The sequence below is a fragment of the Balaenoptera physalus genome (assembly GCF_965194825.1).
Source record: "Balaenoptera physalus genome assembly, contig: SUPER_5_unloc_1, whole genome shotgun sequence".
Classification (NCBI taxonomy): Eukaryota; Metazoa; Chordata; class Mammalia; order Artiodactyla; family Balaenopteridae; genus Balaenoptera; species Balaenoptera physalus.
Window position 1 is genome coordinate 153,333 of NW_028126538.1, and position 233,979 is coordinate 387,311.

The 233,979-nt window shown below is 42.2% G+C and overlaps 3 protein-coding genes and 3 long non-coding RNA genes across 15 annotated transcripts; 2 read left to right on the forward strand and 4 right to left on the reverse strand.

The window, feature by feature from the left end:
• The first annotated feature begins 11,097 nt into the window (after positions 1-11,097).
• Positions 11,098-29,680, forward strand: LOC309662162 (protein transport protein Sec31A-like). Its single transcript, XM_082478869.1, has 7 exons — positions 11,098-11,397; positions 19,239-19,277; positions 20,791-20,849; positions 22,351-22,614; positions 24,984-25,103; positions 27,534-27,605; positions 29,091-29,680. Exons 2-7 carry the CDS (start codon positions 19,250-19,252, stop codon positions 29,268-29,270), a joined length of 723 nt encoding a protein of 240 aa, XP_082334995.1. The 5' UTR covers positions 11,098-11,397; positions 19,239-19,249; the 3' UTR covers positions 29,271-29,680.
• On the reverse strand, positions 12,075-49,099 carry LOC309662168. 2 transcript variants are annotated; one of them, XR_014264565.1, is made up of 3 exons: positions 48,943-49,099; positions 17,151-17,311; positions 12,075-13,302 (listed from the first exon to the last, which is right to left on the reverse strand). It is a non-coding gene; the product is annotated as an uncharacterized lncRNA (long non-coding RNA). The 2 variants fall into 2 exon arrangements; XR_014264566.1 differs by lacking the exons at positions 12,075-13,302; positions 17,151-17,311 and adding exons at positions 39,729-39,781; positions 39,876-39,963.
• Positions 22,903-24,545, reverse strand: LOC309662169. Its single transcript, XR_014264567.1, has 2 exons — positions 24,454-24,545; positions 22,903-22,960 (listed from the first exon to the last, which is right to left on the reverse strand). It is a non-coding gene; the product is annotated as an uncharacterized lncRNA (long non-coding RNA).
• Positions 49,100-51,302: 2,203 nt separating the features above from the next.
• On the forward strand, positions 51,303-226,879 carry LOC309662171 (uncharacterized protein; the record flags this gene model as incomplete). Its single annotated transcript, XM_082478871.1, has 3 exons — positions 51,303-51,861; positions 208,496-208,749; positions 226,733-226,879. Exons 1-3 carry the CDS (start codon positions 51,621-51,623, stop codon positions 226,877-226,879), a joined length of 642 nt encoding a protein of 213 aa, XP_082334997.1. The 5' UTR covers positions 51,303-51,620.
• LOC309662164 lies at positions 61,371-202,656 on the reverse strand. 8 transcript variants are annotated; one of them, XR_014264555.1, is made up of 7 exons: positions 202,596-202,656; positions 198,431-198,576; positions 69,978-70,118; positions 67,589-69,572; positions 64,784-66,498; positions 63,058-63,166; positions 61,371-62,003 (listed from the first exon to the last, which is right to left on the reverse strand). It is a non-coding gene; the product is annotated as an uncharacterized lncRNA (long non-coding RNA). The 8 variants fall into 8 exon arrangements; XR_014264554.1 differs by lacking the exon at positions 69,978-70,118; XR_014264556.1 differs by lacking the exons at positions 69,978-70,118; positions 198,431-198,576 and having other exon boundaries at positions 202,596-202,641.
• Positions 81,284-180,407, reverse strand: LOC309662173 (contactin-associated protein-like 3). 2 transcript variants are annotated; one of them, XM_082478873.1, is made up of 4 exons: positions 171,930-172,148; positions 135,383-135,493; positions 122,268-122,461; positions 81,284-81,331 (listed from the first exon to the last, which is right to left on the reverse strand). In XM_082478873.1, the coding sequence occupies exons 1-4, from the start codon at positions 172,012-172,014 to the stop codon at positions 81,290-81,292; spliced, it is 432 nt and encodes a 143-aa protein (XP_082334999.1). In that variant the 5' UTR covers positions 172,015-172,148; the 3' UTR covers positions 81,284-81,289. The 2 variants fall into 2 exon arrangements, 1 of the variants encoding a protein (XP_082334999.1); XR_014264569.1 differs by lacking the exons at positions 81,284-81,331; positions 171,930-172,148 and adding exons at positions 173,920-174,011; positions 180,186-180,407 and having other exon boundaries at positions 121,740-122,461.
• Positions 226,880-233,979: the final 7,100 nt, after the last annotated feature.

Consider the following 233,979-nt stretch of genomic DNA (forward strand, 5'->3'; position numbering starts at 1 on the left):
CACAGACTGCATATCTTAACGGTACAGCTATTACAAATTTGCACCTTTGTTTGAAGGGAATTGTTAAGTGGTGGGTAGGGAGTGATGTGTTCCAGGGAGGATTTGGGCCCTCTGGCTTGCAGGTGACCCTCTTATCAGACAGGGCAATTCTGCCAATAACTCATCACTGCCTTCATTCCTCAGGTGGTAGGGATACAAAGGGATTAAAAGGGGTGCGGGCAGGAAACAGCCCTCACTGACAGCACAGAGCCATCACCTACTGTCTCCTCAACTCCTCTGCCCATATAGCCACTGAGGGTGCCATCTTCTTGCTTTCACAGCAGCTGTTGATAGCACACCATCATCCAAGGAGTTCTTGAGCACCAACTTTGCACTACTCAGCAGCAAAATGGAGAAATCAAGGATGGTCCATGGAAATAGCTAAGGGTCTTGTTTTAGGGCAAACGAGCTTATTCTGCAATATGTGCTTCTTAGTTAATTGGGGTTCGAATGTCCTTTCTTGGATGAAATGATGTTGATAATGTTTGAAAAATAAAAGGTTGGCCACCCCATGAGAAACTATGCTTTTATCTGAGTGGGGTTGGGGAGCAAGAGGGAGTAATGAAAATTTGGGTTGTTGAAGTAGTGACAGGGCAGGGCTGACTTGTTCAAGGCTGCCTCCCTGCAGGAAGAAGGCCAGTCTTCCTCAAGACTTCATGGACACTCCCCATAGCCAGGGCTTACGGCTGTCATGGCTGGTGACTCAGCCATGGGCCTACTGAGCAATACAGCTGCAACCGCAGCTTGGCTCAGCCCTGACCAGCAGGAGAGAGGCTGGGCCTCCCTCACCCTGAGTGCTCGTTCCATGGAGAGGGATGGACCTGGGTCCTGTGTGTCCCAGTGCTGGTCCTAGTTCCTGCCCACACGGGACCTGGGCTTCCCTGACTCTGCAATATAAACACCAGAGCCCAAAGTTTGGGTCCCTCTCCTGGACCCTGGATCCCTACTGGATCCCTGTGTGCTGGCCCAGAGAAGAGTGTGCAGTGGGGACCCACAAACTCCCCACTCACTATTCCTGTGACTGTGAACTTCCCCTGATAAACATGGCTCCAGCAGCCAGGGTTACATATTTTTAGGGAACTCTCTTATGGTTACAAGTGCAAAAGACTGGGAACTACTATGGAAAACTAATATTTGAAAACTTCACTCCAGTGATATTTGAAGAACCTCTATAAAGTAACTAAACAAACATAATTGCATTTTATTCCACTGTGTCCAAAGTCTAAGCTTTAAATTGTATAAAAATGAGAACGAGAAGTAGAATGCCTCCAAACATTTGGAAATTAAGATGCACACTTCTAAATAATCCATGGTTAAAGAGGAATTTCAAGGAAGATTTCTAAGTTAAGTAAAACTGAGTGAAAATGAAAATACAACACATAAAATGTGGAAGGATCCAGATAAAACATTATTAAGAGGGAAACGAATGGCACTAAATGCTTAGAATAGAAAAGAGGGAAGGTCTCAGATCAATAATCTAAGCTTTCACCCATGGAAATGGGAAAAAAATTGCACAATAAAATCAACGCATGAAGAAGGAAGTAAATAACAATACACTCTGATCAAATGGAGTCTATTGTCGGAACACAAGCTTGGTTTACTATTCAAAAATCATCAGCGTAATTTGCCATATTAATAGATTGAAGAAGAAAATCTACATGTCCCCATCAATTAATGAAGAAAAAGCATTTGATGAACTTCAACACACATTCATGTCAGAAACTCTCAGAAATCTAGGAATAGAAGGGCTCTACTTCAACCCAGTAAAGAATACCTACAAAAAACCGACAGTGAACATCATACTTCATGGTGAGAGAATGAATGTTTTCCTCCTAAATTCAAAAGAAGGCCAGAATGTCCTCTTTCATCTCTCCTTTTCAACTTAGTACTGTAGGTACTAGCCAGTGCAGCATGGCAAGAAAAAGAAAGAAAGACACACAGATTAGAAAAGAAGAAATATTACTGTCCATACTCATGGATAGCATGACTGTCTGCATAGAAAATCCCAAGAAATCTCTAAGAAGCAATTAATAATTGGCAATTTCTTTAACAAAGTCTAACAAGCTCAACACAAAAACATTAGTCATATTCCCAAATATTAACAATGAACAACTGGAAACCAAAACTAAAAACACGATGCCATACACAATGCTTCCAAAACATGAGATATTTGATTATAAATATTTTAATAGAGGATCTGTATGATACAACCAAACAAGACCTAAATCAATGGAGAGACATATCGCATTCATGGATTGGAAGACTCAACATAATAAAAGGTCAACTTCCAACAGAATTTTTTTGTCAACATGGACAAGCTTATTCTAAAATGTATGAACAAAAGGTAAAGGCAAAGGAACCAGAACAAGTAACACAATTTTGAGAAAGCAGAATATAGTTAGAGGATATTAAGACCTACTGTAAAGCTATAAGTAAGACAGTGTGGTATTGGTGGAAGGATAGATACATAGTTCAATGAATAGGATAGAGAATACAGAAATAGACACATGCCAATACAACAAACTTTTTTTTTTTTTTACGTAAGTTAAAAAGCAATATAAAAAGCAAAATCTCTAGTCCTTATAATAACCCTAAAGGGAACACAAATCTGTTAAATGACTAAGCAAGACCATACAGTTAGTGGCAGCACCAGAATCAGAACACAGGTCTACCTACTCTTGCTATGACTGAGCCTCTTCCTCTACATCTCCTAAATGTCACTCTGAGTTGAAGAGGGGAAAGAAATGGGAGGCCACCGTGATGCCACATCCCTGTGCTTTAACCAGTATGTTTTCTTTATATACTGGACCATTTTTTCAGATTTTATTTGAAGCAAGTTTTGGCTTGCTTCAGTATGTATTTCATTTTCTATTTATTACCCTCTTTCATTCATGGCAGACAGGCTCTAGAGGTCCTGAGAATGTCTGAAACAAAGAATGCTATAAAACACCTTAGTAACTCTCGAAAATGCTAAGTGGACCCTGAATCAAAACGTCAAGTTTCAGAGAACTTACAGCCACTAACGATCTGCAAAACAAACAAATAAACAAACAAACAACCCCACACCCTAGCAACTCTCAACCTTGGATCAAACTACAATATGTTGGAAGAGGTATTACTGAAAAGAGCTTGAAAGGGCAGCCTAAAAGGCAGAGGGTACAGAACATGGGCCATGTCCCTGTAAAGGGGACATGGTTCATAATATTGTGAATCAAGGGGCTGGTTCACAATACTGGTCATGATGTTCAAAACTGTCAATCAAAGAGAGGTGCATTATTATATATTTGCTTGTTGCTATTGCTTTTCTGATTAGAAGATACAGAGTCACTTTAGGTAACTTCCATTTAATTTAATATTTGTCTTCATTTTATATCCAGGTCGCATTTTCTACATGAAAATATAATCATGCTGACTGCCCCCACCCCCTACACCCTCAGAGAAAAAAAGTGAAGAACTTTACACAACTTGAAAGAAAGATGGAATGCACAGAGAAGTTGCTATTGCACCCAAGTAACAAAGAACACAGAGAGACCAAACAGTAGACAAGTCAGAAGTGCATAGAAGACAGCTCAGGGCTCGCAGCAGGAAGGAGGAGGAATTAAAACACTAAAGCTTTTAAATGCTATCACTTGTGCCACAAGATTACCCTGAAAAGGCAGATGATAGGTCAGAAAGCAGGACCAAACAGGGGATTTTCCAAAGGCTGCTATCTAACAGAGTTTAAAATATCCATAGATTATATATATAAAAAAAATTCCATACACAGAAGAGCTTTCTCTTCCCCACCTTGCCTCTAGCATCCGGTCAACACTTTAGAAACTTAAAACCACTGTTAGCATGTCCGAATGTAGAACCGATATAGGTTTTTTCTTTCTTAAAAAATTGTATCCCAACTCTTTCCAACCAAGAATTCTATTAATTATTTTCATTATGATTCCTCTGCATGGAAACCCAGTAAGGGATCATCAAGACAGGGCATCTCACTACTATCAGATCAATGCCAGTTGGGCAAAAGCTGCATGATTCTGTGTTACTCAGAGGGAGGGAGAACGGTAAGACACAGGAGTTGAAACTTATCCGCACCACAGAGGAAAAGGAAACTCCTTTTCTAATCTATTCATTAAACAGGAAACAGCAGGTGGACAGGAAAAGCCGTCTGCCTAGAGCAGACCCAGAGTCACACCGAAATCTAAAAACAAGTGCTCAGGAAAGCGTCTCGGCTCGGAGAGGAAGCGTCTTTCAGACCCTATCTTGTCCCTAGTTTGGAGATCAAAGCATTAGAACTTCAGATAGTGATACTCTGGAGGGGGTGGACAGGGAAGGTCTGAGAGACCCAAATAATGAGGACACTAGGCAGCTAACTACACCACTACGTACAAATACACACATCAGTACGAAAAGTTCACCTCCAACTCTCAGCTACTTTAAACAAAGCATTGCAGGTCCAGGTTTTCTGAACAGGGGATATTTTAAAGTCTGTTAGCAGTTTAAAACATTGCAACACTGGCACAATATGTTACCTATACTTTGTTTTTAATTACAAGGCAACACAGTAAACTCCAACACAAAGGTGGGGATGGGCGAGTGCAAAAGGAATAAAGAAAACAGAACCAGTATTTCACAAGAGCATCGAGCCAGCGATGAAGTAGCAGCTAATGCTTTGCAGACTCTCGAGGGTAGAGTTCGCTCAAGGTGCTCTGAGGGATTCTCTTCAGCATTTCTTTGGGGAAGATTCGGAGCAGTTGCCAGCCAATGTCCAAAGTCTCACAGACAGTGCGGTTTTCGTAAGGACCTTACAAAAAAATTGAGACTAGATGAATAAAGGCCAAGTACTTCCAACTTATCAGCGTTCTTCAAAATTTATTGTTATGGGTCTAGCACTGTGAGCATGAAGTATAAAAAAGAGACACAAAGCAGTCAGGTCTCCCAGGACTGGATGTGACCAAATGTGGAAATGAGGGTCTAGACAGTAAGTACCCCTGGGAATCAGAGAAAAGGGAGAAAGTCCGCAGGTGAGACCTTGGGCGCGTGCGTGCGTGCATGCGTGTGTGTGTGTGTGTGTGTGTGTGTTTAACAATGGGTGGGATCTAAAAACACCCCACTGAATAATGGAAACTAGACCCAGAGTTTTGTCCAGAGAGTAGTGAGAAAAACAGTTTCCCAGCAACACAGGCTGACCTGAAGGAGGCTAGTACAGATACTTAGAAGGCCTTAAATGCCAATTAAGCACCTGAATAGGTCCATGTGAAAGTTTTCAAACTTGCTATTGTTATTATTATTTTTAATAGGTGAGTTCAGTAGATAGCACTCAGTATGAAACATAAATGTACTAGTAGGTGGAATGATTTGGAGCAGTTGAATTTCTATCACCTAATAGGTGAATGTTATTGACACGTCTTCAAGTGTAATTTCAGGTGTACCCAGGCTGTGTCAGAGAGATAGAATGCTTGTCCCTTTGTACTGAAAGGCTTAGTATTTGAGGAGAATAAGTAGGAAAAGGGCCAGCTTTTTGTTTCCTAAGCCAAATGCTGATTCTGTGCACAAGACTCTTTGTAGGTATCTTCAAAGATATAAATGTTGGGCTTCCCTGGTGGTGCAGTGGTTGAGAATCTGCCTGCCAATGCAGGGGACACGGGTTCGAGCCCTGGTCTGGGAAGATCCCACATGCCGCGGAGCAACTAGGCCCGTGAGCCACAATTGCTGAGCCTGTGCTCCGCAACAAGAGAGGCCGCGATAGTGAGAGGCCTGCGCACCGCGATGAAGAGTGGCCCCCACTTGCCCCAACTAGAGAAAGCCTTCGCACAGAAACGAAGACCCAACACAGCCATAAATAAATAAATTCATTCATTCATTCATTCATTCATTCATTAAAAAAAGAAGGTATTAGTTATTTTAAAAAAAAGATATAAATGTTAATACTTAATCAAACAAATTGGGGTCGTGATTTTAAAATTCTCACAAATGACACCCCAGGAGTTAACAAAGTCGTTCATTTTATATGCCGTTTCAGTCCGATGCTGTCTGTGGGTGAGTATATTTTTAAAGTATTCAAGGCAGAGAGAACTATATCACATTCCTAATTTAGTGTCCTTATTTGGTGTGCAATAAAACTTGGGCTTTTTCATGATATTTGTTTCAATTCAATAAGTGACTGAATATGTAGTGATGAATAGGATTGCCAAGATCCTTTCCCTGAGGGAGTTTCCAAACTCAAAATGACAACAGAAGTATACATGGGATTCCAAAGTGATAAGGACAATGATAGAGGTAGTGGGAGCACAGAGGAGGGAAATCTAAACCCGATAATGCAGCATGGGTGGAAGCTGGGGTGGGGAGTGAGGAAGATTTTCCACAAGCAGGATATTTCTATCTGCATTGTGTATCTGCTAGAGCTTAATTTGGAGCCTTTTCTTATTTCTATACTTTTTGTTCTAAACTTTATTCTCTTTTTGACGAAATTTTTTAGTTAATTGTTTTCAGTATTTTGTCTGTTCTAGGGAATTGTCAGTAAATTTGATTGAGTAAAAATACTTATATCTGTGTTCCAGGACTGTGGAGGTATGACTCTCTAGTTGGTTTTGTGTACACTTACATGTAGGATCCAGCTCACATCTTTCTAAATTGTTCATGAGAATATGAAGTAGAATAGAAACAAAGTCTTTATCTTTATAATGACTTTGGTATAATAGTTTTATAGGATTTTGTACTTAATAAGGTCTTCTTATTATATTGAGGTATAAGACCCTTTATCTTAAGACTGACTTACTCTAAGACCTTTAGACCTTCTAGCCTGAGAATTAAACTCTTTATTTTTAATACTGTTTATAATCACATACATTTTCTATAGGTTATTCTTCATGCTTTTCTTTGGACTTTTAAAGAACATTCTTTATGCAAAACTTGTAATTTTGATGTTACTTCCTCCTATATATCTCAGTATACCCTTAGTATTTTCTGGGGACTATTTCCTGAGACTTTGTAATATCATTAGAGTATAAAGTTCCCCTCCATAAAAGGCAGGTTTACCTAAGTATACCTACAAAATGTAAATGATGTGTTTAAACCTTTAATGAATTTATAGAAATGTATCATTTTTATAGATATTAAATGAATTCTTGCTGAAACATTTTAACACATTGCTTTTTTGTTGTTTGTTAATAACTGGAACATGTATATGGTAAACTCATACTTACTATTGATCTATATAATTATAGATCTGTGTGAGCTACCCTGAGTTTGACATCTTACTCTTTTAGTTTATTTCAAGTATCTCTTTTTTTATTAATTTTCATGTCTTTCATAGATCACCATTTTCTTCCATCACCATCTTTAGCAGCTGATTCTCTTTTGGAGCCTTTTTTCCCTGCAGAGAAACAAAGTTGTATTTTTTCAGCTGCTTTTGTGATTTGTGAGCATTACTCAACTGCAAGAGAAACAACAAAAGAGCAGTGATGATAAGTGACATTGATCTTGCATACTACCATGTGGCAGGCATAATTCAAATCCCTGCCTCAGTGAACTTACAAGTTACACTGTATATAATGGACCTTTGGTGTCAGTTCTTGAGTATTAGAAACCATGATGTCAGACCCTAATGTGCCGGGGTTTATTGCATAATACACAGCATATGAACAAAAATCATATGAATGATCAAGCTTACTTTAAGAAGATCAACATGCTGTCATATATAGTTGGGTGAACTCTTAACAATTGGCTCTGCTTTCTTCCATTGCTTCTTATAGCCAAATATTGTTCAGCTTCGTGACAGACTTTGTAGAGCACAAGGAGATCCAGCACCAGGGCAACAGGAGTCACCTAAAGTTCCTTATGAGAGGCAGCAGCTGCCCAAGGGCAGGCCTGGACCAGTTGCTGGCCACACACAGATGCCAAGAGTTCCAGCTCAACAATATTATCCCCATGTGAGTGATATGGTCCAGATTAAAGTAGGAACATTTATGTATTTCAAATTGGTGGTTTTAGTGTCTTGAGTAAGAGACCAGTGATAAAACTAGACAATGTATTATTTTAATGGTTATAGTTTTTCTTTTCTTGAAAGTAGCATTTATGATGTTTTTAAAAATTATCCCTTTAATCTAGTCAAATAATTTACAAACTAGGTAAAATTAACTTAAGCTCTCTGGGGAGATTTCTTCTTATTTCTCCGTCACTCAAGCTTAAATTACACATGTACATCTGTTCTTGAAATTTAATTTGATTCATCTAACAAACTAAGTAAAGTAGTGGGAACAATTTTGTGGGTAATTTGGTCAATTTTTTAAAGTGTTTTTAGAAAATAGTCTCTTTTTAAGTATTATTTTCTGAATCATTAGTGTGGTTTTACTATGTCTTCTGTATCAGCACAATAAAGAGTATCCAGAATACAAACATTTTTTTGGACAACTTTATATTAGAGAAAAGTGAGTGACCAAAGGTATATGAAGTTGTAGGTCATGGGGAATGTAAAGATGATTAAATAATTTTTATTAATAAACTAATTTATTTATTAAATTAAAATTACCAAATGGTTAGTGGCATAAATGTGACCTCTTATTGTCTTTTACTATTTCATGTAGAAACTTATATTTCCAGACCAGCAGATAACCTTCATGTTCTTAAATAAAAAGTATATTTTCGTAAGTAATAAATGGTCTTGATTGATAACAAAGTTAGTAGGTACTCTGCTCATTTTATTTTTGAGATGAAACCACCTCGATGGCAGTCTCTCTTTTTTATTTATTTATTGATTGATTGATTTTTGGCTGCGTTGGGTCTTTGCCGCTGCGTGCAGGCTCTCTCCAGTTGCGGCGAGCCGGGGCCATTCCTCGCTGCGGTGCCTGGGCTTCTCACTGTGGTGGCCTCTCCCAGCGCGGAGCAGGGGCTCCAGGCACGGGGGCTCAGCAGCCGTGGCGCACAGGCACAGCCGCTCCGCGGCACGCGGGATCCTTCCGGACCAGGGCTTGAACCCGTGTCCCCTGCACTGGCAGGCAGATTCCCAACCACTGCGCCACCAGGGAAGTCCCTCTGCCCATTTTAAAATAGAACAAATTGCTGATAGAATTGATGGGGTCATTTTTACATTTTGTAGCAAAACTAAGCATAAAACCATGAAAAAAAAATTCATGCTCTTTTGTCTGTCATGCTTTTGATTGCTATTTAATCAGGATAGATTACATTTGAATATAATTATGACTGTACTACTCTCTGTTTTGTTTTTTCGTTCATTTGACAAATATGAATTTAAGGGCCTGTCTTTATTCTCCCTGTTGAGGGTATATTGATAAACAAAACTAAATTCTCCACTCTTGTTGCTAGACTTAGAAAGTCTATGGCATAGATAGGGCAAATCAGGTGATGGCTGGGAAACTGAGAGGTGGAGAAGTCTAGCGACTAACCAGAGTTTTAAGACATAGAGCTTGAATTTGTCAGCATGGCTAGTTAATGGTTAACAGGATTGGAACTCCTAAGCTAAGCACCTTGAGTTTGACCTCACTGTGTCAGGGCACTGAAGTAAGGTGTTCTCTGCATTGGGAGAAGAGAATATTTACTCCTTATGTCCTTGGGTTTAATCTATCTTTCTGGGAAAATGTAAAAACCATGAAGGACTTTTATTATACCGTGACTTAGCAGTCTCATACTTTAAGAAAAGGAAAACAAATTCAGTCATAAATTATGCAGTGATTTTCTTGGTTAAAGCTTATGATATGTTGAATGAGGACAGTGGATTGTGGTTTTAAAGGCATGTTTATAGGCAGGAGTAAAGGGATTTCTGAAAGAGAAGCCAACTGAGTAGGAGTTCTCCTCCTACTATGACCAGCACATCTTTGCTATTAATTGTTTATATGATAGAGTTTCTTCTACAAAGATTTACTTGACAAAAGATATTCTGATGGCTTAAAAAAATGTTTTTGAAAACCTCTGGACTCCAGGGTAAGCAACATGGCGTAGCGTGGCAGACACTGGCCTGGGAATCAGGAGACCTAGAATCAGTCGTAGCTCCATCAGCAACAGGTTGTATGGACTTCAGCCAGCCCCTTCAGTTCTCTGGGCCTTGGTTTTCTCAGTGGTAAAGGGTGGGGATCAGATTGGATGATCTTTAATATGCTCTGATTGTATGATTCTAAGCCTCATACGGAACTAACATAATTTTTGTGGCTCTAATGAAATCCGGAAAAGGGAGCTTATAGCAATATGTTTACAGATCTAATAGTAGCATGAATACAATTAGTGCTTCAAAAATCACTTTTTCACTCAATTACCTTTTTTTTTTTTTTCCCCTGGAATGTCTTCTTTCCTTCCCTAGTTACAGAACTTACCTTTTCCCACTTACTCTTGACACTTGAACGGCATTGTTCTTTCTGCTTTGATTTAGTTTTCATATTGAGTTTTCTACTGCCTTCCTTCCCCTGTTCTGTTGTGAAAGGTGCTTTTTTCTTTTGGAATCCCTTGAAAGGGATTACCTGAAAGCAGTTGCCTGGCTAACGTATGCTATCTTGCTGCTCTTATTTTTTGCTTTGCATCTGGCTATTAATGCCTGTTGGGTTTTTTGTTTCTTCTTTTAACATTTTCATGTTTTATGTTCTGTGATTGGTATTTCTTTGTTCAATTCAGGTTAGAATTGCCCCCACTGTCACTACCTGGAGTAACAAAACTCCTACCGCCCTTCCCAGCCATCCACCTGCAGCCTCTCCCTCTGATACACAGGTATATCCTTCATTATTCCTCTTTGAGCAGAATTCTGCTCACCTAAATATATAGTTATATATTCTCTACCCACCTCCCTTAAGTTCCCCTCCCCCCATCTATCTATCTGCTTATTGCATTTTAGTGCTTTTAGGATGCAAGAAGCAGTTTTTAGCACAATTAATTTATTTTCTTATCACTCTCCTCTTCTTTTGCAGTTTTAAATTGACTTGAACTAGAAAATAATTTCCATAGAATGAGATAACTTTGGTTTTCTGTTGCTGTCTGAATAAATGTGTAACTAATTAAAATCTCTGCTCCTTCTCCCTGGTGTAGCTTCTCAGCCAGTCCAGCAGTATTCCTTCGGAACACGGGGGTCAGCAGCGTATCGACCTCAGCAGCCTGTTGCGCCCCCTGCTTCAAACGCTTACCCTAACACCCCGTACATATCTTCCGCTTCGTCCTATTCTGGGCAGTCTCAGCTGTACACAGCACAGCACCAGGCCTCTCCACCTACGTCCAGCCCCACTGCCTCGTTCCCTCCTCCCCCTCGCTCTGGAGCGTCCTTCCAGCACGGCGGACCAGGAGCTCCACCGTCATCTTCAGCGTATGCGCTGCCTCCTGGAGCAACAGGTACACTGCCTGCTGCCGGCGAGCTGCCTGCATCCCAAAGAACAGGTCTGCGCTTGAAAGGGACTTGGTTTGGCTCCCTCTTTTATTTTTTCGTGATCACGTGGGTGCATGGAGGGGAATTACTTCTAACTATAAACTGGGCAAGGTGAGGTATTGATTTAATTGTATAACAAATTCTAAAACTATTTCTAAAAGTGTGATTTTCCCATAGTGAACTTTAGTTGCTAAATGAGAAAAGCTTTAGAGCTTTAAAAGGGTAAGAGTATATAATCTGCCATTGAATTTAAAATAAGCGGTAAGAAATTAGTTGGCCAGATAAGTGGTGGTTGGAACTAGATTTAATTGACACTAATTTCTTTGCCAGAGTAAAACGATGCTCTGTGTTCTTCCTAGATTTTCAGTTTTTAAAATTATTTGTGCCTTAAATTCATTCATAGAGATTAAATAATACAGGGTTTAATGAGGCTGTACAAATTTTGTAATTATGTTTGTTTGTAAAGGTGAGCAAGGATCTTGACGTGTATTGAAAGGAAAAAAGTGAAAGAATGCAACTCTGACAGAATCTCTAAGACAGCAGAAAGTATACAGTAGTGCAGGGATTCTCTCCATTAGGACAATTCTACCCTCACAAACATTTTGGAAATTTCTAGGCATTTTTGTTGTTGACAGTGTAGTTCTGCCTGAAATTTTCTAATTAAAAGCGTAATTTAAAATTATTTTTATAGTAAATACACATTTTATAGATTCTTTTTATCTTTCATGTTACAATTAAAGCATTATATTAATTTTTTATGAGTAGGTAATATTATCTGATTTTCATGTTAGGATTGTAAAAGGGGCCTCAGAAGTACGTATTACAAAAAGAGATCAATGAATCGGGGCAAGAACCACTAACATAGCAAAGAATTCAGACTTTGGAATCAGACTTCCTGTGTTTGTATCACAGCTTCACTCCTTTCTAGTTATGTGACCTTGAATAAGTACTTAACTTTAAGCCTCAGTTTCCTCATAATAGTAATAGTATGTACGCATAAGCTTAGGAAGAGATTGAAAGCATTTGGGGACGGTGACTGCAAAGTTAGCCGTGATGACACCTCGCCCAGAATTAGAGCTCTGGGCCTTTTCCTTTTGTCCCTGGTTTAATGTATACTTGTTACTAAGGGTATTTGAAAATAGTTTCCTTTTCAGATTATAATTGATGGTTTTAAACTAGAGGGGCAAAACAGAAGTGAGTCTTGCTTTCTACTACTGAAGTTGTTCCTGGAAGTCCAGTATATGTTTTTCTCTTTTTAACTGCTAAGCAGTAGCTTTAATAACTGAAAACACTGGTCATATAATAGGATTTATTGAGGAAGTATTTTTTTTCTTGGAAGTCTTATGGATCCAGAATTATACACATATCTCCTTCTCTCTTCTTTGATATATAATATTAAAGTCCAAAGTACCAAAAATCATACACACAATATGTATCAGCCTTTACTGCACAAATACAATTTGTATAATTTTCAATACAGATATTTCAATAGGTTGATATTTAGAGAGGAGTGTTCATTCAATTGTAGAGTTCAAAAAATTACCTTTTAAAACCTGGATGAGCGAAAACAGTATATATTCTGAATAGTTGGGTAATAGCTTGAGTGAAAGATGGATTCAAGTAAATCCCCACATAGGAAAGTGGTGCAGGGAAGTAGGAAAGTGAATGATCATTTATTGAACATACATTGGACATGTACCAGCACTGCCGTATATTTTCTTATTTCTCATAACCATGAGAAATAGGAATAATTATTTTTTTAAAAATTGCCATGAGGAAGCTTGAGTTTCCTAGGGTTGTGTATAATGTTTTCATGATTGCATGGTGATAGACTCCAAGTTGAGATACAACTGAGATACCCAGGTCTCTCAGTCTTCAGAGCCCATGTTCATTCTTCTTTACCAGATAGTCTAGTCCTGATGAAAGCAGTAGAAATAGCTATCAGTGTTGGAATTACAGAAACATTTAGCATCACTATTTTAAGCATTTGTTACTTCATCATCTAAGTTAAATATTTGCATGGGTATTTTTTTCCTCCTTAAGCTAAAGGGCATTTGGCCTTATAATAAAGTCTTTGCTTATGTACAAAGTAACAATGTTCTAACCTGGCTGAGAAGCACAGTAACTAATAGGAAGACGAAGCCATACATTTTGCAATACTCAGCATGCACTAAGCTAGCTGCTTTGTTACCTCTTGTATGTTAGTAGTCCCTGTATTTTAATTAACAGTTAGAGCTTTACCTTATTTTATTTTTTGATTTCCTAAAAAGTTTGCTTAGGTTATACAGATAACTGTGACTAAAAGTTTTATCTTTGTTCTAATATGTCTTAGATTATTATATCATGGTTTTCTACGGGACTTGGAAATTCCACTTGTCCGGTGGATTCTTCTTGATAGACACTAGGATTTTCAAGCCCTGTAACTATTAGTGAACCACAAAATTATGTGCGCACTGCTCAGAGAAACTCATGTTGCAATCATCAAAACATTCATTCAGTAAATTCTTAATGAGAACCTGCTCAGTCTATGATCAGAATTATTCTAGGCACAGGTAGGAAGGCAGAAAAGTACAGTACATTTCTATTTCTAGTGAACAGCACATAGCTTTGTTGTAAGTTGGAACATAAAATTTGTATTTGGGCCAACTTTTGGAAGACATTAAATGTCAGGGCAAGAAATTTATACTTCATACAGTAAGAAGAAAATTTCTAGTGGAGGAGTTTGAACTCCTGAGAGGCATGGTCAAAGTGGTACTTTAGGGAGGTTAACCTGGAGGTGGTTCTGCAAAACAGATTGTGGGCAGCATGGCAGAATCAGAGGCAAGGAAAACAGGCTGTCTCCGAGTTCAAGGTATAAAGTGCTAACAGCCTAAGTTAGTATAGTGCGACATGTTTCAGTGGTGGCAGCACAAAAAGCAGGAAGTTTTCCTAGCTTTACTGTGCAGGATAAGTAAGATACTGCTTGTACCCCCCCCCCACCTTTTTTTTTGTCCCTGGTTTAATGTATACTTGTTACTAAGGGAGAGCACTTTCAAATGTGAAGGCCCAAGAAGTTTACTTAGCAAAATTTTCTGATAAAATGTGAAGCTCTCATGAAGCTGTTTTTGAGTAAACAGTATTAAAAAATGGAAAATTTAATTTGGGTATATATATATATATGTATATATATATAGTCTTGTGCTCCTTCACATAGAAGAGTCTTGAAGGGGCATAATATTGAATATTTTCGTGAAACAGTGTGCTGAAAAAAAATTTTTTTTAAATTTTCATAAACATTCCGTAGTCAAATTATAAGTACTTGGTTTTTAACCCTTTAAACAAAGGAAAGGAGCATGATAGCCTTCTTTATTTTTCTTTGGATACATCTGTTTTATCTCGTGTCATTGGAAAATGACCTTAAGGATTCATTCTCTCTAAATTTAAATTTTTAACTTTGTGGTGCCTTTTAAAAAATGTGACGTGCGAGGCTAACGGGGAAGGGGGAGGTGTATGATTAACAAGGATGCTCTGTCCTCTCCGTCTCAAATGATCTTTTAGCCAAAAGTCTCCGTACCATTGGCACTAATATTTTTCTGTGAATCCGCTGAGAGTATCTTAGCCAGTGCCTACATCCTACCATTATGCAAGAACACCTTGAGAAGGTTCCCATTGAGAAGTGAGATTCAAGTAAGGATGGTAGCAACTCCACTTCTGTATGTGAGACCAAGCGCTTCTCTCTTCCTTCCCTAAAGACCATGTGGAGGACTAATCCCTACACTAAGGTGGATAAGGGTCTCCAGAATCCAGTGACATGCCATATTCAGTTTTTAAGTTAATTTTCCCTTGATTTTTATTAATTTTTTACTGTAGGATTTTGAAAGGCCTCAAATAGTATAGAGAATAAAATTAAAATTATCTGTAATTCTGCCACCCATATATAACCACTAATAATTTAGGTGTATTTATTCCCTTCGTACACATATATGCACACATATATGTATGTATGCATATATTAAAGTTCTTTTAATGTAGAATATACATAACATAAAATTTACCATTTTAATCATTTTTAAGTGACATCAAGTGCATTTACATTATTGTACAGTCATCACCACTAACTACAGAACTTTTTTGTCATCCCATACTGAAATTATGTAGCCATTAAAAACCCCCTGTTTTCCCCAGTCCCTGGTAACCACCGTTCTACTTTGTCTCTATGTATGTATTCTAGGTACCTCATATAAGTAGTCATGCAGTTTTTTCTTCTTGTAACTGGCTGTTGCACTGTCTTTAAGATTCATCCATATTATAGCATGTAATCAGAATTTCGTTTTTAAAGCTGAGTGATATTCCACTCTATGTATATACCACATTTTGTTTATCCATTAACTTACACATGGGCATTTTGGCTGCCGTGAATAATGCTGCTATGAATGTGAGTATACAAATATCTGTTCAAGTCCCTGGTTTCAGTTCTTTTGGGTATATACCCAGAAATGGAATTACTGGATCAAATAGTAATTCAGTGTTTAATTTTTTGAGGTGGTGGCCCTATTTTACATTTTCACCAGCAATGCGTAAGGGTCCAATTTCTCCACATCCACACCAACACTTGTTTCCTGTTTTTTTGTTTTTGTTTTTAATTCTTGCCATTCTAATGGGTGTGAAGATAGTAGTATCTTATTGTATGCATGCATTTTTAAAGAATTGAGATCATAACTCCCACATACACTCATAATTTACATCTTACTACTTTCCTTAATATTACACCATGAACCATTTTCCAATGTTCTTTAAAGTCATTGTCATGTTTAAAAAGAGAGTAAGAAAGAGATTTATGCCCATTTTTAAGGTTTTTTGAAAAGGTAAAAAAGATTATCTTCCCTTACTAGTTTTATGAGAGAATTATGTCCAAGATTAGACTGTGCTATCTTTTTTTAAACATATTGACCAAGAGTATCATTTTGCACATCCATAATGAACCCCCATAATACTGTCTCCTGTAGATATTCACATTCTTCATTCAGTTTGCTTTACCTAGTGTTGCTATTAAAGTGTGTCTCCATAAAGTAGAGGTTAATTTAATTGTTTTGTTTCGTTTTGTTTTATGGCTGTGTTGGGTCTTCGTTTCTGTGCGAGGGCTTTCTCTAGTTGCGGCAAGTGGGGGCCACTCTTCATCGGGGTGCGAGGGCCTCTCACCATCGCGGCCTCTCTTGTTGCGGAGCACAGGCTCCAGACATGCAGGCTCAGCAATTGTGGCTCACAGGCCTAGTTGCTCCGCGGCATGTGGGACCTTCCCAGACCAGGGCTCGAACCCGTGTCCCCTGCATTGGCAGGCAGATTCTCAACCACTGTGCCACCAGGGAAGCCCTAATTGTGTTTTGAAAAAGTCATATTTAAACAATTTAAAGATATAAAAGCAAAAGTATTGAGGGGTTAGAATCATAGCTAAGATAAAACTGTTAAATTGATCAGAGATTTGAACAAGGATTTTCTGGGCTGAAATAAAACATATTGCTAAATATATTGCATGGTTTGAGGTTAGGAGGGGCCAGTTAGGCATATGTTTTGGTGGGAACTTTGATTATTGTACTGTCGTTATTTTCAATTCAACAGGCAGCCCACCCTCAAGTTATGAGGGATAGCCAACTGGCTATATGTTCCTGTTGAAAATCTTTTTGTTTCTTATTTCATTCAGTTTTACTCGTAACTTTCGATTTAATTTGATTTCATTATAACTTTGGTGTCATTCTACCAAAGGGTCATATGAAATTGTTCCACATACTTTTTTGTGCTGCTGATAGTTGGTGAAATCAGGATACCCACTCAGGCTTTAATATCCAAGGCTAAGATCACTGCCACGAGAGGTTAGAGGAAAAACTGGTCTCACCTTCTGCTCCCACGTTTCACAGGGCTAGAGAGGAGGCATGTTGTTGAGACTGCTCCCTGAAAAAAACGATCAAGGCCAGGGTACCTCCAGTACTTCTTTTAGGTTTTTCACACCGTCGACTCCCCCCTACCCTGCCCCAATACCAAAATCCAAGGATGCTCAAGTCCTTTATATAATGTGGTGTCGTATTTGCATATAACCTATGCACATATACTTTTATGTCTAGATTGCTAGTAATACCCAATACAGTGTAAATGCTGTGTAAATACTTGCAGCAAATTCAAGTTTTGCTTTTGGGAACTCTTTGGAGTTTTTTCCTTCCTGAATGTTTTTGATCTTCAGTTGGTTGAATCTGCAGATGTAGAACCTGGGGATGGACTGTATATTGACCCCCTCAGCCCAGAAGCTGAAGTCTGGCGCTAGAGAGTACATCACTAGTTTCAAGTCAGGTCTGTCCTCTGTCATAACACACACACAGTGACTCCCAGGGATTTATTAACTGTAGTGCTGTGAGGTCATATCTTGCATGGGAAGTTAAATTGTAAAGTCATCATTTAAGACAAAAATAAGAAATCACTTAAGAGTCAGTTATCCGTGATCACCGCTTTCTTCAGTTAAGCCCTCACGAAGAAGTTGCCTGTGGTCAGAAGCCATATTGCATGAGAAACATCTATCCTTAGCGCCATACAGAGAAATTCCAAACTGTGGCATTAGTTCTCCCACCTCACAGTTTCTCTGGGGCATGTGCTTCTTGAGTAGAGCTCAAACTGAATTGAACTCACTAGTTAATGCTATATACTCTCGATTCCTCTCTCCCCAAGTTCAACTATCATAACTCCCACATACTTACGGGATTCCCGTAAGTTGTATGTGCATATGATGTATCCCGTAAGTTGAATTCCCGTAAGTTGTATGTACATATGATGTATCTACACTGCATGCTTTTGATTGGAGACTGGGCCTGGACCAATCCTGAACATCCGACAATTTTGGAATTGCTGTATTAGTTCTCAGCCTTCTTTCCTCTTGTCCACTGCCAGAAACTTCAGTTCTTTTAAGAGAAGTAGTGATTTCTGGAAGATTTGTGCTAAACAGTCTGCAAATCTGTATATTCTTATAGAGAAGACCATATGAGATGGTTACATATTTACTGGGCCTGTTCCCATTTATGCTCATATTCATGTTGTGACCCCAGAAATTACAGTTCCTCCAGAATGCAGATCCTTGGGGCCTCCCAAATCCAGCAGTAAAGTAGCACCTCCTTGTTAAGATCGTCTAACATGCTTATTATCTTTAACAATGTAGTGTTAAAGTCTGCACGACAATGCAGAAATCCTCCCATTTCTCTTTAAAACCCTACTACTTAAAGAGGATTTAGACCAGCAGCATTGGCATTACCTGGGAGCTGGCTGAAGCAATAGAATCTCAGGCCCTACGCTATACCTAGTGAATTAGAATCTGCATTTTTGCAAGATCTTCAACTGATTTGGATTCACAGCTTTAAAAAATACTAAAATGGACACAGTTATAATATGTTAGGAAGTGCTCTCATGAATGAATTAGCTTTGCCCACAAACTGATTACTTTCTTAATTAGATAGAAGCCATTTCACGTGACTTGATTAAAAAGTAAGTTTTATTCCCTTATAAAATTAGTTTGTTCTTTCTTGAGGTTGATGGAGGGAGGAGAAACAATTATAAAATGAGTAGAGTTTACAGTTTGCAGGGCAGAAATAGAGACACAGATGTAGAGAACAAACGTATGGACACCAAGAGGGGAAAGTGGTGGGGGGGAGGTGGTGGTGTGATGAACTGGGAGATTGGGATTGACATGTATACACTAATATGTATAAAATGGATAGTTAATAAGAACCTGCTGTATAAAAAAATAAATAAAATTCAAAAATTCAAAAAAAAAATGAGTAGAGTTTAGAATATCTTTGATGATAATACTGTTTAAGTGACTTTTACATTTTGTCTACAGAAAATCAGTCTATGCAAGACCAGGCATCTATGTTGGAAGGTGAATTAGTTACAAAATATATCTTTGGAAATCTTTGAATCACTGACTATAATTAATGAATGGATATTCACAATTATGCATGTGAACTTTAAAGCCGATAATACCCTAAATCTGATCAGTTCTTAATGGAATCAAATCTTAGAACTGACTGAATTAACATAGTGACACAAATGATCTTGAATCATAAAAGTTGTCTATTTTATATAGACTGAAAGACAAGGCTATACCAAGATTGTCTTAGATATAAGAAAGATTAGAAGGTGATGGGAGAGGTTTGAATGATTAGTCTGTGTATAATGAGAACTTTAAGAATTTGTTAAGCAAATAGCAGCATGTGGTTTAATATTTTGTGATTAGCTCTTGAATGTTTTGAGGCTCATTTGGCGTTCTGTCTCCTAGTCACCTTGTAGAAAATTAATTCTACTTTTAAAATCAAGGCAAATGAGTGCATGCTGGTTAGGAGAAGATCTTGTTTTTACAAAATTTCTATGACATTATGTTCTTTGGTTTGCTAAGCAATTTTGTTGTGATTTAATATCGTAGATATCAATAAAACAAGCAAAAGTAAAATATTGAAAGAATGTTTATTGAAAGAAGAAGAATTTTTTGCTTTTACATATACACATACACAAAACTTAATAAGATGTAAAATGATTATATTTTGATTTAGTAATTATCTTATCTCTGGCATGTTTTATTCCATTTTTCTTTAAAGATACAGGCATTCAATAAAGATGTTTTAAAAAATTTTTTTTAAAGATACAGGCATTAAGTACCTTAATGAGTTCTGCTACTCATATTCATTTCTCACTTTGAGATGACAGGTTTTGGGAGATTTGAGGGGGGAGGAAATTTCCTAAAGGTGACAGTAGTTTAATTTTATATTTGCTGCCAGCGTGGAAATTTTTTTTTTTGGGGGGGGAGGGGTGTATTAAAAAAAAAATCTTACCACAGATATTTGAATGCCTTTTTCTACTTTATAGGTTGTTCTTAACGCAAAGGTGATAAAAACATACTGGTGTTGCGTAGTTGGGCTCTGTTTTTTTAACAGTGTTTCTACCATGTGGATGATTTGGGTATGCTGAATTGCTCTCTGGGGAAATAGAAGATTGCCACTTTTATTCTTTTTTTGTGTGTTGAATATATCAGAAGCCTTTTTTTTTTAGCAGACTCAGGGGATTTATTTTTTCTTTCTTAGGAGAGAATTGTTTGAAGGTTATATACCAATATAGACATAAAAACTTCACTATCCTTAAATTTAGTACAACTCTTTCACTTTAAAAGGAAATAATGTCAAGATATGCTGCTTTCTAAGCCAAGGCCCTGTGATTATTAGAGGTAATGAGTTTGAGAGTCCAGGGCTACATAGTGATCCCAGCAGCTCAGCTGGTAAAACTTCTGTGACAGTTATCTCAGGGTGAAAGTAAAATTTGAAGATATTATATGATGGATACAATTTAGTTTTCTTCTTTTCAGGATTCTAAAGGAAAATGCCCTCTATTATCTGTTATAGGTTCTCAGAATGGTTGGAATGATCCTCCAGCTTTGAACAGAGTACCCAAGAAGAAGAAGGTACTAGAAAAAGATGTCTATTCAGTTGCCTACAGGTGTCCTGTCAATCATGTAGCCACCTGAAGCACACCACACTTCACTGTTCCTTTAAAGGCAAAGCTAACTGACTAATATACTTAATATGTGTATTTCAACTTACATCTTCTAATCCATGAAGGGAAGGAAGGAAAGTACAAAATAGTATGGTGGTATGAATTAAACCCTTTTTAAAAAGCAAGATGTAAATTCCCAGCAGATCTTTTTCAAAGAGTAGGAAACAAAATTTCATGCTTCTCAAATGGTTTTTTTTTAGGAGTTACTTTGGTTTTGGGTTCTAACAGTAATCATGAATTTGTAATTATATTTTGGACTATTTTTGTCTATCACATACAATATGAAAAGAAATAGCCTTGTAGCTGAGCATCATTTAGATGTTAATAACTGTTGAGAGCTGTTAGAGCATAACTTAAGATTCTTCTTTCCTTCTTTTACCCCAAGCCTTTTTATTTTTTTTTACTCCTAGTGATTTCTGTCCCCCAAGTATAGTAATGAGAGGCCAGAATGTAAAATTGGGAGATACTAAATGACGAAAGCCCCCCCAAAATTAGGTCAATGATAATCAGAAATTTAATCTACTGCTTTGAGTGTGATTGATCACTAAGTAGGTATCACTTAATGATCTGGGAAAAAGGTATTACATCTGATCACGTGACACACACAAACACATATTTGGCATATCTGATCCCATTATGGCTAGATATAATTCTCCAGACTTTGACATCCTCTTTCAAAAACACCATGGTTTTGGCCCGTTATGGGATAAGTGTGGAAGGTAAAGGGGAAACAAAGGTCCAGGTTTGAGCTCCCAGCCCTCTTAGCTAGATTACCTTTACTTTTATGTTTTTCTCTAGAATTCTGCATAAAATTTCATTTTAAAAAGTATTCTACTGTTATTAAAAAAATTTTTTTAACCATGGAATAGTCTAACTCCCTTACTTATTTTTTTAAATTTTTTTATTGAAGTGTAGTTGATTTACAGTGTTGTGTTAATTACTGCTGAACAGCAAAGTGATTCAGTTATACATGTATGTGTGTATACATTCTTTTTTAAATATGTTCTTTTCCATTATGGTTTATCATAGGATACAGAATATAATTCTCTGTGCTGTACAGTAGGACCTTGTTGTTTATCCATTCTATACATAAAGGCTTACATCTGCTAACCCCACCCTCCCATTCCAACTCTCCCCCAACCCCCTTGGCAACCACCAGTCTGTTCTCTATGTCCCTGATTCTATTTCTGTTTCATAGATAGGTTCATCTGTGTCATATTTTAGATTCCACATATAAGGGATACCATATGGTATTTGTCTTTCTCTTTCTGACTTACTTCACTTAGTGTGATAATCTCTAGGTCCATCCACGTTGCTACAAATGGCTAACTCCCTTATTTAAAGCTGAGGAGATGTTGTCATCATACCGTTTTCTCCTTACTCTTGGTGCCTTTTATTTCTTTTAAAAGATGCCTGAGAACTTTACGCCTCCTGTTCCCATCACATCACCAATCATGAACCCCTTGGGTGACCCCCAGTCACAGATGCTGCAGCAACAGCCTTCAGCTCCAGCACCAATATCAAGCCAAGCTTCCTTCCCGCAGCCACACCTTCCAGGTGGCCAGCCCTTCCACGGCATACAGCAACCCCTCAGTCAACCAGGCATGCCTCCGTCTTTTTCAAAGCCCAATATTGAAGGTGCCCCTGGGGCTCCTATTGGAAATACCATGCAGGTAACAGTAAATCTGTGGAAGTGGGAGATGGCTCTATTTCGGTATGTTTTCTTAACGTTTTAACTTTTATGGTTATACCTTTATTATTACCTCAATTTGATTTCAATTTAGACAACTTAAAAATAACTTTTTTTTTAAGATTGTTCATGTATGTATATTATTTTTCAATGACGAGGCCATATACAAACTTTCTAGAAGGAGCTTATGTATTTACTAGTATACGTTAACAGTAACTTGGCAATTACAGTGTTTCATCTGATCTAATCAGTAGCCACAATTTAAGAGCAGTTGAATCCATATTTGCATCCAAGGTTGCTAAGCAGAAGCTGTTTCCAAAGGTTTTTTCCTTTAAAATAGAAAATAAAAATGTAATGAGTTATATATTTTCTTGTGTATGTGTAAGAGCTAATAATATAGCCATATCTTTAGATGGAGATATAGATTTGTGCTTGCTTTTCACATACAAACAGCTAGTTGGCAGGGCTCTAGATGCTGAAAAATCTATCATATTTCCATATAACTGACTTAGACATACAAAGAGAAACATTTTGATCTATTCATGAAAAGTAAAGTCACAGCTCAACATAAGATGAAATCAATTCCTGCCCAAGTATAAAACTAGCTCTTCTGTCTGTTACTGTCTTTGACTCTCTGAAGTCAAATTTGTAAAGATTATATCTCTACCACAAGACTATGTTTTGCTGTTAAGAGATTTCTGCCTAAGGAACTTCTAAACATTAACAGTTGCATTATGAAAACAAGTGTTTTGATGGAGATGGGAGGACCTTCTTCTTTCCACGAGAATATATAAAATTACAAAGACGCACTGTTAATTTTGTATAATTACACGTCTGTGGTGTTTGTGAAGCCGTCCACTTTTGTTTAGAGCTGGGTGCTCAAGCTGCGCTCATCTGGGCCAGAACCCCAGTTACCGCTGAAAGGGAGAGCTGCACGGAGGCGTGTGTTCAGCCAGGCCCTAGTGTCCAGCTTCCTCTCCACCTGGATGTCTCTGAGGCACCTCACACTTAACATATCCAGAATCTAACTCATCGTCTTCCTCCCAAACCTAGTCGTCTTTTGGTGTGTCCTGTTTCAGCGAATGGCACCATAACCCTTCCTATTTAATCCAGCCAAAAACCTGGGCATCATCTTTATATTCTTTTTCCTTTAACCTGTTTTTCAGAGCTATCCCCGAGTCTTGTTGATATTACTTTAAAATCTCTCTCAAATCCCTTCTCTACATTTCCAGTCTAGTCCATGCTACCTTCGTCTCCAGTCTTAAGCAGTGCAGGAGCCTCTAGTTGGTCTGCCAGCATCGACTTTGACTCATCTCTTATCTGGTCTTATCTCCTCATTGCTTAAAACGTTACAGCTTCCCATTGTTCCCAGGATAAAGACCAAAGTATTTCACATTGTCTGGAATCGCTCAGCTCACACTCCTCCTTGCTCGCTCTCTCTGCTCCAGCTACAGTGACCCCCTTTCAGTCCCTTGTATCATGATCCTGACTGTGTACACGTTCTTCTGTCTGGAATGCATTTCCTCCCCCATTTAACTGGTTAACTCCTACTTACCCTTCTGATATAACTTCCTTCAAGAGCCTTCCCCTCAGTTAAATCCCAATTATATTGTCTGTTGGTTCCAGTGATGTTAACTTAATCACAGTTGCTATTTTACATACATTTATGACATTTTAAAACTTTCTCTTCCATCAGCCTGTAAACTCCCTGTGGGATGAGATCATTTCCGTATTGGCTCACCAATACCTAGCCAATGCCTAATACATAATTGCCTAATGTTTTCTATGAATGAACTAATCAGTCAAAACTTTAAACACTTACACATTCCTTCTTTGTTTTCCCATCTGTACATTCAGTAAGATCATGGTCTCTTCTATCCTCACCGTTGGTGTAATCTTGCAGTTTGATAATAGTCCAGCTAACACCCTCCAAGAGTAAACCAAAGAATAGAAGAACGTCAGGATAAACAAAAATGAGCCAACAAGCAAAGCAAGCAGCCACTCCAACCAGCCAACTTTGTAAGTGCCTTGTTCTTTTCATTTCCTACTGGCACAGGTCTCCTTCCCATCAGTTATATGAAATAGTGATCAATGTATGTTCCATAATTAATCAGATACTTTATATCCATCCTATTTTTGAAAATAGAAGCTGTAGAAAGAGTACCTGTATCTTCTACTGAATATCTGATTTTTATGTTTGCTTATCCCAAGTGATTTCACATGTTAATTTTTCATTTGATTTTGAAGAGCCTACCTACAAGGTCCTTGGTTTCTCTTTATCACAGATTCAGGGCTTTGTGTATAGGTAACTTCTGGTCATTTCTAGTCATTTTATGGTATTATTTATTCCAGCATGTGCAGTCTTTGCCAACAGAAAAAATTACCAAGAAACCGATTCCAGATGAACACCTCATTCTAAAGACCACATTTGAGGATCTTATTCAGCGCTGCCTCTCTTCAGCCACAGATCCTGTATGTATTTTTTATTTTGCTTAATTAAAAGAATCCCTTATGGAGCGCTTCTATAATGATTGCTTAAAGTCTTACAAGATGTATTTTGAAAGTTTATGCAAAAGTAGTAAAGCTAGCACTTATATATAGTTTGCTGTACATATAAAAACACATTCAACTGCTTTTTACATATAACTTTAATCCTTAAAACAACCTCATGGTAGGTAGGTTTGTCATATTTATTTACAGAGGAGGAAATTAAGGCAAAAAGCAGTTACGTAATAATTAAGGCAGAGCCAGCATTCGAACCTAGTCTGGCTCCAGAATTCATGCTTTCCACCACTATGCGGCACTGAGTCTCATCGGCAAACCTTATGCCTAGCACAAAAATACAACAGAACGGTGAAACTCAGATTTGGGGTTTCTTTCTGAGCTTACATCAAAGCTTTTAAAAGTAGATAGACAATCTTTAACTTTGCTAAGACCTTAAAAATAGTTCAGTGCTTTAGATATTGGAGTCATATTCATAGTCAAAGTAACTGATTTTACTCAGTTTATTAGAGGATGACTGTATTGGCAACAACAAAAATTCCACAAAGCCAGTTTTGTTTTAGATGAAATTTCACTTTCTGCCAACAAACATTGAATATGTTTATTTAGTCACTGGCCAGTTGTCTGCTTGAAAAACAGCTTCTGGAATTTGTTGTTTCATCAAACATTGAGTATTATTAATATGTGCAGCCTTCTGCCAGTCTTTTGGAAAGCAATTCTCTGCACTGAAAGTGTCAGGAAAGCAGAGGCAGGGGAAAGGTAACATAAACCTTAGCGCCTGGCATTCTGGGAGCGATGGAAAGACGAAGCTAGGAACAGAGAACAGGTGAAGCTGTTAAACAGGTAAGTGTACAGTGTCTCCTAGGCAGACAGGTCCTCATCATACAAATTGGAGGAATCCTAATAAAAATGTGGGAAAGCTCCAGTCTTCCTTCAGGCATGAGTTAATGTAAATAGAGGTTGGGAGGACACCTCGTACATGGCCTAGCTTAGGAAATTTGTGTTGAGCTTCCCCTCCTCCAGGTCACCCTATCACCTTCCTTCTGGTGACCCAGGACCCCTGGGCAGAAGAGAAAGACAAACTGTTCCTGTCACTAGTTGGGGAGGAAGTTCAAATACCGCCCAGGACTCCTGCTGGTAGCTACGTGGGATTAACTTTGAACCCTCCACAAAAGTCCATCTTAATCAATACTTGACATCATTTTTATAGTATGGCTTTATTCTTATTTCCACTTCAGTTATGTCCAAACAGCACAACGTAATTGTGCAGCACAGCTTAGTTTGTAAGGTTATCCTCGATGGCGTCACCTCTTCCGCACTCCTCTTCTGACACACTGACATTCCCTCCTCAGACATACCAAGCACGTGTCAGCATCAGAGACTTTGTACCTGTGGCTCCTTCTGCCTGGAACTCTTCCCCACAGAGCTGCATAGCTCTTGCTCACTTGTTCCTGGTGTCTGCTCAGATGTCCCATTAGCCGTCAGGACTTTCTTACCACGTCATACTGCCAACACTGCTGACCCCCTTACCCTGTTAACTTTTCTTCATGGCACTCATCACCATCTGACATACAATATATTGTTTATTTAGTATCCTTTCCCCACCCAATAGAATATGAGATCCATGAGACACAACACTGTCCCAGCATGGCGCGTAGTAGTCACTCAGTAAATATTGAAAAGCAGTGTCACTTTTAAGGCTGTTGCATAATGTAGATATGAAGTTAATCACAGTATAATTTTAAACCTTTACTTTTAGGATAGTTTTCTCTCACTATACTCACAGTACTAGGATGAGGGTAGGAGGAGTCCTTAATTTAAGAACTCATTTTAACACTTCCCTCTTAATAATCTTAAGCCACCAAAAGATAATTTTCTCCTTTTTTTGGTGTTTTAAAGGCCCAGAATAAGACAGGATTAAATGTACCAAATGTGACTGAGCGTATAAGTAGTACTTTGAGATTCCACAGTTCACCTGTATGTTTGCCTTCTAGCGCCCATCATGTTCATTTTATTTAATTTACAGTAACTGTTAGACCTTCCTTTCTGTAGTACACCGACCCCTTGCTGCCTCCAGGTGGCCCTTCGTGTTGCCTGTGCACACAGTGTAGATGGGCACTCACTCACCTCACGTGAGCCGCAGTCCCCGTGAAATCAGCCAGTGCTCCACTTTGCACCCTAGGAGGAAGGCTCTCACTTTCTTGCCCTCCCTGCCTTAATAGATACTGATCTCTGTTCTAATAATCTGTTCAAGTTCCTCGGTCTTAGCTATCTCCATTTCTTTATAAAATGAAGCTGTCCAACATCATGACTGTAAGGTTTAGTGAAATGACGTAAGGCAAGTTCTTGGGATAAAAGTTATTGTTCATACATAACATACCTGTTTTTTCTCTCCTGCAGCAAACCAAGAGGAAGCTAGATGATGCCAGCAAACGTTTGGAGTTTCTGTATGATAAACTTAGGGAACAGACAGTAAGTTTGTGGGGAAAAGAAGGATTTATGATAATCATTTATTCCTGGTTGCTAGTAAAATAAGTGTCTCATCAGCACTTGCATGTAATATATAGTATGCTTGGGGGCAAAATGATCGTGACAGTTCATAGAATGGGCTTTTCTCTGTCTAAATCTTACATTTCAGTCACCGGGGAAAAGGGGATAGGGCAGTGTGTGTGTGTGTGTGTGTGTGTGTGTGTGTGTGTGTGTTTGTGTGAGAGAGAGAGAGAGAGAGATTAAGAGGGAGAGAGAATTTTTAACCTTTTTTATGACAAAGAGCAGATTTACAAACTGGCCTGTACTGCTGCTACAGTAACTGGCCTTCTATTCATTTTTATATGTCCCTTGAATTAAGAAATCAGAGAGTGGGCAGATACTCTGTTTTCCAGAGACCAAATCTGTAATCTCTTTCGTAGTCTAAGACTCTGATCCTTTTCTTTTAGAATAGCTATTACACAAAGGCAAAGCCAAAGGTAGCCACAAATTGAGCAGATCAATGTGTATAACTATGAAGATGATCGGCAGTAAGGAGTAAATGCCCTGTGTGTTCTGTTCTCTTGTCCCTCCCAACCTCTCCATTCCTTTCTAGAATTGTTGTGTTTTATTAATGAAAGCACTAGTAGAGAAAAAAAGAATTGGGACTTTTTCACATTTTTGCATTTTAGCATTTCTCTTCCCCATTCCCCATATCAATGCCATCAGCTAAAAATAACCATTTGTCTCCTGAGAACCAAACCAGAGAAAGTTGATATAACAGTGGAAGTGGCGTGGCCCATGGACATGGATCCAAAATAAAGTCTTCTCTGGAAAGTATGGACATGTATGCCAAGTAATGACATGGGGGGGAAAAAAACTAGAGGTCTTATGATTTTCAGAGATGACAGGATTATGAAAAGCAGTTAAGAGCTGGCAAATTGAGTACATGATGAGGACTGTTGCCCTCCTAATGGCAGTGGACCAGAAGTGCAAGGTTTTTATTGTCCACAAGGTTTTAGAGTAAATTGGGCCTCTACTTCGAGATGTCATGATTAAGAATCGTGAAACTCCTTCATGTACATAGGAAAACTTTTAAAAAGTGTGAGACAGTTATCTAAAATAATTTAGTTATTTAAAATATTTAAGTTATCTAAAATAAAATAATAAGAAAGCTCTTAAGTGGAGAGAGACATTAACATTTCAACTTGGGGAAGGAAATCTGGCTTTTCTGTAAGAAAATACCTGGCTTACCATACATGTATAATTCGTAAGTAATTCCTTACATAATCATTTTGTCATGGTTCGCTTTTATAACTTAAGTGTTGGTTGGTCTGAGAATCTTTCTAGAAATGCTCACCAGTTTATACATTTTTGAAATAATGTTTATTTCAAGTTCCTCTTAAATATCAGGGTTTAATGTTTATAGAGGGTCTCATGGAAAATTCTTCCTTAATTTAATTCTCTCTCTCAATTCCACCTTTACTTCAGCTTTCACCAACAATCATCAATGGTTTACACAACATCGCAAGGAGCATTGAGACTCGAAACTACTCAGAAGGCTTGACCATCCATACGCACATAGTCAGCACCAGCAACTTCAGTGAGACCTCTGCTTTCATGCCAGTTCTCAAAGTGGTTCTCACCCAGGCCAATAAGCTGGGCGTCTAAAGGATGGCTTCACTCTCAGCCACTATTGCCGTTTTTCCAAAGAAACATGTTTTAAAAAACGATAAGATGTGGACCAGTCCTCCTTAGCATGTTTCCATAGCAGCCACTCAAGAACATTTACATTGTTTCTGCAGATATACTCACCTTAGACCTGCTCAAAACCCTGGTGCTTTCTTTTGTTGTAATCTTTTATTGCCTGTGATGATTTTCCTATTCTGCAAATAATGTATTTCCTGGATTACACATAGTATGCTTTCCTGAAGTATTCTGATAAAATATGGTTTTTGAAACCTCAGGTTTACTTTTTGGAGAAGGAGCCTTTGGTTATGTGTAAAGCAGAGCTGCAACTAAATTTCTTTCATGTCCTCCCTACTTCCTCCGTGTCAATCAGATTAAAGTGTGTAATCCTATTTATGTGTATGTAGTCTTTTTTTTAAACGGCTACTCACAGTTTAGTTTAATCTCTATTTTTTGTGGCTTTGGCTTCACTTTGGTCCTGAACAAATAACTAAATCTAGAGGCTGCTACATAGATTTTAGCAAATATTAATGAAAAGTGGGATCACTAGTTTTAAGTATCTATAGGAAAAGATTGAGCATTTTCATTCTGTAGGATGCATTGAACTTTTTTCTATTAATGTTTTCAATATTCTGTTTGAGTTTTAAGATTGAATTGTCTCCATTTTATATTTAGAAACTTATTCATCCATTTTTAAAAAGTTACCTATTTCTCTGAGGTATTTAAGTTCAGAAAGAAAGCTTTAACTTCTGTCAGCCTCCTGAATTGACATATTTTCAGACAGTATTTTCGTCAAATGATTTTATTGTAATCTGTCTTAAGAACAGTGTGGTAAACAAAAGATAATGGTCCCCATAGAATCTTGAGGAGAATTAGATACTAATAATTTTCGTTGTTTAAGCAATTTTACCTAAGTGAGTTGGAAAAGCAGAAGATAAAAAGTGTGACTACTGTGAAGACAGGTGCTGTTTCAAGGACTAAGTGCAGCTCATCAGGCATTTTGCAGCCTAAGTGACATAGTTTGCAAGACCCTCTTAATTTCCTTTGCTGGGATTCCCTGCTCACCAAATAAAACCCCTCTTTTAAAAGTAAAAATAGGGACTTCCCTGGTGGCGAAGGGGTTAAGAATCCACCTGCCAATGCAGGGGACACAGGTTTGAGCCGTGGTCCGCGAAGATCCCACATGCTGCGGAGCAACTAAGCTTGTGTGCCACAATTACTGAGCCTGCGCTCTAGAGCCCGCGAGCTACAACTACTGAACCCACGTGCCACAACTACTGAAGCCCGCGCGCCTAGAGCCTGTGCTCCACAACAAGAGAAGCCACCACAATGAGAAGCCCGCGCACTGCAACAAAGAGTAACCCCCACTGGACTCAACTAGAGAAAGCCCACGCACAGCAACGAAGACCCAATGCAGCCAAAAAAAAAAAAAAAGACATTAAAAAATAAAAATAGTTTTATAACTGAAAAAGGAGAACCTTAATAACATGAATGAGCATTGGAGCCTCACGAGTGGGGTGATATATCAGCTCCCTGGGAGTTTGGTGGTCTGAGTCAGTCCTATGACTCACTGAAGCGGCGACTTGACCTTCTGGACCTGACCCTCGACTGTGGTGTCAGCCCAAGACCCCATCTGAACAGCAGGCTGGCCTCTAGTAATTTTTTTGAGGTATTGCCCTTATAGTTAGGATTTGTGTTATGGCTGCATGATTACCTTGACATGACAATGGCATAACTGGCAGCGTTTTACAAAAAAAATTCCAAAAGATGAGAAACAGGAATAGGTGGCAGTGGAGCCCTGACCAACCCCAAAGATTTTACAAGTATGAGTATAAACAAACGATTTGCAGCAGCAAACATCTGAGCAGCTGTTACAAGTGGATGGAGGTAAGAAGACTTGAACCCAAAATAGAGTTTAGTCTTGCAGTATGAAGATAACAGGAGATTATGGGAAGAGAGCAGTTTGTTTTCCTGAAGAAAAGCGAACAAGGAAAGGGGTGCGAGGGAAACTGGTAGGTGGGGCTGGGCGTTGGCTGGGAGACATAGCAGATCCCTGGGACGTGCTTTCTCATACTTCACCTGCTCCTCTCCTCCACTCTGCGTATGACCTTTTGGGCTGGATGGGATGGATGTACCTTAGGCCCCGTCTGAGAAGCTTTATGTGTGTGGGATGCACGGCTGATGGAGATGGTGGTTCATTCTAATAGTGTGGCAGCAGGAGAAAGTTGGAAACAACTGCTCTGCATCTGACTGTTGAGAGTCCAACAAGCCTATATATTCCTTTGGATTCAGAGAATTCCCATGTATGCTGGAGGATGGAAAGATGCAGTAGGATTCCTGGCAAGCAGATGTACTCTATTTAACACCTGCCTGAAAGATAAAGGGAGGGATGGTGATCGGTTAACACTTTTCTGATAACCGCTTGTCTCCTGAACCAGATTTGTGTTCACCTAAGAACGACTGCAAGGCCATCTGTTGACTGCTCAGCCATGGTGGAGACTTCATTTGGAATGGACATCTACAAATGCACACATACATATATACGTATGCACCCCTCTTTGTCGTTCAACTGCTGCGGTGGCAGCATTCCCAAATGTCACCCCTGACAAATCTATCAGGGTGTTCATCAGATGCTGAAGAAGTCACAGGCAGGTAGCATCTCCAATTATTCAGTGAAGAAGGACTGCCTATGCGCAGAAGCTCTTAACTGTTTCCCCTAACAGATAAATGCTCCAAATCTTTTAACCAAACTAAATTACAAAGAAAAAGTGATCAAATTAGTTTTATAGTTCCACTTTTCCTGGCACACTGGTTTTACATACATTTCTGTAGCATCTGCTCTGCTCAGGGCTTTGGTGACCATACCATTCACTCAGGCTCAGGTTGAGTAGTGCCCCTACGAGCTGATTGGGGTCAGACTGCACCACTCCTAAATTTCCAGCTGTTTGCTTTCTCTCCCCTCTGGGAGATACGGAATGTGTGGGTTTTAGGGTGTTGGGACAGACCTTGAAAAACCTAATAAAATCAAACAAAAGGAAATAGACTTTGGTTTAACCGTGGTGCATGTTTTTTACACTCTGGTTTAATGTTTCCAGAGACCTGCTAAAGTATTTACTTAGCAAACAATGTTAGTCACCTAGAATAACTTTGTATAAACATCATTACTCAGTAATGTCTGAGATCCTTTTTTTAGTGGAGCTGCACACCCTGTTGATTTTTTTTAGTCCATTTCTTTTTTTAAAAAAAGATGTATTTATTTTTGGCTGCGTTGGGTCTTCGTTGCTGCGCGCGGGCTTTCTCTAGTTGCGCCGAGCAGGGGCTGCTCTTCGTTGTGGTGCGTGGGCTTCTCATTGTGGTGGCTTCTCGTTGCAGAGCACCGGCTCTAGGCGCGCGGGCTTCAGTAGTTGTGGCACGCGGGCTCAGTAGTTGTGGCTCAGTGGTTGTGGTGCATGGGCTTAGTTGCTCTGTGGCATGTGGGATCTTCGTGGACCACGGCTCAAACCCATGTCTCCTGCATTGGCAGGTGGATTCTTTTTTTTTTTTTTTTTAATAGATCTTTATTGGAGTATAATTGCTTCACAATACTGTGTTAGTTTCTGTTGCACAACAAAGTGAATCAGCCATATGCATACGCATGTCCCCATATCCGCTCCCTCTTGAGCCTCCGTCCCATCCTCCCTATCCCACCCCTCTAGGTCATCGCAAAGCACTGAGCCAATCTCCCTGTGCTATGCTGCTGCTTCCCACCAGCCAACTGTTTTACATTTGGTAGTGTATATATGTCGATGCTACTCTCACTTCACCCCAGCTTCACCCTCCCACCCCATGTCAAGTCCATTCTTTATGTCTGCCTTTGTACTCCTGCCCTGCAACTAGGTTCATCAGTACCTTATTTTTTTTTTAGATTCCATATATATGTGTTACCATACAGTATTTGTTTTTCTCTTTCTGACTTCACTCTGTATGACAGACTCTAGGTCCACCCACCTCACTACAAATAACTCAATTTTGTTTCTTTTTATGGCTGAGTAATATTCCATTGTATATATGTGCCACATCTTCTTTATCCATTCATCTGTCGATGGACACTTAGGTTGTTTCCATGTCCTGGCTATTGTAAATAGTGCTGCAGTGAACATTGGGGTACATGTCTCTTTTTGAATTATGGTTTTCTCAGGGTATATGCTCAGTAGTGGGATTGTTGGGTCGTATGGCAGTTCTATTTTTAGTTTTTTAAGGACCCTCCATACTGTTCTCCATAGTGGCTGTATCAATTTACGTTCCCACCAACAGTGCAAGAGGGTTCCCTTTTCTCCACACCCCCTCCAACATTTTTTGTTTCTAGATTTTTTGATAGTTATCAATCTATCAATCTAGATAGTTATTATCTAGATTTTGATAATGGCCATTCTGACCAGTGTGAGGTGATACCTCATTGTAGCTTTGATTTGCATTTTTCTAATAATTAGTGATGTTGAGCATCTTTTCATGTGCCTCTTGTCCATCTGTATGTCTTCCTTGGAGAAATGTCTATTTAGGTCTTCCACCCATTTTTTAACTGGATTGTTTGGGTTTTTTTGATATTGAGCTCCATGATCTGTTTGTATATTTTGGAAATTAATCCTGTCTGTTGTTTCATTTGCAAATATTTTCTCCCATTCTGAGGGTTGTCTTTTCGTCTTGTTTATGGTTTCCTTTGCTGTGCAAAAGTTCTTAAGTTTAATTAAGTCAACTATACTCCAATGTAAAATAAAAATTAAAAAAAAATAAAGAATATCTACGTGTAAAAGAAAAAGCTACTAGAGAGCCCGCTCTATCCCAGTTGCTATAATTACATCTTCACGAGGGACAGTGAAGCAGAGCACCGATCTGAGAGTCAAAGAGCTGGGTTCTAGTGTGTTCTCTGCCACTTACTGTTGGTCAAACCACCCCATTTCCTTTTGCCTCCATTTCTCACCTGTAAAATGAGGGGGTAGGACTAGATGATCTCTAATTTCACTTACAGCTCTGGAAGTCTATGACCCATCTACCTGTCCCACAGTGTCTTTGTATGTTACCTACAAGTCTTCAGAAGGAACCAAAGACAATTTTGGGATAGTACCAAAGCTTTGAAGAAAGATAACAGAAACAACTCAAGCTTATTTATATTTGGATACCTTTTTTCCTCTCGAAGAGTTGATTGATTTTTCTGAAGAACAATCAATGCAGTGCTTTCCTTGGTTGGAAATGAATAGGCGGGCATTTAAGAAATAAGTTTCTAATTTGAGGACTTGGGACAGATATATTTGCTTGGCCTTGAGGTCCTTAAGTAGTGAGTCCCCCTCAGCAATGATAAATATTTCCATGAAATTAACCTTTCTACACACCCGTTCCCCACATCAAGAATACGCTAGGCCTTCCCTGGTGGTGCAGTGGTTAAGAATCCGCCTGCCAATGCAGGGGACATGGGTTCGAGCCCTGGTCCGGGAAGATCTCACATGCCGTGGAGCAACTAAGCCCACACGCCACAACTACTGAGCCCATGCACCTAGAGCCCGTGCTCTGCAACAAGAGAAGCCAGTGCAATGAGAAGCCCGTGCACCACTATTAAGAGAAGCCCCTGCTCGCCACAACTAGAGAAAGCCCATGCACATCAACGAAGACCCAACGCAACCAAAAATAAATTAATTAATTTTAAAAAAAGAATACGCTATATTTGATTACACAGGACACTCAACAATGAATGAGTTTTCCCTCTGGTGCTGCAAATCTGGGTCACCCTTTTGACATTCCTGAACTCTATTGACAAATGCCCTCTCCCAGCTAGAGAACCACAGGGCCTTTGCTTTAAGAGCAGTCCGTGGTAACGGACACAGCAAGAAGAGAAAGAGGTCATTGAAACAGAAACAATGACAGCAGCTAATGCTGAGAAGTAAATAAGAGCTTCTCTGTTCATCTGCCCTTGGAAACCAAAATAACTATCCTAAAAGAAAGGTGGGTGTTGTCGGAGGACGGGGACGGGAGAGTGGGAAGAGATGTGGGAGAAAACCTCATCAGCTCTGTCTTTCTTCTGCCACAACAATAGGGATTGTTCATTCAGAGAGCTGGGATTTGGGAGCAGGGAGAGAGAGTGGGGAGGAGTGTGGACCTTGTTTTGGTTTGTAGACCTCATTTGTAGGCAGCTGTTGGTCAAAGGGGGATGTGGCGTAGGTACTGACAAATGTTCACGTGTCACGGCTGGGTCGTAAAAAGGAGTGACTCCTCCGTAGCACTGGTTAGCGTCTGTGCATGCACGCCCTGTAGGGATTATTTGATCCCTCTCTGCCTCCCTCCCGGGCTGTGAGTTCCAGGAGCACAGCCATGCACTCCTCTGTCCGTGGAGCTGAGCTCGGTGCTGGCTTCTAGAGGAGGCGAAATCGATAGATGCTTAAGGAAGGACTCTTAATTGATTCAAACTGAAGATAACTTGGAAAGATGCAGGGGGCAGCATGTCACTGACAGGTGATATCAGAGGCAGGTTTGGGTTGGGTTTTTCACTAAGTAGACCCTCTCCTATCTATGAATTAGGAAGTAGGGTCTTCACATCTGGCTATTTCCAGTGGCCAGTTTCCTGCTGCCAAACTGGAGCACTCTATGAAGAGTGGTCAGGAAATGGGGGGAGAGTCTTAAGCAGTAAGGCTGGGGTTTTGTTAAAAGAAAACCCCTTCCTCTCTTCGCAGCCAAAGCAATAGACGCATTCCTTTCAGAGGAACAGCTTCCCCTCATCCACTGCTATAAAATCTTAATGGGGAAAATATTCCAATCCATTTAGTACAGAAGCAGAGATGACAACACTCCTGTGATTGAAGGAAGCTGAGAAGACTAATTTTCTAGTATGCCGTGGTGTTGCTGTGTCTCAAAACCGATCCTCCCATAGTCTTGGAGGCTAACTTCCCAACTTTATGCTCTCCTGAGATCACTCTAATCTAAAGCCTATGAGTGGTTTTCTTACTCTGGGAGCAGAAAGAGGTTTACATTTGAAATTGCTGTCCATGCATCTCATCCAAGAGGCAACCCCCCGTCCTTTAATCCGCAAGAGCTGCAGAGTTCATTCCTTCCTGAGCCAAAGGAGTTGCCTTAAATGATTACCTTGATAAAGTAGAGCAGGAGATTTTATTTTATTTCATAGTTCCCTTCAGAGCAAACGAATCCTGGTGCAGCCAGAATCCCTTCCTTCAAGGTCTGAATCCCTCCAGCCCACCCAGGGATGTGTCTCTTCCCAGTCTGGGGCCCCCAGAAGCATCCTGGCGTCCTGGCCAGGCAGGTTTCGTAACTGTGTGGAGCCTATCTCTCTGGTATGATTAAAAACCGATAAAATACCAACATTATTCAGCACTTAACTAGGTATCAGACATCGTCCTGAGCTCTGTTCCTGTGAGGTAAGTGGTATAGCCATTTAGCACATGAAAAAACCAAAGTTAGATTATTAGGTAAATTGCACAGAGAGTATTCCCAGAATGGAGCTGTCTTAATTCTTACATTATGTAGGATGAAATTGAAGATCTAAGAGACTGTCATGGTCCCCAAATCACAGAGTACTCAGACTTGCTAATTCAGAGGGGTGAAGCCAAACTCAAAGCCAGGTTTTCAGATGCCAAACCTGGATCATTTTCACAACACTGTAGTTCCTGTAGCCAAAATCTAAATTTCCTTAAGAAAACCATAGGCATGAGAATCACTGTAAATCTCTTACTTCAAGAATGGATCTTTTCTTCCTCTTTCCTTCCTCCCCAGAGCCTGCATTTTCTCCACAAACTCCTTTTTTTTTTTTTAATTTATTTATTTACTTATTTATTTGGCTGTGCCGGGTCTTAGTTGCGGCATGCAGGACCTAGTTCCCTGACCAGGGATTGAACCAGGGCCCCCTGCATTGGGAGTGCGCAGTCTTAACCACTGGACCACCAGGGAAGTCCCTCCACAAACATTTCTTATACAATTTTTAAAAATCTTGTATTAACCCTTTAGCTAGATACTTTGCCAGGCTCACTCCCATCTCTGAGACTTCTCTGGCACAGTGTTCCAACTGGGAGTTGCTACCAGGTCATTCTATCTTTCAGGGCCTTGTTTGCTGCCACCGTCTCCATGAAGCCCTCCTGACCACGCCAGCCCACACACCTCACAAGCAAGTCTCACACACAGTTTTTATAGGTAGTGTTGCCATCCAACACTTTCATCTCCTGTCCTCCTTCTCTCCCTACCTGAAGCAACCTCTACTCCGAGGCACATACTGTTGGCCAGAACCTAGGCATTCTGGCTATGACGGTTTTCTCCCAGTACATCTCAGAGCTGCCCTTTTGTAGTTTGTGTTTGTAAACTTGTAACTGTTCATTGACATTTGAGAACTGTTACCTGTCCTTGTTTAGGAAACCTCCCCACAGCCCTTGGGCACCTGGCTCACAATCTTCTCCAGCTAAACCCATATGCCTCCCTGTGGGACTTCAGCCTTTCGTGGAGGTGCTGTCCAGATACCTCAGCCTCCCCAGCTCCAGCGACCGCCACCTCCTATATAACCCTGTGGCCTCACCTTGGAGTTTATCATTGGAAACTCTTCGACCACCATAGGTCTTAAGTTCCGAATCCCACTCTTGGTGCACAGTGGCCATTGCTTCCTTTACTCTCATTCCCTGACAGATAGAAATCTACCCTTCAGCTTCCTCCAAACCTCGATGCCTTTGCTTCCTCCACTACCTGCGAGTCCTTCACTTCCTTCTGATCACATTTCCTCCCCCTTTCCCCAGCCTGGACTCCTCACAAACTTCTGTCTCACCAGCACCTCAGTCACCCGGCTCTCTTGTCCTCCCATCAAGCCCCCATCCCCACTTCCATCTGGAGATCCCATCCGACTGCCGAGTGAGGCTGTGTCACCACGACTGTGCAGACTGGCGCCTTACGAGCTTGTGGCTTCCGTTCTTACTTGGGCCCTTAATTTGGCTCTACAACCTTTTAGGGGTCTTGGTCAGCTTCCTCTCTCATTCTGCTCAACAGCTCCTGGAATCTTTCATCACTTTTCCCCAGCTTTCTACCAAATTCCCACTCTGCTTACCTAGCAGGTGATCTGACCTCCCTTCAGAGCAAACCAGCCCTGAATCACAGCACCCTGCCTCACTTTACTGGCTCACTCTGCAAGCTAAATCTGCCCTCATCCTCATTTCCTTCCAGTGTCAAGAAAAAGCTGTCCCTCTCTTCAAAGCTCAGCCAACCATCTGATCACCTGATCCCATTCTGTCTAACCCCCAACCCTAGGAAAATAGTTCCATCAAGCATCCTCGTTCTTATATTTTTGAACTTTGACCTTTCATTATCATTCCCTAACCCAATAGATATATTCAGATTCCTCAGAAACACACTCAGCTTCACCTCTCTGTCCTTCGGCTCTTCATTGCCAAACTTCTTGAAAATTAATTTACACAGGTATGCCATGCTTGTCTCCTCCTCCTTATTCCTTTTTTTTTTGGCCGAGCCGTGCAGCATGTGGGATCTTATTTCCCCAACCATGGTTCGAACCTGCCCCCCCTGCATTGGAAGTGCAGGGTTAACCACCACTGGACCACCAGGGGAGTCCCGCTCCTCCTCCTTATTCTTAAACACACCTCTGTGTAAGGTCTGTTCCCATCACTCAATGAAAAGGCCTTGGCAAAGGTCAGCGATGACCTCTGTATGAAGTGGTCTCTTCATTCCCATCCTCCCCAGCCTTCCTGTAATATTCGAGGTTGCTCTCCCACACTCTGCACCTTCTTCCCCATCTCTCATCAGTCCTGCTTTGTCCTCACCACTGGCTTCTCTTTCTTTGCTATTCTCACAAATAGCAGTTCACTAGAAGTCTATCCTGAGTCCTTTTCTTACCTTCCCTGGGCAACTGCTTCCACTGCCATGGATTTTACTAAATTGAACTACCACTAAGTTACTCTCTCCAGCCTAGACCTTTGCTGGGCTCCAGGCCTATATGCATATTTACCAAGTGTTGACTATACTGAATATGTCTTCAGTCCCTTCTCAGAAATGATGACCCATGTGATGGTGATGAAGATGACTAATATTTATGGACTCCGTGCTACATGCCAGACGCTGTTCTAAACTTCAGTCACCATAGAAATACCGTACGGGAGGTACTATCGTCCCCGTTTCACAAAAGTGGTAATAAACACAGTACGATTTAGTATCTCAGTAAGTGACACTGTTTTTCACCTGAATATCCAACCCAGGGACCCAGAAAGAATCCTGTACTTTTTATTTCTCCTCCTTCATTTTCAGTCAAGCATCAAATCCTGTTGGTTCTTCTATTTGAGTTCCTCTGGCTTTATAGTCTCCTCTCTAACACATCTTTTCCAGAATCTGTAACTTTGTCTTACTTCAGACCCTCCTCATCAATCGACCAGACTCTTAAAATGGTGCCCTGACTGCTCTTCTTGCCTTCAGTCTTACCTCTGTCTACCTGCAGTCCAATCATTCTCCACACCTCTTCTAGAGTGGTCCTTCTGAAATGCAAACTTGATCATATTATTACGCTGCATAAAGCCAGTCAGTGACTCCCCTCACATGCTACTTCTGCTGGGCATGAAAGACACCCACCTACCTTCATGGGCTGCCCACTGCATGACATTTCATCTTCATCTCCCACCATTTCTCTACTTTCACTTCGGATATTCCAGACATCTCTCTGAGTGACAAATGCAAAAGCTTTTGCTCACACTATTTTCTCTGCCTGGGTTGCCCTCCTCCATTTCTTTGTCTAGTAAACTACTCATCCTTCAAAACTGTGCTCTCTAATATGTAGCCAGTAGCCACAGGAGGCTAATCTGAATTAAGATGTGCTGTACTGTAAGTATAAACACTGGATTTTGAAGACAGTGTGTGAAAAAAAGTATAAATGTCCCAGTAATTTTACATTGATTACCTATTGAAAAGATAATATTTTGGATATATTGGGTTAAGTAAAATGTTATTAAAATTTATTGTTTCTTTCTATGTGGCTATTAGAAAATTTAAATTTACACAAGTGGCTTGAATTCGTGGCATGCATTATATTTCTATTAGACAGTACTTCTTCAAAATCCTTACCCTGTAAACTTAACTGAAGAGGCAAAAGACTTGTACACTGAAAACTACAAAATGATGCTAAGAGAAATTAAAGAAGACACAAATAAATGGAAAAACATTCCATGTTCATGGACTGGAGAATTAATACTGTTAACATGTCAGTACTAACCAAAGTGATCTCCAGATTTAATGCAATCCCTATAAAAATCTCAGTGACATTTTTTGCAGAATCAGAAAAAAACCCATCCTAAAATTCACATGGAATCTCACTGGAACCTACATAACTAAAATAATCTTGACAAAGAAGAATAAAGTTGGAGGTCTCATATTCTAGATTTCAAAACTTAATACAAGGCAACAGTAATCAAAACAATGTGGTACTGGCAAAAAGACAGACATATAGACCAATGGAATAAAATAGAAAGTCCAGAAATAAACCCTCAAGTATATGGTCAAATGATCTTCAGCAAGGATGCCAAAACCATTCAGTGGGGAAAGGAGAGTCTTTTCAGCAAATAGTGTTTAAAAAACTGGTATCCACATGCAAAAGAATGACATGGACCCTTACCATACACCATATACAAAAGTTAACTCAAAATGGATCAAAGACCTAAACATAAAAGATAAAAACTATAAAACTCTTAGAAGAAAACACAGGGAGAGAGCTTCATTGGATTTGGCAATGAGTTCTTGAATACGACAGCAAAAGTACAGGGAACAAAAGTAAAAATAGGTAAATTGGACTACATCAATATTTAAAACTTCTCAGCATCAAAAACACAACCGTAAAAAGGCAAAGTATGGAATCAGAGAAAATATGTGCAAACCATTTATCTAACAAGGGGTTAAGATCCAGAATATATAAAGAACTCCTGCAACTCAACAACAGAAAACCAAACAACATCTAATTTAAAAATGGGCAAAGACTAGAATAGACATTTCTCCAAAGATGACATGAAAAGCTGCTCAACATTGCTAATCATTAGGGAACTACAAATCAAAACCACAACGAGATATCACCTCACACCCAACAGGATGGCTGTAATCGAAAAAAATAAAAAAACAGAATATAACAAGTGTTAGTGAAGATGTGGAGAATTTGGAACTCTTGTGCACCGTTGGTGGGAATGTAAAATGGTGCAGCTGCTATGGGAAACAGTATAGAAGTTCCACAATAAAATTAAATATAGAATTACCATAAAATCCAGCAATCCTACTTCTAGGTATATATCCAAAACAATTGAAAGCAGATATAACAGTACATCCATGTTCACAGCAGCATTATTCACAATAGCCAAAAGGTGGAAGTAACCCGAGTGTCCATTGATGGAGTGGACAAGCAAAATGTAGTGTGTGTGTGTTTGTGTGTGTGTGTGTATATATATATATATATATATATAGAGAGAGAGAGAGAGAGAGAGAGAGAGAGAGAGAGATGGAGAGAGAGAGAGAGGGAGAGAGAGAGAGAGAGGTATATTATTTGGCCTTAAAAAGGAAGGAGGGCTTCCCTGGTGGCGCAGTGGTTAAGAATCCGCCTGCCAATGCAGGGAACACGGGTTCGAGCCCTGGTCTGGGAAGATCCCACATGCCGCGGAGCAACTGGGCCCGTGAGCCACAACTACTGAGCCTGCGCGTCTGGAGCCTGTGCTCCACAACAAGAGAGGCCGCGATAGTGAGAGGCCCGCGCACCGTGATGAAGAGTGGCCCCCGCTTGCCTCAACTAGAGAAAGCCCTCGCACAGAAACGAAGACCCAACACAGCCAAAAATAATTAATTAATTAATTAATTAATTAATTTTTTTTAAAAAAGGAAGGAAATTATGACGCATGCTACAATATAGATGAAACTTGAAGACATTATGCTAAGTGATGTAAACCAGTCACAAAAGGGCAAATACTATATTATGAGATATCCAGAGTAGTCAAACGCATAGAAACAGTAAGTACCACATGGCGGATGCCAGGGAGTAGGGAGACAGAGAAATGGAGAGTTGTTTGATGCGTATAGATTTTCAGCTTTGCAGGGTGAAAAAGTTCTGGAGATTGGTTACATATCCATGTGAATATATTTAACACTATTGAAGTGAACACTTAAAAATGATTAAGATGGTCATTGTTATGCGTATTTTACCACAATTTAAAATTTTTAAAAATCAAGTTCCAGAAAAAAGAAAGAGAGAAATTCAAGATGGCGGAGTAGAAGGACGTGCTCTCACTCCCTCTTGCGAGAGCACCAGAATCAAAACTGGCTGCTGGACAATCATTGACAGGAAGACCCTGGACTTCACCAAGGAGGATACCCCACGTCCAAGGACAGAGGAGAAGCCACAGTGAGACGGTAGGAGGGGCGCAATCAGAGTAAAATCAAATCCCATAACTGCTGGGTGGGTGACTCACAGACTGGCGAACACATACCACAGAAGTCCACCCACTGGAGTGAAGCTTCTGAGCCCCACCTCAGGCTTCCCAACCTGGGGGTCCGGCTACGGGAGGAGGAATTCCTAGAGAATCAGACTTTGAAGCCTAGTGGGAATTGATTGCAGGACTTTGACAGGACTGGGGGAAACAGAGATCCCACTCTTGGAGGGCACACACAAAGTAATGTGTGCATCGGGACCCAGGGGAAGGAGCAGTGACCCTGGGGGAGACTGAACCAGACCTACCTGCTGGTGTTGGGGGGTCTCCTGCAGAGGCGAGTGGTGGCTCTGTTTCACCGTGGGGATAAGGACACTGGCAGCCGAGGTTCTGGGAAGTTCTCCTTGGCGTGAGCCCTCCCAGAGTCTGCCATTAACCCCACCAAAGAGCACGGGTAGGCTCCAGTGTTGGGTTGCCTCAGGCAAAACAACCAACAGGGAGGGAACCCAGTCCCACCCATCAACAGTCAAGTGGATTAAGGTTTTACTGAGCTCTGATGCCACAGCAACAGGGAGGGAACCCAGCCCCACCCATCAACAGTCAAGTGGATTAAGGTTTTACTGAGCTCTGACCGCCACAGCAACAGTCAGCTCTACCCACCACCAGAGCCTCCCATCAAGCCTCTTGGATAGCCTCAACCACCAGAGGGCAGACAACAGAAGCAAGAAAAACTACAATCCTGCAGCCTGTGGACCAAAAACCACAGTTACAGAAAGATAGAGAAGATGAAAAGGCAGAGGGCTATGTACCAGATGAAGGAACAAGAAAAAACCCCAGAAAAACAACTAAATGAAGTGGAGATAGGCAACCTTCCAGAAAAAGAATTCAGAATAATGATAGTGAAGATGATCCAGGACCTCGGAATAAGAATGGAGGCAAAGATCGAGAAGATGCAAGAAATGATTAACAAAGACCTGGAAGAATTAAAGAACAAACAAACAGAGATGACCAATACAATAACTGAAATGAAAACTACACTAGAAGGAATCAATAGCAGAATAACTGAGGCAGAAGAACGGATAAGTGACCTGGAAGACAGAATGGTGGAATTCACTGCTGCGGAACAGACTAAAGAAAAAAGAATGAAAAGAAATGAAGACAGCCTAAGAGACCTCTGGGACAACATTAAACGCAACACCATTCGCATTATAGGGGTCCCAGAAGGAGAAGAGAGAGAGAAAGGACCAGAGAAAATATTTGAAGAGATTATAGTCGAAAACTTCCCTAACATGAGAAAGGAAATAGCCACCCAAGTCCAGGAAGCGCAGAGAGTCCCATACAGGATAAACCCAAGGAGAAACACGCCGAGACACATAGTAATCAAAGTGGCAAAAATTAAAGACAAAGAAAAATTATTGAAAGCAGCAAGGGAAAAACGACAAATAACATACAAGGGAACTCCCATAAGGTTAACAGCTGATTTCTCAGCAGAAACTCTGCAAGCCAGAAGGGAGTGGCATGATATACTTAATGTGATGAAAGGGAAGAACCTACAACCAAGATTACTCTACCCGGCAAGGATCACATTTAGATTTGATGGAGAAATCAAAAGCTTTACAGACAAGCAAAAGCTAAGAGAATTCAGCACCACCAAACCAGCTCTACAACAAATGCTAAAGGAACTTCTCTAAGTGGGAAACACAAGAGAAGAAAAGGACCTACAAAAACAAACCCAAAACAATTAAGAAAATGGTCATAGGAACATACATATCGATAATTACCTTAAACGTGAATGGATTAAACGCCCCAACCAAAAGACATAGACTGGCTGAATGGATACAAAAACAAGACCCATATATATGCTGTCTACAAGAGACCCACTTTAGACCTAGGGACACATACAGACTGAAAGTGAGGGGATGGAAAAAGATATTCCATGCAAATGGAAATCAAAAGAAAGCTGGAGTAGCTATACTCATATCAGATAAAATAGACTTTAAAATAAAGAATGTTACAAGAGACAAGGAAGGACACTACATAATGATCCAGGGATCAATCCAAGAAGAAGATATAACAATTATAAATATATATGCACCCAACATAGGAGCACCTCAATACATAAGGCAACTGCTAACAGCTATAAAAGAGGAAATCGACAGTAACACAATCATAGTGGGGGACTTTAACACTTCACTTACACCAATGGACAGATCATCCAAAATGAAAATGAATAAGGAAACAGAAGCTTTAAATGACACAATAGATCAGATAGATTTAATTGATATTTATAGGACATTCCATCCAAAAACAGCAGATTACACATTCTTCTCAAGTGCGCACGGAACATTCTCCAGGATAGATCACATCTTGGGTCACAAATCAAGCCTCAGTAAATTTAAGAAAATTGAAATCATACCAAGCATCTTTTCTGACCACAACGCTATGAGATTAGAAATGAATTACAGGGAAAAAAACGTAAAAAAGACAAACACATGGAGGCTAAACAATACGTTACTAAATAACCAAGAGATCACTGAAGAAATCAAAGAGGAAATAAAAAAATACCTAGAGACAAATGACAATGAAAACACAACGACCCAAAACCTATGGAATGCAGCAAAAGCGGTTCTAAGAGGGAAGTTTATAGCTATACAAGCCTACCTAAAGAAACAAGAAAAATCTCAAGTAAACAATCTAACCTTACACCTAAAGAAACTAGAGAAAGAAGAACAAACAAAACCCAAAGTTAGCAGAAGGAAAGAAATCATAAAGATCAGAGCAGAAATAAATGAAATAGAAACAAAGAAAACAATAGCAAAGATCAATAAAACTAAAAGTTGGTTCTTTGAGAAGATAAACAAAATTGATAAGCCATTAGCCAGACTCATCAAGAAAAAGAGGGAGAGGACTCAAATCAATAAAATCAGAAATGAAAAAGGAAAAGTTACAACAGACACCGCAGAAATACAAAACATCCTAAGAGACTACTATAAGCAACTTTATGCCAATAAAATGGACAACCTGGAAGAAATGGACAAATTCTTAGAAAGGTATAACCTTCCAAGACTGAATCAGGAAGAAACAGAAAATATGAACAGACCAATCACAAGTAATGAAATTGAAACTGTGATTAAAAATCTTCCAACAAACAAAAGTCCAGGACCAGATGGCTTCACAGGTGAATTCTATCAAACATTTAGAGAAGCGCTAACACCCATCCTTCTCAAACTCTTCCAAAAAATTGCAGAGGAAGGAACACTCCCAAACTCATTCTATGAGGCCACCATCACCCTGATACCAAAACCAGACAAAGATACTACAAAAAGAGAAAATTACAGACCAATATCACTGATGAATATAGATGCAAAAATCCTCAACAAAATACTAGCAAACAGAATCCAACAACACGTTAAAAGGATCATACACCACGATCAAGTGGGATTTATCCCAGGGATGCAAGGATTCTTCAATATACGCAAATCAATCAATGTGATACACCATATTAACAAATTGAAGAATAAAAACCATATGATCATCTCAATAGATGCAGAAAAAGCTTTTGACAAAATTCAACACCCATTTCTGATAAAAACTCTCCAGAAAGTGGGCATAGAGGGAACCTACCTCAACAGAATAAAGGCCATATATGACAAACCCACAGCAAACATCATTCTCAATGGTGAAAAACTGAGAGCATTTCCTCTAAGATCAGGAACGAGACAAGGATGTCCACTCTCACCACTATTATTCAACATAGTTCTGGAAGTCCTAGCCACGGCAATCAGAGAAGAAAAAGAAATAAAAGGAATACAAATTGGAAAAGAGGAAGTAAAACTGTCACTGTTTGCGGATGACATGATACTATACATAGAGAATCCTAAAACTGCCACCAGAAAACTGCTAGAGCTAATTAATGAATATGGTAAAGTTGCAGGATACAAAATTAATGCACAGAAATCTCTTGCATTCCTATACACTAATGATGAAAAATCTGAAAGAGAAATTATGGAAGCACTCCCATTTACCATTGCAACAAAAAGAATAAAATACCTAGGAATAAACCTACCTAGGGAGACAAAAGACCTGTATGCAGAAAACTATAAGACACTGATGAAAGAAATTAAAGATGATACCAACAGATGGAGAGATATACCATGTTCTTGGATTGGAAGAATCAACATTGTGAAAATGAGTATACTACCCAAAGCAATCTACAGATTCAATGCAATCCCTATCAAATTACCAATGGCATTTTTTACGGAGCTAGAACAAATCATCTTAAAATTTGTATGGAGACACAAAAGACCCCGAATAGCCAAAGCAGTCTTGAGGCAAAAAAATGGAGCTGGAGGAATCAGACTCCCTGACTTCAGACTATACTACAAAGCTACAGTAATCAAGACAGTATGGTACTGGCACAAAAACAGAAACATAGATCAATGGAACAAGATAGAAAGCCCAGAGATTAACCCACGCACCTATGGTCAACTAATCTATGACAAAGGAGGCAAAGATATACAATGGAGAAAAGACAGTCTCTTCAATAAGTGGTGCTGGGAAAACTGGACAGCTACATGTAAAAGAATGAAATTAGAATACTCCCTAACACCATACACAAAAATAAACTCAAGATGGATTAGAGACCTAAATATAAGACTGGACACTATAAAACTCTCAGAGGAAAACATAGGAAGAACACTCTTTGACATAAATCACAGCAAGATCTTTTTTGATCCACCTCCTAGAGTAATGGAAATAAAAACAAAAATAAACAAGTGGGACCTAATGAAACTTCAAAGCTTTTGCACAGCAAAGGAAACCATAAACAAGACGAAAAGACAACCCTCAGAATGGGAGAAAATATTTGCAAATGAATCAACGGACAAAGGATTAATCTCCAAAATATATAAACAGCTCATTCAGCTCAATATCAAAGAAACAAACACCCCAATCCAAAAATGGGCAGAAGACCTAAATAGACATTTCTCCAAAGAAGACATACAGACGGCCACGAAGCACATGAAAAGATGCTCAACATCACTAATTATTAGAGAAATGCAAATCAAAACTACAATGAGGTATCACCTCACTCCTGTTAGAATGGGCATCATCAGAAAATCTACAAACAACAAATGCTGGAGAGGGTGTGGAGAAAAGGGAACCCTCTTGCACTGTTGGTGGGAATGTAAATTGATACAGCCACTATGGAGAACAATATGGAGGTTCCTTAAAAAACTAAAAATAGAATTACCATATGACCCAGCAATCCCACTACTGGGCATATACCCAGAGAAAACCGTAATTCAAAAAGACACATGCACCCGAATGTTCATTGCAGCACTATTTACAATAGCCAGGTCATGGAAGCAACCTAAATGCCCATCAACAGACGAATGGATAAAGAAGTTGTGGTACATATATACAATGGAATATTACTCAGCCATAAAAAGGAACGAAATTGAGTCATTTGTTGAGACGTGGATGGATCTAGAGACTGTCATACAGAGTGAAGTAAGTCAGAAAGAGAAAAACAAATATCATATATTAATGCATGTATGTGGAACCTAGAAAAATGGTACAGATGAGCCAGTTTGCAGGGCAGAAGTTGAGACACAGATGTAGAGAATGGACATATGGACACCAAGGGGGGAAAACTGTGGTGAGGTGGGGATGGTGGTGTGCTGAATTGGGCGATTGGGATTGACCTGTATACACTGATGTGTATAAAATTGATGCCTAATAAGAACCTGCAGTATAAAAAAACAAACAAAACAACTAATACTAAACTTTCATTGGGTTATTTGTATGGAAATATGTTAATATAAATGTTTCAGACATTACATGAAATTTCTAAAAATCTTATATTTGTATTTGTATGGAAATATGTATGGAAATATGTTAATATAAATGTTTCAGACATTACATGAAAAAAAAAAAAAAGAAAGAAAAAAAAAAACCCTTATCCAGATATCACCCGCCTCCTCCCCTCTAGTGTGAATTAACTACTCCTTTCTTCATGGCCCCACTTAATTCCTGCACATACCTCTAATAGGTCTTCTCACATTTTTGGTAATTCTTTGTTTGACAGGATAAGGGTTACTGTCCCATGAGTGAGATGAATACCCATCCACTTCTAGGGTCTTGACCAGAAGCTAAGAAAATATACTAGGGTCTTTAGTAAGGTGGAGAAAAGAGACAGTAGCCCTGACGGCATAATATGCCACAGGGGATATTCAAGACTATACCTTGTATGTGTAGAGGTGTCACTCTGAGGCTAGATCTGGAGGGGCTAATGTCCTTCAGCCATCCTTCTGTAAGCAGCATCTGAAAGGCCTGAAGAGCACGTCCTCCCACCTCCAACAGATGAAAACATCTCCTTCTCTATCATGAGTCCAACCAACTGAAATGCTTGGCCACACCCAGTCTGACCTGTTGGGAGGAAGAGAGGAAGATATTCATTTAAGATAGAGCCAAGATGAAGTAGCTTATGTAACAGATAAGGTACTCTGGGGCCACATAAAGAACTGTTTTGCTGCCTCCCCTGAACTCTTTGTATGTACACTTGATGCCTAACAAGAATTTATTTATTTATTTTTTTCTGATAACGGACTGGACCTTCCTGCCCTTCCCAGTTCATAGCCAAGAGGTAACACTTGTTTGATCTGTCTTCCCTCCTAGATGAGGAGCTCCTTTAGGGCATGGACCACACCTTATTCGTCCTTGTATCCCCAGTGTGCACCAGTGCTGGCACATAGCAGGACTGGTGCACACAGCCTGCCCAACAAATGACTGAATGGTTAGAGTGAGGGTGTGGTGAGTCATTACAATAACCCAGAGAGAGGCTTTTGACAGAGCAACTACTCCACCCCTAGAGAAAGGACAGTCTGAATAGAGAACCACAGGGAAGATGTGGGTCTGGTGGCTGTGGGGAGCAGAGGGGGCATGAGAAGAAAAAGTGGTTCGTTATAAAGCCAAGGTTGAGCAGGCTGATGAAGTTTATGCCCTCAAGTCTCATGTTCTGTTGTCTCACTGGTCTAATGACAGGGCCGGCGTTTATCTGGGCGCCGGGCAAGTGTCCCTTCATTCTATAATTTCAGCTCCAACTGAAGCAACACCGTAACACTGGCTCAGTGGCCACCATTCCACAAGCCACATACGTTGCTTCAGTTTTAAATTAGGTATTGTTTTTTCTGGCTGATTGGACTGATTCTGGTCTACTAACAATGAGATGCTCATGTATGGTCCTTTCATGTAGTCAATCCTTGGTAATGTTTTTCCCTCTCCTGTGACGCTGGAAAGGATTCCTAACAAGTTGATCCAAAAATCAGCTTTCTTTGTCAACATAATGGTATCCTTTCAAACTCACATTTATAGACTTTGCAAGCTGGAAAGAAGAATAAAGCTTAGATCCTGGTAAGGAAATCTGTCCCCAGAGGACTGAGTTGGGTCACAGTGAATTAGAAGTAGAATCCAGAGCCCCTAGCTTCCATTCCTGGTCCCTGTCCTTCTGCTATCAGCCGCAGGTGCAGCCACAGCTGCTTGGGACACGGCCAGCTCACCCTCCTCTACACTTCTGTGCGATCAGGGCTCCCTCTGGATAGCTCTAAATTATCTGCGTTGGGAGAGGAGGAATGAGCAGACACGATTCTTCTGAGGTTAAGTTTCCTTGGAACGTTCTGGGTGATGTTTTTCTAAAGCTCCATCTCAACGGTGCTGACTTCGAGGCTTAGGAGACAGTCCAGAAACGCACTGGTTAGCGGAGAATTTGCCACAAACAGCTGCGTGGCCGATGGGCCGCGCAGTGGCGGCGCACTACTGTATACTAACCAGCCCCCAAACCATTTATTCATCATCTAATAGGCATTATTTGAGCACCTACTGTGTGTCTGGCTGCAAGCTGTCCAATAAGGAGTTGAGCGGCTCAGGGCTTTGTGACCACCTAGAGGGGTGGGATAGGGAGGGTGGGAGGGAGACGCAAGAGGGAGGGGATATGGGGATATATGTATACGTATAGCTGATTCACTTTGTTATACAGCAGCAACTGACACACCACATTGTAAAACAATTATACTCCAATAAAGGTGTTTTATAAAAAAAAAAAAAGAGTTGAACGGCTGCCTGCAACACCACCCCCTCCCCCCCCCCACCCCCGCCCCGGCCAGGCCCAAGGAGCCATAGGAACCTGGAGACACAGGGACTTGTGATTCTCAACTCAGATCTGGCCTTAGCTTGTGTTGCGACCTGGGGCAAGTATTGTAAATCCTCCAGCCCGTAGCTTCAAAGCAAAAAGAAGTCTTTTCAAAAGGGAAGGGTATTTCTGGGAACCGGAGAAACACACAACAACAGCTGCAGAAGTGCTGTGAGCCCCTTTGCAGGCTCCCTGACCCGGGAGCCACCGCTCACCCACCCGCGGGCGGAGGCTGCACGCTGCCTGCCGAGCAGGCTGCCCCGTCCGGCCCCGGGGAGCCCGGGCAGCGGAGGCCCAGGGGGCGCCTTTCTCTTTAAGAGCCCCGCAGGCGATCCTGATTGGCTGTAGCTATGCGGGTCTTTCTTCCCAGCTCCCTCCCTCGGAGCGCTCCCACCCCCGCCGCTTTCTCGGCTTTTTCCACGCCCCCTCCCCCCACCCCCCTGCGTCCCCTCCAGCCCCTGGCGCTCACCTCCAGTTCCTCGCCGCAGAGTTCAGCCCCGGCAGCGGTAGGGGCGACTCGCTAGCAGTAGATGCCGGGCGCCAAGATTTGCATCCTTAAGCCGCGCTGAACGCCAGAAGAAGAGAGAAGGAAGCAGAGAAGCCCCGGGAAGGCGGGGACGGGAGGTGCGGAAATCCCCTCCTAAAAGGCAGAAGCCGTCGCCCCCACCAGAGAGCTCCGCGCCGGCTGCTCACCTGCTTGCTGCCGCTGCCACGAGCGCCCGCCTCTCCCCAGCCATGCCAGGCCCGGCCGCCGACGAGGGGAAGGTCCCCTTCCGCACCGCCAAGGAGGAAATCCGTGTGGGCTTCGAGGTCGAGGGCTCGGAGGGCGGCGGCAGCGGCCGGGAGAAGCCCGGCGCGCGCGCGCGGCGGCAGGACATCGTCTGGAGGAACGTCTTCCCGATGAGCCTGCTCCACTTGGGGGCCGTGTACTCCCTGGCGCTCATCCCCAAAGCCCAGCCGCTCACTCTGCTGTGGGGTAAGTCCGGCCGGCGGCCCCTGCGCCCGGGGCACCGAGGCGAGGCGGCGGCGGGGCGCGCGGGGGCGCGGGTCGCCGCTGGCTTCGGGCGGTGTGGAGCCCCCCTCCGCTCTCCGCTCGCCTCCCCACCACGCGCCCCGGCCCCCCGGCCTGCAGTCGTCCGGCCTTTGGTACAGGCAGGTATTTCTGTGCTGGTATTTTCAACTTCTGCCTCCTCCGCTGTCTGCTTGAGTAGGTGCCTTTGGCGGCTCCTGGACGGACTCGGGGCCCTTCGGCGCCACCGCTGTGCGCAGAGGCGCACCGGCTGAACCCGGGTTCCAGGGCGGGGAGACCGATGGGATGATTGTGTCGCCCAGGCGGGTCCCAGCGGCGCTCCTTTCTGCCGCCCTTCGGCTTCTCAGTCTCCTCTGTGGGCCACGGACCTTGGGGCCGAGTTCAGGACAAGAAAGGGAGTTGCAGCGGGGGTGGAGAGACCCGGCACCGGATCAGTCTTGATGTTCGCGCAGGAGATGGAAGACACCAGTTCCCTTCCTGCCCCTTCAAGGCCCCCATCCCTGCCCGCTCCGTGATCTCTTGTGCCCAGCTGCACTTCTAAGGTCCCAGAAGTTTCTCGGCGAGCACACCAACCCCGCGGCGAGAACGCTCTGCTCCCCGGCACAAAGCTTAGACCGTGGCAGAGCAGATCCCCTCCGGGACCTATCCCTTCTGACCAGTGCCTGTCTGTCACCGCACCTGTAGCTCTCCCTCTCGCCACCCTCTTTCCTAGCACCCGCAACCCTGCCGGCATGGGAGGGAGCCCAGGAGCCCCCCCCCCAATGCCCCCCACCTCCCGGGGCCCGGGGGCCGAGTGCCTGCCCTACGTGACTCCAGTGGCTGACCTCAGAACCACTTCCAACACCCCCTGCCCCAGCAACTGGTTTTGGCCTCAGTCCCTGCAGTGGCCACATTAGCCGGGACAAAAGGCGCTGGCCTTGATATCCTGGGCTGAGAGTTGGACGAGATGATCCAAGAAGCCCTTTCAGCTCTCCTTTCCGAGATCGCCAAGGAACGGGGGCAGGAGAAACACAACCTACTTTTATTCCCAGAGGGGAAGAGGAAGGAAGAAAATAAGAAAACCTCTTTCTGCAAGGCGTCTTATTTAGCATAGTGCCAGCTCCAAATGCCTGGGTTCATAATGGGGCCGCTCGTTTCCAAGCCTTCCCCTGAAACTCTGCAGTCCCTGCTCTCGGAAGCAAACTCTTCCAGAAGATGGGGGCCTCTTAGGGGAGTGTGGCTGAGCAGAGCTGAGGAATGATGAGAGGGGCGGGGCGTCCGTGGGCATCTGTGAAGCCTCCCAGAGCCCCCTAAGCTTCGGGTAACCTCCCTGCTCAGCCCTCCCCTGCTCAGTACACCGCCTCAATTCAGTGTCCTTTCCACCATCTTCTTTACTGTTATGTGTTGGTTTCATTCTCCCTGTCTTCCTTCTTCCTTTACTTCCAGATGACTAGATCGTGAGATGCTCAGTCATTGCTTCATGGACACACTCCCCCCACCTGCCAACCAAAACCCTTATTACCCTGGATCCTCCAGGGAGCTGCTCCCTCTCCACCCCACTCCTTCTCCCTGCAGGGGCAGGACTGTGCCTTTGGACTTCAGAGCTCACCTGCCTCCAGGGGATTGGGGCTTAGCTTTAATAGCCCAGTGTCAGAGAGCTCAGGGAGAAGTGAGCACTTAAAATATTGTCTTACATGCCTGGAGCTCCACAGACCCACAGGCTCCATCCCTTACAGCCACCCACCTGCTGGTTCTGGCATCCCACCAGGAGCCACAAGGACAAGGCCTCCTCTCCAGGTTTGCCAGTCACCTCTGCCCTTTCCAGGCCACTCACTGTGGTGGAGACAGAATCTTTCTTCTGAAAGACCTCGGCCAGAAGACACCGTCCTCGGCCTCAAAATCCTTTAGCTTCCCCGGAGAAGTCAACACACTGCAGGACTCTGGGTTCCCCTTTGTGGGTGATGTTGCCAAGCCCATCCTTGTGCCTTCCTGCATAGTCTATTGCCTTAGCTACTTTTCATCAGTTCCATTCCCTGAATCTTGATTCACTTCCTACCTGGGTTTCATTGCTGCCCCCCTCCAAAAAACAAACAAACAGAAAAAGAGCCGACAGTGGTGGATATTGTAGTTTCAAGATTCAAACTTGTGACTTAGAAACATTCCAAGTAAGTGAATGTTATCTGATGGATAGCTTGTGAGAGAAGAAGTGAGGGAGAGAGACAGCTAAGATCAGTGTGCTGATGGCTAGAATCTATAGGGAGACTGTTGATCAGGGTTATTTTCATTGAAAGCCCTGGTGCCTTGAGCTTCAAATTTCTCCCCACTGGATGCCCTTTTCATCATCTCTCCCACTGGCTCTGTGTAGTGTTCGGACTGAGTTCATGCACCAGTGGGCTGTTCGTCCACTTCAGGGACCTGAGTTGTCAAGGCAGTAGGCTTAACTAGCCCATCTATTATTGCTTGCCACCCTCCACCCCAGGTATGGTTGCCCTGGAAACAGGAGGCATCCATGCAGAGCACCCAGCAGAGGATGTTTTAGGTGTTCAGTTGTGCGAAGAGTAATTTGCGTGGCAGTAAAATGTCATCCGTGAAAGATCCCATCAAGTTGTTCAGTCCAGACCTCCTCCACTGCCTCACTCCCCACCTTTTTATGACTCTCCTTGGGCCCAGAGCAAGTTGTTTTCTCTTCTTACCCTTGCAGTTTTCTGAGTGGGCAGGCTGTCAGAACGGAATGCTCTTGGTGCCCACAGGTCCTGAGGGATGAGTTTATGACTTTTGAGCACAGAACACGCCCTCCAGCTGGAGGAAAAATCTTCACCTGAAGCCTTGAGCTCACAAAAGTGCCTGCTTTGAGGGTTTTTGGCCAAAGGGGCAGTTCGTTCATGCCCTGACTCCCAAGACGAGTGGAATAGGGGAGTGAGGAGCTGCAGCTGTGGTGTCGAGGTCAGAGTCCTGGTGCCCCTTCCCAGCAGCTTTGCCCTGTCTCCAGGCATTCTGGCCACTGGTTTCCAAAAACATGAGGGACTTTTCTGGTTTCCCTTGAAATGTCATCCGAGTCCCCTAAATATGCCTTGGTGACATCATGACCATTTCAGTGACAGTATCAGGCATGCAAAACACTAACATGCCCTGCTCCCTTCCATCTTGCCCCAGGGCAAATGTGACCATTGCTAAGGAAGAGACAGGATTCTCTGGTGCCCTTCAGGTTGCTGGCACACAGCCTATGGCGAGGAATCTGAGCGGTGGCAGGAATTGACGAGGCAGTCTAGCAGGAGGGAGGGTCAGGAGAGGCTGGGGTTTGGAAGGTACTGGTCCATCAGTCAGATTCTGTCCAATTCGGAGAGTTGCCCAAAGATGAGCTGTCTTCTGTCAGGCCTTGGGTAACCTGAATCCACACCTTCGATGGTCCTGATGTCTTTGTTGGGCTTCTTTTTCCACCAAATCCCTAACATTGTTGACGCCCTCCCAGAATGCGTGGCCATGGACTTCTGTTTTACCTCCGGGTTTTCTAGGGTGAGCACAGCTCAGAAGAGAAACAACTGAGAATGTGAATCCCTGCTCTCCTACTTACGTACCAGCTGCATGGCCTTGGGCAAATGAACATCTCCAGACCTCAGCTTTCTCACCTGTAAAATGGGTATATCAATACTTCTTGCTCATGAGGCTGTGAGAATTAAATTCGATAATAGGTGTAAACTACTTAGCACAGTGCCTGGACCTTGGCTGATGTCCAGTAATTGTTAGCTGCTCTTATTATTATTGGTCCTGATACTGGCTTTTTTTCTTTACTAGAAGGAAAAAAGGCCCTCTTGCAGCACAATCAATTCTACAAAGCTGGCACACAACATGGCTTCGTTGCCTCTCTTGCATAGAAAAGATTGCTTTGGCTTGGGAAACAAGGGTTCTTTCTCAAAGTCTCCAAAGAGAAATGAACACAGATCCCCCTGTCCCTCCTCCCTCCCCCATTCCCTTCTCTTTCATCCTCTCTTCCTCCTATTTTCCTCCAGAAGGCCATTATTTTGTAAAGAAGAATCTTTTTGTTCAGCTGATAACTCACCTGGTCTTTAGTGTTTTCTTTGGGGCTTTTTGAGCAGAGCCAGTTAAATTGCTGTAAAAACAGGGCCAAATCATTTCTCCTAAATGTCTTAGGGTCTCAGTTTTGACTTTTTTCCCCGTTTCTGTCTCCTTGAATCATCTTTTTTTTTTTCTTAAATGGGAATTATTTATTTATTTATTTATGGCTGTGTTGGGTCTTCGTTTCTGTGCGAGGGCTTTCTCTAGTTGTGGCAATCGGGGGCCACCCTTCATCACGGTGCGCGGGCCTCTCACTAGCAAGGCCTCTCTTGTTGCAGAGCACAGGCTCCAGATGCGCAGGCTCAGTAATTGTGGCCCAAGGGCCCAGCCGCTCCTCCGCGGCATGTGGGATCTTCCCGGACCAGGGCTCGAACCCGTGTCTCCTGCATTGGCAGGCAGATTCTCAACCACTGCGCCACCAGGGAAGCCCCATTCTTTTTTTTTTTTTTAAATCTTTAACGCTCAAACTACTAAAAAACTGAAAAACATAAATGAATCTTCCTTTTAAATCTTGTAATTCCCAGCCCATGGTTGCAACTCTTGCATTTTTAATAACCAGGCAAGCACTAAGAGCCCTACCCAAGGCTGGGTGGAGTGCAGCGAAACCCGAGAGAATGGTGTGCTTTTGCTGGCTTAATAGTCCCAACAAGTATAAGTATAGGTTGAGGTTAACATTATTAACTCGGTTTTTTTCTAACACTGGTCAAGGTCACTGCCAACTGCACTGTCATCCTGAAATGTGAAGTCGCTCTGCAGAGTGGAAACCAGAGCGGGAATCCCAGCATTGCCACTTAGTTCAACTTCTGGCAGGCCCCTTTCCAGTGTGAGAGCCTCGGTTTCCTGGTCTCTGAAATAGGGATGGTAATACTGATCTGAAAGTTGTTTTAAGAATCAGGGCAGGGCTTCCCTGGTGGCGCAGTGCTTGAGAATCTGCCTGCCAATGCGGGGGACACGGGTTCGAGCCCTGGTCTGGGAGGATCCCGCATGCCGCGGAGCGGCTGGGCCCGTGAGCCACAATTACTGAGCCTGCGCGTCTGGAGCCTGTGCTCCGCAATAAGAGAGGCCGCGATAGTGAGAGGCCCGCGCACCGCGATGAAGAGTGGCCCCCGCTTGCCACAACTAGAGAAAGCCCTCGCACAGAAACAAAGACCCAACACAGCCATAAATAAATAAATACATAAATAAATAAATAAATAAAAGCTTTATTAAAAAAAAAAAAAAAGAATCAGGGCAAATGTCAAACTGGTGCCAGAGGATAGACATGCAGTGCCCTCTGTTACTACCAACCCCACCGTGGGCCAGGCATCAGGGAACCTGCAGGGCTTCCGTGTCTGTTTGTCTGGGACTTGGAGTTCTTGTGGCTCAAATATAAAGCATAGCCTTTAAATCTAAATAGATTATCCTGACCTCGTGTAACATTTAGTTCTCATCTTGTCCTGATTTGTGTATTGTATAACATCATAATAATTGCTTGGAAAAGTCACTGAGAGATTTACAAAAGGGTGACACAGTCATGGTGGTTTCCCTGAATTTTTATAAAAGGCAACATCGTCTTTGGTTGGCATTATTCTTGTTGAGCATTTATTTTGACATTCTGTAGTCTCTGGTGTGCAGTCTCGCCATCCCTCTGCTGTGACATGTCCTGCTTCTGTGGAAGTGCCACCCTGGGGTTAAGAGTATGGACGTTAGAGTCAGAGGATCTGGGTTCAAGGCCCAGCCCCCCAGCTATAGCCTTGGGCAGATCGCTCACCCCCCGTAGCCTCAGCGTCCCCAGCTGCACAGTGAGAAGAGCGGTACAACCAGCAGCATGTCGCAGCTGGAGTGAAAGGAACGAGAGTGAGGCACTTGGCCCTCGGTGCTTCCCTTCGCGCCTTCCCTTCCTTTAGCTCCCCCTTTGGTGGCTGGGACTTGTTCCGGCTACCCCCCGGTTGTCAGAAAGCCCTGGTCAGGGGTAAAGCAGTTGCTTTCTGACTTTGTTTTCCCTGGCAATGGGTTGGTGGCCATCCCAGCAGGGACCCGCTATCCTCCTTCATCAGCGTCTGCCGTTTGTTCACTCTGAGTGTGAACGGCCACGAGAGAGCCTCACAGTTGCACGTGCAGTCACATATTCACTTGTCCACTAATTCATTCATTCTTTTCCTTTTCAACTATTGTCAAAGGATATCAGAATCACTTGGGGATCTTTTAAAATATTCAGAAGCCTGGGCGCCCCCCCACCCGGACCTACTGCACTGGAATCTCTAGGAGTGAGGTCCTGGCTTTTTTGAAAAAGGCATTAAGGTGTTTCTGATGCAGAGCGGGGCTGAGAACCATTATTTAATTCCCTTATCCATATTCAGTTATGCTTATTACTCACCCATTACTTGCCAGGCACCGACACCATCCCTGACTTCACGGCACTTAAGGCCAGTTGGAGAGACAGACGGGTGCACAGGTGAGAACCGCCAAGGCAGCATGAGCTGCAGGTGCCAGCCTGGGGGAGTTGGGGGGGCTTCCCGGGGGAGGAGGTGGCTGGACTGAGCCTCCAGGAGGCCCGAGGCTGGCTGGCCAAGGGGTTTGGGTGAGATGGCACTGTAGCCACAGGCTACAGAGCTCCCCAGGGGAGAGGGGAGAGCCAGTCAAGGACCTGGTGGTTCAGCGAGGCTGAAGGTGATCAGGGTCCAGATCCAGGGCAGGAAGATTCAAGAGGACCAGGAAGACTGGGAGGAGATCAGGCTTTCGGAGGGGCTGCCCTGCAGCCTCTACCTGCCTCTCACCTCCTCTCACCCATCACACACACCAGTGGCTCTTGGTGTATAACTTCTAGACCAGACACATGGCAGCGGGATGAGTGAGTCTGAAGAATTTCGGGAAGGACCCTGAGGCAGACGCCTTGGAGCAGGTGTGCAGTGGGGCCGGGCACCTCCCTCAGGCTGGCCAGAGCTGAGGGAGAGCTAGAAATAATGTCTCAGCTGGGCCTTTGATCTCACAGATTCAGGGGTATTGTCCCAGGACTAAATTACTAAAATGCCCCAAGGGTATAATAGCACAGGCATACCAGACCCAGGGCTCTCTCCTCCTCCTGTGTTCCTCTTTCCTCTGTTTCTCAAAGGTACAGGTGTGTAGGGGAGTTCTTCTCACCTCACTTCCTCCCTTGAACCTGAGCTTAAACAGCTGGTTCTCACTACCCTCCTCAATGTCCTCCTTCCCATTTCTGCAGCTTATTACGGAGGGCTCTGTGGGTCCCTGCAGGCTGTGGTCCAGCAACATCACCTGGGAGCTTGTTAAAAAGAAAGACTCTCAGACCCCACCCTGGACCTATTGAATCACTACCTGCACTGATAAGGTCTCCAGGTGACCCATCTGCAGTGAACTTAGAGAATCACTCCCTCAAGTCAGGCCATAGGCCGACGGGTCAGAGAAGCTGCACATGGGTGGGATTTGGCAACTCTTTCTTTTTCCGTTTAATGGCCTCCTCCCCTCCTGCCTCCTTGTAGCTTATTTTAGAACATGTCGGGATCCTGCTTCTCTTGCCAACAAAAGGCTGTTGCTAAAATCTTTCAGCCGGCAGCAGTGATGTTTAATTCATGGGCTAGAAAATTAATTTTATTTTCATGAGTAGAGCTGGAGAAAAATAACAGGAAGTCTCTGTGCATGGCCCTTGGGAATTCAGCATGTCTGTTTAACTGGTAAAACAGTTAACAGTTCATTTACCAGATGAACTGGTAAAGGCGAGGGGGCCTCAGGAAAGGGCCACCTTCCACAAAGGATGCTTTTGGCTGCAAGTAGCACAAAACTCAACTTAGGATGGCTTAAAAGATGAGGAAAATTTCTAATTTCACTGGTAGGTAATCCTAAGGTAGGGCACTTGTGGGATGACTCAGTAATAACATCAAAGTGCAGGTTTCACTTCTGCCATGGTGGCCTTGTGGAATTTAGTTTTCCTTGTGGTTACAAGATGGCTGCCAGAGTTCCAGGAGTTACAACAGTGTCCTACAGAAGAAGAGAGAGGCTGCCCCTTCCTGAAGTCTCATCAGAGAGAAACTCTCTCCTGGTCATCTCACAGCTGATGTCTCCTCAAGTCTCACTTGCAGGATTGTGTCCCAAGTCCCTTGTTAAACCATCACTGGCAAGGGATTCAAGATAATCAGTGTTAGCCACTGAGCCACATGCCACATGAGGCGGGGGTTAAGAGCCAAACAAAACCCAGGCTCTGGGGGAAGGGAGAAGAGGGCATGGCTGCTGGGACAGCCAACACCTCTGCTCCAGGGCCTGCCTTTACTCCCTCTCATGACCTTCCCTCTTTGGTGTCACCTCCATTCCCTGGAAAGGCTCTGATTTCATATTTTAGCACGCTCTTCCCCTCTACTCCCTACCCGCTCCGCTTGTCTCCAGTCCTGCTGTCATTTCAGCGAGTTGTAAATGTCTGCCTTTTCCATGAGGCTCTGAGCTCTCCCATGGCACATCTGCCTCCCCAGAGCCTGGCAATGGCCTCTGCTCAACATACACTGTGCTGGGGGAATGGATGCAGGAGGAGACGAATGAATGAGTTTAATCTTTGTGTGGCCTTTCTTTCTAAGGAAAGTTTTCATGTTGTTTCTTAACTTTAAAGATGTTTTTGCCCCTGTAAGAGAACTTTCCATGTGATTTTGGGGAAAGGACTGGGGAGAGAGAAGCCTTTCTCAGTGCCCCAGGAATCTGCATGCCCCTCTGCACCCGTGTCCATCTGGGAGTCACCCTGACCTCAGTGGGGAGCTTGCAGAATTCTCTATCACTCCTCTGGGTTTTTATGCGGTGAGACGGGGCTGGGGAAGGTTGCTCTGGGCACAGGGAAGTGTTAAATGCCTTGTGGGAGAATGGATTTAAAAAGAAAAAGATGGACAGTGAGTGACTTAGAATGTGTTCTTTACCAAGGTTTTCCATGGTGACACACTTTCCTCAGACTGATGAATGGTTTTCTTGGCTGGTCATTATCTTCATCGTTCAGGTGACGCAGAACGTCAGTGATGACGTCACGGTCAGATTTCTGTTCTCTTGCCTCAAATTTTACTTAAAAGGGCATTTAAAAGTCCACTTAAAAAAAAAGTCCACTTAATCTCACCCAGCAGGTACTCTTTTTTTAAAAAAAATTAATTTATTTATTCATTTTTGGCTGCGTTGGGATTTCGCTGCTGCACGCGGGCTTTCTCTAGTTGCGGCGAGCCAGGGCTACTCTTCATTGTGGTGCGTGGGCTTCTCACTTCGGTGGCTTCTCTTGTTGCGGAGCACGGGCTCTAGGCGCGCGAGCCTCAGTAGTTGTGGCGCACGGGCTTGGTTGCTCTGCGGCATGTGGGATCCTCCCGGACCAGGGCTCGAACCCGTGTCTCCTGCATTGGCAGGCGGCTTCCCAACCATTGCGCTATCAGGGAAGCCCTGCCCTTAAAATGGAAAAAAAAAAAAAAAAAAATCAAATACCAGTGGACTTGGAAATGAAGAGTTACAAGAATAGAGTTTAGAACTCAGGTTTAAATTTGTTTTCTTCCTGTATCACTGTCTGTTGTATGCATACCATCATGCCCTGGCAATTTGGCTGTATGGGTTTTAGCTCGGTTCCCTAAAGAGACAATGGCTGTAAATGCAGCCTGTGACCTGAATGAGCAAGGCCATCTCCCAAAGCATCCTCCACCTCATCGTCAAAAAACATTTATCAAGCAGGCAATTAATTTGCTATGGTCTTGAGCCAGGCACTGTGTAAAAAAACAGAGACCTGGTCTCTACCCTCCTACCTTTTATAACTCAGAGGAACAGCTGTGATTTTCCCCAAGTAGTGTATCCAACTTAATGTTCTCTTGGCATGAGTAGAAGTGGAAAATACTCTTACTTCTTTAAAAGTTCTATGCATGAAATTAGAAATGAATTTCTAAAATGTAACTTTCCTGGAGTAGTTTGTCGGTTCCCTCCTCTAATAAATACATTCATAAGAAGCTTTTGCAGATGGTTACAATGAAGATCGTCTCTATTCTCAGCCTGTGAGTCACTGGAGTGTCCCTGAAAGCATTTGTTTTGCCCTAGAGTCTCTATAAGCAAAAGAAGGTATTTATTAGCAAGTGTGAATAATGCCCACATATCTCCCCCTCCCATCTCCCACCTCCAAATCCATTGTGTTTGGCTCCCTAGCTCCTGACAAGTGGGTGAGTCATTAACATTTTTGAGCTCTGCTTGAATTACTCCAGGGTCTTGACTCCATCTGGAGCTACCCTCTGAGCATAGACTGGGTATGAACCTAAACTTGGCAGAGCTCCCAGGAGGGTTGGAATAAACCATAGTTATTAGAGCTAATATTCCTTCCTGCACAGAGCTGGTAGTCAGTCAGTGTTCGCCCAGTGGTTAAAATCATTGGATAACTGTGCCTTCCCTGGTGCTCCTGGAATTCCCAACAATCCAAGAGCTAAAGGGCCAATACCTGGCTCAGCTGCAGGGCTTAAATCTAAAAATAAATCTGTTCTGATTGGTTTTGATTGGTTGGTGCCCTTGTGGGTTGTCAGTTTTTTTTTAATTGAAGTATAGTTGATTTACAATATTGTGTTACTTTCACATATACAGCAAAGTAATTTGGAGATATATATATATATATATATATATATATATATATTCCTTTTTTGATTCTTTTCCATTATAGGTTATTATAAGATATGGAATATAGTTCCCTATGGTGTACTCAAATATTTTTAATATCATCTCTGCATATGCATTTTCTTGTTATCATATGATTCATATAATCTTCAGCTTCTATCCTTTTCTATTTTAACTGAATGAGAACTTTGAAAAAATCAGTCAGTCATTCTGGCTTAAATTTATATCCTAAATCATGTAAGGAAAGGTATTAGGGCCCAATCTAAGTTCTGGGGTTGAAAGTAAATCACCTGTCCTAATAAAAACTTCTTTTGTGATAGAGGCAATGTGTGTCTAAAAGGTGATGTTTATTTTCTAGTTTATAATTGCCTTTATGTAAGATTCCGCCCGAAAGATTTGATATTAATCATCAGAAAAAAATAACATTGGAAAAGTCAGATTGTGAAGGTGTATCGCTAAGTGTTGGGAGTTGGGAGGACAGAACGTGGAGGACCTTACCGCTAATCCAGGCGGTACTCCTAGCTCACAGGTCATTGCCCGTGATGTTGTGGACGGTGTCTAGGCTCCCAGCAGCCCAGGGTCGGTGCCACTCAAACCATACCTGAGGCTTGGTACAGGGAATCGTTTTAATGATAGAAAATTTCAAACATACATAAAAGTAAAGAGAATGGAGTCTCTATCCCCACACCCACCCCTCACCTGGGGATTTTTTTTTTTTTTGGTAACTTTTTACTTTGATATATAATTTCAGATACATAGAACAGTCGTAAGAACAGTACAGGGAACTCCCATTTACTCTACGCAGACTGAACAATTTCCATCTTATCCCATTGGCTTTATCATATTCTCTATGTGTATATGTATACATATGTGTGACTACTATTTTTTCTGAGCCATTTGAGAATAAGTCAGAGATATTGTGTCCTTTTATCTCTAAATACTTCGGTATGTATTTCCTAACAATAAGAATACAACCACAGTACAATGTTCAAAACCAGGAGTTTAACCTTGATATTATCTTTTTTTTTTTTGCGATGCCCAGCAGCATATGGGATCGTAATTCACCCACCAGGAATGGAACTGGCCCCCGCTGCTTTGGAAGCACAGAGTCTTAACCACTGGACCACCAGGGAAGTCCCAACCTTGATATTATCTAATCCACAGTGGATAGCCGAATGTCATCAGGTACCCTAGCAATGTCCTTTATAGCTTCCCCCCACCCCCTTTCGGATTAGATTGAAGCAAATTCAAGACAATTGCATCTGTATATACTTAAGTATCCAGTATTAGTTGGGGTAATTCTGGCTACATCGTCCTCATGGAAAACCTCGGGGGCCACCTTTCCCCTACCAACTGCCCCCAGCTCTTTGCGGGAAAACATTTGTGAGGGTCAGTTTTCAGAAGCGGGAAGGGGTAGAAACTGAGAAGCAGACATAGGTAATGAGCGAGGCAGTAGTTCTCAGGCTGGTCTGCGGACTGTGTATTGGGGGTCATCTGAGTTGCTCGTGCAACGTGCAGATCAGGGGGCTCTACCCAGACGGGAGCTCCACCCAGGCCCTACAGGATGAGAACCTCTGGGAGCGACCCGGACTCTGCATTTTAACAGGTGCCACGGGTAGCTCTTATACTCTGTGGGTTGGAGGTGCTCTGACCCGGAGGCAGGTGACCTGGGAGTGATGCTGTGTCCCTAGCAGTTTAATGTCACATCCCCACACACGTGCCCCGTCTCAGAACAGGTGCAAGGCTGTTACATTGCCTCCAATTCCACTAGCCCGAGATTCCTTAGGGTTGATAAGAGGCAGCATTTGGGGAATGGGAATAGCTGCAGGGGCTCCTCTCTCAGCACACAGCTTCTTACACAGGGCTGAGCCCGAGGGGGTGGGAGTTTCACTGGAGAGAGGAGAGTTAAAGCGGAAGGAGAACCTGTGATCGGACCGGACCCGGACCCGGAATGCTTTGTGGTGTGGAGTGAGCTTGTTTCCCCGGGGCGGGGTGGGGGTAGGTGCTTGGGTCATCCCTGGGGTGGAAGGCTGTTCAGAAGAGGTGAAACAAACTCAGGAGAAAGCCTCAAACAAACAGCCCTAGGCAGAAACCTCCACCTGCTTGGAAGAGGGCCCTGAAACCTTTCTTAGGACTGCGGAGGGAACTCAGGTGCGGCAGCCAACTGCGTAGCCTCAGCGCCTCCCCTGCCCGATATTCCCCTCCGGGAAGGCAGCCCCAGTACGAGTAGCGGTGGCATCATTATTATCGCTCCCAGGACCAGACAGCGAGTTGGTGCAGGAAATCCGCTGTATAGACGTGACCGCGTTCAGGAAACGTGTCCATTCAAAGAATGGAGGTCGGTGGAGCCCTTCTCTCGGGCCCCTTTCATCTCTGAGGGTCGGGGCTTTCCAGTCGTCTTCATTTGCTGAGGAGCAAATACTTCTTAGACCAGGCAGGCGGGGAGGCAGTGCAGCTCTGCCTGGGACAAGGCACACTTTAGGGGCGTCCTGGACCTAGGCTCCTCTGCTACCTGAGATACAAGGACCCTTGTAAATGATTCTGACCCACCAAGAGATGACAACCATTGGGGAGACGCTCTAGATGTTCACTGTGCATCCGATGGGCGGCAGTGGGCTTAATTCTAACCTGCATCCTGTCAATGTGGCCACGTGACAAAGGTGACCACGTGACACAGGGGACCACCCTCACCTAGGACAGTAATCCAAGTGGCTGTTTCAGTTCCTCCCGCTGTTGAATTTTCCTCTCCGTTCTCTTGAAAAGGCGCTGCGCTCTCCAAGTCCCTCTCCATTTTAGCACGAGTGGTTCTCAAGCTGTAGCTCGTGCCAGTTTAGATCTCGGGGCTCATTCAGCCTTGCTCAGGGGAGCCGGGCTGGGTTTCTCTCATTCAGAGATAAGTGTGAAGAGGCAGCCGAGAGCCTTCCAAACCCAGGCAGGCGTGGAGTCTTCACAGAGAAAGAGAGATGCAAAGTCCTGAAAGCAGAGCTCGCATTGGTGCTGTGCCCAGACTGCACGACGTGTGGGAGCAGCTCCCGGAGAAGCAAACAGACAGGTGGGCCTCCTTGGCCCCCTGGGGCTGCCAGGTCCTTCTTCAGTCTAAAGGCTGGAGGCAAGAGTCTGGACTCAGATATAGCTTTGCTGATTAGCAAAAGTTCTCATCTCCCAAGTCTCTCCCTGGTCAGGGCCATTCCTAGTGGACATGAATTGGGTTTATGAAAAAAGTATTTGAAAGTGCCAAGGAGGTTCCCGCACCGTCGTGATGATGCTGAGTAGGCAGATTGATGTTCTGATGTGTACCCGGGTTCAGGAGCAAGGGAGGGAGCACTTCTGGGGTGCGCTTTTCCACCTGCTTGGAGGCAGGCAGGTGGAGAGATTTAGATGACTAATTAACTTGTGTTTTGCACACATTTATGGACATGTGCCCAGCATGGGCCTGGGAATACACAGGTGAGCAAGCTGTCATTCCTGACCACAAAATGCTCACGATCTAGAAGAGGAGACAGACCTAGGAGAATTGTAACTCAGTGTGATGAATACGAGGACTGAAGTGGGCCTGAGGTGCAGGGATGGCTAGAGGAGGTGGGTGTTGTAACTGTTTTAATCCACACAACAATAATCCTACAGGGCCTTAATGTCTTCACGGCTGTTCTGAACAACAGCAAAACTTTGCAAACAAAATTATTTCATAACTAAGTAGAGGGGAAGCTTAACCCAATGAATGCATTTGGTGGCAAAATCTGACCTAAACTGTTTATCCTTTTTAGTCTGAATGTTCGTATTGATGTGTTGTGTGACAGACCCACCATGGGTATTACTATAATGCATAGGCACTCTATTACCTTTATCAAATCTGAACAATTCTGAACCTTGAAGCACATCTGACCCTTGGGTTTCGATGAGGGACTGTGGACTTGTCCTGGTATCGTCTGCATTTTGCATCTGAGGAGGCAGAATGCAGGGCGGACTCATTTGCCCAAGATCCAGAGCTGGTAAGGGGCAGTCAGGCCTTGCGAGAATGTCCTTCTGATGCCTGAGCCCTGCTGGACACCCTCAGGTGACACTGCCTTGAGAGGCACCGACTTACACAGCAGTGGTTTGGGCACCGGGCTCATGGGTGTCTCTGGAGTGGGGATGGATCGGATAGCATTGCCCAGGGATGTACCCAGGTGGCCGTGACGGGGATGTGGGTGTCAGTCTCCCCCTTGGACCGGGCTCATCCACCTCACTCTGGTGGTAGTCAGATCCTATTTAACAGGGAATGGGGATTTTGTGCCTCTCTGCCCACAAGATATGCTGTTGCCATGTCAAAATCTGTCCGCCACCACACCCCGCCCAGGTTATCTCTCACTGCTTCTTGTCTCCATTCTTTGAACATTTTGTTCCCATCACTGGGTTCTGGTCTGTTACCCCTAAGGTCTCTTCAACCAGTGGGAAAGAGGTACTTGTTAATAATTCTGGTGTTTTTTAGGTTGGCCCCACGATCAGCTTTGTGTACAGGCAGGAAGTAGCCAACAGGGAGAAGTGATTTTAGGGACACAGGCCTTAAACAGCCTTCAAATTACCTTCCTTAGCTGTCCTAGCAATTGGAGCAGGGGTTCTGGGCTGAGGCTGGATGCCTCAGGGGTTTCATGAGCCCCCGAAATAGGTTTTGGGTGTGTTGGCGTTTTTCTTCCATTGGATTCTCAGCAGAGCCTGTGACTTTAAAAAGGTTAAGTGCTGCTGGGTTGGAGTGAGGCTCATTAAGCATGTCAGCATTTCCCAAAAGGATAAACAGTAAATGAGTGTTCATTTATATACTCTCTTCCATTATCCTGTCGTGTATCTATAGTCAATATGATCACTTTCATGCTTTAGTTAATAGCTAGGATAATTAACCCTTGGTAGGCTGAAAGGAAAACTTGGGAGCTTCTGGATTCAATAGGCTTTTATGGGGTAGGTCTACCTGGAGTCCCCCAAATGAGGGATCCCCTTGGATTGTGGCACAACCCAAGGACAAAAAACAAAGGGTGTTTTTCATCACTTTGCTTACTTCATAATTTTGCCAGGTCTTCTCATCACGAGGGAAGCAGTGGTGGTTCCTCCAAGGGCCTTTCCCTGCCTCCGCTTAGCTCTGCTTGTTAAACACACCCCGGTGATAAGAATCTAAGGAGGTAGTGCATGATTTTCCTCTTGCTGCTGTAACAAATTATCACAAAGTTAGTGACTTACAGCAAAACAAATTTATAAACTTACAGTTCCATAGGTTAGAAGTCCGACACAGTTCTCACTGGGTTAAAATCAAGGTGTCAACAGGGCGACATTCCTTTCTGGAGGCTCTAGGGGAGAATCTTTTCCCTTGCCTTTTCCAGCTTCTGGAGGCTGCCTGCATTTCTTGGCTCATGGCCCCTTGTTCTGTCTTCAAAGCCAGGCGCTATCTTCGACCTAGAGGTCAAGTCCTTCTCACATAGCATCACTCTGACCTCCTCTTCTGATTCTCTTCCACTTTTAAGGACCCTTGTGGTTACATTGGTCCCACTTGGACAATTCGGGATAATCTCATCTTTGAAGTCAGCTGATTAGCAACCTTAATTCCATCTGTAACCTTACTTCCCCTTTGCCATGTAATGTAACATATTCACAGGTACCAGGGACTAGGACGTGGACATCTTTGGGACATCATGCCTACCACACCCAGACACCAAAGAAAACTAATCTGCATTAATTCCTTTGGTTATTATAAGTACCACCTGGACAGAAACACTCAGTTATGTATAACCTTCCTTCGAGGAGAGCTTGTCCTTGTGAGAGGCATATCAAAGGGTCACGACATTGCAAGTTCTCTGACCTCATCCTCCCCTTCCTGGGACTGGGGGGAATGTCTGGCCATCCCACAGGTTGTGACCAACTTTCCAGGAATAGCCCTGGAGCATGTAGCCCTCTTAGGGACCTTCTAAAGGATGTGTTGATGCTAACGTTTGACTGCCCACCTCTGGCTAGTCCCAGGGGTGACGTATGTTAGCAAAAATTGGCTGGAGGCAGCTTAGGGTCTTGAAACCATCAGATAAACATTTTATTAGGGATGTGTGTGAGGAGAGATTCCTGGCCTGTCTGGAATATAATTTATGATTGTGTGTGCAGTGTGTGAGCAGGGATGAGAGGACAGAGATGGGAAAACAGAAACCCAACAGTAACATTAGCCACAGAAACAGGTGCAAATCTATGCAGGAAAATGCAGAGGGGAAAAAAGCCCCTGGTCATTTGACTTGTGTCACATGAAAATGGCAGCAAGACCTTGGAGGGTAGGATGTTCAGGGGGAAAAGGAGTCTCAAGCCAGTAGCAGCATCTTTCCAGGCAGAGGGGCTTTGTCTTGGTGAGGAGATATTGGCTAATTGCATGGATCTGGGGCTTTTGTTGGTTTTGTTTTGGTTCCAAACGGTGGTCGGAAAAGCATCTCTTACAGTGACTGTGTGCAGCCCTGGCCCTGCACAAAGTCCTGAGACTGGGGACAGGGAAGGCAGGGAGAAGGTGACCAAGCAACTTTCCCAGAAGCAGGACCAGCTACATAATTTACAGGGCTGGGTGTAAAATGAAAATACAGGGCCCTTGTTCAATAATTATCAAGAATTTCAAGATGGTGGTGGCAGAGTATTTAGCCAAGCATGGGGCCCTCCTACGGCCTTGCGTTCTCACACTGGTCACACACCATGAAGCATGAAGTGGCCACTGCCCAGGGCAACGTTCCCTGTGTGTGTCCTTGGCTCTCTCTGATATCACGAGTGATGTTTGAGGCCTCTTTCCCAGGGAGTTAGCAGGACCATGGGCCTTGGCCCTGAGGACTTGCTTTCATATCATAGAACTTGTCTTGATTGCACTGGATATTTGATGCTGCTTGACAGGTACTTTGCTCCATCTGGGGGGAGCCCACATTCCAGGGGCAGGAAGCAAGAGGGGCGAGGAAGAGAAACTTGGGACTCTTAGAGCCTTCCCTTCCGGCGGTGTGACCTCAGACAAGCAACTTAGATCCTCCCCATCCCTATGGAGTGTGAGAAAATATTTGCAAATCACGTGTCTAAAAAGAAGTTAATATCCAAAGTATACAAGGAGCTCATACAACTCAGTAGCAAAAACACCATATAACACAATTTAAAAGTTGGCAAAGGACCTAAAAAGACATTTTTCCAAAGATGACAAACATTTGGGGAACAGGTATATGAAAAGGTGATTCACATCACCAGTCATCAGGGAAATGCAAATCAAAACCACAATGAGATATCACCTCACACCTGTTAGTATGTGTATTATGAAAAAGACAAGAGATAAATGCCAGTGAGGATGTGGAGAAAAGGGAATCTGTGTGCACTGTTTTGGGGAATGTAAATTGGTACAACCAGTACTGAAAACAGTATGGAGATTCCTCAAGAAAATAAAATTAGAATACCATGTGATCCAGCAACTCCACTTCTGGTCATATAGCAAAAAGAAACAATATTTTTTTAGGAGTTCCCCGGCTGTCCAGTGGTTAAGACTTCGTGCTCTCACTGCTGAGGGGAGGGCCTGGGTTCAATCCGAGGTTGGGGAACTAAGATCCCACAAGCCACGTGGTACGGGAAAAAAACAAAAACAAAAACAAAAACAAACTTTGAAATGTTATTCACAGTAATGGTATGGAAAGAACCTGCCTGTCTCTCACAGATGAATGGATAAACAAAATCTGATACACACACACACACACACACACACAAATATACATATATAACATACACAATGGGATATTATTCAGCCTTAAAGTAAATCCTTACACTTGCAAGAACATGAATGAGCCTGGAGAACATTATGCTAAGTGAAATAAGCCTGATGGAGAAAAGACAAATGCTGCACGGTATCACTTATGTGTGGAATCTAAAAAAAAAGTTGGAATCATAGAAACACAGAGCAGAAATTGTTGCCTGCAGTTGGGCATGGGGGGAAATGGGAACACGCTGGTAAATGGATACAAATTTTCAGTTATAACATGAGGGATAAAATGAAGGAATAAGGTCTGAGGAGCTAATGTGTAACATGGGGACTAACTGATGATGCTGTATTCTGTAACTGAAAATTTCTGAGAGAGTAGAATTTGTGTCCTCACACACAAAAAGTAAATATATGACAGGTGATGGGTATGTGAATTAACTTGATTGTGAGAATCTTTCACAATATATACGTATATCAAATAATCACATTTTACGTTTTAGATATATTACAGTTTTGTCAGTTATGCCTCAAAATAGCTGTAGAAAGAGGAAAACGATCAACAAAATTGACAAAACTAGTTAGATTGACTATTAAAAAAAAAGAGATAAGAACAAAATAGGTAAAATCAGAAATGAAGAAAGGGACATTACTACCAATTTTGTAGAGATAAAAAGGCTTACAATAGAGTACTATTGACAGTTGTAGACCAACAAATTTGATAACTTAGATGAAATGAACACATTCCTAGAAACACACATCGTACCAAGAAATACAAAATCTGAACAGATCTAGAAGTTAAGATATGGAATCAGTTATCAAAAATCTCCCAACAACTGAACGCCCAGCACCAGGTATCTTCATGGTGAATTCTACCAACAACTTAAAGAAGAATTAACACCAATCCTTCTCAAGTTCTTCCAAACAATTTAAGAGGAGAGAATGTATCTTCACTCATTCTATGAGGTTAACATTACATCAATTACAAACCTAAAGACACTACAAGAAAAGTACACTACAGACCAATATCCCTTATGAATACTGATGCAAAAACCCTTTAAAATAATAAGAGACAGAACAGCCCATTATAAGGATTATACATCATGACCAAATGGGATTTATTCTTGCAAGGCAAGGTTGGTTCAACATATGAAAATCAATCAATGTAGTATAGCACATAAACAGATTGAAGGGACTAAACTCCATGTGATCATCTTAATTGATGCAGAAAAAACATTTGACAAAATTCAATGCCATATTATGATTAAAAAAAAAAAAAAAAACTCAACAAACCAGGAATACAAGTTGATGACTTCAACATAACAAAGGTCACAGATAGAAAACCAACAGCTATTATATTCAGTGGTGAACTCTTTCTCCCTAAGATCAGGAACAAAGGAAGGATGCCTGTTGTCACCACTTCTATTCAGCAAAGTACTGGAATTCCTCGCCAAATACATAAGGCAAGATAAAAAATAAAACGCATCTAAATCGGAAAGGAAGAAATAAAATTATATTTGTTCAGAGACAACACACAAGCACCAAAAAAAATCTGTTAGAATTAATAAATGAATTTAGAAAATTTGCCAGATACAAAATCAACACTCAAAAATCAGTTGTTTCGCTATACACTAAGAATGAAAAGTTTGAAAAGGAAAGTTAAAAAAAAATACCATTTAAAATATCATGAAATATAGTAAAAGACGAGGAATAACTTAACCAGCGGGACAAAAGACATGTACATTGAAAACTAGAAAACGTTGCTGAAGGAAATTAATGAAGACACCAACAAATGTAAAGGCATCTTGTGTTCACAGATTGGAGGACTTAATGTTGTTAATATGTCAACACGACTTAAGGGGATGTACGGATTAAAAGCAATCTCTTTAAACATCACAGTGAGGTTTTTTCAGAAGTAGTAAAATTCACCCTAAAGTTCATATGGAATTTAAAAGGCCTGAATAGTCAAAATAATGTGGAAAAAGAACAAAATTTGAAGTTTCAAATTTCTTGATTTCGAAACCTACTACACAACCACAGTAATCAAAATAGTACTGGCATAAACACACATACAGGACGGAGAATAGGCCAGTGGAACAAAACAGCAACCCAGAAGTAAACCCGTATATACATCACCAAATGATTTTCAACAGGCGTGCCAAGACCACCCAATGGGGAAAGGATAGCGATTTCAACAAATGGTACTGGAAAAACAATATCCACATTCAAAAGAATGACGGTAGACCCTTACCTCACACCACATACAGAAATTAACTCAGTGAATGAATGACCTAAATGTGAGACCTAAAACTATAAAACTCTTAGAAGAAAGTTCTGGGAAGAAAACCATGACATGAAATTTGGCCAAGAGTTCTTGAATATGACACCAAAAGTGGAGGTAATAAAAGAAATAGATAAACTAGGTATTCAAAATTTAAAAATACTTCTTTCATCAAAAAATAAAACGAACCTGCTGAATGGGAGAAAATATTTGCAAATCCTATAGCTGATAAGGTTAATATCCAGTATGTATACACTTGTACACTGTTGGTGGGTATGGAAAATGGTGCACACAGAAAGGAAAACAGTATGGTGGTTCCTCAAAACATTAAAAATAGAATTACCATATGATCCCATAATTCGAGTTCCTATTAAATACTCAAAAAGAATTGAAATTATGAACTCAAAGAGTTATGTGTTCACCCATGTTCATAGCAGAATTATTCACTATAGGCAAAAGGTGAAAAAACTCAAGGGTCCATTGAGGGATGAAGGGATATACAAAATGTGACCTATACAAACAATAAATCAATAGTCAGTCTTAAAAAGGAAGGGAATTCTGACACATGCTACAACATGGACCAACCTTCAGGCATTACGCTAAGTAAAATAAGCCAGTCACAAGAGGACAAATACTGTATGATCCCACTTATATGAAGTACATAGAGTAATCAAATTCACAGAGACAGAAAGTACAATGGTGGTTTCCAGGGGTGAGGGGGCAAGGGAAATGGAGAGTTGTGGTTTCATAAGTACAGACTATTATAGTTTTGCAAGATGAAAAGTTCTGTGGATGGATGATGGTAATGATAGCACAGCAGTGTAAATATATTTCATGCCTCTGGCCTGCACTCTTAAATTGTTAAGATGATAAATTTTATGTTATGTATATTTTACCAGAATTTTTTTAAATAGAGGAAAATTAAGACATTCATATAAAGAAACACTGACGAAGTTCATTACTAGTAGATCTGCTCAATAAGAACTGTTAAAGGAATCCTTCAGGCTGAAATGAAACGTAACTTGAAACCATATGAAGAATTAAAGAACAATGGTAAAGGTAACTACACTAAGTTTAAAAGGCCAACACATTTGCAGTTAGGGTTTGTAACACCTCTTTTCAAAATGTGATTTAAAAGACAAATATATAAAATAGTTATTATAAGGCTATTAATGGGCACACAATACATAAGGATGTCATTTGTGACAAGTGCAGTGTAAACGAGGATGTGGGATGTAAATAAGCAGAATTTTTGTTATTATTAAATAAAAATGTTATTACTTCAAATTTGTTTTTTCATAAAATTAAGATGTTTACTTTAACCCCTAGGATAAGCACTAAGAAAACTACCTCACAAGTATACAGAAAAGAAATAAGAAGAGAATCAAAATGGTAAACTGGGAAAAACATCAACCACAAAAGAATGCAATAATGAAGGAACTGAAGAACAAAAAGGATATAAGATATCTAGAAAATAAATAGTGTAGCAGTAGAAGTTCAAAGGGCTCAGTATAGGATCAACACAAAGAAGACTACACGCAATCACGTTATAATCAACTTGTTAAATGTGAAGTACAAAGAGAGAATATTGAAAGGAACAAGAGAAAAGTGACTTGGCACATATGAGGGAACTCCCAGAAAACAATTTGTGAATTTCTCAGCAGAAACCTTACAGGCCAGGAGAGAGTTGGATGATATATTCAAAGTACTGAAAAAAAAAACAAACCTGTGAGCAAAAATGACCATACCTAGCAAAATTATGCTTTAAAAATAAAGGAGAGATAAAGTCAACAAAATCAAAGTGAGTTCATCACTACTAGACCTGCCTTATAAGAAATGCTTAAGGGAGATCACTTTGAAATGAAAACATGTGAACAGAAATGCAAAAGCAAACAAAAGCATAAATTTCAATGGTAAACTCATACACACACACACAAATATAGCATAATAACACTGTAATGGTGCTGTATAAAGTACTTTAATCCTGAGATAAAAGTTAAAATTTGTTAACAATATAAAAAGAAGGAAACTGACTATAAGGACACAAAGTTTGGGTGGGAGTAAAAGAATAGATGTTTAGAACTACAAGATTTCTATGTAGCCTTCAGCTAACCACAAAGAAAAGGCCTACTATAAATAAACAAAAGATAAAGAGAAAAGGATCAAAGTAAATCACTACAAAAAAATAATCAAACAACAATGAAATAAAGCTACAGAGAAAGAGTGCAAAACAGACATAAGACAATTAACAAAACAGCAATAGTAAGTCCTTACTTAAACAGAATCCAAATGGGAGCCATTTGGGAATGTTGAGAGGCTTTATAGGAGCTAAATCTCTTCTTGAAGTTTTCTGTTAGAAACCTTGTGTTAAGTGGGCCTGAGGACTTTCTGTTAATATGCCAACATGTTGGGCTTCCCTGGTGGCGCAGTGGTTAAGAATCCGCCTGCCAGTGCAGGGGACACGGGTCCGAGCCCTGATCCAGGAAGATCCCACATGCCGGGGAGCAACAAAGCCCGTGCACCACAACTACTGAGCCTGCGCTCTAGAGCCCATGTGCCACAACTACTGAAGCCCGCATGCCTAGAGCCTGTGCTCTGCAGCAAGAGAAGCCACCACAATGAGAAGCCCGCGCACCACAACAAAGAGTAGCCCCCCGCTCACCGCAGCTAGAGAAAGCCCACACGCAGCAACGAAGACCCAACGCAGCCAAAAATAAGTAAATAAAATTTATTTTAAAAAAAAATGCCAACATGTCAGGATAAACATGATCAGAAATGACCAAACCTTTTAAAGAGAAAACTTCAGAGAGATATGACTTGTCTAGAGGAGAAATAGTAGGTTGGAAAATGACAGCCCTTACCTTTGAATTGAGCTGAATGACCCAGTTCCTGTGTATAGCTTTTTGTTCCAAGAGTACTGTATTGTGAAAGGATTTGAGTAAGCAGAAGGCTTTGTTTGTGTAGTCTGTTTGCTGGGTCTGCCAAGTTGGTTAGAGGAACCATTGCTTAGATCTTTAATTAAAGGCCAAGCTTGAGTTTTCGAAAGAAGAGATTTCCAAGCTTGGCTCGCATTTAATTTAGGAGGCTTTGTTGGCCTATGCTGTGGGTCCATGGTGAAGAGTTGAGCACTGCACTTGCAGAATATTTGTTTTTGGAGATCTCTGATGAAGTTACATGTGAGCACTCTAGTTGCACAGTCTCAGAAGTTCTCTTTCCCATGTATTAACAGTTCTGGGTCATTATTCTCTGAAGAATTAAAAACAATTATCTTTGGTTTTAAAAATAGTTTATTTCTGTCAGAATTGTATCATGACACATCACTTTTCAACTTGGAGCAGTTTTAAGTGACTTTGTTTCTTCTAAGGTTGAACTTAACTGACCTGATTTGGCCATGACTTTGCAGAGTGAATATTAATTATCTTAGTTAAAATGCTTATTCACTGTGTTTTGAAGCATCTTCTAAGAAAGAAGTTTACAGATATGAGTTACCTAGAAACCTAGCAAAGCTCTTTTTTACTTGGTTTCTCCTTAGTTTAGAGTTGTGAATGTTATTATGAGCCTTTTAATTTTTACTGTGAATTTTTGTTTTCCAAGAAATGTGTTTCTTTTAGAGTGAGAAGTTGGGTTGTTTTCTTTATGACTCTTGCAGATATTAACTGTAGTAATTGTTTGGTTTTTATTGTGAATTTTATGCCCTTGTTCTTTTAGAAGATCACTTTATAGTAAAATAGAGTTTTATGGTCACAAGCATCTCATTATTTTGGTATGCCAAAATTTGGTACACAACAGGGGGGGATTAATCATTAATGCCTTGTATTTTCTGATTAAAGCAGGGCAGGGAATCTCTTGCCAGTAGGTTGAAAGTTGAGTCTTCATTTCAAGGGAAAAATGGCTTTTTCTTATCAATAAACGTCAATTTTTTACAGAAAAAAAAAACCAAAACTTCAAGTTTCAGAGAACTTACAGCCACTAACGATCTGCAAAACAAACAAACAAACAAACAACCCCACACCCTAGCAACTCTCAACCTTGGATCAAACTACAATATGTTGGAAGAGGTATTACTGAAAAGAGCTTGAAAGGGCAGCCTAAAAGGCAGAGGGTACAGAACATGGGCCATGTCCCTGTAAAGGGGACATGGTTCATAATATTGTGAATCAAGCGGCTGGTTCACAATACTGGTTATGATGTTCAAAACTGTCAATCAAAGAGAGGTGCATTATTATATATTTGCTTGTTGCTATTGCTTTTCTGATTAGAAGATACAGAGTCACTTTAGGTAACTTCCATTTAATTTAATATTTATCTTCATTTTATATCTGGGGCACATTTTCTACATTAAAATATAATCATAAAAAAAGTATATATATATATATATAAAATCATCCTGACTCCCCCCACCCCCTACACCCTCAGAGAAAAAAAGTGAAGAACTTTACACAACTTGAAAGAAAGATGGAATGCACAGAGAAGTTGCTATTGCACCCAAGTAACAAAGAACACAGAGAGACCAAACAGTAGACATGTCAGAAGTGCATAGAAGACAGCTCAGGGCTCGCAGCAGGAAGGAGGAGGAATTAAAAGACTAAAGCTTTTAAATGCTATCACTTGTGCCTCAAGATTACCCTGAAAAGGCAGATAGGTCAGAAAGCAGGACCAAACAGGGGATTTTCCAAAGGCTGCTATCTAACAGAGTTTAAAATATCCATAGATTATATATATATATAAAACTCCATACACAGAAGAGCTTTCTCTTCCCCACCTTGCCTCTAGCATCCGGTCAACACTTTAGAAACTTAAAACCACTGTTAGCATGTCCGAATGTAGAACCGATATAGGTTTTTTCTCTCTTAAAAAATTGTATCCCAACTCTTTCCAACCAACAATTCTATTAATTATTTTCATTATGATTCCTCTGCATGGAAACCCAGTAAGGGATCATCAAGACAGGGCATCTCACTACTATCAGATCAATGCCAGTTGGGCAAAAGCTGCATGATTCTGTGTTACTCAGAGGGAGGGAGAATGGTAAGACACAGGAGTTGAAAGTCATCCGTACCAAAGAGGAAAAGGAAACTCCTTTTCTAATCTATTCATTAAACAGGAAACAGCAGGTGGACAGGAAAAGCCGTCTGCTTAGAGCAGACCCAGAGGCACACCGAAATCTTAAAACAAGTGCTCAGGAAAGCGTCTCGGCTCGGAGAGGAAGAGTCTTTCAGACCCTATCTTGTCCCTAGTTTGGAGATCAAAGCATTGTAACTTCAGATAGTGATACTCTGGAGGGGGTGGACAGGGAAGGTCTGAGAGACCCAAATAATGAGGACACTAGGCAGCTAACTACACCACTACGTACAAATACACACATCAGTACGAAAAGTTCACCTCCAACCCTCAGCTACTTTAAACAAAGCATTGCAGGTCCAGGTTTTCTGAACAGGGGATATTTTAAAGTCTGTTAGCAGTTTGAAACATTGCAACACTGGCACAATATGTTACCTATTCTTTGTTTTTAATTACAGGGCAACACAGTAAACTCCAACACAAAGGTGGGGATGGGCGAGTGCAAAAGGAATAAAGAAAACAGAACCAGTATTTCACAAGAGCATCGAGCCAGCGATGAAGTAGCAGCTAATGCTTTGCAGCGTCTCGAGGGTAGAATTCGCTCAAGGTGCTCTGAGGGATTCTCTTCAGCATTTCTTTGGGGAAGATTCGGAGCAGTTGCCAGCCAATGTCCAAAGTCTCACAGACAGTGTGCTTTTCGTTAAGGACCTTACAAAACATTGAGACTAGATGAATAAAGGCCAAGTACTTCCAACATATCAGCATTATTCAAAATTTATTGTTATGGGTCTAGCACTGTGAGCATGAAGTATAAAAAAGAGACACAAAGCAGTCAGGTCTCCCAGGACTGGATGTGACCAAATGTGGAAATGAGGGTCTAGACAGTAAGTACCCCTGGGAATCAGAGAAAGGGAGAAAGCCCGCAGGTGAGACGTTGGGCGTGTGCGTGCGTGCGTGCGTGTGTGTGTGTTTAACAACGGGTGGGATCTAAAAACACTCCACGGAATAATGGAAACTAGACCCAGAGTTTTGTCCAGAGAGTAGTGAGAAAAGCAGTTTCCCAGCAACACAGGCTGACCTGAAGGAGGCTAGTACAGATACTTAGAAGGCCTTAAATGCCAATTAAGCACCTGAATAGGTCCATGTGAAAGTTTTCAAACTTGCTATTGCTATTATTATTTTTAATAGCAGAATCATTCTTATCCTGAAAGTAAATCTCATTTTTTAACGAAGGAGTTAGAGTGGCTAGAGTTCTGCATTCTTTTCTCTACCAGAATAATTTTTATCTTTTTAAGATATTAAGGTTCTGCATAAATTTTTTTTTTTTTTTAGAAAACCCAACAATCATATGTTCTGGGGATTTTAATGTTACTTAAAAAATGTATCACACAAATAGAAAAGTGCACAAATCCTAAGTGTGCAGCTGATACATTATTCCAAAATAAACACATCGTTTGTAAGTATCACTGAGGTCAAAAATAGAGTTTACCAGCATTAGCAGGGGTGGCAGGGAAGAGACCAAACAAAACAGCTTGAAAGCCCTACACATGCTATGTAATAAAAACCATTATAGACTTTTTAACAGAAGGACAATCAATAAAATTAATACTAAATTTACCCCGGCAATGGCACATAGAGAGTCAGGGAGACTGGTGAAGATGCTGGCACTAACGGTCAAGGATGATGGGACAAAGGTCTGGACTAGGTCTTGGGACACAAAGAGTGGTCAGAGATCAGCAGCTTCAACGTCACCCAGGAACTTGTCAAAATACAGGCTCTCTGGCCCCACCCACACCTACCGAATCAGAATCTGCACTTCAACAGGATCCCTGGTAGATTCAAAAGCATATTCAACTTTGAGAAACACTGGCCTAAGTTTTTTTAATAGGAATGAAAAGAGAACAGGATAAGATGTTTCAAAGGAGAACAATGCAAATTAGCAAATATTTGATGACTGGAGAATAAATGAAGAGGTTTAAGAATGCCCAATTCCTGAGCTTGGGCTAACTAGGGTAATGGTCATGCCAGAGGAAGACAGAAATTGAAAAGGGAATTGCTAGGCAGGTGGTCAGTTGGGAAAATACTCTGGCTCTCACCACGCTGAGCCAGAGAGGATGGTGGCATAAACACAGGCTTCCTAGCTGGAGATGTGGGATTAGAGCTTCAGAAAGAGGGTAAAGGCTCATACACAGGAAGTTAGTCATCAGCATAGGGGAAAAAAAAGCACAGAAAGAACAGGTAATTAAGCCTTTGGGAACATTAACAAGAAGCAGGAAGATAAGAAATCAGGAGGATGAAAACAGATGGACTGGGAACGTCCAAAACCCCCAAAGCCAGAGGAGAGCATTGCAGAGAGGTTAAGAGGGAGGAGAAGCGGCAATGGAGGTAGGAGAGCAGAAGGCCGGTTGTAAGGAAGATAAAAAATAAGACAGGAGCTAAATAAAGGGATAAAGACATCTAAGGTAGAGGCGAAGGAACCAGAGGGCTAAGAACAAAGACATGGCAGGCGGCTGGAAGAACCTCTTCTCTCATCAGAAGGAAAACTGTATGGAGACCAATGTAAATTCTCTCAGACTAGGGAAGAAGTCTTCAAAACTACATATGATGCTGTTTCTATTCATAGGAAAATAGTAATCTTACCCTGAGCAATGAAGTTCCTCTCAAACTTCTGCAGAAATTCCAAGTAAAGCAGATCATCTGAGGTAAGGGCTTCTTCTCCAACTACGGCTTTCATGGCCTGCACATCCTTACCAATAGTATAGCACGCATACTAAAGAGAAAAGAACGTTTACATGAACCTTTATAAATGGTAACGGTACTCTGGGCTATATAAGTGTATTGCTGTAGCTATCTTCACAGTATTTCACATTATTTCCAAACATAATTCACATATGCAAGTACTGGAAAGACTTTATTATACAGTAGTCTCACTAAGAAAGGAGTCTTCAGGCATGCAATACATAGACATTACTAACACTCTACAAAAAATACACTCCCTCAATATATCAATGAGCTTCCATTTTGTAGCGCATTTAAAAATCACAACTTACACAATAGGAGAAATCCATCTCTAAATTCTATTCAAAAAAAAATATCTGTGTTATCAGTAGGTTTATTTATCATTTCTACTTTAAGGTCAAATGTATTTTTCTTTAATTATGCTTGGTATACAATCTCAGGACTATAGAAACCAAGGATTTCATAGAATATACACAGCTGTATTCCTTAGCGTTCTGGTGATTGCCTAATATGTTAAACAAAAAATTAGTTAGAATAGTCTTTCAGAAATACTCTATAATAAAGGTTACTACTAAAAACTTAATCGTCTTATGCCTTTTTTATTTAAAAACTACCTCATACAGCATTAGAGGTGGGTTTCAAGCATGTGATCTTTAATCTTTGTCATGAGCAGTTATCCTTATGAAAAAGATTGTTTGGCTCTAATGAATGTTTCTGTATTCCAGTCTTCTATATTATATATTCTATATTAAAATTCTACTTTGATGGGGGGAGAAGAAAAGTGATATGGAAGAAAGACAAGAGGTATAAGACAGCAGAATGAACTGAGAAAGTATTCATTTCTTTAAACACAGTCCTGGAGAAAACATACGTACCAGCTGGTTAGATACATCGGCATGATCCTTTCTGGTCATACCTTCTCCAATAGCCCACTTCATTCACCGAGACAACGAGGGCAGCACATTAATAGGCGGGTAAATCTTGGGTAAAAGGGGAAGGGGGAAAATATTATATTTAAGTACAAAATTCAAGCTTTACTGGTAGTAAAGGAGGATTTTGAAACTCATTTTTATTGCTTAAATTGCATAAAACTGCTACATTTGTTTCCTAGATGATTCCTAATATCTCTTCCTGGTAAGAAAAGGAAGTAAGAAACATTTTACAGGTTAAGATTTCTTTTTGAGAATCAAATCCAAAAAGTAAAATCTACAAAACAGTACAAGATTCTATTAAAAAACTGAATTTTCAACATCTGCCTACAATAGCAAATCCAAATGGTCTTCTGAACTCTGACTCATAAAATCACACATAAAAAGATTAACAAGAATTTCACCTAAAGGCTGATATCAGAAGCTGGCATCTACTACAGAACCAATACAAAATCTGTTTTTGATTATTCAGTCATAAAAAAGAATGAAACCTTGCTGTTTGCAACATCATGGATGGACCTTTAGGGCACTATGCTAAGTGAAATAAGCCAGACAGAAAAAGATAAATACCATATAATCTCACATATATGGGACCTTAAAAAACAAACAAAAAAATGTCAAGCTCACAGATAGAGAACAGACTGGTGGCTGCCTGAGGCAGGGGATGAGTGAGCCAAATGGGTGAGGGAGGTTAAAAGGTACAAACTTCCAGTTATAAAATGAGTAAGTCATGGGGATGGAACTTTCACAGCATGGTGACTATGTACGTTAATAATACTGTATTGCATATTTAAAGGTAGCTAGAAGAGTGGCTCTTCAAAATTCTCATCACAAGAAAAAAAGTGTTGTAACTATGTGAGGTGGTGGATGTTAAGTGGACTTATTGCAGTGATCACTCTGCAACATATACAAACATCAAATCATGACATTGTACACCTGCGACCAATGTAATGTTACCTCAATTATACCTCAATTAAAAAAATTTTAACAATAAAAGACAAAGAAAAAACTCTGAAAAATCTGTTCTTGTATTAATAACAAAAGTGTGTGTGTTTAACAACGGGTGGGATCTAAAAACACTCCACGGAATAATGGAAACTAGACCCAGAGTTTTGTCCAGAGAGTAGTGAGAAAAGCAGTTTCCCAGCAACACAGGCTGACCTGAAGGAGGCTAGTACAGATACTTAGAAGGCCTTAAATGCCAATTAAGCACCTGAATAGGTCCACGTGAAAGTTTTCAAACTTGCTATTTCTATTATTGTTTTTAACAGCAGCATCATTCTTATCCTGCAAATAAATCTCATTTTTTAACGAAGGAGTTAGAGTGGCTAGAGTTCTGCATTCTTTTCTCTACCAGAATAATTTTTATTGTTATATATATTATTATTATATGTGACCTGGAGGGAGTCGCTCACTCTTTGAGACCTTGTTACAGGGAAGAACCAAATCTGACTACACGGTGGATCTGTTTCTTTTACTTTAACCTTTGCCTTCCGCTGCTTTTGTTCACTAAAAGGATACATAATGGCCTGCCTCTGGGAACCCTGTTCCTCTGTCTGAATGTTAATCCAAAGTGCCTTTGTTCAGAGAAACATACGGACTCTGTCCACCTGTGGATGGCTGCAATTAAAAAGAAATTAACACATCCCCTCCCTGAGGCTGGCCATTCCAGGGGATATTCGCAAAACTTATGGCCCTTTTACTTTACCGCCTCATCTCCTCCCCATCTCTGTGCTATAGAAGAAACTGGCATCCAAACCCCGATAAGATGGTTATTTTGAGACTTCAGTCTGCCGTCTTCTCGGTCTGCTGGCTTTCCGAATAAAGTCGTATTCTTTCCCTCAATGCGTCATCTCTGATTTATTGGCCTGTCGTGGGGCAAGCACAGCAAGCTTGGACTCGGTAACAACCTTAGTTTATCCGGATGCGGGTGCTTTGTACCAGGTGAACTCTAAAGTTTTCCCTTCTGTAGATAAGTTTACCTCAACACGTTCCAGAAGGTAAAAGAGTAATCTCTCCTTCTGCTTGATTAAAGTAAGCAAACATCTACCTAAAGTGCACTTAAAATATTTGCTTTCCAGACATTTAGGTAATATATTCCGCCATGAAAATCTCAAGTTGTGGTCAATGTGTTGGAAAAAGTATGCACTTAATCAGTATTTCCAGTTTGGGTTTATGGCCTCTTGGTGGAAACAAGTCAGGAGAGTCAAAAGCAGAAAGAGATAACCATCTCCGTGTGTCCCACCACCTTCTCCTACAGCAAGAGGGAACCCACCTGCCCCATGGCTGAGCACAACTACACCACACAGGAACTCACAGCGCCTGGCCCTGAAATAATCCGAACCCCAGGGCCAATGCAGATCTGTGAAACTGGGTCCTAAATGCTGCTTTTAATTGACATGCTTTTGTTATCTGTATTGTTTAGACAGCTGCAACGTAAGCATGATAGAAATATTATTGAAATCAAGTATTTTTCAAACACATTGCTAAAGTTATAGGCTTTTACTTTTTTTTTTTCCCTCCTGCTTGAAATATTATTAATCTAGGATGGAACACAGCTCACCCTTCCTGTGCAGCAAAAGTACAGCTCAAGTTTCTCAATACTCTTTCGTTCCCAATCTTTCTAAATGATCAGGAAGAAAACATTTTAGAAGACATCTGGGAACATATCTTTTGCTGGCAAAGATGTTGAAAACAGAGAAAAAGTCAGAAAAAAATTACTTCCAGTGACATCAAGACCGTATTTTGAAATTGTTACCGACCAAGGTTCTTGGCGTCCTTAAACAATAAAAATTGATCAAAGGCCAGACAAGAAATTCAGGCAAGGCTTTATTGGGGCCCCTGCTGCAGCAGGGGGGAGCGAGAACAAACAACAGGTTCCTTTGCTTGCGTGCTCCCTAAGCGGGGGCGAGCTTGCTGCTTATATGGCAGTGGTCCCCAAACCTTTTTGGCACCAGGGACCGGTTTCATGGAAGACCATTTTTCCACGGACCGGCAGGGGGTGGGGTGGGGGGATGTTTCAGGCAGTAATGTGAGCGATGGGGAGCAGGAGATGAAGCTTTACTCGCTCCCCTGCCACTCACCTCCTGCTGTGCAGCCTGATTCCTACCAGGCTGTGGCCTGGGGGTTGGGGACCCCTGTTATATGGCGTGAGGGCAGGGGTGTGTCCAGGGGTCGGGCCAGAAGGGTGGCTTAGGTGGTTTGCCCACCGCTTAGGTGGTGTTGTGTGCAGGCGGCACGTGCAGTACCCTGCTTTTGCTCTGGGATCTTCAAAAGTGGCAATTGGGTTTTTTGGTCTCTTTGTATCTTTTGTCCAGAATTTGCCCCAACTGGGCATGCACGTCGTTATTTTTAGTCCCATACAGTTTCTTTGTTATTTTGTTGCTCGAGGAGAGGTGTGTCGAGGTGCAAGCACTGCAACACTGCAGCAAAGGGCCCCAGGTCCCAGCAAAGGGTCCCAGGTCCCAGCCTGTCTCAAAATCAATATATGGCTGTTGAATACAATACTAGAACACTGCAAATAAAAGTATGTTATTTGATACATGGCACAAATTTAGTTCTGACAAATGAATTGGCTTCTAAACTTCAAGAGTAACACAAAAGAAGAAAATGAAGTATGCTTAGTGTTATTAAGGAATGCCTCAAAGGAGTGCTGGGTAGTGGGCATATTCTATTAGCAGCTTCAAGGAATTAAATAAAGTAATGAAATTAAAGGAATTAAAGTATTTAACTGTGAGTCTAGACTGTTTTAGGACTACTGGGAGAATAGCACTAACCCAGTGGCCTCCTGTATATGTTGAAAATAGTAATATGCAAATTGGGTCATTTGTACAAAATTTAGGAAGATTTCTCATTAAGAAGTTCCATTGACTTAAAGTGATACCAATATGTGTTTAGTTCAACATTAAACTACTTCAAATGGTAGGGAATTCCTTTAACCTACTGTTATGTTGAAGCCCTAACCCCCAGTACCTCAGAATGTGACTGTATTTGGAGAAAGGGTCTTTAAAGAGGTGATTAAGGTAAAAGGAGGCCATTAGGGTGGGTCCTAATCCAATCTGACTGGTGTCCTTACTAGAAGAGGAAATCTGGACACAGAGAAGCACCAGGGAAGTGTGCACACGGAGGAAAGACCATGTGAGGACACAGCAGGAAGACAGTCATCTGTCAGCCAGGGAGAGAGGCCTCAGAAGAAACCAACCCTGCCAACACCTCGATCTGGGACTTCCAGCTACCAGAACTGTGAGAAAAGAAATTTCTGTTGTTTAACCGTCTGAATGTGGCATTTTGTTACTGCAGCCCGAGGAAAATAATACTCTTAGCTTCTGGACTGGCCTGTGGTGGCCTTGCTGAGTGACTTGGATCGGTGAGTCCCTTCCGGCTCAGCCACAATCCGTTATACTCATGACCCTCAGGGTCTCACAAGGTTTGTATGCTAGGTGGGTGCCATGTTCGCTACCACTCTCTAAGTCTGCCTTATTTCCAAAGTACTTTAAGTTTCTCCTCAGACCATCACTGACCAGTCTAGTTCTGGCAAGCAGAAGGCACTCGGTGGCATTGTTGAAATTCAGGAAGTTTTCAAGTTTAATTGTGTCTGCCAGTTGAATTCCCGGAAGAGTTTGTGTCTGAGAAGGACCACGATGGTACCTCCTAGCTAACTCAGACCATCCTTAACCACATTCCACACCGTCCGTGCCTAACAGACACTTGTCCACTGACTCAATTTTCAGGGCCAGTTGGTCATTTCTAGGCCTTTCCATTCTTTCTAGCTCAGGCTCCTTGTTCTCTCCCATAGAGAGGGCCAGTCCAGAGGTGTCCTCTATGAGCCATCGCTCTTAAGGACTCAGGGAAATCACCCTGAGTCCTTATTTTTGAAATGTGGCATCACTTATTTTTGAAATGTGACAGATTAAGCGCCTTACTAGGGAATGACCATTTCTTAGGTAATGAATGAAGGGCCTTGGTCGTGCCCTCCTCAGGAGCAGAGCCTCCAGAGCTTCAGAAGGACTTGGTGTGTTCTGTCCACCTTAGCGCAGGACCATGCTGGTATTTTCATGTAAGAAACTAAGGGTGTTAAATCAGATCATCTTATTAAAATAATAGAATATAAGACTGAAGGTAAGAAAGACTGAAGGAAAGGAGGAAAAAAAATCAGAACCAAAAGAGATAACAGTGATAACATCGCAGGCCTGAGTCACCATCCTGAGAAAGGCTTGCTGGTGTCTAGGCACCTGAATTTTGGGAGGGCTTTCACCACTCCCAGAATTGATAAGAGTGGCTCACTGCTGCCTAAGATGTTTATGCAAACAATGTGGTTGGTGCTGAACACTTGCTTTCCTTCTGGAATCTGGGATTTTGATATGTACCAGGGAGAGGGTGCCTACATGACCATCCCCCATAAAAGCCTGGGCTCCTAGGCTGAGGCTAAGGTCCCCTGGTTGGCAACATTTCACACATGTTGTCCTCATGGCTGGAGGACTTAAGCGTGTCCTGTGTGGTTCCACTGGCAGAGGACTCGAGGGAGCTTGCCTCTGGTTTCCTCCAGACTTTGGTCCACTTGCCTTTTCCTTTGTTGACTGTACTTTGTGTCCTGCTGCTGTAATAAATCACAGCTGTGAATATAACCCTAGGCTGATTCCTATGAGTCCTTCCAGTGAATCATGGAGCCTGGGAGTGGCGTGGGGGACCCCAATACAGGAGTGATCACGGAGAACTGCCAGAGGCAAAGAACCCAGAGTGGAATGCAGCCTGGAGACATTCCCTATAGGACACAAGTCACCTCCATGAGAACTGCACAGAACAAGCTCTTAACATAGCGTCCTCCTTTCCACCTGTCACAGATGGGCCTTTCATAATAACAGGAGATCTGTTCTGCATTTCCACACTTTCAAGTAACAATCACAGGTCACAGGAAGACGCGTGACACAACATACTTATATATTCCAAGCGCTTTATCTAGTAACAGGGCAACTCTACGAGGCTTTCTCAAGATTTGGCTCTTTCGGTGATTTCATTGCTTCTGAGAATGAGATGATTATCTTGCGCTCAATAAAACATACAAACAAATAAATGTGTTAATGTCTGTACTAACTGTTAGATTTGGGTAGACTAGTATAGGCTATGTGTGGTAGGATTAATTCTTAGATTTGCCAAAGTCCAAAAGAAGAGAACCAGGTAAGCATCAAACTTCACACTTGTCATCACAAGAAAAAGAATGTGTAACAATGTGAAGTGATGTTTGTTAACTAAACTTATTGTGGTAATCATTTCACAATATATACATACATCAGATCATTCTGTTGTACACTTTAAACTTACACAGTATCATGTGTCAATTACGTCTCAATAAAACTGGAAAATAAATTTCACGCTAATGGTAGACATCTTGAACAAAAATTCCATTTTTAAATAATTTGTGAGGAAGAGTGAAAGCCACTGAACAACTAAACCCTTCTGAGACATTCCGTATGGATTTTTAACCTCTTTCAAGAGGCTAACTGTCCATTTTAATATTAGGGAAAAGTAGACAATCCTGCAACAGTGGAATGAAAAATTCCTCCATTCAAAATTTTCTTCTCAAATCAGAATATTTAGATTTATCCTACACTGTGTTTGTAAGGGAAACATACTTACTACCACAAGATTTTGCTCTCATTTATGCAAAAAATAGCTCTCTTACAGTATTTGTCACAATTTCGATTTCAGAGGAAGTGTTAACTTAAATAGGATTTAGCCAAATATGTTTAAAAATATGTCAAGATTGGGACTTCCCCGGTGGTCCAGTGATTAAGACTTTGCTTTCCAATGAAGGGGGTGCAGGTTTGATCCCTGGTCAGGGAGCTAAGATCCCACATGCCTCAGGGCCAGAAAAGCAAAACATAAAACAGAAGCAATATTGTAACAAGTTCAATAAAGACTTTAAAAATGGTCCATATGAAAAAGCTCTTTAAAAAAAATATGTCAAGATCAAACAGCTGTTTTTAAACTAATTGTGTACTTAAAGCTCTTTTGGTAGTTTTAGTGACAAAATAGAGATGCTTTTTAAATTTGAGTTAGCAATACTGTTAAACCAAAATGATTAAGGTCATACGGTTCACACTGTAATTTCAAAATTAACTCTTACACAAGAGAAGTTAATCTTAGAATAGGACAAAGAAATATATATTTGAAAACTAAGTTTAAGTAAATGTCAAATAAGTCCTTTGCAACATATAATTGCCATTTCATAAGAAAAGTAAAAGGCTATGTGTTAGAGCAGAGGTAAGACAATTCTCCATGGGCTTCTCACATTTCTGCACATCTTACAAACAGAAGCACCGACAGCCCTTTATGCTCAGCTATCTTTCCAAGGATGTTTATATAGAAAACAGCCTTTTAAGATAATGTCTTCTTCCAGAGGTAAGGGCAAGCATGCTTACCTCCCAAAAGATTCTGATTCCCTGAACTCTTGTATTATAACCCACTGTGTGTGCAGGCATCCATCTGGGCCTAGCCACACAGCCCCTGTGTGACTCAGGGTCAAGAAGAACCAAGGCAAATATTCGGATGCCCATGCTGGCTGCAGTGGTTTATGAGTAACCAAGTAAGTAATAGAGTCCTTTGTTTCTGACCCATAAGTCTTCTGTCTTCTACCTGCATCCATGGAAAACGGCAGCTTAACTTGTTGCAAATAGGGCAAAATCTCAGATTCTCCAAAGTTCTGGATGGAAAGATTAAAGTTCATCTCTCAGAAGACTTACTATAGAATGCATATGAAAAGGTCTATGACTAAATAATCTATTTATTTCAGATCACTATGCAAACATTTATATATTTTAACATATTGATCTGCTCAATATGTTAAAATATATATGTATGTTTGTGCTCTTTTGTTTTTTATTGATGCATGATTAGAAATTCTTCTTTGTTTCCTTTTTAAAAATGGTATGTATTGCATTGTTTTTTGATAGAAAATAACAATGAAAAAAAATGTAGTCTGTGGTCTCACTAGTCAGAAAATCCCTGGTGACATAAAAAATAAATAATAGACATAGGCACACTTGGCTAGAAAATTCAAATAGTACAGAAAAGCTTAAGGAACACAGAAGCCACTCTTTCCAACCCAGCACCAACTTAACCATTTTTATGGTTTATTAAAATTGTCTGGGCTTCCCTGGTGGCGCAGTGGTGGAGAGTCTGCCTGCCGATGCAGAGGACACGGGTTCCAGCCCTGGTCTGGGAAGATCCCACATGCCGCGGAGCAACTAGGCCCGTGAGCCACAACTACTGAGCCTGCGCGTCTGGAGCCTGTGCTCCGCAACAAGAGAGGCCGCGATGGTGAGAGGCCCGCGCACCGCGATGAAGAGTGGCCCCGGCTCGCCGCAACTGGAGAAAGCCCTCGCACAGAAACGAAGACCCAACACAGCCAAAAATAAATAAATAAATAAATAATTAATTAATTAAAAATGAATATCTGCTTAAAAAAAATTGTCTTTTACTTCTGCATTTACTGCTTCCCATAAATCCTTTCTTTTCAGATTTTCTGGTAGGAAACTCCACAATCTAAGACAGGGAAGGCATCAGGTTCCTGGTTTAGGCACGGTGGCCACCATCCCTCTGCCATGAGATCCTTCTCATCATTAACAATGTTCTAGGGAAGCTGCAGCTTAGGTTCCAGGCACTGGGGGAAACGTAAGCAAATACTTCCTCCTTCCTCTTCCCAACAGGGAAGTGTGCTGGGCCCACAAGACTCCAGTCCCTGTCACCTGGGGACACCCTCCCCTTTTCTCTTCCAAAAGGGAAAGAGAAAAAGATCTACCATGGCCATAGTTAATCTTCTGAAGAGCAGATCAGGAGCTTATTTTTGCTTTAACCATTTAGAAGCAGGATCAACTGAAGTCACTATTGTGAACTGATTACCATTCATTTTTAATTAAAATGTGACATAATAAAAAGCATGCATCTCGTTAACTATATGTCACATTGGCTCAGCTCTAAATTTTGCTACACCATATTCTATTCATGTAATTTCAGTCTTTGAGTTTGTTTCTGCAGTAAAATTTCCACCTACATAAAATTTAACAGAATTGAAGAAACATGTTATGTGTACAGCCAGGTCTTTATCATTTCAAAATGTTTATATCCATACTTCAGTATGCTTTGATGATCTTATTTTTAACCTCAGAGTACAGGTTGGACTCTTTAGATATGCAGATTAATCTATGATCTTGCGATTTCAGAGTCACAGGCAATGATGGTATCATTCACCAACCAATTGCTAGTGTCAGGAAGCAGACTTTTCTTCTGCCCTATTAGGTTTAGTAATTAGAGGCCTGCAAATTAAAATGACAAAAGATAGTTTAACAGGAGAAGAAGTTTATTCATATATATGGGAGCTAACAAGAGAAGTAACTATCTCACTAAATGTTTAAAGTTAGAGGTTTATATATCTAACTTAGCAGAGAAAAGGAAAGTGGAAGAAAGGACTTCTATTCTTTTAGAAGAATAAATGAACGATAAGTAATTTTGTGATTATTTTGTGTCTGCACGTTCAAGGGGTCTTTCCTTCTTCTATGCGAATCTCCCCAGAGAGGGGATTTGTGGTAGGTTTACTCTTGATTTCTCTCCTGGGAGTAGACCTGTCTTGAAGAGGGAATCATAGAAGCCTCATTTCTCAGAAATGTCTGCTTTTCGTCAAATAAGGAAAGCTCTTTCTGCATCTGTTGATTCCCAAATATTTTGAGCTTAAAATAATCTCCATACCAACTCTGAGGGTCCAACTGGGTCTCTAGGCATTCCTCCCTATATGTCCTCACTTGTAATGCTGTGAGGCAGTGCCTACTCTACCTTGTACAGATAAGGAAACTGGCTCAGAAGGACTCAGTTACCTGCCCCCGGTGAACAACTAGCCAGTTTCAGAGCTGGATTATTACAAGGGACATCTGAATCCATAGCCCAGCCTCTTAGCCCTTTGAGACATGATCACTCAAGAGATCTTAGAGGGCTTCCCTTGTGGTGCAGTGGTTAAGAATCCGCCTGTCAAGGCAGGGGACACGGGTTCGAGCCCTGGTCCGGGAAGATCCCACATGCCGCAGAGCAACTAAGCCCGTGGGCCACAGCTACTGAGCCTGTGGGCCACAACTACTGAAGCCCACATGCCTAGAGCCCATGCTCCGCAAAAAGAGAAGCCACTGCAATGAGAAGGCCGTGCATTGCAACGAGGAGTAGTCCCCGTTGGGTGCAACTAAAGAAAGCCCATGCGTGGCAACAAAGACCCAACACAGCCAAAAATAAAATAGAACAACAACAAACGTTTAAAAAAAATAAGAGCGATCTTAGAGCTCATGTGATCCAACCCTCTTTATGCTATAGAATAAATTTGTTTACCTCACTGTCAATCACTAAATCACTAAATGGGGGGTCTTGGACAATTTTCTCAGCCCATTTGTGTCCCGGTTTTTCCATCTGTAAAATGATTACAGTACTCACTTCAGAAGCATGCTTTGAGGAACAGTGCCAGGCACATAGTAAGTGCTAAGTATCTGCTCTTATTATTATTTACTTTATAGACATCAACGCATTCTTATAAAATATTCCAAGACTAAGTGTACAGAATAAAACATGTAAATCATCTCTTACCCACCTGCCCACCCTCTTCCCAGGGGTCACCATCAGTGGATGTGTTTCTAGTCCTTTACCATCATAGTCATACATATTTTTAATCTGTGCAAACACTCATGAGCTGTCTTCATGCATTTTAACAGAAATGGAATCATATTTTGCAAATTATTCTCCAACCTCCTGTTTCCATTTAAACCACTCAAGTCTTATAGATCTTTCCATGTCAGAACATCTCAGTGTTGCTCATTCTTTTTTAACAGCTGCATGGTGTTATACTGAATGGACTTAAAATGATGTACCCTTCTGATATTGATAAGCTTCTAGGCAGTTGTGGGGCTTTTGGTTTTGTTTTTTTCATGTAGCTAGACAAGCCCTTAGTGATTATAGACATGTGGAAAAGCTAAAGAGAGCATGTTGTTCCAGAAAAGTTCACATTAATATACAGCAGAGACTCTTCTCTCATGATTGGCTTCGTGTCTCTCCAGCTCTGATAGATAATATCATCTAAACAAACATTTGGGGTTTTTTTTTTACCCATTTCTAGTGGGGCTGCACTTTTGGTTCCCTAACAACTTGCAGCTTCTGATCTGGGCAGAGTGAAGAACAAAAATAAAGGTGATGGTGGAGCTTGTGCCTAGGATGACACCCACTGGACTGAGATAATGAAACAGCCACTGAATGATGCACGTTTGACCCTGGGGATGTCAGAGGTTCCTAAGGGAGCTTTTAATGGGCTAGTATCACAGGGTCACTTTTTAAAAACAGGTTCTACTTAAGTGGGACTGCATCTTTCTGCATGTTTCTTTCTACCATCCTAGTTTCCTTCCAAACCAACGGGATGACAGACCATGCTACAATAACATGAACATGTCGGTTTACATGAGGGAGCAGGGAGTTTACCCTTATCTGGGGAATTCTGAAATAGAGACTCCTGGAGGCACTATTTCTACCTGAATGTTTTGCACACTGCTAACTAATCACTTCTTAACTGCATGAGAGAGGAGTTTTTCTATGTACCATTTCAAATCAGAATCCGATGGTATTTTACCATTAGGCAACAAAACATCAGCAGTTTCCAAAATTTAGTGAAATTTACAATAATTGAAAAAAAATTTTGTGCTAGCAAAAGTATCCAAGAGAGAAGAATCCAAGCCAGGAGCAAATATATTATCAAATTATTCATGAAATAATAATGATAATGATGTTGTGTGTTTGTGGAGAGCTTCCCATAAATGACGCCCTGAGCCAAGCACTTGGCTTAGATCACCTCACTTAATTGTCTCGACAGCGTAATCACTCTCACCTAAATATGAATTCAATCAGTCTGACTGGTTGAAATGCAAGGAAGAGTTCACTGATGTTCCCTGGTTTATAAAGAAAACTGCTTGTTATTACTTCTCTTCTGGATTATTTCACAGACATTAGATCGAAGTTTTAGAAGAAAATTCCCCATTTTAGTTTAGCAGATCTTCCCATGTTTTTATCATGTCTTAGCTATAAAAATTTCAGAAATGCAAATATAGAATGTAATATAATATAATATACTCTTTACAAATAAGTAAAAGCAAAGATTTATCTCATTCACAAAAATGCTAAAAAAGCAAGATAGCAGAATTAATGCTTTAAACTTACTTAACACCTGACTAGTACAGGCTACTACAGATGAATAAACGTCTATAGAAGACAAAGTACAGGGACTCCCCTGGTGGCGCAGTGGTTAGGAGTCTGCCTGCCAATGCAGGGGACACGGGTTTGAGCCCTGATCCACGAAGATCCCATGTGCTGCAGAGCAACTAAGCCCGTGCGCCACAACTACTGAGCCTGTGCTCTAGAGCCCGCAAGCTCTGCAACATGAGAAAGCCACCGCAATGAGAAGCCCGCGCACTGCAACGAAGAGTAGCCCCCGCTCGCCTCACTATACAGAAGGACTATATGATGAACAGCATCAAATTTATAATCACTGGGCAAACCATGAGGTACGATTTGAAATATACTAGAAATAGCAGTGTCTTTCAAAATATCCCTTCTAGTCTTCCCCATAGTGTCTAAGGGGGCACCATGGCATTGAAATATTGATTTACTGTGAATCTCAAAGACTTTTCAATCTTAAGAAGTGTCTTTCTGAAATGGAACTACCCTTTGTGGCATTCTTTTTTTTAAAAAATTAATTAATTAATTATTTATTAAAATAGATCTTTATTGGAGTATAATTGCTTCACAATACTGTGTTAGTTTCTGTTGTACAACAAAGTGAATCTTTCAAGTCAGGGTCTCTCATCCGTTTATTCATCCAACAATATTACTTGAACCACAATTGCCAGCAGGCGCCGTGTAAGGCTCTGAAGAGGATGGGAGACAGAGGCAGAGCTTTCCTAGGAAAGCTCACATTTTCACCTCCTTTATTTTCACCTGAGAGCAGCTGACACAGAAAGAGCAGGAGAAAATGTTGATGTCTGAGTAGGTAAGAGGGAAAGGACAGAACACTCTCTTTGACCGCCTTACTATGAGCTGCCATGGGCTGGCTCTGTGGACAGAACATAAAACATGTGGAAAGACTGTGCTGGGGTAAGTGGTTTCTACATGGACTATTTCTAAGACAGTGTTATGCTCTTACAATTTCTCACTTTCATTGTATAACTGTCTCTGCTCTGAGTACATTTCAGAGAAAAATCTTAGGTGAGCATTCAAGTAAAGCAATGAAAATGTACTGCAGTGTGATCAAGCGGGTATTTTAGCGATTTATAATTATGCCTCTAACATATAAAATGCTCTACACTTCACAAGTTGGGCTTGTTAGGAGGCAGATAAATTCATGAATGTGTGCAGTCTCTATTATATTTCTATCCTGGACTATTTTACTTAAAGATTTATATAGCTGCATAGGAGGTGATTTTAAGAAAAATACTTTGACTACTTTTTCGTGTTAAATACTCACTACAAATATTGTAGGAATAGTCAAAGATAGAATTCTTCTGTTCACCTCCTGTCTTGAAGAAGCTTTTACTTGGTGTTTTTGAGTGACATAAAGTCTCTTTGACTTTGTGTTTGAAAGTGACATAAGTGTGGTAGGTGTCCTGATACAAGGATGGCATTTTCGGTTCCGTGCCTGTCTCTCAAAGGTTCAATGAAGCACAGAGGAGCAGGTGACTTCCTTACTGTTTCTCTGTGGGCTCTGCCTGTCCTATCACTGAGTCTGCCTGTCATCCTTGTGCAAATGGGCAGGCAGTTTACAGGCCCCATGGGGTCTGTGTCCTGGCTTCAATGTTGGACCCATTAGGAGAGCCCTGGGGGGCCATATGAGTTGCCCACAGGGTCCTACCTGAGCTCAGGGGAGCAAAGGTGGAGATTGAGGGCAGTGAGAGCTCTCAGGACCGCTGCCCCTGGGCTCCCTCCCTGGAGGTAGTGATGAATGCCCAGACCTAAGAGCCTTCTGTCCATGTTTGCTGCACATACAAACTTAGTGAGGCAGTGATGAATTTGTGGAGAAAACAATATTTTTTTAAGTCCAAAGAACTAAATTAGAGTTCCTGACCTGTTGTGATTCCAACTTTGTATACATCTCTTAATCTCCATGAACCTCCATTTTTCTGCGCAAAAGAAAGGTAACAGTGATTGCCCTGACTACCTCCACGATGGAAAATGTATTGGTGTTTTATGTACAATGAAAAACTATACAGGAGTTCCATGGCCGATGGTTTGTAGAATGAGGCAAGGTAGAATAAAAACAGTGACAGAAGGAACAAAAACAGAAAGACGGGGTGTTCTTTTCTTGTTAAACAATAATGAATTCACTGAGGAGTCTGAAAAGTTCCAGGAGCTGGGTGCTGCAGAGCCCAGCGGACACCATGGAAACCTCAGCAGGATGTCCAGTGTTTCAATGTTGCATCACCGTTAACTAATAGGAAACCAGTTTCCTCTCCCTAACTTTCGGAGAACTAAGGATTGTATATTTTGGAAAATAAGGTTGAAAGTGAGAATAAAGAGTGAAGATGATTGGATTGTAAATTTTTTTTTAAATTTCCTATTTTCCTGCTGCCTCAACACCCAGGGGACCAGGTGCGTGGGTGTGCCCAGGCTGGTTCCTGCCGCAAGATTCCCTTTTTGCCCTCCCCGACTGTGACCTAGACATTCCAAGAAACAATGAAATCTCCTCAAGCCTTGTTTCTGCTCCACCCAGACTTGCCCAAGGTCCTCACTCTCTCTCGACTCCCCACCTGCTAGGTGGCTGCTGAATGGTGAGGTGCGCCCTGTCTTCTCCTCTAGGACCTGTGAGTATAATAAACCCTGTAATTTCTTCTGCAGAAATATTGCAGTGGCCCTTAAAGACCCTACAAGGGGGACTTACTCCCCCATTTACAATGATACTGGCAGCAAATGGAATTTTAATTCCAAATGTATGCAGTTTGGGAAAGCTAGATGATTTCCTATACAGACTATCTAGAAGGTTCTGTTGGCTCCTAGACACCCAATAAGCTATTAGAGAGTCTGTTTCCCGGACCTTGGCTCACAATAGCTCAGTTTCTCAGGCCCCATCTTTATTTTCATCCTCCCCATTTACACTGGCGCTTAGGACTGTCAGCCATGGTTTATGACTAATAAAACCCTATTGTGTAAAATGCACTAGAGTGAGGACTTTGCACAACAGGTGATTTAGGCATAAGAAGCTATCCTTCTGCTATATTCTTTTAAAATACTGAATCATTTTTTAAAACATGAATTACAAGCTGTCAGGGATGTCAGTCATGTACACGCAGATATGCAACTAAAATTGTGCAGGTGTATCCCTCAGATTGTTTAGTGCTTACTGTTTATTTTTGAAAGACATTTTGTGCTAAGTGAATGTAATCTAACATATAATTTTGGTATGTTTTACGAAAGGGACAATCATACTTCTCACTATTATCATTTAATTAATATGAAAAGAGTTAGTTTGGCTTTTGCTCAATTTTGAATATGATTTTTAAATCTCATTTTATTAATTTAGATGAACTATAGAACTATGGTATATCATAGTATCAGCAATTCAGAAATCCTCAATGCAGTTTAACTTTCAACCTGTTCCAAGAGGATTTAAGGGCATCGTAATGTCCCAGGGCTGTAAAAATTTGCTTGTGGATGTATTAACGATACGTTTATCTCACGTACAACTTTTCAGTCTTAGAATGAATGGTTTTTGTGAATTAAAAATTATTCTGCAAAAATTAGCATAGCTGTCCTTGCCTTTAAGCATCACTCTGGTGAGCTGGTATTAGGAATAATGAGAAGAAACTTGTATCAACCCTGCCCCCCACCACTGGTTAAACTACAATATGCTCTATACACCGTGAATCACTTCTTTTAAGAAAGTTACCTTATGAGATGGCAGCTGCTTATACCTGGAAATGTAGAAAATACTTCACTCACAACGTTTACGGAGACTAACTGATGAGGAAACACCCAAGGCAGAGACAAATGAGACGGAGCTGTGTGCTCAGGGATGCACAGGCTGGGATGCAGGAACCGAAACTAGCACCAAGTGGCCCCTGACCTGACGTGATTCTGCAGGGAATTGCAGCAGATACGTTTGCTAGGAAATCAGGCAATGCTCAAGGAGGAGGAGGCTGCAGATTTGTAATTTAATAACGAGGAATTTAAACTGTTGCCACAAGAGGAGGGGCATTTCTGGTAGAGCAAACCTCCATGCAGAGGCCTGGACTTGGAAGAAGGCGGTACACTCTCCCGACAAGCAGGATGCTGGGTGGAACTTGGCTGAAGTTTAGGAAACAGGATGGTGAGAAGAGTCTGGGGAGTCAGGTCAGGGCCACTCTGTGAGGGGCCCTGAGTGTGAGAGTAAGGAAGGGAGACCGCAGTCCCCAGGCAAGGGGGTGCCCAGGGAGGCACGGGGGAGAGGGGGGAATATGCCCACCTTCTCTGGGGGAAGATGCCTCCCCCCTCCCCAGGCCCCACAGGGGTGGGAGGCGAGGCTGGGGGATTTGCTTCAGAACACAGACGGGAATCTATTGTTATAGACTGTATCTGAAATGAAGAAAATTAGTAATCAGTAATGAGTTAAAATAGAGATCATTTCATTTGGAATTAGACAAATCCTTAAAAGGTGCTACATACACATGGAAGTTCATTTATCTTCTGGTACAGAGTCAGGTTTTGGTTTTAGTTTTGTTTGTTTTCCCTTTTTTCTAACCAGCCACAATGAAATCAGGGCTGGGGTAGAGTTCTCAGTAGCAGTGACTGCATTCCGGAGGGAGGGGCAGTGAGCAGGGTCTCACCTCCTCGCCTGGATGCAGCTCACCGAGCTCTCAGGGAGGAGGGCGAGCTCCCTGCCGTCTTCCGCGGTCCCGAGCCCTCGTCCTTCTCCAGCCCGAGGTCAGAGAGGTGAGCGGTCCCTCCTTCCTCAAGGGCACAGCCCTGCCTTCCCCTCCTCAGGAGTGTCTCCTGGGATGAGCCCTGGGTGTGGGGCCCTGAGAGGCTGCCCCCGGCAGCTCCCTGCAGTACTGAGGGCTCCTCCCAGCGTTTGCCAGCAGCTTCCGTGCTGGTGCTTGTTAGGGCCGCTGGGCTGGGAGGACGTGACCCACAGAAATGTGTCATTTAGTGACTCCACAAAGTGGCATCACTCAGCCCGGGTTGTTAGGATCACATCCAGATGGCCCTCAGGAAACATCTGATAGAAATTGGTTAAGTGTAGGTGACCTGAAATGCACCTAGAGAGAGGAGATCCTGGGGCAGGGAAGGGCTTAGGGGACCGGCAGAGCCAATGATAGCCAGACACAGGATAAGATAAGGCCTGGGTGGGTCAACAGGGAGACATTAGATGAAGTCATTAAAGGAGCTCAGGGTCAGGTCTGGCTTCTAACTGTGATACTAATTTTTTATCAAATCAAATCCTGGCCAGGTACTTCCTATGTGGAGTGAAGGCTGCCTTAGAAACTGGCATGTTTTTATATCTACAGTACTTCTCTCACTTCCTGAACAAGTATTGGCCTGGGAGCACGTCAGTACCCTTTATTTTTGTGGGGTGTCCAGGCATGCAGTGTTCCATTTCCAGCAGCATCTGGAGAGACTGACACCACCCTCAGCAGAGGGAGCAGAGCTGTGTTTGAGGGGAAGCATCTCCAGTTATACAAGGTCAATTGGTTCTCTGTAAAAAGTGACAGTGTCCACGTGCAGTCCTAAGGGCCCTTTTATCCATCACACGTGACAGGTTGGCAGAGTAAAGACTCTTTTCTTCCAGCAGTGACGAGAATATGTTCTTATTTTGATATAAGTACATAACCAGAAACAGACTAATAAGGCATTATACAAACTATAGAAATGAGTCAAAGATCTACAACAACCAAGCGAACGCACCATCAAAAAAATGTCACATTTAAAAGTGTAGGAAACCTGTGGCATTTTTTAGTCACTTTTTAGTGCAGCTTGAGGAAAGTGGCAGCCAGATCCCCAGCCCCCTTTTGCAAACCTGAGAGAGAGCAGACTGATCTGCAATGTTCTAACCTGTCTGTGGGCTGCCTAAGGATTGGTCTTTTGACACCTAACTCAGAGTTCAGACAAACAAAAATGGCTTAGATCTCAGAATAAGGGAGCCATGGGAAGCAGCGGGTATGATTTGTAAAAACGGTTGCAAAGGTAACTATAGACTCACAGACACCAAGGACAAGAGATTACTGATTGAGGAGTACAATAGAACAGCTAAGGCCCCAAGAGTAAGCAAGAGTGAGACTCTTAGAAAAGCAAGACATTTAAAAGCAGATGTATAAATAGGAGAACTGGGGAAAAAAAAACACACGCACTGGTCCAGAGACAACACAGGCCTGAAAAGACCCTAAGACATCACATTAGGCTGATTACAAAGGTCTTCCCCTGTGTAGAGCAAGTATAAGAAGACTGGGAGAGGTGGCTGTTTTTTAAAATGCCCAGTTTTCAACAAAAGATCACCAGGCATACAAAGAAACAGTAAAACTAGGCTCATTCAAAAGAACAAAATAAATATCCAGACACCATACCTCAAGAAACAGGTTTTGGACTTACTGGAAAAAGATTTTAGAACAACTATCTTATGTATGCTCAAAACGTTAAAGGAATACACCAACAAAGAACTAAAGGAAATCAAGAAAACAATGAAATGAAAATGAAAATGAAAGCACAACTTACCAAAACTCATGGGATGCAGGGAAAGCAGTACTTAGAGGAAAATATAATGTAAAAGCTTACATTGAAAAAGAAGAAACATATCACAATCAGCCACCTAACCTTACACCTTAAGGGACTAGAAAAAGAAGAACAAATTAAATTGAAAGCTCAAAGACGGAAGGAAATAATAAAGATTAGAGCAGAGATAAACAAAGAGAGGCTAGAAAAACAATAGAAAAAAATCCATGAAACCAAGAGTTGGTTCTCTGAAAATCAACAAAATTGACAAATCTTTAGCTAGATTGACTAAGGAAAATAAAAAAAAGAAGACTCAAATAATTGAAATCAGAAATAAAGACAAAGACATGGCTACATATTTAACAGAAATAAAAGGATTATAAGAGATTGCTATGAACTGTACACTAAAAAACTGGATAATCCAGGTGAAATGGATGAATTCCTAGAAACACATAACTTACCAAAACTAAATCAAAAAGAAACAGAAAATTTGAATAGACCTAGTAAGGAGATTTAATTGGTAACCAAAAGTTTCCTGGCAAAGAAAAGCCTTGGACCAGATGACTTCATGGATGAATTCTACCAAATATTTAGAAGAACTAAGAAGAACCAACACCAATCCTCTCAAACTCTTACAAAACTTAAAGGAGAAGGAACACTCTCTAACTCATTCTGAGGCCAGCATTTCTCTGATACCAAAGCCACATAGACACTACAAGAAAAGACAACTGTAGACCAACATGCCTTATAAACAATGATGCAAAAATCCTCAACAAAATACTGGTAAATCCAATTTAGCAGTATATTAAAAGGATTATGCACCATGACCAAGTGGGATTTATTTCTGGAATGCAAGGATGGTTCAATATATAGAAAACCAGCAATGTCATATACAGTATTAATGAAATGAAGGGGAAAAGCACAGGATCATCTCAACTGATACAGAAAGAGCACTTGACAAAAGTCAGCACACTTACATGATAAAAGCACTCAAGAGACTAAGAATAGAAGAAACTACCTCCACATAATAAAAAGCCATATATGAAAAACCCACGCTGAACATGATAATTTTTGGTGAAGGTTGAAAGCTTTTCCTCTAAGATCAGGAACAAGACAAGGACGCTAGATTTTGTCACTTCTGTTCAACATAATACTGGAAGTCCTAGCCACAGAAATTAAGCATGAAAGACATCCAAATTGTAAAGTAAGAAGTAAAATTATCTCTGCAGACAACATGTTTTTATATGTAGAAAACCCTAAAGATCCACCCCCCCCCCCCCCAAAATTGTTAGAACTAATCAGGGAACAATGTTTCGGGATACAAAATCAATACACAAAAATCAGTTGCAATTCGATACACTAGTAAGGAACAATCCAAAAATAAAATTAAGAAAGCAATTCCATTAACAACATTATCAAAAAGAATAAAATACTTTGGAATAAGCTTAGTCAAGGAGGCAAAAGACTTGTACTCTGAAAACTACAAAACATTGCTAAAAGAAATTAAAGACACAAATAAATGGAAAACCATTCTGTGTTCATGGATTAGAAAACTTAATATTTTTAAGATGTCAATGTTTCACAAAGTGATCTACAAATCATTTTCAACAAGGGTACCATGTATTCAGAAAGGACAGTCTTTTCAACAATTGGTGCTGGGAAAATTGGATATTCACATGTAAAGGAATAAAACTGGACACTTACCTTACACCATACACAAAAATTAACTCAAAATGGATCAAAGTCCTAAACATAAGACCTAAAACTATAAAACACTTAGAAGAAAACATAGTATAAAAATTTCATCACATTGGATTTGGCAATGATTTCTTGGATATGAAACCAAAAGTACAGACAACATAAGCCAAAATAGATGACAGTATAACATATAGCTGTAAATGCTTACACTGAAAAAGAAGAAATATCAAAACATAACAACAGAATTTAAAACTTGGATACATCAAAGAACATTATCAACAGAGTGAAAAAGGCAACCAATGGAACAACAGAAAATATTTGCAAATCATATATATAATAAGGGGTTCATATCCAGAATATATAAAGAACTTTGTACATCTCAACAACAAAAAAATCAATCTGATTTTAAAATGCACAAAGTACTGCAATAAACATTTATCTAAAGAAGATACACAAATGCCCAATAAGCACAGAAAAAGATGTTTGTTAGGGAAATACAAATCAAAACCATAGTAAGATACTACTTCACTCCCTTTAGATTGGCTATTTTTTTTTTTTTTAATGGAAAATAAGATGTGTCGGCAAGGATATATAGGAAACTTCGTGCACTGCTGGTAGGAATGTAAAACAGTGCAGCCACTTGCAAGACCGTTATGGCAGTTCTTCAAAAAATGAAAAATAGAATTACCATATGATCCAGCAATTTCACTTCTGGGTATATATCCAAAAAAGTTGAAAGAAGGGTCTCAAGGAGATATCTGTACACTCATGTTCACAGCAACATTATCCACCATAGCCAAAAGGTGGAAACAATCCAAATATCTACCAACAGATGAATGGATTAAAAAAATCTGGGATATACATAGAGTGGAATATTATTCAGCCTTAAAATGAAGGAAATTCTGACACATGCCACAGAATGGATGACCCTTGAAAACATTAAGTGAAATAAGCTAGTTACAAAAGAACAAAAATTATATGATTCCACTTATATGAGGTATCTATTCAAATTTATAAAGCCAGTAAAATGGTGATTGCCAGCGCCTGGAGAAAGAAAGGAAATGGGGAGTTAGTTTTTAATGGGTAGCAAGTTTCAGTTTGGGACGATGAAAGAAGTTCTGATGGATGCACTTGGAGGGCATTGTGCTGAATGAAAGAAGTCAGACAGAGAAAGACAAACACTGTCTGATATTACTTACACGTGGAATCTAAAACCTATAACAAACTAGTGAATATAACAAAAAAGAAGCAGACTCACAGATATAGAGAACAAACTAGTGGTTACCGGGGGGAGGGGGGCAAAAAAAGGGTGGGGAGTGGGAGGTACAAGCTATTGGGTGTAAGAGAGGCTACAAGGATGCCTTGTACGACACGAAGAATAGAGCCAATATTTTGTAATAACTGAACATGGAGTGTAACCTTTAAAAATTGTATAAAAAATATACACAGTAAATATTTGTTGTTTTACCTCTCAAAAAAATTCTGAAGATGAATCGTGGGGTGATAGTGACACAACAATGTGAGTGTACTTAATGCCACTTAAAATACTTAAAAGGGTAAATTATATGTTATGTATATTTTACCACAAGAAAAATTTAAGCAAAGTAAAAGTGCATTTTCATTTAGGTGAAATGTTAGCAATGAGACCCAGACTGATACAATGAGAAACAGAAAGTTTCCTGCCTATGAACTCCCTGTGGTAATGGGAAACTCTACTCGTCCCAGCCACTGCTGCAGATTTCCTGGGCACTCTGGGTGGGTGACACCACGCCCACCCTCAATTTCATGTCAGTGACACAAAGCCCATTGCGACTGTACCTTGCTTGGTGTCACGCGGTGGCAGGACAGGACAGAATTTCTCAGTTCTTACCAGGGAATATAGTCATCATCAACTTCACACAGTGAGAGTCTCAAATTGCCCACAATCTTATCTAGCTCTTGCCAGCAGGAACACCTTTTTTATCTTAAGGTAATGAACTCTGAATCATTAATACAAATCAAGAGCTGAACAACGACGGAAAGTTACACACCCACGATTCAATCAAGATAAACGCCGAGAGGCCACGTGCTCCCACCCCCTGTGATTTGGATGCTTATATTACCCAGCTATGGTGAGCGAGCCAGTTCTGACTGAAACTGCTTCCCACTGAAAACGGGTAGCGGAAAGTCTCCCAGGAGATTGTCTGTTAGGCAGCTTCCCCACTGTTTCTTGGGGAACACAGTGCAGTAAACAGATCATCTCAGGGGGCTGTCAAATAGACAAAACAGGAGTGAAGGTAACAAAATCAGCCCTTAGCAAACAACGTAAACTGGCATTAAGAAGAAGAAAATGGTGATTGAAAGAAAAGTGTTACTTGAAAGTAATAAAGCCAAAATCAGGAGAAAAAAGCAGAAAGCAAAACCAAAGTAAGTGTAAATGAGAAAATAAATTAAAATGACATTTGAAAATGACCTAACAACTTTCTAATAGAGAGAACTGAATCCAGTCAAGCTCTTCAGGCTCCAATCTGGAGGCAGGTAAAGTGAGGTGTGAACAATCAAGGCCACTTGCTTCTGTTCTGCAGGTGACAGCTGAGCTAGGACTCTTACCTGTGCACCTCTCCCCTGCATCCTCCTTTCATCCTTCCTCCCCTTCCCTGGTTGATTCTTGGCCTAACGTACTTCTTGAGGACCAGGCATTGGGTTCAGATCGATTTAGGGAATAATATACATCTTGATGCATCTTGAGGGCTTCCTATGACTGAGGACAGGACCAGTAAAGGACAAAGACTCAGGAAAAACTGATGCTCAGAGAGGTTGTGTCCAGATAAGAGGGCAGAAAAGCAAAGCCTGGCCTAGAACTGCTCTGTCTCTCATTTCCCTGAACCAAGACGCCCCAGGTCCTGAGCTGAGCAAGTCCACACCCCTTTATGAAGCAGGGAATGCATTTTGTCCAACGCTGAACTCCTCATCGCTGGCTTCCAAACCTGGCAGGAACATCTGTGTCTATTCTACATCTCACTCCCAGTAGGGAGACAGAATTCACAAAGGCACCAAACAATCCAGCATCTTTGTTTCTATGTGGAACCTTGAGCAAAGATGGCAGATCCCTAAGAACAGAGCTACAGCCTAGGCTGGGACAACAGCAAAACCACAGCACATAGGTGTCCATTCAGGATCCTGAGGTCAGCAGTTCTCCAGGTCTTTTCTGACCACTGCCCTTGGGTGCACCCTCACCTCCTAAACCCAGCCCTGAGGTGACCCAGACTTGCCTCTGCCCCACCAAGAACACGATTGCGTTGTAAAGTCTTCCTCCCTCTCATCCTCTCTTTCTTCTGTGTGTTCTGGGAATCCATCTCACTGCACATAATTAATGATAATAATAAACAGGAAAATAAAGGGCTACTTCAATCATACCTTAGAATATTCCAGAGTAACACAGAAATTGACCATTGTGTAACTCTGAGCCTCAGTTTCTTCGTCTGTAAAATGAAGACACTCATGGAGAAAGATTAAATGACATGATGCACCTGAAATGCTTAAAACCATGACTGGCTCACAATAAACACTCAGTAAATGTCAGACACCAACCATGGTTCTTCACCTTGACACAAACTCCAGCCTCCCTTTCTAGATGCCACTCCTTGTAGTACTCAGGGGTGTTGTTTGCTCATTTTCTCACATTCCATTTGCCATGGTGTCCAGAGCATTTCTTATCAATTTCTCATCAATTCCAGATTAATCTTCTTCTTCCCTTACAAAAAGCGGGCACAACAAACAAAATGAGAAAGTGCCTCTTTTCCTTTACGATAAGCATCGTTTGACGATAGCCACCTCTGTCCTTCCAGGCCACTGTCATGTTCACGTTGAGATATATTGGAGTTCTTACTCCGGAACCTGTGAATGTGAACTTATTTGGAAATCTGGTCTTTGCAGAAGTCATCACGTTAAGATGAGGTCATGACAGTGGACCCTAATCCAATATGACCTGAGTCCTTACAAGAAGAGAAGAGACATGCACAGAGGGAAGATGAAATAAAGACACAGAGGGAGAACACCCCATGACAGTGGAGGCAGAGATTGGAGTGATGATCTACAAGCCAAAGAACTCCAAGAATTACTGACAACATCATAAACTAAGAGAATGACCTGGAAGAGATTCTCCCGAGACCCTTGCCCTGCCCATGCCCTGCCAAGACACTGATTTTGGACTTCCAGCCTCCAGAATTATGAGAGAATAAATTTCTGTTGTTTTAAGCCCCTCAATTTCCAGTACTTTGTTACAGCAGCCCTAGGAAACTCATACAGGGAGAGATTTAATTCCTTTCAGTTTAAAGGTGCCCTGTACTGTTTGACAGGGGAAGGTTTTCAAAAGACCCTAGATATCACAGTCAGGTTCCTTTAATAAGTGACTCATGTATTTATTATTTATTTAATCTCAGGATAGAAAACTTATTGGCGATGTAATTCACTGACCATTTCACTTATTATGACTTGGGTATATATGGATGAAAAAGTGTTGCCACAGTAATTTTGTATTCCATTCTGACGATATTTTTTGGTAACTCTCAGATTTGCTTCCAATATGTAGGAGCTTTTCCTATGTCTGAATTTTCCATCAGTGGGAACTTTAGCTAATAAAGCATTTGCTGCAGCATACACAAGAGCTCCCCAGGGATCTCTTTCCACTGCTCAAGTGATTTTTCTCTTCTCTCTCTTCTAAAAAAGAAGGATACTGAATCATTCAAATGTTCAAAGCTCTGAGAGGAAGATAAGCCATTCAGGTTGAATGATTAAGAACATTAAAAAAACATAAAAGAGAAGACAGGAGTTCAAATCCAAATAAACTTCATTTGTCTAATGTACATCAAACATTATTTATTTTGAACTTCTCTCCCTTGGCCAGAGCTGTAGTGTGAGGCTAAGTTCTGGTATTTCCACCACCTGCCCTTCTTCTTTCTGATGCACAGCTCCTTCTAGAGAAATGCCCTGACCTTTGACTCTTCTTCAAAACTGCTCTTCCTTAGCTCTTAACTGATCCCTCCTCAAGGACAAAGTGAAAGGTAGAGTATGCCAATAAAATAAGCAGAGGTTTTCAAGCACACCACAGGGTAATTGGGAAAATGACTGGAAGATGAGTCATGTGCTTCAGGTCCGGAGCTCACCCTATAGGTATTTAGGGTGCATGGCAGACAGATGCACTCCTGTCCATGCATCCAAACCAATGTAATATAATCTCAGAGACAGCTTATCCTTCTATTTTTATTTTTATTTTTTTTAAATTGAACTGATTGATTTTATCCTTTCTTTAAAAAAATAAATTTATTTATTTACTTTTGGCTGTGTTGGGTCTTCGTTTCTGTGCGAGGGCTCTCTCCAGTTGTGGTGAGCTGGGGCCACTCGTCATCGCGGTGCCTGGGCCTCTCACCATCGCGAGCACAGGCTCCAGACGCACAGGCTCAGTAGTTGTGACTCACGGGCCCAGTTGCTCCGCAGCATGTGGGATCCTCCCAGACCAGGGCTCGAACCCGTGTCCCCTGCATTGGCAGGCAGATTCTCTGCCACTGAGCCACCAGGGAAGCCCTAGCTTACCCTTATATATGCCAGAAGAAAGCCACCTCACCATAAAACTCTTAGAAGAGAACATAGGCAAAACAACCTCTGACGTAAATAGTACCAATGTTTTCTTAGGTCAGTGTCCCAAGGCAATAGAAATAAAAGCAAAAATAAACAAATGGGACCTAATCAAACACACAAGCTTTTGTACAGTAAAGGAAACTATAAACAAAATGAAAAGACAACATACGGACTGGGACAAAATATTTGCAAATGATGGAACCAACAAGGGCTTGATTTCCAAAATATACAAACAGCTCATACAACTCAATAACAGCGACAACAACAAAACCCAATTGAAAAATGGGCAGAAAACCTAAATAGACATTTCTCCAAAGAAGACAAACAAATGGCCAACATGCACATGAAAAGATGTTCAACACTGCTAATTGTTAGAGAAATGCAAATCAAAACTACAATGAGGTACCACCTCACACCAGTCAGAATGGCCATCATTAAAAAGTCTACAAATAACAAATTCTGGAGAGGGTATGGAGAAAAGGGAACCCTCCTACACTGTTGCTGGGAATGTAAACTGGTGCAGCCACTCTGGAAAACAGTATGGAGGTTCCTCAAAAAACTAAAAATAGAGTTGCCATATCATCCTGCAATCCCCCTCCTGGGCATATATCAAGAGAAAACTATAATTAGAAAAGATACATGCACCCCAATGTTCTTTACAGCACTATTTACAATAGTCAAGACATGGAAACAACCTAAATGTCTATCGACAGATGAATGGATAAAGAAGACGTGGTACACATATGCAACGGAATACTTCTCAGCCATAAAAAGCATGAAATAATGCCATTTGCAGCAACACAGATGGACCTAGAGATTATCATATTAAGTGAAGTAAGTCAGATAGAGAAAAAGAAATATCAGATGCTATCACTTCTATGTGGAATCTAAAATACAACACAAATGAGTTTATCTAGGAAACAGAAACAGACTCACAGACATAGAGAACAGACTTGAAGTTGCCAAGAGTGAGGAGGGCTGGGGGAGAGATGGATTGGGAGTTTGGGATTAGCAGATGCAAACTGTTATATATAGAATGGATAGACAACAAGGTCCTACTGTATAGCACAGGGAACTATATTTAATATCCTGTGATAAAACATAATGGAAAAGAATATGAAAAAGAATGTGTATATATACATAACTGAATCACTTTGCTGCATGGCAGAAATGAACACAACATTGTAAATCAACTATATTTCGATAAAATTAATTTTTAAAAAAGAAGAAACTCACCCAAAAAGGTTTTTCTTAACTTGAAATAGTACTTACTCTTATCTATATCATCTAAAAGCCTGTATTAGGAATATTTCACTGTGGAAATGACTTAGAATCTACTTACATGAAGGAAACTTAAGTCTAAATCCCAATTTGAGCTGAAAATCTCAAGTAAGTAATGAGCATATTTTTATATTTTTTATGTTTAATAAAAAGGCCATATAAATGGTTTGACTTCTAACAGTTAGTACACAGATCTTATATTTGACATAATTTAGGTCGAGTGTATAATTTGGGAAACAAGATCAGCAGAAAAGCACCATGAAAGAGAAAAGACGATAACTGAAAGCATTCCAAACACCAGCACAGAGAGACTGAGCGTCGTATAGTTCATGGTCATCCAGAAAGACATCTGAGAAACGGCACCATTTTGGAAGCTGTTCGCGTGGCAGAGACACGGCTTAGTGAATACTGCCTCGGTTTCCCATGAACCTCCCTATGTGCTGCAGGTAATGCAAAGGGTCCAGGACGGATGATGCTGCAGGCAGAGGGCTGCCTTAGAGGATCAAGCACCACGCTCAGGGGATTCACTGCTCTTGTAATGAGAAGATGCAGACCTGCTCCTTGCCTGGGGAAGGCTGGCCTCTCATCTCTCAGGACTGCTGTTTCGCTAGCACACCCTGAGAATGGCCTGGATAAAATGCAGCTAGAGCCTTCACTCTTAGCCTATCTAGAAAGAGCACACAAGCACTCAGGGTCCATGTGGATTGCATCTCCCCACATATCTTGAGGCTATTTCAGTGGGTAAGGGAACCAAATAAAAACACTATTTAGGGGAGGATGCAGAGAAATTGGAACCCTTGTGGAAATGCAAAATGGTGCAGCCACTATAAAAAACAATATGAAGGTTCCTCAAAAAAAGTAAAAATAGAATTAGCATAATAAGCTCCAGCAATTCCTCTGCCGGGTATATGTCCAAAACGACTGAAATCTGGATCTTGAAGGGATATTTGTATACCCATGTTTATCACAGCATTATTCGCAATAGCCAACAGGTGCAAACAACCCAACTGCCCGTAGATGGATGAATAGATCTCTTAGTCCATTCAAGTTGATATAACAAAATACCACAGACTGGGTGGTTTACAAACAATAGAAATTTATTGCTCACGGTTCTAGAGGCTGACAGTCTGAGGTCAGGGTGCCAGTAAGTTTGGGTGAGGGCCCTCTTCTGGGTCTCAGACTTTTTTTTTTTTTTAATTTTATTTTATTTATTTATTTATTTATGGCTGTGTTGGGTCTTCGTTTCTGTGCGAGGGCTTTCTCTAGTTGCGGCAATTGGGGCCACTCTTCATCACGGTGTGCGGGCCTCTCACTATCGCGGCCTCTCTTGTTGCGGAGCACAGGCTCCAGACGCGCAGGCTCAGCAATTGTGGCTCACGGGCCTAGTCGCTCCGCGGCATGTGGGATCTTCCCAGACCAGGGCTCGAACCCGTGTCTCCTGCATTGGCAGGCAGACTCTCATCCACTGCGCCACCAGGGAAGCCCTTGGTCTCAGACTTTTGTTGCATTCTCTCATGTTGGAATCAGGTAGGGATCTCTCTGGAGCCTCTTTATGAGTCACTAAGCCCTTTCTTAGTGGAAGACTTAGTCACTTCCCAAAACCGCCTACCTACTAATACTATCACCTTAAGGGGTTAGGATTTCAACGTATGAATTCTGGTGGGATACAAACATTCAGACCATAGCAACTGATAAACAAAATCTGGGATATACATACAATAGAATATTATGCAGCCCTAAAAAGAAGGAAATTCTGTCATGTGCTATAATATGGATACTCAAGGACATTATGCTACTTGAAATAAACCATCACGAAAGGACAAATACTGTATGATTTCACTAATATGAAGTATCTAAGGTAGTCAAAATCATTGAAACAGATAGTAGAGAGATGGTTGCCAAGGGCTGAGGGGATGGGGAGGGAAATTTGTGTTTAGTGGGTTTAAGTTTGCTTTACAAGATGAGAAAGATCTAGAGATCTATTCCACAACAATGTGAATATACTTAACACCACTGAACCGTACACTTAAAAATGGTAAGGATGGTAAATTTAATGTTATGTGTTTTTTACCACAATTAAAAAACTATTTTGTATTTCCTTTGCTTTTTTTCCTCTAATCCTTTCAAAACCTGGTATTGAATTGAACAGCAATATACGCATGTAGTTTAAAAATACCATTCATTGCGTACTCATGGCATATCTTTACCCAGAATGAGAAATGCTATTAATAATTTATCTTGTATGCTTCCAGAAATAGTCTATATATATTTACATGCACATATACGTATATGTTCATCTTGGAAATTTCTAATGGGAGCACAATAAATACATCCCTTTTCCTAGCTGTAAAAAAAAAAGGTTTCTTAAATCTCATTATGAATAAATGCATTTGATAATCTTGTACACATGAAACTTATATAATGTTTTAAACCAACGTTACCTCAAATAAATAAACAGATCAATTAATTAAATAACCTCATTGTTTTCAAAGGAATGAATTCCATATAATACTATATTATTCCATAAAATGGAGTATCGTAATTTCTTTGTGTTCACCTATTGACAGAAAACTGGATCTTGACTGTAAACAATGCACTTAGTTTTCTTACAGGCACTTTCTGTGCACCTCTGAGTGTTCCTGTGGGACTAACTCCTAGAAGTGGAATTGTTACTTGGTGTAGACGATATATTGACAGGACTTCAAAGCATTACTCCTTTTGGGCTGTCATCTTCAGCGCTCTAACTAGCGGGTGCTTTTGAACACTTAAGTTTATAGAAATTGTCCTCCAAGGACGTGCATAATGCTGTGATGAACATGGGTGTACAAACGTCTCTTCAAGATCCCGCTTTGGGTATACGCTTTGGGCATATCCCCATCTTAGGCCATTTTATGCTCCTACCAGCACTGTCTGAGAGTGCTTGCTTCCCACACGCCCTGAGGAAGAGGATTCCCATCCTGTATCATCACTTTATTCACCTCCAACATGAATCCTCTGTACTGTGGTGAGGTGGTTTGAGTGTGGGTCCTGCAGCCAGACAGCTAGGGTTCAAATCCTTGTTACATCACTAACTAGTTCTGTGATTTGAGGATAGTGAACTTGAACTTTTCATGCCTCAGTGTCCTTTTCTGTAAACTGGGCATAAGAGGGCTGTTGTGAGGATGTGTTTAATAAATATGTATAAAGCGCATGAAGCAGTGTCAGGCACTCACTAAGTACTCAGTATAACACTTCTTATTGGTTTAATAGTTTTCTTTAAATTGATTCTCTTTTTAACCTTAGTTTTATGCTAAATGCTATGTAATAATATCATAGATCAGATGTATACTATCTATATCTTATTCTGAAAGACATCAAATTACATGCATACATTTAAAATGAAAAGAAAGTTTTTCTAGGACACAGTTTGAAAAGGACTGTCCTAAGCAAGAGTATTAGCAAAGGTTTTGTGGAGTTCAAGTGGGAGAGGTTACATTGTGTCACACTGATGTTGTAATTTTCATTTCTTCATACTGAATCCATACATCATACCTTAAATAGATACAAAGTGGACTAGACCAGGGGTAAGCAACCTAAACCCAGAACCAGCTGGCTGTGTGGCTTTTTAAATAAAGTTGTATTGGAACACTGCCACACTCGTTCATTTACATATTGCTTCTGGCTACTTTCACACAACAGCAGAGTTGAGCAGTCACAACAGAGACTGCATGGTCTACAAAACCAAAAATATTTATTATCTGTCCCTTTATAGAGAAAGTTGGCTGGCCCCTGGTCTAAACCAATATTTCTCTCTGTCTGAGACCCTTAAACATGCTTGAACAGCATCCAGCTTCTCAACTGCTGCCCTAGTCTTAGCCACTCTGAAAGTTTGAGGTTTGCTGATCAGAAATTCTCAACATCTCAAGAGTTTTGAGACTGTGATATTAATATTAAAAAAAGTACTCAAAGCCTGTCTTTCTGTTTTGCAAAATTTTAAAATTTCATCATTCAGCTTTTGTCTATACAAATATATAAAATGTGGTCTGCATCAAAGGCAGAAAATTGTTCTAACTGTTAAGTGGCATAGGACTGCAGAGTGCAGAAACCATAGGCGTTATCAAGGGCTGTGAACACAGCAGTGCTCTAAACACTCCACCTCTGCTGTGGGCCATTTTCGCAAGATCCCAATTAGTTTGGTACCAAACCACTTGAGTCTTTTATGTCAAAACAACAGACCCAGGAAATCACCCATGAATAGCCTGAAGTACATACCATATCTGTGCCTTCTGTACATTTACATTATGTGTGCAAATTGTAGAATTTGTAGACTTTGCCTGTCGTTCCCTATGAGACCCACTATTAGTACAACATCCTATGAAGCTAAGCTGCCAGAACTGCAGTCACGAGGAAGAATTTCCATGAAACCCTGGTGAGATGCTCCCTGGGCTGTCCTGCCTTCCACCTTCCCAAAACTTGGCTCTGCAGCACTTCCTTTCAATGAGTCTGCTGCCGGAGCACCTTTTTTGGTAAAAATTCACTTTTTCCATCATTTACTTTTCTTGATCAAAAACAATACTTTTGCCATCTCCCAAATGAATAAAAAAGTCTACTTATAAAGCTATTTCCCCCACAACTCTGCCATACTCTGTTCATATTACTGTTTAAGATTTACCGTTTTCATAAAATATATCCTAATTTCCATATATCTCTAATAACACCACTTCTGGAACTACTTCATTCCAGGAAAAGTAAAACTGTCATTTGTAAGATGTCTCAAGAGTTGCTATTTATCCTGCTGCATATTTAAAATTCTACTCACCACCACACCCCTCCCTCCCAACCTGATAACACCTGGCAATTCAAATGAGCAAAATCGTTACTTTTGCAAAGCAATAAAGTAGGTACAAAGGATATCGGGATAAACAAGCTGTAGTCCCTGATGCCACAATTGATGTGAAATAAGCACGAGGTGAATAAATATGGCAAAAGAAAAGTAATACCTGAGAAATAAAAATGAAAAATCCTAGGAGTAGAAAAAGAAGGGCGTGTCTACACAATTTTAGTACAGAGTAAAAGGGATTTGAGTGAAGGTTTTCAAGTTGGGAAGGAGTGTAATCGACAAATGGAAGGAAGGACGCTCCACACCCACCGAATGCAGCTGGCCCTGGCGAGAGGCAGTTGTTACTGGATCCTGGGTTTCCAGGGACCCATCGGCTACTTTGTGGTAGCAGCTCAGGTGTCTCATTCACTTCTCTGCCTCAACCTTTTCAGCTGCTCTGAGAGTTTTCGACAGACCAAATCCAGCTTTTATCTCTATTGTCACTGAGACCTGCAATGAAGGGCAAATGGAACCACCTCTCTCTCAGGTTCAGTAGGGCATCGTCCTTGTACAACTTTGTGGGGAAGAAGTGTTAAGCCTCTTGTTACACTCAGGCTTGGCACCGAAAGCCTCTCATCACACAAGCAGCATCACACAGTTGGCTAAGTTTTAACTTAACTAACCATCTGGGTTGAGGTCTGTTTGAGAACAGCAACTTTTCCTTAACTCAATCTAACAACTCCTTATTGAGAATCTGTAATAGGCCTCGCCCTCTGAGGAGATTAACCCCTGACCTAACGGCTCTCAGAGCCCAGGAGGGGGAGACATGTACAGAAAATTCGACTGTGGTCCACAATGGTAAGTGCAATCAACAAGACTGTCCATGGTACAAAGTCACTGCCTCGGGGATCAATGCGCTTGACGTAATGAGGTGAATGGTTAGGACGGAGAGGGCCGTGTCCCTGACAAGGCCAAGTACATGGAAGAGATCGATACACAATCATTGAAAGGCTGCTCCTATTCTGCCCAAAACCACCCAGTCTCAGAGCCAAACTTGAAATCGGCAAGCCTGGAGCTGGCACAAGCCTCAGACAGCCAAGGCACACTCTGCAGACCCTTCTTTGCAACCTCCTACCTGATGTGGGGCTTGGCTCTGTTGAGTCATCAACTCATTAGCAATAAATGTATTAACCTAGACCTGAAATAAACCAACATATATTTAAATGACTGAATTAGCAGGAATCTCTGTCAAGAGAATTTCCGCTCCTTCTACCAATAGAGCTTCACACTTAGCAGAGTGTCTGCTTCCTTACATACAAACCCTCCTTATCTCTGAGTCCAGTGTTTCTTATTATGATTTGACACTGTTCTTATCCCTCTTTATTCTGAAACTACACAGTCATATGATCTTTCTATTTATACCAAGTAAACGTAATTCTTTTAAACCTGAATCCAATATTCTTTATTAATTTGATTATGCAATATTTCAAACATCCCCCCAAAACAGATATGCATGTACTGATAATCTAGATTTATTTTAACAAGGTAAATATTTTGCCATATGTGCATCAGCTCTTTCTCTTAAATAAATGAAGTGGTGCAGGTATAACAAACAGTCCCCTTCCCAACCCCCATGCTTCCAGTATTTCCGTGTCTTTCTTCTGCCCTGCAAATTTGGGGTCACCTTTGTTGCTCTCTTAGAGCACTGTGAGATTGTTGTGAATCTTTCAATACAATATTAATTAGCCTTATTAATTAGTCTACTTGGTGTTCTAGGTTGGAAATGATCTAGAGAAGAACAAAGGTTCAAACGATTTGCTATGTCTATTTTATATTCATTTAAGCACCTACTGCTACCTATTTTTTCAAGGCGAAAGAAATCTATTAAATAGAATTATTTATACTAGAACTGATGTTTATTTCAAGTAATTTCTTTTCTTATTTTTCTCAAATATATTTTGCCAGTCCTTTCCTAGAAGAATGCCTTTTTCACACAGAGGGCCTGCATAGGAAGAAAAATGCACTTAAATTCTAAGTTTAATTCAATGCATCTTGAATAACAATTTCCATCTTAAATTCATAAAGGATATAACTTCTGAATTAGCGTTCTGATGAGTTTTTAATATGAAGAATAAACTCCTAATGAATGCAGAGTATAGCGATTCAGGAAATATTATAGTTCTCAAAGATAGGACTAACTTTAACCACTTGATTGTTATTCACTGATAACAATGAGAAAATACCTGGGCTCCGCCCCCCTAGGTTGGTGACTATCAGGAAGAAAGAGGGTGTCTTGCAGTCAGAGGGCACTGGAGCAAGCTTCCTGAGGCCCTGTTACAGAGAGCATCACCTGTTCAGGCTAACACGTGCGTGGGATAAGCTGCATCCTAGAGCAGGCGGCACAGTCTCCTCTGATCCAGGCAGCTGGAGGATAGTTAAGGGGCAAAACAATTTCCCCCACAGATGGGACTTGGTTCATCCCAGTCAGTGCTTCTCACAATCTAGCTTGTACTGGAATCCCCTGCTCATCTTGTTAAAATGCAGATTCTATTCAATAGGTTGGGGTGGGGGCTGAGATTCCATATTTGTATCAAGATCCCGGGTGATGCTGCTGGTCCGTAGGTTACATGTTGAGTAGCAGGACTCATAGCAATCTAGGTCCTTTAATTCATAGAGAAAAAAGGAAGGCGAGGAGGAGAAAGATAAGATGTATAAGGAGAGGAAAGCAGAGAAATAGAAAAGAAAGCAAAAGGTCACGGAGAGAGAGTGAAAGAGAGAGAGAGAGAGACAAAGAACAGGAAATTTGATAATATGGCCCTCCCAGCATCCCTCCCTTCTAAGTGCCCCCATTAGGGTGGACATCAAGTCTTTACATGGCCCCACCCCCCAATCCAGGGGCTTCGGTGCTAAGTGTAGGGTGGCCTGGGAGCCGTCCTGATCAGATCAGCTCTTCACAGGTGGTGAGATCTGAGACTCCCCTCAGCCAGAGCCAAGTAAGTCCGAGCATTTCCTCAGATTTTTGAACCAATATAGGAAAATGAATGCCAGAAGCTAATCCACAGAAGGCACAGGGCAGGGCTGCCTCTTAGTTACAGCCATGCCAGAGACCCAGCTAAATCCTCCCCTTCTCCGTGTGGTCGGATTCCCAAATTACCTAGACTGATTCAAGTTGATTTTCTAGAATTTGTAACAATACAGATAGAAGAGGGATATAGGGAAAAATGGAGAGAGAAGAGAGAAATAAGGAGAAAAGTATTTAATGATAGGTGAAAAAAATACATAAGGAAAGAATAGAAGGATAGAGGAGAAGAGGGAGAAATAGTAAGGAGATGAGAATGAAGACAAAGTATTGATAAAATAGAAGAAAAAACACCCAGGAATTGCAGGAGGAAAGGTCCCCATGGCCAATAGGGACCCAGTGGTCCCTGGGCCAGATAAGCCTCAACAGAGGACACCATTGCAGTGGACACCATTAGGCACGGTCTCCCGAAAGGAGAGGTGGGTATTGGCCTGGCTCTCATTGAGTCAGCCCATTGTTCCCAAACAACTGGAACGGGGAGGGAGAAGAGACAGAGTCAGGGCAGGCAGGTGGTCTGGGAGGGACAAGGCTTGCTATAGGGTCCCAAGAAGACCAAATAGGTGCCCAGGAGGGTGGTGATGGAGCTGCCCCAACACCCCTCTAGAATACTGCCAGCGCTCTAGGCTGCCCACTCACAGATCTCTCCTGCCCACCAGGGATGCTCACAGACCCAGACTCAGAGCAGGACAGTGGTTGGCGCCCACACCTCTCCCCAGCCTGGTCCAGAGGCCCCCAGGGAGCTCAGAGCTCACATTAGCTTGCAGGTAAGAATCCTGGTTCGCAAGGGCTGCCCCACAAAATTCTTGTAATGAATCTAAGAGTCACAGTAGATTGATGTAAGTGTTGGCTGACATATTCTCAGGGAAACAGTAGAAAATAAACATTAGTGAGCTCTGTCAGTGATCACTGATCTGCTGCACTGCTCACTGCAATGCTGTTCTATGATCCTCAGCGTCCTAAGACTCTGGCCACTTCCTGATTTAGTTGGGCTGAAGTTGCAAACTCATCTTCTAAGTCCTATGGACGTTTAGCACCAAGCTTGGTCAAGCCACCTGGTTTACTAAATGACCGATATAAACCATGATTGTTCACATCGTATAGGAAATGCACCCCTTCTAAACTTGTTCCAACAGTGATACTTCTTCCACTACATTTCAAGTGAGGACATTTACTCTGCACATCAAAAGAGTTTGTATGTCGTGAGATGTAGTGCATCCCTTGGTGAGAGATGGTGATGCCCTTTCTGTCATGTAAGACACATGCCTATATTTCCATTTAAATAAAACCCTTTTGGAATGTATTTCACAGATCTGAGTATTTGTTTAATTTTTTTGGTTATTTTCACATAGAAATCCAACTCAGCCATGGAAGCAGTCACTCATTAAGAAAAAATATTAAAGTGGACCATATCACCAGTGAAGAACATAATTTCTTTTTTTAAGAAAGTCAATTTGGATAACTAACCTTCAGTAACTGGACCTGCAGTCCTCAAATCTTTTAGTCAAAGACTTTGTGGCCAGCCATGTCTCAATTTTATAATTTTGAGAATTTAAAGAGGTATACATTGCATTTCACATATTAATTAATATTCCATGGCAGACATGTGGCAAAGCATATGGACAACTTGCCCAAAGGAACATAAGTAAAGACCTTTTGTCTTATTATCATCTCATGTCCATTTTCAGTAAGGAGTTAGGATAGACCTTTTTCTCAGAGTTTTCGGAATTTGGAAAGAGTTAACATGTATTAGCGGACAGAGTTAGCACAGACAGCAGACAGACCCAGAAGAACAAGAAAAGTCACTTCAAAAAATTATGACAGGGAGAACATCCACAAAACTTTTAAGGCCAGAGAAGGAGTGCTTGATTTGGACTTTCTTATAAAAGTAGAAGGAGGCTTCCTGAGAAGAAAGCCAATACACAGTCTTTCTTGCTGGGGGTCAAGGTTACATCAGCGAGACCACAAGCTGGGGACACTGCTGTGGGTGAGAGCAACACTAGTGATGGCGGGGCAGCAGCCTCTCAGGGGGGACACCTGTGACACACCAACTGCGAGCAGGTGCTCAGATACCCCTGCAACATGACTTCATATGACTCTGGAAAACATCTTCAGATCCAATGAGAAATGTGTTTGCTAGGAAAGGATACCAAATGCAGAAAGAAAAAAAAAATCAGAGATGTATAAATACAGTGGGGTGGGCAGAAAGGCCTCAAAGATGTCCAGGCCCTAAAGAAAGGAACTGTGAATATGTTACTTTGCATGGCAAAAGGGACTCTGCAGATGGGATTATGGTTAGGAAGACTGTCCTGGATTACCCAAGTCGATCCAGTCTAACCACATGAGCCCTTAAAGTAGAGGACTTTCTCCAGCTAGAAGAAGAGGAAATCAGAGAGGTGCAGCAGAAGAACAAGAACAAAGAGCAATTTAAAGATGAAAGGGACTTGACCCCCTGCTGCAAGAACAGGCCACACAGAAAGCATAAGGGATGTGGGAAACCTCTAGGAGCAAAGACCAGCCCCCAGCTGGCAACCTACAGGAGATCAGTGTCTCAGTCCTACACCCACAAGGAAGTGAGTGAGTGTGTACGCAGAAGCATCAGGAGGGCAGTCCTGACTGCTGCCCTCTGAAAGGCCTGCTTGCAAGGCTGGCCCATTCCCAAGACTCTAATGATAAAGGTGGCTTACTGTGCCTAATGTTTGTTCAAACAGTGTGGTTCCTACTCAATACCTGCCTTCCTTCTGGGAGTCTGGGATTTTGTTACATGCAAGGCAGAGGGTGCCTACATGATGAGCCCCCAGTACATGAGTTCACCTGGTTGGTAATATTCCATGTGGGTTTCTATAACTCACTGCTGGGGGATTAAGCTAGTCCCATATGACTTCCCTGGGAGAGGACTGTAGAAACCTGGGCCTGATTTCCTCTGGGCTTCACCCCAAGCACCCCCTTCCTTTGCTCATTTTGCTCTGTGTCCTTTCACTGTGCTAAATCATAGCTGTATGACTACACACTGGTCCTGTGAATCCTCCCAGCAAATCATGGAACCTGGGGAAGGTTCTGGGACTCTCCAGACACCTTGAAGGACAAGTCTTCCCCAGAGGCTCCAGGAAAAATGCCTTAAGCAGAGAACCCAGCCAGGTCTACTGTACTTTAGACCTACAGAACTATGACATAATAACTCTGTCTTGTATTAGGTCACTAAATCCATGAAAATTTGTTAAAGCAGTGATAGGAAATTAAGTAAATGGCACCATGAATAAACATATTACTTTCACTAATGAAGAGTATAATATCTCAAGGACATTTTTTAAAATCTTAAATTCATTCTCAAGTTAACATCAGCAATTCATATCTAAAACAACCACGTGAAGAAGGGGTAGAACCTCTGGTAAGGTATATGGTTGATTTTTAAGAGCAGCTGACATTTTGTGAGAGGTCTGGAAAGCAGCCAAACCAGCCCAATCTTTTTAAAGAAACTGTGAGTATAATGTCAGAATCATCAACTAGTGTGATTTACTGCTGTCAATGCCAGTTGTGTATAGTCGGGCCCAGATTAGGAGAAGAATTCACTTAACCCACGGTGGTGCACGCAGAAGATGTGAGGATGAGCCCTTTTCCTAAAGGAGCTCAAACTGTAAGAGAGGAGAAACACCTCCACTGGAGCTTCAAGGATCACTAAGTTGAGACCAAGGGCTACAGAGAAGCACAGAGCAGGGAGCCAAGGAAGGCATCCTGCCAGAACGTAGATTCCACTCATTCGTTTTAATTCAGCAAACATTTACCAACGTGCTTGGCCCCAGGCACCATGAAGTGCTGGGGACACAGGGAGGGATGCAAGCTCAGCAGGAGTGTAAGGCAGGCCACTTTACCCATGTTTATTGTGTGACAGGATGGATAGGATTGAGGGGTCCACTTCTGCCCTCACCTGCATGATCTAGGATTAATAATGCCACTATATTCTTGACCCTACTTCCCCAAGGGTGCCTGACCTTTAAAGAAATCAGCAGAGGGTGATGCTTACATTTGATTCCTCTCCAACCTGCTTAACTAAAAACAAGAATTGTTAGAGTTGCTCAATCAAATGGGATTGGAGCGGGGCGAAAATATGAACCTTAATTAATACAATGAAGAATAAGTAGGCATTAACTATTAGTTAACTAATTTTGAAAAATAATATTTAATTTTGAACAAAAGTTCTCTGTGTAAGTAGATGTTTCATTAAGCTTTAACTTACTTAAGCAATATTGACCTTAACCCTGCTTTGGACTTGGTGTTCTTAGAATAAGCACAACATTAATATCTGCTTCGGATCATACACATGGCAATTACTTGTTTGGAAACCTTAGGTCAGCCAGCCCTAAAAACATTCACATAGCCCTTCCCACTTTGTTCTTTTATCTAGTATTAGACAACTAACTAGTTTTTCTTGATTCAATTTGCATCAACATTTATTGACTAACTAATAAAAGCTCCAGGGATAAGAAATTAAGTAGACCACAATCCATTAAGTTATAATAAGCTACAGAGTTCTAAGGAAATTCAAATGAGGGCAGTTTGTTACACAACGAATATTATCATTTTGTTGCCTGTTAGTTTTATACATAAGCTATGTGCTAAGACATAACGGCTTTTTAGCTGACAATTTTCTTCTTACTCTGACAATTAAGAAAAAAAATTTCTTAAGTGATACAACATTCTTAGCCTAAATTAAATGGAAGATACACTGTGTATTTTTTATTGTGGTAAGATATACATAACAAAAAGTTTAGCATTTTAGCCACTTTTAAGTGTACAGTTCTGGACATTAACATTCACATTGTTGTGCAAACATCACCACCTTCCATCTCAAGAACTTTTTCATCTTCTGAAACTGAAACTTTGTCTCCATTAAAACACTTACAGTCCATTACTCCCTTCCCCTGGCTCTTGGAAACCATCTAAATTATATTTTTCATAAGAAGAAAAAAGTAATTTCTTCTCCACCTGATGAATCTTCTTCAGGCCACACCCCATCAGCCAATTGCAAACCTGCTGCAGACCTTTACAACACTCTACTCTTAGAGCTTCTCATTCAGAGCAGACTGTGATTTAAAGATATGAAATGCTAAATATAGAATAAATTACATAAATTTTAATATTCAAAAAGTTAAGCAAACAAAATTTAATTCTTCTAAAAGAAGCATGGATATGTAATCAGAAGTAGAATCTATGTCACTGATGTAAAACAGTTATGATTCCAAAGAATCCTAGGGATCTATTGTCCATAAATTACAAGGGGCCACATGGTGCCCAAGGTCCTGTTGGAGCAGGAACTCAACATATCCCTCAACAAGTCCTCCACAGAGAGACTCTCCATTACATCTATTTTTACATGTTCAGGGTCTTTCAGAAATTTCAGTTTATCAGAGGGCACAGAGAAAATGAATTTGCTTTATTTAAAAATGCTGAGGCAATATAAACTATTGTGTTTGTTATAAAACAAAAATAAAATCAGTTGTATGTGACTTATTTATTCCTTAGACTTCACACTATTTAAAGGAATAATGGGAAGACATTTTCAATATTTCGCTACATTATAAAATTGTTTTACTTATTTCGTAAATTAGCCATGGACGGTGTATTCTGGAACGTCACATGTGGCTTACATTCAGTGGAAACATTTTCAAGTAACTTAGGAGGCTCTGGTTCTATACTTGATCTGACAGATGGGCAGCAACAGGCAGTAACTGGCATAATTCATACTCCGACAGACTGCTTTTCAATAAAGCACATACCCAGATGCTTTCCTCTCGTCGATATTGCTTCCAGTTCCTCCCGCCATCGCCGAACATCAGGAGGTAGCTGGTCACCCAGTCGGAGCTCCCGTATCCTCCCTGGGTGGCCACAGCTGTGACCTCCATTCTTTCTCCAAGGTCAATCTGCAGCCACTGGTATTTATTTGACACAAGGGGAGACCAGCCACCAGCTCCTTTTTGTGGGAATAAAAATAAGAAAACCGGTAAAGACAGAGAAATCTTTGAAATCTATATTAACCTGTAAGAATGGGGTCATAAATAAGATTTATGAAAATCATAGTTTCAAATTCTGCATTATATAATGCGCCTCATAATTATATAAACACACTCACATACACACACACAAACACAAAATAAAAACACAGGTTAAATGTAAATGGATGAAGCCTATATTAATTGTTTTGTTTCTTAGTTCATAACCCCTGACTCTCTGGTATTGGGGTGTCCCGCTAAGTGAAATTGCTTAATGTAATAGGTGGACAACTAAACACCATGCCATTACATCAGTGCTTGGAACTAGTGTCTTTATTGGCTTCAATGCATGACTTGCCATTTGTTGGACATAAACAAAGGGCAAACCTTCCTTTGTTGGAAAATAACAAACTTTCCTTTGTTGGAAAATAAAGCTAGAAAACCTTAATTCTGGATTCCCAGCATGAGGAAGTACCATGTTGAATGTTGGGATAACAAAGATGGCTATGGCATAGCCCTACACTCAAGGTGCTTACAGACTCATAGGAGAAGCAGACATTTCAAAGAACAATTTGAAATGCAATATGGGAGGGGTGGAGGTGAAAGTGATTTCTGTGCAGGGAGGGAAAGTTCTAAAAAGGTAGCAAGGAGGGTGAGAGAGAACCCAGAGGAAGTGAATGAGGAGGAGTTTCTCAGGTATTCAAGACAATAGGTGCAGAGTGGAAATTACTGTGCTTTGTCTTCTCCAGTGCCTGTGAGACACCGAAGAATTAGGGATACCTGTGAATGTATGATTGATATATCTTGTTCTTCTAGTTTAACAGAAACATGAGTTTTGAATTTGGATTTAGATGTCATATTAAATTTTCTGAATTTAAATTATTATGCAATATAAAAATTGGGAAACAGGTTTGAAATGCATTCTGGAACTGATATTTTGCTAATTATCCATGTCTAGAAAACACGGTGTCATGTAAACAGTCCCTAACACAAAAAAACTAGCTTTAAAAAAAATTTTCCCCATTGTCCTGACATCTCATTTGAGGCTCTCATAATAAGGTCTGACACTTTAGACAACATTTATTATCTTTTTTATTAGGGGCTATTATTAACATCCATGTCCTGTTTACAAAAGCTGTTACGACCAAGTACATGTCAGGAGGTGTGTGACATGGTTACAAGACAGCTCAAAGGAAAATGGAAGTGGAGCGCTTACATCAGGGTGTGGAGGTGAAACTACCAAGTGGGCACATCTGTTGCTTCACTATGTCCTCCGCTAATGGCACTACGTGTATAACCCTTAGCAAAATTTAAAGCTTACAAATTCTTTAAAACTCAAATTCTTTCTAAGATTTCCTCATTTCCTGCAATCTTTATTCCAAAATTCCAAAATTTCCTCTCAACCACAAGCACAATGTCTTTTCCTTTGATCCACATCTTAAACATGCCACAACTCTGGCTGTTCTGTAATGCATTATTAAACTTTTTATTTTGAAATAATTTCAGATTTACAAACGAGTTGCAAAGATGGGATAGGGAGTTCCTGTCTACTTTTTACTCAGTGTGTCCTAATGTTAATATCTGACATCACCATGGTATTTTGATCAAAACTAAGCTATTAACACTGGTACAATGGTAACAAAACGACAAACTTTATTTTGATGTCTCCAGTATTTCCACTAACTAACTCCCTTTTTCTGTTCCAGAACCCCACATTGCATTTAGTCACCTTGTCTCCTTAGTGTCTTCCAACCTGTGATAGTTTTCAGTCTTTCTTTGTCTTTAATAACAAGATTGATCACCACCCAACACCTCCCTGCTACTTCTACTGATTTGTGCGAAGGTCCCATCTAATGTTTGATGAATGATAAGTCCTTCTGGGTTCTAGCTGAGGGTTAACTAACAGTCCCAAGTAACATTACTCTGCAACTGCCTGTAATTTTATAATAATTGCCAAAAGAAGTCAGAAATTAGGTGTTGGCTTTTAGCTGATCATTTTAACTTAAAGGTTCTACATTTGAAGTTTTATATGAATCAGTTTCAATCTCTGAGAAACTGCTAAATGTCCTGTATTCTTAGTATCAAGGTTGTAAAGAATGTACTGAAGATACTTCTTCTTTTTGCATTTCACAATCTTTCTCTGTCATCTTTCATCTCTCTTGAAGCGGGAAGTATCATCAACACGGGCACCACATGTACAGAAACGCAACAGAGTAAAAAGCGTCAGCATGCTTCCAGCATCTGCCCTGGGACCAGCCTCTCCCACAGATGCAGCCACGTCTCTGTCAGCCACTCTTCACCATCTGCAGGTAATCAACCTTGAACATTTCATATTCCTTACCTGTGGTGAGAAGGTGCTACTGGTATGCAAATTAAGCTATCTGATTAAGTAGGTACTCTGATAAAGTAATGAAACTGCAGAATTCCCTGTGCTGCAAAGCAATTCATTTCAGCTGGGTAACACAGCCACGGCGTAATCCCCAGACCCCTGTAGGGTGATGATGTTGAATTACTGTGCATTTGCCCATGCACGCAGTCCACTGGGGTAGATGCCCATTTTTCTAATGACTGGAAAAAGTGGGAAATGCACAAACATAACCTGAGGACTGTTAGGGAGCCCCGAACAGTTTTACTGACGGGTAAGGGAGATCACTGTTCTGTAATGGAAAACAAAACAAAATACACTGAAACAACATTAAAGTGGGTACGCTTGAGCACAGCCGCCCCACCAGCTCTTAGCTGCAGAGCAGTGGTTCTGAAACTGATCAGCCTGCATTATTCAATGTTGCAAATCTTCAGTAAATTCCCCCTGGGAACCAACACCCCCTGAAACAGAGCCCAGGGATTTGCAATTACTGTTTTGGAGTCACCAGTGCTGAACCCACAAGAAAGGCACTTGCCCTCCCACCCAGCTCTTCCCCTGACCACACCACAGACTGTCTTTTTCCATTGTCACCGTCCTGTCTCCTGCCTCAGCCCCTTAGTTGAATGAAGTGTCACAATTCATACAAAGGAAAACATGTCCAGAGGATCTGACTTGCACAGAACAAGGTTCCACAGCTTAGGACACTGAACACAAAACATCCCTCCCAGCAAAGTGTGATAGGTATGCTTTAGGGCTGCAATGAGAATTCAACAAGAAACTGTGTTAGAGCATCTAGCACAATACTTTCTCTCCCATACACGATCACAAGACGGGAGACAGTCATGGTGAAAGAGGAGTGACATCCAGAGTGTGGGGCATTGCAGTCTTTTCATTACTGAATGGCCCGTTACCTGCCACTTTATACTAGATAAAGGAGAGAAAATGAGGAAAGCCAAAACTTGTCACAAGCATGTGATGTGTTCAGGACCCTGCCAGATGCTCTAAGTGCTACCTCACAACTCCTCCATGCACCCGGCAAGTGGGACGGGTGTCACAGTCTCTGCTTTGCAGACAAGCAAAAAACAATCATTTTTGGTTGGGGTGAGGGTATTTTGTTAAAGCTTAGCTCCCTTTTCATTCTCTACCCCTTCTAAGAACATATCCCTGTGATGTGTCAGTTATTCAGTATTGTTTGCTCATCAATAGCAGACTGTCTTTTATAGTGATACACTGGCAGATATATTGGAAGGTTTCTGTCTCTAGTTATGCCTGCGTGATTGTTTCCCCCACCTTTCGCTGGCTCAGACACAGGCAGTGACTTGTGTCTTTGGGGAGAGGAAAGGCTGAACAGGAAACTCTCAGCGAGGGCCTTAATTATTCTGGTCACTGATCAAGATGAAAATGACCCCTGCCCCTGGTGGCCACGGGGCATGCACTGTCATAATGAGTGTCAGCTTTGTGCAGAGGGGGAAATTACCCAGAGGTGGAAATTACCCAGAGGTGAAAAGGAGAATAGCTCATGCCTTCTTCAAGTTGGAACAAGGTCCAGAGCAGAAAGATACCAAAGGGAGCAAAGTCAAGTGGGATAATCTGAAGTGAACAGACTAACCTATCTCCAGGGCATCTAAATGTCAAGCAAGTAAATGGCTACATTGAAACTGTAACCAAGGGAAGTTTCCCTCCAAGATCTTCATTACATTGTCTCAAATGGGAGCTCATCAAGCTCTGTGTATTTCTTTCCTCACTTCAATGCATCTTAATTCACAGAAAACTCATTCCAGATTCCAGGCGGTGCTGGGTGAGTGGGGAGAGGGTGAGATAAGCAGGAGTAACAGATGTTCCCAGGAAAAAGGGGCCATAGGGCAGCAGGCCCTGGGGATGCTCCCTGACCATCCCACTCAGAGATCTCTGGGATTTATATATTGGTGTTTTTGTCACAACCCTGCCTACATTGCTGAGGGAAATTTAAGCATTTGCTCCAGCTCTGATTTCTTAAGGAGCAATTCCAACTCTCTACATATACCATTTCTGGCTATCAGGATGTAAAAAATGCAGAAATCCTCCCTCTGGACCTGTCTAGGTAACCTCTGATTCCCTTTCTGCTGTGCTTCCTGCAGTCTGCTAGCAGCCTGAGCAGGAGACAACAGGTAGTTTTCCAAAAAGTGCATCCATAATGAAAAAATCACACAGAGCTGCCTAATTGTAAAACAGATTCCTCTACTAAATGCAGACATACCCAGTAATGGTTTTGTAAACAGACAATTTAAAATTAAATAAAAAATAAGTGTATACTTGTTAATTTGTGATTCAAATTAAATGCCAGTGATATTAAAGAAAAAAAGTACAGTGTGACTGTTCACACGTGACTCCCTTAAGTTCTGTGTGCAGTGTCCCGAGGGACAACTTTCAATGCCCTTGGCAATTAACATTCATCGCTGCAGCTCTTTCTGCATAAAATAAACAAAAATCCACTGCTACTGTGTGTTTTGTTTTGCTTCTCTCATAGACACTCCTGACCAAGTTTTAAAGAAACACACAGTAGCGAGGCATTCAGATCTGAGTTGATCTCAGGCTTTGCAGTTCTTATGTGTTTGAAGTTCTGTATTGACAAGACTATAAGATGATTTTGCTAATTTCTCACCTTAGAAATAAAATACGAATTGCCCAGCAAGCCTATAAACCATCCGAAAATGTACTAAATACCTCATTCATGACTGAATAAAATGTATGACCAAGTTTATTTGTGCATCTCCCGGGAAATCTTCATGTTTAGGAGAGATGCAGCTCTGAGATCTGGTCTAATTCTATAAAAGCATCATTGTGCATCTTTCAGAGGCCCCCTGAGTTATTCAGAACAGATATGATTCCAGATCATTCTTGAGGCCACTCAGAATAGCTGCATCTCCCTCTGATATGTAGAGAACAGTGGGGAATCCAGGATGCCCAGAAAGGCAGGAGGCCAGGCGTTCTGCTCCAAGGCCCCCACCACTTCCCAGGGACACACCGTTACTCTTCTTAAGGCAAGAGCTCCTTTTTCTTTTTAATTAAATTCAGTGTAGGATCATGTCAGGAAATGCAAGGGTGAGATGCTTAGAAATAAAACCATGAGTACTAAATTATCCATCCATACTTGACTGCTCAGTTAACCAGAAGCCTTTGGAAAAAAAGTCCATTGATGGTAAAACTTACATTTTCTTTAGTGATGTTATGGAGCTGAATTCATTACAATTTGTAAGCACACTGTGAAAGCCTTGGATAAAAAGAGATATGTACAGACGAGCTGCTATACAAAATAGAGTGGTAAAATGAGAATGCAAAAAGGATAAGGTCTGAGCATCACAAAATGTAAATACTACTGACAAAGGTGCATTTTTTGGGGGGTAGGCATTCATCCCCAGCAAAGTATGGCATTATTTTGTGTCGAAGAAAAGCCTGCTCCACTGGATTTCCTTGGAGGAAACACGGCAACAAGGAAGAGTCTACTGCAAGGATCACAGGACAGAGAGAACAGGGAACCCCTGAAATACCATCTTCCAGTCAGCCCCTAGTCCAGAAGCTCCTCATTAATGTTCAGAGCAAAGGTGGGAGTAGCTGACCACAGGGTCCACTGAGATATTCCATTAGCCTTTGCCACTGGCTGTGGCCTTCCTGGACCAGTCTCTGTGCCACAAGTTAAACCAGAAGTTCAAGACTCCTGTGTGCTTTGGTCATTAGTGATCCCAGATGCCTCATGAAAGGTTGCTAATTGAACCTCACCCCTTTGGCAGGATTGAAGGTCACCTCACTTGGTACGTCTTTCATCAGTGACTCCAAACAAGAAAAAGGAAATATCCCTACAAGAGGCAATGTAATTGCATTGGATGAGTAAAGCAGTATGTAATGGGATAAAATATATCTCCATAGGGATGTCAATAATATTTATTAAAAGTGGAGTAAACAAAGACATCATGGTGTATGTCAAGGATACATACTGTTAAATAAATAATTTTCATGAACATTTTTGTATATTATACATGATATAAAAGTGATTACTTTGGAAAAGAACAGAGTAGAATTTGCTAGACAACTATTTTTGAATTTGGATAGTGCTTAGAAGGGCTTCCACATATCTTTTGGGAAGTTGCCAAGTACGTCATAGGCAGTACTTACTTTTGGAAAAATACTATGGCAAAATTGTGGCCACCATAAGATACTTACTGGGCAGATAATAAACACAGACATAATTTTGCAAGGATAAACTGTTGTGTTTTTCATTCCTCTCCGGTAAATCCTGTTAGCCGGTGATCATTATCCCATGAAGCCCTAGCGAAGCCAGGGAGGGCAAAGACCAACTAAGAAAATAGGAAACAGGACGTGTGCTGTCTCCCTCTTTGGCAGGAAGAAGAGATGGGAACCCAGACGATCGTGGGAAAGAGAGGAAATGGAGGAAGGGCAAAAGGTGGTGGGAGGGTGATTCAGACACCTTGCTCAGGAGCGAAGTCCCAGGGGGATCAGAAAAGTGAGAGGAATAAGCAAGCTGTGGAAAGGCTTTGTCTTGGCTTCCATTTGGAATTTTGGGAGATCACCTTGTAGGGGGCTGTGTAGTCATTACTAATGGTTGCCAACTATTTCCCTTCTTCTACCTTCCAGGCACTTGGAGGATTGCGATTTCCACACCCCCTGGTGGTTGGGTGGGGCTATGTGACCAGTTCTGGCCAACAAGCTCTGAGTGGAAGTGATAGGTTACTTCTGGACTAAACTGCCAGAACAAAACCATTTGACGATCTTTTTCCCCTTGGTATGGTGAACCAGACTGCCCACAGGCCATCAAAAGGGGGCACAGAAGTGAGATGAGAGTCTGACTGGATCTGAACAGAAGGTCAACTTGGCAAAGGCAAATTAAACCTGTAACCAAGGCTGCTCAGGCTGGAAACCAAATGAGACTCATGGTCAGGCTTCAGGGAGGCAAGAAGTGACATCGCAAAGATCCCGGAAGGGACAATGACCTGTTCCCTGGGAACACGGTCTTACCAAGAGGTAAATCCGCCACAGGCTTCAGGAGCAGGTGCCAAGTAACCCTCAGCGTTAAAAGCAGACAAACTCCCTTCAGCAGATAGCAAGGAGCTGAGCCCCAACGTGAGAAGCCCCACCATCCAGCTGCATGAGGGCACCAGCCCTTCTGTAAACCCAAACACTGTCTTGGAAAGAAGGAGGAACAAAGAAATCTGAGCATCCCTGGAAGATGCTCACCCATTCCAAAGAGTCCACTGAATTCAAAAGAGACTGAGGATTGCCTTATTCTGGGGGTAGTGCTATAATTTGGGCTACTTGGTAGAGAGAAATGACAACATTGCCTCCCTGAAGGTTGTTGACAACGCTGAAAAACACGTTTGGTTTGTTCTGGTTTGTCTCATCTAGCATCTTAGGTTCTATGGAGGTAACCTGGAGACTCCAGACCTTGAAAAGGACCATGGGAAAACCTGAGCAGATGAGTTCTGTGTGACAACTGTACAGCAGGGTCTGCACGAACCCTGGGATTTGGGGGCTTCTCCTCTCACATGCTACCATCAGGCTGTGATTTAATAAAGTTGCATGGTCACCAAGACAGTGCTCTGTGCTTTAGTACATGGGTGTATTTTACATGGATGCTATTACATTTGGCCTGTCCACTGCACTCAATACCCACAGTTGCATCTGCAGGATCATTTGTTAAGAAAAATCGGAAAAAGAATGTGTCTTGGCCCTAATAGGTCTAAAAACTTTTAGGAAGCACAGATAAACAGAATGAAAAATCTGACATCCAGAGGCAAAAATTCCCCAGTACATTCATATGCCTTTATAAAAATCTGGTTTGCAAGCCCTTTTATTGCCATCTGAATTGCTCAGACTAGTATTTGGGAATACTGACCAGTTCTACCAGGCACCTAGCCTGTGAATAAAAGATAGAAATACTGGAGAACTACGATTTTATGAAAAAATATGAGGGACAAGTTTATTATTATAAGATTTGCATCAAACATTTTTGATGTATTCAGTAATATTCTGATTTATATCAGGAGTTGATATACGTCTAGATATTTTAAATTATTATTCACTCTTTCCATTTTCTAACATTTCTTTGTAAAAAACAGTAAATTTTACATCATAGCTTATTTGGGATATTGCAGAGTCCAAATAATCAGACGTTCCAGGTTATAAGAAAATATTTAGTGTCTGATGCCCAGGCCTAAGCATTTTCTGCTAATCTAATCATGTGTATTTATTTCCTGCTAAAACCTGGAGTATTAACTTGTACTAGTAAATGTACTTCCTAAAGTGAGAAATAAATATCTTAAAGCTGAGAATTGTTGCTAATATGCTCAGCCATTAATTGTATTGGGAGCATTAGACAAAATCTTTCCTGGCTCCACCAACACATAAGTCTGTTGTGAGGAAATATGATCAATGTCTCAGTACGGGAAAGGTGAAGAATTACAAAGAGAAAAGAAAACATCCAGTCAGTTCAGCTTGTCTCCATCTACTTTCTGTTTACAATACACAATATAGTAATCTGATATGCCATTTTTGATCAAGTTAAATTTAAAGCAGTCTCATTTGCGCTGTCAGTGATCGAGTGGCTTGCCCCATTAGAGGGCGTGATTTTCAGCATCTGGGCCATGAATGGAGTTGTCCCTCTTTCTGGGGATGACTGTTTATGCAAGCACTTTGGGGGAACAAAAAAGGAGAACAAAATGTGTGTACACTTCCTCCTAATCAATCTCAATCAGCTCTGGCCAGACCACTCATCTCACCACCATGCCTGCGGTGACTAAAGAGAACACGTCACATGGCTAAAAAGAACACGTTATCCGGAGTTGGAAAGCAGCATCTGAAATGCTAAAGCCAGTTTCATGAAGGGTCACCTACAGTAACAATAATTGTAAAAACAAAAGGTTATTTCCACATGCAAGATCTAGAATGAAAGTCCAGCATGGTTTACTCTAAGGTAGTTTTTTTACTTTTGGTTTTGGTTTTTTAACTTTTGTTTTGAATAAACTTGGATAAACTGCATAAAGTTCCTTTAGGAGATTTTTGAGAAGAAAAAAATGAAGTCAATATTATAGCATGTTCTTATTTAGAATACACAGATTTCAGCAACCTTGATTTTATATGAGAAATATTAGGTCACTTGTAATTCTAGGAAATATCAATTTAATATTGATGGAAAGAAATTCAGCTAATAGGAATAGTCAAACCCAATTTGACTGTAAAGATGTAAAGCTTCAAGAACTTTACATTTTTAGCTAATGGCATCAATTTTCTTGAATAGGTATATGAATACATGTACGTGTCTGTGTTTTACCCCTTAAAAAAAATCCATCAGTTCTGAAAAATTATACATTCAGGCATTTCCAGTAATTTGTGTTTCTCTGTATAAAAAGGTAAGGTGTATGACCTCAGAGGGGATACTTTGTTAAATGTATTATCTGGAACCCAATCCCAGACTTCAAAATGGGAATGCTAGAGGAACCAGACTAGAAATTTCAAAAGTAAACTCCAGGAGCACTTAGTCCAATGTTGAGTGATGATACTAGCCCATTACTATCTCTACAATAACCAACAATTCCATTAGGGAGCTCACAGAAAACACTGGCAAACAGGTGGTAACATGCTCAGGAATCATGGTTTTCAAAGATGCAAGGTCTGCATCTCTCTGCTTTGGCCCACCTGTCCCTAGAAACGCCTGGATCCCTCCTAACTTCTCTGCTCATTCCTCTTAATATCCTTCGTAGACTTCTTTCTTCTATTTATTGCAAAGTCTTTTCTAAGAAATATTTTACTACTTTTCATAAATTAATAGAAAACAAAATAAATACATAAACTGCATAAGTAAAAAATATGTAAAAGAGAAAACATGAAATGTGCAATAAGTTCTAGTCAATTAATTAACATTTGTTATGTGTTGAATCAGTGAAGTACTTTAAAATCATCAAATGCCTTAAAGTTTGAATTATTTGGCTTTGGGGGGTTATACAGTGGGTCAAATTTATATATATGCACACACATACAATCAAAAATTATGTATAGACTATTCTCTTACTACCTTTATGTATCAGGTAGATGAATTGATCAGCTGCTATGTATAAAGTTCTTGGTGGAAGCTGTGATATTTGAGACATTTCTAATTCTTAATGAACATTCTAGAAGCGCAATGACTTATGGGCAAAATAAGAAACTAGGGATGTAAGACAGACCACCTTCTTTAAAACTTCCAAATACCACAACACAGACCAAGGAAATTTTAACCATACAATCAGGGAGTCTAACATGATTTTCCTCACTAGATCATACACAAAATATTCCAAAAAGCTAAAACTACTATATATGAAGAATCATCGCCCTCATTATATTCATCCACATTTCATACTATCCACATTTTACATCATAATAATATAAACTAAAGTGAACTAATATGATCTCTAGCATTTACCAAGGCAAAGGAAATGTCAATAAAGACTCTGGGATGCTGGCTTTTAACAGAAAACACATATAGATAATCCTTCAGAAGGAATATTGATAAATTGTGCTGTCTAAAGCATGCTTTAGAAATGGGTCTGAAATCAGGTGGTAATATCTAGGGATATTTAGTGAAATGTACACTATATGCAATCAGAGTAGCAACAACCATTAAAAAGAAACCCTCATCAGTTGATTGCCACTCTTAAAATAATTAATTTAAATTTGCAAAGAGAGTAGTTTAAATATAAAAGATAAGCTTTGTACTTACCATTTTATAATGATGGCTTATAATATTCTGAGTTATTATTTTTTTAATTAAATATAATGGAAATAAGTTCATCTTAAGCTTCAGGATTTTCCCTTCTAATGTTTATAAACTTCCCAGTGCCACCATATTGATAGCACTGGAGGCCTGAATCATAAAGAGACTCTACACATGCAAATTAGAAACACAACACACAAGCCCCTCGGGCCTCTTTAAACTAATTAAATATGGCTTACTTAGTTTTTACAATTTTAGGGAAACCACTGGAAAGTTTAGATGTTAAGCTGATATTAGAATAACCACCAGACCGAAAATGGGTAATTTGATAACTGATCTTATTGAAATCTGGTTTCAATGAGAATATATTTTTACTGGGGTGCTAAAAATGATTATGAATGATGCTTTGAGGAGTAAATATCTGGCCACAAAATGCTTTTTCCTGGGAAAAGACCATGAAGCTGGACAATTAATGGACATGCCTTCCCATCCTGAGCTCATTGAATTTCTTCACCTGTGTTCTTACTCTTCCCTGCCAATCTATTTGATCACTTACTAGGTTCCCAAATTTGATCCTTAAGGACACAGTAAAGCTCAAGCTAGACTTTAACTCTGATCTTAGAAATGTCAAAGAAAGGGAGGAAAACACTCAATTCCTTAGTATTATCTCCAGAATTTACAGCAGTGCGTTTACATGGGACACAGTTAATTTTAACTTTTACTTTCTGAATTAATCTTTCATTTAAAAAATCTATCCCTTAAAACAGTAGCAAAACAAAAGCAGAAATAGAGACACAGACGTAGAGAACAAACGTATGGATACCAAGGGGGAAAGGGGTGGGGTGGGAGGAATTAGGAGACTGGGATTGACATATATACATTATTGATACTATGTATAAAATAGACAACTGATGGGAACATACTGTATAGCACAGGGAGCTCTACCTAATGCACTGTGGTGACCTAAGTGGGAGGGAAGTCCAAAAGGGAGGGGATATCTGTACGGGTGTGGCTGATTCATTTTGTTGTGCAGTGGAGGCTAACACAACATTGTCAAGCAACCCTACTCCAATAAAAGTTAATCAAAAAAAGTAGCAAAGCATTTGAATTTGAAGTGTATGTATTCACTTATTTAATCCACTGAATTAGTATTTGTGCAATAGAAGAGGTAATTCACTGGACAACATTCAAGTAGCAAAAATGGACCTTTCCAAAAAGTAAGTCATTAACTCCCTTCCCACTAATAGGAAGGGAATCTTTATTTTCAGTGGCAGCCTTCACCTGGTCTCCTCCCAGGCCAAGTCCTGGGAATGGAGTCATTTTCCCATGACATCCTTTGGCAGCCTCACATCTCGCAAACATCACGCGGTGGCCTGTTCAGTTTTCCCCAGTGGCTGCAGCACTGGCTCCTTCTTGTGTTGTTGTAGTTATTCATGACCAGCGCACTTGACTAGTCACCCTTCTGTCGCCGGTCCTAAAACTAAAAAGGGATGATAACCCCGGAAAAAATCTAGACTCCAATAATTCCCTTCTCATAAATCTTATTGATGATCATTTGCTGGCAATCAACAGGGAAGGAAGATATCAAAACAAACCAAAAAATGGATCATAAGCAAGAAGAAAGCTAGCAGAGGAATACTAGCAGATATGATGAACCTGCTGCTTTCTTCAGTTTCATTCATTAAACTCAATATAATTAAGTTTTGACCTATAAGAAGGAATATGAACTAAAAATGAATATAATTCTCTCTGGGAAAGAATCAGCGTGGATTGACAAGAAGACAGCTGCAGACTCACCGTCTCTGCGATTAAGGCTTGCGAAGCCAGGGCCGTGGCTGCTGGACCGCTCTGAGGAGCTGCTGAAGGAAGCCCGGGGCAGGGCAGACGCCAGAGGAGCGTCACAGCTATCTGGGGGGAAACACCACGTGCGGGTTAATACACTGAGTAAAGCTTTCCTGTCCTCTCTTCCTCTCTTCTTCCTTCCCTTTTACTTTCCTTTCCTTCCTATTTCCCTGCCACCCTCCCTTCTCTTCTTCCTTAATTTCCTTTCTTTTTACTTAACAGGCTAGGAAAATGCTAGAGCCTGTGACAAACATCAGTCTTGATCAGAGGTGTGTTAGTAAACGTTGAACAACAGGCTCTTAAGGAAAATTAAAAACCCTGATTGGCAGCATTTGCCACTTTCCATGGTGTAAATACTCCTACCATGGCCAATTCAAAGCTATCAACGTGATGTCACTGACCGGGAAGTTGGAAAAAGAATCATTATATAGTATTTTCACCACGCAGACACAAGATATGTAAATCACCTCAAGAGCACTGATAACAGCAAGATGACATAAAATAAAGTAGGAAGTGGTGAGTTTTCAGAATGTATTACTTTTGTTTTAATATGATTTAATTAATTATGTTTATATAATTTAATTTTTAATAATGATTGTATTCTCATGCAAAATTCATGAAAAGTTAATGATTGGCTCTTGCTAGCTGCTAAAAATTGGTTCCAGCACATCACTCCTAAATGGGAAAATATTAAAAGTATTTCCTTGAAAATCAGAAAGAACACTTTCACAGACACCACTGTTTCTATTGAACATTGCACTGAAAGTCCTATCAGTACGTAAGAGAAAATTTAAAAATTAAACGCACAAAATTGGATAAAAAAGAGCAACCATTATCGTTTCCAGATGATACGATTATGGAGGTAGAAATTCTGAAAGTCATTGGCTAGCTTAACAATTCATTATACAAAAGCTGATAGTATTTCTAAACTTATCCATAGTTAGAAATTAAATAGAATAGCAAATACTAACAAAACATATAAAGTAGCTAAGAATGAATCTTACAGAATTTGCAGGACATTTATGGAGATTATTATAAAAATTGTATTGAAAGACATTAAAGAAAAACTACATAAATTCAGACTACAATGATTGCAAATAGGAAGACTACTTTTAAGGTACTGGTTTTCCCTAGCTTGATCTAAAGATTCATTAGAAGTTCAATCAAAGCTCAAGAGGGTTTTTCACAGAACTTGAAGCAGTGAACCACACAGCTCAGGGGTTCTTAACATGTGGTACAAATATGATATAGGGGGTCTGTTGAGATGAATAGAAAAAAATTACATCTTTATTTTCACTAACCTCTAGCTAAAATTTAGCATATTCTTCAGTCACAAATGTAGACAAACCAGACTATATTCACCAGTGCCCGTGCATATGTTACCAACATAAGTTACAGATATTTTAATAGCAATCGTTGTCACAGACATCTAGAAATATTGTTTATGGTCCCCTTTACTTCAAAATAACAGTATTTATTAAAGTCACCACTAGATCTTGTTTTTGAATGCGCTAATAACTAAGAAGACACTATGTTACAATTTCTAGTACATTGATATCAGCATTTCAATATAACTATTTACTTTGTAACCCTATGTATACATTTTATGCATTTACAAGCATTGCTGTGAGAAGGAGTCAGGCTTCAGCAAAGTGCCCGAAGGGTCCTTGGCAAAAGGAAGAGCAAAGAAGCACCCGTTGTGAGTGTGTGCACTGCAAGTACAAAGCTGTTGAGACATTACTGGGGCATTATTAGCCATTCAGAAAATTCCAGAAGATTGGGATCATCCACAATCCACAGTCAGCTGTGCTAACTCGAATGTTAACGTGACAATTTCTCAGGGGACAATTTCTCTGCCTGTTGAGCAGACCAGGCCTGCATCATTCCCCCTTTAGGTAAAGGGGTCCCAGGGATCTAAGTAACCTGCTCAAAGTCACAGAGCTGGTTGAGGGTAAATGAAGATTATCTCCATCAACTGTTTAGCTTGGGAAGCCTGCTCCTTTCCCAGCCTCCCCCAACCCCCCCAGCAGGGCTTCCTTTCTGAGTCTCCCCAGATGCTCCCCACTCAGTCCCCTCTGCTCACATCTTTCTCATCTCACCGTATTGGGGTCTCTCCTTTCTGGGTTGGAAACAGTGAGGACCAAGTGTAGATTCTGGAGCCAGACAGGGTGTGGGCATGACATTTACCAAGCTGCCTACTCTTGGGAAGTCACTGGCCCTCCCTAAGCCTCAGTTACCTCATCTGTACAATGAGGATGTCACACAACTGAATCACACAACTGGACAAAGGGGAATCACACAATTCATAGGGTTTCTATGAGGATTAATAGTGTTTGCTCTTATTATTTTCAGTATGGTAAGACAAGTCATCACATAAGCTTCTTCAAAATATTCTATAAGGACGTTTTCCGTATAGAGAGATATAGAAGGCAGCATTCAACGTTCCAAGCCATATTCTCATTTTTTATTCTTTCCTCAAAAGAAGGCATATGAATCTTAGCCTTTAAAAAAAAAAAAAAAAAAGAGTAAGATGTACTTGCTCTTATGAAGTCATCTTTGCCTTTGAGAAACAATTTTAAAAGTGATCATTTTCTTTAAAACCCTAATTGGTTGTTCCAATTCACTTCCACACAGTCAAATTTGAGAATGCACGTGATCAAAAAACGTGACCACGTCCAATAAGGTACTTGGAAAAGAGCTGCTCTGTGTTTGGACAGTGTTTTCTGTACATTCACTGTGTTTTTAACTAAATTACATTCAAGTAAGGTGAAGTCTCAGATGCCACCCAAAAATCTCCTAAACCATTGTTTTCAATCTGAAATGTCTATATTTTATACTACGATTCCTGGAGCCAAAATTGTTAAGACACAATTTAATTTTCTTTTTCTGGAATCATTAAAAAATATTTGATTTCCACTGAATATTATTCTTATCAATAGTCTGATACATACTATTTCTATCCAAAAAAAAAAAAGATGAATCCTGAAATGCTTCAAAGCTACAACAATTATTCATAAATAATTGTTTTTAACAAACGAGATGGCAAAACAACTGAAAAGTACAACTATTTACCACTTAGGGGGAAAATGAGGTGAGTACAAGTAATAATCTTGTAAGAATTAACAAATGAAAATAGACAGATAATATTACAGTTCAATAGGCTAAAGCAAGTTTATTTCTCTTCATAATAACACTCATATTAAGAAGAAATTATTCTATGAAATAATCTCAGTTTTGAAATGCACTTATTCCTTCAAAAGTTCAAATGTACTCAGAAGCTCAAATGTTCTCAGAAAAGCTTAGGAACTCTAAAGGGAAACTGATGATCCATTGTAACGTGTCTTGTGGAAAATACAGACACACCGTAATTGTTCATGATTTATGTGTGATTCAGATCAGAGTGCTCAGAGCATCCTTGTGTGCATGCTTCTAGAATAAGTTCTTATGTATTAAATGAGCAAACATTGTCTCAGTAGTTGTACCTATTGTAACATCATTTTAATCAATAGCCTATTGTTTGTCCTGCCAACAGAACAGCTTTATACTGAAATTATTAAACAATATTTCAGCTTCTGTTTTTAAAAATTATATATATATTCTTTTCTCCAGGTAAAATCTTAGAAATTTGGAACTTCCCATAGCTGGGGAAAACATAGTTGCCTTAATCCTCTCAATCTAAGTGACACTATCTGAGTGTTTTCCAGACCCTTGACCTCCTCCTAAAACTACTTAAATCTACCCCCTCCATAAATAAAAAACAGTCCCAAACAAATCTCTTTGGATTACTACAGCTCCTTGGTGATGCATGCTCTTAGTTTCTTCAGAACTTTCAAATCCAGTTTATACACAACTGTATATAAATGGCATCTTTTCAATATGCATTATGTTCTAAAGTAGACTAAAAATTCCTCAGCAAAGAAAATGTCACTTTACTGAATTCATTGATGAGCTCTAGTAGTTATCTGGTAGCACCTTTAGGATTTTCTATGTCTAATATCATATCATCTGCAAACAGTGACAGTTTTACTTCTTTCTTTTCCAATTTAGATTCCTTTTCTTTTTCTTCTCTGTTTGCCACAGCTAGGACTTCCAAAACTATGTTGAACAAAAGTGGTGAGACTGGACATCCTTGTCTTGCTCCTGATCTTAGAGGACATGCTTTTAGATTTTCACTGTTGAGTATGATGTTAGCTGTAGGTTAGTTGTATATGGTCTATATTATTTTGAAATATGTTCCCTCTAGGACCCTTTCTGGAGAGTCTTTAATCATAAATAGGTGTTGAATTTTGTCAAAAGCTTTTTCTGCATCTATTGAGATGATCATATGGTTTTTATTCTTTAACTTGTGGTGGTGTATCACAGCCATTGATTTGCAGATACTGAAAAATCCTTGCATCCCTAGGATAAATCCCACTTGATCATAGTGTATGATCCTTTTAATGTACTGTTGGATTTGGATTGCTAGTATTTTGTTGAGGACAGATGAATGGATAAAGAAGATGTGCTACATATATACAATGGGATATTACTCAGCCATTAAAAAGAATGAAATAATGCCATTTGCAGCAACATGGATGGACCTGGAGATTATCATACTAAGTGAAATAAGTCAGACGGAGAAAGACAAATATCTATTAAAAAATTTGAAACAATAATTCAAATAATTATTTTAATAATATAATACTAACCTTCCAAAACAGAAAGCACAAAGTCCAGAGGGCTTCCCTGGTGAATTCTGCCAAACATTTAAGGAAGAAATCATGCCATGTCTCCATAATCCCTTTTAGAAGATAGAAACAGAGGAATACTTTTTAACTTATTCTATGAGGCTAATAGTACCATAATACCAAAACCAATCACAGATATTACAAGAAAAGAAACCTACAGACCAATATTTCTCATGAACACAGATGCAAAATCCTCAACAAAATATTAGCCATCAAATCCAACAATGTATAAGAAGAATTACAGGGAATTCCCTGGCAGTCCAGTGGTTAGGACTCCATGCTTCCACTGCAGGGGGCCCGGGTTCAATCCCTGGTGAGGGAACTAGGATCTCACAAGCCACACGGTGTGGCCAAAAACAAAATAATAAAGTAAAATAAAATAAAAATTTTAACAGATTTTTAAAAAATAGAAGAAGAATTACATACTGAAACAAGTGGAATTTGTCCCAGGTATTCAGGGCTGGTTCAACATTCAAAAATCAGTTTATGTAATCCATCACATCCACAAGCTAACAAAGAAAAATCACATGGTGCTATCGATAGATGAAGAAAAGCATCTGACAAAATCCAACACCCATCCATGGTAAAAACTCTTGGTAAACTAGGAATAGAGTTGAACTTTCACAAATTGATAAAGAATATCTACCGAAAACTTACAGCTAACACCACACTTAATGGTGAGAAACTGGAAACTTTCCCCACTAAGATCAAGACTAGGCAAAGATTTTCCCTCTCACCACTCCTTTTCCACATCCTACTAGAAGTCTTAGTTAATGCAATTAGACAAGAAAAGGAAATAGAAGGGATACAGATTAGGAAAGAAATGTCTTTGTTATGGATGACAAGATCATCTATGCAAAAACTCCTGGAACTAATAAGTGGTTATAGCAAGGTCACAGGATACAAGGTTAAAATACAAAAGTCAATTGTTTTTCTATATACCAGCAATGATCAAGTGGAATTAGGAATCTGAAACACTATGCTATTTACATTAGCACCTAAAAAATATAAAATACTTAGGTATAAATCTAACAAAATATGCATGAGATCTATATGAGGAAAACTACAAAACTCTGAGGAATTAATCGAGGAAGAACTAAATAAATGGAGAGATACTCCATGTTCATGGACAATACTCAATATTGTCAAGATTTCAGTTTTTCCCAATCTGATCTATAGATTCAAGGCAATCTCAATCAAAATTCAAGCAAGTTATTTTGTGGATATCAACAAACTGATTCTAAAGTTTATGTGGTAAAGCAAAAGACCCAGAATAGCCAAAACAATATTGAAGAAGAACAGAGTGGTAGGAATGACACTACCTGATTTCAAGACTTACCATAAAGGTACAGTAATTAAGACAGTGTATTGGCAAAAGAACTGACAAATAGATCAGTGAAACAGAACAGAGAGCCCTGAAGTAGACCTACACAAATATAATCAATTGACCTTTGACAAAGTAGGAAAGGCAATACAATAGAGCAAAGATAGTCTTTTCAATAAGTGGTAATGGAACAAATGGACTTCCATAAGCAAAAACATGAATCTAGACACAGACTTTTTACCCCTCACAAAAATTAATTCAAAATGGTTCACAGATCTAACTGTAAAGCACAAAACTATAAAACTCCTTGAAGATAACATAGGAGAAAATCTAGATGAACTTGTGTTCTGCAAAGACTTTGTAGATACAAAGCCACGATCCATGAAGAAAAGAACTGATAAGATGGACTTTATTAAAATTAAAAATTTCTGCCCTGCAAAAGACAGTCAAGAGAATGAAAACACAAGCCATAGGATGGGAGAAAATATTTGCAAAATACACATCGAACAAATGACTTTTATCCAAAATATGCAAAGAACTCAAACTTACCAATAAGAAAACAAACAACTCCAATTAAAAAATGGTCCTAAGCTGACTTTAACAGACACTTCACCGAAGAAGATATACAGATGAGAAAGAAGCATATGAAAAGATGCTCCACATCATACGTCTTCAGAGAAATGCACATTAAAACAACAATGAGATACCACTACACTCCTATGAAAATGGTCAAAATCTGGAACACTAATGACACCAAATGCTGGCAAGGATGTAGAGCAACAGGAACTCTCATTGGTGGTGGGAATGCAAAATGGTGCAGCCTTTTTGGAAGACTGTTTGGCCGGTTCTTACAAAACTAAACGTATTCCTACATGCAATCCAAAATCTGTTCCTTGGTATTTACCCAAAGGGGTTGAAAACTTATGTCTACACAAAAACAGGCACAAAAATGTTTATAGCAGCTTTAGTCATTAAACGTCAACACTTGGAAGCAACCAAGACACCTTTAGTAGGGAATGGATAAACAAACTGTGGTACATCCATATAGTGGAACATTAGTAATAAAAAGAAATGATCCATCAAGCCATGAAAAGACACAGAAGAAACCCAAATGCATATTACTAAGTGAAAGAAGCCAGTCTTTAAAGGCTACATACCATACGATTCTAGCTATATGATATTCTGGAAAAAACAGAAGTGTGAAGCCAGTAAAATGATCAGTGGTTGCCAGTGTTTAGATGGGAGAGAGGAATGAATAAGAGGAACACAAGGGATTTTAAGAGCAGTGAAACTATTCTGTATAATAATATAATGCTGGATACATGTCATTATACATTTGTCCAAACCCACAGAATGTACAACACCGAGAGTGAAACATCAACTATGGACTTGGGGTGACTATCATGTGTCAGCACAGGTTCACCAATTGTAAACTAAAAAAAGTATCAATACCACTCTGGAGAAGGATGCTGGTAATGGCAGAGGCTAAGCATGTGTGAGGGAAGGGGGTATATGGGAAATCTCTGTACTTTCTGCTCAATTTTACATAAACCTAAAACTGCTCAAAAAATAAAGTTTATTTTTAAAAAAGGGCAGGGGGGCTTTCTCTTTATCAACTACCCTGAGTATTCACTTAAAAATAAGTGCTATGATTTAAATAACTTACTGAGAAAGAAGAGAAACTTTCAGGGTTTTTTCCCCCCAGTTATACATCCTGGAGCCCATTTATAAAACTTAGTTCTATCCCTTCATGGTTTTAAAATTGTGCAAGGGTGTGTGACTCTACCAGCCTTCAGAGGAATCAAATATCTGGAGGGAGAATGGCTGTAGTTTTTCATGGATTGTCCTGCTTCAGCACCCTAAGCAGACAAGGATTTAGACCTGTTTTAAAGGTCAATTTTAATTATCCCAATTATTATTCACTCATGACTGCTGAAAAATTATACTCGACAAAAGGAACAGATTCCCAGTGGTGGGAGTGTTTCTAAAATTATAACTTGTGGCAGTTTAATGAATCATACTGCTTCTCATACAGGAACAGCACTTTTTTTTTTTTTAAAGAACCACTATTTATCTTTATTTCTTCAGCTTCTATCACAGTGCCTGGCACATGGTAAGCATTTGATAAATGTTTGCTGAATTAAATTGATCACAAGTCCGAGAGCAACTTTCTTAAATCTCCATATCTAAGTTATATTTCAACCCTGACATATATTGAGCTTAAAACACTGAAACAGCCAAGTTCATCCTAACAGAAAAATCATGCGGTCTTAACTTCCAGGCTGGGTGTGGGGTAGGTATGTGATAGTGGGACCCAGGAAAATATAGATAGAGAAGAGGGGTTCTCACTAATAGGAAGGGACTGCCAATGAAGTATTCATTTCAGAAGGCATTCTCATTCCTGCTTAAACAGGGCATGTCAGTAAAATTCAGCAATCCAACACACTCAGATATTTTTCAAAAATAATTCACAAATGGAAAGATGAGAACATGTCTGTGTTAGAAGTAACATGTCTAGATTTATCAAGATTGTATAATTTTGTGCAATGAAATTCAGGGGAGAAATAGACACAGCAGTTTTTCAGACACTGATACCCAAGGGGCAATTCCCCATCCCTGCCCCTGAAATTCTGATTTAGTGAGAGGAGTTATTTGTGTACTTAAGGCAGACACATTCTGTTCTTCAGAGAAGAAAATGTACAACACTCGGGACAGGAGCTGAGAGATCTCTGCAGTGGATGAAAACCTCAACTGTGCCAGGAGAGACCCTCAACGTGGCCACCAGGAGTGTGCACTAAATTGCAGTTTTCATATGAGTAGCCCTGGTATCTGTATTATGTTCTGTGGTTATTAAACCAGAATTGGAGAGTTGGGCAGTGTAAAAGACATACTTTCAAAAATCTGAAGCCCTATCACGCTAGTGCCCAGAAAGATGCACTTGGGAAACTCAGCTGTTGACTCATATTAGTATTGATATTACTTTAGATATTTAGTTTAAAAAGACTTTCACTATCCATAGCTCATTAACTGGAAAACTTCCTTGCTTGTATATAAATCTGAAATATCCATTTAAGGGGCAAAGTCTAATATTCCACACAACTTACTCAAATTGTTGAAATAGTCACAGAGCAATGAAATATGCGGTTTTGGGGTGACGTCAGTATCATGATAGTGTGAATCGTTCCTTTTTTCTCTCTCTCCTTTGATTTACAACTATTAGGACGTCCATAACCAGAAAAAAAAAAAAGCACCTATCCACAGCATACAACGACATCCAAGAGATCCATCCACCTGTGCATCCAAAGTGGGTGGATTGGACCATGGAGCAGGTAGCAGGGATTGAGGTAAGTGGCTGCAGAGCTGGTGGCAGGAGGCTGTGACAGCACAGAAGGCGGCTGCTGTTCTGGCAGCGAGCCAGCACCACCTTTCTGGCAGAGGAGCTGGAGGATGAAGGCAGTGACTGGAAGTCTGCCCAGCCACGTGTGTTACAGCTGGCGGGACCAGTTGCTCTCTCTGAGGAGAGACTGCAGTGAATGGGCAGAGGGAAAGGAAAGGTAAGTAGACAGACAAAGAGAACTGAAGTAAAATGTCTCCTGCTGTCTGCCCCTGGAGGCAAGGGGACCGACCACCCTAGGACCCCTGGGACACCGCCCCCATCCCAACTTGAGGATACCTCTACCAGGCCATGGACACCCACAAAGCCCCAAGTGCTAAGTACACACACCTCCCCCCTGCGCCCACATTCTGCCACCACGCATTGTTTTTGTTGTTGTTTTTGTTTTGTTTTGTTTTAACTGTGTGGGTTCCCAATCTTAGAAGCCGCTAGTTAACGCTGGTAAGAGAAACCAAAAACTTGTGCCATAGCGCCACCTTCTGGAAAGGAAAGCTCCTAACTACCGACCTGTTGCATTCTTAGGATCAAAGTAAACAAAGTCTTAACTAAATAAAAATGGTGTTCCATTTTTTATTTAGGGAATCATGGTAATACGGTATCACAAAAAAAAGAAAGACAATTTTCCAGTAGCCAAACCCAAAGGTATGGAATATTGTGCTCTAACTGATAAAGAGTTTTAAATAGCTGTTACGAAGAAATTCAATGGAAAACTCATAAAGGCAATGCAATGATATTAGGAATGAAAATAACAAGCAGAAGGAATACTTTACCAAAGAGATTAAAATTCTAAAAAAGAATCTGACAGATTTCTGGAGCTGAAGAACTCAAATGAGATAAAGAATGCATTACAATGCACTGGAAATAGAGCAAATCAGGTGGAAGAGGAATTAGCAAGCTCAAGGATAGAAATATAGAAATAATTCAGGTGGAAGAAAAGAGAGAGCTAAGATTTTTAAAAAGTGAAGCCTATGAGAAATATCTGATTCTATTGGAAAGGGAAACGTAAGAATAATGGGCATCCCAGAAGGAGAAGAGAGTGGGAAGGGGACAGAGTTTATTTAAAGAAATAAGAGCTGAGAAATTCCCAAATCTGGGGAAGGGATGAATATACAGATCCACGAAGCTAACAGAATATCTTGTTATCTCATCACAGAAAGACCTCCAAGACACATTTTAATGAAGCTGTCAAAATTCAATTATAAAGAAGCAATTTTAAATGCAGGCAGGGGGAAAAAAAAAAGACAGCAACCTACAGAGGTACCCCCATTAGGCTACAGTAGATTTCTCAGCAGAAACTTTGAAGGTCAGGAGATAGATAGTGGAATGACATATTCAAAATATTGAAAGATAAAAATTTCCATCTAAGACTATGTGGCAGTTATCCTTCAGATATAAAGGAGAATTAAAGCCTTTCCCAGACAAACTAAAGCTGAGGGAGTTTACCACCACTAGACCTGCCTTATGAGAAATGTTGAAAGGAGCTCTTCAAGCTGAAACAAAAAGACAAAAGTACACAAAACTCTGATTAAGATGATAAATACTCATAATTAGAATACTGTAAATCTTTTCTAGAACAGTATATTAAATTCTTAACTATAATATAATGGTTAAAGGAAAAGAGCATTAAAAATAGCTATAGATACTACAACTTGGTAATGAAATCACAGCATAGAGATCATTTCTAACATTAAAAATATAAAAGGGGAAGAGTAAGCAGATGAAACCTTTATAGGTGAATGAAGATAAACTGGCATCAGCAGAAAAGGGGCTATTTTACCTGTAGGATGTTTTATGTAAACTTCATGGTAACCACAAGCAAAAATCTAGAGCAGAAACATAAACATAAAAAAGGGGAGAGTGAGCAAATCACCATGGAAAACCACCAACTTGTAAGGGCAGACAGAAAGAGAAGAAAAAAGGAACAACAGAGAGACAAAATAAGCAGAAGGCAAAAGATAAAATGGCAATAGTAAATTCTTACATAGCAATAATCACCCCTAAATGTAAGCAGATTGAACTCACCGATCAAAAGGCACATAGTGGGTGGTTGGCTGAAAAAACAAGGTCCAACTCTATGCTCTCTACAGAAGACTCATTTCAGCTCTAAAGGCACATAGGCTCAAAGTGAAAGGATGGAAGATGATATTCCAAGCAAATAGAAATGAAAAGAAGGTGGGTATAGCCATCCTTGTATCAGACAAAACACACTTCAAGCCAAAAAAGGTAAGAAGAGACAAAGAAGGTCAGTAAAGGGGTCACTACATCAAGAAGATATAACAATAATAAATATGTACGTTCCCAAAACCTGATCACTGAAATATACAAGTATGTAATAATAGATATTAAGGAACAAATAGACAACAATGCAGTAATTGCAGGATTTCAATACCCCACTATCAGCAATGGATAGATTGTCTTGACAGAAAATCAACAAAGAAACGTTGGACTTGAACCACACCTTAGAACAAATGGATTTAATAGACACATATAGAATATTCCATCCAACAGTAGCAGAACACACATTCTCCTCAAGTGCACATAGAACATTCAGGCTGGATCATATGATAGGTCACAAAAGAAATCTTAGCAAACTTAAGAAGACTGAAATCATATCAGCTATCTTCTGTGACCACAATTGGTATGAAACTAGAAGTCCACAACAAGAGGAAGATGAGAAGATCTACAAACATGTGGAAAGTAAACCCACGTCTAAACAACCATTGTGTCAAAGAAGAAGTCAAAAAGGAAATAAAAAATATCTCAAAACAAATGAAAATGAAAACACAACATATCAAATATCATGGCATGCAGCAAAAGCAGATCTGAGTGGAAAGTTTATAGCAATAAATACATTAAGCTGTTAGAAATATCTCAAGTAAACAACCTAACTTTATACCTCAAGGAACTAGAAAAAGAAGAAAAAATTAAGCCCAAAGTTAGCAGAACTAAGGAAATAGTAAGTATCAGAATGCAAATAAATGAAATAGAAACCAGAAAAACAACAGAAAGGATCAAGGAAACTACAAAATGTTTCTTCAAAAAGATAAACAACATTGACAAACCTTTAGTTAGACTCAGGAAAAAAAAGAAGAGTCAAATAAATAAAATTAGAAATGAAAAGAGAAGACATTACAACTGATACTACAGAAATACATAGAATCATAAGAGACTACTATGAACAGTTATATGCCAATGGATTATACAACCTAAAAGAAATGGATACATTTCTAGAAACACACAACCTACCATGACTGAATCAGGAAGAAATAGAAAGTAGGAACAGACCAATAATGAGTAAAGACACTGTATCAGTAATTTAAAAATTCCCAACACAGAAAACTCCAGGACCAGAAAACTCCCCTGGATAATTCTATCAAACATTTAAAGAAGTAATACCAATCCTCCTCAAACTCTTTCAAAATATTGAGGGGGAGAAAACACTTCCAAACTTGTTCTATGAGGCCAGCATTACCTTGATACCAAAGCCAGATAAGGATACCACAAGAAAAGCAAACTATAGACCAATATCCCTGATGAACATAGGTGCAAAAATTCTCAACAAAATATTAGCAAACCAAATTCAAGAACACATTAATAGAATTATATACGATGACCAAGCGGAATTTATTCCTAGGATGAAAGGATGGGTCAACATATGCAAATCAATAAATCCAACACATCACATCAATAAAAGAAAAAATAAAAATCACATGATCTTTTCAATAGAGAAAGAAAAACCATTTGACATAAAACAACATCCTTTCATAATAAAAACCCTTAACAGACTGGGTATAGAAGGAACATACTTCAACATAAAGGCCATGTATAACAAACACAAGGGTAACATTATACCTGATGGAGAGAAATGGAAAGTGTTTCCTCTGAGACCAGGAACAAGGCAAGGATGCCCAGTCTCACTATTCTTATTCAATATAGTACTGGAAGTCCTAGCTAGAGCAATTATGCAAGACAAAGAAATAAAATATATCCAAATCAGAAATGAAAAAGTAAAACTGTCATTGTTTGCTGATGATATGATTGAATATATAGAAAATCCCAAAGAATCAGCCAAAAAACTATTGAAATTAATCAACAATTTCAGTAAATTGGCAGGATACAAAGTCAACGTACAGAACTCAATTTCATTCCTCTACACTAATGATAAAGCATCTGAGAAAGAAATAAAGAAAACCATCCCTTTCACAATAGCATCAAAAACAATAAAATACTTAGGAATAAATTTAACCAAGGAAGTGGAAGATCTGTACAATTAGAACTGCAAAACTGCTGAAAGAAATCAAGGACACCAACAAATGGAAAGACACAAACAAAATCAAAGAAATTGAAGACACAAACAAATGTTCATGGATCCAAAGACTTAATATTGTTAAAATATCAATAGTTCTAAAGCCATCAACAAATTGAACATAGTCCTCACCAAAATACCAAAGGCATTCTTCACAGAAATAGAAGAAACAATCCTAAACTGTGTGTGGAACCACAAAAGATCTCAAACAGCCAAAGCAATCTTGAGAGAAAAGAGCAAAGCCAGAGATACCACACTTCTGGATTTCAAGCTATACCACAAAACCATAGTAGAAAAACAGTATTGTACTTGGGGGGAAAAAAGACAAATTGACCAACGGAACAGAATAGAGAGCCCAGAATTAAACCCTGGCATATACGGTCAACTAGTATTCAACAAGGAAGGCAAGAATAGCCGGTGGAGAAAGGATAGCCTCTGCAACAAATGGTGCTGGAAAAATTGGAGAAACATATGCAGAACACTGAAAGTAGACCCCTATCTCACACCACTCACAATAATTAGCTCAAAATGGGTCAAAGACTTAAACATAAGACCTGATGCCATAAGAATCCTAAAAGAAAATGTTAGGGGAGAAGTTTATTGATATTGGTCTTGGCAATAATTTGGTGGGCATGATGCCAAAATAACAAACAATAAAAGAAAATAATCAAAACATGGGACTACATCAAACTCAAGAGCTTCTGCACATCAAAAGAATAAATTAATTAACAAAATGAAAAGACACCCTACAGAATGGGAGAAAAATTTTGCAAACCATTTATCGAATAAGTGATTAATATCCAAAATATATAAGGAACTCAGTCAACTCAATAACAAAAAACAAACAATCTGGTTAAAAGATGGGAAGAAGAAGTAAATAGTCATTTCTCCGAAAAGGACATCAAAATGGCCAAGAGACACATGAAAAGATGCTCAACATCACTAATCATAAGGGGACTGCAAATCAAAATCACAGTGAAACATTACCTCACACCTGTGAGAATGGCTATCATCAAGAAGACAAGGACCAACAGATGCTGGTGAGGATGTGGGAATGTAAATTAGTCTAACAACTATAGAAAGCTAGATGGAAGCTCCTCAAAAAATTAAAAGTAGATCTATCATATACTCCAGGTATTCCACTTCTGGGTATACAACCAAAGAAAATGAAAATAGGATTTTGACAAGATATACGCACTCCCATGTTTATCACAGCATTACTCACAATAGCCAAGATACGGAAACAACCCAAAAGACCATCAGTGGATGAATGGGTAAAAAAATATGTGGTATACATACACCGTGGAATGTTATTCAGCCATGAGAAAGGAAGAGATCCTCCCATTTGCTACAACATTATGCTAAGAGAGTAAGTCAGATAGAGAAAGACAAGTACTGTATGATGTCACTTACATGTGAAATCTAAAAGTTAAACCTGTGAAAAACAGAATAAAACGGTGGTTACCAGGGACAGGGACAAGAGGGATGGTCTTTAAGGGTACAAACTTGGAAGAATTGGTAAATGAACCATGAAGATCTAATGAACAGTATAATAAATAGACAGTAATACTGTACTATAATTACATAACGTGATCATGTGTATTATAATTATGTAATGTGATATTACTTCAGCAATCACATTAACAATATATAAATGTATCAAAGTAACATACTGTATACCTGAAACATATGCAATGTTACAAGTCAGATTTACTCAATAAAAAAGTGTGCAATTTTATATTTTTCTGTTCATACATTGTTCACGTGAATTACCAAATTACTGTAATTGCCAAAATCACATAATTTTCTTCTACAAATGTTGCTGCTATATAAGTTGCTTCATGGAGCAAGGACCTAATAAATTTTTTTTTTTTAATTCATTTTTGGCTGTGTTGGGTCTTCGTTTCCATGCGAGGGCTTTCTCTAGTTGCGGCAAGCGGGGGCCACTCTTCATCGCGGTGCACAGGCCTCTCACTATCGTGGCCTCTCTTGTTGCGGAGCACAGGCTCCAGACGCGCAGGCTCATTAGTTGTGGCTCACAGGCTTTGTTGCTCCGCGGCATGTGGGATCCTCCCAGACCAGGGCTCGAACCCGTGTCCCCTGCATTGGCAGGCAGATTCTCAACCACTGCGCCACCAGGGAAGCCCCTAATAAATATTTTTTGAGTGAATAATTTATTTTGAAACTTTAGAGATTTTTTTATCCTTCAATTTTCTCCACTAAAAATTGGAGGCAAAATTATGTATTTCTTTCTGTATTATGTGATTGTAGAAGAGTTAAAAACTGCTGCACAAATTTTTTAAAAACCTGTGATGAACATGAAAGGGTTAGATGTTCCTTTATATTTACAGGAGTGCTTCTTCTAAAAGTCCATGTAACTTTAAAAACTTACAAAATTTAACAAAAAAATAACACCTATACTGTAATATTTGATCCATAAATACTATAACAATTGTTAAAATTTTAGGACAAGATTTAAGTTACACAAGAAATTTTTACACTATGTTTGGTAATTTGGGTATTTTCATTGGAAAAATTTTAAAATAAAATAACCAACATATTCCAAAGCTAAAGATTCACTGCTTTGTGGTAGAATGAGAAAAGAGAATACACATCATTGCAAAGAAATGTGTATTTGGTGCTTTAAATAATCAACTGGGCGTTTCAAAAAGCTTGTCTAACTAGGATAAAACTCGATTCATACGCTGTCTTGCAATTTGGAAATACTTTCCTTTTGTCCATCCATCTCTCCTCCTCCCACCCTCTCCTTCTTCCTTGTCTTCCTCCTTTCCTCTCTTCCTTCTTTTCTCCAAGATATTCAACAGGGGACAGTTGTCAAAAAGATGTTCATAGCTAAAGGCAGCAAGTACAATCAATCCATTCAAAGCACAAGTACCTGTTAATGATCCCTCCATAAAATACCGCTTTTCTCATTTTGCCAGAGGGGAAAAAAACAAGACAGTAACTTCTTTGTAGAGTTCCAAGAATATACACAAAATATATAGGGGAAAAAGGAAAATTTTATATTTTAGAATTTGGATCCAAATGACACCTAAAGTTTTAAAACAATTAATTCCTGGTAAATATTTTCAGGTTTAATCTACTGAGGTACACTATTATAATATAGCATTGCTGTTTAATGTAATGTTTACCTAACAATTATTTAATTATTAATAGCAACAGTTCACTGAAAACTTGGGTCTCTGACCAAAAAGTTTCCATAAAACAATCATTATGTTTAATTGTTCATGTTTATTCAAAAATACAGGCCACTGCTGTTACAAGAGTAGAAAACCCAATCATTTTAGGAAGTGTGTGTGTGTGTGCGCATGCACACGCATGCGTGCACGCACATATTTAACAAGTAACTAAAAAATTAGATTACTATTGAATAAAGCAGTGCATTCTCAGGTACCTCATTAGATACATATATAAAGATAAAATAACTATTTGGACGTGAAAACAAAGACTATTACAAGAGACAAAAAGGACACTACATAATGATCAAGGGATCAATCCAAGAAGAAGATATAAAAATTGTAAATATTTATGCACCCAACATAGGAGCACCTCAATACATAAGGCAAATGCTAACAGCCATAAAAGGGGAAATCAACAGTAACACAATCATAGTAGGGGACTTTAACACCCCTCTTTCACCAACGGACAGACCATCCAAAATGAAAATAAATAAGGAAACACAAGCTTTAAATGATACACTAAACAAGATGGACTTAATTGATATTTATAGGACATTCCATCCAAAAACAACAGAATACACTTTCTTCTCAAGTGCTCATGGAACATTCTCCAGGATAGATCATATCTTAGGTCACAAATCAAGCCTCGGTAAATTTAGAGAAAATTGAAATCATATCAAGTATCTTTTCCGACCACAATGCTATGAGACTAGATATCAATTACAGGAAAAAATCGGTAAGAAATACAAACACATGGAAGCTAAACAACACACTACTTAATAACCAAGAGATCACTGAAGAAATCAAGGAAGAAATCAAAAAATACCTAGAAACAAATGACAATGAAAACACGATCACCAAAAACCTATGGGATGCAGCAAAAGCAGTCCTAGAGGGAAGTTTAGAGCAATACAATGCTACCTCAAGAAACAAGAAACACCTCAAATAAAAAACCTAACCTTACACCTAAAGCAATTACAGAAAGAAAAACAAAAAAACCCCCAAAGTTAGCAGAAGGAAAGAAATCATAAGGATCAGATCAGAAATAAATGAAAAAGAAATGAAGGAAACAATAGCAAAGATCAATAAAACTAAAAGCTGGCTCTTTGAGAAGATAAACAAAATTGATAAACCATTAACCAGACTCATCAAGAAAAAAAGGGAGAAGACTCAAACCAACAGAATTAGAAATGAAAAAGGACAAGTAACAACTGACAATGCAGAAATACAAAGGATCATGAGAGATTACTGCAAGCAACTCTATGCCAATAAAATGGACAACCTGGAAGAAATGGACAAACTCTTATTAAAGCACAACCTTCCAAGGCTGAACCAGGAAGAAATAGAAAATATAAACAAACCAAACACAAGCATTGAAATTGACACTGTGATTAAAAATCTTCCAACAAACAAAAGCCCAGGACCAGATGGCTTCACAGGGGAATTCCATCAAACATTTAGAGAAGAGCTAACACCTATCCTTCTAAAACTCTTCCAAAATATAGCAGAGGGAGGAACACTCCCAAACTCATTCTACGAGGCCACCATCATCCTGATACCAAAACCAGACAAAGATGTCACAAAGAAAGAAAACTACAGGCCAATATCACTGATGAACATAGATGCAAAAATCCTCAACAAAATACTAGCAAACAGAATCCAACAGCACATTAAAAGGATCATAAACCATGATCAAGTGGGGTTAATCCCAGGAATGAAAGGCTTCTTCAATATACGCAAATCAAAGAATGTGATACACCATACTAACAAATTGAAGGATAAAAACCATATAATCATCTCAATAGATGCAGAAAAAGCTTTCAACAAAATTCAACACCCATTTATGATAAAAACCCTCCAGAAAGTAGGCATAGAGGGAACCTACCGCAACATAATAAAGGTCATATATGACAAACCCACAGCCAACATCTTTCTCAATGATGAAAAACTGAAACCATTCCCTCTAAGATCAGGAACAAGACAAGGGTGCCCACTCTCACCACTATTATTCAACATAGCTTTGGAAGTTATAGCCACAGCAATCAGAGAAGAAAAAGAAATAAAACGAATCCGAATCGGAAAGGAATAAGTAAAGCTGTCCCTGTTTGCAGGTAACATGATACTATACATAGAGAATCCTAAAGATGCTCCCAGAAAACTACTAGAGCTATTCAATGAATTTGGTAAAGTAGCACAATACAAAATTAATGCACAGACAGCTCTGGCATTCCTATACACTAATGAGGAAAAATCTGAAAGAGAAATTAAGGAAACACTCCCATTTACCATTGCAACAAAAAGAATAAAATACCTAGCAATAAACCTACCTAGGGAGACAAAAGACCTATATGCAGAAAACTATAAGACACTGTTGAAAGAAATTAAAGATGAGACAAATAGATGGAGAGATATACTATGTTCTTGGATTGGAAGAATCAACATTGTGAAAACGACTATACTACCCAAAGCAGTCTACAGATTCAATGCAATCCCTATCAAACTACCACTGGCATTTTTCACAGATGTAGAACAAAAAATTTCACAATTTGTATGGAAACACAAAAGACCCCAAATAGCCAAAGCAATCTTGAGAAAGAAAAACGGAGGTGGAGGAATCAGGCTCCCTGACTTCAGACTATACTACAAAGCTACAGTAATCAAGACAGTATGGTACTGGCACAAAAACAGAAATATAGATCAATGGAACAGGATAGAAAGCCTAGAGATAAACCCAAGCACATACGGTCACCTTATTTTTGATAAAGCTGGCAAGAATAGACAATGGAGAAAAGACAGCCTCTTCAATAAGTGGTGCCGGGAAAACTGGACAGCTACGTGGAAAAGAATGAAATTAGAACACTCCCTAACACCATACACAAAAATAAACTCAAAATGGATTAAAGACCTAAATGTAAGGCCAGACACTATCAAACTCTTAGAGGAAAACATAGGCAGAACACCCTATGACATAAATCACAGCAAGATCCTTTTTGACACACCTCCTAGAGAAATGGAAATAAAACAAAAATAAACAAGTGGGACCTAATGAAACATAAAAGCTTTTGCACAGCAAAGGCAACCATAAGCAAGACGAAAAGACAACCCTCAGAATGGGAGAAAGTATTTGCAAATGAAGCAACTGACAAAGGATTAATCTCCACAATTTACAAGCAGCTCATGCAGCTCAATATCAAAAAAACAAACAACCCAATCCAAAAATCGGCAGAAGACCTAAACAGACATTTCTCCAAAGAAGATATACAGATGGCCAACAAACACATGAAAGAATGCTCAACATCAATCATTAGAGAAATGCAAATCAAAACTACAATGAGATATCATCTCACACCAGTCAGAATGGCCATCATAAAACAATCTACAAACAATAAATGCTGGAGAGGGTGTGGAGAAAAGGGAACACTCTTGCAATGTAAATTGATACAGCCACTATGGAGAACAGTATGGAGGGTCCTTAAAAAACTAAAAACAGATCTACCATATGACCCAGCAATCCCACTACTGGACATATACCCTGAGAAAACCATAATTTAAAAAGAGTCATGTACCACAATGTTCATTGCAGCTCTATTTACAATAGCCAGGACATGGAAGCAACCTAAGTGTCCATCGACAGATGAATGGATAAAGAAGATGTGGCACATATATACAATGGAATATTATTCAGCCTAAAAAAGAAACGAAACTGAGGTATTTGTAGTGAGGTGGATGGACCTAGAGTCTGTCATACAGAGTGAAGTAAGTCAGAAAAAGAAAAACAAATACCGTATGCTAACACATTTATATGGAACCTAAAAAAAAAAAAAAAAAAAAAAAGAATGGTCATGAAGAACCTAGGGGCAAGACGGGAAAAAAGACGCAGACCTACTAGAGAATGGACTTGAGGATACGAGGAGGGGGAAGGGTAAGCTGGGACAATGTGAGAGAGTGGCGTGGACATATATACACTACCAAATGTAAAACCGATAGCTGGTGGGAAGCAGCCGCATAGCACAGGGAGATCAGCTCAGTGCTTTGTGACCACCTAGAGGAGTAGGATAGAGAGGGTGGGAGGGAGGGAGACGCAAGAGGGAAGAGATATGGGGGATATGGGGATATATGTATACGTATAGCTGATTCACTTTGTTATAAAGCAGAAGCTAACACACCATTGTAAAGCAATTATAGTCCAAAAAAGATGATTAAAAAAATGTCCATATTTGCAAAAAAAAAAAAGATAAAATAGCTATTTGGTATTATTTTCACAAGGTACAACTAAACATTTCTTTAAAAATTTTTCTGAAGAGGGTGTTTTTTTCCCTTTCTGTACAAAACTTCCAAACTGTGCTGGTATACAGCACTCATGTCAAAATAGAAGGTGAAACATTTTAATTCCGCAGCAAGTGGAAATTAAAAATTCACAGAATTTGTTGAATTATACCAGGTATGGAAATGGCCTTCTCTTTCGTAAACCTGACTATATGTATATTATACATAAGACTACATATAAGCATTATATAAGATTATAGAACTTAAAATTAGTTTATAAAAGATACAAATCTGTTAACCTAAAAGGAACTCCAGATTTTTATAGAAAATTCATGATAAGATCCAATTTCATTCTATTTAAAAATCTGAGAAATCGACAAATATTTTAATCACTTACAGGAGAATGTTTCAGTTATTTCTCAGCAACAATAATTGGTGAAAGTTTCTATGTATAATAATAGTAAGATGTTAAGGACATGAATTATATTGTGTCACCCAAATCCACCCAGTGGTGCTACTCATCATCCTTAACAGTTTTCACAGGTCTGCTTCCTCAAGCCAACAGTAGTCTATAAAAAAAATAGATTGGGTAAAAAAATCCACATGCTTAAACAGCTTCATACACCTATTCTAAAGTACAAACAAACTTTCACTGTTTAACCAAGAATATTCTCACTATCAGATGAAAGAACAATGAATGAAAAAACATGCAATCATATTAAAACATGAAACAGAAAACAGGACTTTTTCTGAGGAGGAAAATCAGTTTCATGATTTTGAAAAGCACACAAAATATCACATTTAATTTATTTTCTACTGATCATCCTTCTATTTATAACGCAACACTTTATCTCAATTTTTAAACAATGTCCATGGTTAAATTCTACTTATGTCTCAAAGAACATTAGCAAGATTTTAGTCTCCCTCTTCATCCTCTCCACTCATGTTTTACGATGGTTTAAATAATAGTTTCTAGTAAAAAAGTTATTTTCCTTCAGAACTTATACTTGTTTCTATATTTCTTTTTGCTTCTTGTATTACAGCTCTGCTGAAGTTAAACTAGCTCTCATTCCATTATAGCAAATAAGTTTATATCATTATTTTTGGTGGTTTAAAATGTGACCATGTTTCTAGGTATTTTTTTTTTAATTATTGTTTTCCATTCATCTAACGCAGCACAATATGAGCTTTTATAAGTGAGATACATTATTGCTTTTCAGTTTTAAGAAATTTTATTTTTATGTTACTAATTCTTTTAAATTTATTGAAACTGGTTTTATGGTTAAGTAAAAATGTAAATATTCCACATGTAATTGAAAAGCCTGCATAATATTTTCTAACTGTTATATATATATCCTTAAAATCAAAGTTAGAAATAATTTATTCAAATCTCTATATCCTTATCACTTCATTTTATTCTATTTTATGCTTATTTGTCTATTTTTCTCAGTTATTTTCTCCTCCCCTCTCTTCTTGCTTTCTGTTGAACAGACTGAAATCTACCCCCATCCCATTCCATTTTTCCTACTGGTTTGAAATGTGTATGTCTTATTACTCTTCTTTAAGTGGTCATCCTTAAAATTTTACACTGCATTCTGCTTAACAATTTAACAGAGCCTAAAATTAAACAAAATAATGCAGGGACCTTAGAATGCTTTAAGTCTGGTAAGCCTTTTCCAACTATATTTTCAATTGTTCTCTTAGATTTATCTTGTCTTCTTCTTTGAATTCCATCAACTTCATAAAGATGTTGTTGTACAAACAGCTTTATTACTGTTCAAATATGTGATTATACCTGAGGACCTGCCATTTGTTTCTAGCTACTAGATTATAAGTACTCATAACTGCCTTCTGTAATAATTTTCTTTCTTGCTAAGTATATCCATTAACACTTCTTTAGTGAAGGTTAATTGGCCTTAAATGCTCTTTGATTTTATATTTCTGTGAATGGCTTTATCTTACCTTCATTCTTGAAAGAGAAAGAAAGAGAAAGTCAATGAGTCTACAGTTCTTGGTTGGTAATTATTCCCTCTCAGAACTTTAACAGTTCTTGTCTCTGATTTTGTTTGTTTATTTATTATACTTACCTTTTATCTGCTTTTAACATCTCTTGATTCTGGTGTTCTACAGTTCCAATATAAAGTGTTGTTTTGGGTGGGAATTTATTTTCCTTTGTATCACTAGGGATTTGAGAGGTTTCCTGAATCTAAACATTGGTGACTCTCTTCAATTTTGGGCAATTCCCATAGATTATCTCTTAAGTATTTCTTTTTCCCACATGCTCTTCCTTCTAGAACTCAGATCAGATACAAAAATCAATCGCTTTACCCTGTCCCCTAACCTGGCTTTCATATTTTCCATCTCTTCATCTCTCTGTAGTGCATGCTGGTTATTTATTTCAAACGTGTCTTCTAATTTGTTGAGTCTCTCTTCACCTGTGTCTAATCTGCTGTTTCAGCATTCACTAAATTCTTTATTTCAGTGATTACATTTTTCATTTCTCAATACTACTCTTTTTCAATTCTACTTGATCATTTTGATAGTCTCTTATTCTTTCCATTCTTCTACTCTTTTATTTCTTTATACATATAAAACAAATTTTATATCCTAAATCTATTTCAATATATACATTTATTTTGGTCTAATTCTGTAGTTTATTATTTCTGATGATTCTTCCTCTTGCATTTTATGTTTTTATTTTTATTGTGAGCATATGTTTCCTGGAAATGGATCTGTAAGAGCCTAGATGACTATATTCAACAGGAAGACAAGACATGGAGAGAAAGTGCCAGAAGTAGAGGGAGGGGTAACTGAAAGTCCTGATGGAAGAATGCCAGTGTAGCTAGGTGGTGGTTGTAGTTTAGGGTCAGTTAAAGGAGGGACTAGGAACAGGAAGTGAAGGGAAGGGACCTTTCAAGGAATAAATGTGTGTGTGTGTGTGTGTGTGTGTGTGTGTGATGTGAGGGAAGATTCGAAAATCTTTACCCAGAAAAGCAAGATCATCAGGTAAGTGGTCTTTAGAAAGATTATTCTGGCAGCAGGATAGCAAATGGATCAGAAGGAGGTGAGGTAGAGACAGGAAAATCATGAAGACAACAATAGTAAATGCCAGAGATTTAGAGGGTTTGAATAAGTCAGTGATGGGATGACTGAAGAAAAGGGGACATGAGAAAATTCAAGAGATGGGGCTAAACCTAACCTTTCACAATCAAACAGTAATGCTCTCTTTCCAAGGATCCACACCAAAGTTTTCATACCCATTCTAAGTGAGATGACATTCCACAGCATACAAAATATGTTTGACTTGGACACTAACACTCATTTCACTATCATAAATGTCAAACAACCCATATTGATGGTCAGATACTATATGTCTTAGAAGACTTCATAAAAAACAGCCAGATAACAAGCAGTATATGTTTCAGCAGCATATTGTCTTAATCTGGGGAGTCCTTTTCAGCTAACGGAAAAATATATAAAACCGAAAGAAGTCAAAGTTGCTAGTGACAATTTAATCCAAATAGCTTAATCTGAAAAGCTTTATTGCTTAGAGAGATATAATATTACAGAAAGCTGAAACATATCAATGTACTGTTAGAGTTTCTAATTCTATGACATAAACTTATTTTTAAATAGTCTTCTTTTGTAATATTGTCTTAATCTTGCAGTATTAGTGATAATACTTTGACTAATGGAAATACCCAGTATAAATGCCTTTCCCTAAAATTGCTTATCTGATTATTCTACCCAAAATCATGGACCAAAGTCACATTTCTGATTTTACACTTGAGATCAACAGGAGCAATAGTAATGGCTAAAATTCACTGAGGACTTACTATGTTCCAGGCATTATTTATATATATTAATTCATTTAATCTTCATAACAAGTCTATGAGATGGGTTATAATTATTACTTATATTTTTGGAGACAAGGAAGCTGAGACACAGAAAGGATAAGCAAATTACCCAGGGTCACACAGCTGGCATTCATCAGTGGAAGCAGAAACCTAATCCAAACATTCCTTTCATAACCACTCCATTCCACTGCCTATCTGAAAGTGTGACTCATTATGTTAGTACATCTTGTTGAATTTTATAGTTTTATGCTGTTTGAAGGAGTGCTGCTGGAATCATCTTCATTTATATACCTCCACTGTGCCCTTCTATGTAATTCTGAAAATACGAACAACCTTTGTTTGAAAATAGAGGTAGTCTTTAAGTGATAGCATGTGCATTTTGTCATGCCTTTGAGCTAGCTAGTCATAAAACTTCTCAAAGATAGTAACAGGTTTTGTTGACAGTAATGGCCAGCCATAAACAGACTCAGAAATTCCTCACCCTAGACCAGGGGGTCAAGTCTGCAAGCACAATGGGAGCTTCCACTTGATGTTGCAGGTTACTGGACACAGAGTCCATGGTTCTCACTCCCAGAGGCAGCTGTGACCCAAATGAATTTAGCCTCATGGGTGTCAAGGAGACAACTGGACACCTACTCTGAAGTGCAATGGCCACCTGTGCACGTGCAGGCCCTCTGCCCTGATGTGCAGTGAGCCTTTCCCACCTGGATTAGATGCTGCTTCAAGTATCAGGTAGACACTATGAACCAGGCTTGTGGAGAATGCCAATTACACACTGCCCCCAGGCACCTCTGTTTCAGGCTCCTCCTGAATATGGAACCTTGCTGAGATCAGACTTGATCAAGATCTCCCTAGATAATAGTCATCTTGCCTAATAATACCTGCCAGAAGGCCTCCTCTTTGCTGCTTGTTGGTCTTTGGTAGTTCCCCTGACACCTGGCCTTTTCAAGCTCTCCCTCAGGGCTTCCCAGCAACTTTTAGAACAGGCACCATGCTTTTTATCAAAGCCTTGGGTCAGAAGTTATGTCAGGCATTTTCCTACTGGAAGAAAACAAAACACTCAAAATCAGCCAATGGATCCTTCCATGAACAAATCAGTTGGCTAGTAGAGAGCTCAGGGATAGTCACATAAAAATTCATTTTTATTAGGCCACCTAAAAAATGATTATAAAATACACGGGGGGATTCTGCAGATATTCTATATACTTTCAAGGTAGCATATTTAAAATATATTAATTTCTCCATTTATTTGGTACTTACTGAGTACCATCAGCAAAGCACTGCAGGAACAAAGAAGCGTGATTCTGTTTTCAGGAAGTTTAAAATCTGATTAAGGAGGGAGACATGTAACCACGCATCTGTTCTATGAAGCCAGTAAGAGCCTGAAAGCTAGTGCTTTTCATAATAGATGTTAAACTAATTACCTAAATGGATTGTGCATTTTGCTTTCTTGTCAAAGTGATGCAGTCAAAGCACCTGGTCAAGGATCAAGTTGCAATCACTTCCTGGCTCCACCACTGGTCATGAGGGCCAACCTTTCCTGTCACAGTAGCTGGATAAGAGCAGTCACAACACAGACAAAACAGTGGAAGTCAGATCTGGGGATCTTGCTGGATGTTTGGGGAAAGAGAATCATTCACCTTTTTACTTATCCAACAAATATGTATTGAGAACCCACTGTCTTCCAGGACCATCCCTGTGCTCTGGGGATTAGGAAGTAGGAATAACAACAAAAAAGAAAGAGGAAGTCTCTGCTTTCTTGGAGCTTGAGCTGAGGGAATAAACAAATAAATACATGCTTAGTGCTTCAGGGTAATAAGGACCAAAGTCCAAATAGAGGAAAGCATTCTATCACTGTGATTAGGAAGGTCGACCTTGGACATGGAGCTACCAAGCAGATTCCTGCCTGAGCATCAAGCTGACACTGGGAAGACAGAGCGGAAACATGAAGAGAGGCTGATCCTGATGGCACGGCCTCATCTGGATCTAACCTTGCCTGAAATGCAATGATGTGAACCAACAATTCCCCGTTTTGTTTAAGTCACTTGCCAATACCCCAGTCCTTCACACTCCCATTTCTTATTACTCCACATAGAATCAAACAACCATTAAGTCCTGAAAGTGTTCTTTGTGTGCAGTGTCACTTTTTCATTCTCACTGCCATCCTCCCACTTCAGTCCCTCTTACACCTGGGAAATGGAATAACAGTGGAAGACCTCAGGGGGATGGATCCCACAGGAAGTAGTGAAGGAGGAAGGACACCTCTTTGGCTGGCCAAATCCACGCAAGTCAACCCAGGAAGTCATTCGGCATCACCTCCATCTAAGAAAATGGAAGAAGATGCTCGTGAAGGCTCTGGGCATGTTGATGCTGGGGGTTGGGAAGGAGGCCTTGGGAGGGTGGGTAAGCCAGTCTCATCCCTAGGGAACTGGGATGGAGATTAAGATACAACATATGTCCTTTTCATGCTCAAATGCGCAATAGCCTGCAGGATGTATCTCCCCACTCTTGCTTCACCTTGCAGCAATATTCATGAGGAAAAGGAACTTTCCCTAGGCAAGCATGCAGCCTATCTTCCAACAAATGAATCCTATCACTTACAAGAAGAACAAGTGAAATCAGTCCATAGCGATGCAAATCTCCCAAAGATCAGGTTTTCAGGTTTCTTAAAATAGATCAGTAGTTCATCATGACAAAAGAATAGTAAATAATTATGATCCAAAGTTTATTCTTATAAACTGGAGAATCAATATTATGTTTGTTAACCTTGTACCATAGTTCAAAATAGATCATTTGACTTACCTCTAATAGGTAATTGACTCTGAGATCTGTCAATTCTACTGTGTTCTATGCCAGAAAAAATAGTTTTCAGAAATGTTCCTTGTCACTTTAAGAAAGCAAAGAGTAATTTGGCGTTCGCTCCCTTAAACTCTCTTATACGTACCTTAACTAAACTCTAGTCAACATATCCTCTTTCAGTCCCCCAATTTTTTTAACCCCTCGCAATGACGGCATGGTTCACACCATAGAAAAGGATGTGCTCTGAAATGTCAAGGCTCACAGGTTTTCTTATCAGAACTTCCGTGAATCGAGACTTCCCTGGTGGAGTAGTGGTTAAGAGTCCGCCTGCCAATACAGGGAACACGGGTTCGATCCCTAGTCCAGGAAGGTCCCACGTGCCGCGGAGCAACTAAGCCCACGCACCACAACTACTGAAGCCCTTGCGCCTAGAGCCCACGCTCCGAAACAAGAGAAGGCACCTCAATGAGAAGTCCGCGCACCACAACAAAGAGTAACCCACGCTGGTCGCAACTAGAGAAAGCCCGTAGCCTCAGTGCCGCAATGAAGACCCAACTCAGCCAAAAATTAATTAATTAATTAATTAATTAAAAAAAGAAAACTTCCATGAATTAACACAACGTTGCAGAGAAGCCTAAGAATCACAGACACACAGCAGCTAGCCAGCTTGATGATATTACACAGCTATATTTTTCTTTTTATGTTGTATTATTATACTTTTAGTGTATAGCAATGTCCTTATTCTCAAGTTTCTAATCATCAAAGACACAGCAAACGTAAAGCTATATGACAAATCCTTAATTTTGATAATCTCCAAACATTTGAACAGATGTCTATAGAAACGTATTCTTTTTCTTACATCAGCCAAATCTGAGACATTAAAATAGTTAACAGTTCTTAAAATATTTTCTTCCATAATAGAAGTTTATATTAAAATTACTTTCTTTGACCTGAATCAAATTACTGAATTATTTTCGCATGCTAATCAGATTCCCTTTATTATATCTACTCGCCTTTAAATCAAAATCCTACCAGCCATTCCTTAGAACTGTATTAACAGGAAGCAGGACCTGGGAAGGCCTCAGAGGCAGGTTAAGTGCTGCTGGTTCTAACGGTGGCTGCATAGCAATATCCTAGAACACAAAACACCTCCGACACGTGAAGGCAATAGTTTCAACTGGGGTTCAACTGGGTCAGGGCAGATGTCTTTGTATTTCCTGATTACTCACATGCTCAGAAATCCAAAGTGGAGAATATCCGTTCTGCATGGTAACAAGTAAGAAATAGCTCAATCCCACGTAACTGGATTGTCACCTAATCCAATCTGTGCCTCTCTTACAACTATTGACAGTGGTTTTTAATTCCTTCGGCAGGTCTCTCTACCCAACCAGCCTCCCTTAAGACACACAAACATACGTACACACACATGGTTCATTCTGCCACTTCTCCCACCAATTCACCACTCCGAGGAAGAGTGTATTTAGCTTAACTTTATCAAGCTCTTTGGCTGCCTGAGGATTTATAAATGTTAAAATAAAAACTAATTACAACCTTGAGAACTGCAGGTGGCACCTGGTCTTATGTCTCAAGGCAGCAGGTCGCTCCTGCATCATCCAAGCAGCAATGTCACTGCTTGCTCCTAAGCTCCAGAGAAACCCTCTGTTGGGTCTCGAACACCCCAAGTAATGAGATGCTACTGAAACGAGCATGTGGGGACCCTAGGTCTACGCCACAGCGTTAAGTGGCTTCTGAGGTTATCGAAACTGCCACTGATTCCAAACAAGGTTCACCAGCCCCTTCCTCCCACAGTGGTCCAGTGAACACGTGGCATAAAAATGCCTTCTCCACAGGTGACAGCCACTAAGGCCAGAGATGGAACCACAGGTGATACAACTTAGGAACACATACATTTAAATATCCGATACACCATTTACCATAGCCCTAAAATGACTCATCCGAAAGTATCATATTTGCCAGTTTAAAAAACAAACTTTTTTCAAGTTTCTCTCCATGAGTTAGCTATAACTAGCACATCCTCCATGAGTATCTTTTCCTGATGTACTACCGAGTAAAAACTTAATAAAAGCCATAGCCTAGATAAAATATATCATTTTTTCATTTGTGATTAACAGCCTTGGAGGGAGGTTTTTTTTTAAACTGGTCCATTAAATGGGCATATATTTAAATAAAAATTATATAGTTTCTAACTTTAAACTACTCAAAATTTCAAGTACTTTATGTTTCAATTCTATTTCAAATCAGTACACTGAAAATACCCATTACCTGGAAACTAAGGAGAATATTTTTATTTTTTATGGCGAGCCAGACTCCCTATATTATTATTGAAAAGTAAAGTTTCTAATGAACCAGAAAGGAAATTTATTGTAAAGCAACACTCAAACTAAGCACATGTATTATCACACAAGGTTATGTGTACACCTACCAGACATGTGCAATCTCTATGTCAAAGCATTGTTTTCAAAAAGTTAAAAACACAACACGTACAAATATAGAACAAATGCATGCCAAAGAATCATAAACTCATTAATGACTAATCCAGTAAAAGAGCATTTTGAGAAACTAGGAATTTACAGGCATTTATAGAAGAACATTAGAATGAGATTGCTAGGTTACAAAAAAACTGATCAATGTCCTACAGGGCAATAAAACCTTTGTAGTTACCATATGTACCTGAAAAAAAAAAAAAATCATCAATTTCAGCTTCTAAACTCCAATCAAATAGTAAATGACCAAGTCAGACATGGGTGCATTCTTCTAGGTAATTAAACAATCATGTGGGCCTATTAAACAATGTTCCTGCATAATGTCAAAAGGTCACTCTATCATACCCTCTCTTTTTTTAACTTTTTATTTTACATTGGAGTATAGTTGATTTACAATGTTGTGTTAGTTTTTACAGTATTTACAAGTTGTGTATAACTTTAATTAGCACACAGATTTTAACCTTATGCCATAGAACTCAAACTGGAAAAAACATGTATGATATTTTGAAGGAACGTATTACATATGGTTTCCTGCCTCTCAGAAATAGGTAGACATAAATAATTCCGTTTTTAAAAGTTATTCAATATGATGCAACAGAGCCTATAGCAATCAGCACCGCAACGGGCCCCAGGTAGGCAGATTGAATGGGGACACTTTGGAAGTTACTCTGAAGAACTTTGTATGTTGAAGCCAAGCCTTTAAAGGCTCTGAAAAGTTAAGTGGGGAGAAGATCCAGAGGTTAATTTCATATTTGTTTTTCAGGATTAGAATTAGAATTGCAGGTAAACCCTGGATCTATTCATTCCAAATTGTTTGAACTCTTTTATACTTTTATAAGTATACTTTTATATTCAAATTCTGATTTTGATTTAAAGGGAAAAATTCAAATTCAAATTTGCTCAGTTAATTGAGATTTTTGTCAGTGAATATGTCCTTTATTTAGTACTCTTGAATGATTTGGGGTTGTTTTTCCAAATCAACTCAAAGGAGCAGACATTCTTGAGCTCCAGTCTTCTCCCCAGAACAGGCTTTCAGGCGTGGGAGGGTCACTGATAATGTGTCTTTAGGGTCATTTTGTTTGTTTGTTTGCTTAAAGAGTCTCCCCCAGTTGCATAAGCTTCAGGACCCTCACAGCTCTAGCCTTGCCTGTCACTCTGTGTTGATAGTCACATGGACTTTGTAAGTTTTTTTGGAGAAAAAAATGTTGTTGTTTTTCCCGAAGTTTTCAAAAATATTCTGACCTCAGTATTTCTGGGAAGTTTATTCAAATATGATTTTTAAAAAAAAACCGTCCGTTTACCAGTTTGTTGAAGACTCTTTCCAACAAGTCCAAGCTCCAGTGCTTACTAAATACCTCTCTCCATATTCTATGCTCATTTTCCCCAACATGTTTCACTGAATCACGAATGGATTCCCCATTCACCTGCTCCAGGGGCACATCCTCTGATAGGCTCCCTCCCTAAACCAAGGAACATATTACATATGGTCTAATGCCTTTCAGAAATAGGTAGACATAAGTAATTCAATCTAAATATCAACCAAAATACTGACATTTTCTTATTCAGATTATATCTCTTCTTCCTCCCCAAAGATCTGAAAATTCATAAAGAAACAGTAGATTCACAGGGATAATCCTGATTAACTTGGAGGATTCGACTCACTCTAGAAAACCACTAAGCACACTATTGAGACAAAAAGAAGCCTGCACCAATTAAAACAGCAGCAGGATTTTAGTCCATATTACCCAAGGTGAAAACTTCTTTATGGACTGTATTGTCTTAGCACACATGGCATTACTTGAGATTGACTGTGCTCACATAGCAATAGAATATGTTGATGACACTTAGCAAATAATTACAAAGAATCTGTGCCCATTGAAATAACAGGAGTTCTGACAAACAATACCCTTGAGAAGAGACATTTGATAAACACACTATTAGACATTCACTTAAATCAATTCTCACGATTTTATACTTCTTAGCAGTTGTAGCATTATGTTCAGTTCCTCCATTCTGCAATTCATGTATTTTTATACCAAATTCTTAAGGTTAATCATGTTATTGGGTTAGGATAATTTATACAAGTGTCTCACTATTATACGATGTATGTTATTTTTATTTTAAAAGAATAATATTGTGTGATACTATCTATTAGAGGATCATATTAATAAACTTTCATTAAAGATGATACAGTAACACTTTAGCACATAAGGAGCCATTGCTCCAGTGAAGAAAGGATTCAAATCTGATACAAATCTTCAAATTGAGGTGCTAATATATTTGCCTAGATCAAGCACTAGGTATTACATGAAGAGCACATGATGTTTGTCTCCCATGCTGGCCAACAAAATGGGCTTGATCTGCTCCCCCAACCAAGGGCAGAGACCTCTCATACATATGCAGGACATAACAGGGAGGAGACATTGTTGGATAAAAACAAATCCTGATTACCACTCCTAGAACAGTGATTCAAGTTGTGTGCCCCACCTGTAGTGGGCCAGAAATACATCTTTTCTTCTCACAACAAGAAGGGCACTTTTGACAGGGGAAGGAAACAAAAGAAGACTTCTAGAGAAAATTACAAGTACTGAGATTTAACAAGGTGCGGATGAGTGTGTAACACTCACTAAATTGAACCTCTGGGTCTACAAATATCATCACTTACGTCAAATAATCACCATCAACAGCGGCTGAAATGTCTAACACTGGCTTCAGTCCTTTTCAGAGACTTCAGTCCTTTTTCTTTTCACTGGGGAGTAGAGTTAGGGAGGACAGCAGCTACTAGCTATAGCTGGCACTTTACTTATATGGGGAAAATAATTCAGCTGTAAATTAACTTCCAATTGTGTTGTTCCTTAATCGGGAAAGAGTGAACATTACTCCTCAAAGTGACATGCGATCCAGGAGACAGATTTACAATACTAAATATGCAATCAAAATACTGACATTTTCTTATTCAGATTATATCTCTTCTTCCTCCCCCCCCCCCAAAAGATCTGAAAGTTCATAAACAAATAGTAGATTCACAGGGATAATCCTAAAACAGAGAGCTACTGCCCTCTTCCACTTGTGGCTCATGGTAGGAAGTGAGCAAACCAACCACTGTCTGCACAACAACTTCTGGAAAACAGGGCTCTAACTTGGAATCTATATTCTAACTTTCCTCTTGCATTCCATTTAAGAGGATAACTCCATTAGAATAACACTTAAATCTTGAGTAAATACAAAGAGTTCTAGAAGGCAGACCAAGTAGAGATGCACAATTTTTAAATATCAGGTCCTAGAGGATGCTGTCCATTCAACTTGTTTTATCTTCAAAAAGACAGAGAATAAGAGAAAAAAAAAAAAAGCCCATGTTTTTGGCTATTTAGAAACATTACTCTCGCTCTGTGTAGACTCCTCCTGATTTAAAATTTCCCATTAATTATAAAGATTCGTGTCAAAACATGGATAATTTCTGAGATGTCAAATGTTTCAATCAAGTCCTGTATGAGAGTATGTCTTATGCCAGAACCTCACCCAGGTTGACCTCACCCCCACCCCCCCGCCCCGTCTGACTAATTTACTACTGAGAACCAGTTGTAAATAGAGGAAAAATGTCACTGTATCCTTTTGGGGAGAAGATCTTTACCTTTTTAAAAATTTACATACAGTTCTCATTATTTTATCAGGGCTTAAGAATATTTCATTTTTGTTAGTTTTAAAGTCTTGTCTGAAAAGATTACTTGAGTTCTTAAAACACTTCTTAGGAATAAAAGGTTAGCGATCAAAAGACTTGAGCAAATGCTGGTGTTCGTGATTTCTTGTTGGTAGCCTAAATCCCATCCTGCTGGCAAACTCCTCTTTAGAATTTCTCAAATGATGGGACAGGACTAAAAGAACCCTCTACCTTGATTTATGTAGTAACAAATTTCAAATATGGGTTTGAAATACCTTGCTTGTATATACATCTACACATACAAACAAACACCTCCCAAATATTCGAGAGTTAAGGAAAAATCCAATTGGTCAAATTAGCTAATCTAGACTATAATAAGATTCATTCACCATTACTTCTACTGCTACAAAGGATACTGTCAAATGAGATTAGCAAGCAATTATCAAACACAGTTTGTGTACCCTCTATGAATCTTTAAGTCTGCAAAGACATTTAAATATATACTTGACACTTGAACAACTATAGTAGCCATCTTTGCAGTGATCAAGGACTCTATAGTATCTAAAATGTTCTTAGCCATGCAAATTTACATAGGTACTTTTAACTTACTGAACTTTTAATCAGAGTACTAAACACATCTAAATAAAACAGAGGCTGAAAAGTGAAAACTAGCATTGACATTTGAAGAGTCAGCCAGAGACCCAGACGAACTGAGCTTAGAGATATATTCAATTCAGAAAAGGCTATCTGCCTGGATATTCAGACATGGAGCACCTCAGAGCATGTGACTCTTAAAAAAGATGCTCAGTATGAAGAACATGATACCTCTGCGGATTTCAGGGAATAAAATACAAACAGAAAATAAAGAAATATCAAAATAACTGATCTTGCAATGTCCTGTAATCACAACTAAGGAGACAAGAAAGGCAGCACAGCACTCTGCTTCTCTTATAAGGGAAGGATTTTTGAAGCCATGTTTCCTTTAAGTAAGAGTGACCTCTGGTGACTTTTTAATTGCACCTCAGTGTACTATGTTAAATTATTCTACAATTCTTTTATACTAGCAAATCATTTAGTACTACATTTTAAATGTCTTAGCAAAGTGATAAACGCTTTACCGCAGGACCTAAGGATTTCATGTAAATGCCTCCATTTTAATTAATTCATGGAAATTGTGCCCAAAGCTAAATTAAAATTCTGTCTGAAACACGGGGCAGTATTTTCTTAAAGGAGACTAAGGCTCATTTTCAGGAGTGACTCATATAATATGGCATTAAATCAGCTGATACTAAATGATGACAACACAAACTTATCACAGCCTCGGGGCATATATGGATGAATGCTGGAAGGGTAACTATTTGTACAATATGCTTTTCACTTTAGCACAAACTTCCTGGTAAGGGCGGAGTTCCCCAGCCCACCCCACCCCCAGATAAAACTGGATACCCAGCAGCAAGGTCGGTTTCTAACATGCCTACTAGCACTTTCTTGAAATGCATAATAGCTTGCCTTACTCCCTACAACCTGATTTAAAAATTTTTTTGAGGGGGATGGGGTGTGGATGTAAGATTAACGGGGCTTTCTTCCAATCCCTCAAGGAAAGAAAAGCCCTATGATGGAGATTTCAATCTGAATAACACTTCGAAAACTTTTTCCGATTTCCAGATTAAAATGCCTTGAGGTCGGCTGAATCAATTTGGCTAGCATCTTTAGATCAGACTCACATTGCCAGTCCAGAACTGAGAGGTTAATACATCTTCACTGAACCAACAAAATGAGAAACACAGCACATCACAATATACGAGCATGTGCACTTGCAAATGAACCTGAATGGCAGGTTATGTTTTTCCTTTAAGCAAAAGCCTTCTAATTCTGAGGGGTCTATCCTTCTCGTAATTCTCGGGACTAACCAGGTTTGCCGCCTGGGCTCTGCTGCGGAACCTGCCCGCCGCTGCAGCGCCCCAGTTCTTGGTACCCGATTCCGCAGGGCGCCAACTGCAAACATCTACGCTAATGCAGGACCCGGCCAGGTCGGCCAACGATTTCCTTTCTGACATAAATCCTGCAAAATGTATTCATAGTAAAAAGAAATAAATGACATATTGGCATGCTCTTCTCTCCTCATCTCCTGCTATTCTCTCTCTCTGGTCTCTCTCCACCTCAATATTCTCATGCTAATTTTAGGTTTTACTAGAACTTGAGCTTTTTCAATGAATATTCAAAACAACAGCACACAGACAAAATTCACCTCACAGACAAGTCAAAACAGGCTTTGTGTATTACAGACTTGACAAGTGGAAAAACCATTGTAAACCATCCTATCCAAGCGTTGGGACTTTGCGATGTTTTTTAAATGCCTCATTTTCAGAGGCAGACCAGTGATTCCATTTGTAAAATTCAATTTTTTTAAAAAAAAACACGAATTCTCAGTTGCCAGTATAAGTTTTAAAAGATTTGCTGTACTCACAAGTATTCCCTGCTGCTAATGTACTCCAGGGCTGGGCAGACAAAAGAAACAGCATCCTGAGACAGGCTCCCGCGGCGGAGTCCATGTTCACAGTCGCCGGGGCTCCCCACCCCAAAACCCAAGGTGTCCAGACAGCTGCTCTGAGCCGGAGTCTGCAAGCTCCCTCCCGCTCGGGGTAGCTAGCGCTCCCTCCTCCGGGCTCGGCGAACCCGCGCAGCCGGCGGGCGGGAGCCCCAACCTGCAGCCACACCCCCACCCGCTCCCGCCGCGCTGCGAGCTCCACGCGTCCCGGGCGCTCCTGGCGGTGGCGGGAGGAAGTGCGAGTCAAGTCAGTGAAGGTCTTCAACCTGCACTCGCTCCGAATCCGAATCCGCGGTCCTAGCTCCTTCACCGGCAGGTTTCCCACTCTGAACAGCTGAGCAGGTCAGTGGACTTCAGTCTGAGACCGAGCTTCACCACGCTGATGATGCTTGAGGATTAACACCGATGCTAGGAAAAATGTGAGTTTCTTTTTTTTTTTTTTCTTGGTTGAAAAGAACTTAGGACAAGTAACTAATCCGGTTTGAAGAAAATATTTACATGTACTGAGAACTGTTGTAAAAAAGACTGCTTTTGTTTTCCCAAGTCATTTAATGATTCATATTTAAAAATAAAAACCTAAAGAACCTTATTATGGTAATCATTTCGAAATATATACGGTTATATATACAGTGTTATGTGTCAAAATACATCTCAATAAAGCTGGAAAAAATTAAAATTAAAAATAATTAATTAAAACACCGACCCGACTTCTACTATAATGTCAGCATTTTATTATGTATATTCCTACTTGGAGATTTGAGAATTGTGGTCAGCAGATATATAAAACTAAAAACTGGCATCCTGGGAGAAGGAATCTTACTCCAAATATCATCAGGGAAGTGACCTTATGTTAAGTAGGTAAACTGAATACACTTAATTGAAGAATGAAGAGTTCTGAATCAACTTCTATATACTGTATGTGTATTCCTTTCCATTCAAATTCTTTAATACAGTTACCCAAAAGTTCATATTGAAAAATGATGGAATATAAAAGGCGTCTTAAATAAATAAATAAATGGATAGATAAATAAATGGATAGATAGATAGGCAGATAAATAGATAAATTGTTTCAGAGTATACAGATAGAGGCCTGATGGCCCATGGAGGAAGAAGGATTTCAAGATCCATGACCTTGAGGTAAGTCACATGGCCTCCTCTACTTCCTAAAGAGGCCGCCAGCAGATGTAAATGAAGGAGGGATGAGCATGGCATCACTAGGATCAATACTCTCCTAAAACTGTGACCAGACTCATGACAAATGTGCTGAGACTTAGGAACAGTGTCCAGGCATTCTTGCACCATCCAAAGTGATCAGAATATGAAAGTAACTTTAACCTTGAGTAGGGCATTATATGCCTGAGAACAAAGCAGAAAAGCTGTTTTTATTATTTCTATTCTGCAACCTGGGTAAGAAACAAAAACAGGAATAGAAAATGTAAATAGCTTGGCAAGGCCACAGAATTTACAAGTAGAATTTGACCCAAATATGTAGATTCTGATCCCAACTTTCCAGCTTTCTCCACTCCTACTCAGGGCCCCTGGGAATCAGGAACTCTTCCCACCCACCCCATCAATCAGCAGTCCCGGGAAACACTGAGCAAAGCTTGCTCGGAGGGTGCATTTAGAACCTTGAAAAAAGCCACAAGCGGTAGAGTGACCTTCATTTATTAGTCAGACATTTTCCTAGTGCCTAATACATGTCCCAGAACCTGAATATGGTATTTCTAATTTATAAAGCAAATATAAATTAATGATTTACATTAAGTGTCTAATATTTGTTAAAGCCTATACAACAGACAGTCTGTGTGTGTGTGTCTGTGTGTGTGTGTGTGTGTAATCTAAATAAATGGTCACAGCATTCCTTTGAAGTAAATGTTACTATGCCAATTTAATGGATAGACAGACTAACCTCAGAGAGTTTAATGGATGTGTCACAAAGCAAGCCAGACTTGGACCAGGTCAGCTGAGCTCTGAAACCCCTTCTCACTGGCCCTCAGGTCTCTGAAACAGAAAAGTTGTCACCTGCGAAAACTCTATTCAGTTGTTCATGGGAAATCCATTTAAAATGGGTTAGAAGGCGCCTCAATAATTGATGTCAATTAAAACCAAAAAGGGCAATGCTGGTAAATTACTTGAGCAGACATTCAGGATGGATTTTCCAAGTCAGAGATGAAACAGCCCACGAGGGATTGAGATTTGCAGGCAGATGTCCTTGTGCGGTGCACAGCATTGACCACTGGACAGCACTGGGGCTGTTACATGATCTTCCAAGACAAGGGCAGCCCCAGGTGAGGAGGCTTGAAGAGACCAGGCAAAGCAGGGCCCAAAGCAGGGACTTGCTAGCAGACAGCTGATGCGACTCCTGGTTTTACCCCTTTCCAGCTGCCTTCTTTCGCTGGAGACTTCGTGGCTTTGTGCTTCACTTTTCTTGTGTGTAGAATGGTGATGATAGCCAGTCATAGAGCCATTATGAAATTACAGGTCTGAAACCCCCACAAAGGGATGGAAACTGCTGAGCATTCCACGTACCAGCCCCAGAGCTGCCCTGGGAGTTGGTACCCACCCGTGAGACCCCCGGCAGCTGCTCAGCATCTGTGATCCTCAGCTTCGTTGTCTGTTTCATAAGATAATAGAAGTCTTACCAGCAGACAACTGATCCAAGGGTTACAGGAGAAAATGAATGTCAAGTACTTAACACCATGCTCATCCACAGGGCGCTGGATCAGGTAGGCTGATGCTAGAGCTCCAGGCTCAGAGGAGAAAGGATGCCTAACGGGACCGCCAAGGCCTCCAAGCTAAATCCCTGCAGGTCAGGGGCAGTCCGCTGCATTCTGTGACCTGTTTCCACAGCCCTTTGCTCTTTTATGTAAGAAAGATGACAGATAATCAACAAGGACCTACTGAATAGCACAGGGAACTCTACTCAACATTCTGTCATAATCTATATGGGAAAAGAATCTGTAAAAGAATGGACACATGTATATGTATAACTGAATCACTTTGCTGTACAACTGAAACTAACACAATATTGTAAATCAGCTATACTCCAATATAAAACTAAATTAAATTTTAAAAAATCAAAACAAAGCAAAGGTGAAGAAAATGTGTAGATCTAATCTTGCACATTTCTCTAAGTGATGATTCAAACCCCACAAATCACGCATGCGCATATATGTATGTGTCTGCAGAGTTCACACCAAACACAAAAGAGAACTTGAAATCAGCACACGTCACAAATAAAAGACAAGAAATCAACTTCCGATGTTCAGAAGTGTGTGGACCCTCATATGTGTAAGTGCAGACAGGCTGCCTAGGAAAGTATATTCTAAGTGAAACTACACCCTTGGCATTTCCTGACCAAAGTCTTCTGTTTTCCTGCTCACCTGGGAGCAGTCTGTGCACTCAGGATTCCCTACCGAGAAGAGGAAGGATCAACTCACCCCCCCCGAATGAAATCCTTTCTCAATGCTCTCCATAGATCAAAACATGACTCCATTCATTTTTCTTCTTTATTCAGCAGTTTTCTCCCTGTAAATTATTTCTGCGTGTTTTATCTAAATCTGGGAATACATTTAACTTTCCTCTTGTAATGGGAACAGATGTATCATTAAATCCTCTGAAAGAATACTGTGAATAAAATAGAATAGTATTTCTATTAGGAGTCATTTTTCCCATAAGCCCCCAGGCAACAAATCCTGAAGAACAATTATGGAGAGACAGACTGCAGGGAGAAGAATTGTCACATGTGTGATAAAAAACACACTGCACGGTGTCTTCGCAGGTTATCTCTGATGAGCTATGTTCCCTATAACTAGCCCTTGGAAGCCCTGGTTTTAAAAACCAAAGGATTATGCATCTAATTACATAAATCTCAGCTAGAGAATAGTCAGCCTCATATTGTTATCCGAAAAACTAAGTTTGCCTCTTGGTGGGTGTCGAGCCAAAAGACACAACCAAGACAAAGAGTGAGAGAAGGAAGGATTTGTTACTTGCAGCAAGTAAGTAGAACACCAGGGATCTTTCCCAAAGCGGTGTCTCCCCAAACAGCAAAACTGGGGAAGTTTTAAGCTAAGGGTACATGTATATTCATGAAAGGGCTTGGGAGGTAGGCAGAGCCCAGGCTTTAGTTGATTGAAATCCGGAGGATCAGAAAAGGTCAACGCCATCATCCCTTAGGTTCCGTTTGACCTGGTGCTTGAGTGCTTCAGGCTAATCTTTACCATGGAAACAGAACTGGAAGTCTTTACAACTGATACATTATTACTAGTGCTACTTCTCTTGCCTGATAACAGTCAGCATTCTTGTTTTCCCTTAAGATCCTTCATTACTGAGACCTGTTCAAGGGCAAGCACTCTGGCCAGGCTTAGATCACAAAATGGCTTGTACTAAATTAATAGGTGTTCTCTTATGTCCAGAAAGCCATGCCTGGTTTTCTTTCTCCATAGACCCCCTACCTTATCTGCTTATACTATTTCTTTCCAATTCAGCCCATTTCAACCCAGTAGGACTTTTGGGGACTAACAAACACTGGTATCTAAGATAGAACAAACCACAACTAAGAACTTGAAGTATAAAAGCAATACTGCATGGTATTTCCAAAAGTGCTTAATAAACATTTCACAGGATTGTGCATAAACAACACACTTTTTCTGACATTCTGGCACAAGTAGAATCAGAGAGGCTTAACGTTAAAATGAAGTGCAGAGTCAGCTGTCCAGCATTCTACCCAATTCAAGCACCACAGTCTCCAATAGCATCTTGCACACATGTCCACTGATGGCAGCAGCTGAGGTGCATACATATAGAGAAAAGGGAGATTCTAGAACTTCCTTCTATCATATCACAAAGAAGGATAAATTCACAGAATCAACTACATGAGTGTCCAGGAAAAAAAATTCTTTTTTTTTTTAAACTTTTTAAATTGAGATATATTATACCCTTTAAACAAAATTTCTAATTTTATGAAAGGCATAAAAGGTCACAATTTTTCTTTACTCCTTTGGGGTAGGAAGAGGGAGGCAGAGTTGAGTGCATCCTTAAAAGTCCTTTTCTAATTTAAAATTAAAATCAACATCTGATCTTGACCTAAGAATTTTTCTATTGAGGTATAATTGACATAGAACACTATATTAGTTTCAGGTGTACAATTCAATGATTTGACATTTGTGTGTACTGCAAAATGAACATCACAGTAAGTCTGGTTACCATCAATCACCATACACAGTCACAGATTTTTTTCTTTCTTCTTGTGATGAGAACTTTTCAGATTTACTTGCAGCAACTTGTAAATATGCAATACAGTATTAATAACTATATTCACCATGCTATACATTACATCCCTGTGGCTTATTTATTTTATAACTGGAAATTTGTACCTTTTGAACCCCCTTCACTCATGTCACCTACTTCCCACCCCCATCCCCACCCCCCCAGTCTGGCAACCAACTATCTGTTCTCTGTATTTATGAGCTCCTTTTTTTTCTTTTTAAGATTACTCATATCAGTGAGACCAGAGGTTATCTTTCTCTAACTTATTTCACTTAGCATAATGCTCTCGAAGTCCCTCCATGTTGTCACAAATGGCACAATTTCCTTTTTCTTAATGGCTCAATAGTATTCCAGTGTGTGTATCACATTTTTTTATCCATTCACCCATCAATGAACACTGAAGTTGTTCCCATGTCTTAACTATTGTAAATAATTCTGTAATAAACATGGGTGTGCATATATCTTTTGGAGTTAGTGTTTTCATTTTCTTTGTACAAATACACAGAAGTGAAATTGCTGGATCATATGGTAGTCCCAGTTTTGATCTTTTGAGGAAACTCCATGCTATTTTCCATACTGTCTGTACCAATTTACATTCCCACCAAGAGTGCACAAGTGTCTCCTTCTCTTCACATCCTTGCCAACACTTATTTCTTACCTTTTGATGATAATCATACAAACAGGTGTGAAGTGATATCTCATTGTGGTTTCGATTTGCATTTCCCTGATGATTAGTGACGTTGAACATCTTTTCCTATACCTGTTGGTCAACTGTATGTGTTCTTTGGAAAAATGTCTATTCAGATCCTTTGCCCATTTTTAATTAGATTGTTTGTTTGCTATTGAGTTGTGCGAGATCTTTATATATATTAGATATTAGCCCATTATCAGATACATGATTTGCAAATATTTCTCCCATTCAATTGGTTGCCTTTTCATTTGGTTGATGGTTTCCTTTACTGTACAAAAGCTTTTTAGTTTGATGTAGTCTCACTTGTTTATTTTTACTTTTATTGCCTTTGCTTTTGGTGTCATATCCAAAAAATCATGGCCATGACCAATGTCCAGGAGCTTACCGTATATGTTTTCTTCTAGGAGTTTTATGATTTCAGGTCTTAAATTCAAGTCTTTATTCCATTTTGAGTTAATTTTTGTATGGTGTAAGGTAGTAGTCTAGTTTTATTCTTTTGCATGTGGCTGTCCAGTTTTGCCAACACCATTTGTTGAACAGACTGTCCTTTCCCCATTGTATATTCTTGGCTCCTTTGTCATAAATTAAGTGACCATATATGTGTGCGTTTATTTCTGAGCTCTCTATTCTGTTCCATTCATCAATGTGCCTCTTTTTATACCAATACCATACCATAGTTTTGTAATATAACTTACAATCAGGAAGCATGATGCTTCCAGCTTTGTTCTCTCTTAAGATTGCTTTGGTTATTCAGGGTGTTTTGTGGTTCCTTACACATTTTAGGATTTTTTTGCTCTGTTTCTGTGTAAAATGCCATTGGAATTTTGATAGGGATTGAATTGAATCTGTAGATTGCTTCTGGTAGTATGGACAGTTTAACAATATTAACTCTTCTAATCTTTGAGCCACAGAATATCTTTCCATTTATTTGTGTCTCCTTCAGTTACTTTCATCAGTGTCTTATAGTTTTCAATGTACAGGTCTTTCACCTCCATGGTTAAATTTATTCATAGGTATTTTATTCTTTTGATGCAATTGTGAGTGGTATTGTTTTATTACTAGCATATAGAAATGCAACCAATTTTTGTATATTCATTTTGTATTCTGCAACATTACTAAAGTTGTTTATTAGTTCTAACAGTGTTTTTTTGGTGGAGTCTTTAGAGTTTTCTATATATAATATCATGTCATCTGCAAATATTGACAATTTTACTTCTTCCTTTCCAGCTGGGTGCTGCTGATTTCCTTTTTTTTTTTTTTTTTTGCCTAATTACTCTGACTAGGACTTCTAATACTATGTTGAATAAAAGTGGCGAGAGTGGGCATCTTTCTCTTATTCTTGATCTTAGAGGAAAAGCACAGAGTATGACATCAGCTATGGGCTTCTCATATACGGCCTTTATTGTGTTATAACCAATTTGATTTTATTGCACAGAATTGAATCTAAATTCAACCATAAGCATTTTAATGATTATCATTAAAAGTCTTTTTAAATTGAAAACAAGACTGAGAACTCGTAATAGTGCTGGTTAATTAAAAAAATACACCCTTAAGGATTAAGTTTATTCCATAATTCCAGTGATATATTTTTAGGCTGAAGTACTGATGAATGAAGTACTCCAATGTAGAGGAATCTTGAAAATACTCTGAGTGAAATTAGTTAGTCATAAGGAACCATATATTATATGAGCCCATTGATATGAAATGTCAAAAAGGACAAACCTATAGAGACAGAAAGTAGATGAGTGTTTGCTTGGGGCTGTGGGAGATGGGAGACTTGTAGGCTAGAAAAAGAAAGATTTCTTTTTTTGGAAATTGATAAAATTTCCAAAATTTTTTTTATCAATAAAATTGATAAAATAGATTGTGGAGATGAATGCACAACTCTGTGAATATACAAAAAAACAATTGAATTGGACACTTTAAGTAGGTGAATTGTACAGTAGGTGAATTATATCTCAAAGCTGTTTTTAAAAAGGAATACAGAAACTCTAGAAAAACATTGAATCCATTGACATCTACTTTACCACACTATTCCAAATAGAAATGTAACTGAAAAATGGGAGTTAAAAAACATAAGCAGCAATATCCGTTATTTACTGCCATAATAATGCTGTGAATCAACCAGAAACCTCAGTGGCAGACACCACTTTACTGAGCTCAGGGGTCTCAAGACCACACTCTTGGCTCAGCAGGTGTTCTGGTCTCCTGCGCACCTGCCTTGGGGAGGCTGTTGTCCGCTGATGGAGAATGGCCCCATCTGAGATGACTGGACTTGTGTATCATTGCTCAGCAAACAAACCCAGGCACCTCTCACCGCGGTGGCACAGAACTAAGAGAAGAAGCAGAAAAATACAAGTCTGTTCTGATCTTCGTGTGTCACATCAGCTGGCATTCCATTGACCGAAGTAAATCTCATAACCTAACTCGGGATCAAGGGTCGGGAGAACAGATTCTGCCTCTTCAGTGAAAGGAGCTGAAAAGCCATGTGGCAAAGAGGGTGAATCCAGGAGCGTGAAGAATGAGGACCATTTAGACCTCAGTCTCTGCCCAGCACAGGGTATTTGTGATGGAAGAAAACTGAGCAGAAATTAAATATTTGCCATCTGGCAGCTTCACTTTCTCACCATTTTCACTTAAAATTGTATCAGAGGGCTTCCCTGGTGGCGCAGTGGTTGAGAATCTGCCTGCTAATGCAGGGGACACGGGTTCGAGCCCTGGTCTGGGAAGATCCCACATGCTGCCGAGCAACTAGGCCCGTGAGCCACAACTACTGAGCCTGCGCGTCTGGAGCCTGTGCTCCGCAACGAGAGAGGCCACGATAGTGAGAGGCCCGCGCACCGCGATGAAGAGTGGCCCCCGCTTGCCGCAACTAGAGAAAGCCCGTGCACAGAAACGAAGACCCAACATAGCAATCAATCAATCAATCAATTAAAAAAAACAAAAGACTCCTCATTTCCTCCTCTTCCCCTTTAAAAAAGAAAAAAAAATTGTATCAGAAACTTTGAAATATCTTTCTGTTTCATCGTGATTTAGATAATAGAAACATTTAACATTTTTGTAATTTAGCTCAAATAATGGCTGCATAATTCAAGTAGATTCAAAAGCAAATACAATCTAACTTATAATAGCAAGTTTTGATATAAATGCCACTGGATGATACTGTGAGTATGTGACATGAGCTGGATGACTTGCTTTTTAATTATAGGAACTTTTAGCTTTTGCAAAGATAACTACTTTTTAAAATGCTTTTCTAGATGTTCTTGTCTTATCACAGAAATACATTCTTATATGTACATGTATAATTCGCATAGAGAAGTGTTAATAACAACTCCCTACACACACACACACACACACACACACACACACACACACACACACTTCCATTGCTCTATTGTTATGTCATTGACATAACTGATGAAAACTAGTTTCCTTCATGTCCATACACACATTTATAGGATTAGGTTCATTTTCCTTGTATTGTAATTACAATATGATGTTATTCCTCAGCTTGAACTAGATTAAAATTTTGCATTTGTATTTTTCATTTCCATGTGGAAAATGAAATCTTATTTTTGCCTGTCAGTCTAAAACCACTTTGAATCGTAAATTGGTCTCCTATGGTAAACCTTTAAGACCTGTTTTTTTTGTTGCTGTAACCTTTTCTACATGGTGGACTTTATTAGTTACATTAATTAAATAACAAATGCCCACCTTATTGAGCTGGGTATGCTTTAATCCACAGGCACAAATCAAAAGAAAGAAATGATTATAACATTAGAGTTAAAAAACAAAAAGCTTTGGTTGATTTTTTTGTAAAGAATGGTTGAAAAGGAACCTAAAGTCGTTCCTTTATTTGAAGGCTTAAGTAATTGTACCTGCCAGGTAATATATGAGAGGGAGGCCTCTCACTTACCCCCCCCCTTTTGTGTGTTTCAATTACTGGGAAGGTTAATGGTGCTGAACAGCTGAGGTATGAAGGCACCTTTCATTATCTTCCCCATCAGAAGTCCCCAGAGCCCTTTCACCTTCCCTCGTGTTTATGGGAAAAGACAGTGTTCACTCACAGCCCAGAGTACATGAGAACCAACTTCTCACAGCCTAGCAGATCTTTGCCAACATTTTCTGGAAAATAATTCCGCCCCTTTCAGAGCCAGCGTGCAATGTAATTTGAACTCAAATACCAACATCATTTAGAATGACTGAAATAATACCTTGATCTTGTGACTTGTATAGTCTCATTCTTCTAAATTTTAACTTTAATGAGGCTTATTTATTAAGCAAGTACAGAGTATATGGGCAGAATTTTTCTTTGAATATTTTATATTGAATGAATTGAAATAATTGGGATGTTAAAGGACTAGGGAATGATAATGAACATGTATGCACTGAAGCATTTACTCTGTACTAGGTAGGTTCTCTTCTGTATCATATCCCTTTAAGACGCCTCCTCTCTGAATATCGTCCTCCATGTTGACTCCATCAGGATTCACTTACCTAGAAACAATAGGTAACCTGTGACCAGGGCAGATGTTCAGGGAATGGAAAGGAAATTACGGCTCCACCAAACCTCTCTTGCACAAGTACAGATGTGTTTGTATTTAGCCTGAGACAAAAACTTTGTTCCTTTTCCTTCATTATTGTTCCTAACATGCGACAAAGGCAATTGTAGGAAAGGCAGTGTGGCCCTAAATTCTCCCTCAGCTGATCTTTAAGAACGTCCGACATTTTCCAAAGAAGATTTTGATCTAGGGAAGGATATCAAGCTCCAAATTAAGGTGGAATATGTGGGAAAAAGGTCACTGGGATAGGGTTGCCAGGTAAAATACACCATGCCCAGATAAATTTGAATTTCATATAAATATATAGTTTGGGAGACATACTTACAATCAACAAATATAAATCTGGCAACCTAACATTGCACTGCACGGTATAGATGGCAGATGATTTTAAAAAGGAGGGTCATGGGGATATAAAAAAAGAATGTGAAACTCAGAGTTTTTTCTAGGGTAAGGGTCAACAAACTGGCATGAGGTCCAAATCTGCTTTGTTCCTGTCTAAACAATGTTTCATTGAAACACTGCCACACCCATTCATTAAGTACAGTCCAAGGCTGCTTTCACTCTGCAGTGGCAGCGTTCAGGAGTTGCAGGCCCACAGAGCCTAAATATTTACTATCTGGCCCTTTAACCAAATAATAAAAAATAAAAAGTCCCAGTTAAACTGCTAAAATTACAATTGTCATTCTAAATACTCACTATTTCCCCTCTCTGATGAAAGGCTTCTTTCCATAGGCGTGCCTGATATTATAAAGCTGAAAATATGTAGGCTTTTAAATAAGTAATATTATTCTACTCAGTGGATTTAAACATAAGGCAATATTGTCACTTCAAGAAAAATAAAAAGAGCTTTGAGAATTTTTTCCATATGTCCACATTTGTGTTTCACAACTCCAGACCACCTAATGCAAACTTTCATTTCTCAGCAAAATGAAGCAGAGAATATTACAAAAGACTCAGCGATGTCAAATCCAGCCACCAGTTAGATCTTCCAATTTTCAGTACAACATTTCCTGCCAGATGTGGCTCAATGTGGCTTAAAGAAGCAGTTGTTTAATTCTCATGTGGAGAACTATTGTTCTGGAAGAATGAGGGCATTATAGGATTAATCTCCAAGTAGTAAGAAGAAAAGCTAGGTTTACAAACTCTGTATGACTCTGTATGTGCCAGTGAGTAGCTGGAAGTAAGCGTTCTATTGGAAGATAGGATTTTGTTCCTCAGGAAACCAACACACTCCTGGGACCCTGGGTTGAAGCCATTTGATGGGTGGAGAGCATGAGAAAGGTCTGGCAACCAAAGTCACCCCATGCTGCTGATGCAGACAGCTGGCAGAGACAAGATAAAGTTCACACAGTCACTTGAGGCTTTAAAACCTAGTCTGCAAACGAAAAGTAGAGAAGAAAATTCTATTTCTAATCTACCAGTGAAAGATGTGCATTTCATTTTCAGATTATGAAAGTATCAAAGGAGAAAGGCTGTGCTGTCATGAGTGACAGTGCCTCGGCCGCCAGGACTCCAATCAGAGGCTCAGTGATAAGTGAGAGTGAGCCCAGACTACTGCCAACGCCGTGGCCAGAGACCGAAGAACACACGGGGAGGGGTTTCCTAAATGTGTATGGTAAATAACCCTGCATACAAATCCTCCAAGCCACGACCTGGGTAGTGTATTAGAGCAAAGAAGTAACAAAGAAAACAGGCAGGTTGACGTTGAGGAGAGAGGACCAAATCAGTTTCAATAGACTTGAGGCTCTGTGGACCTAGGGAAGGAGAGGGTACAGAGCCCAACAGGATTGGAGACAAGGAAGGCGTTGGAGCTCTGCTCCTCACCAGAGCTCTCTAAATCTCAGTATCCACATTTAAAAAAAAATTTATTTATGTTTATTTATTTTATTTTTGGTTGCCTTGGGCTCGTGGGCTTTCTCTAGCTGCGGCAAGCGGGAGCTACTCTTTCTTGCGGTGCGCAGGCTTCTCATTGCGGTGGCTTCTCTTGTTGCAGAGCACGGGATCTAGGCGCGGGCTTCAGTAGTTGTAGCTTGCAGGCTTAGCTGCTCCGCAGCATGTGAGATCTTCCCAGACCAGGGCTCGAACCCGTGTCCCCTGCATTGGCAAGCGGATTCTTAACCACTGCGTCACCAGGGAAGCCCTCAGTATCCACATTTTTAATATGAGAATAAAATCACGTGTATTTTATACAAACACTTCCTGGAAAATGGTCACGGCTAGATATATCATGAGACTTCAATAAATGGCTTATATTTATAATTACTAACAAAAATAAATACAAGAAGCTAATAAGAATATGTTTTATAACCTAATGCATTTTGGATCACTCATTTCTATCCCAAAGATTTAATCTATACCATCGTGGTCTCTAAGCTGTAGTTTATATTATGTTTGCCACGAGTTGCTGTGACCAAATGTTACTGTTTTTAGTCCTATAGTTCCTGTAGTTTCTTGTTGCAGTGTTACAAACTAATGTTTCCCAAAAGTAATTTTTGTATGAATAAACAAATAAAAGTGAGAAGCACTATGAAGCCCTTATTAAATATGAAAGGATAAACAGTTCTAATTGAAAAATAAAAGAATTATAATTTTAAGTGCAAATTTGACTAATTGTGCTTTTCAAAAGCTACTGTCAAATATTTTTCACAACAGTAAATCTTAAGTTATGATAAAAAAATTCCTTGTGAAATCACACCTGACAAAATGAACCCTAATTATGTATACTATCTCCTATCTAAACACATTCTTAAATAATTATTTCAATTTAAAATAAAGAAATTATCAGATTGGGTTGGAATTTGTCAGTTGGTTATCTCTCCATGAAGCACCGCTAAGTTTTTTAAACCTCCATCAGCGAGTGAGAACACCACACCTTGGCAGAATCTTAGCAGTTATCAGAAGCAGGAGTTGTGGGAACATATTTACAAGATTAGGGGTCTGAACTCCAATGGTTTAAGGTGGATTTTCAAGATGGGAATCTGACTGGGTTTGGGCAAAACTCATGACATAATAGTTTTGATTTTGTGCTACAAAGGCAACTCAGTAGAGAAAAGATCGTCTGTTCAACAGATAGTCCTGGAGCAATTTGATCCTTGTGTAAACAAAAAATAAATTTTCATTCATATCGCACACTTTATACAAAAGTTAGCTCAAAATGGATTGTAGACCTAATTGTAAAACCTAAAATTATACAACTTTTACAAGAAAACATAGGAGAAAATCTTTGTGAACTTGGGTTAGGCAAATATTTCTTTGATATGACACTAAAATCACAATATATAAAAGAAAAAATCAATAAACTGGACTTCATCATGATAAAAATGTCTGCTCTTTGAAAAAAGCATTCACAGTTAAGAAAATCGAAATAGGAGCCATGGACTGGAGAAAATACTTGTAAGTAACATATTTGATAAAGAACTTGTATCTATAAAGAACATATAAAGAACTCTTGAGGGAGCGCGGGGCGCCACCGCCGCCGCCGCTTATCCGCTGAGGTCAGTCTCCTGGGCTGCGCCCGGGTCGGCGGCCGCGGCGGCTGAGCAGCGAGAGCCGGGAGCCGAGAGACGCGCTCCGCCGAGTGTTGGGCACGGCAGAGCCCGCGCCTTCGCGGCGTCATGGGCCCCCTCCTCGGGCCACAGAGGGCACCAGCCGCAGGAACCCCCGGGCCTCCTCGCGGCCGAGCCTGAGCGACCCCCGGGTTCTCCGGCGTCCCCTCCCTCCGCCTTATTTTCTTCCCTGCTCTCGCTGCTGCTGCCGCTTCAGCTCTCCGTTATGGCAACGGAGCCGCCATCCCCTCTCCGGCTTGAGGCGCCCGGCCCCCCAGAAATGCGGACCCCACCGGCGGGTAAGGAAAAGTGTATCTGGATATAGTAGATCGCTTAAGGCATCCCTTAGTATTACCATGTTCTTTGATTAAGCTCAGTGGAAAACTACAACAACCCAGTCTAGGCAGGGCTACTAATGACCCAGACTATTCAAGAAGCAAGGATTTGGTCACCCACCAGGGAAGAACCACGATCTGCTGAGGTGCTTGCTGAAGATAGAAAGAATACAGAATGGGTATAAGAAAGTAGTTACAAAGACCAGCTATAACTGACCACTTACAGAAACGAGGACTGTAATTGTCATGAGTACACCATTTTTTTTTGCTATGAATATATTTGTGTTAAGTGTGTATTTGTTTTTTCTCTCTCATATTCCCTTATTATGTAACATGAGTTGTATTGATCTTATATCATAATATGTAAGTACTCTTAATTTTACATTATAGTACTTTAAGTTATATCACAAGGATTTACCTCCTCTTCTGGGGATAAGGTTAGTGTATTTTGATTGGACTCAGAATTGTTGTATCATATTAAGTGGAATTAAGACCTTGTTATTGTCTTATTTGGGGATTAAGTAAGATTTGAGGAGATGCATATGGGTGTCATGTTGACACAGGGTCGACTTGTGATGATTAGTTTCATGTGTCAACTTAACTGGCTATGGGGGACCCAGATTAAAAATTATTTCTGGGTATATTTTGTGAGGGAATTTCCAGGTGAAATGAGCATTGAAATTGGTGGACTCAGTAAAGTTGATTGCCCCCCCCCCCAATGTGGGTGGACATCATCCAGTCTGTTGAGGGCTTGAATAGAACAAGAGCTGGGGGAAGGAAGAATTTGCCCCTTTTTCCTGCCTCATGGTGTGAGGTGAGATATTTCATCTTCTCCTGACCTCAGACTGGAATTTATATCACCACCTCCCCTGGTTCTCAGGCCATTGGACTAGGATTGAATTATATCACTAGCTTTCTGGGGCCTCCAGCTTACAGATGGCAGACTGTGGGATTTCTCAGCTTCCATTATCATAAGAGCTAATTCCCTGTTACAAACACATGCATGTATTCTATAGGTTCTGCTTCTTTGGAGAATTCTGACTAATACAACATGTATCCACCACTGTAATATCACACAGAATACTTTTACTGACCTAAGAATCCCCTGTGTTCCACCTATTCAACCTACTCTTCCCTTCCTCCACCCAAACCCCCAACAACCACTGATCTTTTTACGGTCTCCATAGCTTTGCCTTCTAAACTATCATATAGTTAAGAATTATACCGTACGTAGCCCTTTCAGATTGGTTTATTTCACCTAATAATATACATTTAAGTTCCTCCATGTCTTTTCATGGGTAGTTTATTTCCTTTTGTTGCTGAATAATATTCCATTGTATGAATGTGGAACAGGTTTTTGTTTGTTTGTTTGTTTGTTTTTAATCCATCCATCTATGGAAGGGCACCTTGGTTGCCTCTAATTTTTGGCAATTATGAATAAAGCTGCCACAATCATTCATGTGCAGGCTTTTGTATGGACGTAAATTTTCAGCTCTTTGGGGTATATACCAAAGAGCTTGATTGCTGCATTTTATGGTAAATGTATATTTACTCTTTTATTAAACTGCCAAACTGTCTTCCAAAGAGTCTGTACCATTTTGCATTCCCTACAGCAATCATGAGAGTTCCTACTGCTCTGCATCCTCACCAGCATTTGGTGTTGTCAGTGTTCTGAATTTTTGTCCTCTTCATAGCTGCATAGTGGTTTCTCATTGCTGTTTTAATTTGCAGTTCTCCAAACACATAAGGTGTTGAGCATCTTGTCATATGCCTATTTGATATTTTATATCTTCTTTACTGAGGTGTCAGTTTAGATTTTTTGTCCACTTTTAATCAGGTTGTCCTCTTTTTTTAGTGGTAAGCAGTAAGTGTTCTTTGTATATTTTCATACCAATCCTTTATCTGATTTGTCTTTTACAAATTTTTTCTCCCCATCTATGACTTGACTTCCCATTCTCTTGATATTCATATCTTTTTAAAGTTTTTTTTCTTTTCTTTGTGTGTTTATTTTGAATAATGTATATTGCTTTTTGTTCAGTTAACTAATTCTTTTCTGCAATGTCTAATCTACTGTTAATTCTATCCAATGTACTTTTAATCTCAGCTATTTTAATTTTAATCTCTAAAACGTTGATTTGCTTTTTAAAAAATACCTTCCTTTACATGTCCAATCCCTCCTGTAGCTTCTTGAAAATATGAAATATAATTATAATATCTACTTTAGTTTTGTTGTCTACTAATGCTTTAATTTTTCTATTTCTGGGTCAGTTTTAATTAGGTTTTTTCCCCTTCATTGTGGTTCTATATTCGTGCTTCTTGATATACCTGGTAATTTTTTTATTGGATGACAGTCACTGTAGATTTTCTTTTTCTGGTGCTAAATATTTTAGTATTTCTGTACATATTCTTGAACTTTGTTCTGGGATGCAGTTAAATTACTTAAAAATAATTTTATCCTTCTGAGTCTTGCTTTTAAGCTTTCTAGGTGGAACCCAAGTAATGTTTAGACCATGTTAAGTTTTTCCCCACATTTCAGGATTGAAAACTATTCTGAATACTCATGTATTAAACAGTTTTCCATTCTAGCTGGGAAGACCAGGCTTTCTTTTTTTTTTTCCCTTTGTGAGTGTTAAGAACTTGTTCCTTCTGATACATCCAGGTGGTTCTTTCCCTGCCATGAGTAGTGTTCTTACATGCATATGCCCATCTGTACTCATAGGCCTCTGTAACCTAGTTTCCATTCACCTATCCTGCTTCTCATCCCTTCATTCACTCTTCCACATTCACAGTGGGGCTTGTTTAATTTCTAGAACAAGCCTGGCTCTTTGCACACAATTTTTATTGCTTCTGCTTAGAATGTGCTTCCTCAGCCTGGCTTGACTGGCTCCAAAATGGCATTCAACTCTGAACAGGAGGAATATCACCTTTTCTTATGCAAGTAAGGTTCCCCAATTTTCTCTCAAACACTGTTTCTTGCCTTCAAATCATTTTGAGATTCAAAAAAACTTGTTCATGTGTTTTTTAAAATTTTGCTTTCCCAGGCTATCTTACCCAGGAATTGATAACTACATGGGGACAGAAACTCTAGAAAAGAGATAATTTAATGATGAGCTTTCTTTATTCGTCATATTTTATACTGTTAGAAGAATGAGGCTATCAACTGAATTCTGTCCCCCCAAAATTCATACATTCAAGCTCTAACAAAGTGATGGTATTTGGAGATGAGGCCTTTGGCAGGTAATGAGATTAAATGATGTCATGAGGATTAGGCTCTATTAGTGCCCCTGTAAGAGGAAACCAGAGAGTTTTTTCTGTCTCTCTCCACCATGTGAGGACACAGTGAAAAGACAGTTGTCTGCAAGCCAGGAAGAGAGCCCTCACCAGGCACTGAATTGGCCAGCACCGTGATCTTAGACTTCCAAGCCTCTAGAACTGTGAGTTGTTAAAGTCACCAAGCCTATAGTATTATGTTATGGCAGCTTGAGCTATAAGAGTACTAAATGGAAGAGACATGGAGGAACCCTAAACACATATTGCTAAATGAAAGAGGCCAAACTGAAATGGATACATACTGTATGATTTCAGCTATATGACATCCTGGAAAAGGTAGGGCACTGAAACTATTCTGTATGATACTGTAATGGTCAACGCTTGTCATACATTCGTCAAAACCCATAGGATATGCAACAGAGTAAACTGTAATATAAACTATGGATATTAGTTAATAGTAATGTATGAACTTTGGCTCATCAATTGTAAAAAATGCCCCACACTAATGCAAGACGTTAATAATAGGGGAAACTTTGGTTTGGGGAATAGATGTGAGGGGGTGTATGAGAACTCTATACTCTGCTCAAATTCTCTTTAAACTTAAAACTACTCTAAATATAGTCTACCAATTTATTTAAACAAAATAAATCTAAGTTGCCTCATCATATTGTGAGGTTATTACCATCTTACAGTGTTTCTATTTGACCGACTTCTTTAATGTTCATTTCTATCTTCTTTTATCCTTGTAAAAAATATATCAAATGTTTTGTACTATTTCACCTCCCAGCCTATTATCTTTTTAGTTATATGTCTTTCACAAACTTTCATTGGAAACTACATGAGATATCCTTGACTTATTACACTCTATGCCCATTACTATTTTCACCACCTCCCTAGTAATGCTTGAACCTTGGCTATGACCCATTGTCACCTCTGGACAAATAGTTTCTGCTCTATTTTCTGTCTTCTGTCCTTCTGGGCCACTTCTATCTACCATCATTACCCAAAGAACTGACTTTACAGATTCTATATGCCAGTGTGTAAGACTTGCAGTGTTTTAAGAAGTATCCCAACTTCATGATGATGATTTGGGGTCATTACCAAAGCACTCGGGATCATACATACTGTCTTAAGGTAGTTTTATGGGGCAACGCACATTGGTATTTTCCTCCTATTAACAGAGTAGGAAACTGTGGGTTGATCTGCAGCTATTTTGATTAAGAAAGCAGGATATGAACTCTGCTTCTTTGCTGGGGTACTTGGCACTGCTCCTTCTCTTGCTGGGACATATTTTGCGCCTTTACAGCCTGGCATCTAGGCGTCCTGATCAGACTAATGTTTGGCTTTATTGGATACGTTGACCAGTCTGATTGATATTCTGGTACATACAGGGTACTTGGTCATGGTTGCTCACCTCTGAACCTCAGCTTCATCACCTGCAAAGTGCAACTAATAGCACATCCGCTTTGTGGGGTTTTTATGGATTTGGCAAGCGTCATAGTGCCTGGCACGTGCTAGAGACTCAGGTGATGCAGTAATTACCCAAAGTTGCATTTTCAGTGGATCCTTCCCACCGGGAGAAGGTGACTCACGGCCTTGGGGGAGGAAGAGCAGGACAAACAGCAAGGGCAGCAAGGGCCAAGGCAAGGAGGTGAGAACTGACATGCAGGGGGGCCTCATGCTGGTATCACCAGAGGGCCCAGAGTGAGCCAGGATGTGGGGAGAGACTGGCCGGTCAGTAAGACCAGGCCAAGAAGGGCCGTGTGAGGGGGCTTAGCTTTTACCTTGTGGTAGAGGCCATCCAAAGGAGAAAGTGGAAGATGGGTAGGTATAGACTTCTCCCTTAGGAATTGTCCTCGGGGTCTGTTTATCTCCTGGCAGGGTCCGTTCAATGAGTTGGCCCCTCCAGCACATTCTAGAGAGGACTGGCCATGTCTGACCCTCTGGAGACACAGCCCTGACCTCCTGGCCACCTCACTGAGGAGAGGGCTCACGGGGGAATCAGCCTCACTCTGCATCTGTCCACCAGTCCTGCACCCTGGACTCCAGGACCACTCACTTGCAAGAGACACATCCAGCTGCCGGAGGAAGTGACGTTTCCTGACTCATCTGGCTAAGAATGAGCAGAGTATTGCTGACCATTCCAGGGGAGTAGCTGCCACAGAAGATCAGGATGGGTACAAGCCATAGAAGGTCAGAAGGAACAAAGGTCAGTCCACGTGGGAGTTCACATGGGCGCCTCACAGTCACCAACCTGCCCTCGAGTTTCCCTTCCAGCCCAACACACACTCCACCTGCCCACAGTCGCCTGTGCCACCATCACACAGCCCCACAGAGCTCCAAACATCCTCAAACACACAAACTCCCTACCTATAAGCAGATGCCTGTGTGCCCAGAACCCTCCTGCTCCAGTATACATGCACTACAAACCCCAATAAAATCACAGCCACAGTCTTGAATACAAAAACACACCCCCAACGGCCCCCGATAATCAAACACCGAAATCCTCACATCCCACAAAAATCCACCCAACCCCATATAACCCCCCAATGCAAACACACAAACCCTTCAACAATAGCCAAATACATTCAAACCAAACTCACATACTTCTTAATATAAGACACAACCCCCAAAATCCAAATATAACACATACAGTCCCCCCACAGCTGTGAACATCCACGTATGTACAATGCCTCAGAAGCTGAGACAAACACAAAATACCATCAGAGAGACACAATGTTTCCAACCTTCTCCTAAATACTCCCCCCAGAACACATGATGAACTCACACCCCCAATACAAACATACACCCATCTCCCTCTTGAGATACCATAAACAGCCTCTGTCACATCCCCTGATTATACACACACAGCTAACAACCCCAATTTACACTGACATCCCCAGTCTCTGCAAATTCCTCCACACCAAAAATACACTCCCTAAACTCTTACCCTACAGGATGAGCATATGTATAACCCCTATACTCTGAATACACACAGATCCAACACACAAAACATTAAAATGCATACCCTTACCTCTTCTCAAATGCCTGCACACAGAGCCTCAAAACACCCAGAACCAGCCCCACCACCCAGCCGCACCATGCTACACCAACCGTACACTCATAAAGGCACTCAGGCCCCTCATCTCTCCCCAGATCACACATACACAGTCTCTACACAGCTTTACTATTACCCCAAACCGTCCTATACCCCAAACATACATCCATGAGTTCCCCACACAGCCCTAACCCATGACAGAGGCAGCTCTACCAGGGGCATCATGGCACCCCGAGCGGGCAAATGCCGCTGAGGTAAGTGCCTCCTATGTTGCTGCAATTCTTGCTGCTGTTGCAAATCATCCCTTGACCCCACCGAGGCTGACTGGGACACCCTAAACGGGAAGTGGCAGCATATGAGTCAGGGAAGAGGAAAACTCCCTTCCAGGTATTCCCTGTCACCATCCGAATAAAGTCATATTCCTTGCCTCAACACCTCATCTCCCGTTTATTGGCCTGTCGTGCGGCAAGCACAGCAAGCTTGGACTTGGTAACATCTTTACGCAGGACACGGTGTCACAAAATGGGACATTGTTTTGTTTGTTTGTTTTGTTTTTGTGTTTTGTGTTTGTTTTTGTTTTGGGCTGCGCCACGTGGCTTGTGGGATCTTAGTTCCTCGACCAGAGATCGAACCCGCGCTCCCTGCAGTGGAAGCTCGGAGTCCCAAGCAATGGCCTACCAGGGAATTCCCATGGGACACTGTTACCTTGCAGTCATGGTCCTCACCTTTGTGAGACAGAGGTAGTAGTGCAGCAGGATGGAGAACGTTGTAAAGTTTAAGATAAAGATTAGGTGGTGAAAGCAGGATTTCACAGGAAGTGAATCTTGTGACACTTGCAGTGAAACGTTGCCAATTCAGAGTTAAGAAGACTGTGGACAATGTGTGGAGTTGGCAAATAAACTTCATTTTCTAGAGTCAAATCTGCCAAGGCTTCCACTAAATTTGCACTTGTGGCTATAACCTTAAGACAACTGAGATAGGCATAAGCAACTGACTCAAGTTGCATGCTATAATAGGCAAAAGGCCTATGTTTACTACCATGCTCACATAGTTCCGCGGGGCCTGATTATGCCATTCATGCACAAATCAAGTAAAAGGTTTTGAATAACCTAAAGTTAATCTATTAGGTAGAGATCTCTTTGCTAACTTAAAAGGGCTAATATATTTTGCCTCCAGTGGAGATCTCACCTTAAAGTTTCCGGATCAACCTGAACCTGATCATTTGGGGAACCCTAAGGCAGGCAGCTCTTGCAGTGCTTGTTTTAGCCTTGTAAAAGCCTGCTTATGTTTATCTTCCCAAGCAAAGGATTCAGGGACTAAATCTTTAATAAGTTCATAGAGTGGAAGAGGTAACAGAGAAAAATTTGGAACCCAGAGCTTGCAATAACCAGCTAAACCTAGAAATCCACAATGCTAGCACTTAGTTGTGAGTCTAGGAAGTTCCTGTATCAGCCGAATTCTCTCTGCAGATAGCTGAATTCCTTCAGTGCTTAGATTATGTCCTAGGTAATGAACAGTTTCTAGGGATAACTGTAATTTTTCCTTTGTGTTCTTTCTCAGCTAACTGTTGCAGCAAATAAATGGAATCTTTTATGCATGCCTTATGGAATCTTTACAGTAGCTGAGTACAGCAGGAGGTTATCTCCATATGGTAAAAAGGTGGATTTCTCAGGGAACTAGAGGGTACTTAAATCTTGGTGAGGTACTTGGGAGAAAAAAGAAGGGGTCCCAGTGAACCCTTGAGGCATAAAAGTGCAGGTATATTGTTGATTGTTCCAAGTAAAGGCATATAGATATTGGCTGTTGGGTCTCCGGGATGCTGAAGAAAGGTGAACAAAGGTCTCCAACAGTACACCATTCCAAGTCAGTTGAAACTTGTGACAGAAGGGTGGCTAGGTTTGGAACAACAGGAAAACAGGGAATAACTATTTTTATTAACAGCTCCCAAGTCCTGGACAAATCGCCATCCTGCCAGGTTTCCAACCAGGCAAGATTGGCATGCTGCAGGGACGAGTACAGGAATGACTACCTCCCGGGAAATTAAGTCTTCTACAATAGGTGTGAGACCTTGTATGACCGCAGGCTTTAATAGTTGTTGAGGAAACCTAGGGAGAGGTTTAGCTACATCTATCTGAATCTTTATAGGTTTGCATTTTTTTTATTCTTCTGATGTTAACACTGTCAGAAGTAGCCCCCAAATTTGCAGGCATCTCCATCAAATTAGAGAACTTGTGCTGAACTTCCTCTTTTATGTCCAGGACAGATTGTAAGGAACATAAATAATCAGGTTCAAGTTGATCAGGAAACTTTAAGGTGAGATCTCCACTGGAGGCAAAATGTACTGGCCCTTTTAAGTTACAAAAGAGATCTCTACCAAATAGGTTAACTGGGGCTATATTGCATAGCAAAAAGGAATCTTGGTTGAGATTAAAAATTCTCTCTGAACTTTATTAGGTACTCCCACCATGGAAGCATCCTCTTGACTCAGAGGGACCTGTTGTTCTTTGAGGGTGGGATTTAGAGTAGAAAGCACAGATCTGGTTAGGGCTAGGGCTAGGGCTAGGGCTAGGGTGTTAAAGGGTTAGGTAATTACGTTTACAGTTAGGGTTAGGGTTTAATGTAGATTTCAAAGTAGAATATGAGAGTGGGGTTTAAAGTAGAAAGCATAGCTCCAGTATCAACTAAAATTTGGCAGTTTTTCATTAATTTTCATTCTATTTTCCGCTGGGCTGTTTAAGGTAATTGCTCGCAATCGTTTACCAGAGAACCTCTGGAGTTCTGCCAACTAGGGGAGAGGGTCATGGTGGGGGGCCCTCCCTTTGAGACAGATATGAGAGCATTTGTGAAGAGTTTGCATAGGACCTTTGAGGACACCTTTTTTTCTAGTGTCCTCACTGATTACAAATGAAACATCAACTTTGGGTCATCGAATTGATCATGGACCCCTAGGAGGTTGTAATGGGGGGAGGCCTAGGTGTTATTTTGTGTCTCTTGCCTTAGAGCTGTTGTAACTGTAAGGCTATGAGCTTGGTGGATTTCTGTTTGTGATCTTGCTCCAAGGTCCTTTCAAAATGCTCAGCTACAGTCAGGAGTTCAGTCAGGCCTACAGCTTCCCAGCCTATTTTCTGCCCTTTAATCAGTCCACTAATCTCAGAAGATAATCCATTTACAAAGAGGGCAGTTAAAGTAGGCTGAGTGGCCTTTTTATTGCTTGCAACCCCAAATGCTGTAAAAAGAGAGCCTACAAACTGGCTCTAAAGTCTTCCACAGATTCACCCCTCTTTTGTTTGTATGAGTGAATAATAGGCCAATCATTATTAGGCCAATTAATAATAGACCAAGTGTGAGCAGGGAAGATTTTAGGAATAGCTTATAAAAGGTTACTTGTTATTCTGCAAGCCTTTTTAGGTTGAGGATCTTGAATATCATCCTAGGGATTATGTCATTTTGCTTCCCGCGTCCATTCTGGGGCTTCCCCCAGTCCTACCAACATGTGTACAAGCGGATAAAGATCTAGCAGTTTGGGGACATAGGCCGTGACAGTGACTCTAAATTCTTCCAAAAAATGTTGGGGGTTCCTCCCTAGGTTTAGAGAATTCTTTGACTATAGCTCTCAGTTCAGTCTTTGACCAAGGGGTAAAGGACACCTGAGGGGGCTCACCTGCAACCTCAGCTAGTTTTACTTTAAATGGCAATTGTTAAATATTCTCTTGGGAATAGAAAAGTATTTCAGACAGAAAATGAGTAAAACAAGAGTACTCAGGTGAAAAAGGAAAGGGGGGGACAGTAGGAGTTCAATCTGCAGTCACATCCGTCCTATGGTCTTTTGTTTCAGGTACCTTTTGTCTCTTCAATATTTCATTAGCTTTTTGTTCTAAGTCTCTAAACGAAGCTATGTTGGAATCTTGAAACCTTCTTTAAACTTTTACATAGCAACTAAAGCAGGCATCTCATTCTCCCTGTCCAATTTGGGAACCCTTGCTCTCCAGTGTTTTCCTCAAATGAACAATCTTGTCTAACTGGAACATTCCCCACAATGACCATTGTAATTCTAGATCAATATTAGTATAATTTTGCCATCTTTCTAAATATCTACAGCCTCCAGGACCATAGTTCTCAAATATAAAATAAGCAGGTGTGCCAGAAGCTGGCATTCTCAACTCTTTGGTGATAAAGGATCTCATTTCCTTAGCTAGCCTTTGTCAACCCAAAAGAACACACAAAAGAACTGCGCCTTAATATATCAGCAGTAACAAAGAGATGTCACTATGTCCTGGCCAAAAGAAGGCCTGGTATGCACCACCACCAATTCCCAGGGATCCCTGGACTGAGGAAAAAGATCCAACCAGCAAATCCCAAGGAATGGGGACTGCAAACTGATGCCAAACAAACTGGAGAACTATAGCTGCCACCAACAGTTCCAAGCATGGAAACTGAGGGCTGATTCCAAACAGATGGGGAAGTGCAGACTACACTGCCAGCCGTGCGCAATGTGGAATCCAGGGAACAAAATTAGGGGCTAAGGTTTCCCACTCAAAAATATACTGGCAATAACCAAGAGATGTTACTGTGTCCTGGGAATTTCCATTTGAAAGGCTAGGGGTTTGGCCTCAGGGAGAATCCTCTACCAGCCAAACTGACCTGCCCTGTAAAGGAAAGCCAATTAGATTGCGAGCACAAACTCAATCAAAGAGAATGGAGCTCAAACCAAGAGGAGCTTACCAACAACCTTCAGGAATGGCAAGAAAGACAGTGAACTCAAAGGAGTTGTGGGCACTACACCTGTTTCTCCTTGTCCCAAACGTTATCAGAAATTTGCTTCAGATCCCATCACTGCCACCAATATATTTATCTTTTGCTTTTTAAAAAGATAAGCATTTAATCATAAAATCATCCTGTTAGCAGGAGGAATCATAAGAGTGGATTTTAGAAAAGTGCACATACATATTTTGATACAGAACATTTCTGGAGGGGTACATATGAAACTGTTAGCGGCCACCTCTGAATGCCACCAATGTATTAAAAAACAAAATTTAACTGAGTAAATGTGATGATTTACTTTGAATTTTGAATAAATTGGCTTTATTAAACGATTCATGAATTAGGCAGCATCTCATCTGACAGAAAGGGAGATACTCCAACGGGTTACACAACATGGAAGGCTTTTTGTTTTTTGGCCACGCCACATGGCATGTGGAAATCTTAGTTCCCCGACCAGGGATCGAACCCATGCCCCGTGCATTGGAAGAGCAGAGTCTTAGCCCCTGGACCACCAGGGAAGTCCCAGAAGGATTTCAAAGTAAAGAGGGTGGGACAAGGAAAGAAAGTCATCATCAAGGGAAAAAATGAAAGTTCACTGGAGGAAAGTGAAACTTCAGGTGACAATGGCTTCTCATTGGCTAAACTGCGGAATTCTCTATTAGCTATTTCTATTTTCTATTTCTTGTTGCTGGCCAGGAAGGAAGTCTTCCCTCCTCCAGCTGGGGTAGTAAAGTGGTCGCACTTCCTGTTTGGGGTCAGTGAATGACCTCTTCCTGTTGGGGTCATGGATGATGAGTGACACGGCATGAGAGCTCCCTCTACGGGCCTTCCAGACTCCAATTCTAGTTGAGGTTTCCTTTTGTTAACATTCACAGCATGTTTTATTGGCAGGAGGATTCCCAATGAGGGAGAAAAGGCCACAAGACTCACCATAAAGAAGGCTCAGAAATTCCTGGGTGGGTCCAAGGAAGGCACAAGGTGGCTGTGGGGTCAGCTGGTGGCCACAATGATCACATGGTTCCATCTGATGGGTCTGCAGCTCGATGTGGAATAGTGAATAAAAGGGTCAGTTCATCCTATCAGAGAAACATGAAACTGAGATAAGCTTCCCACTGCTAGAAGCATCATGAGCCTTCAGAAAAGAACAGAGAACATGGCTAAAGGGTTTGGGAACATCAGAGCCATATCAGCCATATCTCCTCAGAGTGGGACTCCCCAGGCTCTCCAGGTCTCAGTCCCCAACTCTCCCTCAGGGACAAAGCCTCCCCACCCCTGTCCTAGTCAGCTCACTGATCCCTAGAGGTCCTGCCTACCCCTGAGGACTTAGATTTCCATGGAGACAGGTTGGTTGAGACCTAGTGATACAGTTGACCAGCCTGATATGCAACAGTTCCCACCACCCTGGGGCAGTTGGGCTCAGGGACACGTGGCTCTGGACCCCATGTGGAGGGTGTCCTTGCACGTCAGCTGTGCCCCAGAAGAGCCAGTAACGCCTGTGGCTGTCCAACTGATTCTCAGGGTATTTTCCTGGGAGAGCCCTTGGTCATCTGACCTCCTATCCAGGAAGCCCCGTGACTTTCTGACTGCTGCCTGTCACGCCAACAACACACCTGTGAAGGTTCTGCTCTGCATGGCCATCTGTCCACCAGGCCCCCCCTTCTAGGGACACAGATGCTAGGACCACACAAATGCTGAAGGAGTGTCCACCTGCCTAAGGTACAGACACCCCTGTATCCATCTGCATGATTTCTACTGGGAATCTACAACATTTATGGGGATTCTTTGGCCCTAAAGAACAGACCAACCTGATAGGAGCAATGCAATGATTCACAATTACCAGGGTCAATGCACATATACAGGGGCCCATAGCCCCAGGTGCCCCACTCACAATTCACATGGGTGTCCCATACGTATCCACCGATGCCCAAATATTCTTGCTTCATACATACATACATCCAAACACGCACATCAGTGGTCTGCTGGGAAGCGCTAAAAAACTCTCTGAGAAAGGTGGGAAAGACTTCACTTATGCTATCTACATGGTATAAATATTCCCAGCATGACCAATTTCAAGCTACCCACCTGACATCACTGAACACAGAGCTGGGAAGAGGTATGCACCATTGACTATCCCAAGATAGTATGAACCAGTTCCAGCACATCCCATACCTTTTCCTATGAATTTGTGCACACAATCCACTTACACCCCAAGTAGACCCCTCAACTCCCACCACAGATATACAACCAAAAGGATACCACATATACATATGTGTTTGTACATATACATACATATATATATATATATCCTGAACACACACGTACATTTCTACCCTCACCCTGAATAGATACACAAACAGACCACCTCTTACTATCTAAATTTTTACAAACGAAACCTTACTCACCCTGAATATTCACATTCCACTCTCACAACTATATATACACGCACAACATGGGCCTGAAAACAAACACGTGCAACCAATATGCCATCCAGATGTACACACTGAGTACCTAAACACACAGGCTCACCAAGTACACAACTGTCTCACGTGCAACCCAAAAAAGACCCATATGCAGTCCCACAGCCCTAAAATACATATACTTCAGGATTCCTGCACACACACATAACCTACACCGTCTACTGGTTTCCAAACACACAAACTAAACTCTCACATCCCCCAGAATACATACCCCAGAAGCCCCAGGAACTCAAAAACACACACAGCCACAAATAACCTATACTTATCAAATACAGCTGACCCTTGAACAACTTGGGGGTTAGGGCGCCAACCCTCCATGCAGTGGTTCTGCATCCATGGATCGTGTAGTAGTCCTGTAGTATTTACTGGGAAAAAAATCCACTATAAGTGGACCCGTGTGGTTCAAACGTGTGTAGTTCAAGGGTCAACGGTACATATAAGTCCACCTCACTAATACTGAGAACACACATACAAGCAACACCACTCAATTCTTCAGGCATTACATGTTGAAATAGACCCATAGAGGACTCTAAGCCTCCTGATATACTCACAAATCACAAATACACACACCCACAAACTACTCATGAGTATACACCCCAAATGCTCAGACACACTCAAAACAGAAAAACACCAACAACCTCTGCAGTCTTACTAATATACATACACAATTCTCACACACGTATGGACACACACATGCAAATATTCCCAAGCCCTGAACATACAGATCCCCTCCCAAACACTATACATTATGCTACCTCTCCAGAACACAAGCTCCCCGCCACTACCCCAACATATAAACTGTATATGTGTGGGGGTGTTTATATATATATATATTTCTACCCTCACCCCGAATATATAGACAGACCACCTCTTACTCCTACCAAACACATGTATCAACACCCTAGCATTCTCCAAAGAAATACACTTTGAATACTCCTAACAATTCCATACCTTATGAACAAACTTTGATAATGCATGAACCTGATGATGGACACACACACAGATTAGAATACACAAGTAAGATACATGGAAGTGTCTCCAGCAAACCATTTATGAAACAACTTCCATATATCAAATTATCCCTAGCTATTAGGAGCCAGCTCACACATATGCAAGTACTCACAAATACCCGTATCACATATTTCTAATACATAGAAATGCAATTGTCCAACTTCCCTGTAGAAACATAGAACCCCACCTCTTTATCAGATACACATGTACTCACTTCCCAAAATACATAAGCTTCAGAGGCTCCTACTGAAAATTACAAATGCACAGCCTCAGCAAATATTCCTCCAAGTGGCCATGCCCCTTGAATACACACACAAACTCATTTAACACATAACTCTCCACAAGTCCCAAATGCAACCACAATTACCCAGAACACTACAAATATGCAATAATATCATCCTATATGCCCTTTGTTCCAAATACACATACAGTACCACACTACTGGCATATATATAACCCCACATTCCCAACCTCTTACACAGAACTAACTCTGCCATCTTGCAGAATACAGAATCATACAAACACAACATACCTACATATACAACATCCACCAGTCCCATAAAATAGCCACAGACTTGCCCTCTACACATCCAAATATACATAGACAGCTCCTGAAAATGCACACACCCAAACACCCCATAACCATACAACATGCCCTGAATACACAAATGATCATCCTACATTCCCCAAATATACAAAATAAACAGACTGGACACCCAAAGTAATATACACCACTACTTTTCCTGACATTGCCCTTATGCATATGCAGATAATCCTTCCAAATCCACCATTAGACACACATAAATCCCCAAATTCATGGGTGAAAAAAACACATGTAAACATATTCCCCAAACAGCAAATTACAAACACCTAACCACCAACTCCTTGAGTATGCCTGCGTCACATCTCAACACCCTCCAAGTACAACACTCACTCTTACACGCTCTCACAAAAACACAGGCACGACCTCCCTTCAGACACAAACATCCACAGACAAAACCAACCCACACATTTGACTACATATCAGATTCCCACCAACCAATTAAATATGTACAGACCCCATCTATGCTTGCAAATCAATCATGATGTGACATCAGACTACAAATACATGTTTATTACCACATTCAGCAAAGTTGCTCCCATCACTGACAAAAGAATGCAGTTTGGACATAAGTGGTGATTGATGTTTTTATGATAAGAAGGAAGACACTAGTGAAACCATGAGTGTGTTCCTTCACTCTTCACTCATTTTCCAATCACCTGAGCTACACCTTTGGAACCAGATGAGGGTTTTCAACTCGCAGGAACGTCCCTCTAGCTTTTGTACTCTTCAGAACGCGCAGCCTAGAACGGCACCTGTTTAATAGCTCACACACACTATTTCCCCCCCACTGTAGGCCTCGCATTCACTGAACACTTCATGCAGCCGGCTCTCCAGTGGGGCAATAACCCTGGGGTAAACCCCTCAAGGGAATCGAGCTCTATGGGGGCGTGAATCCACATTGTGGGGAGTCTCCTTACACGGACAAGGGCACAAATAACCCACAGGGTGAACAACAGCGCAGAGCGGTGACACCTGAGGGGTCAAAAGTCCCCGTACCCCTTACCTCAGGGTTCCTGGAATTGACTCTCGAGGCCGCCATGACAGGCCCCTCCCCCGCCGGACGGCCCTTGGGGCCCCACCCTCCACGCTCGCGCATGCGCTCCTGTCTTCCGGAGCCGACTGCCCCAACTGACGCCAGGAGCAGTTGGAGGACGGCGGTCCGCGTGCCCGAGAGCCCCGCCCTAGTGAGCGTGCGCAGGCGTGCAGGCGCGGGGCGCGTGGGGACCTGCTCTGGCAGCTCTCTGCCAGAGAGGAGCGAGGTGGAGTGTCGGGCACGCTGCGGAGCGTCTCTGGCGACGCTCCTCGCCGGGAACTCTCGTGATGGTCTCTTCTTAAAACCAGCTCTTGTGAGATGTGCACTCGTGAGTTTTCTATTGCACACGTGAAACCCATGCACTTAGCTACAAAGAGTTCTGGAGAGCTCTGCTCTAAGCACAGTAGCCTCCAATTGGGGCAAGTGCTTTCATGCCCTTTGGACTGCAGTTCCTTGGTTCTTGTTTATGCCTTTCAAAAAACAGTAGGTCCTTTTTCCTAGCAAGCCTGAAGTTTCCGTTAAACAATTCTAGCAAAGAATTCAGACCTGGGAAACACTCTTAAGATACTGTCTCCTGACTCCGTTCCTAGAGTTTTTCCAAACGCATTTACTCTACTAGAATATTTTTTCTCAGTGTATTTAATACATGGAGGTTTTTCAATAAATGTTGATTCACAGGTGTTTCCTTTGTACGTTTTTTTTTTTTTTTTTTAATAACTTTGAGAGAGAGTGGACAATCTGGGCCAATTTCAACACAGCAGGTAGTATGGGAACAATTTTACTTTCCCTCCCTCCTTTTTTGTAATATCTTGCAGACTTTCAGTTGGCATTAAAAAACAACAACAACAACAAAAATAGTAGCGGGATCAACTTACTGCCCTAACTTTGTAATACTTCCCAAAGAAACTTCAATCATCAGATCCTCTTTCTGGTCAATTGCAAGATTAGAGCATTTCTCACTCAACAGGATGCCTCTGAAGACCCCTCACATCTAACAGCACTAAGCGCCTCCAAGTGCACAGACTTGAAAACTCCACCAGACACAAACATGGTATCTCTTCGTTTCTTTAATGTTTCGTGATTGAGTGGAAGATGAACTGTCTTCTGAGGCTTGTGATGCATGTCCAGAGTTGTTTTTTCTCAGTAGTCAACGCCTGCCGGCAGCCTCTGTGCAGGAATAGTCAGAGATCATGATCCAAAGGACTTTTAGATACTCCCTTCTGTGACTGCTCTTCCCAAATTACATTTGGGCTAATTTGATGATCTCTGTCTCTGGGGTGTGGGATTTTGAAGTATTACAAAAGTGATTGCAGAATTGGGACTGGCTAATTTTTGCACAGTGCAATTTTTGTATCAGTGGCCTTGAGAAGAGTCCTTCAAATCCTGTATCAGAATTATGAGTGAGATTCTTGTAAATAATTGGTTGAATGACTGAACAAAGGGAGGAAGCAACAAGGAAGCCTGCCTTTCTCGAGTGCCTGGGTACAATATTTTGCCTCACCATCCCTCTAGTATGAAGTTATTGGGTGAAAATCATATGCGTTTTCCTTCATTGTAAAAGCTCCAGTACTGAGCGATATTCCCAAACTGTTTATTTTTTTCAGCCCCCGACAGGAGTTTCTTTAGATGTAAAGTTCACCATGATGTTGCTTGAAATATTCTCACCTTATCTTCTCATCTTCTTCGGAGTCAGTTTTTCCTGACAAGGGGCAAGGAACTTCTTAAGCACCAACAGGAGTCTTTTTCACACTGTGGAACAGTCCTTCTAAACCTCTGTTTCCTTCCCCAACACCCCACAATCAGTTGGAGTTCTACTGCAGCTACAGCAGTGAGAGAATCTCGTCTCCCAAGTGATTTGGTTGCCATCCTCTGAGGTTTTCAGCCTTCATCTCCCTTGACAAGTTTCCTAACAGTCCTCTCTTCTCACGACACAAAACACGAATACTCTTTCATATCATTTTGATAGTGGTAAACTGACTGACATGGATTCTCAATATGAAAATCATAATCAAACAAGTTTTGTAAAAGGAATGCTACCATGATTCCCATGCAGATGGGGCCATATGCAATGATGAGCCTAGATTGTAAAGAGCAAGTGTATGTAATGCAGACAGGAAATGAACAAACTTGTAAGCAGGGCTTGCAGGCTAGGATTTCGATGGAAGTGGGCTTGTCTGGGGATTGGACACTGGTGGATAAACTCTTGGCACTGTGTCAAGGTGCACATCCATCTCATGGGTAGTGGACTTTTAACACCTAGAAAAACCAGGGCTCTAGGATGTTTAGTCCCTTTAACATAAGGAAAGAGAAGAAGATTTTCTGCCTTCTTGTTCCTTACTTCTGTCCTTACCGCTACTAAGCCAAGATGTTCAGTGCTATATGATGACTCTTCCAAATCCATTTCATCCAAAGAGCCTGCAGATTTTGTGGATGTTTACAGTTGTGTTTTCTGTTGGAACCAAGGTGCACACTTGAGTCTCGTCACTCCAAGTTCTCTTTGTCATAAGGATGAGTAACTGAGAATAGCTTAGTATGTTCTGATTTTTTGGTAGTGTTGCCAGATAAAATACAGATTTCGAGTTAAATGTAAATTTCAGATAAACAGGGAAAGAATTTGCAGTAAAACTATGTCCAAAATGTTGCATGGGACAAAGTTGTACTAAAAATGAATTCATTGTTTATGTGAAATTCAAAAGTCAAATTCAGTTAGGCATTTGTTACTTTTCTTTACTAGATCGAGCCACCCTATTCTTTCAGGTGCTTTGAATTTTAAGAGACTAGAAATTCTTGTTCTAGGAATCTAGTGCAGAAACAGAGGAGCCACGATACCCGTACAAAGACAATCATTGGAAATATCCTCAGATATATTGGAACATACATGAATTTTCAACTAGAAAAAAAATGAAGGCATTTTAAAAACTGAAAACAGATTGCCTTCGCTTTTAGTTGCATGACGTATCTCTGGGAAGATTTTAGTGAAAGAGATAACACTGGTTTCCTCCGGGAAAGAGGATTGGGTTGACAGGGGAAAGAGGTGGGAGGAGGACTCGCCACTGCATATTCCATTTTGCACAATTTAATTTTGAACCATGAGAAGGTGTGGCTCGCTTAAAATATTATACTAAAATCATTTAAAAGGTACAAAACTAAATCTTTTACAACCATGGAATACTATGAGAAAGACATTTAGTGAATTCTGGTCTTGGACATGGGGGCTGCATGATGGTTTTTTCATGGACGGGGGCTTTCCAGCACAAAGGAACATTAGTAAGGCTGGTCCTGCTGGATGTTGGTTGGAGCACAAGGACCACTCCCTTAGGAGTGATGTACATACAGCAGTCAAAGACACTGGATCTGCTGAGACAATCCTAATTGCAAATACTCAGTTCCATGTGGCCATAAATACCCAAGTGTTTATCAGACTAACAGTTCTGAATTTTGTTCAGGAAGTCTAGTCTCTGTTGAAGTAAGTCAAGAGCCAGGTAGGAAGCAGAGTGTGTTGAGGGACACAAAACTAGGTTGATGGAAAAAGAAGTGAAAGGAAGGGACCGTCAAGTCCAACCTCGGTGCCGTGAATCAAGAAAACAGTCTATAAACTGCGTAAAGAGGCCCACGCCAATTGTGTTGCCACTGTGTGAGGTGGAAGGAACTTCCGGTTCTTGCCTACCTGCCAGAGCCCTCGTGGAATGTCTCCCCACCCCCACCCTACCCAGACCCACGTGCCCTCTGCCCCTCCCCCACTGCAGAACGTTTCAGCCACATTCTACTTTTATGATTCAAACCTGGCCCTCCTTCACTTGGATCCTGAGCGTCTGCTGAAGCAGGTCACTCTCTGGGTCCTGGTCTTGACTTTTCTCATGGAGGCTACCAGGCAGCAGTAGTCCGTGCCCAAGCCTGCAGGATGGCTTCAGAAGGAGGTAAGCCTATAGGCTGGGGGTGTGTTCTCAGAGACCCTGCCATCCCTCCCATCCTTCGGGTTCACACGTGACACTTCACGGTGGGCACACAGTTGGACTGAAGTAGAGGGAGAAGAGAGCCCTGGACACACAAGGACATTTCACCTGGGAGACTGGGGAGCCTGAAGAAACCTGAGACTGCACTGGGGAGGAGGGGTCATTGGAGGTGGATCAAGAGGAATCGCCCTGGCTATGGAGAAAGGATGGCAGCAGGCAGGTTGATTCTTTCTAGAAGGGAGACCAGCCACTTTGAAACGTGTGTGTAAGGATGTGTGTGATGTCCTGGTGGTGACACAGGGAGGGTCATGAGGAAAGCCTAGACCTGTCTTGTGTTCCTGAGGCGCCTGAAGCTTGCCTCACCGTATCTTTCTACGGGATTTGAACAGGAGCATACTGTGTCTCAGGGGGCCGTGGGGAGAGATGGTCTTGGTGAGAAAACTATTCAGTGGGGCTGTGTGTGGCCACGCCTGCAGTGAAGTGTCCTCTCCGAGAGCTAGGCCGGAGGTTACTCGAACTGCCGCAGCCCACACCTCGTCCACTCCTCCCAGCCCAGAGCTCACTTCTCAGTTCAGGCAACTGTTGCTTTGGATTCCACAGGGGATGGGCAACCGTGTAACTTCAGCCAAGAGAGGGCTCAGGTTCCTGAGTTGCTCTGAATTGTTCTTCCTTTTGTGGAATCGCAGTACTTCAGACCTACTTCATCTCGTCCAGTATCTCATGGTGGACCCTCAGGCTGCCTTGAGAGGAAGAGTTTGTTCATATTTCCTGTCACTCCTTCATGGACAGGGGACAGATGTGGAGTGGGGTTGTTTCGGGTGGAATGTCTGTGAAGGCTGCTTCCTCTTTTAAAGGGGGAAGGAGTGTAGCCCAGGGGCAGGAAGACGATCTTCTGTGTTATTATTAAACGTCCTATGACACCTGTTCCGGTTAATTAGGTGCACCGTGGTGTGTACCTTGTTCTCCTGAACAGGGATGTGATCCAGACACTTGATCGCCATGGCAACTGGCTTATGCCTGCTTCTCAGATTGTCTTTCCGTTATTGGGAGCTGGAGGGGGAAGGACCACAGGCGGTCTGTACTCCCATGACCAATGTAACATGACAATTCCCTGGCCCTTGTTTAATCCTCTGCAGCCATCACTGGCTGTGAAATGACAGAATCTAAGGGACACGTGCCTACTTCTCACACACCACTCCCCCCACCCCCGCCTCCTAGGAACAGAACTCCTGAGTGATGACAGTGACTCTGGGCACTGGGGAGGGGGTGGCAGGACCTGGCCCATGTTACGTGTCTGCTGTGGGTTGTTCTGAGATGCAGGTGCATTCTGGGCCAGTGTTCTGGGTTTGTATCGGGATTCCATTAGAGAGATATTTTCCAGCATTTTGTTTTGTTTTGTGAGGCTAGGAAAGAAAGAGGGGATTTCTACTGAGCATCAGGAAAAGGAGGACTGAGGAGGAGGTGGGGCCCTAATATTTTACACAATACCTGTCCACAAAGGGCCTTTGGGTGCCTAGAACTTACTTTGGAGAAGGTCCCTACCTGCTAGTACGCCGGCTGAGGGGCATTTCTCACAGAGCGGATGTCCACACAGTTCCAGGTCTTGGGAGACAGCCTGTGAGGCTTAGGTGACAGGGGGTGCCTTAGGGAGGCTCTCCAAGTCAGTGCTTGCTGAGGCGATTTCTTCTCGGCAGACAGGGGTCAGGGACCTTGGTGGATGGGCGCGGGGTCAGCAGTGGAATAATTCTCAACTGGAGGTCAGAGCATGAAAAACACTGGAAGACATTTGCACGCTGCACAGTTTCCCTTGTCCAAGTGTCCCTCCCCTGTGGAGATTTACACTCTGATGCCACAGAAAGCCTCAGTGCCACGTGCCCATTCTCCTCCTGCATTCACTCCTTTCCTTTGCCTCCACAGCATCTGCAGTGCTGGGAACGGATATGACCATGACCCCCGGGGCCTCCTTGTCTACTTTCACGGCAGTGCCCTTCCCTCCACCCATTCCTGGCGCCCAGCACCGGCCACCCTGGCAGCAGCACCTGCCACGTCCCATCACGCCAGCATTCCCTCCTGGCAGCAGCCTGCTGTTGCCAGCTTTCCCCAGGACGCCTTTGGTGGCTAATGGTGGCCGTGGCCCCAGTGCCCCTGGGTCTTGCAACCTCACTGTACAAGTCAGGTCACAAGGGAGGACAGTGGAGGTCCCCCAGACTCAGACCTTTGTCGTTACTCAGGCCCCCCTCAACTGGAGCGCGGCAGGGGCCCTCAGCAGGAGTGCTTCATGTCCTGCACCCGTATTCGTAGCAACCCCTGTGATGGGGACCGTGGTGACTGCTTCAGCTGTTGGAGTTAGTCAGGCTGGCAAGGGAGGCCGGACCCCAGGCTTTCCTCCTCAAGCTCCACCACCAGCTGCCCAGCTGGCCCCTCTCATTCGCCCAGTGAACTCTGGGCCATGGCCACATGGCACTTCCAGGGAGGGCCGCCTGGCCACCAACCAGTCCAACGCCTCGCAGGATGGCTCCTCCAACCCCCAGAGAGAGTACAGGAACTTCCGACGTTGGCAGCACGTCAAGCCCCTGGCCCGGAGACACTTTTGCCTGAGTCCTGATGCAGAAGCTTTTTCCTGCTTTCTCATGTGAGTGAACGCTCAGGGGGTCCTGAGCTTATGGGAGCTTTTAGATAAAGAGGAACTGGGGATGGACTCGCACGTTAGGTTTCTAGGGATACTGGAAGGAAGGTGTGAGGGCGATGTCCATGCTATGAGAAGGCACACTGTCGGTCACATGGGTGGGCCTGCCAGTCCGTGACATCAGGACTGACATGTGCCCTATCTCAACTGGCCCCACCACCCTGTGAGTCTGGCCAGCTTGCTCTTCCATGATTCTCATGGTAATATGGACTGAAGACTTGCAGTCAGAGAGGGTCGTGGTGTAAGGTGAGGAGCCGAGGAGCGGATGCCGCACTCTCCTGTGGTGCCGTGTCCTTCATACAGGACTTGAGCGTACATGGCCAGGGGAGGTCACTTCAGAGGAGGGGGAGGAGCGCGGGGCCCAGGAGAGCGCTTTATGCATGCCTCCACTTCGTTGTGGAGAATTCCACTAGGAACAGGGTGATGGTAGAGCTCTCCTAAGGGCGTGGGCTCTCTCCCACTAGAGTTGTGAGCCTGGCAGGCATTTCCATCCTAAACTTCCGGTCCCTCGTAAAAAGGGGACAATTACACTTCACTCAGAACTGTGCAGAAGACGCCTTGGACTAATCTATGAAGTGTGAGCAGATTGCTTGGCACTTGCCATGCCTCATTGATGATAGTGATTTTTATTATGAAAATGCAGCCTTGAGGAGGAAAAGAGCTCCCCAGGGCACAATGTGCCAGCTCTAGCCTGGGAGTGGATGGCCATCCTTGAGTGAGTGTGAGGCGGTGACAGCAGTGGCCGGGAAGGCTTGTCTTTGCCCTCCCAGACGCCCGCCTCTCACCCTCCTGTTGCTCAGTCATTCTGGGTTGAGTGATGTGTGGTCCACATGGGCGGGTGGGGTCAGGCAGGTGGGGGCTGGGCTGGGCCCGGAGACTGACCCCGAGGGCTTACAGCCCAGTGCTTCGATCCGTGGCCCGCCTGAATCCCACCATGCTGCTGGAGGAGGGACTGTGGAGGGCTGTGCAGGAATGGCGGCGCCTGAGCAACCTTAACCGGAAGATCTACTACGAGACGGCGCAAAAGTGAGTCAGCGTCCTGGGCCCAGGGGCTGCGTGGAGGGTGAGGCGAGTGGGTGAGGGCAGGGTCTGGCCGTGGGGGTGCGCATCAGAGAGGACAGAGGAGAAGGGCTGTCACCCAGCACAGGGGCCCCGCAGCCCAGGGGCCCTACTGTCCCCCAGAAACCCCTCCCTCACCTTGAGAGATTGAGACTTCTGTCCTTCCTCCACCAGGAGCTCTGCCCTCCCCTGATTTTGACCTACCCTTACCTTGACATGAAGGTCTCAGGACGGGGCAGGGTGAAGCTGTGAGTCCAGTAGGGGTCCCACTCCGGCCATATGGGCTGGGCCGGGGAAAGAGCTCCACCCGCCAGCCTGCTGCTTCCTTAGTGGTGGGTGGCTGGCGGCCACTAACATAGATTTGGGACCACCTCTCCTCATGAAGAGTGCCCTGAGTGGGTACCCTGGCATCCCTGAAGAGGCTGGGGAAGCCAGCTGTTGTCGGCCCAAGGGTCTCCGGCCCTTCCAGTGTTTGCTCCATGGTAATCCCCTTGGTTTAAGAAACAAAACCAAACAAACGAGCGCCTCTCAGAGGAAGGGAAGGCCTCTCCTCTAAGCTCAGCATCCACATTGTCCAGCCTCTCCTGGGCCCTGTCTCCAGGTCTATGTTGCAGGACTCTCAGTCCTAGCCCAGGGTCCTGGATTCGGGCAAGGACCCCTGTGGGGAGCACATGCCTGTTCCAGCCTCTGGCTGGCAGCCCTGCATGTGGTCCTGGATGGGGACGGGGGCATGAGGAGGGTGCCCCCTGGGTCAGCCATGTGTCCCGTTGACCTGGTTCAATTCAGCGACCTGGGTCTATGCTGTTGAATGCCCTGCAGTGCTGGTGAGGCAGGAAGGGTCCCAGATCTTGTTATCACTTCCAGGAGCAGCTCTCTCCTGTGGACAGCACCTCACAGGGCCTTGACGGCCCCAAGGCACATCCTCTCCCAGTGCCTCATTCTTGGCTGCCTTTGTTGGGCTCCAGAACCCAGGCGTTTTTCTCAGGGTGGCCTGTGCCTCCGTCACCCCCCAGGTTCATGGAATTTGCAGCCGAGGAGGATATGCACATTCAGAATTTGCAGTGGATGCAGTGCGCGCAGGACCCACCGAAGCTGGATCCTCGGGGGCCCCCAGCCCCGAAAGTGGGCCTTCAGCCAGGCACCCAGGTTCCCACTGGAGCTGAAGGCACAGGTAACAGGGGCCTAGGGTTGGCCACCGTCCCCATGTGGATCCTTTTCTTTCAAGACAGGGGCATTGGTCTTTCAACCAAAACAGCCACCGAGGCGGGGGGTGGGGGGGGGGTCTCAGCTGCCCTTTGTCACTACGGGCTATTGACTTGGTCAGTTTTGTAACTCCTCTCACACCTCCCTTTCAAAGGACCCCACACTAAGTCTGCCTAAGAAGTGGGCTTGATGGGGAGACCCCTAGAAAATTGGAGGTTCCCCACTTCCTTACTTGTGACTCTCTTAGATGACCCCCTAACCTCCCCTCTCCAACTGTGCATGAGGCTTCAGATGGTCCTGACCCCTCCCACACCCACATCAACGTCCCCCAAACAATGCCCTCACCAACGTGCGCTCGGTGGTCAGGAGGTGGACCGGGAGTCCCTCACCTTCCTTCCCTTCCTCCTGCTCTGCCTCAGCCTGTGCTCCCAGGATGTCCGGCCCCAGGGCCCAGACCTCGCACCCGAAGCCACACAGATCCCAGCGGAACCCGGAGCCCAAGGCGCCCAAGGAGATTCCCCCTGAGGCTGTGAGGGAGGATGTGGACAGGATGGAGGCGCTGGTGGGGTCCGTCCACTCAGCCCCAGGCAACTCAGATGCAGAATGTGGAAAGGCCGGAAATGAGCTGAAGCAGGAAGAGGACGACACCTACTTGGACCCGTGTCTCTTGAGCTACACTGACGAGCTGCGTTCCCGGGAACACTCTGTCACCAAGGTAGGCTGGGCCTGGAGCCTGGGGTCTACAAGATGCCAGGGCATGGAACTCTCAGCACCCAAGATCTGGGTTCTGCTCAGGCCGATGGGACTTAAGCTCAGCTCCTTGTTCCTGAGCCTGGTGTTAGGGGAGGTTTACGCAGATGTATGTGTGTATATGTTTGTGTCTGTGTGTATGCCTTTGTGTGTCTGTGTATGTGCATCTGTATATGTGCTCTTTTCTGTGTGACTGTGTATGTGCATGTGTGTGTGTGTGTGTGTGCTGACCATCCCCGCCTTGTGGAGGAGAGTGGGGGTGGGTCTCTGCTTTTCACTTTCCCTCCTGGTCTTCTTGTGTCACAGGCCACTCCTGGCCAAGGATGCTCACAGCCTCTTCTTTCTGTCCGAGGTGGAGGCAGTCATTCACCCTCGATTCCCGGCAGAATTGTTTTCCCCAGACCCACAGCTGGATGTCTCGGCCCTTGCTGAGGAGCCGAAGCAGGAGGAAGGACTCACCCCTGAAGAAGTGAGCCAGGGGAGGGAGAGGGACACTTAGGGAGCCAGGGGACTCCAGGGGAGGGGGGACCCCAGGTGATCCAGGGGACAGGGGAAACCAGGTGGCCCAGGGGAGCCAGAGGAGGGAGGGATCGCAGGTAGAACAGGGGAGACAAGGGACACCCAGGAAGACCAGGGCACGGAGGGACCCCAGTGAGCAGGGGAGAGGTAGGGCCCCAGAGCAGGAGGCCCACATGGCTCTGTCCATCCCTTCCCTGCCTCGGAGGCCTGGCATGGGGAAGGGCCCTCTCTGGGGTGGGTGCAGCGCAGGGTGATAGGAAGGGGAGGATGGGGAGCCGGGAGCGCAGGGAAGGACACACAGCTGGGAATAAGGTGCAGGAGGATGGCAGGAATGCCACCGTGTCTGGATTTGGAGTCTAGTCCTGGGGTCACCCGTCCCCTCCTCCCCCCCAGGGCCATTGTCCCACTGCCCAGTGCTCCTCCTCTCACACGTGCGCGTGGAGCCGTCACTGTCCTCCTCCCTCCTACCAGCTGGTGCAGAAACGACTCCTGGCCTTGAAAGAGGACGAGGGTGGGCCGGCAGCCCCGAGCCACAGTGCACCCGGAATGGGCTCAAGTCCATCTGAGTCCCACGCCGGCCAAGGTGCCCAGAGGCACGACCAAGACCGCCATCGAGGGGTCAGTGATGAAGCCTGCCCACCAGAGATTGATGTTGAGGCTCTTCATAGGCCCATCCGAGCAGACACTGGCCCGGTCGTGCTCACAGTCTTTGTTCCCTCTCGAGGACGTCAGGCTGGCAAGGGAGGCTGGACCCCAGGCTTTCCTCCTCAAGCTCCACCACCAGCTGCCCAGCTGGCCCCTCTCATTCGCCCAGTGAACTCTGGGCCATGGCCACATGGCACTTCCAGGGAGGGCCACCTGGCCACCAACCAGTCCAACACCTCGCAGGATGGCTCCTCTAACCCCCAGAGAGAGTACAGTAACTTCCGACGTTGGCAGCACATCAAGCCCCTTGCCCGGAGACACTTTCACTTGAGTCCTGATGCAGAAGCTTTTTCCTGCTTTCTCATGTGAGTGAACGCTCAGGGGGTCCTGAGCTTATGGGAGCTTTTAGATAAAGAGGAACTGGGGATGGACTCGCACGTTAGATTTCTAGGGATACTGGAAGGAAGGTGTGAGGGCGATGTCCATGCTATGAGAAGGCACACTGTCGGTCACATGGGTGGGCCTGCCAGTCCGTGACATCATGACTGACATGTGCCCTATCTCAACTGGCCCCACCACCGTGTGAGTCTGGCCAGCTTGCTCTTCCATGATGCTCATGGTAATATGGACTGAAGACTTGCAGTCAGAGAGGGTCGTGGTGTAAGGTGAGGAGCCGAGGAGAGGATGCCGCACTCTCCTGTGGTGCCGTGTCCTTCATACAGGACTTGAGCGTACATGGCCAGGGGAGGTCACTTCAGAGGAGGGGGAGGAGCACGGGGTCCAGGAGAGCGCTTTATGCGTGCCTCCACTTCGTTGTGGAGAATTCCACTAGGAACAGGGTGATGGTAGAACTCTCCTAAGGGAGTGGGCTCTCTCCCACTAGAGTTGTGAGCCTGGCAGGCATTTCCATCCTAAACTTCCGGTCCCTCGTAAAAAGGGGACAATTACACTTCACTCAGAGGACTGTGCAGAAGACTCCTTGGACTAATCTATGAAGTGTGAGCAGATTGCTTGGCACTTGCCATGCCTCATTGATGATAGTGATTTTTATTATGAAAATGCAGCCTTGAGGAGGAAAAGAGCTCCCCAAGGCACAATGTGCCAGCTCTAGCCTGGGAGTGGATGGTCATCCTTGAGTGAGTGTGAGGCGGTGACAGCAGTGGCCGGGAAGGCTTGTCTTTGCCCTCCCAGACGCCCGCCTCTCACCCTCCTGTTGCTCAGTCATTCTGGGTTGAGTGATGTGTGGTCCACATGGGCGGGTGGGGTCAGGCAGGTGGGGGCTGGGCTGGGCCCGGAGACTGACCCCGAGGGCTTACAGCCCAGTGCTTCGATCCGTGGCCCGCCTGAATCCCACCATGCTGCTGGAGGAGGGACTGTGGAGGGCCGTGCAGGAATGGCGGCGCCTGAGCAACCTTGACCGGAAGATCTACTACGAGACGGCGCAAAAGTGAGTCAGCGTCCTGGGCCCAGGGGCTGCGTGGAGGGTGAGGCGAGTGGGTGAGGGCAGGGTCTGGCCGTGGGGGTGCGCATCAGAGAGGACAGAGGAGAAGGGCTGTCACCCAGCACAGGGGCCCCGCAGCCCAGGGGCCCTACTGTCCCCCAGAAACCCCTCCCTCACCTTGAGAGATTGAGACTTCTGTCCTTCCTCCACCAGGAGCTCTGCCCTCCCCTGATTTTGACCTACCCTTACCTTGACATGAAGGTCTCAGGACGGGGCAGGGTGAAGCTGTGAGTCCAGTAGGGGTCCCACTCCGGCCATATGGGCTGGGCCGGGGAAAGAGCTCCACCCGCCAGCCTGCTGCTTCCTTAGTGGTGGGTGGCTGGCGGCCACTAACATAGATTTGGGACCACCTCTCCTCATGAAGAGTGCCCTGAGTGGGTACCCTGGCATCCCTGAAGAGGCTGGGGAAGCCAGCTGTTGTCGGCCCAAGGGTCTCCGGCCCTTCCAGTGTTTGCTCCATGGTAATCCCCTTGGTTTAAGAAACAAAACCAAACAAACGAGCGCCTCTCAGAGGAAGGGAAGGCCTCTCCTCTAAGCTCAGCATCCACATTGTCCAGCCTCTCCTGGGCCCTGTCTCCAGGTCTATGTTGCAGGACTCTCAGTCCTAGCCCAGGGTCCTGGATTCGGGCAAGGACCCCTGTGGGGAGCACATGCCTGTTCCAGCCTCTGGCTGGCAGCCCTGCATGTGGTCCTGGATGGGGACGGGGGCATGAGGAGGGTGCCCCCTGGGTCAGCCATGTGTCCCGTTGACCTGGTTCAATTCAGCGACCTGGGTCTATGCTGTTGAATGCCCTGCAGTGCTGGTGAGGCAGGAAGGGTCCCAGATCTTGTTATCACTTCCAGGAGCAGCTCTCTCCTGTGGACAGCACCTCACAGGGCCTTGACGGCCCCAAGGCACATCCTCTCCCAGTGCCTCATTCTTGGCTGCCTTTGTTGGGCTCCAGAACCCAGGCGTTTTTCTCAGGGTGGCCTGTGCCTCCGTCACCCCCCAGGTTCATGGAATTTGCAGCCGAGGAGGATATGCACATTCAGAATTTGCAGTGGATGCAGTGCGCGCAGGACCCACCGAAGCTGGATCCTCGGGGGCCCCCAGCCCCGAAAGTGGGCCTTCAGCCAGGCACCCAGGTTCCCACTGGAGCTGAAGGCACAGGTAACAGGGGCCTAGGGTTGGCCACCGTCCCCATGTGGATCCTTTTCTTTCAAGACAGGGGCATTGGTCTTTCAACCAAAACAGCCACCGAGGCGGGGGGTGGGGGTGGGGGTCTCAGCTGCCCTTTGTCACTACGGGCTATTGACTTGGTCAGTTTTGTAACTCCTCTCACACCTCCCTTTCAAAGGACCCCACACTAAGTCTGCCTAAGAAGTGGGCTTGATGGGGAGACCCCTAGAAAATTGGAGGTTCCCCACTTCCTTACTTGTGACTCTCTTAGATGACCCCCTAACCTCCCCTCTCCAACTGTGCATGAGGCTTCAGATGGTCCTGACCCCTCCCACACCCACATCAACGTCCCCCAAACAATGCCCTCACCAACGTGCGCTCGGTGGTCAGGAGGTGGACCGGGAGTCCCTCACCTTCCTTCCCTTCCTCCTGCTCTGCCTCAGCCTGTGCTCCCAGGATGTCCGGCCCCAGGGCCCAGACCTCGCACCCGAAGCCACACAGATCCCAGCGGAACCCGGAGCCCAAGGCGCCCAAGGAGATTCCCCCTGAGGCTGTGAGGGAGGATGTGGACAGGATGGAGGCGCTGGTGGGGTCCGTCCACTCAGCCCCAGGCAACTCAGATGCAGAATGTGGAAAGGCCGGAAATGAGCTGAAGCAGGAAGAGGACGACACCTACTTGGACCCGTGTCTCTTGAGCTACACTGACGAGCTGCGTTCCCGGGAACACTCTGTCACCAAGGTAGGCTGGGCCTGGAGCCTGGGGTCTACAAGATGCCAGGGCATGGAACTCTCAGCACCCAAGATCTGGGTTCTGCTCAGGCCGATGGGACTTAAGCTCAGCTCCTTGTTCCTGAGCCTGGTGTTAGGGGAGGTTTACGCAGATGTATGTGTGTATATGTTTGTGTCTGTGTGTATGCCTTTGTGTGTCTGTGTATGTGCATCTGTATATGTGCTCTTTTCTGTGTGACTGTGTATGTGCATGTGTGTGTGTGTGTGTGTGCTGACCATCCCCGCCTTGTGGAGGAGAGTGGGGGTGGGTCTCTGCTTTTCACTTTCCCTCCTGGTCTTCTTGTGTCACAGGCCACTCCTGGCCAAGGATGCTCACAGCCTCTTCTTTCTGTCCGAGGTGGAGGCAGTCATTCACCCTCGATTCCCGGCAGAATTGTTTTCCCCAGACCCACAGCTGGATGTCTCGGCCCTTGCTGAGGAGCCGAAGCAGGAGGAAGGACTCACCCCTGAAGAAGTGAGCCAGGGGAGGGAGAGGGACACTTAGGGAGCCAGGGGACTCCAGGGGAGGGGGGACCCCAGGTGATCCAGGGGACAGGGGAAACCAGGTGGCCCAGGGGAGCCAGAGGAGGGAGGGATCGCAGGTAGAACAGGGGAGACAAGGGACACCCAGGAAGACCAGGGCACGGAGGGACCCCAGTGAGCAGGGGAGAGGTAGGGCCCCAGAGCAGGAGGCCCACATGGCTCTGTCCATCCCTTCCCTGCCTCGGAGGCCTGGCATGGGGAAGGGCCCTCTCTGGGGTGGGTGCAGCGCAGGGTGATAGGAAGGGGAGGATGGGGAGCCGGGAGCGCAGGGAAGGACACACAGCTGGGAATAAGGTGCAGGAGGATGGCAGGAATGCCACCGTGTCTGGATTTGGAGTCTAGTCCTGGGGTCACCCGTCCCCTCCTCCCCCCCAGGGCCATTGTCCCACTGCCCAGTGCTCCTCCTCTCACACGTGCGCGTGGAGCCGTCACTGTCCTCCTCCCTCCTACCAGCTGGTGCAGAAACGACTCCTGGCCTTGAAAGAGGACGAGGGTGGGCCGGCAGCCCCGAGCCACAGTGCACCCGGAATGGGCTCAAGTCCATCTGAGTCCCACGCCGGCCAAGGTGCCCAGAGGCACGACCAAGACCGCCATCGAGGGGTCAGTGATGAAGCCTGCCCACCAGAGATTGATGTTGAGGCTCTTCATAGGCCCATCCGAGCAGACACTGGCCCGGTCGTGCTCACAGTCTTTGTTCCCTCTCGAGGACGTCAGGCTGGCAAGGGAGGCTGGACCCCAGGCTTTCCTCCTCAAGCTCCACCACCAGCTGCCCAGCTGGCCCCTCTCATTCGCCCAGTGAACTCTGGGCCATGGCCACATGGCACTTCCAGGGAGGGCCACCTGGCCACCAACCAGTCCAACACCTCGCAGGATGGCTCCTCTAACCCCCAGAGAGAGTACAGTAACTTCCGACGTTGGCAGCACATCAAGCCCCTTGCCCGGAGACACTTTCACTTGAGTCCTGATGCAGAAGCTTTTTCCTGCTTTCTCATGTGAGTGAACGCTCAGGGGGTCCTGAGCTTATGGGAGCTTTTAGATAAAGAGGAACTGGGGATGGACTCGCACGTTAGATTTCTAGGGATACTGGAAGGAAGGTGTGAGGGCGATGTCCATGCTATGAGAAGGCACACTGTCGGTCACATGGGTGGGCCTGCCAGTCCGTGACATCATGACTGACATGTGCCCTATCTCAACTGGCCCCACCACCGTGTGAGTCTGGCCAGCTTGCTCTTCCATGATGCTCATGGTAATATGGACTGAAGACTTGCAGTCAGAGAGGGTCGTGGTGTAAGGTGAGGAGCCGAGGAGAGGATGCCGCACTCTCCTGTGGTGCCGTGTCCTTCATACAGGACTTGAGCGTACATGGCCAGGGGAGGTCACTTCAGAGGAGGGGGAGGAGCGCGGGGTCCAGGAGAGCGCTTTATGCGTGCCTCCACTTCGTTGTGGAGAATTCCACTAGGAACAGGGTGATGGTAGAACTCTCCTAAGGGAGTGGGCTCTCTCCCACTAGAGTTGTGAGCCTGGCAGGCATTTCCATCCTAAACTTCCGGTCCCTCGTAAAAAGGGGACAATTACACTTCACTCAGAGGACTGTGCAGAAGACTCCTTGGACTAATCTATGAAGTGTGAGCAGATTGCTTGGCACTTGCCATGCCTCATTGATGATAGTGATTTTTATTATGAAAATGCAGCCTTGAGGAGGAAAAGAGCTCCCCAGGGCACAATGTGCCAGCTCTAGCCTGGGAGTGGATGGCCATCCTTGAGTGAGTGTGAGGCGGTGACAGCAGTGGCCGGGAAGGCTTGTCTTTGCCCTCCCAGACGCCCGCCTCTCACCCTCCTGTTGCTCAGTCATTCTGGGTTGAGTGATGTGTGGTCCACATGGGCGGGTGGGGTCAGGCAGGTGGGGGCTGGGCTGGGCCCGGAGACTGACCCCGAGGGCTTACAGCCCAGTGCTTCGATCCGTGGCCCGCCTGAATCCCACCATGCTGCTGGAGGAGGGACTGTGGAGGGCTGTGCAGGAATGGCGGCGCCTGAGCAACCTTAACCGGAAGATCTACTACGAGACGGCGCAAAAGTGAGTCAGCGTCCTGGGCCCAGGGGCTGCGTGGAGGGTGAGGCGAGTGGGTGAGGGCAGGGTCTGGCCGTGGGGGTGCGCATCAGAGAGGACAGAGGAGAAGGGCTGTCACCCAGCACAGGGGCCCCGCAGCCCAGGGGCCCTACTGTCCCCCAGAAACCCCTCCCTCACCTTGAGAGATTGAGACTTCTGTCCTTCCTCCACCAGGAGCTCTGCCCTCCCCTGATTTTGACCTACCCTTACCTTGACATGAAGGTCTCAGGACGGGGCAGGGTGAAGCTGTGAGTCCAGTAGGGGTCCCACTCCGGCCATATGGGCTGGGCCGGGGAAAGAGCTCCACCCGCCAGCCTGCTGCTTCCTTAGTGGTGGGTGGCTGGCGGCCACTAACATAGATTTGGGACCACCTCTCCTCATGAAGAGTGCCCTGAGTGGGTACCCTGGCATCCCTGAAGAGGCTGGGGAAGCCAGCTGTTGTCGGCCCAAGGGTCTCCGGCCCTTCCAGTGTTTGCTCCATGGTAATCCCCTTGGTTTAAGAAACAAAACCAAACAAACGAGCGCCTCTCAGAGGAAGGGAAGGCCTCTCCTCTAAGCTCAGCATCCACATTGTCCAGCCTCTCCTGGGCCCTGTCTCCAGGTCTATGTTGCAGGACTCTCAGTCCTAGCCCAGGGTCCTGGATTCGGGCAAGGACCCCTGTGGGGAGCACATGCCTGTTCCAGCCTCTGGCTGGCAGCCCTGCATGTGGTCCTGGATGGGGACGGGGGCATGAGGAGGGTGCCCCCTGGGTCAGCCATGTGTCCCGTTGACCTGGTTCAATTCAGCGACCTGGGTCTATGCTGTTGAATGCCCTGCAGTGCTGGTGAGGCAGGAAGGGTCCCAGATCTTGTTATCACTTCCAGGAGCAGCTCTCTCCTGTGGACAGCACCTCACAGGGCCTTGACGGCCCCAAGGCACATCCTCTCCCAGTGCCTCATTCTTGGCTGCCTTTGTTGGGCTCCAGAACCCAGGCGTTTTTCTCAGGGTGGCCTGTGCCTCCGTCACCCCCCAGGTTCATGGAATTTGCAGCCGAGGAGGATATGCACATTCAGAATTTGCAGTGGATGCAGTGCGCGCAGGACCCACCGAAGCTGGATCCTCGGGGGCCCCCAGCCCCGAAAGTGGGCCTTCAGCCAGGCACCCAGGTTCCCACTGGAGCTGAAGGCACAGGTAACAGGGGCCTAGGGTTGGCCACCGTCCCCATGTGGATCCTTTTCTTTCAAGACAGGGGCATTGGTCTTTCAACCAAAACAGCCACCGAGGCGGGGGGTGGGGGTGGGGGTCTCAGCTGCCCTTTGTCACTACGGGCTATTGACTTGGTCAGTTTTGTAACTCCTCTCACACCTCCCTTTCAAAGGACCCCACACTAAGTCTGCCTAAGAAGTGGGCTTGATGGGGAGACCCCTAGAAAATTGGAGGTTCCCCACTTCCTTACTTGTGACTCTCTTAGATGACCCCCTAACCTCCCCTCTCCAACTGTGCATGAGGCTTCAGATGGTCCTGACCCCTCCCACACCCACATCAACGTCCCCCAAACAATGCCCTCACCAACGTGCGCTCGGTGGTCAGGAGGTGGACCGGGAGTCCCTCACCTTCCTTCCCTTCCTCCTGCTCTGCCTCAGCCTGTGCTCCCAGGATGTCCGGCCCCAGGGCCCAGACCTCGCACCCGAAGCCACACAGATCCCAGCGGAACCCGGAGCCCAAGGCGCCCAAGGAGATTCCCCCTGAGGCTGTGAGGGAGGATGTGGACAGGATGGAGGCGCTGGTGGGGCCCGTCCACTCAGCCCCAAGCAAGTCACATGCCGAATGTGGAAAGGCCGGAAATGAGCTGAAGCAGGAAGAGGACGACACCTACTTGGACCCGTGTCTCTTGAGCTACACTGACGAGCTGCGTTCCCGGGAACACTCTGTCACCAAGGTAGGCTGGGCCTGGAGCCTGGGGTCTACAAGATGCCAGGGCATGGAACTCTCAGCACCCAAGATCTGGGTTCTGCTCAGGCCGATGGGACTTAAGCTCAGCTCCTTGTTCCTGAGCCTGGTGTTAGGGGAGGTTTACGCAGATGTATGTGTGTATATGTTTGTGTCTGTGTGTATGCCTTTGTGTGTCTGTGTATGTGCATCTGTATATGTGCTCTTTTCTGTGTGACTGTGTATGTGCATGTGTGTGTGTGTGTGTGTGCTGACCATCCCCGCCTTGTGGAGGAGAGTGGGGGTGGGTCTCTGCTTTTCACTTTCCCTCCTGGTCTTCTTGTGTCACAGGCCACTCCTGGCCAAGGATGCTCACAGCCTCTTCTTTCTGTCCGAGGTGGAGGCAGTCATTCACCCTCGATTCCCGGCAGAATTGTTTTCCCCAGACCCACAGCTGGATGTCTCGGCCCTTGCTGAGGAGTCGAAGCAGGAGGAAGGACTCACCCCTGAAGAAGTGAGCCAGGGGAGGGAGAGGGACACTTAGGGAGCCAGGGGACTCCAGGGGAGGGGGGACCCCAGGTGATCCAGGGGACAGGGGAAACCAGGTGGCCCAGGGGAGCCAGAGGAGGGAGGGATCGCAGGTAGAACAGGGGAGACAAGGGACACCCAGGAAGACCAGGGCACGGAGGGACCCCAGTGAGCAGGGGAGAGGTAGGGCCCCAGAGCAGGAGGCCCACATGGCTCTGTCCATCCCTTCCCTGCCTCGGAGGCCTGGCATGGGGAAGGGCCCTCTCTGGGGTGGGTGCAGCGCAGGGTGATAGGAAGGAGAGGATGGGGAGCCGGGAGCGCAGGGAAGGACACACAGCTGGGAATAAGGTGCAGGAGGATGGCAGGAATGCCACCGTGTCTGGATTTGGAGTCTAGTCCTGGGGTCACCCGTCCCCTCCTCCCCCCCAGGGCCATTGTCCCACTGCCCAGTGCTCCTCCTCTCACACGTGCGCGTGGAGCCGTCACTGTCCTCCTCCCTCCTACCAGCTGGTGCAGAAACGACTCCTGGCCTTGAAAAAGGACGAGGGTGGGCCGGCAGCCCCGAGCCACAGTGCACCCGGAATGGGCTCAAGTCCATCTGAGTCCCACGCCGGCCAAGGTGCCCAGAGGCACGACCAGGACCGCCGTCGAGGGGTCAGTGATGAAGCCTGCCCACCAGAGATTGATGTTGAGGCTCTTCATAGGCCCATCCGAACAGACACTGGCCCGTTCGGGCCCAAAGTCTTTGTTCCCTCTCGAGGACGTCAGGAGGTCTCTCCATCCCGGGCTGGGCGGCCCTCCCCTCCCCAGGGTGAAAGGCGCACTGGCCCTCGACTGGGACCCAGGGATGCGTCTGTTCTCAGAGTGGCGCCTCCTGTTCGGGAGGCCCGAAGGCCCAGGGACGCGGCCGGTAAGGACAAGGAGGAGCGCCCCAGCCTGGCCTCCCTCTTGGCCTCTCCGCAGGGCCTGCCGCCTTGCCGGCTGTCCCAGAGTCGTGCCCCTGCCTCAGGCCTGGCCTCCCCTGGAGGTTGGGGGGCCCAGAGTGCTCCCCAGGCGCCCTCCCCTCAGAGAAGGGGCCTCAGTCCAGCTCCACCAGCCGCTCCCAAGTCGAAGAAGCGGGCTCTGTGTGGGCGCCCAGCCGCTGCTGAGAAGCTGCCCATCCCCGGGGCTGCCCACGGGGTCTCTGCGAGGCCAGCCTTGGCTCTGGGGCTGGCTCGCCCCTCACAGCCGAGAAAGAGAAAGCGTGACCCGTTTGTCACAGGGAAGAGGAGGAACAGGAAGAGGAAGCGCTGCAGCTAGTAGGGAACAGCCGGGCCGGCCCTCCAGGGCGAGCCCCCCAGGGCGGCCCCCACGGGAGCCTAGGGGCTCCTCCTCACCCCAGTGCTGATCCTGGAGGATGTGGGGGGAAGGGAGGGAGGGCAGGACCACCAGGGCGGGGAGGGGGAGTGGGATTGTGGGGGGTTAGGGAGGTGGGGGAGGTGGGTGTGGGCAGGACCTTTGGAGTGATGTATGAAAATGGTGAATAAAGATAGTTTTGGTGGGAAATGCTCTCAGGCCACTGTCATCTTGTTCGTGTGGAGCTGCTCCACAGAGAGCGATCCTGAGAGGAAGGAAGGGTGAGAGAGGTCACAGGAGCTATGGATCTACAGGTGACCAAACCTTTCCTCCACATAGACAAGGACTCCTCAGGCTGCCCCTGGGAACGCACAGCTCTCACTTTCCCCAGGGACCCCCTCATCATCCCCTTCTCTAAAGCCTGCTTGGCTAGGGGCCTTCTGGGGCATCTGTAGCATCTTCTGCCTCCCTGAACCGTCTGGGGAGGGAGAGCTGCTTTTGTGCCTCTCAGCCCTCTGGACACTAACCAGTTTCTAGGACGGAGCCTGGAGACGGCCCTTGTCTTTATGGAGCTTCTCTCTGCTTCCCTGAAGTGGCCAGGCGATGGCGCTGGGGTGACCCTCCGCTCATCCAGGGTTTCCTGTGTGGGTGGCCTGACCAGACAGGAAAAGTCTTGGCCATGGGGACAGGACTGTCTGCCTCGTCATAGCGGGAGCGTTCTCTAGTCCCACTGGGATTATTGCAATGTGGAGCGTGGTTGAGGCAGCTACCTCTTAATCCCAATGAGGATGCAACAAGGGGAATGGGCGCGGGGAAGTTCATGGGGCACCTGTTACAGGTGTGTATAAGGGTAGTGACAGTGGGGCCCCTTTGTGGGACTTGTGGGATTTCTGTGCAGCAGCATCTCGTTCAGCTGAGGGAGGAGGACCCATCTGGCTGTGGCTGTGGGGACTGGCCTTAGGGGCCTAGGGGTGTGCAACGACACCCCAGAACTACTGTCCCTTCCCTTTCCACCCATGGCTGGACATGTGTGTGTATTGGTATCAAGACTGATTTGTATTCCCATAGAAAACAGTTCCTCCTGACAAACTATGACCGTGTTTCACAAGAACAGCTTGCTCACAGGGGCAGCAGGGGTGGGGAGAGGTGTCTGTGGCCCCAGATCTGGGTGGGAGCTGGGATCCATGCTGAGGAGTGTAGAGGCCTCAGTCACCGTCCTGTGGTTGCCGGCAGAGACTGAATCATCAGAGCAGGGGAAATGACCCGCTCATAAGGGTGAGACGAGCAAACAATGAGGGGCAGGGAGCAGACCCCTGCTGTCTCCCTGAACTGCCCCCCCTCGCAGCCTGCTTAGCCCCCGTCACGGCCTGTGCTGGCCCACCTCTGAAGCCCCTTCCTACTAATGCACTCAGATGCTCTGATCCTTTGTGGACCCGCCCTGGGCCTCACCCCCCCTTCCCTGCTGGCCAAGGCCTCTTCTCCCGGTTCTGAGTTCTGATTCCTTCCCCAGGACCCAGGCGGGGGTTGGGACACCAGAGACTCCCTAATTCTCCCTCCTCCTCCCTGAGATCTTGACAATCACCTTTGTATGTTTCTATGATTTTAACTACTGTAGATATTTCATGTGAGTGGCTATGATATGTCCTTTGATGAGTGGCTTATTTCACTTAGCATAATGTCTTAGAGGTTTATCCATGTTGTAGCATGAGACATGGTTTCCTTTTATTTCAAGGAAGGAAATATTTCCTTGTGTTTTTAGACCCCCATTATCCCTTCATCTGTTGATGGACATTTGGGCTTCTTCACGTCTTGGGTATTTTGGATAATGCTACGACGAATGTGGGTGTGCAAAGATCTCTTTGAGATCCTGCTTTGAATTCTTTTGGATACATACCCAGAAGTGGGACTGCTGGATCACATGGTAGTTATGTTTGTAATTTTTTGAGGAAACTTCATATTGTTTTCCGTAAGGGTTGTCCCATTTTACACCTCTCACCAACAATGAGAAAGATAGCTACCATCAAGAACTTGGTATATATCCATCTTATAAAAATGTTTATGCTTTTAGCAGAGCTGTAGATAATCAAAATTATGTATAATAACAATATTTTTGGTTATATATGGTGTCATGTAAATCATATTGCCTTTGGCTTCTTCTTTCAACATTCTTACTTTAAGAAAAATGGATATATTAGATGTTCTTTAATTTTTTAATTATTTATAATTTTGCATTGTATGCATACATTAAAAATATTTTATCAGTTCCCTTGTTGGTGAACTTTTAGAAATTATAATGTGACAGGGTAATCAGTTCCAGAGGAAAAGTTTTTCCTTTCAGAACTTTGAGTATTTATTCCATCGAATATGGCTTTTGTTACTGTTTTTTTCAAATTATGCCATCAATACACCCTTTCATGGTGGGTGATCAGTTTCCTTGCTGATTGTTTTTTGGAAGACTGTCTGTTGTCTTTTGTGTTCTCCAGTTTCTTGACGTGTGATTAGTTTCAGGTTAAAAAAATGTATCCTCCATGTGATCTATTTTGCTTCATTAACTGATAATCCACATTCTTCATCTCATCTAGAACATAATATTATCTTTTTCATATGTTACTTCTACTCATTCTCTCCTGTCTCTACTTCTAGAACCCTGGATATATGTATATTAGACCATCTTATATATTCTCTGTGTCTTCATCAGCTTGGACGGCTATAACAAAATGCCCTAGACCTGGTGGCTTGAAAAACAGACGGTACTTTCTTAACACTTCTGAAGGTTGGAAGTCCAAGATCAAGGTGCCATATTTAGTTCCTGGTGAGAGCTCTCTTCCTACTTTTCAGATGGTTGTCTTCTTACCGCGTCCTCACGTGGCAGAGAGAAAGAGGGATCTCTCTTGTGTCTTTTCTTTTAAGGGCACTAAACCCATTATGAAAGCTCCATTCCCATGCCCTAATTACCTCCCAAAGGCCCTATCCCCAAATACATTGAAGGGTAGGGCTTCAACATAAGAATTGGTGGGGGGGATATACGTCCATAGCATTCTGCCCCTGGGACCCAAAATTCGTGTCCTTATTGTATGCAAAATACATTCATTCTATCCCAACAGCCTCAAAAGCCTTAACTCATTCCAACATCAACTGTAAAATTTAAAGTCCAAAGTCTGATCTAAACACCATCTAAATCACATATGGGTGAGACAGGAGGTACTATTCATCCTGAGGCAAAATTCCTCTGTAGCTGTAAATCTGTGACCCAAACAAGTTAAGTGTTTCCAAATACCATGTTGGGACTGGCATAGAATAGACATCCCTACTCCAAAAGGAAGAAATAGCAAAGAAGGAAGGGGTGACAGTTTCCAAGCTAGTCCAAAGCCTAGCAAGGCCAGTCCCATTAGATCTTAAGGTACGAGAATAACATTCTTTAGTTTGATGCTTTGCCCTCCAGGCCCACTGGGGTGGCAACATCATCCCCACAGCTCGGTGGGGCAGCCCCACTCCTTCAGCTTGGTGGGGTGCCACCCACACTGCAGCTCTCTGTAGGGCCTCCACCTACACCATGACTCTCTGTGAGAGCGACAATCTCACACTTTGAAACTGAGACCCCTGGGCCTGTGGTGGGATTGACAGACCCGATGACCTCGGAATCACCTTTGGGGTCCTTCTTCCCTTTTCTTCAAGAGGAGTACACATGCACAGCCAAATTGCTCTAGTCTCCCATTCTGTAGAATCCAAGAATTCTGACAGCCTTCCTCATTCTGCCTGGCTTTCTCTGTCCCCTTTCGTTCAAACTGGCAGTGTCCCTTCTCTACTCCTGGCCTCTGCTGAGATGACTAATTAAATTAATATCACACCTATGATCTCTTCTTCAAAGGGTTGCTCAGCTGCACCCTTAGAGTTTCTTCAGAACAAGCTTTCTCACTTTCAAATATGGATAGGCTGAGAAGTTTCCAAATCTCTAAGTTCTGATTTCTTTTTGCTTAACAATTTGGTCTTCAATTTATCTTTCTCCTGATGTGTTTTACTAGGAGCGGTGATGAGGAACCAAGCTACTTCTTCCAAACTTTGTTCAGAGATCTCCTCAGATGAATATTCAATTTCATCACTTACAAGGTCTACCTTCCCAAAAACGCTAGAACACAGTTCAGTCAAGTTCTTTGCCACTTTATAATAAGAATTGCCTCTCCTCCAATTTCTAATAATGTCTTCCTCATTTCTGTTGGAGACCTCACCAGAATAGCATCTAACGTCCATATTTCTATCTGTTCATGATTATTTCTGTATTCTCTACAAAGATGGAGACTTTCTCTCCAGTGTGCCTCTTTGCTTTCTGAGCCATCACCAGAATCACTTTTAATAGGTATAGGCTGAAAGGACTTTATGGCGATTTCAGCTCTTTTTTAGCATGCACTTCAAATCTCTTTCAGCCTTTACCTACTATCCAATTCCAAGGCCACTTCCACATATTTAGGTATTTGTTACTTCTTGGTACTAAAATATGTCTTAGCACAAAAGGCTATAACAAACTACCACAGACTGGGTGGCTTAAACAAAAGACGTATATTTCTCACAGTTCTGGAGGCTGCAAAGTCCAAAATCAAGCCACCAGCAGACTCTAGGTCCATACATTTCTCATTCATAATTTCTGACCGTTTCTTTTCTGTGCTACATTTTAGCTAATTTTTCACATCTATCATCCATGTCATCCACTTCCTCTTTGTCAGTATCTGATCTAACTTTTTCCCACTCCCTTTGATATACAGATGTGTGATGTTTGTATGTTGAATTTCATCATCCACTATAAAATATTCAATTTCAATGGTCAAGATTTACTAACATCAATCATTTTTACTGTTGAAGACAGAACATTCTTAACTGGAACTGGCACTGTTAATACAAGTGTATGATAGTGAATACAAGCCCAACTAGTACAGTTTGGTGCTACTCCTTGATTTGGGTTAAGGTGCCAGCACTTCTGCCACCTTTGCTTTTGCACCATCAGTACCTATGTCAACACAATTGTTCCAGAGTAAATCATGAGATTAAAAAAGTTTCACCAACAGTTTGAATATTACAGCATCATGTTGTTTGTGATCAAGCGTGAAGATCGTCAATATTATCTAGTGCTAGTACTAGACAAATTCAAGGAAAACGGCAAACCCAGTCACTTTTTGTTTCCTTTTCCATGTGAAAAGCTGTAAGCAACATGTTTTTGCCCTTTAAAGGGCTCATATGTCTCTGTTTAAAATATTCCATTCCTCTCTCTCTTTTTTCAAATTCATTAATTTATTTATTTGTTTTTAGCTGCGTTGGGTCTTCGTTGCTGTGCGCAGGCTTTCTCTAGTCGCGGTGAGCAGGCTTCTCATTGCGGTGGCTTCTCTTGTTGCGGAGCGCGGGCTCTAGGCGCGCGGGCGTCAGTAGTCGTGGCACACGGGCTCAGTAGTCGTAGATCGTGGGCTCTAGAGCGCAGGCTCAGTAATTGTGGAGCACGGGCTTAGTTGCTCGGCGGCATGTGGGATCTTCCCAGACCAGGGATCAAACCCATGTCCCCTGCATTGGCAGGCGGATTCCCAACCACTGTGCCACCAGGGAAGTCCCAAGTCCTCTCTCTTTAAACAGAAAGTGATTGGACTTAAAGCAGTGCTTAAAGTTTACCGGTACTAGAATCCTTGTTCAAAATTGCTCTGTGGCATAAGCCACAATGCAGTGAATTGTTGACACCTCCAAATCCCAGGGAGGCCCCTGAGTGCTCTCTCAGGAGGAAACTGAGGTCAGGTGTATCTGATGGCCTGTGTGCTCTCTGTGCTTCTGGTGATATGTGGGGGCTTTCAGGTGAGTGCAGCGGGTAGACTCATGGACTCTTAGTCTTGGCTGGGGGAGACAGCACTGTCGGGTTTATGTTTCCACATTTGCCTCCTTTTGTGTTGCCTTTCTCCCAGTTGCATTTAGCCTGATGAGAGGGAAGGAGGAGATGTCGGTAGCTGGGCAGGTGGTTCTCCAGGAGCAAGTGTCAGGGACGGTTGTGTGGGCAAGATCCCTAGGCCCCGTCCTGGCAATCTTGCTGTGCACTGAGCAGTACAGATGAATCGGGTCCTTGACCAGAAGTCCAGGAAACTTTCGGCAATCTGGGCAAAATTTGGGATCTGAGGATGGGCTCAGAAATTTCAGCAAGGATTTGGCGGTATCTTACCCTCCGGCTGTTTAAGAGTCCCTGGTTTTGAATGGCATGAAGCACCAGAGAGCCTTTGATCACATTCTATACAGCTGTCCTGTGTGTGGCCCTCCAGCAGCAAACCTTCTCTGCTGTGACCTCAGGGCAGGCCCCATTCCCCCCCTCCCCCCCCGAGGCTCCTGCCCTGTGAAGTATGAGGGTGTAGCGCAGGCTGACTGTCAAAGGCTCCTGGCTTGCCTGACCCACAGGATGGAGCATCTGTTCACCTTATGCTGGTGCCCTTCCCAGAACCAATGGGCTCACAGCCCAGACATTTATGCTGAGTCTGGGGGCAACTGTGCCCTGAGAAGCCATGTCTTGTCACTTGGCCCCGGGAGCACCTCCTCAACGGACCACGCTTATCATACGGGCCTCCTGCTCTTGTGCCCTCTTGTTTTGTTCTGAGGCAGGTGGTTGTGATGGCCAGTACTGTGGGGTCTTGTGATCTCAGAGCAGACACTGGAGGCTGACTGACCCCACAGAGGTGGACAAGGATGTGGGCTCAGGCGATGGGTCCTTTCTTGGGTTTCTGCCTCTCCTCCCTGACTCCTGACCCTTGCTCTCCAAAGCTCACCTTTCTGTTGTAGTTGCCTCCCCAGGGGGCAGTGACGGGCTTTGCCCCGCTGAACTATACCCTCGGGGTAGGTGGCCACAGCCTGGCTTGTCACACACTGGGGAAATCCTACACTGGGGAAGTCAGGATTGTGACTTGCTGGGCTTGGAACCCAGGTAGAAAGGTAGATGGTGTGGGTCTGAGGGACTGATGCCCCAGCCCCAGGGCAGGTGACTTCTCCTGGGAGAGGTTGCCCATGGCCCCCTTTGGCCCCTCGACCCTGCAGAGGTGCTGATACACGCCCCCTGCAGGCCACAGCCTCTGTGCATAGGATCTGCCCCAGTATCACATGAGAAGCCGGGGCCAGGAGCCTCGTTCTCTCTGAGAGCAGCTGGTCATCCCACACTGAGGGGCGTCTTCTCGGACACAGGGCCCATAGCTGACCTGTAACTGACATATGGACTCTTCCCTGGGCTTTACCCCTGAATTTACCTCCATTCTTGTCTCCTGTCTCACGGCCCCTGCCTTTTCCCCCAGACACCGGAGATCTCCAGGCTTGGGTGGAGTATGGCATGTTGTCAAGCTCAGTGGTGTCCACCTCACCAGCCCACTGGAATCAAGCCCCAGGGAGCCTTTGAGAGAGCAAGACCAAGGACTTTAAGAAGACTACGGTTAATGTTAAGGAGCATAGATTGTAAGATGAGGAATTTCACTAGTGTTTTTCAATCCGTAAGAAGAAGGAAATAGAAATTGCAGAATTGAAACTTGCACAGACATCAAGAAATAATAGTTTAGGGCTTCTCTGGTGGTGCAGTGGTTGAGAGTCTGCCTGCTAATGCAGGGCACGCGGGTTCGAGCCCTGGTCTGGGAGGATCCCACGTGCCGCGGAGCGGCTGGGCCCGTGGGCCGCAGCTGCTGGGCCTGCGCGTCTGGAGCCTGTGCTCCGCGGCGGGAGGGGCCGCGGTGGTGAGAGGCCCGCGCACCGCGATGGGGAGTGGCCCCCGCTTGCCGCAGCTGGAGAGGGCCTTCGCACAGAGGCGAAGACCCAACACAGCCAAAAAAAAAAAAAAAAGAAATAATAGTTTAACAAATGCCCCATTCACAGAATCAAGGAAATGAGCACCATCCACAGGGTGTGCAAAGGAGGTGCCTAATCCCAGGAGCAGCGTGGCCACGGCTCGGCTGAGAGCGAGGCATGTGCTGGGCAAGCTTTTGTATGTAATGTTCACCAAAGGGAACCTTGGCCAGTGATACCAGGGAAAGGCTATCATGGTGAAGGCCCACTCATCACCACCCTCAACTTGAATCCAAGTATTGGCTGAAGAAACAGACTTGACAGAGACTTTGGCCACCTGGCCTGGGTTCTCCCTACAAAATGTCATGTTCCTCCAAGAACAGGCCAAGGAGTCACAGTTGTCCGAATCACAGACGGCATATCTTAACGGTACAGCTATTACAAATTTGCACCTTTGTTTGAAGGGAATTGTTAAGTGGTGGGTAGGGAGTGATGTGTTCCAGGGAGGATTTGGGCCCTCTGGCTTGCAGGTGACCCTCTTATCAGACAGGGCAATTCTGCCAATAACTCATCACTGCCTTCATTCCTCAGGTGGTAGGGATACAAAGGGATTAAAAGGGGTGCGGGCAGGAAACAGCCCTCACTGACAGCACAGAGCCATCACCTACTGTCTCCTCAACTCCTCTGCCCATATAGCCACCGAGGGTGCCAGCTGCTTGCGTTCACAGCAGCTGTTGATAGCACACCATCATCCAAGGAGTTCTTGAGCACCAACTTTGCACTACTCAGCAGCATAATGGAGAAATCAAGGATGGTCCATGGAAATAGCGAAGGGTCTTGTTTTAGGGCAAACGAGCTTATTCTGCAATATGTGCTTCTTAGTTAATTGGGGTTCGAATGTCCTTTCTTGGATGAAATGATGTTGATAATGTTTGAAAAATAAAAGGTTGGCCACCCCATGAGAAACTATGCTTTTATCTGAGTGGGGTTGGGGAGCAAGAGGGAGTAATGAAAATTTGGGTTGTTGAAGTAGTGACAGGGCAGGGCTGACTTGTTCAAGACTGCCTCCCTGCAGGAGGAAGGCCGGCCTTCCTCAAGACTTCATGGACACTCCCCATAGCCAGAGCTTACGGCTGTCATAGCTGGTGACTCAGCCATGGGCCTACTGAGCAATACAGCTGCAACCGCAGCTTGGCTCAGCCCTGACCAGCAGGAGAGAGGCTGGGCCTCCCTCAGCCTGAGTGCTCGTTCCATGGAGAGGGACTGGACTTGGGTCCTGTGTGTCCCAGTGCTGGTCCTAGTTCCTGCCCACACGGGACCTGGGCTTCCCTGATTCTGCAATATAAACACCAGAGCCCAAAGTTTGGGTCCCTCTCCTGGACCCTGGATCCCTACTGGATCCCTGTGTGCTGGCCCAAAACAAAGTGTGCAGTGGGGACCCACAAACTACCCACTATTCCTGTGACTGTGAACTGCCCCTGATAAACATGGCTCCAGCAGCCAGGGTTACATATTTTTAGGGAACTCTCTTATGGTTACAAGTGCAAAAGACTGAGAACTACTATGGAAAACTAATATTTGAAAACTTCACTCCAGTGATATTTGAAGAACCTCTATAAAATAACTATACAAACATAATCGCATTTTATTCCACTGTGTCCACAGTCTAAGCTTTAAATTGTATAAAAATGAGAACGAGAAGTAGAATGCCTCCAAACATTTGGAAATTAAGATGCACACTTCTCAATAATCCATGGTTAAAGAGGAATTTCAAGGAAAATTTTTAAGATAAATAGAACTGAGTGAAAATGAAAATACAACACATAAAATGTGGAAGGATCCAGATAAAACATTATTAAGAGGGAAACGAATGGCACTAAATGCTTAGAATAGAAAAGAGGGAAGGTCTCAGATCAATAATCTAAGCTTTCACACACGGAAACGGGAAAAAAATTGCACAATAAAATCAACACATGAAGAAGGAAGCAAATAACAATACACTCTGATCAACTGGAGTCTATTCTCGGAACACAAGCTTGGTTTACTATTCAAAAAGCATCAGCGTAATTTGCCATATTAATAGATTGAAGAAGAAAATCTACATGGCCACATCAATTAATGAAGAAAAAGCATTTGATGAACTTTAACACACATTCATGTCAGAAACTCTCAGGAATAGAAGGACTCTACTTCAACCCAGTAAAGAATATCTACAAAAAACCGACAGTGAACATCATACTTCATGGTGAGAGAATGAATGTTTTCCTCCTAAATTCAAAAGAAGGCCAGAATGTCCTCTTTCATCTCTCCTTTTCAACTTAGTACTGTAGGTACTAGCCAGTGCAGCATGGCAAGAAAAAGAAAGAAAGACACACAGATTAGAAAGGAAGAAATATTACTGTCCATACTCATGGATAGCATGACTGTCTGCATAGAAAATCCCAAGAAATCTCTAAGAAGCAATTAATAAGTGGCAATTACTTTAACAAAGTCTCAGGATACAAGATCAACACAAAAACATTAGTCATATTTCCAAATATTAACAATGAACAACTGGAAACCAAAACTAAAAATACAATGCCGGGGCTTCCCTGGTGGCGCAGTGGTTGAGAATCTGCCTGCCAATGCAGGGGACACGGGTTTGAGCCCTGGTCTGGGAAGATCCCACATGCCGTGGAGCGACTAGGCCCATGAGCCACAACTACTGAGCCTGTGCGTCTGGAGCCTGTGCTCTGCAACAAGAGAGGCCGCGACAGTGAGAGGCCCGCGCACCGCGATGAAGAGTGGCCCCCACTCGCCACAACTAGAGAAAGCCCTCGCACAGAAACGAAGACCCAACACAGACAAAAAGAAAAAAAGAAAAATTAAAAAAAAAAACAAAACACAATGCCATACACAATGCTTCCAAAACATGAA

What these genes read in the sequence shown, in the direction of transcription:
- LOC309662162 (XM_082478869.1), top strand. Translation starts at nt 19,250, where the DNA reads ATGCAAGACCAGGCATCTATGTTGGAAG. An exon ending in TCTCTTCAGCCACAGATCCT is followed by an intron (nt 25,104 to 27,533) that starts GTATGTATTTTT and finishes TCTCTCCTGCAG; the next exon opens with CAAACCAAGAGGAAGCTAGA. An exon ending in ATAAACTTAGGGAACAGACA is followed by an intron (nt 27,606 to 29,090) that starts GTAAGTTTGTGG and finishes CCTTTACTTCAG; the next exon opens with CTTTCACCAACAATCATCAA.
- LOC309662173 (XM_082478873.1), bottom strand. Translation starts at nt 172,014, where the DNA reads ATGGACTCCGCCGCGGGAGCCTGTCTCAGGATGCTGTTTCTTTTGTCT. An exon ending in ATTAGCAGCAGGGAATACTT is followed by an intron (nt 135,494 to 171,929) that starts GTGAGTACAGCA and finishes GTTTCCCCCCAG; the next exon opens with ATAGCTGTGACGCTCCTCTG. An exon ending in AAGCCTTAATCGCAGAGACG is followed by an intron (nt 122,462 to 135,382) that starts GTGAGTCTGCAG and finishes TCCCACAAAAAG; the next exon opens with GAGCTGGTGGCTGGTCTCCC.